This window comes from Geotrypetes seraphini, chromosome 8 (assembly GCF_902459505.1).
Source record: "Geotrypetes seraphini chromosome 8, aGeoSer1.1, whole genome shotgun sequence".
Taxonomy (NCBI): Eukaryota; Metazoa; Chordata; class Amphibia; order Gymnophiona; family Dermophiidae; genus Geotrypetes; species Geotrypetes seraphini.
The window spans coordinates 138042239-138272022 of record NC_047091.1 but is presented as its reverse complement, the minus strand read 5'-3'; the positions used below and the strand labels follow the sequence as shown (position 1 = coordinate 138272022).

Below are 229784 nucleotides of genomic sequence, written 5' to 3'. Positions count from 1 at the left end.
CTACTGACTTAGGCCAAAAGAAGACTTCAGACTTTTTTTTTAAATTATGCCCCTCCACGTGTATTATTAAAACATTCAGGCACCTAAAACATCCACTCATCAGGACAGGGTGGGCTCATACATATTAATATATTTTAAAGAATATATGAACATAAGAATAGCCATACTGGGTCAGACTATGGTCCATCTAGCCCAGTATCTCATTTCCAACAGTGGCCAATCCAGGTCACAAGTAACTGGTAGAAACCCAAATAGTGGCAACATTCCATGCTACTACTATGGTGGTATTTCATTCCTGGGAAGAGATGCCAAAAAAAATTTACGACTAAATCTCCTCTTTTACAAAGCCGCATAGCAAAAGCTCAGAAGCCCTTTAAGTCCCTATGGGCGTTGGGGCAGTTAGCGCAGCTTAGTAAAAGTGGGGGATGGAAGTGTAGGGAATTTTCAATTTTTTTAAAATATACAATATTAAGAAGGAATTAAGGCTCTTAAACTTTTTTTGTTTTTGAATGAAAGAACACTGCACCTTAAAACACATACCAACTTCTTTTTTTTTTTAAATCTTTATTCATTTTTAAACCTTCAACAAGTAATTTAAATATACATTCATATATACTTTAATAACACTTATTAATCATACATATATTATATCATAACAAAATTCCTCTCTACCCCCTCCCTCCCATATAACATTTTTTCAGAAATAACTAAAATTTATACCAACCCTCCCCCCACTCTATACTTCAATAATAAAGGGGAAAAAATAAATTATTAACTATAATCAATCCTTACAATAATTTGTTAATGGCTCCCAAACACCAATAAATATTTTATATAGTCCCTGCTGAATAGCTAATATTCTCTCCATTTTAAAAATATGGCACAATGAATTCCACCAGAAATTATAACTTAGTCATCTTGAAGCTGGTACATTGGATCATTTATTATTTTTTTGTCCTCTGATACATAATTTTTGGAAATCTATTTGGAGTCAAATAAATAATTTACTTGAGAATCCGGTAGCGCTTTCATATGATACGATACTATTTGGCACATCAATGAGGAAAAAGAGTCAAATATCTTCTAAAAACAATAAACTTTTACTCATAATGACAGAAGTTGCCACTCAACAAATTATCTGGGGTTTTTTGCTAGGCACTTGTGACTTGAATTGGCCTCCATGAACACAGGATACTTGGTTAGCTGGACCATTGGTTTGACCCAGTAAGGCTATTCTTATGTGAGCCAAGTATAGGACAATCAAACCATTGTGACATCACTGATGTTTGCTCTTAGGTATTGGTGGAATGAGGCATTACGACATCACAACCTCAGCTCTGGAATTCTGCTACTATTTGGGTTTTTGCCAGGTACTTGTGACTTGGATTGGCCTCCTTGAAGACGGGATACTGGGCTAGATGGACCATTGGTCTGATCCAGTGAGGCTATTCTTATGTTCTTAAGACAACATCTAGAAAACAACCTGGAATGTCATCTCACACAAACCAGGCAAGCAAAAGGCAGCACTGACAGGAAACTCGCATACTTGTGTTTTATAAACTTTGCATGCTGTTTCCTTTCTTAACAGGCATTGAATCATTTATTTCCATTACGTCAGCCTTTTCTGTAGTAAATATAAGAGTAAAATAAGCTTTTCCAATCAACCACACTCAAATCTACCTTAGCAAGTTCTAAGCAATGTGACATAAAGAAATCATCAAGTAACATAGCTGTTAGAGTATTGAGGCTCTTTCAGAAAGGTACCAGAAAACTACTAATACTTGCAAGATACATTTGTTTTCTTCTTACGGTTTGGGTCAGCTGTACCTTACTAAATGACATTTGTATAAGCTATATACATTTAGGCAGTTAAGAATTGCCATAAGTTCACCTATCCCTACATAATATTATACCTAATTGCTTCATAAATAGCAGAAAAATGATAATATATACTGTAACATCAATGGTAAAATTATTCTATTTTTAATCTATATAAAATATTCTATTTTATTAAAGCAACATTTCCATGAATAGATACTGGCATTTTTTTCATCAAGTAAACATCATTAAGAGAGCATTATGAAATAATACTGAACAGGAAAGCAGCACCCAGAGAGCTTACAGAATAGGAATGGCTTTTTCCAATTAATGAAAAGAAATCAAAAATATTTAATGCAACCTTTTAACCTGTTCCTATAATAACCAGTGCCTTACCATCTGCCACCCCTCCTCTTCCATGGGCCTTTTGACCCAATAACCAGCTCACTGCCTTTTGCAAGAACTGAATCTTTATATGGGGTGTTTTTTAAAATTTTTATTTATAAGATTATTCATTACAACAAATAAAAACTTTAAGCAATTACAATGCAGTTCTGGGAAACAAAAAAAAAAAAATCGTACACCAACTTAAATTTCTAGTCATTATTAGGATTGCTGTTAACCCAGTGGAGGGACACATATAATGTCATTCATATAAAAAGTATATAAAGTATATAACCACCTTATCTACAGATAGGAAATGTATTCAACTTCTTTTATATCTCCTCTCTTCACACCTCTGAATTAGTCTGAGGTAAATTATCCAATTTGGATTTATCTTGCAAAAATATCTCCAAATGAGATGGATCAACAAAAATGTATTTATTGTTCTCATATGTGACCAAGCATTTGCAGGGAAATTTAAGAAAAAATAAAGCTCCCACAGCTAGGACACGAGCCTTTAGCTGTAGGAACTGTTTTCATCTATATTGTGTTTGCTTGGAGACATCAGGGAACACATTTATATTTTGCCCGCAGAACAGGCTCTATCTGTTTGAAAAATAAAGTTTAAGAACAGCTTGCTTCTCTAATTTGGTTTTGAAGGTGACCAACAGGGTAGCTCTTTTAGCAATATACTGTAGTCATTAGATGACTCTAAAAATTGTGATATATTCAAACTGTCTGAGGATACAAACTGATCTGTTTCCCCCTTCCTCCGATATAATCTTAGAGCTTTTAGGGATGTAATACAAATTATCAGGGAGAAAACCTTCTGCCTGATTATAATTAAGAATATCTTTTAAATACATCCTAAGAAGCTCAATCGGGGACAAATAATGAGAAAAAGGAAAGTTAAAAAAATGAAGATTCTTTGATCTTATAGCATTTTCCATTTTTTTCTAACTGTACATGAATCAAGGTATTATCCTTCAGATTAGATGTTAGACAAGACTGGATCACAGATACAGATGTCTCAACCGTATCAATTATTTTCTCTATTAACTCTAACAGTTCCCTATTCGTTCACCTTCTTTGTAGTATCGGTGGAAAATTGGCAAAGCTGTACACCTGTGGACTGTAATGAGCTCTCAGTTCTATTAACCACTGTCCAAAGATCTTGTAATGTTATAACTTTATCACCCCCTTCTAGGGTGGGGTGTTGTTTTTTTGTAATTGCTATTATTATTTTCTTAATTAATATGTTGTTGGGTTTTTTTTTTGTAATTACTGTTATTATTTTCTTAAATTAATTTTTGGCCCCATATATGTGTAACCCTGGCCTGGAACTGTACAAAGTAAGATATTCATCTGCACTCCTGACACTCTCGCCACCATGTCTGCATGTGCAGCACTTCCATCTTCATCTACAGCTGTTGACGTGAACATGCTGGGTATTCCTGCCAAGTCAATCAAGAGAAGCAACTGGGGGTGGGAAGGAAGAGGTCTTTTATTTGTGAAAATGTGGCATCTAACATAGAAACTAATTGAAGGCAATATATATTCATTATTTCCATGTCTCTCAAATTAAAAGTTTATATCCCACCCTCACCCACACCACTTGTTTATTTTTAATTTTTTTCCTCTTTAAACTCCTGCCAGCAGGGGGTGAAACAAAGAGCTAGATTTGGAGGCAAGGGCTATTTTTTTTATTTTTAAGTTCTCTTTATTTACCAGGCACAGCCTCACCACAGAAAAGGCAGTTAAAGTGCTGGATGCCAGCAATGCTCTGTGTCTTGGAGGAGTTAAAACAACAGACTGATATTTATTTATTAGGATTTGCTACCCTTTCATAGCAGAAAACAATGGATACACGGAACATCAGTCTCTAGGGTATGCGCTGCAAAGCATACAGTGGTCTATGAGTCCCAGACACCCCCTTTCTCCTCACATCCTTCCACATCATGTGGGTGGGTAGATCTGTCCCTGCTATGGAAGGAGTGTGCATTGTGTTTCAGCTGGTATGCTGACACCTCAACCTACATAAACCAGAAAAGGGGAGGCAGAACAAAATAAAATTATTATTTTGATAGAAATGCACTTGATTTTCCCAAATTTTCCTTATATCCTTTTATATTCGTCACTGTGAACCAAAACAAACAAACCAAAATGGGGGGTTTTATGTCGTATCTTCCACAGAAGTCAGCTGATTCTTATGAAATTTAGTGCATTGTGTCCTGAATTAAGTTGATGTAAAGTGTTGTCAATATTTCCCACCGCATCACACTACTACCTTGTGAAAATGAATTGTTGCTATCTCTGTATCAAAATGGTTTTCACTGCAGAAGACCAAATTCTAATAAAAGTTACAGCAGTCGATAGTTATTGAAAGAGTTCCCACAGAAGGGTTGAAACAAAAATGGCCTCGATGTGCTGCTATACAAGGTCTGAGCAACAGGCACTGTGGATCATATAAGCCAGGCAGCGGACAACCGCTCTTGATTCACACACAAGAGCACATTGTCATTGTACATGATCTTGTACTGAGCTAGCCAGGCACGCACCGCAAACTAATGCTGCCCGATTCAGGAAAAAAATTTTTGATTCAATTTGATTCAGCCTATTGAATCGATTTTTCGATTCGATTTTCCTGTCCAATTGGGCGTTTTTTTAAAACATCCTGGTGGGTTTATTTTATAACCTCTTCACCCCTTTTATAGCCTCTTCACTACTTTGCCTTCTCCTAACCACACTAGCGCTTTGGTGTAAACAAAAAAGACTTTTCCTCTCTCTGTTAAATCCTAGCTCACATTTGCGGTCTAACACCAGCTCTGGCAGGATACACGTTTCAAATCTGACATATTGTAATCACAAAACAGAAAATAAAATGATTTTTTCTACCTTTTGTTGTCTGGTCCTTATTCAAATCTCGTTGGTCCCAGGCTCTGGTTGTCTTCTGATTACTTGCTTGCTAGGGTCTCCTTCTTTCTTCTTACTAACCATCCATCTGCCATCTCTGTCCTCCCCTTCCATTTTCCTTCCCTCCCCGGAGATCTAGCATCTTTCCTTTTTTCGTCTCCATCCCCACAGCTGCAGCGATGGATCCCACCATCCCTTGATCCATCTCTCTTTTTCTCAACTACCCTTTCATCCAGCATCTCTCCCTCCTTCCCCACCACCCGAGTCCACCACTCCTCCTTCTTTTCCCAACTACCCTCCTATCCAGTATCTCTATCCCCCCTCCACACCATCCCTTGTGTCCAACTACTCTCCCTTTCTGTTCCTTCCCTCCCTAAATCCCATTGCCCATCATCTCTCCCTCTCCTCTATTTTTAGACCCATTATTTCTTCCCCCCAAAGTCCAGCATATGCACATCTCTTGAACCCCCCTTCCCTCCCTCCATCCATGTACTTCTACACCAGGGCTCATTCCCCTGAAGGTCTGTCTCCCCCCTGAAGGCCTGCCTGTCCTCCCTGAAGGCCTGCACCCAAGGCCTGCCTGTCTCCACTGAAGGCCTGCCTTTTCCCCTTGAAGGCTTGTCCAACTCGCCCCCCATTCCGGAAGGCCTGCGTGTTCCCCCTGGCCTCAATTTACCTCATTTCATCAGCCTGTTAGCGATCTTTGCAAGCTGCCATTGGGTCTTCGAGCTGCCTTATCTGCCTCGGTCCCGCCCCTCCTCCTCTGAAAGCCGGACAGAAACACTGACACTCCCCACTCGCCCTCTAAAGCAGGAGCAGCAGTGGCTGGCCAGCAAGAGGCAGCGCTGCCGATTCTGCTTTAGGGGGGAGGGGGGAGGGTCAGTGACAAATCTGGAGGCTGATTTTTTTTGTTTTTGAATCAATTTGAACCGATTCACCCAAAATGAATCGGTGAATCAATTTGAATCGTGAATCAGGCAGCACTTCCGCAAACACACCAAACAACTCACCAAATAGCAAGAGAAGCAGGAATAAGCCAGACAACTGTAGTTAGGATAATTCATGATGATCTGAAATTAAAGTGTCTTAAAAAGCGTTGTGCCCAAGAGTTAACTTTATACAACAAAGACACACACCTGAAACGGTGTGAGCAGCTTTTGATCAAATACCTGCAGCACAGCATCTGCTTCATCTGGTTTACAGATGAAAATATGTTTACTGATTAACTCTACTGATTAACACACAGAATGATTACCTGTATGTGCCTTCAACAACACTGAAGTGAGAGGTTAATGCCAAATGCCTCCTATGGACTCGCCCAAACTTCAATCAGTAATGTTCTCGGTTGCAATCTTGAAAGTTAGATTCACAGATCTGTTAAAATGAATGATGCACGGGGATCACGTGATGCCGAGCTGTTGATCGGACGTGCCTCTGCACAGCTCCGGGCCATGCTGCCCTAAATCCTACTTTAAAGCACAAATTCGACCACAATTTTCTACCTCCCCTCCACTGCCTTCTCGGAGATCTGGGGGGCTGCCGCAGCGAACTTTGAGGAGATTTGAGCAGGGAATGTTGGCGAGGGCACAGCGGGACACCCGCGGGAAGGTGAAGCCCACTGACTCTAAAATGGCGGAGAGCCACGAGGTGCCGATGTTCACGATTCAGGAGGCGGCTGTCCAGGAACTCACAAAATCTCTCACCCTAGTCATGGAGGACAAACTGGCGAAAATCCAGACGTTTATGGAGGATTTCAGGGAAACGATGGAGAATCACGCGGATCGGTTACAACGGGTGGAGGATAGAGTGGCCCAGCAGGAGGATCGAACTGCAAGCTATGAGGAACGCTTGCGGGCCCTGGAGACGGCAAAAACCACATGCTTTGAACGCCTGGATGACCATGAAAATAGGAGCTGCCGAAATAATCTGAGATTTATCGGCCTGCCTAGCGGCATCAGGGACGTGGACCTCCGCACCAGCTTGGAAATGTGGTTCCTGACCGTTATGGAGATGGACGCCACGGGGGAGAAAATACAAATCGAGCGAGCTCACCAGGTGGGGAGTCGAAGAGAAAACGACCAACGACCCCGTCCTGTTCTCGCACGCTTTCTTAACTTTGCCCAAAAAGAGCGTGTACTCGCTAGATTTCGGCGTGGAGCAGGATTTGTTTTCGAGGGGCAGAAGATCCTCATCTTCCAAGACTTCTCCCCACAAGTGTCCTCTCGACGACGGGCAATGGCACCTCATTGTAACACCCTTTATCAACGCAATATAAGGGTGTCACTGCTGTATCCGGCCAGAGCTCGTGTCTCCTTCAATAATAAAATTCATTACTTCGAGACGCCGACCGAATTAGAGCGGTTTATCCAGGGCCTGCCGGCGACGCTGCGTGAGGAGCCTGGGACTGCCTGATATTAACTTGGACTGCTTCAAACCTTACCTTCCTATTTCTTCTAGCGTTCTTGATTGTAATACAAGGCGCAAATGGAACTTTAACCGCTGATGGTTTGCGGAGACTCTGCGGGGCTTTGGGGGGAATGTTGTTGTGATCTTCGGAGGCTTCCAGCGCCCTCGGGGGCGCGGATGGATCACCATGCACCAGCGGTCTTTTGAGGTGCGCCCCGGATGGGACTATCGCTGGATGCGGGGGCGTCCAGAGCCTTGAGAACGTCGGCTTTCTATTTCTATTTTTCCCCCTTGCTAACAGGCTGTGGCCGTCCGGGAGCGCAGCGCAGTCCTGCGAAGGACCGCTGGCCTCGGGGGATCTCTGCTGGTTCCTTGTGGGCGGACGAGTCTGCTGAGTTGCAGTGATACACATGGCCGTGGCTGTTAATATGTTGGTGCCCCGCCGCTACCAATTCGATGAGCGGTTGCCCTATTGCTGCACCATACACTTTGGTTTCTGCACGCCCCAGCGTGCCATGTTCCGGAGCTGAGGAGCTGAACAGCTGCGGGGTGCACGAGGACTGCTCGAGTTAAAGGGGCACTCAGCGGACGATATTGTTGTTCTATGCCTCTGTGTGATCCACTGGGGACCGGACATGTTAATCAGGTTAACTGTACTTTTTGTTGTGCTACTGCTGCTTTGCTGTTACTATTAACTAGGGGCATGGCCCGGAGTTGTTTTCTATTTTCTATTTTTCTGTACCTTAGGGTTAGCATGGAATTCCATGCTGGGGTTAGGGGGAGGGGAGGGCTAAGGAGGGGGGACTGGGTGAGATTGTCTGGGGGACTGCTTGCGTGTGTGGTTCAGGTTTGTATGAATGGATTGCTTGTGGTTTGTCTGAAAGTTTGTATGGGTTTTCCACTGTTGAGTCGAGGTTCATATGTGAGTAACAGGCCTCAGCATGTTATGAGTGGGTGGGGGCATAGGCTGGGACGGCCTCTACCGCTCATTTTCTGGTTATTTACAGCATCTTCTATGTATATCTGTCAGTTACATGGTACAACTGCATGTTAAATCATTAAACGTAGATGGGATCCACTCACCCATTAAGTGTACAAAAATCTTAGCATATCTTAAGCGTGAACGCACGGACATAGCATTCCTACAGGAGACCCATCTGAGCTCAGGGGAGCATGGGAAACTGCGTAGGGGTTGGGTGAGCCAAGTGCACTCTGCATCATTTACAACCCGGAAATGCGGGGTGGCTATTCTCATCCATAAGAACATACCCTTCCACTTGCACAGCCAAATTGATGACCCCAAAGGGAGGTTTATTATTTTAGTTGGGGAACTATGGGGCAAACCTCTAATTTTATGCAATATTTACGCCCCTAACACTTACTGGGTGGTGACTTTAACTTTGTTGCCCACCCCCAGTGGGATCGTAGACCGGCTAAGCCAGTGACAAAGGGCCATTTCAGTAGAGGGGTACATTTCCTTATTAAGGAATTGGGACTGCTGGACTCTTGGCGCACACTGCACCCCACCGAACTTGACTTCTCTTTTTACTCTCACCCCCACTCCTCCCACTCTCGCATTGATTACTTCCTTATCTCTACTTCACTGTTTCCGAACCTATCGGCGGTGAACCTTTCACCTCCACTAGTATCTGACCATGCTCTTTTAGGCCTTGACTTACACTTCGGGTCCACGGTCGCGAGCCGCATCTAGCGGATGTCGCCATTCCTTTACAAGGATGCAGAGTTTTGGGACTTTTTTCAAAAACGTTGGGAAGAATTCCATGACACTAACTCAGTTACAGATGTGGACTCTGTTGTCTACTGGGAGGCGGCCAAAGCGGTTATGCGAGGACACGTACTGGCTTACACGGCATCCCTGAATAAGAAGCGGGACGGGGAACTCTTGGCACTGTCGCGGGATCTTGCCAGTTTTCGCTCTCTTCATATCTCCCGTCTCGACGACGCCTCCAAGCATGCCATGCATACCGTCAAGGAAAAACGTAATATTCTGTTGGAACAAAGGGCAAGACGTAACATATACTGCTACAAATACAAATTCTACCGCTGGGGGGATAAAACGGGGAGATTGCTAGCCAATCTGGTGCGTCTGCACAGATCCCGTCACACTATTACTTCCATCAAAGACAACCGAGGCATCATGCATGTCACTCACTCGGCCGTCATGGAGCAGTATGTGAACTTTTACACCGACCTATACGCCGAGCAACCCTATGACGCGGCCACCAGTGATCGGTTTTTTCGGGGACTCCATCTTCCCACCCTGACGGAAAACCAATGCCTTGCTCTCAATGGTCCTATCCAGAGAGAGGAAATACAGGTTGCTATCAAGAAGCTTAAGCTGGCCAAGGCACCGGGTCCCGACGGCTTTGGCCCTGAATTCTATAAATTACTGGACCCCCTGGCCCTAGCATCTCTACAACAATACTTTATGGGACTACGCACCATCACTCCCCCTGGGGATACACACAATAGGGCGCAGGTTATTATTCTCCCTAAGCCTGGGCGGCCGCTTGACGCCGTGGGTTCTTACCGCCCCATCTCTCTTCTTAACCAGGATGTAAAAATTTTGGCTAGTATATTGGCGGCGCGCCTCAATAAATTCTTACCCACACTCATCCATGAGGACCAAGTCGGCTTTGTTCCTGGTAGGCACGCGTCCATGAATCTATTAAGGGTCCTGGCGGTGTTACAACACCCCCGAGCCGCTTCTGACAGGGCGCTCATCACTAGCCTCGATGTAGAAAAAGCGTTCGATATGGTCTCGTGGCCCCACTTGTTCCGGACGCTTGCCCGATTTGGAATCCAGGGGGGACTTTCTCGACTGGTTGATGGCTTTATAACATCGCCCCACGTCCCAACTCTTGGTGAACGGGGGGATCTCTAACCCCTTCCCTTTGGGAAGAGGCACACGCCAGGGCTGTCCACTCTCGCCCCTCCTCTTTCTTCTCTCGCTTGAGCTTTTGGCAGCTCGAATTCGTGGGGATGACGGGCTGGAGGGACTTCGGGTGGGCTCCAGCGAATTTTGTATTAGCATGTTCGCTGATGACATGCTTCTATATGTTAACAAAGCAGATCGGATAATGCCTGCCCTGATGTCCCTCATTCGAACGTACGGTATTTTTTCTGGATTGAAAATAAACTTCGATAAAACGGAGGCACTCTTGTTGGGGGGTTCACCATCAGAGCTCTGGTGTAGAGACCTCAGTGTGGGTATTGCCTCGGGAAAGTTGAAGTATCTAGGTATTATGCTTTATAGAGACCTGCACAAGTTATACGAGGCAAATATCTCCACTACCATTGGACGGATCAAATCTCTCTGTCTTAAATGGCACTCGTTGCCTCTCTCGCTCTTGGGACGCATGGCTTTGGTGAAAATGGTGCTGTTTCCAAAATTGCTCTACCCATTACAGACTATACCTGTCTGGATTTCCCGTACGGATGAACGCAACTATCAATCCGTCATTTGCTCCTTTGTGTGGAAGGGGAGGAAGGCGCGCGTCAACTCAATCAAACTCTCTCAGAGCAGGGAGCGGGGGGGCTTGGGCCTGCCCGCCCTATGTATCTATAACGTCGCTGCGCTACTCCGCTGGATTCATGAACAACTAGTCTCTTCGCGACGATATTCCCCTGAATCTTTACTTGAGGACTGCTGTCTGCCTTGGTCCTTTTCCTCCTTTCTTCATGGAGCGGGGAGAGGAGGCGCACAACCTCGCCCTGCTGTTGCTCTACCTTTCAGACGGGCATGGCGCTGGTGGCGATCTCTCCAGAACAGGTCGCCCACCGTATCCCCGTTTCTCTCCCTTCTCCGGAATCCTAATTTTGCTTCCGGGGTGGAGGGTCTGGCGGGTCTGAGAGATCGCACTGCGCGCACCACAACTGTGGGAGATGTTCTGGATTTGGGCGGGGGGGAATTTCCTTCCTTTGCACAAATGCGGACGACGTGGCGCCTTCCTCCTGCACACATATACACTTTTTTGCAAATTCATCACTATTTCCACTCCTTGGTGCGTGCACACGGGGATAGTTGGAGAAATGGCCCTATGGATCTGATTTTTCTCACCACAACTACTGATTCCAACAAGATCTCCACCTGGTATAAAATGGGGAGAGACCATTTAGGGGAGGGATGCCTCAACGTCCTGGGGGGTGAGTGGTCCACAGAGCTTGGCATGCAGGTTTCTATGGTAGACCTCAGGCTTCTTTTTCAGACACTTTACTTGCATGTGAAAGCCTCGGGCCTACAGGAAACACAGTATAAAATATTACATCGGTCTTACATTACAAAAGCTAGGGGCTATCAGATGGGATTATGGCGTGATGACACATGTTCTAAATGTAATTCCCATAAGGGTGACTATGTCCACTCCTTCTTTACTTGTTCCAAACTGCATTTCTGGACCTCAGTAAAGCTCCATTTAGTGAATGTCCTGCAGTGTACTGTGCCCTGGAACCCTCCCGCATTGCTATTGGGAGATGTTACTGATTTTAACCTACATGGCCTGGACTTTCCTGCTCATAAGTATCTCCTCCATGCGCTCCTTGTGGGCAAACAACTTGTCCTGAAACACTGGGCCACAGAGGAGGTGCCTACCTATGGTATGTGGACAGCGCGGACGCAACTACAGGCACGATTTGAACTGGACACCTATGCGTCCCGTCCACAATTACATTGGAAACTCTATTGCTCCCTATGGAGGAAATCCTTAGATCCAACTGTCTTTAATCAACCTGTAGGGGCAGTTCCTGCGATGCAGGAGTTTGTATAAGCTTACTCTGTTTGTATGTTATAATCTGAATCATGTACCCCTCTCTTCGCTTTACTGCCTTGGGTCCCATGTTAGAGTATCTGCATAATTCAGTTATGCTTCTTTGAGTACCATTTGGTTTTTTGCATATGTGCTTCTTGACTCCGAACCCTCAACAGTGTGAGTATGAGTCTGATGGGATGATTGAGGTGTGATTGCAGGATTGCTTGAGTTGGTTGGGGTGTGTAAGATGTGTGGCAGTGACGGATCGTTTGGGGATCCTCGTTGTCACAGTTCTCTTTATTCAGAAAATGTAGGCGAGGAGCACTGGACGGCATGTTGTTCTTTTATTGTTAGCATCCTGTCCTGTACAGGGGTGTTGTGCCTCCCTCCGCTGTACAATCATTTGTTTCAGACTGGTTGTGACTCTGCTTATTGATCTGCTGTTTGAAATCACCTTGCACAGCTTTCCTGTACACCTGTACTGCTTATGTTGCGTGCTGTGGAGGGCAGGGGCTGCCCATGTGTTTCTTGTCTTAATAAACATGATTACTACAAAAAAAAAATGAATGATGCACACTACCATGATGTCCTCTTGATTCAGAAGCTGTTGTCAGTGATCTGTCGCATGTTGGGAGATTACTTTATCTTCCAACAGGACACTGTAGAACGGCTACATCGGGAGACCCCCCGACACTGGTCTAGACTTCTGGCCTGCCAATTCACCAGATCTAAACCCAGTTGATTACCGGATCTGGGGGCTGATACAGGAACAAGTCTACCAGTGATATCTGACATTAAAGACCTTAAACGTCTCATCTCTAGATTAAACTGAAGCAGAGCGTCACTGACAAGTCCATAGATCAGTGGCAGCCAAGGTAGAGTGTGCCTTTGTGTAAAGGGAGTGCACTTCAAACATCTGCTTAATTGAAACATTACTTTTTGACTTTACATTTTTCTGCAAGATATGACAAATATTTTTGATGTCTTTATTCAGTTTACAATTCATTTTCCGAAGGTAGTGTTGTGGTGCAGTGGGAAATATTTACAACATTTTACTTTAACATCATTCAGGGCACAATGCACTAAATTTCATAACAATTGGCTGAGTTCTGTGGAAGATACAACAAAAAACATTTTGCTGTATTTTTTTTTTTTTAGTTCACAATGGAGTCACCTGGGACAGCAACTTCTGGTGGCACCAAAGAACACCTGCACTAAAAGCAAAACAATATATAGTATATTTATATACTGTACATATGCAAGTTAACCTTTTCCTATCGTAATAAATTTTACGTTATGCTGGTTCCAAACGTAATTATTTTAGTAAAGTTTTGTATTATTCACCGTTATTTACATTATGTTTACAATAGCCGTAAATGATAAGTCATAAGTCTGTAAATTCAAATATTTTGTGTTCCTGTCATGTACTGTATGTCCCATGCCATGGGACATATGATGGCAACGACATTTTTGGAATGTCCCGTCAGCTGGGACACACGATAGGAAAAGGTTAAGTATGTAGTGATTTTTTTTTTTTAGTTTGTGTAACCTGTTCCATTTTTCAAGACCAGCCTAATTCAGTCCAGTTTTATTTCTCTGAAGGTTTGTGTAATCCTTACGTTACACAGAGATTTGGAAACCCTAAATACACATGATCTTATCTAACAGACTCATAACTATCTCGTAGTTTACAAGATATCCACAATGAATATGTTTGAGACAGTAGTGTAAAAGGTAGCTAGTACTGAAAGGGCCTTGGGCAGAAAAATTAAGATAGGCCCCATATAATACTCACTCGCCCAAGGTAGTGAGAACCTGAGAGGAGGGGGGCGGGTGGACAGGAGAGAGGAGGAATCTTCTCAGAGCTCCAGTAAACAAACCTTGCAAAATGCAAAACAGTCCCAGTAAATCAAAATAAATAATAGAAGTATTTATTATGATTAATAAATTCAGATTTTTAAAAAACCTTTGTTATCTGAGCATTTCTTTTGTTCTAGTGTCTCATCTTTTTGTTTTCTTTTCCAGAGTATCCTGTCTTTTTGACATTTTTTCTCTGTCTACCAGCCGTCTTGTCCAGTATCAACCCTGTGTCCTTGTCTCTAACCTACCCCCATGTTCAGTATTTGCCCTTTTAATGTACCTTTCCCCCTCCATGTCCCAATCCCTATCCTTGTGTCCAGTAATTCCACTGTGTTCCTGTCCCTATGCTCATCTCTTCTGTATCTCTGTCCTTCTCCCCTCTCTTTTCCCTTCCTCATTCACCCCACCACATGTTCCAGCATCTCTCTCTCTTCCTCCCTCCATTGCTCCAATGTCTTTCCCCTAGACCAGTCTGCTTGGGTGCATCCTGCTTGTAAAGGTTAGTACAGCCCAGATGCTGCTTCCCCTACCTCCCTATCAGGTCCAACATCTCTCCTCCTCTCTTTACCCCTTCCCTTTGCTCCCTCTCTCTCTTCCCTCTTTTTCCCCGTTCCCAGGTCTAGCATATCTTCCTCTTCCCTTTCCTTCAGGACTTTCACTTTTGCACTGTCTTCCTTCTGCTTCCCCTCCCACCAGGCCCAGCATCTCTTCCCTTCATTCTGGGTTTCTTTCTCTCTTCTGCTTTCCTAACCCCTAGATCTAGCATATAGTGTATGCATGCAAATCTATCTCATGCATATTCATTGTGGATATTCTGACAACCTAAACAAAACAAAACTGCAGGAAAATGTAGTGTACAGGAATTTATTAAAATAATAAAAAATTAAGACAAATACATAAGCGACATAAAATACATCAAAAGAACTGGTCCTAATATTCATGTGGACCGGACCCGACACGGTCTCATATCCATATACACATCTTCTCTTTGCTGGTCTTTCAATCAGATCACCAGACTATAGTATGTCCTCTATCTTGGTCTCATTCTTTCTTCACCTCTCTCTACTTCTTACATATCTGTGTATAATATCATTTTTACTCTTTTATTCTTTATCATTTCATTCACCTTAAATCTTTTTTTTTCATATGAGATCACTTACCACAACTATTCATCAGACTTTCAATCACATTTACCCATGGGCTTCATTTCAATTCTTCATTCACCATTGACAGCACATTTTCGGTTAACCATAGCATCATGCACATAATTTTGGTAATGTATGGCATTTGTACAGTATAATTTATATTTGTTTACAATACCATTTGTTGTAGGACCCCTGAGGAAGAAGTGTTTCATGTTAGGTCCGGTCCACATGAATATTAGGACCAGTTCTTTGGATGTATTTTATGTCGCTTATGTATTTGTCTTAATTTTTTGTTATTTTAATAAATTCCTGTACCCTGTACATTTTCCTGCAGTTTTGTTTTCTTGTTGTGCATCTTCTCTTCAGGTTTTGTTGGTTCTCTTTTTTTGTTTTGCTATCCTGACAACCTAATCTACTTGTGGTACTCACAGACCAGAATTGCCTATATCTGTCTTATACTGTAGGTCTTCAGAAAGGGAACCAAGATGGCAATTCAGATTTTTCTCTTAAAGAGGAGTCTGAACTGAACTGGCAGATGGTTAATGCAAAGCCTGGTGTTTCTAAACTGAATATATTCCCTTCTTTCTTCATTTATAGTTTATTACGATTTTTTATGCCCACTCATACTGATATACAGAGGTGAATAATATACAATATAATGTTAAAAAAAAAAAGATAAGAAAAGGAACTCCAGTATTATGAAAGGACAGAATACATCCAGAGAGAGAGAGACACTGCACTCAAACACCAGAACATACATAACACACATCCATATAAAAGGAAAGGTTGCACATAGACAGTAGGGAACACAGGACACATTAGAATTCAGTATCAATCATTTCAGAGATTACATTGGCAAAAACAGAGGAACCATACCACCAGATATGAGAGTCAAGGGCTAAATGCTTTCGCATAAAGTCAAGTTTTAATAGATGTTTTAAATTCTTTTAATGAGGAAATGTGGCAAGTTGTTCCAGGTAAAAGGAGCCAGGAAATAAAACACACTGTCTAGTAAATTCTAGGCATGCTTGCTTACAGCTGGGGAGGATTAACCAATAGTCATTCAAAAAGCAGAAAACATGTGATAGGGTATCCATTTATACCCTATTACCTTTCTATTGTGATGAAGGCAGATTATATCATAGGAAAAATACAAAATACTATAAAATATAAATCAACAAGTACACATATATTACCTTAGAATAAAGCATTCTTGGGTATCTGTCTGATGTAACCAAACATTATTTAATGTAATACTCTATCTTGGAGTAACAAAGACAAATTATAAGGCACTACAAATGCTATGAAGTCTGCAGCACGATTGATTTCAGGTGTGGCTCAATGGGTACATGTTATGCCAATCTTGAAGCAGCTGCTTGGCTTTCAATACAGCAAAGGGTTTAATTCAAGGTTTTGACTATTGTACACCAGTCTCTATACCATAAGGCTCCTGATTGTTTTCAAGACATGTTGAATTTATACTCTCCTATGGTCAGAATATGCTATGAGACTGGCCCTGGATAGGGTGTGTACTATATAACATTCAAGAATTGGGATGTCGATGTTTTCTGTTATGGGTGTGAAGTTTTGTAATGCTTTGACTGGGCAGTTGGAAGGGCCTAAGGCCCTGATTGGCTCAACATCTGGGGAAGCTCAGCCTCTGGCGTCATTGTGCTTTCTTAGTGGCTAGGGAGGGGTGAGAGCCCGCGACTTGCTGTCTCCTATCTCTGCTGAATTTCTGTTGCAATCCCTGAAAGGGTCTTTGCATCGATTGGCCTCCTGAATATATACAAAATCTTTGGGAGCTTTGAAATTTGCCCTGATCCAAATTCTGGGACATCCAGGGTCTGATCTTCGGTAAGGATTTGGTGTGATGACCCATCACACTGGCCATCAGGCCATCTAGGCCCTTGCCAAAGAGCATCTGCCCCTGAAAGAGAAGACTACTTAGCATAGTTTTAGAGGTAGCATCTCCTGCCCACTGTCTGATCAGGGGCATCCGTAAGATGGAGATAGCATAGGTCAAGACTTTGCTCATAACTCTGATAAGATCATACAGAGCATCTGCAATACAATTCACCCTGAAGAGGAGCATTTGGGGATCTTCTCCATCTATAGGGTCTGAAGCCCAAGTCGGGTGAGTGTGACAAGCATATACCACAAAGGAAGATATGACTGCTGCTTTAATCCCTAGGGCCAAAGCTTCAAATTGATGCTTGAGAAGCAAATCCACTTTGTGGTCCTGAGCATCCTTTAACATCACCCCTCCTTCACTAGGAAGGGAGGTTCATTTAGTGACCTGCGCCACTAGCAAATCTAGTTTCAGCTGAACAAACAGCTGGTGGAAATCTGGCGCCATTGGATAAAGCTTGGCCATAGTCTTAGCCACTCAAAGGGATCCCTCTGGCAACTCTCAATGGTCAGTGACCAGCTGAGCTTTGTCTGGATGTGAGGTAAAAAAACATGGTTGGAGTCACAGAACTGCTCACAACTGAGCATTGAGAAGAAGCTAATGGAACTTCAAGCTTTAACTCCTGCAATAAGTTGGAAATAATGCCTGAAAGCACAGAAGCCCTGAACAACCAGTGCAGTGTGGGGAACTTCTCCTGATCCAATGTCACCACCACCACCTCTTGACCATTGTCCTCCATAGAAGCAGACTCTGTCAGGGAGACTTCATCCTGGGATAAAAGTGGCATGGAATTGAATTTACTAGCCTCCCAGTTTGCAACAGATTGACCCTCCTGGTCAAAGTCTGCATCCTCATCTGGTCGGGGCATCTGTCAAGGGGATAACCCCTGTACTAATGCCACTGGTGTGCTACTAACAGAGGGGGAAGAGAAGAAAAAAAAAGAAATGGGGGGAGGGGGATAAAAAAGAAAAGATGGAGAATTAATAAATTTCTGAAGTTCTCATTTGGGATATATATTTTATGGATGATTTATTAAATGATATATATATATTTTTTTCCCCCCTCTTCCTCTCATTTAGTAACAATTCAGGGATGTAGCTGTTTTATTTTTGTAATTTATATTTATGGTGAGAAAAAGTTTTTAGTTCATATACCATTAGAATACATTATGCATGCGTATAGGCAGTTAAAGAATACAGGTAATATTGGCAAATAATATTTTAAATGCACTTAATGACATTTGGGATGGATGATATAAGTTCAAAAAAGATTCCATATAAGGCTCACAAAATCCGGTGTAAAGTCTTGTACTGGGGGTCTCTCTGACCCCAGCAGGGACGCCCCTGCCGGTCCTTCTGGGCTCCACAGTCTCTATGCTACTGTGTTTGGCCAGTACAGATTGTAGGGTCCTGAAAGGGGTCTTTTCCCTGTTGGTGCATCTCCTGCAGGTCCCTAGCCCTGGAGAATTTGGAGGAGGCTGAACCTGAGGTTCCTGCCCCTCTCTTGTGCGTTCCTTAACATGTGGGGCATGGACGCTCCTTGGCCAGCCATCCAGGCAAATCTGGCATGATATAGGGATCAAAAGACCTGACAAATCCATCCAAGTTGATTTTGAGCAAAATCAAGGGAAGGTAAAAGAAAAAATTACACCAAAAACAGCCCAAGGAGACCATCCTGAAGGAAAAAAAAATTAGAGGGTAAGGGATTTTGGAGGAGGGGAACTAGGCTCTGTGGTCAAAAACCCTGAAAATCAACTTTTAGAGACCTTCCTGCTGTTCCCCATAGGCTTTAATAGCCTTACTCATTGTGCCATGCTTCAGCATAGGATTTCAGATGGAATAAAAGGGAGAAGAAATCTGCTTCACAGATTCACTGGACAAATCTGGTCCTTCTGGCTACCAGTTGGACCGAGAGCAGACTGAACCTCAACCACCAGAAAACCGCACCGCATAAGGGGGAGGAGGACCATGCAGCCGGCCCACTGTTAGTTGCATCCGAGCCGAGAAGGAGCCCATACAGCCTGCGCTCAAGATCGTGACTGAATCAGGGATGTGAGTAGCTACACAGGGGATGGCCTAAAAAAATAGCAGTAGATTGGCTAGCTAGGTGTCCCTAAGGGGCTAATCCTGTTAGCAGCAGACTTCCATTGTGTGAGTTTGTGTCTTCTCCCAGGGCAGAGGTTCCACCAAGTGAGAACCTCCAGGCAACGAGCCTTCAAAGATCACTGAGCAAAAATACCTAAGAATAAAATCGCAGAGCAGATCAAAAATACTTCTGAGCAACTGGCTTGCAGAAAACAAACTGAGGGGACAGGAGCAGCTCCCTGGGAAGGAGGTGGAGTTGGAAAACATGAGTGACAGTTTTCTGCAAACATGCTGGTTCAGATACAAGACCCTAGTGTTCAGGGCTACTAGACACACTGCACTAGAAAAGCTATTTTGTGGCTTTCAGAAGGCTCACAATTACCACCAGAAGTAGGTTAGTTAAATGAACTGCGGAGAAAAATGTCTCAAATCTGAGTTTCAAAAATCGTGACTGTGTTTTCCAGTGAAAAACATTCATGTGCTTCTTTATTGCATAGGTTTCACCCCTTTATTCAGTACTTGATGGAAGCCCCTTTTATTTATTTAGTTTTATATCCTGTCCTCCCAGAGAGCTCAGAACGGGTTTACAATTTAACATTACATAGGTTTACAATTTAAACATTGAAGTTCTTCCGGAATTTATCCAGCTATCTCTCCTCTTTTGTAACCAACAACAACAAAAAAATTATTGCAACTTTACTGGAAATATCCAGTTAGCTCTTTTGTAATTCGCCTTGAACTGCAAGGTATAGGCAGAATAGAAGTCCCTAATGTAATGTAATGTAATGGAGTTACAATTTGCAGAAATAGCATCAGTGAGTCATTTAGGGTAAGTGTGTGCCAACTTCATACAGCAGGATGGTGCAGTTTTTGCTCATTCTTAGCAGAACAAGCTCAAGCTCTTTTGACCTGGATGGGGTTTGTCTGTGGACTGCAGTCTTCAAGTCTTACCATCTATTTTCTATTGGATTCAAGTTTGGTCCACTTGAGGACATTCACTTTCTTATAGCTGATCCATTTCATTGTTGCTTTTGTTTGGTGCTTAGAATCATTGTGAATATTCTCACCCAACCCAAGGCTGTGATATACTGGAACACAGGCTTTCCTCCAGGATAAGTACATAAGCATCGTTGTACTGGGACTGACCAAATATCCATCAAGCTCAGCATCTTGTTTTCAACAGTAGCCCATCACAAGTATCCCAAAAGAGAAAAATGGATTTCATGCTGCTTATGCTAAGAATAAGCAGTGGATTTTCCCAAGTCTACCTTAATAATGGTTTATGGAGTTTTCTTTTTTTTTTTTTTTTAATAAACCCTACTCATACCACATTCTTTGGCAACATATTCCAGAGTTTTTTGTTTTGAAAAGATTAAAATGATTCACATATGCCTGTTCCATTCCACCCATCTCCAAACTGATTTGATTTGCTTCATAAACTCTGACTTAGGAATGAGGTTCATTTCTGTCACGGTACGCACCAAAATAAACCCATTTACAGCACATGCACTGCCACTAAATCAGCGGGCCAGCCCAAATGTTCCCTTTCCTGTTATTAAAATTAACATTTCCTGTAGCATTTTGAGTTTGTTTTTGCTGAATATATTATAAGGGTACAAAAATCCTCAAATCCTTTACATTCCAATTTTTTTGAACTAAAAATAAAAACAGTGACATGAACAGTATTGCTGAATTCTATAAGTTTGCACACATCATTATCATTTGGATTTCTATGGCCAGTAACCCAGTCACACTTTCAGAAACAAATGCAGCAACCTCTGCAATGGACAGCCTAACAGCATAATTTTATCAGTTTAGGGCAGGGGTGTGAAACTCAATCACATAAGGGGCCGAAATCTAAAACATAGGCTAAGTCACGGGCCAAATATTTTATTAAGATACTTAGAGGTCCTTTTATTAAGGTATGCTAACCGATTTAGCGCGTGCTAAATGCGCACCTTAATAAAAGGACCTCTTAGTCTTAGTAGAAGTATAGGGTTACAACCTCTCCAACTCCCATGCCAGCTCTGTAATGTAAACAAAATAAATGAAAAAGACTTTTCCTCTTTTCTGCACTAATTCGTACCCATTTAAAATCATTCATATTTCTGTGCAGCAATCCCTAAAATGTATTTTCTATATAATTTTCTCCAAATTTTTTTTTAAATTTTTTAAATCAAAGCTTAATTGTAACAAACAATGAGTCTAGTAAATACAAAACCTGAATATATCAAGCCCTGCCGTCTTTTACGTTTGGCAAAACTTCTTAAGAAAGGATGCATAGCAAGGAAAATCAGATTCATAGTTATTCAGTAAAGTCAGCCAGGAGATACCTCCCTGTATAGCACCCATGCCCAGTTCTCGTCATTTTCCAACGAGGACCAATAGGGAAGTATGAGACAATGTCAAATCAGTGTCAAAAGACGCATTTATTCACATGAACTAGCTGCTGCCACTGAAAGCAGATAAGGCAGTGCATCCTGATACGGGGCAGCCTCGCGGTCCCTCATTGGCTGCGCTAAGTTTTTTTCTCTTAAATTGCCGCCACTTTGGTGAGCCAATGGGCCATTCAGAGGGCGTGGGGGATGGGCAGCTTCTGTCAGTTTCTATGGCAACGAGGGCAGCTGGTTGGGAGCTTTCATTTCTCCCATGCTCGCTAGCTGCAAGCACCTCCGCTTCCCCCCCATCTCTTTCCCCAGCCCGCCACCCAGGGAGATGGGCTGCGGCTGCTCCATGGCCGCCTCCAGGGGAGGTAAGTCAAGGGATCGTTCACTTCCCAGAAAGAACCCACCCCAGCCCCGATTGGCAGCTCCTGGGTTTGCCTTTCCCATTGCCTCTGGCTCTTTGGCTTGCTTCCCGATCCAATCATACGGGCACTGTGGACCTACAGCTGATGCAGCATTTGTACCGGCAGGCAGCTTAACTGCAAAGTTTAAATTGTCTGGTGGGCCAAATTTTATTATACTGCAGGCCAGATTTGGCCCGTGGGTCAGAGCTTGATATGTCTGGTTTAGGGGGTGAAGAACTTTTGTGCATGAAAGAGGAGCAGGATGTGGGAATGATAGTATGTGATGATCTTAAGGTGGCCAAACAGGTCAAAAATATGATGGCAAAAGCTGAAAAGATGATGGCAAAAGCTAGAAGGATGCTAGGAAAAAGGAGGTATTGATGCCCCTGTATAAGACTCTGATGAGACCTCATTTAGAATATTGTGTACATTTCTGGAGACCGCACCTTCAAAAAGATATAAACAGGATGGAGTCGATCCAGAGGAATGCTACTAAAACATAAGAACATAAGAATAGCCTTACTGAGTCAAACCAATGGTCCATCAAGCCCAGTAGCCCGTTCTCACGGTGGCCAATCTAGGTTACTAATACCTGGCCAAAATCTAAGGTGTAGCAATATTCCATGCTGCCAATACCGGGCAAACAGTGGCTTCCCCACCTGTCTTTCTCAATAACAGACTATGGACTTTTCCTCCAGGAACTTGTCCAAACCTTTCTTAAAACCAGCTACACTATCTGTTCTTACCACATCCTCTGGCAATGCGTTCCAGAGCTTAACTATTCTCTGAGTGAAAAAAAATTTCCTCCTATTGGTTTTCCCTGTAACTTCGAGTGTCCCTTAGTCTTTGAAATTTTTGACGGAGTGAAAAATCGATCCACTTGTACCCGTTCTACTCTACTCAGGATTTTGTAGACTTCAGTCATATCTACCCTCAGCTATCTCTTTCCAAGCTGAAGAGCCCTAACCGTTTTAGTCTTTCCTCATACAAGAGGAGTTCCATCCCCTTTATCATCTTGGTCGCTCTTCTTTGAACCTTTTCTAGCGCCACTATATCTTTCTTGAGATAAGGAGATCAGAATTGAACGCAATACTCCAAATGAGGTCGCATCAAGGAGCGATACAGGGGTATTATGACATTCTTAGTTTTGTTAACCATCCCTTTTTTAATAATTCCCAGCATCCTCTTTGATTTTTTGGCCGCTGCCACACATTGGGCGGAAGGTCTCATCATATTGTCTACAATGACACCCAGATACTTTTCTTGGGCGCTAACCCCCAAGGTGGACCCTAGCATCCGGTATCTGTGATTCAGGTTATTCTTCCCATTTGTCCACATTAAATTTCATCTACCATCTGAATGCCCAGTCTTCCAATTTCCTAAGGTCCGCCTGCAATTTCTCACAATCCACATGCATTTTAATAACTTTGAACTCTTTAGTGTCATCTGCAAATTTAATCACCTCACTCATCATTCCAATTTTCAGATCATTTATAAATAAGTTAAGTAGCACCGGTCCCAGTACAGACCCCTGCGGCACTCCAATGTTTACTCTCCTCCATTGAGAAAAATTACCATTTAACCCTACCCTTTGTTTTCTATGTGTTAACCAATTCCTAATCCACAACTGAACTTCACCACCTATCCCATGACTCTTTAATTTTCTCAGGAGCCTCTTGTGAGGAACTTTATCAAAAGCTTTCCGAAAATCTAGATACACTATATCAACCGGCTCACCTTTATCCGTCATAAGGCATATGGGAACAGACTACGACCTCAATATGTATACTCTGGAGGAAAGGCGGGAGAGGGGAGATATGATAGAGACGTTTAAATTCCTACATGGCATAAATGCATACCAGATGAGTTTCTTTCATTTGAAAGGAAGCTCCGGAATGAGAGGGCAAAGGATGAAGTTAAAAGGTGATAGGCTCAGGAGTAATCTAAGAAAATACTTTTTTAACAGAAAGGGTGGCAGATGTATGGAATAGGCTCCCAAGTAGAGGTGATGGAGACAAAAACTGTGTCTGAATTCAAGAATGCGTAGGACAGGCACATGGGATCTCTTAGGGAAAGGAGGAGAAAGTGGATGCTGTGGATGGCCAGATTGGATGGGTCATTTGGCCTTTCTCTATTTCTACCTAAAGGATTCAGCCCAGCAAGGATACGAGGTAAATGTTATTATAATTACTAACATGCAGTTATAGTGAGGTAAAAGCAGTCAGTAGTGGAGGGAATTTAAGCTTCCAAACTTTAACCATTACATCCCACCTCAACCCTTATTTTCCACTTCATTTATACAAAAAAATAAACATGATTTTTAAAGCACCTTCTACTTATCTCATTTTAATCTGTAAAATTCAATACACCTTCAGTGAACATTCCTACAAAAATAAATCGATATCTGAAACAGAACAACACACATATAAAAAAATACTACCTGGTTGAAATGGTTTCATTCTTGTACAGGGCACAAATGCAGTTCAGCAGTTTATAAGAACTAAAAGGAAAATCCATCTATATAGAGTTAGAAGAGAGAAACTTACCATTCATTGTAAAAATGCAGCTGCCAGAAGTCTTACTGAGCAGTGCCTATTAGCCTATAAAAGTCATATCTAGTAAAACAAGTAAATTTTTATTTGTACATCTTTATAGACAGTTATATAAAAAAATGCAGAACACTTCACAAGCAAATAAAACCCCAAAACAAAATGGTACAGAGGAGTACTGAAATCACCACACCCCCATGGACCTGTCCCAAATAAGTAAGCTTTACACTGCTTATGGAAGTGCTCAAGCAAAGGAAACATCTTATACATATATTTTTGGTATTGTGCAAAGATTTTTTCATAATAGGATGTGCTTCTTATTTAATATGTTTTTATTTTTTGTTTTATTCTCCTCATGTATGGTTTGCTGGAGCTGCTGAAAAGCCTCCACTGTATCTGGGTCCCTCATCTTCTTCTTCAGCTGATGCCCTTCTAATGCTGCAGTTTGAACTGAAAGTTGCTGGTTTTCCACTGATTGACATCAGCATTGAGCATGGTGCGTTCTGTGAATGTGACTTGCCCTTGATCATCAACAAGAATGATGGTGTTTGCCCTGAGAAAAAACAAAGCAGGTTGAAACTTTGCTGATAGCGTTTAGGTATCATTTTGTTCCACTCAGTGGTGTAGTAAGGGGGGTGTGGTCCGCCCTGGACGCGGTACCCTCCTCCTCTCTGCCCCCCTGATCCTCTCCTTGTTACGCATGCGCGCCCCTTGCCTTCCCTATACCTTTTTTACTTCTCTGGCATGAGGTTGCTGCCTGCGTCAGTATCAGAACTCTCTTTGAAGTCATTTCCGGGACCTGTGCCTGAGAAGTGACGTCAAAGAGTGAACTGACACCTACGTGGGCATGCTGCTCGTGTTGGAGAAGTTAAAAAGGTACAGGGAAAGGGAAGGGGGTGTGCACGTGGCAGGGGTGGGAGTGGGGAAGAGGGTGGGGGAAGGGCGCCACTGGTTCTACTCATCCTTTCTGCTGTCTAAATAAGATATTAGTCTAGATTTTAGCCAGCAAATAGCTCTTCAAGAACAGGCTTTGTCAGTGGAGATATATACAATGCCTGATCAAATGTGATACATATTTACTACTCTAAGACCTTACAAGATGGAATCAGAGTTATAATGCTCTTCGCTCTAGTTTCACGCAGCAAGTGTATAAGCAACTTTCTCAAGGTCCTGCTGTGACTGAAGCAATCTTCAAGTTTCAAAAGTACAACTACACTGTTTCATTCAGCCACTGGCTGCATGTGTGGGCCTTAATAAAGGGTAAAGAGTCATATATTTGATATACCGCCTTTCTATAGGTGTCTGGGGCCATTGTAGACAACATGATGAAACCTTCTGCTCAATGTGTGGTGGCGGCGGCCAAAAAAGCAAACAAAATGGTGTAGCTTAGAGGTCAGTGCAGTGGACTACAGAGAAGGAGACCCAGGCCCATATCCTACTCTTAACTGGTACACTTGTGATGGGAAATGTGAACCCTCCAAAACCTACTATATTGGCATATAGGCGACACCTACAGGCATAAGGGCTATTAGTGTGGTGTACAGTTGGATCCAGTAGGTTTTGGAGGGCTCGCCAAATACTATAAAGGAGTTAAAGTGAGATGTGAACCTGGGTCTTTTTGTGTGATGTTCATTGCAGTACCCCCTAGGGTGCCCCACTGCTCTGCCGAGATGTCCATGTGGCCAGTCTACTAAAAATGCTGGCCCCTCCTACATCCTAATGGCTTGTTTTGTACATTCTTCTTTTGGACATTTTTTTTCCAAAAATTCTTTAAAAAGATAGACACACAGAGGACAGGCACATCTGAGAAATGGCCATTTTTGAAACAAAATGAAAGACGTTTTTCTGTTTCAAAAATGGTCACATTTGCTACTGGAATTTTGTGCATGTTCTACAAAACATCCAAACTCGTATTTGGATATCATATTGAAAATGCCCCTCTTTCTGAACTTGGGATTTTCTGCTAAAGCACCAACATTGTCATTATGTAATTCAATTTACCTTGTACCATAACCAGGGGCGCGCACACACAATGCAGTGAAGCTGTTTATGATGGGCAGTATAAACTCCTTCCCTTGAGCTTCAATTGCAGGGTCTGGAAACTGCCTAAAAAATATATAAGCATGCTTAGTTTTCAAGAGATAAGGACCAACATGCTGGCTTGAATTACTACATCACAGCATAGAAAGCAGGAGAGCAATAAATTATCTTTATCTTTGTCTATTTTAAACTAGATAATAACAAATGGAAGTGCAATTTATCAAATACTATATATACCTGAATATAAATCGAGGTATTCTTTTTCCCCTCAAAGAGGGGGAAAAAAGGTTGACTCGAATATAAACAGAAGTTAGAAATTTGGGTTTTCATGGTGAGCCAAAGAATGCTCACCCTCCCTCCCCATCAGCTATCTCATAAACTAATACAAATATCTGTGATGCATATATCCCAAAGAAACATATTCACATGGGAAAATGCAACTACAAACTTAAATAAATGTAGACAAAAATCAAACTTAAACCTCAAGAAGCCATATGCAGTTCAACACCAGAGAAAGAGAAACAGCACACACTGTACTTTGGGACATAAAAAAGAAAGCAACGTAAATTTACTGTAAAACTGCATTTTCTGTTCATGAAATTAAAAATAAAATTCTATTTTTTTCTACCTTTGTCGTCTGGCCATTTTATTCATGTTTATCCCAGTTTCTAGTTTATGCTTTCTTCTGTCATTTCTTAATTTTCTTTCCAGGGTCTTCAGTCTATCTTTCTCTTCTCTCCTTACTGTCTTCTTCGTTTCCGCCTCTACATCCATCTCTGACTAATCTTTTTCTTTCAGTTTTCATCCATTTATTATTCTGCATCTCTATCTGCTTCTATTTACACCTTTCCATCTCCCTCATCCTATTATTCTCCAGTTTTTTGCCAACTCTTCCCTCTCTCCCCCTTCCAGCATCTTCTCTTTCTTTCTCTTCCCTCCTTTATTTTCACTCTTCTAACCAGTATCTACTCTCTTGCCCTTCCATCCAGCATATATTCTTCCCTCTTTCCTCAATACCTATCTCTCTCTCTCCACCCAAGATCTCTCTCCATCACCTTTTACCCTTTGCCTCATCCAACAGTACCTATCTGGTGCTCTGGCTGTGGGAAATGGAGTCACGGGTCAGGGGCAGGCCTAACCTGCGAGACAGGCAGCTGATTCCTCCTGGCAGCGGCAGTTATCCATATTGTTTGCTGGTCACCGGGAGGAGGAGGGACAGAGGAGTCAGTAGTGCATCTGGGTTGCAATCAGCACTGCCTTCGGTCCCGGTCCCGCTAAATTGGCTGGCAATAATGAAGCCAGAAGCCACAGGAGCCTTCCTTCTTGTCAAGTAGCTATAGGCTCTGCTAGTCTTGATCCCTCCCCTCAAAATCAGGGGGCGGGATCAAGACCAGAAGAGCTTATAGCGACTTGGCATGAGGGAAGGCCTTGTAGCTTCTGGCTTCATTATTGCCAGCTGATGTAGTGGGACTGAAGGCAGGGCTGATCACAATTCAGATGCACTGCTGACTCCTCAGTCTCCCATCCTCCTGGTGGCTGGCAAACAACATGGACGACCGTTGTGGCCGGCGGCGGAAGGAATCAGCTACCTGCTTCGCATGTCGGTCCTGCCCCTGACCCATGACTCCATTCTCCACAGCAAGACCCCCTGGTAGGTTTAAATTTTTAAAAACCTGTTACAGAAGTATTCAAGCACAGACCCGAATATGAACTGAGACCCTCATTTTTGGCCCATTTTTTTGCCCCAAAATCACAGTTTATATTTGAGTATATAAGGTAAGTTAAATCAACTTTGCTTTTATTTTTAAATCATGTTTTCCTCAGCTAAAAAAAATAAAATGTTGCTGTTTATATACATCAAAACAGCAAAATCAAAACTAATCTCAAAAGGAAAACATTAAAAGATTTATGTCATGCAAGTTTCTTGTCTCTATACTTTTTACCATTTATCTCCTGTGGAAGAAATCAAACTTATGAAGATGGTCTTCTTCAGCCTTGTGTCTATTACCTACTGTAAGATCTTTGAGGAAGCTGCAGTTTTGCTTTGGCCTTTAGAGACCTGTTTGTTGTTAACAGGGCTTTCATAAACTGCTAGAACAAGGAGTTAATGCACTATTTGACTCTTTAAATACAACAGTTCCATATCTAAAATGCAAGGATCTGACAATTAAGAGGACTTAACTGAAAATGACTGAAGACCACATAAGTTCTATCTAGATAGCTGAGGTCCAAGAAAAAGATGGGGGTTATCTAGAAACTGGCAATTTGTAGTGTTGATATTCAGGTAACAAGCTAAATAGCTGTTTTGCTTTGTTTTTTTTTAATTTACCGTCATAAGTCAACTGGATTAATATCCCAATAATGACATTTAATATTGCAATATCTGGATCCTGGCGACAGTCAGTGCTATTCCAGGATATTCAATGATGATATCTGGATATCAGCTGTTGCTGAAAATCTAGTTAAATGCTGACCACCCCAAATTGTTAGCAGATGGAGAACTAAAAATAAAAAATTTCAACAGCAACAAATTCATGGATCTAATATGATAGAGGGTAATGGCTAAAAGATCACTTAACTCATCCAGTCTGCATTGTTAAGGCTTCATCAATGCATCACTGTAGAAACCACTTGCAGAATAGCCCTTCTTGGCTCACTGCCATCCTAGATAGGTGAACATATAAGTTTCCATACTTAATTCAAAACCCAGGCCCTGCCACTCTCCTTGTCTCACCATCAACCTCTGTGATGGTTTATGTCATCAAACATGATGAGCTGTGCACTGCCTGTGATTGAAGGAGTGCTCTACACATTCCAGAGATGGGAGCAGAGCAGAAGAAGAAAATGTTTTGAGTCTGCAAGGTCATGGAATATTTAAGGATGAACCAACCACTCTGCCTCTGTATGAAGCTGCTGGCTCAACACTGCACAAGAGAAATACAGTATATTTTGTTCTTACGGTTCTTCATTGTTCAGGATTTTAAGAAGCTCCTGCACCAGCTCCTCCTTGGGCAGGTCCTGACATTGCTCGATCACCTGCGTGAAGAGCTGTTTCCCAAACTGGAGTTTCTTCCAGGGTGTGTCTAATAAACTGGAGCCCAACCCATAGATGCCTATATGTTTAAATGGAAAACAAGAATCACAACTCAAAGGCAAAAAAAGCAGGTGCCAAAAGCCACAGTATCTTAAAAGTATTAGAAACAAGGATATTGTATTTTTGTGTTTTAAATGTAAGAAATCAGCACCATTAACGTGTACATCCACTTGTTTAATATACAGCTTTAGTTATCAACCCATATGAAGCTTGACTCTGTAATGAATGAGACATTTAATGATTAGGGTTGGAGATATTTTTTGAGGGGGGAGGGGAAAGAAAAATCTGATCACCAATGGTTGTGTTTAATGGGTGACCTTTGCTATAAGGACTGAAGAAGTTTGTAGTGAATCGTAATGCAAACATTTGCTCTTACACAATCACAAGAACTACCATACAGTCCAGTTGCATAGCCAAATGGCTAATATTAGGCAGGCCTGAACCCATGGGCATCACGCACACAAGAGCAGATTGACAGGGTGGATGTCTTGATTAGAGACCGAGAGATAACAGTGTCTCAATTGGCTGCAAATTTGGATATCAGCCATGGATCTGCATTTGCCATAATAATAATAATAATAATAATAATAATAACTTTATTCTTCTATACCGCCACAATCTTGTGACTTCTAGGCGGTTTACAATCAAGAGAGCTGGACATTATATGTATCACAGTACCGTGAAATTCAAGTGGACTAACTTCAAATACAGGAAAGTCTGTGCACGATGGGTTCCCAAACAGCTTACTGATCTGCACAAGCAAGAGTGTGTGGAGGTTGTGACCCAGTTCCTGAGACACTATGAAAAAGATTCAAGTATTCTGGAGAGAACTGTTACCAGTAATGAGACATGGGTAGGGTACATCACTGTGACCCGGAAAGCAAAAGACAAAGCATGGTGAATTAAAGGAAGATGTACTACCTGGCTTCAGAAGCAGATGAAAAACTTTTCTGCAGGAATGCAGAAACTAATTGAATGGTACAACAAATGCGTCATCTTGCATGGGGATTATGTGGAAAAGTGATATGTTCAATTGCTCACAGTTACTTCTATTAAAGTATTTTGCCTTTACTTTTTGATTTACCCTCGTATAACTCTTTATATTTTGGTCTTACAATCAACAGTCAAAATAGGCTTCAGCTTATTTAGAATATAGCAGCACGCCTTATTGTCAATGAGAGGAAATCAGATCATATTACTCTCATATTGAAAGCTACATTACCGGTAGATACCTGTTTTTGCTTGTATTACTTTCAAGGCTTTGTGTCTGGTCTTCAAGGCTTTTCAATTGAATACACAAAACCTTGAAAGTAATACAAGCAGAAACAGGTAGCTAATGTAGCTCTTTCAATATGAGAGTAATATGATCTGATTTCCTCTCATTGAGAATAAGGTGTGATGCTGTATTCTGAACAAGTTGAAGCCTCTTTTGACTGTTGATTGTAAGACCAGAATAGAAAGAGTTATAATAATCAAGATAAAGTGCCTACTTTGGGCTTAAAATTGGTCCACCCTTTCAGTGGCTGGTAGGAATCCCTAAGCTCTGCAAACTGAAGGTTCCTCCCAGCCAGAACTCTTCCATGAAGTGGCTGCTGGCTTCCCCCTCTCCCCCACCTCGTGTATACTTAGGTAAATATTGTTGGGGGGCTATCAGGAGCAATGGTCAACACTTCGAGACTCTGCTCCAAGGACGAGCCTTCAGCTAGCAGGACTTGAGGATCCCCACCAGCTTAAGTATTTGTATTTTGAGTTTGGGAAGGGGGGGTCATGGGACAGATTAGAACATTTCAAGTGTACTTGTTAGGCCAGATCAACAACATCCACGAGACTCCCCCCCCCCCGCCAACCCCGTGACACCCCCCGATTCCGGTTGGCCCAGGTGGCTGCCCCACCTGTGGGCAGGGTTTAAGGTGCCTGGGCCAATCAGGCCCTAAGGCCCGCCATTCTGAGGATGGCAGGCCTGCCAGATGGGTTTGGGAACTGTCTGTCCATCCAACTTGATTACAGGTACGGGGGTTGTCGGGGGGTTGTCGTGGAGTCGGCGGATGGGGGAGGTGTTTGGCGGGCCGATCGGGGGCTCAGGGGGGGGGCGGTCATGGGGGGATCGCCTGGGCAGGAGGGGTTGGGCTCCCTCCTGCCCGATCTTGTTGAGGGGGTGGGGGTCGCCTGGGCAGGAAGGTTTGGGCTCCTTCCTGCCCGGATCATTGTCAGGGGGGGTGTTGTGGGGCAGGAGGTGTTGAGCTCCCTCCTGCCCGGATTGTGTTGGGGTAGGGGTGGATCACTGCAGGAGAGATGCCTCATCTCTCCTGCCGCTTTAGCGATCCCAAGTGCTGCATTTGGCGGCACTTGGTAGTATCGCTATTGCGGCAGGGGAGACGAGGCATCTCTCCTGCTGTGATGGTTGCGGTGGGTAGGTTGCCAGGCCGCTGAGCTGATCGCGCCAGCCGCCATCAACTCAGCGGGCCCTTTTTCGGCACTTATACCTGTTTTGACTTGGTCTAAGTCAAGACGTATAAGTGCCGACTAGGCAACCTGCCTAAATTTTTGATTATACCTGCTGTATGCCTATGTCTAAAAACTCAACTGTTCCTAAAGTATCTAGACAACTGACCCACTCATCTTCTTTCTCCTCCATAGTGATTTCTCTGTCCTATTAATCTCTTTCTCCTCAACAACGCATTTCCGGTTCTATTAATTCTCCTCTTCCCCCCTCTTAAATTCAATCAATTTGTACCTCGCTTAATCTATTGTAAACTGCATAGAACTTAACGGTACTGCGGTATATAAACTGTTATTATTATTATTATGTCTAGGTCGGCCCACCTCCCGCCCATTTACCTGCCTCTAAAAACACCTCTTTTCGCTCTATGCGTTTAGAGGCAGGGGAAAGGCCTAAGCTGGTTTTAGATACGTCTAAAACTAGCTTTGGTTATGGGTACTTAGACGATCAGGCTTTTTGGTCATCCAAGTACTTATTTAGGCTACTTTTTAGACTTTTTAATTATTATTATGAGCCCCATAATATATAGATAAATGTAACAGAAGGAAAGTCTATCATTTATTCTTGTTTAATAACAGCTTCCTCTTCTGCCAGCCATTTCAAACAGTAGTGTTGAGGGGAAATATAAAAGTCACACATCCTATTTCATGATTCCAAAACATTAGATATAATCATATTATTTTAAAATAATTTATTCAAAAGATTAACAAATCTATCTACTGTCCAAAAAATTCTTCAAAGGGTTATCATAATTGCTCATTCCTTAAACCCAACACCTCTTATATAGGACCAAAAAAACTTCCTCTTAAAAAGAAATATTTGTGAGCTCATCTAAAAAAAACCCTGGTCACTTATTTTGTAATTTGCTGCAGGGCTATTATTCATCATTGCTCACCCTAAAAAAAAGAGAAAAACATAAAAAGTTAAGTACTTATTTTATTTGTTATAGACACACCATCAAAAACCAATCATTCTTAACTAGATAATGCAGCCAAGAGATTCAGAAAATGCTCCACCGTAGTGAAATTGATACATAAACCCATCCATCCCTGGCCAATGGTTTTGCCTTCTTCATGGGCTTCCTCAGAGATAATCACCAAACAGCTTTTTGAGTTTCAGCAATAACTTCTTTTTGTAGCCTTGCTTCTTCTTAGTGATTATCCTTCAGGAAGCCCATGAAAGCAGCAAAATCATTGACCAAGGCTGAATGGGTTTATGCATCAATTTCTCTGCAGCGGAGCATTTTCTGAATCTCTTGGTTGCCTTAACCAGTTAAGAATGATAACAAATAAGATATATATATATATATATTTAGGATGAGCAATGATGAGTAATAGATCTTATTTTCTCTGAATGTAGAAAATTACAAAGTAAGTGAACAGGGAGGGCTTTTAAGATCACCTACAAATAATTTTTCATAGGAAGTTTCTATGGTCCTATGAAGTGTGCTGGGCTTAAGGTTCGGAATAATTTGATAATCCTTTGAAGACTTTTTTTGGACAATGGATACATTAGTGTATTGAATATATGATTTAAAAAGTCTGTTGTGATACAGTTGTAATTTTTGTGAGGGATCTCATATCTATTTTACTTTACTCCTTTGTTTACAATTCATAAGCTTATTTATATTATGATTTTAGCCTTTTATCACATAAGACCCTGGCACAAAAACAAAATATTTAAACAAGAACACATACGGAACCACTGTATATACTCGAATATAAACTGGCATGGGAGTGAGTGAGTGAGGGGGGAGGGCTAGATGCAGAGCCTGGAAGAGCAGGGAGGGAGGGAGAACAGGGGAATAGGGTACAGAGTCTGGCAAGACAGGGCAAGGCACTGCACTTGAATATTAACCCCTCCCCCAGTTTATATTCAAGTTAAACTTTTTCAGATGGTTTTACTCTATGGAAACTCAGATCCATTAGAGCATACTTCGACGCGTCAGCATTCAGAATCCTGGTACAATCCCTAATACTAAGCCACCTTGATTATTGCAACATTACCCATCTGGCAATCTCCCGAAAGCAAATGCAGAGACTACAACTGATACAAAATGCAGCAGTCAGGCTGATTTTCGGGCTGAAGAAGTCCGATCACATAACCCCTTCCTACCGACTCCTGCACTGGCTGCCAATGGAGGCACGTACGAAGTTCAAGCTGGGATGTCTATGCTTCAAGGTATTATCTGGTCTAGCCCCTAAATACATAACAGCACTCTTCTCATTCCCAACCAACAGACATGAAAGAAGTGCACATCTGAAATTCGTCTCCCCACCGGCTAGAGGATGCAAATATAAGAGATACCATCAACAACTTCTATCGTATCAAGCAGCCTTATGGGGCAAAGACCTAGAAAAACTAATCACACTCACAAACAATTATGGAGAATTTAGGAAACACCTAAAAACATTCCTGTTCTCGAAATACCTAGGTAACGAACAAGAACAATAGCCCCCTTCGCAATCCCACCCAAATCTGATCTTGTAAACTGCTAACCCCTAATCACTAACAATGAATGCTCCATTCAATTTATGGAATTTTCTAATCCATTGTAAACCACACGGTACTTCATGGTCCTGCAGTATACAACCTATTGTTATTATTGTTAATGCTGTTACTATCAGATGAACACTGCCATACTCTGTAAGTAGCTGTCTGTTCAGTTTCTCTTTATTGTAAACCGCCTAGAAGTCGCAAGATTGTTGGCGGTATATAAAAATAAAGTTATTATTATTATATTTGAGTATATACAGTACATGAATGTCCATCAATAATTTGCCTAAATCACTATAAACCTGGTATTTGCCATTTAGCAATGTTGCTTACTGTAACAGTTGTTATCCAGGGACAGCAGGCAGCTATTCTCACTAGTGGGTGATGTCATCCGACAGAGCCCCGATGCGGACGTCTCACAAGCATATTTGCTTGAAGAAACTTCAGAAGTTTCGAGATGCCCGCACTGCGCATGCGCGAGTGCCTTCCCGCCCGATGGTCCGGGCGTGTCTCCTCAGTTCAGGTAGCTAGCACAGAAGCCAACCCAGGGGAGGTGGGTGGAACATAAGAATAGCTGCCTGCTGTCCCTGGATAACAACTGTTACGGTAAGTAACATTGCTTTATCCCAGGACAAGCAGGCAGGTATTCTCACTAGTGGGTGACCTCCAAGCTAACCTCAATGGGATGGTGGGAGAGTTGGCAACTTAGGAGAATAAATTCTATAATACTGTTTGGCCAAACTGTCCATCCCGTCTGGAGAAAGCATCCAGACAATAATGAGAGGTGAATGTATGAACCGAGGACCAAGTGGCAGCCTTACAAATCTCCTCAATCGGTGTCGATCTGAGGAAGGCTACAGAGGCCGCCATTGCTCTGACCTTATGGGCTGTGACTTTACAGGGAAGGGGTAATCCAGCCTGGGCATAGCAGAAAGAAATGCAAGCTGCCATCCAGTTGGAGATGGTACGCTTCGAGACAGGGCGTCCCAACTTGTTCGGATCAAAGGAGATGAAAAGTTGAGGAGCAGTTCTGTGTGGTTTGGTGCGATCCAGGTAGAAAGCCAAAGCACGTTTACAGTCCAGAGTGTGAAGAGCTGATTCTCCAGGATGAGAATGAGGTTTTGGAAAAAACACTGGAAGTACAATGGATTGGTTGAGATGAAATTCAGAGATCACTTTAGGCAGGAATTTCGGATGAGTGCGGAGGACCACCTTGTCATGATGGAATACTGTGAAAAGGTGGATCCGCCACCAAGGCCTGAAGCTCACTGACTCTGCAGGCAGAAGTGAGGGCAACCAGAAAAACCACTTTCCAAGTGAGAAACTTCAGCGGAGCCTTGTTGAGAGGCTCAAAAGGAGGTTTCATAAGCTGAGAAAGGACAACATTGAGGTCCCAAACCACTGGAGGAGGTTTGAGAGGAGGATTGACATGGAAAAGTCCTTTTATAAATCTGGAAACCACCGGATGAGCAGATAGAGGTTTCCCTTGCAGCGGCTGATGGAAAGCCGCAATTGCACTCAGATGGACTTGTATCGATGTAGACTTGAGGCCAGAATGAGACAGGTGTAGAAGATAGTCCAAAACAGAAGATAGGGAGGCTCGCTGAGGCTCCTTACGATTAGAAACACACCATGAAGAAAATCTAGTCCATTTCTGGGAGTAGCATTGTCTAGTAGCAGGCTTCCTGGAAGCCTCCAACACATCCCTCACCGCCTGGGAAAACTGGTGAGAGTTACATTGAGAGGAACCAAGCTGTCAGGTGGAGAGACTGCAGGTTGGGATGGAGCAGAGATCTTTGATGCTGAGTAAGGAGTGAAGGAAACACTGGAAGAAGGAATGGCTCCTTGCTGCTGAGTTGAAGTAGAAGGGAGTACCAAGGTTGTCTGGGCCACCGAGGAGCTATGAGAATCATGGTGGCATGATCTGACTTGAGCTTGACTAGAGTCTTTTGAATGAGAGGAAACAGAGGAAATGCATAGAGAAAGAGATTCCTCCAGTGCAGAAGAAAGGCATCTGCCTTGAGGCGATGAGGAGTGTAGATCCTGGAGCAGAATTGAGGCAGTTTGCAGTTGTGGGGAGCCCCAAAAGGTCTATCTGAGGCGTCCCCCACTGAGAGAAGATCTGATGAAGGGGCTTGGAATGGAGAGTCCATTCGTGAGGCTGGAGGAGACGACTTAAGTTGTCTGCCAAGGCATTGTCCTTCCCCTGAATGTAGACAGTTTTGAGGAAGGTGTTGTGGCGAATCGCCCAATCCCAGACTCTGAGAGCTTCCTGGCAGAGGGAGGCCGATCCCGTGCCCCCCTGCTTGTTGACATAATACATGGCGACCTGGTTGTCCGTGCGAATGAGGACCACCAGGTCGTGAAGCAGATGTTGAAAAGCCTGAAGAGCATTGAAAATCGCCCTGAGTTCCAGAAGATTGATATGGCCCAGCCGGTCCGCACTGGTCCAGAAGCCTTGAGTGCGAAGACCGTCCAAATGAGCCCCCCATGCATAGGTCGAGGAATTGGTCGTGAGAACCTTTTGGTGGGGAGGAGTGTGAAACAGCAAACCTCTGGATAGATTCGAAGAGATCATCCACCAACGCAGAGACTGCAGAAGAGCAGGAGTGACCTGGATGTGTCGAGTCAAAGGTTCTGACACCTGCGTCCACTGAGAAGCCAGGGTCCACTGAGGAACTCTGAGGTGAAGTCTGGCAAAAGGAGTCACATGAACTGTAGAGGCCATGTGGCCCAGGAGAACCATCATGTGTCTCGCTGAGATGGACTGGCGAGAAGACACTGATTGGCACAGATGAAGCAGAGCATCCAGACGTTGAGGAGGAAGGAACGCTCTGAGCTGAATGGTATTGAGCACTGCCCTGATGAAGGGGAGAGACTGGGTCGGTTGCAGATGAGACTTTGGGAAGTTGATTTCGAATCCCAGACTCTGCAGGAACCAGATAGTCTGTTGGGTCGCCGAGATGACCCCTTGGGCCGAGGCGGCTTTGATGAGCCAGTCGTCGAGGTAGGGAAACACCTGAAGACCATTGTTCCGGAGTGCAGCGGCCACCACCACCAGACACTTGGTGAAAACTCTGGGAGATGAGGACAGGCCGAAAGGAAGCACTCGATACTGCAGATGCAGATGTCCCACCTGAAATCTGAAGAATTTGCAAGAGGCCAGATGAATGGGAATGTGAGTGTAGGCCTCTTTTAGATCCAGAGAGCATAACCAGTCGTTCTGCTCGAGGAGGGGGTAGAGAGAAGCTAGGGTCAGCATGCGAAATCTCTCCTTGACCTTGTTGAGTACCCTGAGGTCCAGAATTGGACGCAGGTCGCCCATCTTCTTCGGAACAAGGAAGTACCGGGAGTAAAACCCCCGGTTGTGTTGGTCCACAGGGACCGGCTCGACGGCCCGAAGCTGGAGCAAAGCCTGAGCTTCCTGAAGAAGAAGGGCAGTCTGGGTCAAGTTGGAAGGATACTCTCTTGAAGGATGGTCCGGGGGGACCCGATGGAACTGAAGAGAGTATCCTTCTCTGATGATGGTAAGGACCCAAAGGTCGGTGGTTATAGACATCCATCGATGATAAAAATGATGGAGTCGTCCCCCAATTGGAAAAGCAGGGGATAGCAGAACGGTGTTGGTTATGCTCCCTACCAGAGAGTCAAAAAGGCTGAGGAGCCTTGGGAACAGGAGAAGGCTGAGATTTTTGTGGAGCCTTCTGTGGAGGCTGTCTCTTCGCTGGCTGTCTCGCAGCAGGAGCCTGCCGGGGAGTATAACGCCACTGATAGATCAAGGGCGGTCAAGAAGGTCGAGACTGAGCAGATTTAGGCTTGGGACGAAGGATGGACTGGAAAGATTTTTCATGATCCGACAGCTTCTTCGTCACGGTCTCAATAGATTCATCAAACAAATCCGCACCCGCACAGGGGACGTTGGCAAGCCTGTCCTGGAGATTCGGGTCCATGTCAATGGTTCAAAGCCAGGCCAAGCGACGCATGGCCACGGAACAGGTGGCAGCCCGTGCCGAGAGCTCGAAGGCATCATAGGAGGATTGCATCAGTTGAAGACGCAGCTGGGACAGCGAGGCAATGACCTCCTCAAATTCAAAACGAGCTTGAGATTCGATGTAAGGTGTAAACTTCCGAAGCACAGGCAGGAAGAACTCCAAATAGGTGGCAAAATGGAAGTTGTAATTGAGAACTCGGGAAGCCATCATTGAGTTCTGGTAGATGCGCCGTCCAAACTTATCCACGGTCGGGCCCTCTCTGTCCAGTGGCAACGAGGCATACACCTGGGACGGATGAGAATGCTTGAGGGAGGACTCGACCAACAGTGACTGATGGGAGAGTTGGGAGCCCTCAAACCCCTTATGATGCACCGTGCGGTACCTGGTATCCAGTTTGCCAGGAACGGTAGGAATAGAATACGGTGTTTCAAAACATCGCATGAAGGTTTGATCGAGGAGCTTGTGGAGAGGCAGGTGAAGAGACTCGGCAGGAGGATGAGGCAGATGCATGGTATCCAGGTATTCCTTGGAGTATCGGGAACCCGAGACCAAGGTGATATCGAGATCATCCGCCATCTGCCTCAGAAAGGATGAAAAAGACAACTGGTCCGCAACACAGGCCTGTGGGACGGACTGGAGGAAGTCGACGCCTCCGGATCCAAGGAGTCTTGGGATCGGCAAGGAGAGTAAGAGCCGTAGGCTTCCTCGTATTCCGGGCCCGGAGGAGGGGAGACATCCGAAGACGAATACCCCACACGAGGAAGCTTCTTCTGAGGCGAGACTGTAGAATTTCTAGAGGAATGCCTCGAAGAATGTCGGGACCGATGACCCTCCCTGTGTCTCGAAGGGGATCTGGATCGGCGATGCTTCGATGGTTCCCCAGAGGCTTCCAAGGAATAGATGGGGCTGGAGGCCGTAGAGCGAAGAGGAGGATGGGCTGCCGCCTCCCGAGCCGCATTCCACGGGTCGAGGGAGGATCTGGCATGGAAGGGTCTGCGGAAGAATTCCTCCTGACGATGCCCAGGGCTTCGACCACCCGAAGGCACATCCCAAACTTCTTCGCTCTGAACGGGGATGGGTTCCAGAGATGGCATGTCACTAAACGATGCACGCCTCGATGAACTGGTGGCTAAGCGCCGCTCCTCATCCCCCAGCAGTGAGAGCGAGCGGCGAGGGGGAGGAGGAGGGGGCGGCTCGCCCCCCTGAGGAGGAACTGCCTGCCCAGCCTGGATTGTAGCAAGCCACTTGGGCCCCATGGTAGACATGATATCAATGAATTGAGCCTCCATGATGGACCGCAGCGAAGCCGACAAGGGGGGAGCCGCACTTGAAGTGGGACCTCCTGAACGGTCTTCGCGGTCCCGAGTGGTCGAGTGCTTAGCCTTAGAAGCTTTCGGCACTTTAATAACCACCGGGGGAATGGTCGGAGGAGGTACCTGATCTGAGGAGACCGAAGGAGGCACCGGAGCAGGAGGTGGGGTCGAAGCCGGGATGAAAGAAGCCGGCTTCAAGAGACCCGATGCAGCAGGAGCAGAAGATGACTTCGGAGGAACAGGCGAAGCGCTGGTTGAAGTCGAAGCGGAAGGTTCTTTAGCAGCTTCCATCTTGAACATCGACTCCCACAGGAAACAGCGGCGCTTAAACGCACGTGCTGTTAGAGTGGAACAAGGCCGGCACGATTTCGGAAGATGTTCCAGACCAAGACACTGCAGACAGCGTCGATGCGGGTCCGTCAGCGAAATCGCGCGCTGGCACTTGATGCATTTTTTAAAACCGGTAATTGGCCGGGACATAGGCCAAAAAAGCTCCGCCGCTAGATCGAAGGAGCGCGGCCTGAGCCATGCAGCTGACCCGGTCGAACTTCCGGCAAAAATTTTTATATTTTTTTTTGGAAAAATAACAAACGAAAGAGTAAAACACACGATTAAGAGAAAAATAACTCAAAACCGCGGCACTAGAAGGCAAGAACACGGGTTCACTCAGCGCAGAGAGTTGAAGCAAACTTCTCAGCTCCGCGGAAAGAAAAGAACTGAGGAGACACGCCCGGACCATCAGGCGGGAAGGCACTCGCGCATGCGTGGTGCAGGCATCTCGAAACTTCTGAAGTTTCTTCAAGCAAGTATGCTTGTGAGACGTCCGCATCGGGGCTCTGTCGGATGACATCACCCACTAGTAGTGAGAATAGCTGCCTGCTTATCCTGGGATAACCACCAGATTACCAGAGATTTTTTGCAGGGGGGAGAGAGTAGAGATGACCCAGAGGGAGGCAGTGGGCTTTTTTTTTTAATCCCTTGAAGGTCTCTTCCTATTAGTGCATGACCCAATCACTACTCACACAGACAGGAAGGGAGATTATTTTATTTTTCCTCTTCAGTAGCAAATGGCTGCATACTACTGTTGTAGTGTGTGCTGATTTTTTTTCTGACAGGGCACAATTTTTAACATGGCAGTAATCTGCATGCCATTATACAATAGTTTACTGGCCTAAAGCAGTGTTTCTCAAGTTTCAAGTTTATTTAAAAGATTTTACACTGCTTAATCAAACTTCTAGGTGGTGTACAATGAAAATTACCATAAAACCAAATTAAATATTAGAGATGCTAAACAATACTGGGATATATTACATTACATTACATTAGTGATTTCTATTCCGCTTGTGCCTTGCGGTTCTAAGCGGATTACAAATTAGAAGATATCTGGACATTTCCGAGAGAATTATATAACAAAGATTCATGTACATTACATGATACAGTTGAGAGTTACAAATGAGAGGTAAAACAAATGACACGACAGAGACTTACTTCAAACAAATGGGGATAAAAGGGCAAGAACTACAATCTTTGGAGAAAAGAGCACAAAGAGGGGAAAAAACAATAGGTGGGAATAAAAACAACGAAGCATTGTTTTAGTCCTTCAAGGACAGTTATTGTCCAAAAGCATCCTGGAACAAGAAAGTTTTTAACTTGGATTTAAATTGATTTAATGTCAAGAACCCCCTAAATATCATCCGAGTACCCCCACCTAAGCTCCGCCCCTGGCCTGACCCCCATAATAATAGTACTAATTGTGATGCAATTTCTTCCATTCATTTTTCATACACACACAATATTATCTTATTAACAATACATAAAGGTAACCACAAAATGAAAAAACACAAAGCACACTGTACACAGAGAAAATGTTAATTATCATTTATATTTGTTTTTTTCCAAAGAAGTCAAGGCAGATGACTTTAAAATATGCAATGTCACCTCAGGAACAGCTACAAAAAATTATATCGCTTAGATTTAAGTGATTCATAATTTTTTTTAAATAAATAAATATAAAATAGACAAATATAAACAGCAGATATAAATTCTCAAAATTGACGCATTTCGATCACTAAATTGAAAATAAAATCATTTTCCCTACCTTTATTGTATGGTGATTTCATGATTCTCTGGTTGCACTTCCTTCTGCATCCAATTTTTCTTTCTTTCTGCTTCCTCTCCTCCGGACCTCATTCCCTTCCCCAACCAACATTTCTCTCTGTCTCTCCATGAATCCAACTTTTCTTTCTCACTCCTTCATCCCCATTGGCATCATGGCTCCCTCTCTCTCTCATTGCCCATCCAACATTTCTCCCTCTCTCATCCCCTGGATCATGTGCAGCATTTTTCACTACTGCCCACCAGCTCCATGCCCATTTCTCCTTCCATCAACCCTCTCCAGCACCATGCCACATCTCTACCTCCATCACTATGTCCAGCACCATGTCCAGCACCATGTCACATCTCTACCTCCATCACTAAGTCCAACATTCCTCCCCCTTGCATCCTCTTCAGTCTGTCCCTTTGTTCCCTTTCCACCACCATATCTATTTCTCCCTCTCATCCCCATGCATCTCTACCTCAATCCTCTCTCTCTCTCTAAGCCCAACAATTTTCCTTTCTTCCTTTCCCCATGTGCACCGTCTCTTTCCCTCTCCCTCACACCCTCATGCCCAACAATTCTCCCAAGTTAGTGCTTCCTTCCTCCCTCCCTTCTGTGTCCTAGGTTCATGCCCCCTCCCTTCCTTCTGTGTCCCGAGTTCATGCCCACCTCCCTGCATTTGTCCCAAACTCCTTTCTCCCTTTGTCCCACGATCATGCCCTCTCTCTCCCTTACTTGCTACAATGTGCTTGTTCCCTTCAGGGCCATCCAGCTTGATTGCTCCTTCCTACCTTCAGCCGCACAGGGATGTGTCGCAGGCAGCAGCTCTTACACGCTGCACGTGGCTGACCCACAAGCCTTCCCTCTGATGTCAGCTCTGACATTGGAGAGAAGGCTTCCAGGTCAGCCATGTTGCAGTGTGCAAAAGCCGCTGCCTGCGATGCGTCCCTGTGTGGCTGAAGGCTGGAAAGAGCAGCCCTGGAGGTAATTGGTATCTCCCACTGACTCAGAAGGCTTCCCTCTGACGTTGGCTCTGACATTGGAGGGAAGCCTTTTCGAGTTGGCTTCGGCAGAGCAGAGAATGCAGAAAGGAGGGCATGGGATCCCCGCCACCAGAGGTGCTTTGGCAGAAGGGGCGGGCAGGAAGGAGGGCATGGGATCCCTGGCGGCGGCAATTAAGGAGAAAGCAGGGTGGGAGACCAGTGCAGCTGCACGTACCCCCAGCAGCTCGCATATTCCTAAGGGTACGCATATCGCGTATTGAGAAACAGTGCCCTAAAGAGTAAAATGTGTGTGGTTAGCTTGTGTTAGACGTTGTGTGCAAAGCCACTCAAACTTTCTCCATTAGCCCCTTAGTAAAGGCCAGAGCTTCAGTGGATACTCATCTCCCTTTTGATGTGCTGGGTGTAGGGCAGTCTTGCTGCGGTGATTATATCTGATGATCCTGATATGCAATATAATTTGAAGAGCCAGGAGAGTCTCCTGGCTTTTTAAATCACTCATCAAGAGTTAACCCAAGCCAAAATCAGCTGTTGGGGAGAGGGGAGATAGCTGCAAAATAGGACTGCATAAAACATGGTCCTATCTTTATGCAGTTCTTCATAGCTGGTTAGGAGCTGAATATTGCACTTAACTGGCCATGTTAAGTGCAATATTCAGGGGAGAGTGTGGTGCAGTGGTTAAAGAGACAGCCTCAGCATCCTGAGGTTGTGGGTCCAAACCTACGCTGCTCCTTGTGACCCAGAGCAAGTCACTTAATCCCCCCATTGCCCCAGGTACATTAGACAGCTTGTGAGCCCGCCAGGACAGACAGGGGAAAATGCTTGAGTACCTGAATAAATTCATGTAAACTGTTCTGGGCTCTCCTGGGAGAATGGTATAGAAAATTGAACGAATGAATGTTTTTGCAGGCTCTGTATACTTAGAAATTCAATGTCAAAGCCTGGACATGACCTGGCACTGCATTTCAGGGCATAATGCTGGCAGTGGGAAGCAAAACGTTGATTGCCTCCGGATGAATATCGAGCCTGATGTGACAAATCTTGTTCTCATTCTCGCTATAGATGCAGTATAAAAACGTGTGAGACAGAAGAGGCACACAGGGCCAGTCTTATTATTAGATACCAACTCAACAGCTACAGTCCTTATTGAAGTAGAGATGCTATGCAGCTGTTCCCATGTAAATCCTTTTAGTTCATTATTTAGTTCATCATTTAGTTTTGTTTTTTTCCCCAAATAACTAAAATTCCTCTGGAGTAATCTTCAGAGAATAAACATAAGTAATCCAAAAGCTATTGACTCCAAGAGAGCAAGAATATCCTGCGTTTCCTCATTTGGAGTGACCATTTTCTTTTTACCATGCCATTTCTTGGAAAAACAGTTTAACAAAGTGACTTTTACGGCTATAGAGCTACTTTAAAACAAAATATATTCACTTAAAAGGTACACAGCTGTAAAATATAGTGCTTCAAAAAACAATTTTTCAGTTCTACGAGCCCTTCCCAGCACATTTTTAAAGCAGTAACAAATTTCATCACACACACACTTTATGAAATAACCCACCGGGTTGTAGGGGGACTGATTCTGGTTCTCCTTTGGATCCATAATAGTACATAACATCTCCCTTGGCGGTGCTAGAAAAATACAAATAAAAACAAGTCTCCTAGAAATTCCAAAAAAACCTCCCCTTATATTCTTGGTAACATTCTAATGTTATTCAAATTAACTCGGTAAAACCATTACTCCCCCATCCCCCTATCAGCACTTTTATATCCTGTTACTGGGAGTAAATCTATAGGTAAAATGTCAAGACTTTAGTTATATTTCTTACACAATTCTAACTGAAGGTAGCAGAGGATCTCCAGCTGCTCTGCCTACATACCAAGAATGATTGAGCAAAGCATTTGAGAACCGTGTCCCAAAATTTAAAGGGAATTCTATGCTTTGCTCAGTTGGAAAGTCTTCTGGTCTGTGCAGGCTACTCTGGAATGCACAGTTCTAAGTATAAAAGTCTTGAATCTGCTTTCTGTTATCCTTTGGTATCCACTCTTTAAATCCACTCTTGAGTAATGGGGGGGGAGGGGTTTGCACAAAGAAGCCAGAATGTTACAGAGACTATCGGCATTTTGGATTATGTTTATTTATTTCTCCCATTTGATCTTTGTTTCCTGTTTATTTGTTGTTGAAATATTTTTATTAATATCAAGTTGATATGGACAAAATGTCAATGGCAACAAGCAAAGCATCAATGGCACAAAACCCATAAACATAAGAAATTAAGAAAATAACCAACCTCCTCCAACCCTAGAGAATTTATTTATTTATTTTAAAAATTTCTATACCGTTTTATTCCAAAACAGTTTACAATAAAGTTACAAACATAAAATATTGAATATCCCCCAAATCCTCATCCCCCCATCCCAGAATTGATATTCCCTACCTCCCCTTATTTTCACATCTCACATTCCTTTTGCCCCCACCCCCACTGAGTCCCAGGTAGAACCCAACATGATAGCATATTATAATACTGAACAGATAAGATACAAAACTTTCACACATCCAGATCATTTAAAATTACTGAGCGTACTCGAATAGGAAGAGTATCAGTAAAAGGTATCCAGAGCTTTTAAAACCTCCATTTTATGCGCTGTGCTTGAAATGCTCCAGAAAATCTCTCCATATACTAAGTCAATGTTGGAGGTGTAGTCTGAATCCATTGTTATAATATGCAAAGCTTAGAAATTAGGGTTGCCTTATGCAGAAGACGACTAGATACTTTGGTACCTTGAAGTATAGCAGTCATATCAAGTATGAGGAGTTATGTCCATGTTCTATGATACATTCCACCCAAATGAGTTCACACTGCAATCCAAAATTGTTCAACAGAAGTAAAGTTCTACACACTATATTTGTAAAAGGCATCAGAGAAGCCACATTTAAGACAGTTCCCATCTGAGGAAGACCCATCTTTTTGTCTCTGGAAGAGTAAATCTATACACACAATAAAAATTTATAGTGGAAACTGACATGGTGGCAGAATTTGTCCCCACTGTCCCCACAGATAACTGCGGGAAATCATTCCATGTCATTCTTTTAGTGTCTATCTCAACCTCAGTCCTTCTACACTAGCATTCTTCAATGCACGACTTGAGGGTCAATGGCTGTGCCCATTCATACTCTGATTCTTTCCTCACTCCTTAAAGAATAACATGGGGATGTTTCCTGCGGTTATCCGCAGGGACCGAGACAAATTCTGTCACCATGTCATTCTTAGAGTTCTTGTAACTGAACACTCATAACCAACTGTGATACATTACATAGACTACCCAAGAATTTCTCAGTATCATAGAAGCCAAAAGTCTGTAATCCAGAGAGCAACAACTTTATGCAGAGGATGGAGTCCCAGGAGTTTTACAAGTCCATCACAGAACTACCCGGTAACTCTTTGACAACTGCTGGCAGAGGTCAAATTTCCTCAAATGTAAATTCTGTAAAATCAACTCTTAAGTTTGCATTAATGGCTCTGCAATTCATCCTGATTTGTCAACACCTACGAGAAAAGACTTAAGATTACAGACTGTAAGAGCTGGGGTCTTCACTTGTATAGGACCTGAGGGATGGAATAAACTTCCATTATATGTTAGAAATCAGGAAAATGTAAAGATGTTAAAAAAAACTATTGAAATGTCACCTGGTTTACCAAATGAAATAGTTGGGTTGTAATTGATTTTACAGTTATAGAGAGGCCATATTTTATGCTGTAGGTGCGATCAGAACATTTTGTGATTTTTTGGACTGTATGTTAGTTGTGTCGATGTAATATTGTATGTTGTTGATTATTTTAGGTGTGTTAATTTTATGTATGTTTCTTTTGTTCTCTGCTTTGAATTAAAGTGGATTATAAATAAATAAAAAAAATTACATAAATTGGATATAAGAATACCAACCATTATAGTGATTACACTGTTTATAGAATCACTTCTTTAGGAAAGGTAGGCCAGAGTTTTCAAGACCTACATTTCCAGTGCCTAATTTTGACATAAATCTCACCTACAGAGGTGCTTTATGGCGCCTAATGCCACTTCCAACAGGGAAAGACGAGATGATAGAGACGTTTAAATACCTACATAATGTAAATGCGCATGAATCAAGTCTCTTTCATTTGAAAAGAAACTGCAATGAGAGGGCATAGGATGAAGTTAAGAAGTGATAGGCTCCAGAGTAATCTAAAGAAATACTTTTTTACAGAAAGGGTGGTAGATGCTTGGAACAGTCTCCCGGAAGAGGTGGTGGAGACAACGACTGTGTCTGAATTCAAGAGGGCCTGGGATAATTTCTCAGAGAGAGAAAGAGATAATGGTTACTTTAGATGGGCAGACTAGATGGGCCATTTGGCCTTTATCTGCCATCATGTTTCAATGTTTCTATGTTGCTCCAACACATGGAATCACAAAAACTTTTTGTGCTCTGGAAAAATGGGAATATGCAGATATGCCTCCATCAAATCTAGAGAGGTGAGAAATTCTATCACTATCTCCATTCGGAAACATGGTACCTTGAGGGTCACATTCAATGCTTTGAGATCTAGAATCGACCTCCAGTCTTCTAAGCATCTTAGGCACTATGAAGTATATCGAGTTGCAGCTGGAGCCCGAGTCTTCCTCTGGTACGGGTTTCCAGATCCAGCAACTTTTCACTGTTCCTCTGACTTTGGCTGCTCTTTCCCGGCCTCCCAGCTGGAGGAGTCTAGAAAAAGGTCCAGGAGGAAAGACTTGAGCTTGTACCCCCCCTCCCATATAATGTCCAGCACTCACCGATATATGGTGATCTCCACCCACACTCCCATAGGCCAGTAACCTCCCTCCGATGCATGGAGGCTCAGCTGACAGCTTAGTGTCATAACTGCTTCTTGGAAGTTGTGGCGGAGTGGAATCCTGAAGATTTGGGGTGCCTGGCCCTCCCTAAATCTTTATGTGGAGTTTTGAAAGTATCTCTGGCCTGAAGACCCTCCCAAGAAAACCCACCATGGAATCACTAAAGCCCACTCAGAATAACCTGAGGAGAGCCTTGCTCCCAAGGGAACGGTCCTTGAGCTCCTGAACTGGTAGCAGAACCTCCCTTAGCCAGAGCTCTCCCAAGAGTGGGATCCTCAGCAGCACCGAAAAACCTCAGAAACAGTCCAAAAAATATATATAATTGAAAAAATAAACATAAGCAGAAAAGACTGGCTCCTACCATCTTGTGGAGAGACAACACAGGAATTAGAGGACACCTCAAAAGGATGAGAGGCAGAGCAAAAGAATGCTATTGAAGCTCTCTACAAGAATTCTCATGAGAAGGGATTGACTATCCACATGTTCAGGAATGGAGTGTCTGTTGTACTAGAACAGGCTATATGTGGGCAAATCCTGTACTAAAATACATGAGACATAGACATTCATATGTGACATACAGACTTGGACGTCTTTTCTAAAATGACACTTCACAATTCAAGTTTTTATTTAAAAATTCTGTGGCGTCCAGTGCTTGATGGTAAAGAATTGTTGGCCTGTCTGTTTTGTTTCAATAAATAGCTTAGAGGACAAGCAGTGGATAATGAAGAATGGATTACCTCCATGGAAATGTCAGGTTTTTGCCCTATCATTTTGTCTTAGAATGGCATCAGTCAAATTTAAGATGTAGTCACTCTGAGAATAAAATAAGGAATAAATCCTAAGGCATCTGTTTCTGGTAGTTAAGGTGGCTTCTGAGCACTGGTTTTGATAAAGGCTGTGGTACCTTGATCATTTATCACGGAATGCCTTCCATTTCTCTTTGTCTACTCTGGCTGCCCAGAAAATGTCTGGATCCTGACAGGAGGGTTTAGACAGTCTAATAATGGCAAGAAATGTAAAAAGCCTGGTAGAACACTGTTTCATCTTTTTTTTTCTTTTTTTCAATAATTTTCAAATTTATATAATCAAGTATAAAATTGTACAGAAAGCAAATAATGGCAAGAAATGTAAAGCCTGGTAGAACACTGTTTCATCTTTTTTTCTTTTTTTTATAATTTTCAAATTTATATAATCAAGTACAAACTTGTACAGAAAGCAAATTCAAGCACATTTATACAGGTACAAAAAGAAAATGTTTTAAAGTAAAGTTTTCATGCTTAAATTCAGCTCAATTTATCCAAATGGCACTCAATTTTTATATATAAATGTTCTTGTGAGGATCACCAATCAAACTCTCACCAAGATATATATCAAGCTCTATATATATCTCAAACTACTCACCTCTAATGTATAATCCCTAGCTCCTCAGAAGTACCACCTCAGCTCAAAAGCTTTCACAGCCCTAGGCTTTAAGTACTACCTCCTCACTGGAGCCATTATCAATTTTTACTCACAAACTTTATTTTTAAATTTTTATATAACAACCCTTCTAGCATATTTCAAGGGTACTTAGCTTTTAATTGTGGTCTTCTTTTGAGGGAAATAGGAGCCAACATGCTTCACCCACAGAAGGTATTTTCAAGGCTTATCATCCCTATTTAAAAAAACAAAACTGTTTAGTTTATTTCTAAAACGTTTAATATACTACTATCTATCTAATAACTCACTCCTCATGCTAGCAGTGTTAGAAAATATATGTTTTACTAAAAACATCTCTCTTACCTTAGCAAGCTTTACATCAACATATATGACCACTGAATGTTGAGTCAAAATGGCCACGGCTTCTGGTATATGCAGGTCGGATAAAGCACCCTAATCAGATACGGCTTAATGAGCATAAATCCCGGATAGTTACAGGTAATCTCCAGGTACTGCTAGTTCAACATTGGACCCAGAAAAAACATGCGATAGAACAAATAAAATGGGGAGTAATAGAACACTATGATGTAGGGAGGTAACTGGAAAAAAAACCTGAATTTCACTGAGCAGAGATGGATTTATTATCTAAATACAGTTTTACCACATGGATTATATCTGGAGCTTGAATGGGCCACTTTGATATGAGGGGTTGAAGCGGGGAGGTTATTTTTTGATTTTTTATAAATGGAGAGTGCTTAAAAAACCAGCTCACTAGAACTTTTTTCAAAGTAATGGTAGTTTTTTTTTCTTTTTTTTTGTAAATCATGTTTATTGAGGTCAACCAAAGTAACAAAGGGCATACAAGAAATACAAATGCAACCGGGAAATACAAAGGCAAATAAGTACAAGCGGCTGGGAATAATACAAAGAACAATACATAACAAGCAGCCGCACCAGCAGAGAACATAATACTGGCATAAAGGTTACATGATGTACAGTAAAAAAACTAGAACCTAGTCCAGGGGTGTCCAATGTCAGTCCTCGAGGGCCGCAATCCAGTCGGGTTTTCAGGATTTCCCCAATGAATATGCATGAGATCTATTTGCATGCACTGCTTTCATTGTATGCTAATAGATCTCATGCATATTCATTGGGGAAATCCTGAAAACCCGACTGGATTGCGGCCCTCGAGGACCGACATTGGACACCCCTGACCTAGTCCCTTTACAGCCTCCCAAGCCCATACTGCTGCAGTAGATAATGCTGATGCAACTGTCAGTTGACCGGTGCCGGTGGGTATATATAAGGGAGGAGAAGAAGCCGCGGCCATTTTGAATCAACATTCAGTAGTCATATATGTCGGTGTAAAGAGATGTTTTTAGTAAAACTTATATATTTTCTAACACTGCTAGCATGAGGAGTGAGTTATTAGATAGATATTAGTATATTAAACATTTTGGAAATAAACTAAACAGTTTTGTTTTTTAAATAAGGATGATAAGCCTTGAAAAAACCTTCTGTGGGTGAAACATGTTGGCTCCTATTTCCGTCAAAAGAAGACCACAATTAAAAGCTAAGTACCCTTGAAATATGCTAGAAGGGTTGTTAAATAAAAATTTAAAAATAAAGTTTGTGAGTAAAAATTGATAATGGCTCCAGTGAGGAGGTAGTACATAAAGCCTAGGGCTGTGAAAGCTTTTGAGCCCAGGTGGTACTTCTGAGGAGCTAGGGTATATATTGATCTTGATATATATCTTGATGAAGGTTAAATTCAGCTCAAGTCATCATTTAAAAAAAATAATTTTTGTAGCTCACTTCTCATGATCTTCCCTGCAGCTGATGCAAATCAAATAATCTGATGGAATAGCAACAACAACAAAAATCCTCTTAGATTTTCTATGAATTTATTTTATAGTTAGTCTCATTATGTATAATATTGAAATTCTTTCTTTTCCTTCTGTGCATAAAAAGTGAAGTTACTTACCTGTAACAGGGGTTTTTCCAAAGACAGCGGGAAACTGCAGCCGCACTCCAGGTGACATCATGAAATTCTTATTCCTACATAAGAAAACTCCAGAGGAAATCCATGAATATATGATGCAAACATTGAGTGGCAAATGTCTGAGAGTATGGTGCAGAGATTATAACTACAGCCTCAGCACCCTGTGATTGTGGGTTCAGGGCTACATTGTCCCCTGTGACCCTCAGTAGGCCACTTGGTACCCTATTGCCCAGGTACATTAGATAGATTGTGAGCCCACTGGGACAGATATGGAAAAATGTTTGAGTACCTGAATAAGTTCATGTAAACTGTTCTGAGTTCCCCTGAGAGAACGGTATAGAAAATTAAATAAATAAATACATGCCCATCCTCCTCCACAGTGAAGAACTAGTGTGCAAACTTTCAGCATGGAGATCGAGACTGAAGATGTAGCAATGTCTGGGAGGCCTCAAACGCTGTCAACTCCTGAAATTGTTGACCATGACCTGATTTTGACAGATCAGCAAATATCAGCTAAAACAATTGCTGAGACACTACAGATATCCAGGGAGCGTGTTGAACGTATAAATCCATGAGCAGCTGGGTATGCAGAAGTTGTCAGCCAAGAGGGTGCCCAAATGTTTGAATGCTGAAAAGAAATGATGTTGAGTGGACACTTCCAAGTTGATTTTGCAGCATTTTCTGCAAGCTGGTGCCAACATTTTGGAATGACTAGTTACTGTTGATGAAACATGGTTACGCCACTATGATCTTGAGACAAAACAACAGTCCATGCAAAGGCAGCACTCAGGTTATCCAAGGAAATTTAAGACCCAGGTTATCCAAGGAAATTTAAGACCCAAAAGGCAGCAGGAAAGGTCATGGCCACAGTGTTTTGGGATCAGGAAGGTGTTGTAATGACCGACTATCTTCCAAGGGACCAAACAATGCAGAACACTACTCTAACTTGCCGTGCTGATTATAGGAGGCATTGAAAGAAAAAAAGGAGAGGGAAGCTGTGGAAAAGCGTTCTCTTTTTGCAAGACAATGCACCTGCTCACAAGGCTGGCAAAACGATGGAAGTTTTGATGTAGCTGAGGTTTCAGTGCATAGACCATCCACCCTACTAACCAGATCTTGCTCCATCTGATTATTTTCCATTTCAAAAGCTTAAAAAGAGTTTGAAAGGGCAACAATTTTGAATGTTTCAGAGGTGATTGCAGCAGCAGAGCAGTATTTAAGATATCAGAGTATTTTTTTGGAAGGGTTACAGAAACTTCAGATATGATGTGCCAAGTATGTTGAACTTAGGAGTGAATATATGGAATAACTTATTTGTTTCATGCCTCCACGTCGTTCCCTTTTTGGTTGGGCTGAGAACTTTTCAGCACCCCCTTGTAATAGTAGTAGTAGATCCAGCGGCCCGGAATTCACTTGGAAACAGATGAATCCAGAATGTTCAGGTTATATGATACAAAAGGTTGCGTAAATAGTCATATATTTTTGTGCAGTCTAGATAGTAAAGAAGACAGCATCTACAGTCTACAATGTGAAGAAAGGATTCAGCCTATGAAGCATGGGGTGGTGGAAATATAGGGAGAACCACTGTCTGACTGAGATGAAACACACAACACTACACTCAATAAATATGCCAAAAATCCTATAATAGAAACAACAAAGAGGCACAACCAGTCACAACAGGGTTTGGATGGGGGACGCTCAGAATAAGCTACAATTCTAGCCTGAAGCGACTCCACTCAAGAAATAAAGGGCGCTCTCAGTGTGAACCATCAGTAATGGGAGCAGAAGCTCCGATACTTCACTTCTGGGTTGAGGCGGGAAACCTCCACCACCACACCATCATTGAGCCCCCTATGTGTATATAATAATGAAAGACACCTGCAATAAGGCCCTAAATAAATAATGCAATCCAAACAAACCCGTGAGCAAATTAAACTCAAACGGTGGAAATACAAACTGAGCGACCCCCACACAAACCCTGCCAGCCGAAACCCGCCAAGCTAACTATAAAGCAATATCAAAACATACTTAAACTCAATGAAAAAATACTTATCTAAACCAAAATGCCACAATGAAAACGCCAGGAGCCGAAGTTCAACCAAGCTGGTTTCGGGGAGGAGCCCTTCTTCAGGAACCAAGCCCCCGACCACAAACCAAAAACAAAAAATGAAAAAAATGCCGAAAAGCGAAGCGGGACGGCTGGAGGGAGGGGTAACCGAGCGGGAGGGCACTCGCGCCTAAAAAGCGGACCAGGAATTACGTCACACACAACCCAACCAATCATGCAGGACGCACAACGCGTCCAAAATCACTCATGCAGGGGCGGGAAAAAGAAAAAGCCCCAAAGCTACAAAAAGAGAACAGCAAGACCCGTGCAGTACTCGAACCCAAACATGCTGGGAACCACCCAGCACAGGAAACCTACACGAACACACGGCACCCAGAAAGAATAGACAGGAACCCTATATAATGGTGTTCCACTCCACACTTTCATTAAGGCCGTGGGGAACAACAGCTTGAAGTTGGAAAATCCAATATTGTTCCCTAAGGTTTAAATGAAATTGTTTATCCCCCCTGAAATCCCAGGGAATTTGCTCCAGCACAAACCACGCAAGATCAGTAAACTGGTGACCAGCTTCCAGACAATGAGGCACCAGAGGGGCGGCTAAAGATGCCGTTCTGATCCGACTATGTGGGGCGCACGAGCAGAAAGATCAGGATAAGACTTCAAGAACACAGGAGTCGGATCAGAACGGCATCTTTAGCCGCCCCTCTGGTGCCTCATTGTCTGGAAGCTGGTCACCAGTTTACTGATCTTGCGTGGTTTGTGCTGGAGCAAATTCCCTGGGATTTCAGGGGGGATAAACAATTTCATTTAAACCTTAGGGAACAATATTGGATTTTCCAACTTCAAGCTGTTGTTCCCCACGGCCTTAATGAAAGTGTGGAGTGGAACACCATTATATAGGGTTCCTGTCTATTCTTTCTGGGTGCCGTGTGTTCGTGTAGGTTTCCTGTGCTGGGTGGTTCCCAGCATGTTTGGGTTCGAGTACTGCACGGGTCTTGCTGTTCTCTTTTTGTAGCTTTGGGGCTTTTTCTTTTTCCCGCCCCTGCATGAGTGATTTTGGACGCGTTGTGCGTCCTGCATGATTGGTTGGGTTGTGTGTGACGTAATTCCTGGTCCGCTTTTTAGGCGCGAGTGCCCTCCCGCTCGGTTACCCCTCCCTCCAGCCGTCCCGCTTTGCTTTTCGGCATTTTTTTCATTTTTTGTTTTTGGTTTGTGGTCGGGGGCTTGGTTCCTGAAGAAGGGCTCCTCCCCGAAACCAGCTTGGTTGAACTTCGGCTCCTGGCGTTTTCATTGTGGCATTTTGGTTTAGATAAGTATTTTTTCATTGAGTTTAAGTATGTTTTGATATTGCTTTATAGTTAGCTTGGCGGGTTTCGGCTGGCAGGGTTTGTGTGGGGGTCGCTCAGTTTGTATTTCCACCGTTTGAGTTTAATTTGCTCACGGGTTTGTTTGGATTGCATTATTTATTTAGGGCCTTATTGCAGGTGTCTTTCATTATTATATACACATAGGGGGCTCAATGATGGTGTGGTGGTGGAGGTTTCCCGCCTCAACCCAGAAGTGAAGTATCGGAGCTTCTGCTCCCATTACTGATGGTTCACACTGAGAGCGCCCTTTATTTCTTGAGTGGAGTCGCTTCAGGCTAGAATTGTAGCTTATTCTGAGCGTCCCCCATCCAAACCCTGTTGTGACTGGTTGTGCCTCTTTGTTGTTTCTATGACTGAGATGAAAAACAGACTCCGTTAGGTAAAATTTTAGGGTGAGTACAAAGGACTCTATTGTGAAAAAACGGAGGGCTCCTTTTACTAAGGTGCGCTAGTGGTTTTAGTGCGCGCTTCAATGCCACGCATGCTAAATGCTAACGCCTCCATAGAGCTTGCGTTAGAATTTTTCATTTAGCGCGTGGTTTTCACGCGCTAAAAACGCTAGCGCACCTTAGTAAAAGGAGCCCTGAGTGTACGGAGGGTAGTTAACTAAAGCTTGTAGTTGGCCAATCGGTATGGCAATCAGAAAAAGCATTTTCCAAGACATGCACTTTAAAACGCAGACCCCGAGAAGTTTAAAAGGATGATCCGTAAGCATAGATAAAAACTACATGAAAATCCCAAGCTGGTGGAAGAATATGGGATGGGTGGTGTAATGTTCTTGAGGCCCTTCATAAATTGAGAAACAATGGGTTACACAGAATAATGCTGAACAGATAAATGCTTTTGGATTTCAGTAGTAGTTCAAGGTGAGTTACATTTTGGTATAGCGGGTATGGCCAGAGGGTTTACAGGATTGTATCCTGAGGCAATGGAGAGTTCAGTGACTTGCCCTATATCATAAAGAGCTACAAGTAGGATTTGAAATGGGATTCCATTAGGCCGATACTCCTCTCTGGAGCAGTGGTATCTATTGGTTAAAGCTGCTGCTCCTTTTCAAGCAAATACATCTGGGAATCAAAAAGCCAGTAGCTGGGTAAAGCACGCCATCCTCAAAATTGTCCAAAGGAAGAGTGGGGAAGAGATATTAATGCAGGTGAAGTAAAAGAGAAAGAAAATAGTAAATGACAAACGGTTAAGAGACAGGAACTAGAATGTTACTACCAAGTGGGAAGAAAATAGCTGAAAGCTTAACACAGCTGTCACCCAGTCAAGTAAGTGAAAAATGAGGAATCAAAAGAAGATTCTGTGCTGATGAGGTGAGAGAAATGAATTTTTTGAACAAAGGCTATACCTAAAGATGTTCAGACCATACACTGCTGGAAGGGGGTGATAAGGTTTTATATTACATATGTCATACTTACTGTGCCTTGATATGATTTTTCACCTGTAGTAATGACAAGAAAGAAAAATCTGCTGGAAAATAGAAAAGGGGTGTTTCAGACTAAATATTTTTTATGAAATACCTTATTTTGGTGCCTTAATAAATTTCACCTAAGTCCACTTCTGTGCTGGAGTGGAGGAGTGATTTTCTCTTATATATTATGTGTTGTTTGCTATGTAAAATCTGAATTGATACTAGAAAGGTTTGTGCTAACTGTGCCAATTTAGAATATTATTCTGCATTAAGCTGCTGGAGGGTGAAAGGTGGCTTTTGAAATGGAGTCGCAACTGCCTCCTGTTATAGGAAAGAGGGTGTTTTGGAGACTCCTTTATCAAATACAGTTACCTATTGTTTCAGGTTCTTGTACTCTTCTGAAATATTCCCTCTGTTTTCTAGTATGCCAAGTGAAGGACGAATTTGGACAGTTGCTTTGCTCCTTGCTAGACAGATGGACAGATAGGGATCTTCTTTCTGTATAATTGCTTTTCAGTATTCTGTTGGTTAGATATCCTAGAGGGGCATAGTTGCCTTGTGGGGCACTAGACCTGGCTGTTAGAATTTATCACAGTGCCACATCATGGAGAAAGGGAGCAAAGATATTGCCCATATGAGAACAATGATATTCAAGAAAACCTCAAATAAGAGCAGATGATCCCTAGTGAGAAGAGCTGAGAGGAAAGCCAGAAATCATCTGAAATGCACAGCTTTACACCAGGAATAAAATGGGCAGACAACATAGGCCTTATTTCCCTTATCTGCCATTCATATTCTCTGTTTTTGTAAGCGGGAATGGATTTAGCAATAGGATAAGTAAATGAGAGTCTCTGGGCAACCATTTTGCCCTTGAGTTACTAGTTTTCCATCATCAGCTATGGCACCACATTGCCTGTAGCTGTTCTTCCTTGTCATATTTATTTTTATTTTTTGACACAGCAGATTCCTGCTCTTTTATACTTCCAGCTTAATAGCAAGTGGGCTGAGATGTGGTATTGTCAGGGTTACTTTGCCAGTACCTGGGATTTTTTCCTTTATTTACTGTGTATTGTATTTACTCAAATGTAAGCCAAGATTTTTGGGCCCAAAAATGGGGGTCTCAGCTTATATTGGGCCAGCGCTAACCTGCCCCCCTCCCAGACTTGTTGCAGGCCTTTGCTGGGCCACTAGGCTCTGCGCTCTGTCCCCCCTCCCTGCCCTGTCCATTGTACCTCCTCTCTGCCAATATTTTGCATGCCGCCACGCCTTCTGTATGACCCATGTACCTGGAATCCCTGGTTGTCCAGAGGTGTAGCGGGCAGGAGCGAGCTTTCCACACTCCTATTCCACTACTGAGTCAGTCACTGCCAGGAGTGCGGAAAGCTCGCTCGTGCCCACTATACCTCTGGACCACCAGGAATTCCAGGTATGTGGGTCATACGGAAGGTGCGGTGACATGCAGAATATTGGCAGCTGGCACCGAAAGTGCGTTCTTGCTTGATACAGCTGAACCACCAGAACTTGCAGGAGCTCGGAAAGCTCGCTCCTGCCGACTATACCTCTGGACTCCCAGGAATTCCAGGTATGTGGGTCATACAGAAGGTGCGGCGGCATGCAGAATATCGGCAGAGAAGAGGTACAAGATACAGAACAGGGTGGGGGGATAGGGTGCAGAGCCTGGAGGGAGAGGGGACAGGATGGATAGCTTGGCAGGGCAGGGAGGAAGGTAGGGACAGGGTGGAGAGTCAGGCAGAGCAGGGAGGGAGGGGGGTTGGGTGCAGAACCTGGCAGGAGTATGGGGGGATGGGTGCAGAGCCTGGCAGGGGAGCGAGGGGGCACTGGGTGCAGATGCTGGCAGGATAATTGAATATTCGAGTCAATCATTTTTCCTCCATTTGGAGGGGGAATGGGGGGCCTCGGCTTATATTCGAGTATATACAGTATGTCCTCATTACAGTCTCAGATTGGTGGTAGTGTGTGGGGGTGGGATGGGGGGAGTGGGTTATACTGTTCAGAGCTTATTCTGGAAACTTGCAATGACTTCTGCCATGTGTTGTCCCATTACATTTCTGGCTCCAGCCCTAGCCAGAATTGGAGAGAAAGTGAGAGGGTGGAAGATCCAATTTGGGATTAAACAGGGACCTTCCAGGTGGTGATGCACAGTTCTTGCTATTTAACCTACCAGGCTGGCCCTCCTTTTCAATTTCTAAACTGTATGGATCCTGTTGAGCTGCAATAGAACATAGTAGCTAATTGACTGGACTGTGCTCAGCAAGATCATCATTACTGTTGGGCCAAATGGTTTACTGGGAAGAGCAGTAGGGTGGCTGACATCTCATATACCTAAGGACAGCAGGGAATGTAGATCCACCCTGACCTATATGCACATAATGCTATGACTCCAGAAAATTAAAAGTAATTCCTAGAATGATTGATGTAGAAAACTAATGGAGACTCTGCAGAAGTCACTTCATGAGGAAGAGGTCTTGGCCTTTGAAAACTAATTGAAAAATGTATTAGTCCAATAACATATCTTCTAAAGCATTTATATATCTACTATAGCATGTATAGTTGAACATGTATCTCGGATGTCTACATCTACAATAGCAAGTATAGTTAATTAATGTTTCTTGGCTGTTTATAGCAGGTATAGTTATAGTTACTTAGTGTTTCTCAGACGATCTCTATTTTACCATAACTCGATCATTATACCACTCACTTTCCAAATACATCTTGTCTACATTTGACTCGACTAAACTGTATATCTACCCATGTAACCCGTTCTGGGCTCTTTTGGGAGGACAGGCTAAATTAATTAATAAATAAATAAAATGACTATCTTATTTTCTACCTATATTTATTAATTTGTAAAATGAGGATTGTTGTCTTTTTTTTCAAATTTACATCTGCTATCTTTATATTTTGCACAATATTAGGGGACATGCATCACTGTTTCTATTTCTGTGATGTTGTATTGTATGCAGAGTCTGTCTTCTTGGTGGTTCAGTTTAACTTTTGTCTACATATTTCTTAATTTTAAATTGTGATTACTTATTCCATATTGTTCGAGGGTGTATCTGTCTAAAAACCCTCCCAAGTTGGCACTTGGGACGACCTAAAAGCCAGATCATCCAAGTGCTGATAATCAAACCGATTTTTTGGACGTGTTGCGGGACTTTTTAGACCTCTGAATCCTGCTGTGCACCCAGAGCTAAAAGGGGCATATCTGGAGGAGTGGTTCGGGAAGTATGTGGGTGGGATGGGGGCTGACCTAGACTTGGTCATTTTGCAGGGATAATCAAATGTTTTACTAGACAGCCTGGATGATTGGATGAAACTTAAACGTTGTGAGTTAGATGATATAAAACCAGGTATAAGTGCCAAAAAGGTATCCAAAGTGACCTGATAACCATTGCATAGACAAAGTAAAGACCACCCCAAACACACACTTCCCCAGTGTTTACTGACCCCCTCACACATCCACAAAGATCGGAATAAAAAAGTACATACCTGTCTCCAGAATATCAGCACCTGGTATAGGAAAGCATTGTAGAGCTGCACACAGATGTCTTAAATAGCCTAGGGGGGGTGGGCTAGTGAACCATAGAGAGGAGGACCCAGGCCCATAAGCTACTCTAACCACTACATTTATGGTGGAACATGTGTGCCCACCAAATTCCCCCCCCCCAAAAAAAAAAAAAAACCCAACAAAAAACCCTACTCTACTGCCATATAGGTGCCACCTGCAGCCATAAGGGCTATTGGGGTTGTAGACAGGTGGGTATAGTGGGTTTGGGGGGCTCACTATAACCTATAAGGGAGTTCTGGTGAGATGTTTATCTGGCACCCTTTTTGTGAAGTTCATAGCAGTGCCTTCTAAGGTGCCCCATTGCTCTGTTGGCATGTCTGGGTAGCCAGTCCATTACAAGATTGGCCTCTCCCACATCCAAATGGTCTTGTTCTGGGCGTTTGGGACTTGGACAAAATTTAGGTCAAAAATGTGGTATAAAGATAGACATTCTGGCAGTCTGGATGAACAATAGCCTGGAAGTCCAGACAGACAATTTTTGAAAAAAATATATATTCTAGACGCATTTTTCAAAAATGGGCATTTTCTCACTGCCAACTTTGGGCATCTAGTGCTATACGTCCAAATCATACTTAAACGTATGTTTTAATTATGTCCCTCTATGTGTATGAAAAAGACATGGTCTTCTGTTAGCAGGATCCATCTGTACTAATCTGGCTTGTTTAAGATGCTGCCTTTTCCTAGGTACACCCTTGTGTTAGTAATAGATCAGAAGACTGTATATTTAATTAATCATCATTGCTCATGTCAGTTTCTAAGCCATCTCTTAAAAAAAAAAAATCTATTCGGACTGAGCTCTTCTAAAAAAACTCCCAGGTGAAACTGAAGTTGAGAAAAGTCTACTGGATTAAACTTCTTTGTCGCCTTGATCGGCCTGACCTTCAGTGTTTATTCAAGACTTTTTTTCTCTGTGCAAAAAAGGGTCTGTCTTTCAGTATGGAAATGTCATCTTGATCATGATTGCTTTCCTGAGGTGAGCTCAGAAAACCTGGCCCCCTCAGCAGGACTCCCTTTAGTCATCCAGGTTGTTAAACGTGTCGGCAAGTCTTCCAACGAGGAATAAAAATAGCAAGACACCGGTGGCTGCTAGGAGTAATTAATGATGGTCATACTGTGGCACAGATTCATCTAAGAGCCTAGAGTGGGCAGGTTTATTATCTTATTCTCAGAGCATTTATCAGTGTGTATGGCCTCTATATCATTTGTCCAAAAGATGCACTGTGACCATAATTTTCAACTGCTGGCATGTGGTGTCATTTAGTGATAAATCCCAGTGTTTTACAGCTCGGCATTGCTTTCTTCTGGAGACTGAGGGTCTTTTCCTATGAATTTTATACTAATAATTGCTAAGGTAGCTCTCTTCCCAGTGAATATTACTATATAGCCATAGCAATGGGGATTTATTGCTTATGATCACATGTGATAGACACTTTAAAGAAAAAATGAAGTAGGATGGGTTTAGAGGAAAAATGAAAGTAGAGCATTCTGGCTAGGTGTCAGATTGTATTAATAGTCTAGATTTTATTTTATATTGATATAATCATGACAGGATTCTGGGCTAGAACTAAAAATTGCTTCAACAGTACTGAGAAACGTAGATGGTTGGCAACTGTGACCATGCACCTGTTTCAATAAATATAGATAAGCAAATCGTTTTGTTCTGAGTGGGGCACTGTGCATTATGCTTGTATCAGCTATGAGTGCCCTGCTGAAACCTCATTTCTATCCATTAATTCTGCACAGAGATGGTCAGAAAAAATTTGAACTCATCATTTCTTGCAGGCAGAAGTAGCCCTAAGAAAAATAGATTTTACCATGCAAATGACAGGAATGATTATTACAACCGGTACAGAACTCCCAACACCTAATCAAAAAGTTCCACCCAGAATTAACCCCGTCTTCCTTCAACCTCTGCCACCCTAAAATTACAGAAGAGGAAACTGCACATCTCTCCTCCAAATTCAATACCTGCTCCTCTGATGCCATTCCCACCCATTTACTCTGATCTATCTTCCTTCTATCTGTCATATTCACAACCTACTACTTTTCACTGCAAAACTGTTCCTGATGCCTTCAAAATATGGTTACAAAATTCCTCAAAAAAAACTTTTGCTGGACCCTATCTGTCTTTTCAACTATTGTCCTGTCCTCTGCTTCCTTTTACATCCAAGCTATCTGAATGTGCAGTTCGGTGCTGTTGTCTGTCTCTATTCTTTACTGACAAATTTGATGTACTGTAATTCAAAAACATCTGTCAAGGTAGTTTACAGCATAACAAGAAGGTCAAGAGAAAATGTAGGAGGGACAGGAAAAGAGAGTACGACAAGGAAAACAAGGTTTGCATTGACCTCTTCCCACAAACCAATTCCGCAGCAGCCTTCAGGTAAATGCCTGAGAACAAAAATAGATTTTCATAGCAAACTTAAATAGCTGAAGCGAAGTTTCTAGGCAAATATGTTTGGGCAATGAATTCCACACAAGTGGGACAATTGCAAAAAATGCAAATTCCTAGAGGCCTGGGCAGGGCATGGAATGATTAACTGGTTGTCTTTGGAGGAATAAAGCTGCTACGAGAGGGCGCTCAAAAGGAATTAAAGCATTGAACAATGGAGCTGCAACTCGTGATTTCAAGCCTTAAATGCAATCACTAGAACTTTAAATTTGAAACAATATTATAAATTATTTATTTATTTATTTACTTTTGAAATTCTGTGATTTTATGGTATAAGTAATATATTTATCACAGTGGAAGGTGAAACAACTATGGTACAGAATTCTATGTCCGTTACAGAAGGCCATTTTCAGCTACAGCTTAGTTAAAAGACCCCTATATTTTGGCATTTTAATTAATAGGTAACCATTTAGTCTTCTTTAGTTTATTATTTATGCCACATTAATTTTTATTGAGCGATCAACTTGGAAAGGTTTGATTTATAGGAAGAATTTTTGCTTATAATTTTGCTTTATAGCACATTATACACTTGAAGGATAACCAAGAAACTTCAAACTATTCTCTCCCACCCTCCCAAAAAAAACCAATACACCCGTTGGTCTCTCTTGCTTAATGTTAATATGTGTCATATGAAGGTAACTTGATTTTACCTGTAAACTGCCTTGCTTTTACTTAGAGAAAGGTGCGTTATATAACATTTTAATAACCATAAATATTTGCCTTATTGGAATTTCCCCTTAGGGAGTTACCTTCTTCTCCCTTCAGGGCATGCTTCTTTATTTTCCTGCGATCTGTGGATTGCTATTGCTGGAACTGACCAAGTAAGCAAAAAATAAAAATAAAAACTAGCTGCAGGCTACAGATTAACAATGTGTCCCTGTGTAGCTCTGATTTATGCTGTGTAGAATGTTGCTTGTGTTACTTTTCACTTTGATATAGAATATGCAGAGAGGAGTAGCTGAGGGAGAAAATGGCACACTTTATGGCTTCACATTTGTTAATGATATTTTTGAACTTTGATACTGTCAATTAATAGGAAAAATGTAAGAAATGTGGAGAATATGAAGTTGTGTATTTCAGGGTTATAACTGGAGCCTACAATTGCAAATCTGTCGCTTTTCCCACTGGAGTGGCCTCCAGGGATTTGTGAGGCTGGTGGCAGAGCAGCATGTAAAACAGCTGGTTCCTTACTTCTCCTAGCATTTATATAAAAGACAGTATACTTCTGAATCTCAGAAACTATGCAGCAAACACTGGAACTGATTTGGTTTTCTACCTCAAAATTTCTGTTGACCATTGAAAAATGGTCTGAAATTTGGCAGCTAAAATTTAATGCTAAGAAATGCAAGGTCATGCATTTGGGTTGCAAAAACCCGAAGGAACAGTACAGTTTAGGGGGTGAAGAACTTATTTATTTATTTTGATTTTTATCCCGTTCTCCCAGTAGCTCAGAATAGCCTACAAGCAAACATTCACAGTGGAGTATATTTGGACAGTACAAAGATTATACAGTAGTTAAAGTACAGGGATTATACAGCAAATTAAGTACAGGTTAAGAATGGACTATACAGCAGTTTAAGTACAGATTAATAGAGGCCTATATAGTAATTTAAGTAGGGGTTCAAGAAGGGGGGGAGGGGAGAAGGAAGGGGGAGTTTAAGGGTGGTTTGCAGTTGTCATTTTAGTTGAAGAGGAGGGTCTTTACCGCTTTCTGAAAGGTCATCAATGAGTTCTGCAATATGAGTTGCAGGGGGGAGTTGTTTTGAACCTATCTCCCTTCAGTTTCTCCGAGGGGGCATTCGGAGAAACTGAAGGGAGATAGGTTCAAAACAAATGCAAGGAAGTTTTTTTTCACCCAAAGGGTCGTGGACACTTGGAATGCACTACCGGAGGAAGTGATCAGGCAGAGTACGGTACAGGGATTCAAACAGGGATTGGACGGATTCCTGAGGGATAAAGGGATCGTGGGATACTGAGGGAGGAGCTGGGATGTAACACAAGTATAGAAAGCTAACCAGGTAATAAGTATAGAAACCCAACCAGGTCGTGCATGTTCAAGACCGGAGGGTTAGGACTTCGATGGGAAGATAGGACTTCAATGAGAAACCAAGGTGGCAAGGGAGCCCCTTATGGTGATTCAGACAGGTCGTGACCTGTTTGGGCCGCCGCGGGAGCGGACTGCCAGGCAGGATGGACCTATGGTCTGACCCGGCGGAGGCACTGCTTATGTTCTTATGTTCTTATGTTGAGAAATGTGGGTAGACAGGGACAGGTGGCCGTATAATGTTATTCCTAGGCAGCGTGCACGACAAAAGAGCGAGACTTAGGTGTGATTGTATGAGATGACCTTAAGGTGGCCAAACAGGTTGAAAAAGTGATGGTGAAAGCTAGAAGGATGCTAGGGTGCATAGGAAGAGGTATAGCCAGTAGGAAAAAGGAGGTATTGATGCCCCTGTATAAGACTATTATGAGACTTCATTTAGAATATTGTGTACAATTCTGGAGACCACACCTTCAAAAAGATGTAAAAATGATGGAGTCAGTCCAGAGGAAGTCTACTAAAATGGTATGTGGTCTTCATCATAAGGCGTATGGGGACAGACTTAAAGATCTCAATCTGTATACTTTGGAGGAAAGGCGGAAGAGGGGAGATATGATAGAGATGTTTAAATACCTACGTGGTGTAAAGGCGCATGAGTCGAGTCTCTTTCATTTGAAAGGAAGCTCTGGAATAAGAGGGCATAGAACAGTGGTTCCCAAACCTGTGTCCTGGGGGACCCCCAGCCAGTCAGGTTTTCAAGATATCCCTAATGAATATGCATGAGAGAGATTTGCATATAATGGAAGTGACAGGTATGCAAATCTCTCTCATGTATATTCATTAGGGATATCTGGAAAACCTGACTGGCTGGGGGTCCCCCAGGACAGGTTTGGGAACCACTGGCATAGAATGAAGTTAGGAGGCGATAGGCTCATGAGTAATTGAAAGAAATTTTTTTTTTTTACAGAAAGGATGGTAGATGCGTGGAGGCGGTGGGTAGAGACAGAGACTGTGTTCCATCAGTAGTGTACCAAGGGGGGAGTGTCTGCCCCGGGTTCAGCTCCAAGGGGGTGCTCATCCGATCCCTTTTTTATGGGGGGTGTTAAAAATGATCGGCCACAGGTGTCATATGCCCTAGATATGCTACTGACTAGCATTTTTAAGATCTGTGGTAAATCTCATAAAACTAAGGGCTCCTGCGCTAGCGGTTTTAGCCCGAGCTGGCGTTAGTTCTATTCAAGTAGCGCGGGTTTAGCGTGCGCTAAAATTCTGCATGTGCTAAAACCTCTAGCGCAGCTTTGTAAAAGGAGCCCTAAGTGCTGATTCCTTCTAATTCCATTCTCCAAATTTTTAAGTTAACCAGACAGTGATTAACATTTATTATGTTTTTATTTATGAAATCTTAAAATTATACTATATTTTAAGTGTAATACTTGGATGTTCCAATGTAGGAACAATATAAAGGAAACTATTGTATAGGTATAAAAGAAAAACACAAAAAATAAACATCACTCTATATAAGGTCCACTAATGGGGACAGGACAATAATTCTAGGAGAAATAGTAATGAAACAATGTAAGGATAATCTCTATTCCAAAGGAAGAAAAAAAAAAAAGAGACTGCTCTATCCATTTAACTCCACCAAATTAACAGCTAGATGGATCGCTAGAATTCAAAGCCTGAACACCACTATCAGGAGACACAGAAAGAGGGCAATTAGTACCAAAAAAAAAAAAAAAAGTCAACTGTGATGGTTCAAAAAAAGATATATTTTGCTATGTTATAACACATTTGGAAGGAAACTATACAGTATTATCTTTAACCATTACAGATTCATTCAGTTCCATCCATATAAGAACATAACGAGTTGCCACACTGGGCCAGTCTGAAGGTCCATCAAGCCCAATAAACTTGTTTCCAACAGTGACCAATTCATGTCACAAGTAATTGACAAGTTCCCAAAAGAATAAAACGGATTTTATGCTGCTTATCCTAGAAATAAATAGTGGATTTTCCCAAGTCCATCTTAATAAAGGCTTATGGATTTTTCTTTTAGGAAATTATCCAAACCTTTTTTTAAACCCTGCCAAGCTAACTATTTTCACCACCATTTTCTGGCAACAAATTCCAGAGTTTAATTATATGTTGAATGAAGAAATATTTTCTCTGGTTTGCTTAAATTTACTACTTAGGGCTCCTTTTACTAAGCTGTGTTAGCGTTTTTAGCGCACGCAGCATTTTAGCACGCGCTAAACTCGTGCTACGTGGCTAGAACTAATGCCAGCTCAATGCTGGCGTTAAGGTCTAGCACGGGCGGCAATTTAGCATGCGCTATTCCACGTGTTAAAGACCTAAAGTGGCTTAGTAAAAGGAGCCCTTAGTTGCTTTATTGCATATCTCCTAGTCCTAGTATTTTTGGAAAGAGTAAACAAGCAATTCACGTCTACCTGTTCCACTCTACTCAGTATTTTATAGACTTCTTTCATATCTTCCCTGAGCCATCTCTTCTCCTAGCAGCTTTAGCCTTTCCTCACAGGGAAGTTGTCCCATCCCCTTTATCTTTTTAACTTTGTCATCATATAGTTCCACTTTAGTTTTAAAAACAAATGTTTTCTGCAGAATTTGAAGAAACATAGAAAAATGAATGCAGATAAAGACCATATAGCCTTTCTAGTCTGCCTATCCATGTCATCTATTATATCTTCCTCTCTCTTTTTTTTCAGTTCCAAAATTGTATTGAAATTTTATACAACAAATAATGAATTCAAACAGGAGAGAATAAATAATCGGAAAAATATGCTCAAAAAAATAACACAATTATAACACAGCATAGGGTATTCAAATAAAATCATTCAATCCAGCCCACCCCTAATATAGAGAGTGAAATTACACCAACATTCATACATCTATATACATAACCATTCTTTCAACAAGTACTCATCCATTATCAACATATTCTTGTATGGGTGACCATAACCTCTGAAATTTAGCCTTAGAGATCCAATGTACTTATCCCAAGCTCTCTTGAATTCAAATATAATTTTCATCTCCAACACCTCCACAGGAGGTCATTCCATGCATTCGCCACCTTTTCCATGAAAAAATATTTTGAGGTTATTTCTTAGTCTATCTCCTTTTACCTTCATCCTATGCCCCGTCATTCCACAGCTTCCTTTCAATTGAAAGAGACTTACCTCATGAGCATTTATGACATATAAGTATTTAAATTTCAGTTTAGCAAAAAGACTTCAAATATGTGGAGAGAGACATAGCAAGTTGAGAACTTTCAGTGTCCTTCCAGAGTATGAACTTTAAAGGAACAGGGATGTTTTAGCTCATGTAATGCTTTCCAAAGTAATAACAACTTTTTCCCATGAAGAATCAGAAAGCAGTCTCTGAATGATTTTTCTTGAGCTCAAGCCTTCACTTTCTAGCCCCTATAGCTGCTCCAAAACTCCTGACCTCCCACAGCCCTGCAGTCACTCTAGACAAAACCAGCAAACCAGTTTTATTGGTTCCTCTGCAGCTTCCCTCTTGGTGGCAAAATTAAGTCATCAACATGACTGATTTAACAGCAGCTTTCTTAGCCAGAATGCCGAGGAATCCACACCTTCAGGGAGGTACAATCCCAAAATTCTGGCAATATCTCCCAGCTGCCCCTGCTCTTTAGAAGGAATCCTGAGGCTACATTGCTGCATGGGTTTAGGTCACAAGAATTGATCAGTCCTGAGACATCACCACAGAACAAGTAAATGTTCCAGTCTACCTCAAACCACTGAATACGTACTGCACACCTCCATCTTGAGGAGTGGCCTAGTGGTAGAGCAGCTGCTTCTGCATCCAGAGGTTGTGGGACCTACACCTTGTGACTCTGGGCAAGACATGTAATCCTCCATTGCTCCTGGCACAAAAATAAGTACCTGTATATGTAAATTGCTTTGAATGTGTAACCACAAAAATGCAGTATACAAGTCCCGTCTCCTTCCCTTTCTTTTTAAAAGCATTGACTTGTGGAGAGACCCTATCTTATCCTGCGCCAGGAAGGCCGAAAACCTGTGAAAAGATAACATTACAATCCATTTATATACTGCAACTACCTTGCAGTTCAGTGTGGTTTACAATTCTAAAATACTGCACAGTCACAGTGAATTACAATTCAACTATTTAAAACATTTCTCAAAAAGATACGTTTTTAACAATTTCCTAAAAAGTAAATAGGATCTTAAAATCAAATTACCAAAGTTCTTATCCCATAGAGCAGTGATGGCTAACCTTTTTGAGCCCGAGTGCCCAAACTGCCGCACAAAACCAAAGAATTTCCTCAAAGTGCCAGCACGTCAATTAAACCTTAATAACAAGATTTTAGTATCTAAAAACTCTTTATAAAGTTGCCTGAACTATGTAACATCATTTTTAAAGGTTGGAATCTTTGTATTGTCAGAGAATCAATTTTATTCACAATCCTTTGGTTTTCATTTCAATTTATTGGCAAGTTATAATGTTTTAATGATTTCATTCATGGGCCGAATACACACATACTTTTCTCTGTCGCTGCACTCTTTGACCAAAAGATTTGTAAGCCTGCAACCACATCAAGGTAGACTCTTTCAGCAGCTCCCCTCCCTCCCCCTTACCTTTGTGGCCAAGTCAAAATGATCTACCAACAATAAAATTTTAAAAACACAAAGCACGCTGTACGCAGAGAAAATGTTAATTATCATTTATATTCCGCGGGTTTTCAAAGAGGTCAAGGCAGATGACTTTATGCAATGTCACCTCAGTAACAACTATACAAAAATAGACAAATATTCCCCCTCCCTTTTTACTAAACCGCGATAGCGGTTTTTAGCGCAGGGACCTGCGCTGAATGCCCCACGCTGCTCTTGAAGCTCATAGGCTCCCTGCGCTAAAAAACGCTATTGCGGTTTAGTAAAAGGGGGCCATAGTGCAAAATATAGACAGCATATATAAATTCTCAAAACGGACACATTTTGATCACTAAATTGAAAATAAAATCATTTTCCTACCTTTGGTAATTTCATCAGTCTCTGGTTGCACTTTATTCTTCTGACTGTGCATCCAATATTTCTTCCCTTTTTTCAGCCTCCTGTATGCTTTCTCTCCTCCAGACCTCATTCCCTCCCCAAACTTTTTCTTTGTTTCACCCTGCCCCCTTCTTTCTTTTTCTCTCTCTCCATACCCCCTTTCATTCTGTATGTCTGTCTTTCTCTCTCTCTCCGTGCCCCATTTTTCTTTGTTTCACCCAGCCCTCTTTCTTTTTTTTTTTTGGCTCCCTGTCCCCCCCTTTCTTTCTTTCTCCTTGCCCTCCCCTATGTCACCACCATTGGGAAAATGCTGCCACCGCCACTGGGGAATAGGCTGTCACTGCCGCTATCGGGAACAGGCCGGCGCCGAGTTCGCCCTGCTTCTCTTCCCCATGGGGCCGACCAACTCTCGCCACTCGACGTCAATTCTAACATCGGAGAGGACGTTCTGGGCCAGCCAGGCAGCGATTGGCTGGCCCAGAACGTCCTCTCCGACATCAGAATTGACGCGGGTGGCGAGAGTTGGTCGGCCCCACAGTGAAAAGCAGGGAGAACTTGGCACTGGCCTGTTCCCAATGGCGGCGGTGGCACTCAAGTGGCTAAAGAGACGCAGTTTGCCAGCCTAGGGAGAACACTGGAGGGTGGCCAGCTGTGCACCCCCTTGGGGCGTAAAACCGGGGCAGACCGCCCCCACCCCCACCTTGGTATGCCACTGTCTGTACCTCACTCCCTCCCTATGACCAAAAATTCTCCTTTCTTCTATTCCCCGTGTACACAACCATCTCTTTCCCTCCCTTCCTCTCTCCCAAGTCCTTGCCTTCTGTGTCCAAAAACACATTCCCACCCCCACCTCAGCATCTCTTTCCCTCCCTTCCTCTCTCCCAAGTTCATGCCTTCTGTGTCCAAAAACTCATTCCCTCCCCCACCTCAGCATCTCTTTCCCTCCCTTCCTCTCTCCCAAGTTCATGCCTTGTGTCCAAAAACCCATTCCCTCCCCCACCTCAGCATCTATTTCCCTCCCTTCCTCTCTCCCAAGTTCATGCCTTGTGTCCAAAAACCCATTCCATCCCCCACCTCAGCATCTCTTTCCCTCCCTTCCTCTCTCCCAAGTCCATGCCTTCTGTGTCCAAAAACCCATTCCCTCCCCCACCTCAGCATCTATTTCCCTCCCTTCCTCTCTCCCAAGTCCATGCCTTCTGTGTCCAAAAACCCATTCCATCCCCCACCTCAGCATCTCTTTCCCTCCCTTCCTCTCTCCCAAGTTCATGCCTTGTGTCCAAAACGCACTCCCTCCCCCTTTTGTGTTCCCCGTTTGTCTCCCAGCCCATCTTAGCAACTTTCTCAGCAAAATGTAGCTCGAGCCGCGTAGGCTTGTCTTCTATTTCCTGCCTGTCCCGCCGCGCACACATAGCCAATCGGAAATCTTCCCCGACTTCAGCGCTGACGTCGGAGGGCGGGCTTTGCTTAAGCCCTCCCTCCGACGTCAGCGCTGACGTCGCGGAAGATTTCCGATCGGCTGTGTGAGCGGCAGGGCAGTCGGAGTAGAAGACGAGCCTCGCGGCTCGAGTTATATTTAACCCCGCAGGTCCCCCATCGTCCCCGTTCAGCTCTCTCTCCTGTGCACCCCCTGGTAGTACTGCCCTGATGGCGGCCCTGCGCATGCCAGCTGCAAGGCCTTCGCGTGCCACAGTTGGCACGCGTGCCATAGGTTCGCCATCGCTGCCATAGAGCCACCTCGTAAGCAAGAATTCTATTGAAAAATCATTTATATTGGCAACCTTTTACCAAAGGGAAAGCAAATAGTCTGAAATCACGGACAAAGTGCTTTCTGTCAACAAACTTGAAGTGATCAATGATGTAAGTACGTACCAAGCCATACAGTGTTTTATAGCGAATACAACCAAACTTGAATAGTATTCTTGCTTCAATTTGCAACTAATGTAAATTCCAATAATAATGCAAACACAATCAAATTTCTTCAGGTTGAATATCAGCCTGACAGCTGTGTTCTGGATAATTTGCATCCTTTTGATGTTCTTTTTGCATGAAGCTAAATAAATCAACTACAATAGTCTAAAGCAGTGTTCTTTAACTGCCGGTCCATAGAAATCTCTTGCCAGTCCACAGGGCTGGCATGTGCATCAGGCCCCAGACAGTGCTCTTCAGCTGCCGGTCCACGGTGCGATCGATGCGGTGCTGTCTTTGGGCTGGCTCCCTCTTCCTCAGTGCTGTAGCGCACAAAGCTGTGGGCAGAGGCTCCTATGTGCGTCCTAAACCGGAAGCCTTCTCTCTGACGTCGCAACGTCAGAGGGCAGGCTTCCAGATGAGGCGCGGGATGTGCGAGGAGCCGATGCCCACGGCTTTGTGCACTGCAGCGCTGAGAAGAGGGAGCCGGCTCGAAGACACCAGGGGGCAGGCCAGAAGGCAAGGCACAGCATGGAGGGAGGAAGAAAACAACGGTAGGAGGAAATTATTTTATTTTTTAATTTAGTGATTGATTTACATCTGCTGTCTGTTCAGGAAGAAATGCATTTGTTTCTTTTCCTCTGGGATTGTACTGCATGCAGAGTCTTGCACCTTAGGGTTTGTTTGTATATATTAATAGTTTTAGTTTTTGGTCCCGTATTTTAATGGGGTTATCTGTGTCCTGGTAGGAATGAATATTGAGAAGCATAGTGTGCTTTGTGTAGTTTAATTTTGTGGTTAACCATTGTGTGTTGTTAATACGATTATATTGTGTGTGTGTGTGTGTATGTATGTGTGTGTATATAAGAAAAATGAACGGAAAAAATGGTGTTACAATTAGTACTATTATGGGGTGTGGTCTGGGGCAGAGATTAGGTGGAGATGGGTGGGGTCTGGCCCACGATTTAGCCCAGTGCCGGTCCACAAAATAATTATTTTATTTCTGCCGGTCCATAGGTGTCAAAAGGTTGAAGAACACTGGTCTAAAGTGTTTAGTATTAAAGATTGAACCAAAAGCCTGAATGCATTAAAACTAAAGTAAGATCCAAAGTTTCCATAGCAGGAAATAACACTTTTTAACTAGAGAGTTAATTTGAACATCTAATGATAAATCACGATCCCAATAGATCCCTAGGATTTTAATAGTTGGGAGAATAGGATGCACTATCTCATTCAGTTTCAAAGATGTTAATAAAACTCATGCTGTTGCATGATTTCCCAAAACTATGTTGATTCATTATTGTTTCGCCTTTTCCTGAGATGTTTATAATTAAAGTTGAATTTGTTGCCCCTGTATGCAATAATATGAGGTAGATAAGTTAGAGTTGGCATGGAGAGAGAGTAGGCAAAGTAGGATGAAAGTAAAAAAAACAAAACAGAATTGCCTGAAATGTATATTAATAAGGTTTCAAAGTTATCATAGGAAGAACAGTTCTGGAAAAATGTAGATTTTTATGTCCGGTATTTTGACAAAACAAGCCTCCTTTTCGTAAGGCAGAAGTAGATTTTGCAGTTTATGTATATTTAACTAAGAAACCACATCTTGGAAAGCACAGAGTGTAGGCACAATCAGATACAGATGTTCTGAACTTGTGACTCTGTGCATCAGTCCGTACTTTGTGAGAATTCCAGGGGATCTAATTACTGCATTATTTGGGTCCAGAACTTTCCAAGCAGGTGGTAAATATTAATATTCTTGTCACATAAAGAGCTACTGGTGAAGGAATACAATTGTGAATACTAAAACCCAAGCTTAAAACAGCATTACTACTTAGATAGAATAACAAATAAATAAATAACCTCCTCATATGTTAAAGCTTCATTGTATTCCCGACAACTGTAGAGATTTTCCTCAGTAAAACAGGTTCTGTTAAGGTTTGTCCATGAATTGATGGCATAGCCACAGGTGGACCTGGGTGGATATAGGCCCACACATTTTGAGATCAGGCCCAATCAGCAGCAGCACAGCTGTGATGTGGTTGGTAGGGATCCTCACGACCCAGAATCTGAAGACTCTGACATCTCTCCTTCCCATCTTCCACAGGTGATTGTAAAGCCTTCAGTTCTTTGCAGGCAATGAGCAGCAACTCATACCCACTGCTCACATCAGTCCCATGCCTTCCCTCCGATGAGCTTGGTTTCCGTACAGGCAGGACCAGATCAGAGGGAAGACTCGGGGCTAGTATAAGTCACTTTAACTGTCTGCGAAGAACTGAAAAGTTACCAGGGGAATGAGGGTGGAGTTGAGAAATGCCTGATTGCCTGGCGGGGAGGTAGATATGCCGGGGGCAACAGCTTTATCATGCCCATGCACTTTGGGCTCAGGTTCACTCAAAATTGGTTGTCTGGCTACTCCTCTGCCATGAGCATATACCACAGTAAAGACTGTGGCTGGTCATTGTTGTACAGTGCCTTTTTTTATTGGGGGGGAGGGAGGGAGAGGGAAAGGGTCGACAGTTTTTCTTCTATTGCTTTGAGCTTTTAGCTGAATTAAAACTGATATTTATTAGATTGCCAGTACATCACCATCAATCTACTTCGATTTTTTTTTGTACCTGTGCAGAATTGTTGGATGCTGCAGGTAATACATTTTAAATAAATTTTGCCTAATCTGTAAATTCTTTTTTTTTAAGTTCAATCTTTTTATTATTTTAAATGTAGAAATTGGAAACGGTACAAATAAAAAATGAAAATTGCAGTACAGAACTGTGACATGAAGTTTCTATACAGTAAGTGCAATCACAAGAAACAAATATACATAGCCATAGTCAGTCAAGAAGCAACCACAGAGGTACATCAAATTATAGGAGTGCAATGCAGATAATATTCAATGCCCAGAGTTACTGCAGGGACAACATGTCAAGGAGAGGAGCCCATATTTTATTGAAAGTAGGTAGAGAGTTCGTCTTCTCAGCAGCTACCTTTTCAAATTTGACATAGAGACATAAGGTATTCCACCAAACAGTCGAATTCAATGAAGAAGAGTCTTTCCAATTAGACAAAACGGATTTAAATGCCAACTGCAATAGGCAGGATAATAATCTAGATTGATATGTGTCTAAATCGGCAGATAAAGCTGAGGACCCAAAGATTACTACTGAAAAGGAAAGTGGAGAAGTTATAGGCAGAATATCACAAATAATAGACCAGTACAGTGTAATGTTAGGGCAATGATAGAGCATATGGTCAAAGGTGCCTATATCAATGGCACAAGACCAACATTTATTGGAATTCTTGATATCGATTTTTGATACTTTGTAAGGTGTCCAATATGCCTTGTGCAATACAAAGAACATCATTTGGGCCATAGATGAAGATTTGAGAGATTTCCTTGTAGACAACCATATTTGTTTCCAGGTGGCAGATGAAAATTCGATGTTGATATCGTGCCGCCAGACATCATGAAGTGTTAAGCAAGAGGCGAATTTACTATTTCTGATTATTTGATACCACGCAGAAGCTTCTCTTCGATTCCCACTATAGTCGTAACACCACAGAACTAACGAAGGAGGTGTTGAGGATAGGTCAGCGAGAGGTATACATGTAGGGATGCAGTGATGTAATTGTAGCCAATGATAAAATTGATGAGCAGGTAGGTGGTATCGAGAGGCCAGAGTTGAAAAAGGCAGTAATTTAGAGTTCTCAATCAACTGAGCAAAAATCAAAATGCCCTCCTTGATCCATGACTTCCACTCAATGTACTGTCCTTGAATCTTGATAAGAGGATTGTTCCAAATTGAAGAATGTAGTGTCGCATTCCACTTAAGCTGTGCATATTCATCAAGCGTTTGTATTGCTGTTTTGGTGGAGGAGAGTATGACCTTGTTGACGATGGCATTGGTGGATGGCTAAAATTTTTGCGTCGGTGTTTATTAGTGACAAAGGTCTGTAATTCTTGACATCTAAAGGATCTTTGTCAGACTTCAAAAGTACTATAATTGTTGCCTCAGTAAACATTCCCTTAATTTCTCCAGTTGTGATGAGATATGTGTAAAACTGTAACAAAATAGGAACGAGTAAGTCCTGGAACGCCAGATAGAATTTGACGGTGAGTCCATCGGGTCCGGGTGCTTTCTTCTTAGCCATTGAAAGGAGAGCCTCCGAGATGTGCGTACCATCTACAGGGGTTAGTAAGATTTCATTATCCATTTGTGAGATAACATTATGAGGTAAAGCATCCAGAAATGGGTCGAACAGCGAGACATCTGGTGTATCTGAGGAGTATAAAATTGTTTGAATCTGGAACAGATGTCGGCACTATTCATATAAAGAGTGCCCATATCATCTTTGATAGCTGGGATCAGAGTCCATTCAGTGCGGATTTTAACATATTCCGCTAAATGATGACCGCATTTGTTAACATTAGCATAATAATGTGCAGATTTCATGAAGACTTCTTCAGCTGCAGAAGAGCTGAGAAACAGGTTGTATTCAAACCGAATTTTCCGTAGATAGGTTAATCACATTGCATCTGATATATTTAGTTTATGATGATCTTCTGCTGCCTTCAGTTTCTTCTGTAACTCAATCTCTTGTTCATCAAGCTTCTTCTTCTGTTGCGCAGTATAGGATATTATCATACCCCTTATGAAAGCCTTGAAACAGTCCCAAGTAATAGTCCAAGATGTATCTTCCGGTTTATTGATCTCAAAGAAGTCCACTATGTGACTTCGCATTTCAGTCATGAATTGGTCATCAGATAGCACGCTAGTATTGAATCTCCACAGTCCTTTATTGAGAGTGACACCAAGATTGTGAAAAATTAGCAATATTGGGGCATGGTCCGATACCACTATTTCTTCAATTGTCGCTGTGTTAGCTAAAGCATCAAAAATGCAGGGCAATCTACATTGGGGGCGTAAATGTTGATTACAGTGATGGATGTATCATGAACTTTTAAATTAACAGTCAGCCACCTGCCTTCCACATCTGCAGTGTGGGATAGTATGGTAAAATCCTGTCTTCTCCGAATAAGCGTAGCTACCCCACCCTTCTTATGCACTGCCGCAGAATACAGTACAGGGTAACACCATTTAAGAGATAGTTTAGCAGATTCTAATAGTGAGAGATGGGTCTCTTGTAACAGAATGATGTCCAGAGCAAACTTTTCTATGTAACGTAGTATTTTGATCTTTTTCACCTGGTTGTTGAGCCCCTTAACATTAAGGGAAAAGCATGTTACTGACATTATGTGAAATTTCAAAGTCAAGGCATGTAGTACATATTACATAATGATAGCAGCATTAATGGAAACAGCAAAAGAACATCAAATCAACAGCAATATCTTGTGATTGTAAAAGAACGAACATGGCACAGACTATAACTAGAAAACTAGTTAGCAAACGAGCTAACATGAAACCTATGGGAGTAGTGATCAGCACTAATAGCTCAGTCGACCCAGGCTCCAGGGGAGAGAAACGAAACAGTGAGAGGTACAAATCATCAAAATCGTGTAAAGTTATCCAAGACATTTTTCCGTCTAGCTAAATATGAAATAACAAGAAACACAGTGAAATGTCAGCCAAGGCTGATGGTAAACAAACATATAACAGCAGTAAGCGTGACAGGGCATTCAGTATAAAAATTATCAAGTCTTATCAATAGGAGAAGGTTGTGCAGACTCTATAAATTCTGCCAGTTCTGCAGGGGTTGAGAAATCAGTGGTTTTATTCTTGAATGTAACCCGCATGCGGGCTGGGAAAAGGATACCATACTTTGCACCCATATCTTTTAATGCTAGACGGTAGGCTAGGAACTGCTTTCTCCTTTTTGGTGTTTCATTCGATAGATCCGGCACAAAGAGAAGCTTATTCCCTTCAAAAATAATCAGATTATGTAGTTTTGCATGCTGCATAATCAGCATGGTCTGGCCATGTCGCAGCATATTCACCACGATCGGGCACGAATAGCGTGTTGCCGTTGATGTGGCAAGCGAAATGCACCGTCAAAATCCAATTTCTGCGTATCAGTCAGCTTAAGGATTTGCGGCAATAAAGCTCCCAAAAATTCCACGAGGTCACAGGCTTCTCTCCCTTCCGTTAGGCCGACGATACAGAATCCATTGCGCCAGGCCCGGTTGTTAGTGTCCTCCAGCGTATGCTCCAACTGCGCCGTGCGCGAGGCCTGCCGGCACAAGAGCTTAAGAGATTCGTCGGTCGCCACAGCCTTCGTTTCCAAAACTTCAATACGGCTGACGACTTTGGAGAATTCACCTTTCAAATTGGCTAGATCAGCTTTCATTTCTGTGATATCTTGGTTGGTTTCAGTAAGCAGTTCTTTGATGCCGCAGAGTTCTTCCAAGATGGCTGAACTCTCATCCTCAGATTTACCAGGGCTATTTTTGTGAGGAGAGGCAGGCTCCACGCTCTTGCGTTTGCCTGGTTTCGAAGCTGCCATATTTAGACGAAGTTATATGGAAAAATAGTAAAAAAGATAAGCAGATAGATATCTCTATCTCTGTCTTTATATTTTATCTTTATTTTTCATAAATTGTCTCTTCAGGTACTTTAGTTAGATTGTGAGCCTTTGGGACAGTTGGGAATTTCCAAGTACCTATCTTATTTATTTTTATTTATTGTATCTTTTAATGCATTCATTTTTGTAAACCGCTTAGAAACCTCACGGTTATTAGCGGTATATAAGAATTAAATTAAATTAAATAGAATGATGATTCTCAATGTTTTAATAAGATCTCCCCCGGAGCTCGTCATCTAGGCTGCCATCCATGCTAGAGCACACTAGCGCCCCCCTCCCTAATCTGTAAGCTCTAACCTAGAGCAGATTTAAAAGAGAGTTCTTCTAGAACCTGGTATTTGTGCACTCTAAATTTGGCCACTAGGTGTCACCATGTACAAACACTGGAGATCAGTTTGTGTGGGTCTGGGGAACCAAAGGTATGGCTCTGGATCTGAATCCAAATTTTCTACATGGTAAATATGCAGCATTATTATCAGACCAGACATGCCAAATCACACATCAAGACCCCTTTTCCAACTCACATGCTTAAGTGTTGCTTTCTCATGCATTGGCTCCTAGATCCCTGCTCCTCACCCTTATAATCTGGTATTCTTTCCTTCCCCCCCCCCACACACACAAAGGTCACCTACCTTGCTTTTTTGAGCAACAGTGCTGAAACATACCACCAGCATCTGGTGCAGGGCTTCACTCTGCTATGTATACATCCTGCTTCCTATGGCAATATGACAGAGGAAATCCCTGTGTCTTCCAACAACAGCATTTTTCAGTGTTGCTATCCTTAAAAACAAGGTTGGCAGACTGTGGGTACAGGAGGGAGTGAAAGATACAGACAGTGGAGGAGGGGAAAGGAGGGAAGATGTGGAAAGAGATACCAGGATTTGCAGGGAAAAGAGACCGAGACAACAATGCTGAACCCATGGAGGGGGGGACGGGACAGGAATAAATGAAAGAAAAAAAAAAGATATCCTCTGGACCCCAGGGAAGGGAGTAGGAATCAGGAGAGAGAGAGGGGAGAGGTGCTGGCCTGGGGGAGGAGTGAGAAGGAAGAGAAATGCTGATCCTCCAGAGGGAAGGGTGCAGGCAGGAGGAAAGGAAGCAAGATGATAGATTCTGACTACAGGAAAGAAAGATTGGCTGTATGGGAGGAAGAGAAGAGTGAATGCCACCCAAGATCATGCATGAGAACTGAGCATTTCCAGAATGCCATCTCAGGAATGCTCTCCTAGAACTTGTTCAGAAGGGCAATTGCTAAGCATAGCTCCTCCCCCCATCCCTACTGTCAAATTTCTTCTGACCGGCTGCTTCTCTCCTGCCCGTTCAGCTGATCGCGGCAGGTGAATCCCTGATCAGCTGAGCTGACAGGACTCCGCAAAGCCACTAATCAGTGTAGATACAAAGGACTTTTTGATTTTATTTTAATGGGATCAGTTGTTGTGCATGTGTTGTGTACTCACACAACAGCACAGCACAGCAGCTATCGGTAGTTTCAGAGCTGCCGGAAAATATCGGCACTGGTTATTTGGTGCTGGGGAGGGTGTTCCAGTTTGTGCATCGCTAGGAGGGCTCATTTAAATATTAATGAAATCCTAGCAATGTATTTGCATAGGGCTCTTGGTGGCTGCTACGATGATTGATAGCAGCCACAGAGAACATAACAAATGTAACATAAAAATGTATTTCTATATCGCAAATACCTTATAGTTCTATGTAGTGTACACAAAAATAAAACTGAACATTATCAGTGAATTACATTTAAATCACATTTATAATATCATTCAATAATCTACAAATATTTAGAAAATAGATAAGTTTTTAAAAGCTTTCTTAAAATGCATATAAGTCGTAGACATTTTAACCAATGACCTGATGTGCAACTTCGTAAAATAATTGCCAGATTATAAATCTTGTTCGAGTCCAACCTTTAACTGCAGGGAACTTGGAGGAAGATAAATTATGCAAAGAACGTCCCCGAGAAGCAAATAAAAATTGATTCATCAAATAATTTGGTTATAAACCATACAACGCTTTAGAAATAAAGCATCCAAGCTTAAATAAAACTCTACCCTCTATAGGGAGCCAATGTAATTTTCAATAAAATGGGGAACAAGTTCAAATTTCTTCCAAATTAAAAAGCAACCTAACTGCTGGATTCTGAACAACACATAATTTACCAAAAAAGAGATTGCTGTGCCATAAGGTAAACAATATTACAATGATCTAAAAGACTCAGTAGTAACGACTGAACAAGTAATTGAAAATGAACTCTATCAAAATAAGATCTTAGTTTCCACAACATAAAAAATCCCTTTCACACAACATATCAGCTTGCAACAACATAGGGCTCCTTTTATGAAAGTGCACTAGCGTTTTTAGCACACACACTGGATTAGCATGTGCTAGCTGAAAAACTACCGCCTGCTCAAGAGGAGGCGGTAGCGGCTAGCGCGTGCTATTCCGTGCGTTAAGGCCCTAACGCGTCTTTGTAAAAGGAGCCCATAGATACATTTTTATCAACATGTACCCAAGGATTCTAATAGAACCTAAAGAAAAATATTCCCTCCGAAAGTTATGCTGTTGATATCACACTTGGTCAAAGTAGCTAGAAAAATTTTTGTTTTTTCTCTATTCAACTTTAACTTAGAATCAGACATCAATTCTTCTATAGTGCATGAAAGCAATTCCACCCTTAGGGCTCCTTTTACTAAGGTGCGCTAGCGTTTTTAGCGCACGCACAAAATTACCGCACGCTACACCGCACGGTATGCTTCTAGAATAATGCCAGCTCAATGCTGGCATTAAGGTCTAGCACGCGCTATTCCGTGTCTTAAGGCCCTAATGCACCTTAGTAAAAGGAGCCCTTAGAATCTCAGAAGGTGAAAGAAAAGTGTCTTGGAAGATCAGCAGCTTGCAGAGTGGCTTCTAAGCTAAGCATTAGATTCCAGACTAGGGCTCCAACGTATAAAAGCTTTGTGTGGCAGTAAGATTCATTAAAGCACTCTTACTGGCACGGAAAGCTGTGTTCCCAATGCACAAAAGGGTTCTCAATCCTCCGAATGTGCTTCAAACTCACTGAATGTTAAGAGTGTTGTGTTTGAGATAATATGACCTGGAGTTTGTTTAAAGAAACATTGATTGCTATTTAAGCAGCTCTATAATAAATATGCAAATTCTTATTCACCTATGCAGGGGTGGGCAATCCAGGTCCTCGAGGCCACAATCGGTCGGGTTTTGAAGATTTCCACAATGAATATGCATGAGAATGATTTGCATACAATGGAAGCGGTCCATGCAAATTAATCTTGTGCGTATTCATTGTGGAAATCTTGAAAACCCGACTGGGTTGTGGCCCTCGACTGTGATTGCCCACCCCATAGATATTTACCCTTCTGCTCTAATGAGAAATGCTTCATCTAAGTTTCTTGTTGATTTATACACTTGGACAGTAGAATTGTTGGAAAAGGGGATTTTTCCCATGGACAGGGGCCATAGTATAGTAACACCCAGGGCCGGATTTTCCTATAGGCTAACTAGGTTTCAGCCTAGGGTCTCAAGATCAAGAGGGGCCTATATTCAAATTGTTAGCAAAATTAAAATTACACTATTCTAAAAACAGTGAACACTAAAACACTGAACCGAAAATAAGGAGAAATTCTATGCTTCGGGATCGGAACCGGCTCCGGCCGCAATGGGGCGCCGACTTGGCTTCTCCCTTTCTTTTTCTCGCCCTGGGAGGAGGATCGGGGAGGGAAAGACGTCAGTCCGGAAACAGCTGGGCAAAGCCCAGCCCCGCGGGGAGAGAGGCAAAACGTGGATCCGTCAGGACAGGGCGGCCCAGACTGGCATCGGGGTTGGGGGGTGTTCAATGGAAGGGGGATGGGAGCAGGCAGGCAGGCATCGGAGGGGGGGGTGAGGTGAGGAAGGACGCACTGGGGGCACTATGGACATAGGAAGGGGCAAAGTTGTGTGTGATGTTTGATTAGTTATTGTTACAAGTACTATATATGGTGCTGAGAATAAATGTCCAAATAAGTGTTCTCGACTTTTTTTTATTTATTATCCGTGTCACATTTTTTATAAAGGTTAGTACCAATAACAACATGTTTCATTTAACATATTGATATATATCACAGTAATGATGTATTTTATTATCTCTCATATAATTTACAAACTTAAAAATGGGAGGTGAAAGGGCCTCATATGTGGAATAGCCTAGGGCCTCTTTTCATCTAAATCCGGCCCTGGTAACACCAATTAAGGACAATAAAAAAATCAATTTCTCAGGTAGAAAATTATAGACCTATAACATTAATTCCTCTTTTTATCAAGGAGATGGAATGGATTGTGTGGAACAATTTCTTTTGTTGTATGATTCTCAATCAGTCTTTATAGTACAGAAATAGTTCTTACATCGTTTTTGAATGATATGTATGGAATATTAAGTAGATGTTTAAACGCTTTGGTGTTACACAATTAGATCTTAGTTTTGCATTTGACCTTGTGGATCATAATTTATTACTATTGTGTTTAGATTCATTTGGATTATCTGGTAATGTTCTCCAATGGTTTAGAGGATTTTTGACATCTTGTAGTTATCAAGTAAAATTGGAGGAGACTTATTCTCACTGATGGAGAAATCCATGTGGCCTTTCCCAAGGCTCTCCTTTATCTCCCTTTCTTTTTAATATCTATCTTTCTTGTACGTTTAGCAAATTTAAATATTAAAAATTATAGTTATGCTGATGATGATGTCATCAGTGACGCGGCAGAGGGACTCACCGGCAGGAGAAAGCCACGAAGCAGCCTATTTAGCGTGCTGCGGCTGCCAACGCTGGAGGGAGGTTTGTTGTTAAGATCATCTCGCTGGGAGGGTCGCATGGGAGGGAGAGATAGGAAGGTCAGCGGGTCCCGGAGCGAGGATGCTGCCGCTTAGGGAGTGAGGGGAGGAGTCAAAGTGCATGTGCACTGTTGCCGGCCATGGACCGATGGATCACGGAACACACCGGTAAGAGTGCGCATGCGCGCTTAGGGTTTTATTATAAGAGATTGGGCAAAGAGAGTCTCAGAACGTTCCCAATTTTTCATCTTTGGGCTAAAGATTTGGAACGTTTACTTACAGAACACCATAGGTATTCTGAAAAGCCCATTCATTTATCTATCTCTGCTAATCTGACAAAAAATAGGATAAAATCTTTATATTGGTGGTATCTGCCCTGGCTGAGATAAGCCAATTTAATCCAACTAGACAGCCTATTTGCTGGAGAGGATGTGGGAAAGAGGGGCATTACTTTCACATGTAATGGCAACGTCCCCCTCTTCAAATATTGTGGAATCAAATTGCAGCTTTAATTTCTACCATGTTTTCTCACAACTTTGCTGCGAATCCTGCAGTTTTTCTGCTTCACATGCCATCAGCGTCTCTTCTGGATGATATAGTGCATGTTATGCCGCCTTGTCTTGACTTATCAGAAAAGAGATTGCCCGTTGCTGGCATACTCCAATACTTCCTTCTGTGAAGCAGTTATGGAAGGCTTTGTAGACTGCTTACTATCTGAGTAGGTTGACAGACTAGAGGAAAGGCAGACTCACAGCTTTTGACAGATGCTGGAATCTTTTTCTAATCTGGTATGCAACTGATTGATTTTTGACCGAGACTCTATCTAGTCTTGTTCTTATGCTTACGTCAGAACAAATGTAGGAAGGAGGTGGAAATTTGTTTTTTTAGTTGGGATTCCTTTTCTGTTTTTTCTTATTAGATGGGGGAATGGAGATGTTATGAGAAGCTGTATACATGTTAGGAGATAAGCTTTGGGTATGTATTTGAGAATATGAAAAACTAACTTTTTTTAAAAAACAAATATTCCTAGTGTTTATGTAGCAACACCCAACCATTTCACGACACCCCCCCTTCCCTTTCCCGAATCCAAAAAAATCCCAGTGTTTTGAGGCATCCATCCACCCCACCCAACTCCTCCTCTGAGTCTCCCTCCCCACCCCCACCCTCCAGGTCGTACTTTAAAAGAGGCAGGAGTGATGACAACTCACTCCTGCCTCTGTATGTAAATGTTTGTTAAATCTTTAAACATCAAGGCAGAACAGTAGAGTTTAGGTGATTTCATCATTAAACCCGTCTTTTACAAAGGCGTGCTAGCCAGTTTAGAGTGTGCTAAATGCTAACCCGTCCATCATATTCTATGGACACGTTAGCGTTTAGCGCACGCTAAAATGGCTAGCACGTCTTAGTAAAAGGACCCATAAGGGTTCCTTTAATGCTATTACTGGATTTGTCCTGCGCTACCCTCCGGGTTTCATTTATTTCCTTCTGAATCTCTCAAACTTACTAACTTACTTGAAGTCAGCTGTGATCAAATTAAAAGGATTGTAAAGGTGTCCTTCGGCTGCCACATTTTTCATGTATGAAAAGCAATCCAGGTCTTTGCTTAAGAAGTTTGCTACAAGGGCACCTAGATGAAAAATGAAAAAAATACGCTCTGGAAATGTGAAGCAATAGGGTGAAGTCGGGTAACAGGAAACAACCAAATTAGTATTTCTGTTTTGTTAGCTTTCACTGGAATGTGCTCTTGTATATGTGACCTTGCTATCCCATTAGATTTTAATTCCAGGGAATAAATGAATGCACATATTAAACCTGAACCTCATGGAAACCAATTCAAATGAAAGGCAATATAATAAAGACCACATATTAAAAATTCTTTTAAAACAATAATTAGGAAGTATCATGAGCTGTCTAATACTTTCCTAGTAACTGAAGATGTGTGGATGCTGGTTTGTCTCCATAGCATACAACTTACTGATGGTATCAAGTCAAGAAAGCCCTTGACACCCACAATTTAGCCCCTGACAAATGAGCTCCTGCCAAAAAAGGCCCCACCCATAACTGTTTTACCCATGCTGCTTTAAGCTGAGGTACTTGCTCAAGACCAATCTTAGGCAGTGGTAACAGGGTGCGACAACCCCGGGTCTATACAACATCTTTCTCTTCCTCCCCATCTCAATCCTCTCTCCAGACTGGAGAAGGAAAGAGACAGTGACAAAGACTGGGTTGGGGGTGGGGGATGGTAAAGAGGAGGAGAGATGCTGGACCCACAGATGAAGAGAGGGAGTTATGCCAGACCATGGGAGGGGGCAGGGGAGAAATGCTGGATCCAGGGCATGGGAGGAAGGGAAGAGGGAGGGGAAGGATAGGACACAGACAAGAGATGATGGACATGGAATAAGAACAAAGACAAGGATACATAAAATGCTGGAAAAGGAGTAGATATGGAAATTAAGGCAGATATTGAACTGGGACACAGAGGAGAGTTGCTGGACAGGACAGATAGGGACGTAGAGAGAAGATGGAAGACAGACATGGAGAGAGAAGAAATGACAAGGGCAATTATGCATTCTGACAAGGACTATTTTGTCTCAGGGGCTATTTTGTCAAGGGCTGCTTTGTTACAAGATTTTGTCTAGGCTAGGAATGGTCAGGATATGGAATCTTGAATGAACTTCTCAGTCCCACAGAAACTAAGAAATGGTTCTGTTTTGGAATTTTATTTCATTATGTTGATTGCATCATTTCACTATGTTGTTTCTAGGTTAGTTTGTTTTGGTTTTTACTTTTTATTCTTGTACTCTGCCTAGAACCCTTTTGGGTATAAGCAGATACAGTAAGTGACAAATTAAAATCAGATCAGTTAAAAAAAATAAAATAAAATAAAATTATATATATATATATATTTCTTTTTTAACTGATTTGATTTTAATTTGTCACTTACTGTATCTACTTGTACCCAAAAGGGTATATATACAGTCAAACCTCGGTTTATGAGCGCACCGGTTTGCGAGTGTTTTACAATACGAGCATAACATTCGCAAAACCGGCGCCTCAGAAACCGAGCTTGACTCGATTTACAAGCGCCCCCCCCCCCCCCGCGATCTGGCATCCCCCCCCCCGCTGGTGTCGCCCCCCCTCCCCGGCCGCGATTTGGCATCCCCCATGCACCTACCCACCCAAACACGTCGGCTTACCCCCATATGGCACCGGCACCAACGCACAGGACATGCCAGTGCCCGAAGATCTGCCGTCTTCCTTTTGCTGGGCCTTGAGCATCTGATTTTGAGCAATTTGATTTTGGACATACGAAGTAAAAGTCATACTAAAAGGGTACCAGCATTGAGAAAACAATCGTCCAGCTTTGGTTGACATATCCATGATATCTCGACGCTCCAATAACATTTGATGCAACATTAATGCTCTCCACTGAGAGATAGTTGGAGGCTGCGGCGATAGCCACTGTAACAGAATGCATTTCCGTCCCATCAATACAGTTTTTCGAAGGAAGGCTGTGCAACCCGGTCTAGATGGATGAAAACGAATCTGTAAGGTCAATAGGAAACTGGGGTGCATCCTCCAAGAACAGCTCCAAAGCTGCGCCACCGAAGACACCAATTGTATCCAAAACGAAGATATCAAGGGGCAAGTCCAGAACATGTGTCCAAAAGATGCCATGGGACATGCACACTTGCCGCAACAATGTCCCGCACTGATTCCCATCACATGTGCTCTCTTAAGTGTGTAAAAAGCACGTAACAAGAACTTGTAATTCCTCTCCCTCTCTACCGAGGACATGGTAGAGGCATGTCCCAGACGGATACCTTTACGAATCATATCGACTGAAATAGGTAACTGGAGATCCAATGACCACTTCCGGGCCAAAGTGAGAAAGTCCAAGTCGCCAGCCTGTTCTTGCAAGAACTTATGATAGAATTTGAGCGGAATTGGCTCCTGCGCTGTAAGGGAAAGCGCCTCCTGCAATCTGTCTTGAACATCCTCCCGCAGCACTGCCGGGGTCAAGGTCTGTAAATAATGTTGAAGCTGTCGATACGCAAACCAATCCGTAGGTAACAGACGAAACTTGATCTGCAGTTCAGCGAAAGGGATAGGAAGACTAGTATGTTGCACAGCCTGAGACACATATTGAAGGCCCACACTGGACCATCGCTGGAACACTGCAGAATCCAAGCCAGGTAAAAAGTCCTCGTTACCAACCATAGGAAGGCAAGGTGTTCTGCGGGGAGAAATCTGTAGCATCTTACATAACAGCTTCCAGGCTTTGCGCATAGCAGGCAAGAGCGGGTGTGACTGCAACTGGGGCAGACCTGGCAACTTGAGAGCATGAAGGAGACAGCTAAAATGGTAAGGCTGAAAATGGAAACATTCAATCTCAGGTAATGAAAAGTTATCAGTATTACAAAACCAATCATGGATATGACGTAATTGACATGCAAGGTTAAACCTAGATACACATAAAAGACCTAACCCCCCTTGAGTAAGTGGAAGCATTAACTTCGCCAGAGAAATCCTAGCTCGTTTGCCCTGCCACAAATATGTCGATAGGTGAGACCTATGTAACGATAAATGTTGTGTAGTTAACATAATAGGAAGCATTTGCAGTATATAAAGCCATTGTGGCAATATCATCATATTATAAAGAGCTATGCGGCCAGAAAGAGAGATAGGAAATCTCCGCCAGTTGTGTAACAAATCTGAAGTACGACGGAGCAAAGGTAAAATATTAGCTTTATATAGCCCATTCAAATTTTGGGGAATAATCACTCCTAAATACTTCAAATAAGAAGGAGCCCACTGCAAAGGAAACTCTCCAGGCCAAGTCAGTCGCACCTCAGATAGAGTAGGAAGCGCCAGGGACTTCTGCCTGTTGAGAACCAAGCCTGAATAAATATGGAATTCATCCAAGAGTTCTAATGCTCGCGGCAACGATCTATGAGGATTGCCCAATGCAAGCAACAGATCGTCCGCAAAGGCCAATACTCGTAACTGTGATGAACCCTCAGGTAAGCCCACAATCTCATTGTCTCTCTTAAGTGTGCGTAACAGGGGATCTAAATATAAAAGAAAAAGAAGGGGGGATAGCGGACAACCCTGCCTTGTCCCCCTACCAATGGAAAGGGAGGGAGATCTCACGCCATTGACCAGCACCGAGGCCGTTGGTCTAGAGTAGAGCGCCTGTACTAATGCCAAGTAACTGTTGGGAATCCCTATGTATTGTAAAACCTGAAATAAATAGTGCCAGTAAACCTTATCAAAAGATTTGCTGCATCTAACCCAACAAGCAGACCAGGACATTGTGCCTGTTGAGCACGAGAAAGAGCTAAGAGAACCCGTCGAACATTCAGCACAGATTGACGATTCTGAACAAACCCCACCTGCTCAGGTACAATGATACTAGGCAAAATGGGGGCTAATTGATCAGCCAAAATACGAGCCAATATTTTAATATCAACATTCAATAATGATATCGGTCGATAGGATTCTATGTCAGCTGGTGGTTTAGAGGGTTTCAAGATTAATGTAATCAAGGCGTCATTAGCATAACGGGGGAATACACCCTGTGCTTGAAGGTAGTAGTCTAAAAGAGAGCTACCTATAGATAAGGATAAGATCTTGTAAAACTCTGGCGAATAACCGTCCGGTCCCGGTGCAGTACAAGGTTTCAATTTCTGTATCGTCCGCAGCACCTCCTGTAAACGTAAAGGCCTATCTAACACGGATATCTGAGTAGCCGTCAGTCGAGGGAGCCCCGCATCCTCCAAGTAATCACACACATCTGGACCTGCATAAGGACCCGGGGACGCATAAAAAGCCTCAAAATACTTCTGGAAGCTAGCTGAGATATCGACCAGGGATGTTAAAATCCTCCCCGAGCTCTCCTGTATCATAGAAACGTATCTAGATCCTTTCCAACTTTTAGTTATAGAAGCTAAGAATTTCCCGGCTTTATTGCCATATTTGTGGAAATGAAATTTACGAAAGAACAACAGCTTCTTCGTACGTTCGTGAATAAGAGAGTTTAACGCTACCAACACAGCCTTATACGCCTCTCTATTAGCCTCTGAAGGATCTTGCAACAATTCCCGTTTCAACAACACTAACTGACGTTCAAGCTGTACTATGCGATGTGCTATTCGACGAGTTCTAGTAGAGACATAAGCAATGATATCGCCACGTAATACTGCTTTAGCTGCGTCCCAGAATAAGATAGGTTGGTCTACATGTTGGGCATTGTAAGAGCAATAAGCCTCCCACTTCTCAATCAGGAATTTCTGAAAATGGGCATCTTTATGTAAATAGGAGGGAAATCTCCAACCAGACCCCGGGCCTACCGGACCACCTAGTGCTACATCAATCCAAATCATGTTAGAAACATAGAAACATGTTGTGATCCAATATTTCAAGGGGGCCTATTGTGGCCTCAGAGACCCGAGCAAACAATGTTTCTGAGATTAAAGTGTAATCAAGCCTAGAAAAGGAGCCATGCGCTCTAGACTGGTGGGTATAATCTCGTTCGGTAGGGTGAAGCAATCTCCAGGGGTCCACCAACCCCAAAGCTCGACAAAGATAAGGAATACCCTTAGTCTGCTTCACCGTCGCCACTCCAGATGACCCAGAGCGGTCCATATTGGGGTTTTGTACTTGATTCAGGTCGCCCACCAAAATTAATGGGCAATCTGAGTCTTGTAAACAAATATTAACCAAATTCTGAAAAAAAGAATGTTGATAACCATTAGGGCCATATCCCACTAATAGTCTAAAGGTCCCGCCAGGTCCGACCACTCTCACCAAAAGGTAACGGCCCTGAGGGTCTCGTCATAAGACCTGTACTTTACATAAGAAGCCCTTTCGAATCAATATGGCCACCCCTGCCCGCTTCCCCGGTGAGGATGCATAGTACAGTTCTCCAACCCAACCTCTCTGAAGTTTCTGATGTTCAAGATCAGTAAGCCTAGTCTCCTGGAGGCAAGCTATGTCTGCAGAATGATGTTTCAATTGTGATAATATTTTTGTACGTTTAGCAGGGGACGTAATTCCCGATACATTCCAGGAAAGTATACGTATCTTTCGGTCACCCATAGGAATCCTCATCCCTCATGTTAAAGCAAGTAAGCCACCTAAAATTAAGTGTCCCAGGGCGCCCAGCCTCACCCCAAGACATCACAATCACACTCCAGTCAAATCATCCACTCAGCTGTATATAAATCAACCTAAAGCAAAAAGCAAAATAAAACACAAAATAACAATACCATACCGCTGCTGCCCCCAAATAATCCCCCTCCCCCCTGTACCTCCCCACAAACCCAAAGACCCCCATCTCGTGGGAGAAATGTAGGTCACAAAAGATATCTCCCCCAGGGCCACCCTGACCATCAAAATATAGTGCCCTCAAAAGGGCCAGTGAGACACCCTTCCCTCGAGTGTGTGCAGCAACTAGTGCCCCAAATCATCAACAAACCCCTCTAGGTGTATCTCAAATCAAGCAGTCAATCCGCCCCAGAACCGGGGCTCGCAAATTGCTTTATATAGTCATCTGCTGCCTCCGGGGTCTGAAAAGATTTCCAGACTCCATTGCATTGAATCCTCAGTATGGCCGGATAATTGAATTGAAAGGGTTGTTTCAGTTCAGATAGTCGTACATAAAGAGGGTAATAAGGTCTCCTCCGCTCCTGTAGCGCCACAGAAAAATCTTGACTGATGCGGACCGGGTTTCCATCATATTTTAATCCATCCTTCCTGGCTCGGTACTGTTGCAGTAATTCCACTTTATGTCGGAAATTTAAGAGTTTCAGGATGACCACTCGCGGGCGTGTTTCCAAACCAGGGCGGGGGCCCAAACGATGCGCCCGCTCCAGGCGCAAAGGCCCCATAGAGGGCTGAAGAGGGAATTCATCCTGCAGCCAACGTTCTAACATCTCCAGCAATGATCGATCAGCCAGCGTTTCTGGGATGCCCATCAGGCGCAGATTAGAGCGACGAGATCGATTCTCCAAATCGTCGAGTTTTTCAGCCTGAGCTCCAACCTGCGCCTGCAGCGCGCCAAGATCCGTGCCACGCACCGCAGAGGAGTCCTCCAGGTCAGACACTCGCTTTTCTAACTCTGTTGTGCGAGCTGCAGCTGCGGCTAGCAGCGTCTCGATATTAGTTATTTGTGTAGTAAGCGATTCCATTTTGGGCCCCAATACTTGCGCCAACGCTTCTTTAATATCGCTCAGTGTCGTTTCAGTAAGATGGGAGACCGCCGCTGCGGGGCTCGTCGCCATCTTGGAATCCACAGGCCGCGCTCGCTCGCGATCTTTTCGCGCCAATTTTGCATGCATGGATTCCTGAGACCTTGTTAGATAACGGTCCATATAATAAGGGTATCTCACAGGGCACCACTCATGCGGTGAAGATCAGGAAAGAGTCTCTAAATATGCAAAGTTAGGCAGGGCAGCCCCGGAGTGAACGAGGAGACGTCTTCACTCGTTCACGACATCATGTGACCTTATATATATATATATATATAGGCTAGTTTTCTGCAATCTTTTTCCATTACCCAGAAAGTTTTCTGCAATCTTTTCCCATTACCCAAAAAGAAAGTATCAGTAGCTGATCTTCAATCAAACAAAAACTATGGTTTGTGAGCTAGATAAGAAAAAGATGAGTAGAACAGCACTTTCCAAACTTGTCTTGATAGCACTATACTCAGTTGGATTTTCAAGATATCCACAATGAATATGCACCAGAAAAAAATTTGTATAAAAATTTATTTGATGGATATTTATACCACTCTTCCCAGATAGCATCATATATAACTGCTTTTATGTGGTTGGCATTGTGGAAAATTTCTGACTGCCCTGTTTATGATGCCAGTGTTTAATCATGAAAGTGTGCAACCAGCACATAGTGGCAGGTGTGGCTCTAGTTTCCGTGATAGGCAGATTGGATGGACCTTGCAGGTCTGTATCTGCTATCATTTATTATGTTATAGGGACAGCTTGAAAATGCTAGTATTGAGGTCACCAGTACACATTTGAAAAGTCCTGGGAATCTTTGCAAAGTAGGATTAAAGAACTTTTAACAACATATAAAGCACAACAGATGATGGAACCAGTGCGTTAATCCTGTTCTTCTATTTTGTGTCTATGGGAAGAATGCTTGATACATAGAGCCCAATTTGTCTTATAAAGTTGAAGTTTGGGGTAAATGTGTGCACACTCTAGAGGAGTAGATATTAAGGGCTCCTTTTACTAAGCTGGCTAGCGGAATGCCTCCATAGAGTTGGCATTAGTATTTTTTTGTTAGTGCGCACCAAAAACGCTAGCGCAGCTTAGTAAAAGTATTTTATATTTCTGATCTAACTCATTAAGGTCCCCTTTTATCAAGTCGCACTAGGGTTTTGGTTTTTTTAAAATCGTTGGCCGCTGCGGTAAAAGCTCCGATGTTCATAGGAATTCTATGAGTGCTGGAGCTTTTACCGCAGTGGCCGATGATAAAAAAAATCCTAACACAGCTTGATAAAAGGGGCCCTAAATAAAATAAGCATAATATATTGCATGTTAGGAATATCATCCTAAAATGTCAAGTCTTCCTTCACAAACTTGAAAAGTTGACCTAAAGCTGATACTATATTGTCACAAATTTTGATTTCTATGCAAAAAAAAAAAATCTGTCTGCTTTCAAACATTTACTGAAGCAACATTTGGATGTTCTTGGCATATAGCCGGGCTTGACTGAACGGACTTTTGAGTTATTTGCAACTTTGCCTTTTTGTATTCTTTTGTTATTGTTTTATTTTTGCTTATATCTGTGCTTTTGATTAACGGTACGTATGTTTGCTTGTACCCCACCCTGGATAAGGGCAGGCAATAAATAATAAATCCAAATTCTTTTTTTTTCCCTTTGACAACCAAATTGTAGTTTTTGAAGTACCAGGAAAAAAAATCATTCTATAATTTTGCTCATGCATAAATCCCTGACAGTTCTTTAGCCTGGAAAAATCATCCTAAGATCAAAGTCTCTAGCATCTCCAAACAGAAATATTCCATGTTAAACTCATGCCCATAGGATAAGACTTTAGTAACAGTCTTTGCACTGTACCTCTGCCTTTTAAATGCGTATCCTTCGTTGGTTGCAGGTAGTTTGTCAGGGCTGCCATCTTGCCTCTTTTAGTGATTCCCAGCCATGTGCCTCCTCTACCCACCTCCATATCCAGACCTACAGCAAACAAAATAGGACGTAAACATGAAAATCACGTTAGAATTATCTTGTTTTTAAATTTTCAAATAACCATCCAAATAAAACACTAACACACAAAACAAAACAAAAAAAAATCCAACTTTTGCAACCTTAGATATTAAAGGGTCATATTCCATGCCAAGTGGTCTAATGGTTCCCACCACTATGGGCTCCTTTTACTAAGCTGCGATGGCGTTTTTAGCGCACGCAGGATTTTAGCACGTGCTAAACCTTCGCTACATGGCTAGAACTCACGCCAGCTCAATGCTGGCGTTAAGGTCTAGCACGCGCTAAGCGTGCGCTATGTTTCAGATTTTTTCAAAATTTACACATAGAATAGTCAGGGTACTAAGAGAATTTTCCTAAGATTTTAGATTCCTAACTGCAATAGTCATTGAGTTAGACCCACTTGTCTGGCCAGATGCTGGCAGCATTGTGCACAGTGATGAATAAAGTGTCATTTTTTGCTGCTTGTAAAATTGAGAGTGCTAATTTTTGGTAGTCCAGCATAACTTTTTGTGCTAGTTGCAATGATGCTACTATGAGCATCATGGATATAAAAGCCCACCTGAAAACTTTGTTCCTAGTGTGCCCCAAAATTTGTCGCAGTTTGTTGCAATAAATTTTGACCCGTTTATCAGCTGCTATAGCTCCAGAGCAAGAGTAAATACAGACTTCAGATTTTTATCATAGATTATCCTTGCACTGGACACTACAGTCTCAAATTTGCAGCAATTCTGCATGAATAGCTGCATCAAATAGCTGCATAAAAATCCGAAGTCTGTATCTACTTTTGCTCTGGAGCTATAGCAGCTGATAAAACTGGTCAAAATCTGTCATGACTACCTGCGACAAGTTTTAAGGCACACTGAGCAAAATTTTTAAGTTGTGTGGACTGCCAAAAATTAGTATTTTTCATTAATTATCGTCAGCTTTCTGAGCAGCTAAAAATGACATTTTATTCACTGCTACCAGCACCCAGTATAACAAGGGGGGGGCTCTAGCTCAGTGACTATTTCAACTAAGGATCTAATATTTTGGTGACGGGACAAAAGCGCGCCGGACAAAGCCGTGCCGACATTTCGGCACAGACAATTGCGCGCAAGACTCCAGCGCGCCACTGTAAAAGTTAATTTTAAAGAGCTCTGACGGGGGTGTGTGAGGGGAACCCCCCCACTTTACTTAATACTGTTCACGCTGCCATTGGGGGGCGTGGGGGGTGCAACCCCCCACATTATACAGAAAACTTAACTTTTTCCTTAAAAATCGGGAAAAAGTTAAGTTTCCTCTATAATGGGGGTTCCAACCCTCCAAACCCCACCCCAAAGGCAGCACAAACACTATTAAGTAAACTGGGGGGTTCCCCCCACACAACCTCATTGGAGCTCTTTAAAATTAACTTTTCTGGCGTCACACTACAGTCTTGCGCCCAATTGTCTGGGCTCAAATGTTGGCGTGGCTTTGTCCCGCGCGCGAATGACTGTGAACCAATATTTTGTGAAACTTTTTTAATGCTGTGCTAGTTCTGCATACAAATTTTGAACAAAATTTGAGACATGATGGTGAGGAGCTTTTTTTCTTTTTTTAATTTTAGACCACTTGGTATGGAATGACCCTAAAGCTGAAATTAGTTTATATTTTCAATGCAAAAAATTAACTATAGAAATATTCAAAAAGTATTTTTGACTATGGACCTGATTTATGAACGTCCAACTTTGGATGTCCCGATTTGGCTTAGACGTCCTATTGAAAATGCCCCTCTCTCTCTTTAGAATGGCATAGAACTCACATAATATAACAATATAGATGATGGCAGATAAAGACCTGTACAAACATCTATTTTCAATTAGTCTATGTTCTTTCATTTGTATGACACTGTTTTTGATTACAAATCAATGAAGAATTTTAAAAAAAAATTAGTCTATGCTGTGCATTTTAATTAGTAGAAATTCAAGTACCAAATGCCCAAAGGCACCATGGGATTTTCAGAAGTTCTAGAGAATTTAAAGTTTTTCTTTAAAAGTATACTTACCACTAAGGATCTCATTGCTGGCACCCCAGAAATCCGCTGGCTTGGATGGCCTGTGATAGTATTCATCCCGATTTGCTGCTAAGATGAGCCTGCAAGGCAAGGAAGCGTGAAAACGGTTAAACACAATATTATATCTGCTTTCATGTGCTCAGCATAAGCACAATTTTACTGTCAGGAACTGCTAGTACAGGAAACTCTACCATGATTAATATATTAATTTTAGGTAGCCTTTCAGTCAGAAGTGCTTTCCTATCCTCATGACAACCAAAGATATCCTTTAGGCAAGAAGGCAAGAATTTCAGCCATTGAAAATACATTAAAGTGTGCATTACATCCGAAAGGAACAATCTGTAGAAAAAGCACAAGAGCTAATATTATTATAAACTTAGACCAGTGATTCCAAATCAGTCCTGCGGGAATCCCAGCCCATCAGGTTTTCAGGATATCCACAATGAATACGCATGAGAGTAAAGTTAGGAGATAAGGCTACTCCATCCAAGTGAGCTAACTTCTAACAAAATTATGAACTTTTTTTTTTTTTTATAATTCTTTATTCATTTTCACAAATTACATTAAGTGTTAATATTTTCATTCACAGTAACAATAAATACATCACTTATAAACAATCATTGGTATATTACATATATTCTTATCCCTATCCCTCCCCATCCCTCGCTCATCCCCCCCAACCATATACTCCATTATTGTATGATATATGTAATAATAAAATGCCTCCCTCCCTACCTAATAAACTAATAAACATAAGGGAAATAATTTTACTTAATCCTGACAATATTTTGTTAATGGTTTCCACACATCCTGAAATTTCTTAAAATATCCCTTTTGTAAAGCAATAAATCTTTCCATTTTATAGATATGGCATAAAGAATTCCACCAAAAGTTATAATTTAATCTCCTCCAGTCTTTCCAATTATATGTGATTTGTTGAATGGCAACCCCTGTCATTATAAGGAAACGAGACCTCTACAGGTCGAACACAATAAATATTTTGAGAGGGACAAATCTTTAAAAAATCATTTATAACAGTCAGCTGGTTTTTCATTTCTATGGGATGTTGCTGCTGTGGAGTACATACAATAAACAAATTTTTCTTTGAATTCTATAGGTTCAATGGCAAATGATATGAACAAGCCTTACCAGCAAATCACAGTAATCAAATCTTTTGAAAAAGTGCCCAGTTTGGGCTTTTTGCGTTCAATTCTGGTCTCCTTATCTCAAGAAAGATATAGCGGCACTAGAAAAGGTTTAAAGAAGAGCAACCAAGATGATAAAGGGGATGGAACTCCTCTCATATGAGGAAAGACTAAAAAGGTTAGGGCTCTTCAGTTTGGAAAAGAGACGACTAAGGGGAGATATGATTGAAGTCTACAAAATCCTGAGTGGAGTAGAACAGGTACAAGTGGGTTGATTTTTCACTCCATCAAAAATTACAAAGACTAGGGGATACTTGATGAAACTGCAAGGAAATACTTTTAAAACTAATAGGAGGAAATATTTTTTCACTCAGAGAATAGTTAAGCTCTGGAACGTGTTGCTAGGAGTTGTGGTAAAAGTGGATAATGTAGCTGGTTTTAAGAAAGGTTTGAGCAAATTCCTGGAGGAAAAGTCCATAGTCTGTTATTAAGACATGGGGGAAGCCTCTGCTTGCCCTGGATTGGTAGTATGGAATGTTGCTACCATGAGTTGCATTGGCTTCCAATGGAGGCGCGTGTTTGGTTTAAAACTGGGCTGTCTTTGTTATAAAGTTGCGTATGGTATTGCTCCAATCTATATGTCTGATAGATTCCTCATAGCATTCCATAAACATAAGACAGAATCACATGCATTGTCTAATTTTCCATCTGCTCAAGGATGTAAGAGCAAGAAATCCTTAGAACATACACTAGCATTTCAGGCTGCTTTTTATGACAGGGAATTCAGGCCACTGTTGTGTAGTTCTTGTTCTTACAAGCATTTTAGAACTCAGCTGAAAACTCATCTATTCTCAAAATACTTGGTGAACTAATCCAAATCATCTTTAGGTTATGCTATTTTTAATCTTTTGTTCACTACATTCAACTTACGATTAAGCGGTTTATAAGCAGTGTTCCCTCTAAGCGGGCGGGTGTTGTGAGCAAACTTTTTTCACTGTGAGCTAAAAATATCGGGCGCCAGCAAGTTATGAGCCAAATAAATATGTTGCTTTCTACCACAGAACTTCCTTACGTTTGTATGGAATCTATCCCCTTTCAACTTTAGAGAGTGCCCTCTCGTTCTCCCTGCCTTAGCTACTAAGTCTATTCCCTTCAGTACCTTGAATGTTTCTATCATGTCCCCTCTCAATCTCCTCTGCTCAAGGGAGAAGAGGCCCAGTTTCTCTAATCTTTCGCTGTACGGCAACTCCTCCAGCCCCTTAACCATTTTAGTTGCTATTCTCTGGATCCTTTCGAGTAGTACCGTGTCCTTCTTAAAGTACCAGTGCTGGACGCAGTACTCCAGGTGAGGGCGTACCATGGCCCGGTACAGCAGCATGATAACCTTCTCTGTCTCTTCAGTCCAGCATCTGCCCCTTCCATTCACTGTCTGTCTTTCCCTGCCATCTCTCCTCCTGCCCCCCCCCCCCACCCCCCAATTTGGTCTAGCATCCATCATCTTCCTTCTGTTCCCCTCATGGTCTGGCATCTCTATCCTTCCCTCCCCCCTGTGGTTTTTAGCATATCTCTCTTCTCATTTCCTCCACTCAGATCTGATCATTCTCTGCTCTCTCTTCCCTTTTCTTCTCTGGTCTTCCTTCTCTATTTTCTTCCTCCATCTAAATTAAATTCTTTCTTACTATTTAGTCCCGTTTCCCTCTTTTCACTGTGTCTACACACAGCTTGTCACCCCTTTCCCTCACCCCTCCATTATCTTACTATTTTCTTCCCCCTTTATTTATCTCCTCCTTCCATCCAGTATGTGTTCTTTCCCCACTTCCATTCAGCATCTGCTCTCCCTTCTCAACTGACATCCATCTGCCTTCTGCTCTCTCTCCCTTCTTCTCACTTCCATCATCTGTCCCCTTCTCTCTCTCTCTCATCTCCTCCATTCCATCATCTGCCCCTTCTCTCTCTCTCTCTCTCTCTCCCCCCCCCCCAACTTCCATCATCTGCCCCCCTTCCCCTCACCTTTGTGGGTCACTTTCTTTCCCCTGAGGGTGGCTCATGTCACAGGGGAAGCTTTGGCCGAGCAGAACCGCTTGATTGACAGTGGAACTTACTTGATTGATGTCGATGCTGGGGCCCGTTGCCGTTTGAAGGAAAAAAAAAAAGGTGGAAAAAAGGAACCTGTAAAGGCGAGAGGAAGGGAAACCTCCAGGACAGCTGCTTTTTGCCCTCCTTCAGCGGCCCAAGAGTTCAGACCAGCAGCGGCAGCTCTGTATGCTTTTAACTTCGGCACAGAGCTGCCCCTAATCAATAGTTTAGCGCGGTTTCATGAGGCAGCCTCGGGGCCTTTGATAGCCGGCCCGCTTCGATGATGCGATGTGGGCCGGCCTAGCAAAGGCCCCGAGGCTGCCTTATGAAACCGCGCTAAACTATTGATTAGGGGCAGCTCTGTGCCGAAGTTAAAAGCATACACAGCTGCCGCTGCTGGTCTGGAGGTGCGGAGACAAGGCAGGAGGCAAACGCGGTGGAAGGCAGGAGTCCCGGCGAAGGCAGGAGTCCCGGCACAGCGACTGCAACAGGAAGTTGCAAGTCAGCTGACGCCGGCCTTTCGTTGCGGCGGGGACCGAATCCTTCGCGGACCGGCAAGATTTTGTTTGCGGACCGGCGGTTGAAGAACTGTGCTCTACACTGTGTGCGCTGTGACGAGAAACTTGTGCGCTGCGAGGTAATATTTTGTGCGTCAGCGCACCCCAGCGCAGCTTAGCGGGAACACTGTTAAGTATGTTGTTATGTTATTGGCCACCGTGAGAATGACTTCAGGGCTTGATGAATCATTGGGCTGACCCAGTAAGGCTATTCTTATGTTTCTAATGCATGCTTACAGCAAGTTAAATACCACTATTGAGGGGGAACACTTAGGTGTTCAGTGGTAGTTTGGATATCTGCATGTGCTTCCCACATGCTAAAAGATACTGTACCTTTTACTTTATAGCGCTGGGGGCCTGTTTGGTTGCGGAGAGTAGGTGTGTTCTATGGAGCCCTTACTACCTAGAAAATAGGTGTTGGTAAGTGCTCCCATGCTAATGGCCATGACATAATGGGGGAATTAACATGTGACCATTAATTGAGAAAATGGGAAATGCAGCCACTTTACAGTCACTTATATGTGGCCTCAGTGCATGGAAAAGCACTGTGCTAGTGCTGGCTACTTTTAGCACAGCTTAGTAAAAGGGCGCCTAAAATTCATTTGTAACGGTGGTTATGTATAATCAGAAATCCATTCTTACTTGTGAGTGTTAAAAGTCTTGGCAGAAACCAATATGTTTGCACAGGATGCTGTCAATTTATAGCTTCTGAAGCTATAAGCGTGAAACACCTGCAACTGCCAGGCTCAGAAGGAATTTATTTTATCTGTCAAGCAGATAGCTTGAACCAGACACTTGTTTGAACACAAAATATAGGCTGGCCTTTGGCTTTCTCAGCATTCGATGCTAATGACTAGCAAAGACTGAATTCATGTTGAAAGGGCATCAGAAGAGGATGACTGATCAAACTGCTGGAACGGCATTATGCTTTGCTTAGGGGTGAATCTTAGCAGCTCATCTTTTGCCAAGTATGAAAATGCAGATCTTGGTGCCAACTTTCCTACATTGTATGGATGTCCAATGTTCTTCTGCGCTAGGCACAGACACCATTGCCTGTCACTTGGCGTGAAAAATACTATTTAATATTTCAGTCAGGTAGGGGATTAAACTCTTTCCTGTAAAGCATTTCTCTTTACTTCTTCACAAGTGATTCTCATTTGGAAATGATAATCGACAGCCACTTCATCAAAAGTATTACATAACATGTCAGTCAGATAGTACAAATCATGTGTATAAGTCATTTGACATTTTATTTCTTACTAGTCTTTAAGCCCGTTACATTAACGGGTGCCAGAACATATATGTGTGTGTCTGTCTTTTTTTCTCTCTCTCTCCTTAGCCGCTTTCTTTCTTTCTGCCTTTCTTTTTCCTTGGCTGTCCATCACCACCCCTTGCCTGCTCCCCCTGTCCATTTTCCCTTCCTTTTACCTCCACTGTGTCCACCACCACCCCTTCACTGCTCTCCTTATGCAGCAGCAGCCCTTCTCCCTTTGTTTTACCTCCCCTCTGTCCAGCAGCACCTCTTTCCTTCTCCCCCTGTCCAGCAGTAGGCATCCCTTCCTTTTTTATCCTCCCTCCTCCTTCTTATCCCTATGATACTCTTACCTTGCTCTGCCCCTGATCAGAGGTTCCCGACAGCTGCCCAGTTGCACTCATTGGAAAAGTTCCCACTGCCGCATCCCGCACCCCTCCTGACGCGGCTCCCGCTGTCCTTTCTGTCTGTCTCTGTCCCTGGCCCCCTTTGCCTGTCTGTCTTTCTGTGTATCTCCCTGACCCTGTGTCTTTCTTCTTTCCTTTCTGTCTCCCTTCCTCCCTCTGTCTGTCTGTCCAAAGCAGCATTCCATCCCCCTCCATTTCCCTCCCCCCACACCAGTTCCCTGTGCACCTGCCCCTGTGTCTTTCTTATTTTCTTTGTGTTTCCCTTCCTCTCTCTGTCTGTCTGTCCAAAGCAGCATTCCATTCCCCTCCATTTCCCTCCCCCCCCCACCAGTTTCCTGTGCAGCAGCATTAGCGTTTCCTCTACCCCCCTTTCCCTTCCCGCGGTCCGGACTACAAAGGTGGTGATTCCAGCAGCGCTTGCATCAGTCTCCACATGCTGCTTCGGGCCCTTCTACTGCCCTGATTTACTCTGGCACGTCCCTGATGACATCATCAGAGACGCGGCAGAGCAAATCAGGGCAGTAGAAGGGCCCGAAGCAGCGTGTGAAGACTGATGTACACGCTGCTGGAATCGCCATTCGGGCCCGCGGGAAGAGAAGGGGGTGGGCGGTAAAGGAGAAACAGAGATCGGCGGCGGCGGCGGCAGGAGGAACAGAGAACGTCGTCTGGCTGCGGTCCGGCTTGTGGAGGCGATAGGCTGGTGACGTATTAGCGCGCATGCGCACTCCTTCGGCCACAGACCTACAGCGCACAGAACACGAAAATAGGAGTGCGCATGCGCGGCTAGCTCTTTATTATATTAGATTGTTCTTCCAGGGGCTAGGGCAGGGTGGGGACGGAGACTAAGATTGCGGGGACAGGGACAAACTTTGTCCCAATGCCATTCTCTAATCCCAATGTCTTTCTCTATACTGATATGTAAAAACTTAACACATCTTAGAAAATTGACAATTGAATTCAATGATTAAAAAAAAAAGGACAAGCACTGGCAAGTTAGATGTAAAGCATTGATAAAGAAAACTAAGAAAGAATATGACGAAAAACTTGCAAAGGGGGCAAAAACACATCACAATTTTTTAGGTACATCAGAAGCGGAAAATCCGTGAGAGAATCCGTGGGACTGTTGGATGATTAAGGAGCAAAAGGGGCGCTCAGGGAGGATAAGGCCATAGCGGAGAGACTGAATGAATTCTTTGCTTCGGTCTTTACAGAAGAAGATGTAAGAGATCTACCTGAACTGGAAATGGTTTTCAAGGGTGATGATGCGGAGGAACTGAAAGAAATCTCAGTGAATCTGGAAGATGTACTAAGCCAAATCGAAAAGTTAAAAAGTAACAAATCACCTGGATCAGATGGTATGCTAAAAACTCAAACATGAAATTTCTGACCTGCTGTTAGTGATCTGTAACCTGTCGCTAAAATCTTCTGTAGTACCTGAAGATTGGAGGGTGGCCAATGTTACACCAATTTTTTAAAAGAGTTCCAGGGGAGATCTGGGAAACTACAGACCAGCGAGCCCAACTTCAGTGCCGGGCAAAATGGTGGAAACAATTATAAAAAAATAAAATTGTGGCACACGTAGTCACACATGATTTAATGAGACAGAGTCAGCATGGGTTCAGCTGAAGGACATCTTGCCTCACCAATTTGCAACTTTATTTATTAGGATTTATTTACTACCTATTTGAAGGAATTCACTCAAAGACATGTATAGCATGAATGAGTCAAAAAGATAATAGATAATTACAGCAATAAAAATAGCCAAACAATAATACAATTATGTCAACACAATATGCAACAAAACATTTTTTTAAAATTATTTATTTAATTTTATAGATATACATTCATACAATATGTATATATGAAAAAGAGAGATTAAACACATTAATTAAAAAGAAAAAGGAAAAAGAAGAAAACTAAACAACTTCCAATGCAATATAAATCATCTCTCCAAAAAGTCCACATTATTGGAAAAGCAATTCACATTAGTAGGGCCTTATATTATACAGAAATTTATAATACGAAAATGCAGTGTTACTTCTTCAAATAAATGAAAACTAGACCTTATTCCACTGTGGGAGCACTGGACAGCATTACCCCTTTAGACTCAAGAAAAAATCGTAATTGGGGGGGGATCAAAAAAAATATATGAATGTTGATCCAACAAGATCAAACATTTGCAGGGATATCTGAGTTGAAACTTAGCCCCCAAAGTTAATACAAATTGTCTCATTTCCAGGAACTCTTTCCTTCGGGATTGAGTTAATTTAGATACATCCGGAAACATGGAAATCTTTGAGTCCATAAAGGTCACCTCTTTAAGCCTAAAAAACAGCCTAAGAAGTGCCTCTTTATCTTGCTGAAAAACAAATGTCACCAGAAGTGTAGAATATGAGATGACTTCATCCTCTGAGGTTTCCAAAATTTTTGTAACATCCATAGGGCTTAAATTAGCTGAAGCCTCAGTTTTAGAAGCCTTCTTTGAAACTGGAAGGTAATAAACTTTGTGTAATGGAGGAAAACCATTCTCAGGATATTTAAATATCTCTTTCAGAAATTTGTAGAATAAATCTTTAGGCGTCATTGCTAAAGTTTTAGGAAAGTTAAGTAATCTTAAATTCAACATTTTAGTATAATTTTCCAAATTTTCTACTTTCCTTACTAATAGCAATTTGTCCTTCATTAAAATAGTCTGTGTTGATTGAATGCCTTGGACCCGTTGATCCAGGCAATCCATCTTTTCCCCCTGAGTTTTTATTTCCTCCTGCATAGAGTTAATCTTTATGTTATGTGCATTTACCAAAGGAAGAGTTCCTGCACATAATTTGTATAGTGAGTCTAAAGCAGTCCAGATAGATTCCAGAGTGAATTCAGTTGGCCTTACCAGTGGGGGGACCGATGGAATTTGTCCCCCAACCTCTGATGCCAACTCTGCCTTCTCCAACGCTGAAGTCTCTGCCTGAGCAACCAGGGATACCGGTAAGCCCTCCAGCTCTCTCAGGGTGGATCCTTCCTGACCCTGCAGAGCCGCCGTAGTTCCCTGGTTTCGCGGCTGTTGGGGAGGCTCGGGTCCTGCAGGGCTAAGTGAGATATCACTCCTGATAGCCGAGACCTCCCTCTGCCTCGGCTGAGCCGGTTCGCCCCAGGGGGAAGAAGAGAAGAAGCTCAAAATCGTCTCCTGTCTTCTCGGGGTAAGTTCAGCCTGCCGGGCTGTGGCAGCCGCTCTTCCCCTTCTTTTTGGCATATCGAGCCAACTCGAGGAAAATAGTAAACACAGGAGAACCGATAATGAGCGTCCTCACTGCACCGCGGCCATCTTGCTTCTCCCAACAAAACATTTTAATAAAGAGCATAATAGGAGTTAGAAAAAAAGGGGACTAAATTATAGAAAGTTAGAAGCAAAATAAAAAAGGGGCATGAATATTCTCTCAGCTAGGATAGGAAAGGATATGCAAATCCTATTACAGTACGTGCAGCTAGTGTCTTGGTGTCTGTGTCTGAACAGCCAAGTTTTCACCTGCTTCCTGAAGTAGAGATAGTCTTCTGTTAAGCGAAGCCTTTCAAGAAATGCATTCCATAGTGTGAGGATTATTCTGGAGAAGGCTCACTGGCAAGTATCACATTGCCTAATGTCCTTTTGAGAGAGTGTGGTTAGGGATATTCCTCCAGAGGACCTTACAACCTTGGAGGTGTGTAGAGGGAGATCCTGGTTTTCTGAGTACTCTGGGCTATTTCCTTTAAGATCAGACATAGAGTAATAAATTTAGCTCTGTACTGTACTGGTAGTGAAGTTTTTGCACAAATGGTATGATGTGGTCACATTGCTTACAACCTTCTATTAGTCTTGCTGCAGTACTGTAAATCAATTGGAACTGCTACAAACTCTTTCTAGTGAGATCAGTGTAAAGGGCATTACAGTAATCACAACTGTGACAAGACTTGCCTTCTCAATGTATGGCGTTGTCTCAAAGGATAGAGACAGCTCTTGAAGGCACCCCATCCAGGACCTGCCTGGGGTTTTGATGACCCATTAATGTACCCACCAACATTAGAAAATCCCTTTCCACTGCTGCCTGGATTGGCGCCTCCTCTAAAATGGTGCCTGCCCCCTAATGGGAATCTCGTGGTACTACCACTAGGGTGACATCCTTCCATACATAACCCCTAGCAGTAAGACTGTAAGACTACAACTAGGGGGCAGCACCAATCCAGGCAGCAATGGAAAGGTTCTACTGCCACCAGTGAGTACATATCAGGAGGTCAGGTAACTTGTTTGGGAAGAAGGGGTTTCAGGGCTCGTACTTTTGGCAACAGTCAGTTGAGACTGGATCAAACATTGCAATGCTGTGGTATTTGGCAGCTGCAGTGCTGGCTTACTAGTAATGAAGGTGTACTTCTGCTTCCTCTTGAAGTGGTGGTAAGTTAGGCTACACCAGTGGTTCCCAACCCTGTCCTGGAAAACCCCAGGCCAGTCGGGTTTTCAGAATAGCCCTAATAGCATAGTAACATAGTAGATGACGGCAGATAAAGACTTGCATGGTCCATCCAGTCTGCCCAACCTGATTCAATTTAAATTTATTTTTTATTTTTTCTTCTTTGCTATTTCTGGGCAAGAATCCAAAGCTCTACCCGGTACTGTGCTTGGGTTCCTACTGCCGAAATCTCCGTTAAAACCTACTCCAGCCCATCTACACCCTCCCAGCCATTGAAGCTCTCCCCAGCCTATCATCCACCAAATGGCCATATACAGACACAGACCGTGCAAGTCTGCCCAGTACTGGCCTTAGTTCAATTTTTAATATAATTTTCCTTAGACAGATATATGTACACATAGGGGGGGGGTAGGGTTGTTATGGATAATTTTACTAAATAATGTGTTTATAATATATATATGATATGTTTTGTTGCACTAATTGTGGAAAGGAGAGTGGGAAGGGTTATCATTTTTATGTTTTTAGGATTATATGAGAAAGAATTTCAAGTGTTATATTGTAGTTATTAATAACATATTCTTGTACACTTGCTGTAAGATTTTAAAATAGAATAAATAACTTAAAAAAAAAATATATTATTTTCTGATTCTAGATCCTCTGTGTTCATCCATCCCATGCTTCTTTGAACTCAGTCACAATTTTACTCTCCACCACCTCTCTCGGGAGCGCATTCCAGGCATGTACCACCCTCTCCATAAAGTAGAATTTCCTAACATTGCCTTTGAATCTATACCACCTCTCAACCTCAAATTATGTCCTCTGGTTTTACCATTTTCCTCTCTCTGGAAAAGATTATGTTCTACGTTAATACCCTTCAAGTATTTGAATGTCTGAATCATATCTCCCCTGTCTCTCCTTTCCTCTAGGGTATACATATTCAGGGCTTCCAGTCTCTCCTCATACGTCTTCTGGCGCAAGCCTCCTATCATTTTCGTCGCCCTCCTCTGGACCTCTTCAAGTCTTCTTATGTCCTTTGCCAGATACGGTCTCTAAAACTGAACACAATACTCCAAGTGGGGCCTTACCAATGACCTGTACAAGAGCATCAACCTTCTTCCTTCTACTGGCTACACCTCTCTTTATACAGCCCAGCATCCTTCTGGCAGCAGCCACTGCCTTGTCACACTGTTTATTCGCCTTTAGATCTTCGGACACTATCACCCCAAGGTCCCTCTCCCCATCCGTGCATATCAGTTTCTCTCCTCCCAGCATATACGGTTCCTTCCGATTATTAGTTGCCAGGCATTAGACCATTCCTCTAACTTTTGCAGATCCTTTTTCATATTTTCCACTCCCTCTTTGGTGTCTACTCTGTTAAATCTTGGTATCATCTGCAAAAAGGCACACTTTTCCTTCTAACCCTTCAGCAATGTCACTCACAAACATATTGAACAGGATCGGCCCCAGCACCGAACCCTGAGGGACTCCACTACTCACCTTTCCTTCCTCCAAGCGACTTCCATTAACCACCACCCTCTGGCGTCTGTCCGACAGCCAGTTTCTGACCCAGTTCACCACTTTGGGTCCTAACTTCAGCCCTTCAAGTTTGTTCAACAGCCTCCTATGAGGAATTGTATCAAAGGCTTTGCTGAAATCTAAGTAAATTGCATCTAGCATATGTCCTCGATCCAGCTCAGGTTCATTTGGCACGATTTACCTTTTGTAAAGCCATTGTTGTCTCGGATCCTGTAACCCATTAGATTCAAGGAAGTACACTATCCTTTCTTTCAGCAACACTTCCATTATTTTTCCAACAACTGAAGTGAGGCTCACTGGCCTGTAGTTTCCTGCTTCATCCCTGTGACCACTTTTATGAATAGGGACCACATCCGCTCTCCTCCAATCCCCAGGAATCACTCCCATTTCCAGAGATTTGTTGAACAAGTCTTTAATAGGAATATGCATGAGAGAGATCTGAATTTAAAGGAGGTGCCAGGCATGCAAATCTGCTCCATGCATATTCATTAGGGTTATCCTAAAACCCAACTGGCCTGGGGGTCCTCCAGGACAGGGTTGGGAACCACTGGGCTACACTATTAACAGTCATGACAACTAACACTTGCCTCTGTCAAACTCAGATCCTGACCACTCCTATGTTAATAATAATAATAATTTTATTTTTGTATACCGCCATACCCAGGGAGTTCTAGGCGGTTCACAGCAGTTAGATGAAATACAAACAATGCAGTTGAAATTGAAGAACATAACAAAGCAATCATAGAGTCAAACAAGTTATATGTCTACAATTTAAGTGAAGGAAGAAAAATACATACAAGGCAATAGGAGGGAGCAACAATCTTAAAAGAATGGGAAGGGATAGTGATGGAGAACGTTAAGGATTTGGTCTGTTGAAAAGTTGAGTTTTAATCTGTTTTCTAAAATTGAGATAAGAAGAGGCATCAAGCCATGAGTTTAGTTTGGCCGCTTGAAAAGAAAAGGTTCTTTCGAAGAATCTTTTAAGATGACACGAGTTCAGTGAGGGAAAAGCGAATAGATTTTTTCTGCGGGAGTTCTTATTGTTGTAATTCAGGTTGAAGTGTGGGTAAAGATAATCCGGTGACAGACCAAATATTGTTTTGTAGCAGATGCATGAGAACTTAAATAGAACTCTGGATTCAACGGCAGCCAGTGCAAGTTGTGGTAGAAAGGGGTTATGTGTTCCCATTTCTTCAAGCCAAAGATGAGACGGACGGCAGTGTTTTGGACCAACCTCAACTTCCTGGTGATTTTCTTGAAGGCGCCTAAGTATATGATGTTACAGTAATAACAGATTGTACCAACAGGCGAAAGAAGGATCTGTGCTGCTGTCAACCATGTAATAATCCCCAGATTAGCTGCATTACACAGCTTAGTAAAAGGAACCCTTTATGGAAGTATATCCACACACCATTTTCCTCATAGAACACAGGGTTTATATGTGGAAAAGCTTTACCTAGTAAGAGAACTTTTCAAAAAAATATTTATTTGGGTGAGCAGGCTGCTTTGAAAAACAGCCTACTCTATTTATTTATTTATTTTATATCCTGTCCTCACCAACGAACACAGAATGGGTTACAAGGTTGATATACATAGTAACATAGTAGATGACGGCAGATAAAGACCCAAATGGTCCATCTAGTCTGCATAATGCACAGACAAGCGGGTTATACATTTGTGTGTGTACAATACAGTTTGATCATCTTAGGTTAACATACAGAGAATCTACTACTTATCATTTCTATAGCGCTGAAAGGCGTACACAGTGCTGTACATTTAACATTCAACAGACGGTCCCTGCTCAGAAGAGCTTACAATCTAATTCAGACAGATAGACACATCTCAGGTTTGGGGAGTTTCTGGCAGAAGGAATGATACAATGGGTATAGGCATCTGACAGTGAGTGGGAGTTAAGAGTTGAAAGCAGCTTCAAAAAAATGGGCTTTTAGCTTGGATTTGAATACTGCTAGAGACGGAGCATGATGTATTCACTCTGGCAGCCTGTTCCAGGTATACAGTGTGTTAAGAAAGAAGGGATGGAGTTTGGAGCTGGCGGAGGAGGAGAAGGATACAGATAAGAAGGACATATTGGAGCTTGTGAAACTGTCCCGACCTACTGCTTTGCTAGGAATGCAGCAGCTCTTTGGAGTTCCTAAAAAGCTGCCACCCTAGGCAATCACCTAGGGCTCCTTTTACAAAGGTGCGCTAGTGTTTTTAGCGCACGCACAGAATTAGCGTGTGCTATAATGCGCTAGCCGAAAAATTAACGCCTGCTTAAAAGGAGGCGGTAGCAGCAAGCGCGCGCTAAGCGCATGCTAAAACCACTAGCGTGCCTTTGTAAAAGGAGCCCCTAGTCTGTTTAATGTTTAAGGCAGCCCTGCTCTGGCTTCTTCTAATAAGCACCTTTTTTAATTGAAATCTTTTAAAACTTGTTTGTAGATCCATGAAGGTTTCTCAGTTAACGAACAACTGCTCACTATTATACAGATAATTGCAAAACAAACATTCATCCAGTGTGAGCCAGAGTTCCAGTTAATTCGATTAACATTAAAAGTCATTGACCTTAAGTTCAGAGATTACAATTTTAACCTCAATTAAACACTTTTTCTAATAAAATGACCACTTAACTACTAGGATAGGATCAGAGAAAGGGTTTTAAATCTACATCACCACCAGTTTTTTTATCAGCTTTAGTACGGGAAATAAAGATCTAGACTAGAGAATGACACGGTGGCGGTTACCCGCAGCTAGCCGCGTTTAGCTGCAGGTAACCTGCTGAAATGGGGAAAGAAAAATAGCAGTCGCTGCGGGGACGGGGACAGGGCCATTCACCGCCCCGTGGAGCAGTGAATGGTCTTGTCTCCACAGTGAGGCATCAAGGATCACGCGGTCACCACAGCCCCTGCCTGCCCGATCGATCTTAGCCAGCTCCCTCCCTTCACCTCACCTTAGTTTGCAGGCTTTCTTCTTCGGCGGCCCACAAGCGCGGCTGCTCAGTGTTCAATCTTCTGCTCTGACGCAACCGGAAATGGGAAGTTGCAGCAGAGCAGAAGATTGAACATTGAGCGGCCGTGCGTGCGCGGCTCTTTGAAAGCGCGCAGGTCGCCGAAAAAGAAAGCCTGCAAACTAAGGTGAGGTGAAGGGAGGGAGCTTGCTAAATGCTACGATCGATCAGGCAGGTGGGTGGGGGCTGCGGGGACCGCGCGAGTTCCCGGATCACACTGGAAGGAGGGAGTGAAAGGGAAAAGGATTCTGGGCCAAGTGGATGAAGAGGGAAAGAAAAACCCACAGCAGGAAAGAAAGGGGAGGACAGGCAGGTGAGCCAGATGCTGGAAGCAGGGGGGTGGGGAAAGAAAGAGGGAAAGAAGCTAGATGGGGTTGAAAAGAAGAGACACACTGGTATGGAAGAGGAAGATAGGGGAAATCTGGACACAGGAAGGTAACAGAAAGAGGGGAAATTATGTGCATGGGGCATAGGAACTAAGACATATAGGGGACATGCCATGGGGATGGTATATGGACACAGGGGGGGGGCAATGGCAGATACATAGGGGAGATATTAGAAATGAGGAAAATAGGAGCACAGAAGCGAGATGGTTTGTGGGGATGGGACAGGGACTGAGCTCGCAGGCTCCAGTGGCTTGCACAAATTACATTGTAACGTGCCACAAAAATAAGAGGGAGGAAGGTAGATAGATAGGCCACGCGAGAGGAGCTGAAGGGTGGTAGAAAAGAACAGATGGTAAAGGAGGGGGGAAGGGTGGTGGTGGTGGAAAGGAATAGAACAGACATTGAAGGAGGGTGGAGAGGAACAGACTCTGAAGGGAAATGTGGAAGACAGAGTGGGGAGAAGATACTAGAAGGGAAGAAGACAGATGCCAGACTGTGGGCGAGCGGAGGGAAGAAGATGGGTGCTAAATCAATTGGGGGGAAGGGAGAGGCACAGTAACAGCAAATGGAAGACACAGAGAGAAGACACACAGTGGATGGAAGGAATTGAATGAGAAGATGTGGAAAGCAGAAACCAGTCAACAAAGGTAGAAAAAAAAATTATATTTATTTATTTATTTTTTGCTTTAGGATAAAGTAGTATATTAGTTGTGTTGATAAAAATGTATAAACAAAGCCCTGCCAGTTGAACATCTCTTTCTCTAGTTCAGCAGCAGGAACTTTGATTTATAAGAAAGGAATAAGCTAAATATTACAGTACTAAGGCTTATATGGATGCTGCGGGGATGGTGACGGGGCAGTGAATGGGATGGCAGTGGCGGTGACGGGGCGGTGAAAGGAATGGCGGTGACGGGGCAGTGCAGAGGATGGTGGGCCGGGGATGGGGACAGGTTTTTTCCCCGTGTCATTCTCTAATCTAGACCTTGGAGGCTGCAATGGAAGAGACTGATTTGAAATAGTGGCAGTGACGGAGATATGGCTCAGAGAAGCATGACTTGATATACAGCAGTTATATTGGGATATAACATATTCTGGAACAACAAGATAGGAAGGAAAGGACAAGGAATGGTGCCACAGGTTAAGAAATACTGAACAGAACTGAAGGACTTATAAAGGGAGGAAGCATTGTGGGTTAATCTGCAGAGGGAATATAACTTATGTTTACATTGATGTGATATATAGACCTCCTTCACAGGAAGAAATGGACAGAGATTTAGCTGAAAATACTCACAGTATTGCTGTGAAAGGCGAAATATTACTAGTAGATGATTTCTGAATGCCAGATGTTCACTGGGACATCCCTGCATGGTGATATATAGAATCCAGGATTTCCCTATTTCTAGATGAGGAGAATTGTTGAAGCAACTCATAACAGAACTCACACAGGGGGGAGAGGCTACACTGGACTTGGTATCATACATGCGCTCAAGAAGAAACGTTGGCTTTTAACAAGCACGCATGAAACATGCCTGTCTCTCCCCAAAACTCAAAAGAAGCGTGATTTTACTACCCTCCACTAAAAATATATAGATACACTTTTTTTTTCATTAGCCCATGTCAAAACACAAGTGCTGGTACTGTAACGGTACCCCCGGACCAGTTGCTGCTTTTTGTCACCAAAAGCCAACGCCACTCTTCGAAAATGCCTTGGCGATTTTTAAGAATCCACCGGAGGGCTCATTTCAATGTTAAAGAGCACATTTGCATGCCATTGTCGGAAACTGCTAGAAACCCCGCTAAAGACAGAAATAATCCATTTTGATAATCTGCCGCTAAAATGCATGCAGGCTAAACCACTGGAAAACAGTTTAGAGACGGCGTTAATGTTTTAGGAATCTTGCTCTGAGTCCTTGCTCATTGTTATGGTTTTGAAAATCAAGTAGTATTTAAGTCGAGGTCATCATGCCATCCTATTATAGTTTGCCATCTCAGTGGCATTTCAACAGCTCACTTTTGCTAAGACTGAGATGGGCATTTCAAGTACTAAGTAAAAGGTATTCTGTGTTCAAATCACGATCCAAATCATTTACTTGACATCTGTGGTGTCCCTCAGGGATCCCCACTTTCTCCTTTGTTATTTAATGTTTGCATGAGCTCATTAGGTTTTTACTTATCCAGTCTAAAGATACAGAATTTTTTTTATGCTGATGACATATGTCTATTAATACCAATATTTTTACAATCATTGGAAAAAGTGAAAGAATGTATAGTTTTGGTGGATCAATAGACCCAGGAGCATTTTTTGAAGCTCAATAGATCAAAACAGAAATCTTATGTTTGCTTGTAATTACTGTTCTTTTGAATCTTTCTCTATCTTCAGGAACAATTCTTGATCCAATGAATCACCCACTAGAGCACTGGGAGCAATTCATGATACAAAAATATCCTGGAAATTCAAGTAGTTTAAAAGGATTTTGGGTTTGTTTGTTTTTTTGCAACATTTTAAGATTTTGGTTCAAGCTATTATACTGTACTAGTTTTATAGCCCATTACATTAACGGGTGCTAGAATAAATTTCCCTCCCCCTCCATTTCCCTCCCCCCACACCAGTTCCCTGTGCAGCAGCATTAGCGTTTCCTCTACTCCCCATCCCTTCCTGCGGTCGCGACTACAAACACGGTCCCGAGTCCTTTACCGTCCCCCCTTCCCTTCCCGCAGGCCCGACTACACATACCGATTCAAGCAGCGTGTGCAGCAGTCTACACACGCTGCTTCAGGTCCTTCTACTGCCCTGATTTACTCTGGCACATCCCTGATGACATCATCAGAGACGCGGCAGAGCAAATCAGGGCAGTAGAAGGGCACGAAGCAGTGTGTGAAGACTGCTGCACATGCTGCTTAAATCGACAGTCGGGCCCGCGGGAAGGGAAGGAGAGGGGCGGCAGCAAAGGACTCGGGTCCCGGGCAGCGGAAAGTTGTTGGGCTCCTCGATGGGGGCTTGAGCGGCTGCGATCCCTCTCCTCCCGCCCCCCCCTCGCTAGAGGAACGGAGATCGGCTGATGGAGGGTTTTAAAAGCTACAGCGGCGGTGGTGCTGGGGTGGGGGGTGACTTTTGAAAACTTGCCTGTTTTTTTTTTAAATGGTGTCCGGGCTCCCGCGGCCTGCAACCACCGACAGCCGCCGCGGCCGACATCCGCCTCGGGGGAGGACAGAGTGTTTTGCGCGCATGCGCACTCCTATCTGCGGTGCCCTATAGCGCATGGAAAACGGAACGCGCGATGGGAGTGCGCATGCGCGGCTTAGCCTTTTATTATATTAGATTATCACAACCTGATTACTCCCTTTACATAAAACTGTGGTTAAACTGATTTTTGGATCTAATAAAGCGGACAGGGTCACACCATTGATCTAGTTTCATTGATCACCATTTCAGGCATGTGTTGAGTTTAAAATTGTTCGACTATTTATAAGATCTTAAGGGTTTGGGTTCATGTTATCTTAGCCAAATTTTTTCTTATCTAGTTGTAAGTACAGTTTTTAAACTTTACTTTGAGTCATCCATCAATTAAACATATTCACTTTACGGATATTATGGATAATTCATTTACACTTCAGGCTGCTAAAATCTGGAATGGCCTTTCACAGCATTTGAGAAATGTATCTTCCTATGTTTTTGAAAAACCTTAAAGTCTTTTCCTCTTTTCAAGCATTATGAAGTATAATATTCATTTGTTTGATGATGTAATTCTCAGTGTACTGAAAGGATTGACTGTAAACCGCTCAGAATCTATGTTTATCAAGGGAACTTTGTCTGTAAAATGATGAGAAGAAATTTAAGAAAGCATTAAAAATCTGGCTCTTCACCTCCTAATTTAAGGGTCCGATTCTTAAAATCTACTGCCAGAGTTAAGGCCAGTTAGCACCAGAATAGCAGGCATATTAATGAATGAATTTATTTATTTAATTCGTTTTCTATTCCATTTTCCTCAAAGAGCTCAGAACCGGTTACAGGTAAAACATACGTGGAGGGGCATAATCGAAAAAAAAAAAAGTCCAAGTCCCTCTTTGGCCTAAGGCACTAGGCTCCCAAAGTAGGCAACAGGGAAATATCCATTCTCGAAAAAAATGTACAAAATGTGTTTGTTTTTTTTAGAATGGCCTACCTGTACGCTCAGGCGTTTAATCGGCCAGACCGCCACTATGTCTATCCTGAACAAAAATTCACCCAAGTCCCAAACGCCCAAAATAAGACTTTTTAGGTGTGGGAAGGACCAGTCCTTTGCCTAAAACCACGATTCTCTAACTGGCATCTGTCATAAGCGCTGGATAGAGAATCGTGGAACCGTTCTCCCCCATGGTTAGGCAGACTAGATAGAAAAATGAAGGCAGATAAAGAACATTTGGCCTATGTGTCTATGAGATCATTTTCTACAAAGACAGAACAAAAGATTCCTCCCTACAAAAACAATGCATATGTTGCTATGTTGGATTCTTTCTGAGAGAGAAATAATTTTTGATATTTATAAATAAAGGACATTTATCTAATTAGTAAACTAAACTAAACTAAACCTTGGGTTTATATACCGCACCATCTCCACAAATGTGGAGCTCGGCACGGTTTACAGGAAGATGGATGAGAGAGGAACTACAGTGGAGAGATTAAAGAGTTAGGTGTAAAGGGGGAAGGTGAGAGGCCTAAGAGGGGGGAAGTGTTACAGTTTTGAGAATAGCCAGGTTTTTAGGTGTTTGCGGAAGAGTTGGAGGGAGCTTGAGGTTCGGAGTGGGGAGGTGAGGTTATTCCAGATCTCAGTGATTCTAAAGGGGAGGGATGACCCAAGTTTGCCTGCATGGGAAGGATAAAAGTTTGCCTTTTATGGAAGGGAAGGATAGTTTAAAAATTTGGGAGGATCTGGAGGAAGTAGGGGTTGGGGAGTTCCAGGATAGAGGGATAACGGCAGGAAGGATGCCATGTAGGATCTTGTAGGCCAGACACGCACATATGAAGTGGATCCTGGGGATTACTGGGAGCCAATGGAGCTTAGACAGGAGTGGTGATCAAATTTGCTTTTCGCAAAAACAAGCTTAGCTGCGGCGTTCTGAATCCGCTGAAGTCCGTGGAGGCTTTTCTTGGTTAGGCTGAGGTAGATAGAATTACAATAATCCAATCTGGAGAGGATGATGGATTGTACTAGGACTGCGAAGTGTTTTTGGTGAAAATAGGGTCTGACTTTCCTTAGCATGTGAAGGCTGAAGAAGCATTTCTTCACCAGGGATTGGAGATGTTCGTTGAAGGATAGAGAAGAGTCTAAGGTGACACCCAGAACTTTGCTTGAGAACTCGAGCTGTAATGGGGGGCTGGAGGACAATGAGATGGAGGAAGGTAGATGGTCTAATTTTGGGCCGAGCCAAAGGAGTTTTGTTTTGGACTCGTTTAGTTTCATATGCATTGTGAATGCCCAGGATTGGAGGTTCTTTATGCATGAGGATATGTTCGTGGAGAGGTTAGTGAGGTTCGAGTCGGTCTCAAGGAGGACGAGGATGTCATCAGCGTAAGTGTAAAGAGTTTCAAGGGGGGATAGTTGGAGTAGTTTCAGGGAGGACATGTAAATGTTAAAGAGGATTGGGGAGAGGGGTGAGCCTTGTGGGACACCACAAGTCGGGGTCCAGGGGGAGGATGAAGTGCCGCTCATGTTAACCATGTAAGAACGAGAGCGCAAGAATTTGGAGAACCAATCAAGAACTATGGAGCTAATGCCTATCTCGGAGAGTTGGAAAATTAAAATGTCGTGGTGGACAACGTCAAAAGCTGCGGAGAGGTCGAATTGTAGAAGGACAGCAAACTTGTTACGAGAATGCAGTTGCTGAACCTTAGAGATTAGAGAGGCCAATAGGGATTCAGTGCAGAAGTTGGGTCTGAAGCCATATTGGTAAGGTAAGAGGATGGAGAATCTTTCTAAGTAGGAAGAGAGCTGGGTAGATATGATAGTACTTCAGCATGAAGCATTGTTTTAACAACCCCCCACCCCTTGCATATAAAAACTAGCAGTCATTTGAATGTTCCAGGCTATGAATACTATCCTCAGGCTCTTAATATATAAACCTGCACGGTCTACTGACTACCTATGCTTATGCCCATCTGTTTGTACAGATGGTCAGTGCCAGTTCACAAGTGCCAAATACAATGAGTTTAGATGAATATAAGAATTGTCATACTGGGACAGACCAAAGGTCCATCAAGCCCAGCATCCTATTTCCAACAGTGGCTAACTCAGGTCCCAAATACCTAGCTAGATCCCAAGTAGTAAAACAGATTTTATGTTGCTTAACCTAGAAATAAGCAGTGGATTTCCCCAAGCCATCTCAATAATGGCCTGTGGAATTCTCTTTTAGGAAATTATCCAAACCTTTTCTAAACCCTGCTAAGCTAATCAATTTCACCACATTCTCCAGCAACAATTTCCAGAGTTTAACTATATGTTGTATGAAGAAATATTTTTTCCATGCTGTTTTAAATCTGCTACTTAGTAGCTTTATTGCATGCCCCCTAGTCCTAGTATTTTTGGAAATAGTAAACAAGCAATTCACATCTTACCTTTCCACTCCACTCAGTATTTTATAGATCTCTATCATATCTCACCCAAGCTGTCTCTTCTCCAAGCTGAAGAGCCCTAGCCACTTTAGCCTTTCCTCATAGGGAAGTCATCCCATCCATGTTATAATTTTGTCACCCTTCTCTGTACCTTTCTACTTCCACTACATCTTTTTGAGATATGGTGACCAGCATTGCACATAGTATTTGAGGTACAGACATACCATTGAGCGATACAAGGTCATTATAACATTTTCATCTTTGTTTCCATTCCATTCCTGATAATTCCTAACCTTCTATTTGCTCTTTTAGCTGCCGCCACACATTGAGCTGAAGATTTTAACATTATCCTCAACAATGACACCTAGATCCTTTTCCTGGGCAGTGACTCTTAACATAGAAACCAGCATCACACAGCTATAGTTTGGGTTCCTCTTTCCCAAATGCATCACTTTGCACTTGCTCACATTAAACATCATCTGCCATTTTGGTGCCCAGTCTCCCAGGGTCCTCTTGCAATTTTTCACAATCCTCTTGCAATTTAACTTTGAAAACTTTGTGTCATCAGTAATTTTTTTTTCTTAATAAATGTTTATTAGAAATGTATGTTTTGATAATAACAATCATATTATACAATCCAATTGAAAAACCCCACAATAAGAAGAACGAGTGTAGTCTCTCCCTACAAACACCCGAGTGTACAGAAAAACATAGAAAGCAAAACATATGCATAAGAACTCCTCCTGACATCCCCAGTTAAACCATAACAAAACCTCCAAGGCAACAGCCAACCCCTATACTCCCTTTACAGACCCACCTATCTTCCAACCAACCCCACCCCCAACCCACCACATACATAGACCCCTTAGGATGAACCCTCTGTGATTTCTTCAGAGGGCCCACCAGATATCCCCTCCCCCCATCCACGGAATGTTCAAAGACACTGAAATATTTCATGCCAAGTACACTCTTGTTGTTCATAAAACCCCAAATATTTAGCTGACATACATTTCATCTGGGCCAACTTGCTGCACTTAAGTAGCCATTCCTCCTTAGTAGGAGTAATGAAGCATTTCCAATACTGTGCAATAAGGCACTCAGCATCCGCAAGTCCCATACGCACCAGTTTAGTCTGCCAGGGCCAACTCCTATGATTATGGGTACCTAACAAACAGGCTTGGGGCAAGATCTGGACTGGGTCCTGAACCCACTGAGTCAGAACTGTCGTCACTGCAAGCCAAAAGACCTTAATTATCGGGCAATCCCACCATATGTGATAAAACGATCCTGGACTCCCCCCACACCTCTAGCATACATTAGGAAACTGAGGATACATGAGGTGTACCCGCTCTGGCGTCAAATACCATCCTGTTAAAATATAAGCATTTTCCTGGACTAAAACGCAATGGAATGCCTTTTGTACCTCTGCACAAATCCTGAGCCATTCAGTAGTCGTAAATCTCACCTGTAAGTCAGGCTCCCAGTGTTGCCTAAAGGGAAAGTGAACTACAGTCTGCCCTCACAAATACTGATAGAGGACCTAAATAGGATGAGGTACCCTGCCCAGCAATCCCCAGAGATTTTCCAAGTGTTCCACTTCCTGAAATTGACCCTCCCCAACCCAACTGAAATCATAAAATGGCGTAGCTGCATATAAGCAAAAAAAAAAGTCATCCTTAAACTCCACATCTCTAGTCACCAACTCATCAAAAGTAGGAATTGTCCCACTTCTAAGCACATCCCGAAAAGTAAAATATCCCATGTCATCAGTAAATTTTAAACTCTCACTAGTTATTCTGATCTCTAGATCACCGATAAATATGTTAAAAAGCAGCGGTCTCCAGCACAGACCCCTGGGAAACCTCACTATTTATCCTTTTCCATTGAGAATATTGATCATTTAAACCTACTCTCTGTTTTCTGTCTTTCAACCAGTTCTTAATTCATAATACACTTCTCCCTCCATATTTGCGGGGGATAGGTGCAGAGCCAGCCTGCGAATAGGGAAAATTGGGACTAATTTTTAGGGCTGGCTCTAACCCACCCCCGCCTCCCTCCTTCCTGCATCCCCAATCTTACTTGGTGGTCTAGCGGTTATGTGGGGAAGAAGTGATCTTCCTATGCTCCTGCCCCGTGCAGAGTCGTCATCAAAATGCTTGCCATGGCAGCCATTTTGATGACAGTTCTGAACGGGGCAGGAGCATAAGATCGCACTTGCCCCGCGTCACCGCTAGACCACCAGGTAAGGTCTGGGGAGGATCGGGCAGTCTGCAAAAAATCGCGAATAATCGAATTCGCGAGTAGTGAAACCACGAATCCAGAGGGAGAGTTGTAGAACAGTACCTCCTATCCTTTGACTCTCTAATTTCCTCAGAAGTCTTTCATGAGGTACTTTGTCAAATGCCTTTTGAAAATTCAAATACACAATATCAACCAGTTCACTTTTATCCACATGATCATTCACCCCTTCAAAGAAATGCAGATTAGTGAGGCAAGATTTCCCTTGACGAAATCCATGTTGGCTTTCTCTCATTAACCCATGTTTATGTATATGTTCTTGTCATTTTGTTTTTTATAATAGTCTCTACCATTTTGCCCGGCACCGACATCAGACTCACCGGTCTATACTTTTCAAGTGCCAACACACTGCATTAGAATCCCATGACTCTTCTTTTTTGGATTTCATTTACACCTTTTTTTTTTTTAATTTATTTAACAGTTTAAACAAGAAAATAAACTTCTTGTACAGAAATGAGTAAGATATAGATTCCAATACCATAGCAATTAAATTATAAAAAGTAAAGTTATCAACAATCAATATTTAAAGTCCCATACCTTTTCAAGGTGAGTTAACTGCTGTACCTGAATGTATTTCTCTTACCCCCTCCCTTTATAAAGCCGCATTACGTTGTTTTTTTTAAATTGCCAGCCACAGCGGCAAAAGCTCCGACGCTCATAGACTTCTTATGAGTGTCGGAGCTAATACCGCTGTGGCCGGTGATAAAAAAGCCTAACATGGCTTCATAAATGGGGGGCCTAAGTTTATAGCCGAGGCAATACAAGGTTAAATGACCTGACTACAGTCGCAAAGAGTAAGTGGGGAAAGCAGGATTTGAATCCTGGTTTCCTTGTTTCTCAGCCTGTTGCACTAACCAGTAGGTTACTCCAGTCCAGTGGTTCTCAATCCAGTCCTTGGGAAAAAAATAATTGGCCGGGTATTCCCCATGATATCCACAGTGCATATGCATGAGATAAATTTACATATCAATGAGGCCATGCATACAAATCTCTCTTATGCATATTCATTGTAGATATCCTGAAAACTTGACTGGCTGGTATGCCATGAGGACCAGATTGAGAAGCGATGGGCTACTCTTCCACTATGACACTATATAGATTGGTACTTTGAAAAAAATGTACACATTCACCAGCAAATACCATAGGAAAAAAAAAAAAAAGAATATACCAGTTTTAGCCGTAAAACAAATTAGTACCTGTAAGCATTTTTGGAAACAGGGCGTGGATCAAACTTGAAAAATATGATGCACATGGCAGCTTCTCTGATGCTTTCAAAACAGCAATGCAGGATTCAAATGCGACAGCCTGAGGATAAACAAAAATACATACAGATATGAATTGTTGGCCTGTGATTTACTAAATATCACCTTTTTCCATTACAGCAACAGTGAGAGCACTAAATGATAATAACAGTATTTAAATATTAAGATTTCTCAACAAGCTGTATCTATATAAGTAGATGCATTCTTACCTGTTTTATAATGTTGAAAATGTAACAGGTAAAAGTTTAAAAATGAAGCGCTCCAAGCAAAAGGGAGCAGGGGTTTGAAACAGTTAGTTGGCTGGAATTTATGCAAATGTTTAAACAGGGAATCTAATACACTATTTTCAAAGATAAAATACTGGTAAGTGAATAATAAGTTTCACCAGCAGGACCAATTATGTGGGCAATTTTCTCTCTCATTTCCCTCTGCTTTTTAGTGCCACTGTTTCATTCTTAACAGGTCTGGCAGGTGATACATACTTTTCCTGCATGAAGTGGACAGGATTTTTAATGCTTATGGAGTGTAGCAGACTGGCAGCCCTAGAGAGTCTCTCCCACTTTGTGTCCATGGGGGAAAATGCTTGGCATTTTCTAGGTTATGCAGACATGGACCTATTTTGAATGAACTATATATTTTAGAAGAGGGTAATCATTCTCAGGAAACTTTGCTAATAGACAGGTGGATTTAACCACTGCATTATTCTTTTTTTCTCTTTTTTTAAATATTGTTTAAGTGTGCTGAAAATATATTCAGAGATAAATCACAGCAAGAATAAAATTGTGAAGACAAACAGGAAATTCAGGGCTAGATTCTCAAAAATCTCCAGGATGCACCAGGGAGGGGAAGGCCTGCCATTTTGAAGAGGTGGGCCAGCTGGCCAGAGGGAGTAGGCATCCCTCCAGCCAGCCATCTACAGGGGGAGAGGTTGGGGGTCATCAGAGGCACAGGGTGGGGTTGCGTGGTGGGTGGAAGAGCCTGGGCATCTCTCCCGCTGCCAAAGAGTTGTTGGAAGGGTGTTGGTTGGCGGAGAGTGGGATTCTCTTCCACTGCCGGGGGTGTGGGGTTATTAGTGTCGGTAATGTGGCAGGAGAGAATGAGCATTTCTCCTGCCAAACTTCAATTTGAGTTGGGTTTTTTACCCCCATTTTAATTTGCATGGGGGGGGTGGATCTGAGCTGTCAAGCCTTACTTTTCTGTCAATGCCTGAATCAATCAGTAAGGCAATGACAGCTCAGACCTGTCGATAAATTTTGGGTGCAAATGTGGCACAACAAGGTTAGAGAACCACTCAGCGATTATAGAGAATCACTTGGAATGATCATTTCAATATTAATGACCTGGTTGTTCAACATTTGCATGGCTGTATTGGAGACTGCTAGAAAACGCGGAAAAGACCTCCTTAAGCCGTTTTTATAATCCGCCGCTAAAATACATGCACGCTAAATCAGCTGGAACTTATTTAGCGAGAAAGTTAAAGGCAGATTTTTATTTTGAGAATCTGGCCCTTAGTACCAAGTAAAGCTGAATATGTGTCAAGCCTTTCCAAGCTAGAGCTGGCTACTAGGATACTAGTGGTGATGTGTCACAAGGAGCTGAAGTGGGAATTGAACTCGCAACTGGTATTATCCTCATCATGAATTACTAGGACCACACACACTGTGCACAGTTTATACTTTTAAAACCAATAGGAGGAAATATTTTTTCACTCATAAAATAGTTAAGCTCTAGAACACATTGCCAGAAGATGTGGTAACAGTAGGAGTGTGTGGTGCAGTGGTTGGATCTACAGCCTCCGCACCCTGGGGTTGTGGGTTCAAACCCCGCACTGCTCCTTGTGACCCTGGGCAAGTCACTTAATCCTCCATAGCCCCAGGTACGTTAGATAGATTGTGAGCCCACCGGGACAGAGAGGGAAAAATGCTTGAGTACCTGATTGTAAAAACCGCTTAGATAACCTTGATAGGCGGTATATAAAATCCTAATAAACTTAAACTTATAATACAGATGGGTTTTAAAAAGGTTTGGACAAGTTCCTGGAGGAAACCTCCTTAGTCTACCAATGAGACTTGTTGGGGGAAACCACTGCTTGCCCTGGGATCAATAGAATGGAATGTTGCTACTATCTGGGTTTTTGCCAGCTACTTGTGACCTGGATTGACCACTGTGGAAACAGGGTACTGGGCTAGATGGACCATTGGTCTGACCCAGTTTGGCTATTGGGTTATACAAGTGGTCTCAAACTCGTGGCCCGGGGGCCACATGCAGCCCACCAGGCACTATTTTGAGGCCCTCAGTATGTTTATCATAGTCACAAAAGTAAAATGAAACAGTTTCTTGATCATATGTCTCTTTAGCTATAAATTACAATATTATTATTATTAACCAAAAGGAAAGATTTATAAACTATAAAGAGTTTTACCTCATGCAAAACTGTCATTTCTTTAATAAGACAACTATTTTTTCGGAGGCCCTCCAAGTACCTACAAATCCAAAATGTGGCCCTGCAAAGGGTTTGAGTTTGAAACCACAGGGTTATACCATGTCAATTGATTCAGAGCTCCCCACTCAGCCATCTCAGAAATTGATGATATTTTTGCAGGGGATATTCAAAGTTTTGGGGCATGATCTCAACTAGGACCAGAGTTATGGGCCCTTTTTTGGGGGCCACTATTTTGATATCTGTGGAAGACGTTAACAGGACACCCTCCTTTAAACTGGATCAGTTGACATGGAATTACCCTATTCTTATGTTCTTATTTTTCTTTCTTGTGTGTGGTACCTTCATCTTCCCATCTTCCTGGTAGTCTTTGCTTTGGGATATGATTATTTCACGATGTCTGTTTCCATTATGTACGGAATATAAGAACATAAGAATAGCCTTACCGGGGCAGACCAATGGTTCATCTAGCCCAGTATCCCATCTTCATGGAGTCCAATCCAAGTCATACAAACAAAAACTCAAATTGTAGCAGCAGTTCATGTAGACCTAAGAGTATTGTAAAAAAAAAAAAAAATAAAATAACAGAGCTGAAAAACAGTATGAGGACTATCACATGTTCTCTCTCACCAAAAGAGAAACAACCCTCCAGATATGGGGGTGGAGAGTGTGGTGTAGTGGTTAAAGCTACAGCCTCAGCACCCCGAGGTTGTGGGTTCAAACCCACGCTGCTCCTTGTGACTCTGGGAAAGTCACTTAATCCCCCCGTTGCCCCAGGTACATTAGATAGATTGACAGCCCACCGGGACAGATAGAGAAAAATGCTTGAGTACCTGAATAAATTCATGTAAACCGTTCTGAGCTCCCCTGGGAGAACGGTATAGAAAATTGAATAAATAAAAATATTTGAAGGTGATTTGTCACCTGCCGCTTTTACCAATACAGTACAACCAAGCAGATTCATGAACTGCTGGCAAAACTGCCCGAAAGGTTTCAGCCAAAATGTCATTACCTTGTTTTGGCTGAAACTGAAACCTTAAGTTTCGATGAGTGAATGTGAACCAGTGAGGGCTGCTAGTGATTGTCAGAGCTTACAGTCTGTATCCTTCTGCTAAATGTAAAGTGTTCAGAATAAGGCTACAGGTTTGTTAACCTTCCAGAAATTGAGGAAACATGTTACCCCTTTGCTTTATACATTACTTTGGCTACAGCTTGAATCAGGTGCCTTTTTAAAATTATGTTTGATTTTTGGGGGGCATCAATGGAACCTCATATTTGAATGTTCTTATCACCCTCGTCACTTGTTACGGTCTGGTATCTCCTTTTGCAAAGGAGTTTAGTTTGTTGAGAACACAAAGTTCATGTTTTTCAGGGGCCGTTTCAAAGTTTTGGAATTGTCTCTCTGAGGATTTTAAATTGTTTAGTACAGTATTTCATTTTCATTTGAAGCCTCGGTTGTTTACCCAATGTTTTTCCTCTTTTGGATGATAGGGTTTAGGGTAGATAGAAAGGAAGAGTAAGGGAACTTCATCTTATTGATGCAGTTGTAATCTATGCTGTACAATCTTGTGAAAGTAGTGGGCTGTAAGAGTCTGCATTAAATTACACTTCTCCCTCCGTATTCGCTGTGATAGGGGATTAACAGAACCGCAAATACAGAAAAACCGCAAATACCTTTTTCATATGTTATTTGCTGTTTTCTATTCAAAACAATCATAAATATGGTGAAACCGCGAATAACATGGTGGGAGAATTGGCCTGTTCCTGAAGGAGAGGCAAAACACGGTGAAGAAAGTGCTGGGAATCAGCGATTTCTCTATGCAAGCTGATGTAATTTTGGGGGAGGAGCCAGCAAGCTAAAAACCGTGAATAATCGAAACCGTGAATACTGAAACCGCGAATACGGAGGGAGAAGTGTAATAAATACATTTCTTACAATTGCAGAACAACAAAAAAGACAGAGTAGCCGTTGCCCCCAGCCCCCCTCCCCCAGGACTATTTTACAATCCCAGGTGAGTTTAGTGGTGTAGTTGGGACAGGAGCAATGCAGTTCCAATTACATCTCAGATGTGGTAAGATAGTCCAGTGGGGTAACTTCTGGTCAGGAGGGAAAACAATTAACAATACACAAATTTTCAGCTTCCACCAAAAACACATGGTTATTTCAGCTGAAAATTAAAATTATCTCGTAACCCAAACCAAAACGGAAATTCTGTCAGCTTCTAACCGGCCCACCCAGTATGCACGGAAAGTTACAAATGTGCAACCAGTATAAGCATAAATATTTACTCAGACTGAGCAGAGATAGGTTAGAAAAGATTTACATTTATGTGTACACTTTGTGCATTTTCAAACATGTATAATAATGCAGAAATTGTGCATGTCAATGTAAGCACAAATTCCCTGCAGTAAATGTTCAGAGCAAAATGCATGCATATTTCCAATTTTAAAATTCACCGAAGCCCACAGAAGGTGTAGTACGTGCACCGATTTCAGATGCAATTATAAAATATTACCCACAAAACTCAAAAATAAGGACCTGCAGCAACAAAAGGGACAAAGAGAAAGAGATACTGTTGCAACTAAAGCATATGTTTAACAGTATGAGAGACTGACTTCAGTGTCTGTAGTAGGGTATTTAAAATTCCATCCGCATTTGAGAAAGAAAGGCCTGACAAATGTTCTTTACAGATCAGAACCTCATAAGGGTTTTCAAATATTTTCCAGATCGTACCTCATGGGAGCACATGAAGTCATAAAACTGCAATGTGACCTTACATCTTTGCCCCAGTTGAAACAATTTATTATTGAAATGCTACCAGCTGAGCATTCTCAAGTATGTTCCACTGGCTGTAGGTATAATAATCTGACATCTTTAAATGCTGGAAGCTAAGTAGATTCAGATGAAAATTAAAACAATGGCAAATCTCCTTAATGGTTTATGAGTACATTAATTTCTTCTACCTGGCCTTAAAAAAATCCTCTAAGATACTTTTTTAATTTTTGCAGTTAAATTTACTTCCAAAGCTCCTGGTCTTTTGAAAGTTTTGGTATGGTTATATGGTAGCCACAAGTGAGCTCTGACATATTCATACACCCCTATACACTCAGGCTTCCCTAAGTGGAGAGTCCTGTGTGATTGTATCTCCCTCATGCTCAAACTTTATTGTCCTTACAAATACAATACAGCAAAAGTCAATTCAAAAACTCATGGGGATACCAGGAAGTACTTCTTCACAGAAAGAGTGGTAGACCATTGGAACAAACTCCCAGAGCAGGTGATCGAGGCCAGCAGCATACAAGATTTTAAGAATAAATGGGATGCCCATGTCGGATCTTTACGAGGGCAGTGTAGAGGTGATGTCACCTGTGAGCGACCCCTTAGGAGGTTGTTAGGGGAGGGTTAATGGAGCGGGCAGACTTGATGGGCTATGGCCTTTTTCTGCCGTCGTCTTCTATGTTTCTATGTTTATAAATTCCAGCGTGCATACCACAATAATAAATGGTCAATGTACTGCACCATCTCGCTGAGGGAAGAAAAAAAAAATCTACAGCATTTAAACAAAAATGTTCTCTTTCATCATTATAAGAGCAACATGTTCAGCATTTATATAGACCTTAAAATTAACAGCCTGCCACCTGCCACAGGCTGCTTACTTCTGTCAAATCACAGCCCAGAATTACAACTAACCTGCTGTCTATGCCTGAGGCATGTACAGCAATCCAAAAGGTTCATATTCTGCAAAAAGAGCTCTTTGCAACTGCAGAAGAAATAGAGCAAAAAGAGGAGCTAATTTTAAACAGATATTGATAGTAGAGAATGACACAGTGACAAAATTTATCACTGTTCCCGTCCCCGGGAAATAATCTCATGTCATTTTCTAGTGTCTATTTCGACCTCGGTCCTTCTACACCAGCATTCTTCAAAGCAAAGCTTGCGGGTCAGTGGCTGAGCCCAATTATACTCTGATTCTTTCCTCTCTCCTTAAAGAATGACATGAAGATGGTTTCCCACGGTTATCCGCGGGTTGGGGAACGGTGATGAATTTTGTCACCGTGTCATTCTCTAATTGATAGGACTGCCTATACAAATCAGGGAAGAAATAAACCCTGCACTCGCGCACACAAAATCCAAAAGGGATTTGGGACATAAACTGACAGACTTATAGAACTTCTGGATTTTATCATCATATATCAGCCACACTGGAGGAGAGGAGTAGTTAGAGCTGCTGCCTCAGCAACCTGAGGTTGTGAGTTGATCCTAGTCTGCTCCCTTTGACTCTGGGCAAACCACTTAACTCTCCATTGCTCCAGGTACCAAAGTTAGATTGTGAGCCTAAATAGTTAGTATCTGATTAGGAGGGGTTTAAGTTCGCCTCAGAAAACTGGGATTATTCACCCTTGAGAAGAGAAGACTGAGAGGGGATCTGATAGAGACTTTTAAATTGCTAAAAGGAATCGACAAAATGGAGCAAGCTCACTCACCAGCAGGGGGAAAGGATGGAGAGCAAGAAACAGCGTTATTCACATTGGCAAATGTGACCCTGACTCGGACCAGAGGTCATGGCCTGAAGCTGAGAGGGGTCACGGCCAGGACAAATGTCAGAAAGTTCTGCTTCACACAGCAAGTGGTGAACGCCTGGAACTCTCTCCCGAAAGAGATGGTGGAGGAAACTACCATTCTAGGATTTAAGGGAAAATTGGACGCGCATCTTCTTGCAGGACACATTGAGAGATACGAGTGACTAATGTATTCGCCAGGGTACGCCTGACTGAGCATCCGAAAGTGCGGATCACCGGACTGGATGGACCCCAGGTCTGATCCGGTGCAGGCATTTCTTATGTTCTCCAGGCCAATCAGGGCCTTATGCCCTTCCCCAGTGCATCCCAGGATGCACTGGGTAGGGGAAGGCCCACCATTTCAAAGAGGCAGGCCTGCTGGCAAGAGGAAGTGGGCATCCCTCTTGCTTGCTTCTACAACGAGTTATAGGGATGAGGTGGGGGTTCTCAGCTGAGCCCTCCACAGATCACCAGGGCTGTCTTTTGGGGTGGTGGTGGGAAGGAGGATCTTTCTGAAAGGTGAGGAAGCGTGGGGCAATACTAGGGGAGGGGGAGAGTCAGGGGTAGTGGGGGGGGGCAGGTGACCCAGATGCCCAATGGGGTTGCTGAGGCATGAGGGAATGGGCATCCCTCTTGTCTCTCTGGGTGCATCACTGTCACAGGGGCATCATCATCGGGAGTTGCAATGGCTGTGGTCAGGAGGGGGGCTGGCACAGCTTTTTTTATGGGGACAGATATTGAGCGTGGGTAACAAGCACATCTGTGTTCATTAAAAAAATAAAAATAAAAAAGGTTTCCTGCCCCCCAACAGATGAGTGACAGGAGGCTGCTCCAGGGCTTCCCCTGTCGGCTCTGTGCATGAGTCGCTCTCACAGCGATTCATTGGTCAGATAGGTCAGGGATTACGATGAACCTCCACTCAAATCATTTGCATTCAAACCTGTTTGAGTATCAGTCGCTCTTTTGGAATTGGCCAAAAATCAGACCGCAGGGAACCCATGCAATCTTACCGACCCTGTTTAGTGCATCTAGGTTCCAGTTCTGGAACAGGAGGAGCTACTTACTCCAAGTCAGAAATAAGGAGCACTGGCAGATCATTGTGCAGTCTCCATAATGGAGTCAAGAATATTGGCATAGCTATGCAGGATCCCTTTGTTAGGGCAGCAGCTAAGATAGACAGAGTCAAATTAAGGGGACCCCATCAGTTGTGCTAATTAAGCAGTTCTGAAAGACTGTCCATGTGCTGGAAGCCTGCCAACAGATTTATGGCCTTGGGAAGTTAGCTGTAGTTATTTGGCAGAGAACAAAGCAGGGGTGAACTAGAGTTGCAGCTGCTACCTACAGAGTGTCTGCCCTCTCTGTGCCCTTCAGTTGGCAGTAGTAGTTGATAAGCAATGCCCATTACTTGCCATTACCCTTTCTCTGCAGGAGCCACACACTGCCCCACAGTATCATGGGGACAGGCAGACAGCCCTAGTGGGCTGGTGTCAGCTCAGAACCCCCCCCCCAAGCTCAAGCAACCCCCCCAGCCCCTCCCTCATACCTCATTGTATGCTTCTGTGTGCTTGAAATGCTCAGGCACGGGTAGAGGGATAAAACTACCAGTAATTATACAAAGGTGATGTGGACAGAGACAATTCAGCAATGTTACTTACCGTAACAGTTGTTATCCAGGGACAGCAGGCAGCTATTCTCACTAGTGGGTGATGTCATCCGACAGAGCCCCGACACGGACATCTTGAAAGCATGTCTTGCTTGAAGAAACTTAGAAGTTTCGAGATGCCCGCACCGCGCATGCGCCAGCGCCTTCCCGCCCGATGTACCGGGCGTGTCTCCTCAGTTCAGGTAGCTAGCCTGAGAAGCCAACCCAGGGGAGGTGGGTGGGACGTGAGAATAGCTGCCTGCTGTCCCTGGATAACAACTGTTACGGTAAGTAACATTGCTTTATCCCAGGACAAGCAGGCAGGTATTCTCACTAGTGGGTGACCTCCAAGCTAACCCCAATGGGATGGTGGGAGAGTTGGCAATTTCAAGAGAATAAATTTTGTAACACTGTTTGGCCAAACTGTCCATCCCGTCTGGAAAAAGTGTCCAGACAATAATGAGAGGTGAATGTATGAACCGAGGACCAAGTGGCAGCCTTACAAATCTCCTCAATCGGTGTCGATCTGAGGAAGGCTACAGAGGCCGCCATTGCTCTGACCTTATGTGCTGTGACCTTACAGGGAAGGGATAATCCAGCCTGGGCATAGCAGGAAGAGATACAAGCCGCCATCCAGTTAGAGATGGTGCGCTTCGATACAGGTCGTCCCAACTTGTTTGGATCAAAGGAGACGAAAAGTTGAGGAGCAGTTCTGTGAGGCTTTGTGCGATCCAAGTAGAAAGCTAAAGCACGTTTACAGTCCAGAGTGTGCAAAGCAGCTTCCCCAGGATGAGAATGAGGCTTTGGAAAGAACACTGGAAGCACGATGGATTGGTTGATGTGAAATTCAGAGACCACTTTAGGCAGGAATTTCGGATGAGTACGAAGAACCACCTTGTCATGATGGAATACAGTGAACGGTGGATCCGCCACTAGGGCCTGAAGCTCACTGACGCGGCGAGCAGACGTGAGGGCCACCAGAAAAACCACCTTCCAGGTGAGATACTTAAGTGGAGCCTTGTTGAGAGGTTCAAACGGAGGCTTCATGAGATGAGACAGGACAACATTGAGATCCCAAACCACAGGAGGAGGTTTGATAGGAGGGTTGACATGAAAAAGACCTTTCATAAATCTGGAAACCACAGGATGAGCAGACAAAGGTTTTCCCTGTAGAGGCTGATGGAAAGCCGCAATAGCACTCAGGTGGACTCGTATGGAGGTAGATTTGAGACCAGACTGAGATAGGTGTAAAAGGTAGTCCAATACAGAAGAAAGGGAAGCTCGCTGAGGTTCCGTGGCATTGGAAATACACCAGGAGGAGAATATAGTCCATTTTTGGGAGTAGCATTGTCGAGTAGCAGGCTTCCTGGAAGCCTCCAAAACCTCCCTCACTGCTTGAGAAAACTGGTGAGGAGTTATGTTGAAAGGAACCAAGCTGTCAGGTGGAGAGACTGCAGATTGGGATGAAGTAGTGAACCTTGATGTTGAGTGAGAAGTGAAGGAAACACTGGAAGAAGTATGGGCTCCCTGCTGCTGAGTTGAAGTAGAAGGGAGAACCAAGGTTGTCTGGGCCACCGAGGAGCAATTAGAATCATGGTGGCATGGTCTGATCTCAACTTGACCAGAGTCTTCTGAATGAGAGGAAAAGGAGGAAACGCATATAGGAAGCGATTCTCCCAATCCAGCAGAAAAGCGTCTGCCTCGAGGCGGAGAGGAGTGTAGATCCTGGAGCAAAACTGAGGCAGCTTGAAGTTGTGGGGGGCTGCAAAGAGGTCTATCTGAGGTGTCCCCCATTGTGCAAATATCTGATGAAGGGGTTTGGAATTGAGCGTCCATTCGTGAGGTTGGAGAAGACGGCTCAATTTGTCTGCCAAGACATTGTCCTTCCCCTGAATGTAGACAGCCCTGAGGAAGGTGTTGTGGCGGACCGCCCAATCCCAGACTCGAAGAGCTTCCTGGCAAAGGGAGGCCGAGCCCGTGCCCCCTTGCTTGTTTACATAATACATGGCGACCTGATTGTCGGTGCGAATTAGGACCACCATGTCGTGAAGCAGATGTTGAAAAGCCTGAAGAGCATTGAAGATGGCTCTGAGCTCCAGAAGATTGATTTGATGGAGTCGTTCCGCACTGGTCCAGAACCCCTGAGTGCGAAGACCATCCAGATGAGCTCCCCATGCATAGTTCGATGAATCGGTCGTGAGAACCTTCTGGTGGGAAGGAGAGTGAAACAGCAAACCTCTGGATAGATTCGAAGAGGTCATCCACCAAAGAAGAGACTGCCGTAGAGCAGGAGTGACTACAATGTGGCGGGACAATGGGTCGGACACCTGAGTCCACTGAGATGCCAAGGTCCATTGAGGAATTCTGAGATGTAGTCTGGCAAAAGGCGTCACATGAACTGTGGATGCCATGTGACCCAAGAGGACCATCATGTGTCTCGCTGAGATGGACGGGCGAGAAGACACCGACTGGCAGAGTAGAAGAAGAGCATCCATGCGCTGAGGAGGTAGGAACGCTCGAAGTTGGATGGTATCCAGGATCGCCCCGATGAAGGGGAGAGTCTGGGTGGGCTGAAGATGTGACTTGGGAAAGTTGATCTCGAAGCCCAAGCTCTGCAGAAAACAAATCGTGGTCAAGGTCGCCGAAATGACCTCTGGGGCCGACGGGGCCTTGATGAGCCAGTCGTCGAGGTATGGAAACACCTGAAGACCCATGTTCCGGAGTGCAGCGGCCACCACCACCAGACACTTCGTGAAGACTCTGGGCGAAGAGGAAAGGCCAAATGGAAGCACTCGATACTGCAGATGTAGATGTCCCACCCGAAATCTGAGGAACTTGCGGGAGGCCGGATGAATCGGGATGTGAGTGTAGGCCTCCTTGAGGTCCAGAGAGCATAACCAATCGTTCTGCTCGAGGAGGGGATAGAGAGAGGCAAGGGTCAGCATACGGAACCGCTCCTTGACCAAAAACTTGTTGAGGACTCGAAGGTCCAAAATGGGCCGCAGATCGCCCGTCTTCTTCGGAACTAGGAAATACCTGGAGTAAAACCCTTGGTTCTGCTGATCTAACGGGACCGGCTCGACGGCCCGAAGCCGAAGCAAAGCTTGGGCCTCCTGGAGAAGAAGAGCGGTCTGCGTTAAGTTTGAAGGATACTCTCTTGGAGGGTGGTCCGGGGGGACCCGTTGGAAATGAAGAGAGTATCCCTCTCTTACGATGGTAAGGACCCAAAGGTCTGTGGTGATCGCCTCCCATCGATGACAAAAATGATGGAGACGACCCCCTATGGGAAAAACAGTGGAAGACAGAACGTCGGTTATGCTCCCTGGAAGAGAGTCAAAAAGGCTGAGTAGCCTTGGGTGCCGCCGGCATCTGAGGCTTCTGCTGAGTCTTTTGCGGAGGCTGTCTCTTCACAGGCTGTCTCGCAGGAGGAGTCTGCCTCGGTTGATAAAGCCGCTGGTAAATTTGAGGCGGTCTGGATGGACGAGACTGTGGAGGTTTCGGTTTAGGACGTAGAATAGACTGAAAAGACTTTTCATGGTCCGATAGCTTTTTAGTAACAGTTTCGATGGACTCATCAAATAGATCCGCTCCTGCACAAGGTACATTTGCCAGTCTGTCTTGGAGGTTCGGATCCATATCGATGGTTCGAAGCCATGCCAGACGACGCATGGCAACCGAACATGCCGCCGCTCGAGCCGAGAGCTCAAAGGCATCGTAGGAGGATTGCATCAGTTGAAGGCGTAATTGGGACAGGGTCGCCACCACCTCTTCAAACTGGAAACGAGCCTGAGCATCGATGAAAGGAGTGAACTTGCGGAGCACCGGCAAGAAAAAATCCAAGTATGAAGAAAAGAAAAAGTTGTAGTTGAGCACTCGAGTCGCCATCATCGAGTTCTGATAGATACGTCTACCAAACTTGTCCATCGTTCTCCCCTCTCTGCCCAGAGGCACGGAAGCATAGACTTGGGAGGGATGAGAACGTTTGAGAGAGGACTCGACTAGAAGGGACTGATGAGAAAGTTGAGCTCCCTCAAACCCCTTGTGGTGAACGATGCGGTATCGAGCATCCAGTTTACTGGGGACTGCAGGTAAGGAATACGGTGTCTCAAAACAGCGCATGAAAGTCTGGTCCAGCAGTTTGTGGAGAGGAAGCCGAAGTGTCTCCGCCGGAGGATGAGGTAAATGCATGGTGTCCAAATACTCTTTAGAATATTTTGACCCAGTGTCCAAAGTCACATCCAAGTCATCCGCCATTTGTCGGAGAAAGGATGAGAAAGACAGTTGGTCCGCCAAGGCCGGCCGACGAGACGGGCTAGAAGACGTGGAAGCCTCCGGGTCCAGGGAGAGCTGAGATCGGCAAGGAGAATAGGAAGTAGATGGTTCCTCATACTCCGGCCCTTCCGGCTGGGACAAATCCGACGAGGAGTATCCCAACCACTGCATCTTCTTCTGCGGGGACACCTCCGAATGACGTGAGGAGTGCCGAGAAGAGTGTCGAGATCGATGCCCCTCCCGGTGACGGGATGGAGAACGAGATCTTCTATGCATCGAGTGGTCCTTCGAAGCCTCAAAGGAATGGATAGGGCTTGATGCAGTGGATCGTAGAGGTGGCAGAGATGCGGATTCACGCAGCGCCACCTAGGTCTGGTATGGAGTGCGGAAGAACTCCTCCTGCGATGCAGAATGCCCAGGACTACGATTATCAGGAGCCGCCCTAGCACCCCGTTGGCGTGGAGGTGTGATGGGCTCCAAAGGTGGCATCTCAGGGAGGGAAGCTCTCCTGGAGGATTCCGCCGCCCTCCGCCGATCCCCCTCGTCGAGTAGAGAGATTGAGCGACGAGGAGGAGGGGGAGGGGGCGGACCGCCCTCTGAAACCGGGGTCGGAAGCTCACCGTGAATGTTGGCAATAAGCCGGGGTCCCATAGTGCGCATAAGCTCGACAAACTGAGCTCCTAGCAGGGAACGAAGCGAAGCCGATATGGAGGGATCCGCACCGAAAGGGGGTCCTCCAGTATGGTCTTCGCGTTCCTTCGTGGCCAAGTGCTTCTGCTTGCTAGCTTTAGGCACTTTGATGACCACCGGAGGAACAGTGGAAGGCGGTACCTGAACCGAGGAGACGGAAGCAGGCGCCGATGCTGAACTCGATGCTGAAGCCGGTGTGAACGATGCGGGCTTCACGATGCTCGATGCAGGAGTCGTCGATGCAGGTTTCGAACGGACCGGCGAAACCTCAACAGCCGCAGTAGTAGAGATGTCCTTGGCAGTCTCCATCTTGAACATCGACTCCCAGAGCAAGCAGCGCCGCTTAAACGAGCGCGCAGTGAGCGTGGAACAAGGCCGGCACGATTTCGGAACGTGTTCCGGACCAAGACACTGAAGGCAGCGTCGGTGTGGGTCCGTCAGCGAAATCGCACGCTGGCACTTGCTGCACTTTTTAAAACCGGTGATTGGTCGGGACATAGGCCGGAAAATCGACGCTGCAAGGTCGAAGCCGCTAGGCCGCAGCCACGAGGCCGGCCCGGCCGAACCCCCGGAAGAAATAATTTTAAGTTTTTTTGTTTTTTTTTTTAGAAAAATAAAGTAAAATTGAAATAAAATCAAAGAAAGAAATAGAAACGCGGGAATTAGAAGGCAAAAAACTGAATTTCAGTCAGCGCAGAATGAAGTACAAACTTCTCAGCTCCGCGGAAAGAAAAGAACTGAGGAGACACGCCCGGTACATCGGGCGGGAAGGCGCTGGCGCATGCGCGGTGCGGGCATCTCGAAACTTCTAAGTTTCTTCAAGCAAGACATGCTTTCAAGATGTCCGTGTCGGGGCTCTGTCGGATGACATCACCCACTAGTGAGAATACCTGCCTGCTTGTCCTGGGATAAATGTAATTATCCAGGGTTAGGAGGGAGTGATGTGTTTAAAAAAGGCTTTATATTATGTGGGGGAAATGTATTATTTGCCTATAGTTCAGCAAAGAGTTAATCCTATATGCGAGATGGAGTAATCAGGTCCAAGAATAAAGGTATATCACTATAGTTGCCTCATGGAAGCTCCCATAATATCCAACAGCAATGCTCCATCTAGTCTTGCACATGGCTGGCTGTACTTAATCACTACATTCAGAAAAGCAAAAATGAAATGCCATATCTTTACAATACAAAGAGGGGAAAACATATCAGTTAATTCAGTGAGAAGGTATCATAAGCATTATCCAGGTTCATGATACAACCACTCTTCATGACTGACAGAGGAAGTCACATACCGTATTTTTTGTTCCATAAGATGCACTTTTTTCCTCCCAAAAGTGGGTGGAAATCACTGTGCGTCTTATGGAGCGAATATAATTAAAGTGCTACTGTTCCCCACCCGCTGCCTCTGCTGCTCACCGCCTCCCACCCGCCCGCCGCCGCAACTCCAGAAAAGGAAGGGAGGGGCGGGCAGCGTGTAATTGGGCTGGCCCTTCCCTTCATGGAGTTGCGGCAGCAGTGGGTGAGCGGCGGACCGGAGAGGAGGAATTGGTGGCGGGCAGGCAGGCTTCGGTGCAGGAGGGAGGAAGGACAAAGGCTGGAAGGCAGCGAGGGGAAGGGGGCACGAACTTGGGACATAGGAAGGAAAGAAAGAAATATTAGATGCACGGTCAGAAGGAAGTGCAATCAGAGACTCATGAAATCACCAGACAGCAAAGGTAGGAAAAATGATTTTATTTTCAATTTAGTGATCAAAATGTGTCTCCTATCTATAGTTTGCAGTATATTTATCTATTTTTCTATAGTTGTTAGTGAGGTGACATTACATATTTTAAAGTCATATGCCTTGACATCTTTGAAAAACACCTGAATAGGAATGATAATTAACATTTTCTCTGAGTGTCAGGGAAGAGGGCTGGGTTCAGAGGCACAATTTGGTTCAGGTTATTGTTTTCTTGGTTTTTCCTCCTCTAAATCTAGGGTGCATCTTATAGAGCGAAAAATACGGTAAATCGAATACTTTTCAATCAATCAAAACTCACGAACTTCCAACTAGTGTGTATGTAACTTAAGTTCCAAACTTCCCTTAAAAATGCACAGAAACAAGGATGTCCTTCAGTAAATCTCATCTAGATGTATTCTGCAAAACACTATGTAGAAAATTTATCTGTAAAATGTTTGAAGTAGTACTTATGAAAGTCAGGTTTGGTTCTGTTGTGTCAAAATATGTAGATGTTAGGTGTGGATATGATGTAATTCAAGGGAAAACCACTTACTCTCTATAAATAAAATGATTAGTCTTCAAAAGGTAAGTTTTCTAAAAAGGTTTTTGGCAGATCATCTCACCCTTTCCTCACCCTCCCCTCCTTTCTTGTCTGTTTGGCTCTCCAGAGCCTGTGGTTCTTTCTATCAGCTGGGTTTTTCAGCTTCTGCCGTGCCAATCTTTGGCTTGTTGCTGTAAGTGCATGATGAAGAGGGACATGATAGGGCAAGAACAGAAAACCCACACTTCCATTCATTATTGCATAGAGACATATATTCTTTTCACTCACAAAATTAGATGGTTAGAATTAAGGAATAATTCTCTACAAAACTGATTTTACTTTATTTAATACCAGCAGAAGTACGGGAAAGAGGCACCCAGGATATATTTATATATATATATATATATTTTTTTTTTTTAAAGGGAATTAGGTTTACTATTCTGTGAAATCACCATCATTGCTAAACACTGACATCTACTGGTCAAATCTACAAAGGAAGAGAAAGCAAAATGGAGGACGGCAACATATATAATGAGTTCCAGAAAAAGACAGGGAGGAAGGGTTGTGAGGTCTCTTACACCTAGCGGAGAACTGTTAAAGGTGGGGGGGGGATGTACCTCATGCCTTTTTCATTAGTCATTCCAGGTAAATTACATTCGGGTACAATGAGTCATTTCCTGTATCCAAAGGGCTTATAATGCAAGTTTGCATCTGATGCAATGGAGAATTAAGTGACCTGCCTAAGATCACAAGGAATGGCAATTGCATTTAAACCAGGCTTCCATGTTTGTCAACCCAGTGCTCTAATCTCTAGGTTACCTCTCCACTCCTGTGCTAGCTGGGAGTAAAAATGTCCTGGACAAGTTAGTTCCGATTCACCTAAAAAGTCAAAAACTACAGTCAAGTGGCATCCCAAGCTTAGTTTGCATGCTTAACAAATGAATGGCAATCTTAGTCTCCAGTACTAGTCTACTACTACTGCTACTGCTACTATTCATTTCTATAGCATTACTAGACACACAGTGCTGTACACTGAACACATATGAGACAGTCCCCTGCTCAACAGAATTTATAATCTAATCAAATAAGGGATTAAGGAATTACTTATTATGGAGATAATTATAACAGACATGGGCACTGCACAGGTGAAAAGAAGTTAGGAGTTAAAAGCAGACTCATTAAAAAAGGTGTGCTTTTAGCCTAGATTTGAATAATGCAGAGCGGGATGTACAATGGGAAGTCTATTTATTTATATTTTTTATTTATTTATTTTTGATATACATGTCTAGACGGTGTACATTATAAAAGATTATAGGAAACAATTAAAATAGGTAAATTAAAAAAATAATTTATCAAATATTAAAAATACTGGACAAATTCAGATTAACATACATGAAACGAAAGGAAAGTAGGGAGGGGGAGGTTGTTTAAAATACATCGAAGTAAAATTAATAAAAAAAACGACAGTAAGTGGGGAGTGGTAAAGATATTAGGAGGGGAATCACTTCAAAAGAAGTATTAGATGTTTCAAAGCTACACATGAGTCAGGGAATTAAGAGGCGGAGGCTGATGCTAAAAAGTAAAAGGAATAGTTTGAAAATGGTAGAAGGGTACAGATAGAGAGAAATTTAACTGTTACTGGGAAAAAGTGTAGGGAGAGATACCGAGCAGCTGCAGAATGAATGCACTTATACGTCAATAAGAGGAGTTTGAACTGTATGCGAAAATGGATAGGGAGCCAATGACGTGTCTTGAGGAGATGACTAATGTGAGCATAGTGATACTGGCAGAATATAAGTCATAGAGGGGAATTTTGAATAGATTGAAGGGGAGAGAAATGGTATAGGAGACCTTTGAGAAGCAAATTGCAGTAATCTAAGCTTGGAGTGATAAGAATGTGGATAAGTATGTTCAGAAAGAAAGGGACAAATTTTCATCATGTTATAGAAAAAAAAAACCCCTTGTTTTAGCAGTCTGTTGGATATGTGAAGAGGAAGAGAGAGGAGTCAAAGATGGAGTAATCGGGTCCAAGAATTACAAGCTGATGAGAGTGTTATCCACAGAAACAGAGAACTGAGGAAGAGACGTGGGTTTAGGGCAGTGGTCTCAAACTCAAACCCTTTGCAGGGCCACATTGTAGGTACTTGGAGGGCGTCAGAAAAAATGACAATTTTGCATGAGGTAAATCTCTTTATAGTTTATAAATCTTTCCTTTTAGCTAAATCTTAATAATAATATTATAATTTATAGCTAAAGAGACATATGATCAAGAAACTGTTTTATTTTACTTTTGTGATTATGATAAACATACTGAGGGCCTCAAAATAGTACCTTGTGGGCCGCAAGTTTGAGACCACTGGTTTAGGGGAACAGATATGCTCAGTCATGGCAATGTTCAGTTTCAGAAGTCGGTAAGACATCCAAGCAGCAACGTCAAACAAGCAAACTGAAACTTGGTGAAATGTCTGGTGTAGCGAGGTAAATCTGGGAGGCATCAGCATAAAAATGCTACAGCAAATCATGAGATTTAGCTCTCGATTTTTTCAGTTGTAGCTCAAAGTGACTTACGTTCATGTACAGTAGGTATTTTCCTATCCCCAGGGTGTTTATGATTTAAGTTTGTACATAAAGCAGTAGAGCAGTGTGTTGCAAACATTTTGAAGCCGCGGAACACTAAACTTGGCACTGTGGCTGTGTGGTATCATCACGTCGATGTCCGCACATGTGTGGAGGTCCTCCAGAAGGGGCCCTGAGCTTGCTAACTCTGGGAGGAGAGGTGCCGGTGCTGGCTGACTGCTACGAGAGGCATGTCCTGTAGGTAGTCAGCTGGCGCCTCGCAGCACACCCTGAATCTTGCCGTGGCACACAGTTTGCGATACACTAACACAGAGGGTTAAGTAACTAGCCCAAAATCACAAGGAGTGGCAGCAACATTTAAACAAGGCTTCTCTGATTGTTAGCCCAGTGCTCTAACCATTAGGCTACACCTTTACTTCTATAATTGCCCATCACTGGCAAACTGAACCAATCCTGCTTCTTGTAAGGGTCATGGACCCATTATATCTGTGGTACAATCAAAGCAGTTTACTCTATTATGGGCTCACAATGTAAGTTTTTGTACCCTGGGGCAATGGAAAGGTTAAGTGGTTTGCCCAGGATCCACAAGGAGCAGCAGTGGGAATTGAACTGGACAGTGACCGATATTCAGACAGGTACCTGTGATGCTCCCTCACTCCTGCCTTTGCACTGCCATCTTGAACAATGGTGGCACCTAACCCTGCATGGTGCATCCTGGAAAGAACCACATGGGTCAGTCTGCAGGATGCACCAGATGGAGTCAGGCACTGCCATTTTCAATATGGCAGCATGGAGGCAGAAGAGACCAGACGTCCCTTCTATCTTTTAAAAGGTATACAGTGAATGTGTGTAGGGAGTGAAAGGTTGGGGTAGCGGATGCTGCTAGATACCAGGGCTGATGGGGCTGATGTAGAAAACTATTTCAGGAGCAGGGGTGCTCTGGCCTCCTTGTTGGGCAGATCGGATGGACTGTGAGGATCTTTTTCTACCATCATTTACTATGTTACTGTATTAGCACACAGCTCTACATTGCTGCAGATTAAATAATGGCCTCTTTACCAATCATTTTAATATGCTATATACCAATGGTGCCCACACTTTTTTGGCTTGCGAGCTACTTTTAAAATGACCAAGTCAAAATGATCTACCAACAATAAAAATCTAAAAAAACCCACAAGCAAACTGTACGCAGAAAAAATGTTAATTATCATTTATATTCAGGGTTTTTTTTTCAAAGATGTCAAGGCAGATGACTTTAAAATATGCAATGTCACCTCAGTAACAACTATACAAAAATAGACAAATATACCCCCCTTTTACTAAACTGCGATAGCGGTTTTTAGCACCATTGAGCCACACTGAATGCGGGAGCTGCGCGGGGCATTTAGCATGGCTTCCTGCACTAAAAACTGATATTGTGGTTTAGTAAAAGGGGGCCATAGTGCAAAATATAGATAGCAGATATAAATTCTCAAACGGACATATTTTGTATTAAATTTAAAATAAAATCATTTTTCCTACCTTTGCTGTCTGGTGATTTCATGAATCTCTGGTTGCACTTCCTTCTGACTGTGCATCTAATATTTATTTCTTTCTGCCTCCTGCATGCTTCCTCTCCTCCAGCTCATTCCATTCCCCAACCAACATTTCTCTCTGTCCCTCCATGAGTCCAACTTTTTCTTCCTCTCTCCCTGCTTGCCCCCTCCACCCGACACATTCCGTTCCCTCTCCCAACTTTTTCTTTCTTTCTTACTCTCTCCCTGCCTGCCCTCCCCCAAGCTACCGCCGCTGATTTCTCCCTGCTTCCCCGCCGCTGTCACAACAGCAACAGGGCCAGGCCAGGCACTTGCAGTGACTGCACAATGGCCAGCCCACAAGCCTTCCCCCAATGTCAATTCTAATGTCGGAGAGGAAGTTCCGGGCCAATCGCTGCCTGACTGGCCCAGAACTTCCTCTTCGAGTCAGAAATGACATCGGGGGAAGGCTTGTGGACCGGCAGCATGCAATCGCTGCACCCGCCTTGACCTTTCTTGCTTCATCTACAGCAGGGAGAATCACTGTTATGTAATTTATCTAGATAATCTTTATTATGCAATTCTTTTGGTAATGTCCAAATCTCCTATAATTTGTATTCCGCCTTGAACAATATATAATGTATAATGTATTCAAAATTAATTTTCCTATGAACTGTTTTCCTACCTTCTTCTACTCTATGTTTATAACCTAACTAATTTATTTTTCTCAAGTACTTTAGCAAGAATGTGAGCCTTTGGGACAGTCAGGGAACTCTAAGTACTCTCTCTTCATCTTAATTAATCTTACTTATTGCATTTCTTCTGTTTCTACTGTAAACCGCTTAGAACTTCACGGTACAGCGGTATATAAGAAATAAAATTATTATTATTATTATTATCCCAGGCTCCGCAATCGACTCGTGTAGCCCTTGCGATCTACCTGTAGATTGTGATCGACGTTTTGCTATATACTGATGTCTACCATACAAGTTAACCTTAGTGCTGACAGCCTTTCTAGCATCATGAAGGCAATAAGAAGCATGATGACTATTCATTACTGTGCACTTCTGTCCACAGCAGCTTTCTGAATCAGTCCCTGGATTGAGAACCACCGCCCTGGATTAAAGGGAGCAAGCAACATAACATTTTTTTTCTTTAATTTTCTTTTTCTAACATTTAAAATTTACAATCACTTCAATACATCCATGATAATGAAATTTCAGTAATATTATAAAAAGAAATAGAGAAAAATCAGGAAAACATCATCTTCAGACAGTCCACAATATAACGAAAATAAGATCCAAGATGCATAGAAATACTCAATAAGGAAAAACAAATATACATTCCCTGGAAGCTTCCCCTACATCATTGTCTCAGCCTGCTCATAGTATTCATTCTCCACAAGAAAATCTAATAGCTGTTTTGGGTTAAAACAAAGTAAAATTTAAACCCTCAAGCAATGTAATACAAATACAAGGAAATTTCATTACAAAGTTGGCTCCCAGAGCATTCACTCTTGGTCTATAAGCCAAGAATGACTGGCATCTCTTTTGTGCATCTCTAGATAAATCAGGTAATATCCGAATGTTTGATCCCAAAACTGCTGATTAATGTTTCGGAAATATAAATGTAAGACATTATTGCAATTCAGTTCCAGGGCAAATGTTACAATTAGAGTCAATTTCTTGGTAACTATTTTGAGAGATATTTCTAGAAAGTCAGTTAAGTTTACCATCAAGTCTGTTCTTCCCGAGGTCCCTGCCCCTCCTATTTCTTGGGAGCATACTGAGCTTTCACAATCGATGGAGCTTCTTCTGGTATCTTAAGGACCTCCTTTAAATATCGTTTCACCAAGTCCACTGCTGATATTAAATGGGGGCTTGGGAAAGTTTAAAAATCTCAAGTTGTTTCTTCTCAATTGATTTTCCAGATATTCAATCTTTCACTGAGTTAAGATCTTATCTTTCACCTTGGCTACTCCCAGATTCTCAACCTCCTCCATCTTCTGTTCCAAAGCTGTTACTTTCTCCAACTGCTGCACAAAGCTCTGAGACTAAGAAGCAATTTGTTCAGAAACATTTTTAATTTCAACTTCCAAAAAAGAAGAGTTTAAATCCTATATAGTCTCCCAAAGTACCTCTAAGGTTATAACAGCTGGTTTTTTAACTTTCACACCTGCAGAACTTTCAGAAGGATCTTTCCCCTCACATGCCCCACTCAGGGCAAGATTAATTCTTCGAGGGCCCCTAGGCACACAAGTACACTGGGCCCCTTAGCCGCGCCCCCCCCCATGCCCCCCTACCCCGCCCCATTTATTTGTGTTTTCTTATTTACTTTTTTATTTCCACTTGTATTTCTTTTTTATTATAAAATTCAAAACAAACAACAAATATTACCATACCAGTGCCAGTGTACAGTTTTAGTTCTATGCAAGCCCCAAACATCTCTGAACAAATTCCCCCTTCCTTCCCACCTACTTGCCTAGGACTTTAACTCAGAACACTTTCCTAATGTATATAAAAGTGTTCAAATGCATTGTACAGCAGTAATACTATCCAAAACATAAGTCTATATTAATAACAAAGTTTGCAACTCCTCTCAACTGCCTCACTATGTCGTCCAACTTTAACCCATATGTATAAACAACCAAATATGTAAACTCCTCTGGTACGTTCCACTCCATGTATGTTAATTTGTAACAAAACAAGGCAAGTAGTCCACCAAAGAATCCAACGTGGAACAAAAGAAGATTTGCAGACAATAAGGAGATTCAAATCAGGTTTATTTTTCAAGGTGCTCCCAGGAACCATGCCTGTTGCATTTCGCCAAACAAGGCTGGTCAACGCTATCAGAAAACCATGTCTTTCATACACACAGGACAGAGAACCACCCTCACCCAGTATGGAATAAGTATTCACAAACTAAATCCCCCCCCCCTTTTTTTTCTTTTTTTTTTACAAAAGCACAGAAGAGGTTTTTAGCACTGGCTGGCGGGCTGAATGTTCTATGCTGTTCTGACGATCATAAGAATTCTATGACCATCAGAGCAGTACAGAGCATTCAGTATGCTGGCTTGTGCTACAAACCGAAGGAACGGTAGTTTAGGGCAGTGTTTTTCAACCGCTGTTCCGCGGCACACTAGTGTGCCGCGAGATGTTGCCTGGTGTGCCGCAGGGCCGCCGGGCCCGGAGCTGACAGGGGGCCCGAGGCAGGGGCGCCAGTAGCTCGCCAAGGCAAAGTGAGTCGATCACCCAGGACTCACTTTGTCTTGGCGATCTAATCCACAGTTCTTCAACCGCCGGTCCGCAGGAAATTTTTGCCGGTCCGCGCAGGACCGGCAAGATTGACTCATTTGAACTTCCTGCCGGTCCGCGCAGGACCGGCAAGATCAGCATCGGAAGCGTGCGCTGGGCCGGAGAGATCTTGGGGAGCCTCCAACAGTGGCTTTCTCCCCTCTCTGCAGCTCTCCTTTACTTCCCAGCGCAGCGATTCACGAAGGCAGCCTCGGGGCTTTTGCTGAGTCGCGGCTGCCTCTGATGATGCAACTTCCTCTTTCCTCAGAGGCGGCGCGACACAACAAAGGATCCGAGGCTGCCTTCGTGAATTGCTGCGCTGGGAAGTAAGAAGAGCTGCTGGGAGGGGAGAAAACCACTATCAGTCTGGGAAGCTGCTGGGCAGGGGAAAAAAGGGACAGCTGCTACTGGAAAGGGAGAAGGAGAGATGCTTCTGGGAGGGGAGGAGGGAAAGGAATCTGGGAAGCTGCTGGGCCAGGAAAAAAAAGGGACAGCTGCTACTGGAGAAGGAGAAGGAGAGATGCATCTGGGAGGGGAGGAGGGAAAGGAATCTGGGAAGCTGCTGGGCCAGGAAAAAAAAGGACAGCTGCTACTGGAGAGGGAGAAGAAGGAGAGATGCTTCTGGGAGGGGAGGAGGGAAAGGAATCTGGGAAGCTGCTGGGCAAGGAAAAAAAGGGACAGCTGCTACTGGATAAGGAGAAGAAGGAGATATGCTTCTGGGAGGGGATGAGGGAAAGGAATCTGGGAAGCTGCTGGGCTAGGAAAAAAAGGGACAGCTGCTACTGGAGAGGGAGAAGGAGACGGAGAGATGCTTCTGGGAGGGGAGGAGGGAAAGGAATTTGGGAAGCTGCTGGGCAAGATAAAAAAAGGGACAGCTGCTACTGGAGAGGGAGAAGAAGGAGAGATGCTTCTGGGAGGGGAGGAGGGAAAGGAATCTGGGAAGCTGCTGGGCAAGGAAAAAAAAAGGGACAGCTGCTACTGGAGAGGGAGACGGAGAGATGCTGCTGGGAGGGGAGGAAGGGAAGAGAGTTACTGCTGGACAGGAGGCTGGGAGAAAGAAAGAAAGGGGGCAGGCAGGGAAACAGAAGGAAAGAAGAGAAACAGAAAAAAAGAAAGAAAGGTCAGGGAGAGAGGAAGAAAAAGTTGGGGGAGGGAATGAGGTGTGGAGGAGAGAAAGCATACAGGCTGATAGAAGGGAAGAAAGATTGGATGCACAGTCAGAAGAAGAAAGTGCAACCAGAAATCACCAGCCTGGCTGGGCGGAACTTCCTCTCCGATTGCAGAATTGACGTCAGGGAGAGCATGCGTCGGCTTTGGGGCCTGTTATCCATTGGTGGGTCCTGTTCCCCGATGGCAGCGGCAGTGGCAGTGGCTTGGGGAACGGCAGGGAGAAAGAAAGAAAGGGGGCAGGCAGGGAAACAGAAGGAAAGAAGAGAAACAGAAAAAAAGAAAGAAAGGTCAGGGAGAGAGGAAGAAAAAGTTGGGGGAGGGAATGAGGTGTGGAGGAGAGAAAGCATACAGGCTGATAGAAGGGAAGAAAGATTGGATGCACAGTCAGAAGAAGAAAGTGCAACCAGAAATCACCAGACAAGGTAGGAAAAATGATTTTATTTTAAATTTAGCAAAGTGGAGGCAGTATTACCACAGTTTTCAAAGGAATTTGCCCAAATAACTTAATAGTTAACTGGGTAAATTCCCAGAGATGAAAACTTCCCTTCACTTACTATGCACAGTTCTGAATTTATATCTGCTGTCTATATTTTACAATATGGTCACCTTTTACTAAACCGCAATAGTGGTTTTTGGCGCAGGGAGCCTATGAGCGTCAAGAGCAGTGCTGGGCATTCAGCGCAGCTCCCTGCGCTAAAAACTGCTATTGTGGTTTAATAAAAAGGATGGAGGGTATATTTGTCTATTTTTGTATGCTATAAAAACCAAATACAGAGAGAGACTGAGAGCTGTTGACGAAGAGCTACGTGTGTGTCTTTCTTCCATTCCAGCCAGAATATCAGCTTTGTGTTCAGCCAAACAGGCCCAGGTTTCGCACTGAATAAAGTATTTTATAATTTTTATTTCATAATAAAGTAATTATAAAATACTTTCTTTGTGTTTATTTGATTCCTATTCAAGAGAATTACTTTATATATAGTCAATATAGGCAGAGAGTTAAATTTTTTAACATTTTCTAATGGTGGTGTGCCTCGTGATTTTTTTCATGAAACAAGTGTGCCTTTGCCCAAAAAAGGTTGAAAAACACTGGTTTAGGGGGTGAAGAAACAGTGATGCATATCTCCCAATACTGAACAAAATATAAAGATAGCAGATGTAAATTTGAAAAAAGAGAAATAACAAATCACTTTACAAATAAAAATAAAACAAAAAAATGGAAAATGAGATACCATTTTATTGGACTAATACATTTTTTTTTTTTTTAGTTCAATAATTTTTATTGAATATTATTGAATACATTTTTAAATTAGCTTTCAGAGTTCAAAACCTCTTCCCTTATGTCAGTAAAGTATACTGCTATTACAGTATCCTGTCCTGACCTGAGGAAGAATTTGGCCTCTGAAAGTTAATCAAACATGTATAAAAATTAGTCCAATAAAAGGATCATTAGTTCTATTTCTAAACATTTATCAATACAGCTACAATACTACTTTATCCTAAAGCAAAAAATATAATTTTTTTCTACCTTTGTCATGTGGTTTCCTGCTTTCCTCATCTTCTTGTCATTCTCTTCCTTCCATCCACAGTCTGCCCCTTCCAGAAAATGTCTGTCTCCCTCTGCCATCTCTCCTCCTGCCTCCCATCCCCCCTTGGTCTGCCATCATCTTCCCTCTGTTCTCCTCATGGTCTGGCATCTTTCTCCTTCCATCTCTCCTTCCCTCCCCCCTGTGGTTTTTAGCATCTCTCTCTATTCTCATTTCCTCCACTCAGATCTGATATCCCTGTCTCCTTCCCCGTTCTTTGGCATCTCCCTCCTCTCTCTTCCCTTTCCTTTTCTTCTCTGGTCTTCCTTCTTTCTCACTAACTATTTTCTTCCCCCATCCAGCATGTGGGAAAGCAGCAGCAGCAGCAGTGGTAAGGAGGGGAGGGCTGAGCACAAGTTCTCCCGACTTTCATCATCAGCCCTGCCCTGCTCCCTTCTGTCTCCCTGCTCCCCACATCCATCATCTGCCCTACTCTGCCCCCTTCTCTCTTTCCCTCCACCCTAGGCCTATCTCATCACTCACCTTTCACTCTGATTTTTTTTTTTCAAATGGTGACGCCCCCCCCCCAGCATCAATCGGCAACACGGGTCCCCCATTGATGGACCGATCGGCAATGGACCCCCTCTTCCCCATCGACAGAAAGTAAGATGAGCAAGGAACGCAGGTAAGAAAGGCAACAGCAACTGTAATTTTCAAGCAATGCTGCTTGCCCAAAGCTTCCCTCTGATGTGCCTTGGCAGAAACAGGAAGCTGCATCAGAGGGAAGCATTAGGCAAGTAGCACCGCTTGGAAAATTACAGTTGGTGTTGCCTTTCTTACCTGTGTTCCTTGCTCATCTTACTTTCTGTCGATGGGGGAGGGGGGTCCATTGCCCATCGATCCGTCGATGGGGGAGGTGGGCCCGCGTTGCTGATTGATGCTGGGGGGGAGGGGCAACGCCATTTATTCATCGGGCCTCCCTGACCATTTTGGGCCCTAGGCACGTGCCTACTGGGCCTATTCGTTAATCCGGCCCTGGACCCACTCACAGTTTCAGATGAATACAAAGTCTGTGCAGTGGACACCCTCACCGCAAAACCCTACTGTGGGGGAGAGAATTCTATCGAGGAGAGATTCCCGGACAGCCATAAAGAAGTTTGAGTTCCCCCCAAATTTCCATACTGCTGCTCTCCTACCCGGCTGCAGTGGTGCCATTCTATTCTCAGGACTAAATGAGATCCTGTTATCACTAGCACGACTAACATGCAGAGGAGATATCTGACAAGGGACCAACCTTTTGTAATCTTCATCGGCGGTACTTGGCTAACCGCCAGGACTCAGACTTTTGCAGTGCCCATTTTCTCGACAAGAGAACCAATGCATTCAACTCCACAGAGCTTCAGACAAACTGACTTCACAAGCTTCTCAGCATGACACCATCTCGGATCCACAGTAAGGTCTTTTAAAGGCTTCCGCAACAAAACATTTTTACTGCCTTTCCCCTCTATCTGGGCCAAGTTTCTGGGGCAAGGACAAAATTAGCAGTTCAGGCAGTGCTGGACTGGATTTTTGCCAGCCATGTTGCAACCACTAGATGGAAAGCATCTGACTAAAGGGAGGGAGGTTCACTCATTATGAGGGCAAAGGTTCATAATTACTACTCATTCAACCTAACATTTCTTAATGAAAAACCACATTCAAAATTAATCCATCTTGAACACTTCAGCCTGAACCATAATGCCACACGAAAGATTTCTTCATGATGCTGTTGGACCAGAGATTCTATCTGCACAAAAAAAATTGAAATGCAGAGAGAAGAAATAGCCACCCTCAACCACCTCTGGCTTTGCTATTCAATCTTTAAGCTCAGTATAACAGAAAATCCATATAGGATTGTTTTAAGATTTGCTCAGAGATTTCAGTCTCTTCTGTGGTTTTAAAGGCAACATTTCAGACTTCAGGCTCATGGGTCAGCTTGGTTAAATAAAAGATCCTCTGTGGGTATACTATACTTATTTTATACATGTGAATGCAATAAGCGACTGTGGGCTAGATGCGCTAAAGAGGATCGGTAAGACTGGGTGGGTCTGCTCCAATCCGATTTTTGGTTGATTCAAAAAGGGCTATTGATGCACTAAAAAGTTTGCATGCAAATGATTCATGCAGAGGTTCATTGTAATCCTCGAGTCTCCCATTCAATTGATCACTGTGAGAGTGATTCTCACACATGTGCAGGGCCAGCAAGGGAAGCCAGAATAGCTGACAGGCAGGAAAGCCCTGAACGCAGCCTCCTGCTACTCAGCTGTTTGGGGCAGGAAACCTTTTTTTTTTTTTTTTTAATGGGCACAGATGCTGTGTGTGTTATACAAGCACAATATCTGGCCCATAAAAAAAAGCCTCCCCTCTATGCCAATGACGGCCCTCCCTGATGACCCCCGAAAAACCTGACCCCTGACGAACACAGCACCAGGAATCCCTTCCCCCCATGCTAGTGAAAATCAGCAGGAGGGATGCCCATTCCCTTCTGCCATGCTGCCCCCCCCATGCAAGAAAAAAATAGCAGACCCTTGGGTTTTTTTGTACAAAGCCAAGCAATATTAGAGCATCAATCGCTTGGCTAGTTTGCATGGGGTTTTAGATAATTTGCATGGCCGGATCAGAAAAAGGGCGTTCGAGGGGAAAAACACACGGTGAACAGTTGTGTACATCAGGTCAGCAAATGTGATTGTCGCTAAAGCTGTCAAAACAGGTTTAGCAACAATTGCTGGCTTTAGTGCACCTGGGCCTGGATGAGCTGAATGGTTTAACTATGTGAGAGGAATATGACTGATTGGGTAGTATTTAATAATTTGGTAGCCAGTATCAAGATCCCAAGCTGTTATGTCATGCATGTTATTGTAACCCTAAAGCTGCATAAAAATACTTCATAATCACTTATACATGGGACACCCAGCAGTGGAATACAGTCAACCCCATTCTCAAAATGTATTCTAAAGTCTCATCTAATAAGAACATAAGCAATGCCTCTGCTGGGTAAGACCTGAGGTCCATCGTGCCCAGCAGTCTGCTCACGCGGCGGCTCAACAGGTCCAGGACCTGTGCAGTAATCCTCTATCTATACCCCTCTATCACCTTTTCTAGCAGGAAATTGTCCAATCCTTTCTTGAACCCTAGTACCGTACTCTGCCCTATTACACTCTCTGGAAGCGCATTCCAGGTGTCCACCACACGTTGGGTAAAGAACTTCCTAGCATTCGTTTTGAAACTGTCCCCTTTCAATTTTTCTGAATGCCCTCTTGTTCTTTTATTATTCGAAAGTTTGAAGAATCTGTCCCTCTCTACTCTCTCTATGCCCTTCATGATCTTATAAGTCTCTATCATATCTCCTCTAAATCTCCTCTTCTCCAGGGAAAAGAGACCCAGTTTTTCCAATCTCTCAGCGTATGAAAGGTTTTCCATCCCCTTTATTAGACGCATCGCTCTCCTCTGAACCCTATTGAGTAACGCCATGTCCTTCTTAAGGTATGGCGACCAATATTGGATGCAGTACTCCAGATGTGGACGCACCATCGCCCAATACAATGGCAGGATAACTTATTTTGTTCTGGTTGTAATACCCTTCTTGACTATGCCTAGCATTCTATTTGCCTTCTTAGCGGCCGCTGCACACTGTGTCGTCGGCTTCATTGTCATGTCCACCATTACCCCCAAGTCCCTTATTGGGTACTCTCATTTAATAACATCCCTCCCATCATGTAGTTGTACCTTGGGTTTCTGCTTCCCACATGTAATACTTTACATTTCTCAACGTTGAACTTCATCTGCCATCTTGTCGCCCATTCCCCTAGTTTGTTCAAGTCCCTTTGCAATTCTTCGCAGTTCTCTTTATCCGAGCTCCACTAAATAGTTTGGTGTTGTCCGCAAATTTTATTATCTCACACTTCGTCCCTGTTTCTAGATCTTTTATGAATATATTAAATAGCAGTGGCCCGAGCACCGAGCCCTGTGGGACCCCACTCGTGACCTTCCTCCAGTCCGAGTAGTGGCCCTTCACTCCTACCCTCTGTTTCCTACCCGCCAACCAGTTTCTGATCCTTCTATGTATGTTTCCTTCCACCCCATGGTTCTTCAGTTTCCGGAGTAGGCGTTCATGGGGCACCTTGTCAAAGGCTTTTTGGAAATCTAGATATATGATGTAATGAGAAAAAAAAACTCAAGACATAACAGCAATTCTTATACTAGGATCATATTTTAAAAATCTATGTAGGACTATGTCCCAATGTTTTATTTTTTAAATCACCTTTCTAAACTAAACAGGAGTTAATTACAATTAAAATTCCAGCCAGACTTAATTATAGAAGCTTGTTAAATCTTGAGAGGCCTCAGGAAATGCATAAGCTGTACTAAAGCACCATGACAGTTATTTTCTTTGCTAAATTACAATCTTTTACACACAAATCCATTTGTTTGGAACCAAAATTCAAACAGACTTTTATGCTTAACGTTCTGAAATGAAAATCATTTATCCCTAGAGTTAAATCACCTTATAATCACATTCTTTGGACAAGAAGAAATTGTAAATCTTAACAGTGCAAGGCATGGCATTTCACTACTGTAATCTCAAACCTATTTCTTGAAGTGCCATTCTCCTGCCTTTTGTAATCCTATCAATATTTCTGGTCAGAAATGGTATTTGTACTAATATATTACTCCATTTCTTTATATATATACTAACAATAAATTAAAGCCTCACCTTGGGCACTACAAATCCCCAACAACATATGAAATTAGCTAGACAGAGACCAACAAAAAAGGAGTTAAAAATCAACAGGTGATGGCTAGATTGAGCCTGACACCTCAAATATGCAGTTTCACACATCAGTACTCTTCATTACCACACTTAAGATCTTATTCACTCTGCATTCTGCTCCCTTCTCCCACAGACATAGAATGGGCAAAAGGCTAAATAAATGAAGCCATTTGTTTCTTGTAATGATTAACAATATCTACTGTAATACAAAAATAGAATTTAGAAGTTTTACCAAGAATCATAAATGTGGGGAGACAGGGAAAGCAGCCAGCAGCAGATATGCTAGAACAATTTGTGCAGTATTCACATGGAAAAGGGAAATGGTCACAGATGAGCAAATGGAAGGAAAGTACACTTTTGCTCAACAGAGGCCAGATGTAACTAGCGAAAAGGGAATGATGATTACTACAGAAACAAGTGAGAGTAGGGTGTGACAAGATTCAGTAACCTCAAAGTGGCAAACTAACAGCCACAGGATTGTTGGGATAAATTCGGGGGGGGGGGGGGGGGAGGGGAAGGGAAACCAAAGTGACAATACCTATTTAAACACATTGGGGCCACTTAAATCTCTCCTGTCTGCTTAAATCGCTTGTCACCACCGCCTAAGTGGAGATATTCAGTGTCATTTAACCAGAGACTGCCATTGAATATCCCCTCAGAATGTCCAAGTAAAAAAAGTGGCCAGGTCAGAAGCACCGCTGGGAAGGAGCCCAATTAGCATCGGCACCAGCACAACTAAGTGGCCTGATTTAGGACAACTCAAAAGCAGCCCTAAAATCAGGCCACTCCGCTTTGCGGATGCTGGCTCTGAATATCGGGCTGGCACCACCATAACTAAAACAAAATCTCTCTCTAACCCCTCCCCCCAAACCATGCCTCCCTCTTGATCCTGCAACCTCACACGGCAGCTCATGGTACTACAGGAAGTACTGTGAGCTGGTGTGAGAGATCGTAGCAGCCATAATGAAGACCCACCACAAGAGGCAGAAAAGAAGGGGCTGCTCTCCTGTCTCTGTTGAGCCCACACTGGACCACCATGGGAGGTTATTCTCACAAGCTGAGAGAGGGGGGAAGTTACAAGGGTTGTTTTTTTAAAAAATTTTATATATTAAAAAAAAAAAATGACAGGGGCCTGGCCCGATATTCAGCTGGAACCGCATAACTCTTAGACAGCCAGGGCAGTAGGCTGCCCTGATTTATGCACCGATATTCAGTGCTGGTGCCTGGACATAGCCTGGCACTGACTTTCAGTGCATAGTTTAGTCGGCGACAATCAGCGTTTAAACAAATGCTGGCCGATGCCGGCTGAATATCTACCCCATTGTTAACACATTTGTAGGGATTCACTCAAATGTACTGTGAACAGTCCTGAAGGAACAGAGTAGACGCAATGTAGAGAAGGGCTGCTAAAAATAGTAGCATTTTAAAAAGGATGTTTAACTCTGAATATGGATGTCCAAGTCAGTACGTCACATAAGGACATCAATTTTTCATGTATTTTAGAACCAGATCTTGTGACATACACCCCCCTCCTTTACTAACGCGTAGCACAGGTTTTAGCGCTGTCAGCGGCGGTAACTGCTCCAACGCTCACAGAATTTCTAGGAGCATCAGAGCAGTTACCACCGCTGCCGGTGTTAAAAACTGCACAATGCTTTAGTACAGGAGGGGGACAGTTAGATGTCCAGCACGAACATCCATTTAACTGAAACATCCAAATGAATCGGGAAAAGAAGGGTATAGACCAGTGGTCTCAAACTCAAGCCCTTTGCAGGGCCACATTTTGGATTTGTGTGTACTTGGAGGGCAGCAGAAAAAAATAGTTAATGTCTTATTAAATAAATGACAATTTTGCATGAGGTAAAACTCTTTATAGTTTATAAATCTTCCCGCCCTCCCGGAAGGCCTGCATGTTCCCCTTTCTTTGCAGCGTCTTCCAGCTTCTCCCCTGGCCTCCCAGTCTTCCCCCCCTCTTTTACTAAGGTAAGCTAATCGAATTAGCACACACTAAACGCTAACGCGTCCATAGACTAACATGCACACATTAGCGTTTAGCGCGTGCTAATCAGTTAGCGCACCTTAGTAAAAGAGGGCCTTAGTTTCAGCTAATTACCGCAGCTTGCAGAGAGGATTTCCGGTGATCCTTGCAGGCTGCCATCGGCCTCCACAACACATTCCCTCTGCCAAGGTCCCACCCCTCCTATGACATCAGGGGCAGGATCACGGCAGAGGGAACATGCTGCTGAGGACAACGGCAGCCTGCAAGGATCGCTACAGCACCAGCAATCCTCTCTGCAGGCTGCAGTAATTATCTGAAGGAAAGAGTGGGAGGCCAGGGGGAGGACGCTGCAAAGAATGGGCAGCGGTAAAGACCGCGGGCCGCAAAATAATACCTGGCGGGCCGCATGTGGCCCCCGGGCCGCAAGTTTGAGACCACTGGTATAAACATTTTTGGGTCAGAAAGGAATGTCCACATTATAAAATGGTCACAGACATCTTTTTGGAGCAGAGGGTAGCCTAACAGCACAGTGGGCCAAGAAACCGGGGACCAAGTTCAAATTTCACTTCAGCTCTTTCCAATTTTAACTTTTTTTTAAAATTGTGTACCCTCCAGAGACAGAAAAATACCTGCTATACTTGACTGTAAACTACTTCAATAGTCTTCAGGCTTGCTGGATTCTTATACATTCAATACAGTAGGTATTTTTCTGTCCCTGGAAGGCTCACAATTACAAACAAAAACTCATAAAAAGCTGAAGTGGGATTTGAACCTATATCTGCTGGTTCTCAGCATCCTGTACTAACCATTAGGCTATTCCTCAACTCTGAAGACAAACTATTTATTAAGCATTCCCTCTTCCATCAGATAAGGCTTTTAGAATATCCAGCCTCCATTTTTCATGTAGAAGGTGCTTCTCTTTGGAGCACTTTACCAATGAGTTTGCGTAACATTACCTCAATGTTGCAATTTAGAAAATGTTTAAAAGTGCATCTGTTTTCATAAGCATTTGCTGGTATGTAATTGATTGCGGTGTCAGACTTATCTGCTGCACTAAATTTGAATTCAAATTTACTTATCTATTTTAGAGCACTCTGGGAATTTATCACTGCTTGTAAATGCTGTATTGGTCTGACTTTATCACCGTTGCTTAGGACTCTTGTTTTTTTGTGATGTTTTGGAAATATCTTATAGAGATTATTTTTTAATGTGTATGTTTTTATGTGAACCACATAGAATTGTAAAATAGTTTATACGCTTTTAAAATAAACTCTGCATGGAGGCCTATTAAGTTATTAATTTTAAAAAGATTTTAGTATTACGAACATCTGTAATACCTGAAGTTGTCAAAGAGGCTGATATCCTGTGCTAGTTTCACATTTAGGGAGAAGAGGTCCAGCATAGAAAAACTCTATTAGTAAGCAGTGTATTTGAACAGGACCTAAATCTGATTATGTGCTTTACTTAAAAAAAAAAAAAATTTACAAGCCTGGGTCAGAGAATCTGGGTCAGAGAATCTGGCCCACCAAATGAGGGAACAATGCAAGCTCTTTCTATGAGACAAGAAATTGTCTTTGGGGGTCTACATTTTTTCTTCGATATCCTTGCAGGTGCTCGATTGATTTTAATAAGAACATAAGCATTGCCTCTGCTGGGTCAGACCCGAGGTCTATCGCGCCCAGCAATCCGCTCACGCGGCGGCCCAACAGGTCCAAGACCTGCACAGTAATCTTCTATCTATACCCTTCTATTGTTTATTGTTTATTTAGTTTTTTGATTAAACGCTTTATCGGTTCTACAAAGCGTTGTACAAAGTATAAAATAACATTTCAACCAACAATGTAACAGTTAAAACATACTTTCTATGAACTACAAGGCTGACAACAATACTTACTAGGTTATTATAGACAAACAAGCAATGGACACAAGTTGGAAAGGGGGGGGAAATACAATTGATATAGTAAATGGGAGAAAGGTTTAAGGTAAACACAAAAGGACTGGGAATAAGTAGAAAAAAGAACAGATTTAAATTAATCTCTAAAATACAATACTTCAGTTAAAAGCATCTTTAAAAAGAAAGCATTTTAAGTTGCTTTTAAAATTTTTTAAGTTTTTTTCCATTTTTAAATAAAGCGGAAGGGCATTCCAGATCATAGGGGCTGTCACAGAAAAAGTTGAGGTGCGGCGTGTGCCAATAATTTTTAGAGAAGGAATATTAAGATTAAATTGGGATATAGATCTTAAAGATCTCGGAGGGTCGTATGGGATCAGAACTCTGTCTATGAAAGCTGGGGAATTAGTCTGCATAGTTTTGAATGTCAGAAGGGCGATTTTGTATGTTACCCTATGTGAAATTGGCAACCAGTGGGCATTTTTAAGCAGAGGGGTAACATGATCATATTTCGAGGCTCCCGAGATTATCTTAATGGCCGTGTTTTGAATAAGCTGCAGGCGTTTTAAGTCCTTGTGATAAATTCCTTTTAAAAGCGAGTTACAGTAGTCTATTTTTGATATTACAAGTGTGTGGATCAGAACGTTGAGGGAACTAATATCAAGAAGAGGGGCCAATGATCGAATCATTCTTAATTTATGAAAGCAGTTTTTAACCAATGCGCTTATTTGTGGTCGAAATGTTAGCTTACTATCTATAAGGACCCCTAAAATTTTTGTAGTTGTAATTGGCGAAAGTGAGATATTATCGATGATAACTGGAGAAATTAATTGTGCTCCTTCTTTTCCGGGGAATAGGAGAGTATTAGTTTTTGAAATACTTAATGAAAGCTTATTGATATTTAACCAATCATGAACTTTACTTAGTTTATGATTGATTGCCTGAATCTCGGATTGGTTAGTTGGTTCAATAGGGTGCAATAGTTGGAGATCATCTGCGTAAGCATACACCGTAAACCCTATTGATTGACAGAGAGTCAAAAGAGGGGCCAAGTAGATATTAAATAATAAAGGTGATAAGATAGAACCTTGTGGGATACCAAAGTTAGAATGAAAGGGTTTTGATTTTGAATTATTGAATTGAACTGTAGAGGCTCTTTCAGAAAAATAAGAATGAAACCATTCAAGGGCTTGATCAGCTACACCTATAGAAAAAAGACGTTGTAATAAGAGTTGATGGTCGATGGTGTCAAACGCTGCAGCAAGATCTAAGGAGATTAGAAGAACAGATTTATGATGGTCAAGATAATAATTTATGGATGTAGTGAGACCAAGTAATGAGTACTCTGTAGAATGGTTTATACGGAAACCAGTTTGATTAGGATGAAGTACGTGTGTTTTTTCGACGTAATCAGCCAATTGTTAAAATACAATTTTTTCAGTTAATTTACACAAAAAAGGAAGATTTGCAATTGGTCGATAGAGCAATTATTCAGATTATTTTTTGGGTCTTTGATAATAGGAGATATGATAGAATGTTTCCAGTCTGGCGGGATATTGGCTGTAGCTAGACAGGTGTGGATAATTTGAAGAATATGTGGCCCAAAAACTGTAAAGTGTCGTTTCAAAAAAAATGGAGGGATGGGCTCTAGTTTGGAGCCTTTAATATTGATGCAATGTAAAATGTTTTCTATGGCTTTCAAAGATGGTAGGAGAAAATTTGATAATGTGGCGTGAAATGTCTGGGTCCTAGTTATCATATTGTCATTTTTTGAAGGGCTGGATAAGTTGGTAATCATGGATATTTTATTAGTGATTTTGGATCTGATCAGATTTATTTTTTCTTGAAAATAGTTAGCTAAAGCTTGAGCTGTTGGAGTTTCGTCGGTCAAAATTAATTTTTTATTTTTGAAAGTAGTTAGTTGTTTAAGAATTTTAAACAAGGCTGATGAGTTATTGGTATTAGAGATTTTTTTCGCGTAGTATTGTTTCTTAGTATTGTTGATTGCTTGCCGATAGTATTGTGATTGTTTGTTATAATTATCTAAATTTTCCTGGGTGGGTTTGGATCGCCATTTACGTTCAGCTGATCGCGTTTGTTTTTTTAAGAGGCCTAAAGAAGCATTAAACCATGGATTTCTTTGTTTTTTTGAAGAAATTTTCCTAGTTACAAGCGGTGCTATCTTGTCTAATAAAGATTTGCAAGCCTTGTTCCACATGGTTACTTGTTCGGTTAGAGGTTCTGAACTAAATTTTTCGGAGTCTATGGTAAATGCAGTTGAAACAAGTGAATGATCTGTGTGTTGAAAGTCTCTTACTGTAATAGTTTTAGGGGCATGATATGCAGCATTAAAAGGTGGCAATGATAAATTGGTTTGAATCAGATAATGATCTGACCAGGGGACTTGAAGTGAAGTAGGTTGAGAGAAGTTGGAACTTAATATACTAGGAACAAGAATCGCATCTAAAGTGTGACCATGGATGTGAGTCGGGTCTGAGTTTAGTATTTCAAAACTAAGATCATCAATGTGAGTTAAGAGATCGGATGTAATTGAATTAGAGGTATCGTCAAAGTGAACGTTGAAGTCACCTAAAAGTAGAGGAATTTGTGTAGTAGAGAAGTCAGAAATTATGGATAATAAATGAGTTACCACTGATTGGTTAATTGGAGGAGGGATGTATAATAATAGTAGATCTATTTTAGGCTTCGAGTTAACTTTAACTTGAAGAGATTCGATAATATTGTTATTAGTTAGAGAGATTTCTGCTACTAGAGATAAACTTGTTTTAAAAATTATTGCTAAACCTCCACCTTTCTTTCCGACTCGGTGATTATATTTGAAGTTGTAACCTAAAGGACTAGCGTAGAAGAGATAAGCCTCATCTCCCTCAGAGAGCCATGTCTCTGTAATGCAGAGAATGTCTAAAGAATGTTCTATTATCAAATCCTTGATTATATGGTGTTTGCTACGCAGTGAACGGACATTATTATTGGGGGGGGCAGCTAAGTTATTTGCGGTGTACTTTTTATCTAAAGTGATCCGGATCGGAGGATTATAGATTGATGTAGAAGCTACTGGAGGGGGTCTGCGGCCCCAATGAATTGGAATTGGAAAAGACTTGGATTCCATTATAATGTTTGAAACTATTAAGTAATTGGAAATGTTTGAAACTATTAAGTAATTGGAAATTGTCCAATCCTTTCTTGAACCCTGGGGTTAAATATTTTTTCTTTGTTCCAGAACAGTTTAGTTCATTTCTTTATTTAAAAAAACATCAATTCCACAGCTGACCCTACAACTATAGAGACTGAAAATAAGGAGTGAAGAATGTAACATTTAACTTTTTTTGGAAAAGTTTCTTGTTTAAAACATCACTGTTTTCTTTCTCCTTCTCCCATCCCTCTTTAGAATTGCGGTCTAAAGTGATTGGAAAGAACATTAATTTTTATTTTCCCTGAATGATGTTAATTTCTTTCTTTGTCAAATTGTGGTACCCTCCCTATCAGAACTACTTTATGCCAAGTAGATGCTTGTAAATAATTTTAAAAAGAGATTAGGGTCCAAATGCACTAAAGCCAGTGATCGTCGCTAAACCTGTTTTGACAGCTTTAGTGATGATCACATTTGCCAACTCCATGCAGAAAATGGCTCACCACATGGTTTTCTGTACAATCGCTCATTCCCCAATCTGACCATGCAAATAAGCTCATTAATATCAAAATGCCCTGTTAACTAGTGGAGCGATTGATGCTGTAACATGGCTTCCCGAAGCACTAAAAAAAAGTGATCACTTTTAGCGATCCAAAAAAAGTGACTGGTTGCTTACCTATTTAGCCTTTTTTTTTTTAAAAGGGCACATATGATGTACATGTTACACATGAACAATATCTGCTCTATTAGAAAAAAAAAGAAGAAAAGCACCCCCCACCGCTGATGACTGCTTTCCCTGACAAACCAGTATTGTGAACCTACCCCCCACCCCCAGCAGCATAAATGGCAGGAGAAATGTCCACTTCCTCCTGCCATTCCGATCCCCTCCCCCGCAAAAGAAAATTGGCAGGCGGGATGCCCACTCCTCCTGCCATGGCATCTCTCACCCTCCCGTGCAAAAGAAAATTGGCAGAAGGGATACCCACTCCCTTCTGCCAATGGAGGCCCCCCAAACCATCCCCTATCCTTCCCTTCCCCCCCCAAAAAGGCAGGAGGGATGCCCACCCTCCAGTCACCGGATGCTCTCTCAAATCCCCCCCCCCATAACTTTGTCCATTGAAAGGAGGAGGGATGCATGGTCCCCTCCTCCTTCAGGGCCTGCAGATCCTAAATGGTGAGCCTGCCCTCTTCAGTGCATCATGTGATGCACGGGGAGGAGCCCAAGGCCCTGATTGGCTCAGATGCCTAAGGCCCCTCCCAATGGCGTGGAAGGCTCGCAGAGACAACGACCACTCTTGGATCCAATGTCTGCTTGCTGAGGTAATCCAGTTGAACACTGTCCACCTCAGCCATGTGTACCGCCAAGATCACCTGCATAACAACGCTTTCACCTCCTGATGTAGCAGAGCGCTCCTGGTGCCTGCCTGTCTGTTGGCATAAGCCACCACTGTGGCAATGTTGGAGAAAACTCTGACTGCCTTGCCTTCCAGCAAAGATTTCATTTGGAGCATCACTATCCAAATTGCTCGGAGTTCCAGTCTGTTGACAGACTACTTCCGATGAGATGGGGTCCATTGGCCTTGGACTGAGTGGCCATTGTAATGAGCCCCCTAACTAAACAAGCTGACATCCATTGTTAGGATGACCCAGGAATTGATCTGAAGGGGTATCCTATTTTCCGTTCTTCTTACTATCTTATGCACTAGAACATATTACAATCTCTCTCTCTCTCTTAAAATCCTACTATTCTCTTACTGTTATACATCCTCTCTTTCTTTACCTCATACTACAATCAAAAATAATTCCTCCTTTCTACAAACACATAATCCCAAACCAATGGCCTCTATTCCTACCATATGGGGCCATAGACCTCCAAGGAAAAATCTCTCCCCCACACTAACAAAAACTAAAGCAAGACACCATATTCCTATTACTACCAATCTTGATATTCATCATTCCATCACTCATAATATTTTAACTAAACTCCAAATAGGTCTGATAAATGTCCGATCTATAAAAAATAAACACCATCTAATTCATGACACCATTATTCAACACCACTTACAAATTCTATGTCTCACCGAAATCTGGTTAACGGAAGGAGAGGAGGCTTACATAACCCAAGCCTGCCCGCTAAACTATAAGGTAATTTTCCAACCCCGTCAAAATAAAAAAGGAGGCGGCTTAGCTGTTATTTATCACAATTCCATTTCCCTCCAACCAAACTTCTCCAACCAAACTACATACTCTCACATTGAAATTCTTCAATTCACTATAAAATATTCTCTTTCCTTTAATTTCCTTCTTATCTACCTCCCCCCTCCAATAACAAAAACAATACTCTCATCTCTACCATAACAGATTTTAATATTGCTTACCCTAATTCCATAATATTAGGAGACTTTAACATTCATTTTAACTCCCCTAATCATCCTAATACATCTGAATTTTTAACACTGATCTCCGACCTATCACTATCTCCCCTTTTCTCAATGCCTACCCATCTTGCAGGAAACACTCTAGATATGGTTCTTTGTCCCACACTGAACAAACATCTCCTCCAAAACTTCCAATCCTATACTATGCCATGGTCTGATCACACCTTGATTACTTGGCACCAAGATTTCCCAGCATTAATCAATCAAACACAACAACAAAATAATTACTATACCCGTAAGACCACTGATATAACTCAATCTTCAATCCAAGCCTCCTTTGATTTAAATATTGAAGACTTCTCTACTCTTTCTATTTTAGAACAGTTTTCAGTTTGGGAAACCTCCACCAAATCTCTATTAGACTCCTTGGCACCCCAAGTTGAAATACACCCAAACTCTAAACAAATTCATAAAAAACAACAACCTTGGTTCAACCAAAATCTCGCTTTACTCCGTAGACAACTTCGTTCTATTGAAAACAAATGGCGCACATCTCGACTCAATAATTTGTTCATTACATACAAAGAAAAAGCCTTTCAGTACAAAAAAACTATACAACAAACAAAAAAAAGAATATTATTCAAAATTGATCACATCTACTCGTAACTCTTCAAATCTCTTTAATATAGCCCAATCACTTTCTAAATACTCCAAGAAAAAAATCCTACCTCCCTCTACCCAACCTAATGCTGATGATCTTTCACAGTTCTTTGACAATAAAATTAAAAATATTAGATCTAATCTTGGACCTTTACCTCTCGATTCCTCTTCTCAAAACTCCAACGACTCTTCACAACTTTCCTTCAGTACCCTCTCAAATTTCAAAATGCCATCCTTAACAAATCTTCTTCTTATCTTACAATCATTAAACACACCCAACAATTCTACGGAAAGTCTCCCACCCTCCATTCTCAAAAAATTTTTTTCTTTCTTTGGCCCATTCATCTCAGCAATGATTTCCAAATCTTTCTCTGATCATACCGTACCAACAGCATGGAAAACAGCCCTTATTTTTCCCAAACTCAAACAATACAATTTAGATCCCTCATTACCCAAAAATTACCGTCCCATCGCTAATCTACTCACAATTTCTAAATTAACAGAAAAAATCATTCATTCCCAACTCTCTGAATTTATCGAAAAAACCCATGCTCTACATCCTTGTCAAACAGGATTCCGCTCATCCCATTCTACAGAACTATCTCTATTAGGTCTGACTTCCACCATTCAATATTATCATGATCATCAAAAATCTGTGGTTCTTATTTCTCTAGATTTAGCAGCTGCTTTTGACACCATCGATCACTCTCTTCTGATCAACAGACTTAAAGAATGCGGTATTTCAGGTTCAGCTCTCTTATGGTTTATATCCTTCTTTAATGAACGTTACAATATAGTACATATAAACAATACTTCTTCCGCAGCCACAACTCACTCCTATGGTGTCCCTCAAGGTTCTATTCTATCCCCACTTCTATTTAATATTTTCTTATCTCCTCTTCTCACATTAGCTCAATCCATCGGATTTACTATTTTTGCTTATGCCGATGACATACAACTCCTTCACCCAATCAATACTTCAAACACTTCAGACATCAAAGACATTAATAACAAATTAAACATCATATATGACTGGTTGTACACAAACAAGCTTTCCCTCAATCTAGATAAATCCCGAAGTTTGTTACTTCCTATCAAATCCGCAGAATTACTACTGGACAACATCTCTATTAAATCTACACCAATCCAAATGGACACGAAGATAAAACTTTTAGGGGTAATCATTGATAGAGACCTTACCTTTCATGATCACATAAGTTCAGTGGTTAAAATTTGTTTTTATAAATTACGCATCATCCGATCCCTTTCTTCCATCCTTGAAACTAATTCAATCACTATCCTGATACATTCATTAGTAATTTCTCATCTCGATTACTGTAACTCTCTTCTAAATGGCCTTCCCCAAAAAGAAATTCATCGTTTACAACTAATACAAAATACTGCAATAAAACTTATCCATAAAGTAGGCAGATACGACCATGTTACCCCTCTTCTAAAAGAAGCACACTGGCTCCCTATTACTCACCGCATCACCTTTAAAATTATCTTACTTTCCTTCAAAATAAAGCTCTCTCATTTGCCCTCATTCCTTGACAAACTTCTCATTCCCTACTGCTCTTCACGCACTCTAAGATCAACCGATCAAAAACTTCTATTTATCCCCACTATCAAAGACTTCTACAATACACGTAAAGTAAATTTTGCAGTAACTGCCCCTACCCTCTGGAATTCCCTGCCACAGCAACTCCGCGACGAATCACGACTTGATAAATTTAAGATACATTTAAAAACGTTTTTATTTCGCGATGCCTTCGCTTTCACTTAGAGCCATCTTCTCTATTTACCAACAATAACCGCTTTCTTTAAAGCGCCCCTTTCCATTATGTTTTATCCTTACCCCACTATCTCCATTTTCTTCTCAAATATGCAACTTCACCCTCCCTTCCCTTTTATCCTCACGGTCTAGTTCGTCTTGTGATGTTATAAGTATATACACAATGCCTCTTTTTTTTTTTTTTTTTAGTTCTGTTTAGTTTCTCTTTCTTTTAAACATATTGTTAACCAGCCAGATATTAACTTGATGGTTGGTATATCAAAATTAATAAAACTTGAAACTTGATCCCCTTTGCCAAAGACTGGACAAAGCCGCCAGCTCATGCTGCAATAGCCTGCCAGGGCCTGTCCAGGGAAGTGGAGTTTGCAGGGAGTCCCTCTGAGGCGACCAGCAAGACAGCAATGTGTTCTGAAGGGGTCACAAGTGTGCCCTTGCCCAAGGCACTACCTCTATCACAGCTGTCATGGACCCTAGGACTTGCAGGCAATACCATGCAGTGGACTCTGGCTTGGCTAACAAAGCTGGAATATGAGCACAAAGCTTCTGTTTGCTTGCTTTTGGAAGAAAGATTTGGCTTTCGCCATGTTGAAAAAGACTCCTAGATATTCCAGGGACTGTGTCAGCACTAGGTGGCTCTTCCAGAAGTTCACAATCCATCCCAGACTGTGCAGTGTCTTGACAAATGCTGCAGCCACTTTTCTCTCTCCAGCCAATCATCCAAGTGTACACCTGCCAACCCACTCTGCGCAGATGAGCAGTCACCACCACCATAACCTTGATAAAAGTTTGAGGCTCTGTTGCTAGCCCAAAGGGAAGTGTTGAGAATTGATAGTGATTTTCCAGCATATGGAATCTGATGAATTTCCTGTGTTCCGAGAAGATGGGGGTGTGAAGGTAAGCTTCTGTCAAATCTAAGGTGGTCTGAAGTTCTCCTGGCTGTACCGCTGCAATAAGTGAGTGAACAGTTTCCATCTAAAACCAAGGAACTGAGCACTGCTTCCTTTACTTCATCGTGCTTTGTTTTTTGCTCTCCAGATTGCAGTGATGCACCCATGTCTCACTGCATGCATGTGCCAAATTTCATTTTATTTATTTGAATTTATATCCCTTTCTCACAGAAGACCTCAGAATGGGTTACAAGTTTAAACATATAATAAAACATAACAGGGTATACATAAGGTTTAACAGGGTTTACAAATATATATCTATTTATATATGTATATCTTTTTTTGGTGTAAAGAGGACTCCTTACAAAAGCAGGTCTACTTTTGAGCGTGAGATGGGCTCTAGATAGGTTTGAGTTAGGTGGACGCAACTTAGGCGTCTCTTAGGTGTGCCTGAGGCATCCGCATATAGGTAAACACGGCTTCTATTATTTGGGGTATAGAGGACTCCAATTTGATATTAAAGTCAAAAGATGTTTAATAATGCATTACTTAAGCAAAGCACATGAAATATATATATATATTGCATACTAAACCTTCTAATTTGGGGGGTAAAGAGGACTCCTCTTTGCTAATAATAGAAAAAGATGTTTAATAATGCATTACTCAAGTAAAGAACATGAAAAATATATAGCATACTAAACCTCATTCCCAAAAGGCTAAGAAAATAAGAAGACAATCCCTACTCACAATGGCTGCGATTCAGAGTCTGATGCACAATCATTATGATATCATCAATATGCACCCAGATGGCAGAATGTCACTAAAAAAATAATAGGAATATGTGCTGGGGTTCCTAACCATACTAGGGATTTGAACCCACCACCTTGGGAAGATGGAAGAAGTGCATTTAACTATTGAGCCACAGGAGATTTCTTTTAGGCAGGGGTTCCTGCATTGTGAGATGATAAACTTAGGAAATCATAGCCATCTCAGGGAAAAAATAAGTTTCCCTCGGCATCCGGAAATGACAGAGCACAAATGTAAATGGCAAAGTCCACAACTCATACTCTCTTATGAGACCAAAAAGAACTGTTAAGGTACTGGGGGAGAGGGGTAAATTTAAACCCATGACCTATGGAAGATGGAAGAAGTGTTTTTAACCACTGAGCTACAGGTGCTTCCTTTCAAGCAGAAGTTCCTGTCATGTAAGATGGACCTTAGGAGATCATAGCCTTCTCAGGGTAAAAATAAGCTTCCCTCTGGACACAGGAAAGGGCAAAGTGCAAATGTAAATTGCAAAGTCTTATGAGACCAAAAAGAAACTGTTAAGGTACCGGGGGGAAGGGATTAGAACCCCTGACCTGTGGAAGAAATGCCTCTAACCACTGAGTTACAGCAGCTTTCATTTAGGTAGTTCCTATTATTTTTTAGTGACATTCTGACACTGAACTTTTCTCTCGGCACTCCAAGATGATGTCACTTAGGGGACAGAGTCAGCAAGATAAAAACTGCAAATAATCAAAGTCATGAGTGCTGAATCTGCGAATATGGAGGGAGACTTGTAGCCTCTGAATTCATCTGCTGCTGGCACTAAGGAAAGTATGAGTTATAGAAAATAATTTCTTAATTGTAGCTCCTTTGATGAGATAAACCATGCACTATATTAAAACCAACCCTTTTCTGTAGTACTTTTATGATGCATGTTTTTGAGACCATCATCTCTATTTTCCTAGACAGTAATCGCCTTCTTTTTGTAATACCAAATGCCAATTCCAGGCATCCTCAAGTCTCATGTCAGAACCATAACATTCTGCCTTGTAGCGAGGCCCATCTGCATCCTAGAAGAGAAGCCAAAGAAAAACCTGGCAGCTAGAAAAGGTGGCTTTGCTTTGTAAACAGATTTTTCTTGTTTAGGCAGTTGCTCTCTTAGCAAGTTGGATACTGGCTAAAACCTTATGCTTAGTTTTTTTTTCTGGGTTGGTTTTTTTACATTCTCATAAACAAATTTACACGAAATATTTAACTACAGTTTAAGCAAAATTGAATTTTTGACCAGAACCAAAGGAAAACGAACCGTTTAATTCCAACCCGTGATATTTGGATACCCATTGACGAATACTTACAATCTCTTTAATTCAATGATTTTACATTACCTTATTACTGTACATTTGGATGTTCTGTTTTCTGCAATGCTATATTGTCTAATGCCAATTTCTGTACACTGTTTTTGTTGTATGATGTAATTTTTTTCTTTTCTTTATTACTTAAATAAACAAATTGAACTAAAAAAAACAACCCAAAAACAGTGAACTGGGTGGAATAGCTTAAAAATGCCAAACACTATCTCTACTGTTTTAGGTAATTATGTAGAAAGAATTAAATTATTTCAAAAGGTTGAAAATTTGATCATGTCACACCACTTTTGATCAACGCCCATTGGCTTCCCAAAGATCATCGAATTTCCTATAAAATAATATTACTGACATATAAGACTATAACTTCCGGCCAACCTGATTTCATCAACAGGTTATTAATCCCCCACACACCCCATTGTACATTACGTTCATCTAATCAAAATCTGCTATCCATTCCCTCTTTAAGACACATTAACACTATGTGCACTAATATCTTCTCTGTTATGGCCTCTACTATCTGGAACTCAACACCAAACTATATAAGAGAAATTTCATCACTTGATAAATTTAAAAGTAACTTGAAGGCCTTTCTTTTTAAAGACGTATTTGGAGTATAACAGTCCTTTTAAGGACGGCAATGGAAACTTGTTCCTTGACATTTTTTAATCATTTTAACCTATTTTATAAAGTACCAGACTATTTATTTTCTGTTCCCCTCCCTTTTGTTTTGATCCTTCTCCCTCTCTTTCTTATATTACATTACATTACATTAGTGATTTCTATTCCGCTTGTACCTTGCGGTTCTAAGCGGATTACAAATTAGTAGTCTGGACATTTCCAGGATCGTTACAATACTAAGAGTCATGTATATAGCAAGTTACAATTGATAGTCTGTATATTTCCAGTAGAAGTACAAAGTAGGAGTAAGTATAAAAATTAGAAGTCTGAACTTTTCTAGGAGGGTTATCTCTACAATACTAAGAGTCATGTGTATAGCAAGTAACATTGAAAGTCTGGACATTTCCTGGAGAATTACAAAGCAAAGAGAAGGTATATAATAGGTTACTGTGATGAATAGTAATAATAATAATACATTCGGGATATAGTAGTGAGTTATACTCTGTTGAAGGAATTGCTGTGGTGGTGGAGGTGGTATTCATGAGAGTGTATTCTAGTGCTATAGTGAAGTTAGGATGATGGGAAGTGTTTTTTGAAAAGATGAGTTTTGATTTCTTTTCGGAATACTTTAATGTCTGTTGATTTGATCAGTAGATTGGAGATGGTAGGGTCAATCTTCGCTGCCTGTGTCGCCAAAAGGCTATCATATAGTTTCTTGCGTCTGGTACCATTGAGAGGGGGGTAGATGAATAGGCTCTGAGTTCTCCTTATTCTGGGTGAGAGGTTACGGTATAGTCGGTTGTTTAGGTAGCTGGGTGCAATACCATGGGTTACTTTATATAGTAGACAGTAGAATTTGAATTGGGTTCTTGCTTTTATCGGTAGCCAGTGTGAGTCTAGGTATGCATTGGTGATGTGGTCATATTTCTCATAATACCATTTTGTATCGGTATGTTAATGTTTGTCTGTGCGTTTGATTGTTTGTAATATTAATTGTAATTTGTTTTTAATTCATGCCCTTTTTATTTTTATATTATATAAAACCGCTTTGAATTTTGATAAGGCGGTATCAAATTTTTAAATAAACCTGAATGTAGTCCAAAAAAACAAGGCAAATCAGACCACGGCAAATATACAGAAGAAAGATAAAGCTGAGTTTATTAAGTACAATCAATTGTTAAAAACACAACATGTAATATCAAACAATATATCATAACCTATCTAGCTTGCAGATCCTTGTGGACCTGACACAGTTCATGTTTCATCTTTGTAATGAATATGCATGGGGTAGATGTACATGCCTGTAACCTCCATTATATGCAAATCTCTCTCATGCAAATTCATTAGGGCTATCCCAAAAACCCAACTGACTGGTGGTCCTCCAGGACAGGGTTGGGAACCACTGCTATAAAGGATCATAGGTGCCTTTATACAATAATAACCTGGGATAGGCATGTGGGATCTCTTAGAGAGAGAAAGAGATAATGGTTACTGTGGATGGGCAGACTGGATGGGCCATTTGGCCTTTATCTGCCATCATATTTCTATATGTGCTTAACATTTGGGTGCAAGCACCTATGCTAGCCACAAAGCTGCTGTTAATGTCTAAATGCTGGAGATATAGACTACTATGTTATCCCCAAGATACTAAAAAGAAGAATAAAGAGGAACTGGAGCAAAAATCCACAAACACAACACTTATATCCTTCAGTTCAAATGCTGAAGCTAAAGCTCAAGGCTTAACTATTTTATACCTAAAGCATATGCACATATGCAGGGGAATTTGCCTCAGAAGCTACCAGGCAGTCATTGCTCCAGAGCTAGGAAGGAGAACCCGAATTCCTCGTTGGTTAACTTTCAATATTCTATCATAGGCAACCCCACTGTGCCAACTATAATGGTAAGGTGATTAAATACTAATCTAACAAAGTGCAAGCCACACTTATCTGTTGCTTCACGGCAGACAGGCTTGATAATGTGGTACAGGCACTAGTGAAAGCTTCCTCTCCAAACAGTCAACGAAGGCCTATGTTTCATGATTATAAAATCATTTCTTCAGGGCTCTAAGGAAACACAAAAACAGAATCATGAGAACACAAAATTCAAAAACAATATCCTATATCATCATCAAAATTAAAGCTTCCCCAACCTGCAGTTTACTGATGCTGAGAGTTTCGCATAGTGAAAAAAATGGTGCTGCAGCGTCATTAAAAAGGCTCAGTTTGTCACATGAAAACTGTCAAGTGACCAGCATAACCGGAACAGATTTAAAAGGAACAATGGCAGTGCATGAAAAAGCTAGTAGCACGAGGATATCCTAAAAATCATGTCCATAGAGTTTATAAAAGCGCTCTATATGCCAACAGAGATCTACTTTTATCACCAAATCGAACCGATAACATCAATGAACAAGATTCCATTATCACATGCCCTTTACATTATGGGGAGAGTACAGGCAAAGTGTCCAGAATTTTGAAAAAATACTGGCATATGGTGATCTTACTTCCAGCTTTTCAGGACACTTGATTGCAAATAGCACATAAGTTTTATGTCCTGTGATTCGTAGTTCCCCAAAAGTAAAAGAAAATCAGGGGGGACATTTAGTCTGTTGCAGTGTAGAACAATTGAAATTACTCTTTTTCTTACTGAATTTGTGAACCCTGTCGATAAAAGAAAGTACACTTTAAGGCACAAAACCGCATGCACCACAGATTATGTGTGTTTGTGGTAAACTATACATTGGACAAACATCAAGGCAATTTCGCTTAATAGGGGCGCCGTTATGAGGGGTGCACTGAATGCCCCAATGGTGCAGCACTGTATACAGTACAATCATGAATTCAAAGATCTGAAATATTTTGCATTGGATCATATATAACAGCGAATCAATGTGGAGGGAACAGAAATCTAGGGCTTCTGAGGCAGGAACAACGTTGGATTTTTCAACTAAAATCAATACAACCTCATGGTTTAAATGTTTCAATTGATTGGATTCATTTTTACTAACTTATACCTGGTTATTTTTAGCTTTTTGATGCACTGCCATTGTTCCTTTAAATCTGTTCCAGGTATGCTGGTCACTTGACAGTTTTCATGTGACCAACTGAGCCTTTTTAATGACGCTGCAGCACCATTTTTTTCACTATGCGAGACTCTCAACATCAGTAAACTGCAGGTTTGGAAAGCTGTAATTTTGATGATGATATAGGATATTATTTTTGAATTTTATGTTCTCATGATTCTGTTTTTGTGTTTCTTAGAGCCCTGAAGAAATGATTTTATAATCATGAAACATAGGCCTTCATTGACTGTTTGAAGAGGAAGCTTTCACTAGTGCCTGTACCACATTATCAAGCCTGTCTGCCGTGAAGCAACAGATAAGTGTGGCTTGTATTTTGTTAGATTAATATTTAGTCACCTTACAGTTATAGTTGGCACAGTGGGGTTGCCTATGATAGAATATTGAAGGTTAACCAATGAGGAATTCGGGTTCTCCTTCCTAGCTCTGGAGCAATGACTGCCTGGTAGCTTCTGAGGCAAATTCCCCTGCATATGTGCATATGCTTTAGGTATAAAATAGTTAAGCCTTGAACTTTAGCTTCAGCGTTTGAACTGGAGGATATAAGTGTTGTGTTTGTGGATCCCCAAGATACTATACATGGCACCTAAATTTGTAGATGCTCCCAAGATGCATGCATAAATTAACAATGGGTTTTACTAAACAGCACTAGAAGTTTTTAGCCCATGCGGGCGAGATAAAATGCTCCGACACTCGCAGGAATTCTATGAGCATCAGAGCATTTACATTGCAGGCCTGAGCTAAAAATCTCTAGTGCCGTTTAGCAAAGATGACATGCTTTATAACATGGAATTAGAACTGAACATAAACAAGACAAAGATCAAACATGAAAAATGATGAAGATTTTGAGCCTGAAGGCGACAGAATAGAAATTGTATAGGATTTCATTTAGGGTTCTGACACCATCTGATTTACATATAGAAACAGAATATGAAGGCAGACTATAACCAAACTTTATCGCCCCACCAATCCTCTCCTTATCTCATTTTTTCTTGAAACGGAATGGACTTTTCTATTAGAATCTGATACCAGACTGGCTGATATGAGACAGAATGCTAGAATTGATGGACAGCTGGTCTGACCCAGCAAGGCTTTTATATTCTTATGAATCCAGATACAGTGGTACCTCGGAATCCGAACTTAAGCCATTCCAGAATTCCGTTCAAGTTCCAAAATGTTTGAGTTCCAAGTCAATTATTCCCATTGAAAATAACAGAAACTAGATTAATCCGTTCCTTGGTCCCACAAACTCAGATTTTCAAATACACAGCAAGATCGGGCATCCCAACCGGCATAGACAGCAAGATCAGCAACTGTAAGTGGTGCTCAGCCCAAAGCTTCCCTCCGACATGAACCGCCCAGGCAGAAACAGAAAGCTGCATCAGAGGGGAAGCTTTGGGCTGAGCAACGCTTACAGTTCCCATACATTCGGATTCCAAAGCAGTGTTCGGATTCCGAGGCAAAATTTAATTTAAAAAAAATAGTTCGGATTCCAAGTTGTTCGAGTGCTGGGGTGTTTGGATTCTGAGGTACCACTGTAGTCTTTCTTTTTTCTTTTACTCTATTGCCCTTTCCACGAGGAAATTTCTTATGTTATTCCTGAGACTATCCAGGTGGAACAAATCCCAAAATACTACTTGCAGTCTGTGTGTTAAATATATTTTCCCAAGACAGTGGTACATGAAAATAGCATCTGTTATCTCAGTAAATCACTGAAGTACAAGTGATTTGAGATACTTCATTCTGAAGGTCAGTTTAAAAAAATTATTGAATCAATATTCTGACAATGTCGAATGACACATTCACAACATAATGGATAGGGGTGTCTAAAAATCTAGTTAATGGTTTCTTTAGAACCTGCCTCAGGTGAAATAACTTATCACTATTACAATGATAGTCAAGGAAAAATGTAATTGTAAATGTTTTCAGTGATAACCTTGGAGGTATGAAAAGCTGTTATGTCAAGATGTATTTTAAGAAAAATGTGGGCATATAATAAGTTATGGTTCAGATGACAAAGGACAATCCCTAAATCCATCATTGATCTAAACTGAAATCATACTAGAAAACCAAAATGTTTCCAGGCTATAGTGCAAACTAAATTTGTGCTGTCCCCTTAGTCAGGGCACACTGAATGTGTATATTGATTGTGTAAATAAAGTTTATGTCTTTAAGACAAGCTCCCAGAGTGCACTGCTGTATCCCTGTTGGGCTACCCCCCCCCCTTCTTCTTCTTGTTTTCCCCTGTGTAATCTGTTAGCAGACTCCATCTCAGCTAGCACAGGGACATAGGAAAAGTATTGTTCTCACTTTTGAATTTGCTAGCTGAAATACAGCTTAGTGAGATAAGTTGGAGCAAAGTACAGCAGAGTCTTGGTTAACCGGGTCTCTTACACAACTGGCAAAAAAAAAAAAAAAAATCGCCGGTGAGGAATAAATGTCCCCTGAAGCAACAGCAGCAGCGTCCTGAGCCACAAATCCTCCCTCAAGCCCCAAAGCAGCTAAAGTACGACTCCCCTCCTCTCTCCTGCCCCAAAGCACCAACGCAGTAGCAGTCCTGAGTTGCAAAGCCCTCCTCCCTCCCTCAAACCCTAAAGTCGCAGAAGCAGGCGGGCCTGAGCCGTGAACTCCCTCCCTCCGTTCTTCTCTCCCTTCCTTCCTTACCCGAGTGCAGCCAGTCAGCAAGAGGCAGCCTCAAAACAGGCTGCTTGTGGCCAGCCCTGGCAGGGCCTTGATGCATCAGACGAAAGGCCCTGCCAAGGCTGGCCATGAGCAGCCTGTTTTGAAACTGCTTCCTGCTGACCAGATGCTCTCAGGTAAGGAAGGGAGAGAAAAAAGGAGTTTGCAGCTCAGGACTGCCATCTGCTTCTGCCACTTCTGCTTCTGCTTGAGGGAGGGAGGGCTCTGTGGCTCACGCTGGTGCTTCGAGGCAGGAGGGAGGGGGAGGGGGGTGAACTGACAGTGTGTTAGACAAGGTTTCTAACACACTCTCATTTAACCAGAAAAAAAGTTATCGGCGGGCTCACATTTTCCACCATGAATGTAGTGATTACGGTGGCTTACGGGACTTGCTACTCCTCTTTATGGGTCACTAGCCCATCCCCCAGGCTATTTAAGACACCTGTGTGCAGCTCTACTAGGCTTTCCTATACCAGGTGCTGATGTTCTGGAGACAGGTATGTACTTTTTTATTCTGATCTTTGTGGGTGTATGAGGGGGGTCAGTGAATACTGGAGGAGTATGTGAGGGTCTTTACTTTGTCTCTGCAGTGGTTATTTGGTAACTTTGGATACCTTTTTGTCTCTTATACCTATTATCTAACTCAACATCTAAGTTTTGTCCAGGATTATCCCTGCAGGACGTCCACGTCTAAGTCGGCCCACATCCAGCCCAAATACCGCCCTGACCACTCCTCCAGATACATCCCTTTCAGCTCTGGGCACATAGCGGCATTCAGAGGTATAAGAAATCCTGCTAAACGTCCAGAAGGGTGGTTTGGTTATTGATACTTAGACGTCCTCTCTATTAGGACTTTAAAGTGCTGACTTAGGCGGGTTTTTAGACGTTTTAAAAGTTCTGATTATGAGCCTTATAGAGTGTAAGTGAAGGTGGAGCATATAGATAAAAAAAGAACAACAGCTTCAAATCTATAAACTCTATTAGTGTCACATAATTCTTTGTGTTTTGATTCTTTTGTTAGTGTTTGTCTTTCCTGTGTTTTCCATTACATGGTAGTGGGTGTCTTCTGATATTACTATTCCTTGTCACTATTCTTTTTCAGTTTTCACAATTGTTACTTATTCTTCCAATGTAAAGCAATAATATGATGCCCTGAAATTCAGTGGCTGTAACAGAGGAAACCACAGTACAAAGTTTGAAAAAAAAAATTTATCAATAAAAATAAAGTAAAAAAGACAGTGAATAAAGCAAAGTTACTTACCTGTACCAGGTGTTCTCCAAGAACAGCAGGCATTGGGTTGTCCAGAAAAACCTGAAGTTGGAAAAACTGTACAAATTGAAGTTTTCCCCATGAATTTGATTGTGCTTGATCAGAAAATTAAAAAAAAAATATATTTTAAAGCCCATCCTGGGGTCACTCAAAGCCACCGATTATATAAAGCTCCATTTTTCATAAAATTTGCTGCTATTTTTGCTTAATGGAGCAAATTTCTTGGTATTATAGCTATAACTTTTATGTTTTCACACTCAGCAATGATACATTGTTTTGGAATAAAATATCTTTTTATCAATCTAGCAGTATCTTATTAAATGAACCATCAATATCTGCACTTTATTGTAGAAAATAACAAAAATTTAACATACTTCACTAATAGCTAAACATATACACATTGGTGTAGTCATCTACCAACAGTATTCCAATCATTCAAGCATTCAGGCCCGGATTCTATAAACGGCGTCCCGACTGTAGGCAGCAGAAGGTGTCCTACTGCTGCTAACCAGCCAATCGGGATACACTTTTTTTTTTTTTTAAAAAAGCTCCCAAGGCAGGCCACCTACATTAGAGGCATCTCCAGGAACACAGGGAGGTGCGCAAGCCCACCTAAGGCTAGGCATGGTTTATCCCGGAAGTAGCATTAGGCGAACCTAGGCGGTCTTACGCGTCTCCCTTACATTGTAAGTAGACGCGGGCGCTATGGCCCCATTGCTCTGTTGTCATGTCTGGGTGGCCAATCCATTACAGGACTAGCTCCTTCCACGTCAAAATGGTCTTGTTCTGGGCGTCTGAGACGGACAAAATTTTGCTCAAAAATGTGGTATAAAGATAGAGGTCTTGACGGTCTGGACAACTTGATGGCCTGAACGTCCAGAAAGACAATTTTCAAAAATGGCCATTTTCCCACTGTCAACTTTGGGCATCTAGTGCCATATGTCTATTAAAATGTTTATGTCAATATTGTTAGCAGCATATTATGCCAAAATATGTGTGTTATTTGAATATTTTTTCTGTTGATTTTGTATATTTCTTATGTCCAGATTGATACTGTTGTACACTACCTTGAGTGAATTTCTTCAAAAAGGCAGTAAATAAATCCTGATCCTAATCCTTTCATAGGGCAGTGCAGAGACAGAACTTATCAGAGCTGTTTGGTTGGAATTAGAATGTCTGAAATAAATAAATAATGACAGATTTACCAGAAATACGTTCACATATTTGCTAAATTTCCATTTCAGAAAACTCTGGCAAGCTATTTATGGTACGGAATCTGCTGCACTTCCTATTTCATTCCTCCTCCCAATTTGTTTAAATCTTATTTGCAATTCAAATCAATTGCACAAAGTCCATTAATCCCTTGTGATAAAGGGTCAATGTTTGTTGCACTTCACACATTTATTCCCCTTGCCGTGTGTGCAGCCATCCAGCAATAACTTCCTGAATGCAACAGCACAAACGCACTATGAATGTCAACTTGAAATAAAAGTAGCACTGATTCTGTCATCTTTTTATAGCTAGGAACAGTTTTATTTCTGCTCTTGTGCACAAGTCCTCAAAAACTTCTGAGTAGTATAATTTTATTGCATTAATTATTTAAAAAAAAAAACCCTTTAGACATTGTCACAGAACATGATGTTAACAAAATGAATAGTACACTGGAGGCACAGCTGTTTAAACTATTTTCATTCCATTAGGATCATCAGTGTTTGCTATTGGTTTCTTTCACTGATTTCTATTGAAAATGTATCTAACACTTGTTATATGATGTAAAATGAATAAAGTTTGGAAAAAAGAAAATATATGTAACAGTAAAATTTACTCACTTGAGGACACAATCCTGCAGTGCTTTACAGACTTTATTTTTCTCTCTCATTTTTAGCAAATCATGGCCACAAGAATATGCAATGTCATCATTAGATGTAAGATTTCCATTTTCAGAGCTGTCTTGTCACATTAATGCTTATTTATATGATATAAATACTTGAGCATTGCCTTCTTCAGCATTAAGGACCAAATCTGTGCATTATCAGTGTTAGTGCATGTTATTAAGAAATAGGACTTGTGTAGGCAAGTGCTCTAACATGGTACCACACTTCTGTAAATCTAATCCTAAATAAAAGCATTTGCTAATGCCGTAACAATAAAAAAAAAAAAGTTGCTTTGTTTCTAATACACATACAACTTTACACACAGTTTTATAAAGAACCAAGTTTAAGACTGGATTCAGTAAATGGCACTCAAAATTGGTGCCCCAAAAAATCAGTAATGAATGGCATTCTATAATGGGCTTGCCGGGATGAGTGTTCTTTACAGAACAGCATGCAGTTAGAAAAGGGCAACCCAGATTGTATATCTGGATTTTCAGAAGGCATTCGACAAGGTTCCGCATGAATGACTACTTCGGAAGATTGCGAGCCATTGAATCGAGGGTGAAATACTCATGTGGATTAAAAACTGGCTGGCGGATAGGAAACAGAGGGTGGGGGTAAATGGACAGTATTCGGACTGGAAGAGCGTCACCAGTGGGGTGCCGCAGGGCTCGGTGCTTGGACCCGTGCTCTTTAACATCTTTATAAACGATCTGGACATAGGTACAACGAGCGAGGTGATTAAATTCGCAGACGATACGAAGTTATTCAGAGTAGTGAAGACGCAGGGGGACTGCGAAGATCTGCAACGTGACATAATCAGGCTTGAGGAAAGGGCATTGACATGGCAGATGAGGTTCACCGTGGATAAGTGTAAAGTGATGCATGTCGGTAACAAAAATCTCAGGCATTAATACAGGATGTCTGGGGCAGTACTTGGAGAGACCTCCCAGGAAAGGGATCTGGGAGTTCTTATCGACAAGTTGATGAAGCCATCTGCACAATGTGCGGCGGCAGCAAAAAGGGCACACAGAATGCTAGGAATGATAAAGAAGGGGATCGCGAACAGATCAGAGAAGGTTATCATACCGCTGTACCGGGCCATGGTGCGCCCTCACCTGGAGTACTGCATACAGCACTGGTCGCTGTACATGAAGAAGGACATGGTACTACTCGAGAGGGTCCAGAGAAGAACAACCAAGATGGTTAAAGGGTTGGAGGAGCTGCCGTACAATGAAAGATTGGAGAAACTGGGCCTCTTCTCCCTCGAACAGAGGAGATTGAGAGGGGACATGATCGAAACATTAAAGGTACTGAAGGGGATAGACTTAGTAGATAAGGACAGGTTGTTCACACTCTCCAAGGTAGGGAGAACGAGAGGGCACTCTCTAAAGTTGAAAGGGGATAGATTCCGGACGAACGTGGTGGAACACTCTTCCAGAGTCTGTCGTAGGGAAGAGCACCCTCCAGGGATTCAAGACAGGGTTGGACAGGATCCTGCTGAACAAGAAGTGCGCTGGTAGGGCTGGTCTCAGTTAGGGTACTGGTCTTTGACCTGGGGGCTGCCGCGTGAGCGGACTGCTGGGCGTGATGGACCACTGGTCTGACCCAGCAGCGGCAATTCTTATGTTCTTATGTTACTTCATGCTCAATTTTGGGCACAAAGAGTTACACCAACTGTAACCAGGTGTAAATCCCAGAGTACAAGTTGAGCGTAAATCTGCATCATTCTGGCTGTATGCATTTTAAGGGAATGTCCCTGACCCACCTATGCCCCTCCCATGGTCATGCCCCCTTTGCAGATCCATGGAGAAAAATTAGGCGTTGATTTATAAATGGGTGTGTAAATGTATTTTCAAGTGGATGCGCCATTCTGCCCCATTTTGGCATAGAGATTTCATATGTTAAGGGTTACTTTTATAAAAACATTTTTTTAAAAATATATTTATTTTACCAAGGCAGTTTTTACATGTTTATGAATATATGTTTGCAGAATGCTGCTTATAAAATTGCATCCCCCTACCCCCACCCCACACAGAAGTAGAAAAGATAAAAAGGCATGTACTTTTATACAACTTCAGATGTAGGCATGCTCAGAGACAAGTTTTGGATGAAATGCTCATCTGCTGCTGAGCAAACAAACATCCACGGCTTAATTTTAGCCATGTCGCCTTCATTGCTTATGGACAGTTTTAGAAACACACATGGGGGAAAATTCATCAAGCAGCATTATGGCTATTGAAAATGTGGCCTTTTACTGAAAACTTCTGTATTATGGAATGAACATTATAACATGGATAGTAAGGAGAGTCACTAAGGAGAGGTGAGAATAACATTAAGCACATCTTAGAGGTAGGGCTAACAGCTATTTATTGAGGTCTTTTATATAGTTAATGAGTGGATTTAATAATGAGGTTTGCAATAAGATGGGCTGGTTTGATGCAGAACTGCTGCTATTTAAGAAGGACCTCAGAAAAGCAGAAAGATTATGGCAAAAATCCGGAACCTTAGAACATAGATTAGCCTGGAGACAAAAACTAAAAAATTACAAAAACCTCACTAATGAAAAAAGGAAAAATTTCTACTCCCACAAAATCGGCAACACTAAAACCAACAGTAGTAACCTCTTCAAACTGGTCAATGACCTTTACAACATCGAGACCTTCACAAACACACACGAAGAATCAACGCTAACTGCAAACACACTTGCAGACTTCTTTAACACCAAGATTAGAAAGCTAAGGTCTACAATACCCACCTTACCCAACCCCCTCGAGCAGTTCCCAATTCTCCCGGACCCGGATTTATCTAACCCTGACCCGGGAACTAGAACAGACCTAAGTTGGAAACAATTTAAAACAATCGACTGGCACTCCTTCAATACCTATTACAACAAATATTCACACTCATTCTGCAAATTGGACACATGCCCTCCGAACATCATGAAAGCTGCCCCGCTCCTCTTCAAAGCAAACATGATGACATGGGTTAATTCCCTTCTATCCACAGGAAACTTCCCGTCTGAGCAAGGTCATATTATGATTACCCCAATTATAAAAAATGTGAAAGAACCACCAGATTCCCCATCCAACTACAGACCGATCGCAAGCATCCCCTTATTTACCAAAATAGCAGAAGGGTTGGTAAAGGCGGAACTCGCAGTATACCTTGAAAAATTCAACATCCTAAGTGACAATCAATCAGGTTTCCGCGCAGATCACAGCACCGAAACAATCATAGCCTCCCTGCTTGATCACCTCCATACGCTCTTCAGCAAAGGCTCAAGTGCACTGATAATACAACTGGACCTGAGTAGTGCCTTTGACCTGGTTGACCACACTATTCTACTAGAATGCCTGGCCCACATCGGCATTTCTGATCAGGTCCTCAACTGGTTCCAGGGGTTCCTAAGAAATAGATCCTACAAGGTTTTCCAGAACAATGCGTTCTCATACAGCTGGGACAACACCTGTGGGGTCCCTCAGGGCTCCCCCCTGTTCAATATCTACCTGGCCTCCCTAGGCAACCTACTACACAACCTCAAGCTCAAATTCTTTATATATGCAGATGATATCACAATAGCCATCCCACTAATCAATTTCTCACAAGAACTACTTAACCACATTACAAACATTCTTAACCAAATTGAACTATGGATGCTCTTTTTCAGACTGAAACTTAATCCCGACAAAACAAAATTCTTCCTAGTCACCCCCAATGACAAAATCAAAAACACTACAATTCAATTGAAAGGAATTACTTTCCCTCTTGAATCCACCCTAAAAATTCTGGGAGTCACGCTGGACAAAAATTTATCCTTAGAAAACCACACTGACCACATGGTCAGGAAAAGCTTCTCCGTACTATGGAAACTGCGCACCATAAAAAAATACTTCGACGACACCTCTTTCCGCCTACTGGTACAATCTTCCATCCTCAGCATTCTTGACTACTGCAACATCATTTACCTTAACGCCACGAAAAAAACCACCAGAAGACTAAAAATAATCCAAAATACCGCCGTGCGTCTCATCTTCGGCCTTAAGAAATGGGAACATGTCACCCCCTCTTACCACCAACTACACTGGCTGCCATTCGAGTCAAGAGTCCTTTTTAAATTCGCATGCTTCTGCTACAAATCGGTAAATGGTTCTACTCCTAGCTACATCAACCCCCACTTCAACCTCTATCACATAAACAAGAAATCCCGTAGAACTCAACTGTTCGCCTTCCCCTCGCTAAAACTCTGTCACTTTAAAAGATTCATAGACAAAACCTTCGCCTACCAAGCAGCCAAGCTCAATCCATGGCTGGCCCAAATGATACTCGAGGCCCCCTCTTACTTCGACTTCAGAAAATCACTGAAAACCTACCTATTCAGCAAACAAGACCTCTAATGGCCCCACCCATTCACATTATCACCTTGCCCCCCTTTCCCCCCCTCTTAATAGCTTCTCTCTTCCCTATCTTCAACAAGCTACTTCCATCTTCTGTCAATTTCGGTTTTTACTTTTTACATAATCGATTATTTGTTTGTAAATCTGCTTGTAAACGTAGATCCTAATGTAATTGATGTAAACCGCCTAGAACTCTCCGGGTATGGCGGTATATAAAAAATAAAATTATTATTATTATTATATTTGGGGTGGGTCCTATGGATGTGATGGTATAATTAGTATAATAATAATAGTTGTTGCACAATGAGATATTTATAAGTTTGTAACTTGTTATAATGACCTATTTTTAGAATTGTAAACCGCTATTGCATTTCCGTTTAAAATCCGTATTAAAATCAAATCAAATTTGATACCTATGGGCTTTCAGCATCTTTAAGTAGGCGCTCTACAAGTGCCTAACTTTAAGTGGCAAAGCCATTCAAAAACAATCTAAAAATAATTTAAAATTAAAAATGTAGGCACCTAGAGGTGCCTACAAAATCGGCACCTAGATTGTGTTTATCGAGGCGCCTTAGAATTCCTAAGGTCAAAGTAGGCATGGCTAACGTCATAAATTACCTTAGGCACCTCCGTAGACACGGTTCACATCAAACATAGGCGCCAGAATTGTAGCCCTTGAAAATCCTGGCCTATATTTCCGACGCCTATGTTTGAGGTAGCCATGATTCTACAAACAGTGCCATTGACACACAAATTGGTGGCCGTTTTTTAGGTGGCCGCTGATAATGGTGCTGTTTATAGAATCTGGCCTTTAATGTGCGTTAAGGCCATATCTCTGCTTGATGAATTAAAATTGGCCCACAATAGGCACAAACTTACCCTTCCAACCTAGGTAACTTGCTATAAATTTAGGCTCTTAATAGAAACGTTTAATGTTTCCTGTGCTTTCAGAAAGTGTAATGTATTATATCATCTATCCAACTACTATTACTACTTATTTCTAAAGCACTACTAGACACATACATGGACATTAAACTGGGCATTTAACATTTAAAAGAAAATCCCTGCCCAATAGAGCTTACAACTTAATTAAAACAGACAAACAGGACAAATAGGGGTTAGGGAATTTCTCACAGAGGGAATGATAAGTATGAGAATGAGGGCTGTGGTAAGAGTGACAAAAGGCTGAGAAAACCTAAAAAAAAGTACACAGAAAGAAAGATATTTCCAGGGTAGCCACATATCCTGGGAGGGATTTATAAAAGCTTTCAAACTGAAGCCTTGTGCATACTGACAAGTTCTGCTGACATTAGCGATTCAGAATGTGGTAAACAGTTTTTGACTTATGACAAAACTGCAACTCTTATCACTAAGGTCACTAGAGAACATGTACTGAAAGTTTCGAATTATAGCTGCCAACTGTAAACTGGGGGAGAGAAGAGAGAGGCAGAGGAGAATAATTAGTCCAAATGGGACTTACACAAATAAAGAAATTTCATATGCTTGGAGGGTCATAATAAAAAAAAAAAATCTAAGTCTCCTTTTGGACTAGGCCCTAAACGCTGAAAATAGAAGCAGGGAAAAAGTCCATTCTCAAAAAAACAAACAAACGTCCAAAAGGAGGTTTTAAAAAAAAAAAAAAAAAAAATAGCCTGCCTCTACGTTCAGCTGTTTAAAGGCCCAGACCACCACTACATCTACACTTAAGACATAATAAACCAAAAAAAAGCTTAAGTCCCAAACGCCCAAAGCCAGGCCTTTTAGGCGAAGGAGCCAGTCCTACGCCTAAAAGCTGGATTCTGTAACTAGATTCTGTCAAAAACAATACCGTTTACAGAATCCATACCCCCCCCCCCCCCAGCAACGATCGTGGCAGGAGAGATAGCTAATCTTTCCTGCCACGATCCACCCCTCCCCCCGACAAGATTAGGCAGGAGGGAGCTCAACCACTCCTGCCCAGACTTGGCCTGCAATCAGCTTGGGCAGGAGGGAACCCAACCCCTCCTGCCCGACGACCCTCCACGACTCGATATGGGCAGGAGGGAGCCCAATCCCTCCTGCCCAATGACCCCCCTCCTGTGGGTAGGGTTTGAGACGCCTGGGCCATTCTGTGAATAGCGGTCCAACTTTTTTAAGGTAAAGGGGGGGTGTCGCGAGTGGAGGTGGGGTGTTGCGGGGTCGGTGGGGGTCTTGCGGGTTGACGAGTGTTCGGGGGGCCATTCGGGGGGCAGTTGGGGGAGGTTGCATCAGGGCAGGAGGCCCTGGGTCCCTCCTGTCCAATCCGATCAGGGGAGGGGAGGTCGCTTGGGCAGGAGGGGTTGGGCTCCTTCCTGCCTGATCTTGTTGGGGGGTGGGGGGTGGATCGCGGCAGGAGAGATTAACTATCTCTCCTGCCACGATAGTGATCCCAAGTACCGTGGTTAACGGCACTTCGGGATCATTATTGCAGCAGGGAAGATGAGCCATCTTTCCTGCCGCGATCATTGCAGTGGAGGGTAGGCAGATTGCTGGGGCCGTTGAGCTGATTGCGGCAGCTGCGATCAGCTCAGTGGCTCCATTTTCGGCACTTGGTTTAAGTCAAAATGTATAAGTGCCGACTAGGCAACCTGCCTATACATTTTGGTTATACCTGCTGTACGCCTATGTCTAGGTCAGCCTACCTGCCCTTTTCCCCTCCTCTAAAAACGCCTCTTTTCGCTCTATACGTTTAGAGGCAGGGGACAGGCCTAAGCTGGTTTTAGATAAGTCTAAAACCAGCTTTGTTTATGGGTACTTTGATGATCAGACCTTTTGATCGTCCAAGTACCCATTTAGGCCACTTTGTAGACTTTTTTTTATTATTATTATGAGCCCCATAATGTCTTAAAGAATATTTTGATAAGAACAAAGAACGTTCAATAAATGTGATTTGTCCAAGGGAGGTAAAAGTATCTGGCAAAATTCTATTTATTTATTGGGGATTATTATGAAGAGATTCACCCGACAGATTACAGCAGATAAAGCTTGACATAAGATATTAAAAAAAATTTTGTAATAGCAAAGTAATGATAATGTGATCAAATAAAAGCAAAAATAATATCAATGTGGTAAACATGGAGATGAGAACAACACGATAGCAGTACCAGAAATATACACATTTGCCAGCACTGTAGAACAATTAAATAACAAATATGAGAACTTGTCAGAAGATACCATAAGAGGCAGCATGGAAAAACACTGATATAGTAAATGATGCTCATACTGTTCATACAGTACAATGAAAATATCTTAATACAAATAGGGAAGAAGTTATCAAGGTGTGGTAATTTTACTGCACCTTCATTTACCATGGAGTCAGCAACCTGCGGTATAACAGTCCTGCAGGCTGCTGACACCTGAGATTTATAAATAATGCTGCCTGTGAGTCACCTCATAAGCAGTATTGTTCCAACAGCCCGGGAGCATCAGATCTCAAAGCCAAAACTTGCAGGGCCTGTGCTGTCTCCTACTCCTCCTCCCCCCCGTATCTGATCACAGTCCTAACACTCAGATCACAGACTCCAACCCCTGAGAGGGCCTACCATTACGTTCATTCATTGATGGTCTAGACATCATTGGACAGAATAAGCTCCAGATGCCAAAATGGTACCCACAGCTCTGAGGTCCGATTGTCCTGGCACTATAAAATAACCTCAACTTTTGGCTGGGATTTTTTTTACTGTTATTCTCCTGGTATTTTATTCTATTCCTTAAATTTTCCACTCAACTTCCCTTATGATTCATGGCAGATTACAATACAAAAAGACCTTGACAATGATGTAACACAGGTTACATTATGATTTTTACATACTAATGAGCTGCTTTACATGGATTTGCATCTCAATACCATATAACTCATAGTGACCAAAATATTGCTGCAGTAAGAAAAGGCCAGCTGTGTTAGGGCCCTTTAAGTTGGGACAAAAACACAATGTAAAGCTGTAATGTAGCTGGATAATTCCACCCCTACATAGATGGGACAGGATTGGGATAACTAGCATTTTTGTTTAAAAGAGACAATTTAATCATGTATTTTTAATGGGTATAACTAATGGGCAGACTGGATGGACCGTTCAGGTCTTTATCTGCCATCATTTACTATGTTATGTTATTATAACAGCATGCCTCTCAGACTCCACGCCTGAAGAAATGGTTATTGGTCCAGAGCCAACAGATGTGTGTCTTCAGTAGAGATGAAATATAAAGAGTCGCAACTGCAAGGTGACCGCACTAAAGACACGATAGGAGGACCTGGCCAGTATTTTCAGGCCAAGAGGGTGGGACCTTCCTCTTGCCTCTTTACCCTGGGAAGGCAACATATTGCAAAGGGGTGGGGGAAGAAATGATTAGCAATAAAGTATTTTTTTTCTTTTCTAAGCATTCCCTGTAGCCTCTCTTTTCTTTTCAAGCCTGTCAGCTGCAGTAAAGCATCAGAGGTTTGAGTATCTAAAAGTCGAAGGAGAAAAACATCATAATCCCAGAGATCCTGAGGAAATGAGCTGAAGTGGATTTTGTGAATAGAGCAATATTCAGTCTTATATACTTTTTTCTGTACCTGTCTGTCTGCTGCTGCTGGGACCAGTGAGGAATATCAGTGTTCCCTCTAAGCGGGCGGGTGTTGTGAGCAAACTTTTTTCACCGTGAGCCAAAAATATCGGGCGCCAGCAAGTTATGAGCCAACTCGCCCGATTCTCCTCTCGCCGCCCTGCCATCTGCCGTACGCCTCTTCCGATTGTGCGCTGTGACGAGAAACGTGTGCGCTGCGATGTAATATTTTGTGCGCCAGCGCAGCTTAGCGGGAACACTGGTTCAAATGGTTTTATTTATTTCCCCAAATTTATTTTTGTTATACGCATTGAAAATATTTGATATTGCGTTTAAATCAAAATCTCAATAAACTTGAAACGAGTGCCCGTGAGATTGTGGGAGGGTTAAATACTCAAAACTTAGAAGTTTTTGCTACGCCAGCTTTCTGGTATCTTTACATACAGTGGCGTACCTAGCATATGTAACATCCGGGGCCCATCATTTTTTGACACCCCCCCCCCATCTGTAAGAAAAACATGATTTTTAGTAACAAACCACACGTCACACATGAGTACCTAGGAAAAGGCAGCATCTTACATATTGCAGTGAGCAGTACATCAATACACCCATTGTAAAACTAAACAAGCCAGACCAGCACAGATCAATCCTACACCGTCAATCCTAACAGAAAACACACAGAACACAGAAAACACCTTCGCCTAGTAAGGAATATGTAATCACAAACTAACCCCTCCCTCTTTTACAAAACTGTAGTGTGGATTTTAGCTACGGAGGTAACAGCTCTGATGCTCATAAAATTCTGAGCATCAGAGCTGCTACCACCAAGGCTGGTGCTAAAAACGCTTCACAGTTTTGTAAAAGGGGGGATAAAATAAAAATACATAGACAAAGGTTAAATTGAACCAGCAAGAAGCTGGACTCTGCATACAATGCTTCACAGAAACAGTGACACATGTCTCCTAAAGCAATAAATAAATAGAAATTTTTTTCTACCTTTGTCTTCTGTGGTTTCTCCTTTCCTCATCTTCTTGTAACTCTCTTCCTTCCATCCACTGTCTGCCGTCTCTCTTCCCCTATATGGCATCTTCTCTCCTTCTATGCCCCTTCCAGAAACTGTATGCCTCCCCCTTCCATCTCTCCTTTCACCCCATTGGTCTGGCATCTCTCTCCTCGCCTTCCCTCTCCCACACCTCTCCTCATAGTCTGGTATCTCCCCTTCCCTGATTCTCTGGCATCTCTCTCCTTTCCTTTTCTTCCATCTTTCGCTCCCCCTCCATGCTCTCACATCTCCCCCTTCCTTTTCCCTTAGACTGGCATACCTTCCTCCTACGCTCCAAGCCCTGGCATCTCCTTTAATTCCCTCCCTCATCTTCCTTCTCCCTCCAGCTGGGTACCGCAACACTCTTCCCTGCAGCTCTGCACTTCCCCACAATTGCCATGCTTCGGTTCCTCTTCTTCCTTCCTTCCTCCCCCCCCCCCCCCGCGGGACCCTGCGGCACCATCAACTCTTACTCCCTCTAATGTCGGCCCTGCAGCTCCAGACTTCCTCGCACCTTCTCCCCTCCCCCTTTGGATCGCTATTATTTTAAATGTTATAGCCGCGGAGCTGTATCCATCAGTGGAGATGTCTAACCTCGGCCTGCCCCGGAACTCTTACTGCAACAGTGACTTCCTGTTCCTGCCTAGACGGGCGGCTGCTGCAGTAAGAGTTCCGGGGCAGGCCGAGGTTAGACATCTCCACTGATGGATACAGCTCCGCGGCTATAACATTTAAAATAATAGCGATCCAAAGGGGGAGGGGAGAAGGTGCGAGGAAGTCTGGAGCTGCAGGGCCGACATTAGAGGGAATAAGAGTTGATGGTGCCGCAGGGTCCCGCGGGGGGGGGGGGGGAGGAAGGAAGGAAGAAGAGGAACCGAAGCATGGCAATTGTGGGGAAGTGCAGAGCTGCAGGAGCTGTTATAGCCGCGGAGCTGTATCCATCAGTGGAGATGTCTAACCTCGGCCTGCCCCGGAACTCTTACTGCAGCAGCCGCCCGTCTAGGCAGGAACAGGAAGTCACTGTTGCAGTAAGAGTTCCGGGGCAGGCCGAGGTTAGACATCTCCACTGATGGATACAGCTCCGCGGCTATAACATTTAAAATAATAGCGATCCAAAGGGGGAGGGGAGAAGGTGCGAGGAAGTCTGGAGCTGCAGGGCCGACATTAGAGGGAGTAAGAGTTGATGGTGCCGCAGGGTCCCGCGGGGGGGGGGAGGAAGGAAGGAAGAAGAGGAACCGAAGCATGGCAATTGTGGGGAAGTGCAATCCCCCCAATGCGTCCCCTTACCTTACCTCCCCTTACCTTTGCGACGCGTGTGTGCGCTGTGAAGAGAAACTTGTGCGCTGCGATGTAATATTTTGTGCGCGAGCGCAGGCCAGCGCAGCTTAGCGGGAACACTGGCCCGAGGATATGTTTATGCCTTATGGATTTACAAGTGAAACGTTTCTAGCTTGTCTTCAGAAGAGTAATTTGAGACTACAAAGTAATTGCCTAGGAATTACTTCAGTGAGTTTTGAACTGGGGACTTGTAATGCAGTGTTTTACTACTCTTCTGGGAATTAAAAGACCAAAAAAAAAAAAAAAGTTTCAGGGGAATTCAAAGACTGTAGAAAATATAACTTGTTTAAAACCCCATCGAGCATTTGGTCTTTTAGGAGCCAACAGCGGAAGCTAACCCTCTCAAGCTGATTCTCAGTACTACATACTAGGCACTGTGGATAGTATGGCCCATACCTGATGGTATGAAATTTGTTTGAATAATTAAAAAAAACTGTAAAATTCAAGTGTTATATTTATTGTATTTGATATACTGCTTGTACATGAGTATTAAGTAATTTACAAAACCAAAACAATAGGCACCTTGAACTTCCCTCTCAGTCCCAAGTGGGCTCACAATCTACTACTATTACTACTACTATTTCTATAGTGCTACCAGATGCTGAACTCAGAGTCACAAAGAAGAAGAAAACAGTCCCTGCTCGAAAGAGCTTACAATCTAAACAGCCAAGACAGACAAACAGGATGTCATGGATACAGTTAAGAAGAATGGATAATCAGCAGGCTGGGTTGAAGGGTAGAAGAGTAGGGTTAAAGATTGAAGGCTATATCATAAAGGTGGGTTTTCAGTCTGCTTTTAAACACGAGAAGGGGAGGGGATTGATGGACAAACTCAGGTAATTTATTCCAGGCATAGGGGGCAGCTAGATGAAAGGAACGATGTCTGGAACTGGCAATGGAGAGGGGTAAAGCTAAGAGCATCTTATCTGAGGAACAGTTCCCTGAGAGGTGTATAAGGAGAGAGAAATGAAGAGAAAGATTGAGGGGCAGCAGAATGAACACACTTGTAGGTCAGCAATAAGATCTTAAACTGTATGCGATGGCAAATAGGGAGTCAGTGAAGTGACTTAAGGAGGGGAGTGACATGAGCATAATGAGATTGGTAGAAGATGTCATGCAGCAGAGTTTTGCACAGATTGCAAGGGGGAGAGGTGACACTGCGGGAGACCAGTTAATAGTAGATTGCAGTAATCTAAGCGTGAGGTTATGAGAGTGTGGAGAAAGGTCTTGGTAGTGTGCTCAGAGAAGAAGGGACGAATTTTGGTGATACTGAAGAGATAGAAGTGACAGGTTTTAGCAATGCCTAAGATGAAAACATTACTAGAATAAAAAGATAAAATTGAAAGGAGGAAAAAAGAAAACACCCCAGAAAAAACAACTTTAGAATAATCAGTAATAAAGAACTTAAAAGATCCAAGAGGAAAGACAGACTAGTACAACTATCAAAACTAATAAAAATATAAATTACAATATCAAGCAGAAAAAAATTAATGAGAATAAAGAAATAAAATAGAAAAAAAGCAGAAATTAAATAAACCTAGCAAAATTCTAGTCTTTTACTAGATCCAAGCTTCAATCCGGTCCAATGAAGCACCATATCCACCTTAATTTCACTACTAGAGCAGGGAAGGATCCAAGGTGGAGGAGCAGTCAATGTAAAAAGAACTGAGACCGTCTTCAAACTGTTTCCACATAAATGTTAAACCTTAATGGTTATCGGGACTTTGCTAGGTAAGGAAGAAGATTGTTCCGGAGGCATTGCAAAGAAGAGGCAGGCCTCAATGCTGTCTCAGACAGAGGAGAAGGGATTGATGGCTGAATCTTGAAGCAACTGAAAACAGAGAGGTGCCTCCCCAGTGGACTGAAACAGTACCCAGGGAGAGGGAGTGAAAGGATGGGCAGTTGCCACGCCAGGAAACGGCCAGAGGCCAAAGAAGAGGGGCCCGAGAAGAAGCAGGCCATGGAAAGACATCCAATGCTGGTATGACCCGGCCGCATGTCATTCTGGAGGGCTCCACCGACGCAACCCAACCACATGGTCTCTACTAACTGACCCCATGTCCCAGCGGTACATCACCTCTCCCAATGGTACCAATACTAGGGCCTGGGGGAAGGGAGCCATTGGCACAGCTGTCAGGTCCAGAAGAGTTATTATACTCTATGGAACTTCTGCACTATATTTCTTTATTTTGACACTACTGCCTTTGACGCTACTACACTTTTAGTTCAAAACGCTATTTCTTAGCATTCTGGACTACTGCAATATTATATATCTGACAAGTACAAAGAAAAATTTGGCTAGGCTGACCTTGGTCCAAAATACAGCAGTTAGAATGATTTATGGACTGAGGAAGTATGATCATGTAACCCCCCTATTACCATGAGCTACACTGGCTCCCAGTTGAGGCCTGGGTGATCTTTTAAGTTGGGATGTTTATACTATAAAGTCACTTTTGGTGCCGCTCCGCTTTACCTTGTTGATAATTTGTTACTATGATTCACGGGAAAAATAGATAATCCCATTACCCTATTTATGTTCCCTTCTGTAAAAATAAGAAATATCATGCACACTGTCTTTCCTATCAAGCAGCTCAATTCAATAATGAGTTCTGCCCATTACTACCCAGATCAATATCTTATAAACATTACAGAAAACTTTTCTTTTTTCTAAATTTGTAGCTAGCTAATTCTTGTGTATTGCATTACCTCTGTATTCACTCATAGCATAATCCGCATTGAACTAAGGGTTATGCGGTATAGAAATCTATTATTATGTTATGTTATTGTAGTATGTTGACTTGCTGCTAAAACTAGGATGGGTGGGCAACCTCTGTCCTTGAGGCCTGCAACCCATACGGGTTTCCATGCACTGCCTCCATCGTATGCAAATAGATGTCATACATATTCACTGTGAAAATCCTGAAAACTCAACTGGATTATATCCTTGAAGAACCAAAGTTGCCCACTCTAGCTTTACAGGCTAAAGCAGGGGTGCCCAATAAGTTGATCGTGATCGACTGGTTGATCGGGAAGGCAACGCGATTCGATCGCGGAGCCCATCCTGGGCTCCGTGATAGACTCGTGTTGCCATCCCAATCTACCAGGCCAATCAGCCTTCCTCTCCCTGATGTCCCCCACCACCCTCCCTACAGAAGTGTCAGACCGATCAGCATTCTGCTCCCCGATGCCAATTCTGACTCCTTGTTCCCCCCTTTCTTTCTGTTTCCCTGCCTGCCCCCTTTCTTTCTTTCTCCCTCCCTGCCCTCCCCCAAGCCACTAGGTTTGCTGCTGCCGCCGCCGCCATCGGGGAACAGGCCCTCAAGCCACTAGGTTTGCCGCCGCTGCCACTATTGGGGAACAGGCCCCCAAGCCACCGCCGCCCCAAGCTCTCCCTGTAGAAGCGTTGTGCTGCCCAGCATTCCGCTTCCTGATGTCAATTCTGACATCGGAGAGGAGTTCTGGGCCAGCCAGGCAGCGATTGGCTGGCCCAGAGCTTCCTCTCCGATGTCAATCGCTGCCTGGCTGGCCCGGAACTCCTCTCCGATGTCAGAATTGACATCAGGAAGCGGAATGCTGGGCAGCACAACGCTTCTACAGGGAGAGCTTGGGGCGGCGGTGGCTTGGGGGCCTGTTCCCCGATAGCAGCAGCGGCAGCAAACCTAGTGGCTTGAGGGCCTGTTCCCTGATGGCGGCGGCAGCAAACCTAGTGGCTTGGGGGAGGGCAGGGAGGGAGAAAGAAAGAAAGAAAGGGGGCAGGCAGGGAGATAGAAAGAAAGGGGGGAACAAGGAGACAAAGAAAGAAGGGAAACAGAAAGAAAGGGGGAACAGGGAGTCAGAAAGAAAGGGGGCATGGTGAGAGAGAGAAAGAAAGGGAGGCAGGGAGACAGAGAGAAAGGGAGGCAGGGAGACAGAGAAAGAAAAAGTTGGGGGAGAGAATGAGGTCTGGAGGAGAGGAAGCATACAGGAGGAAATATTGGATGCACACTCAGAAGAAGAAAGTGCAACTAGAGACTCATGAAATCACCAAACAACAAAGGTAGGAAAAATGATTTTATTTTCAGTTTAGTGATCAAAATGTGTCCGTTTTGAGAATTTATATCTGCTGTCTATATTTTGCACTATGGCTCCCTTTTACTAAACCGCAATAGCGTTTTTTAGTGCAGGGAGCCTATGAGCATCGAGAGCAGCGCGGGGCATTCAGCGCAGCTCCCTGCGCTAAAAACTGCTATCGCGGTTTAGTAAAATGGGAGGGGGGTATATTTGTCTATTTTTGTATGGTTGTTACTGAGGTGACATTGCATACAGTCATCTGCCTTGACCTCTTTCAAAAAAACCCGGAATATAAATGATAATTAACATTTTCTCTGCATACAGTGTGCTTTGTTTTTTATTTTATTTTTTTTAATTTTATTGTTGGTAGGTCATTTTGACTTGGTCATTTTAAAAGTAGCTTGCAAGCCCAAAAAGTGTGGGCACCCCTGGGCTAAAGGTACCCTTTCATTGCAGATGGACAAGCAGGACACAAAAACAAATTCCACCTCCAAAGGTTAATTATAAAATATAAACTCCTACACACAAAAAGAAAAAATAAACACAATGAATATAAATCTAGCAACATTATGAAATACCTGCATTGTACAAATTTGAATTAAATAGTTGTAAACAATGTGAATTGTGGATATTTCATAGTGCCTAGTTTCCTTTCAAGCTTCATGGCGTTTACAAATAAGTAAACAACTTTAGAATACTTTCATATCATTAAGGATTTTTGTTAATCTACCTGAAATGCTGACTTCTTTTCTTACATTGGAGAGAGGCCTCTTGCATGCTGTTTTTATATTTTAAACTATGTAATCAGGCAATAAGGAAGGACTTGCTGACATCACAATGTGATTTTATCTGGATAGTTTCCCTATGAGGTTTAGATGAATAAAAAAAGCACCTTTTTAAGAATAAGGACCATCAGTGGTATTTGAAAATGTGTGAGCCAGGACCACTGAGTGCTGTGCTATCTGCGGAAATATCTGATGATAAGTTCAAAAAATATTGAGATGAAAGGGACAATGGAGAGTGGGGGGAGAGCAATAAGGATACAATTTTAGCAAGGCAATTTCCCTGTAGAAAATGGACTAAAAATACTGGGGTAATTTTAAGGGAATGAAGTGGTTTAAGGGAACCTAGTGGTTTAGTGCAGTGACCTGAGAACCTGGGGAACTGGGTTCAGTTCCCACTGGCAGCTCCTTATGCCTCTGAGCAAGTCATTCAACTCTCCATTGCCCCAGATACAAAATAAGTATCCATAATAATAAAAGGCTAAGTGCGCATGCGCTGTCGAAAATCCGTGAGTCCTGGTGGCGTGAGCTGTGCTTCTGTGCCAGTGCTCACAGCGCCTGCGCTAGCGCGTGTGCAAGCGACTCCTCCCTCCCACTGCCAGTCCTCTTCAAAGCGGCCTGCTGAGGTTCGCCAGCCACTGTAGCGAACCTTGCAAGCCGCTCTAGCAAATCCAGGGAGGCGAAGGCGGGACGGAGGCTGCAATTGGCAGCGGCTGCTGCTACTCCTCCGGCCGCCTAGCTCCTCTCCGCCGGCCCCGGCTGGTAGCCCCCTCTGCCCAGTCCTCTCTGCTACGGTGGCCCGCGCAGGAGAAGGAGCGGATGAAGCAGGGAGACTGTGCAAAGGGAAACAAGGGGGTTGACGGGACGGGAAGGGGAAAGGGAGGGGGAGGAAGCCGAGGAATCTCTAGCACCCGTTAATGTAATGGGCTTAAAGACTAGTCTGTATATAATAGGTAAACCGCTTTGATTGTAACCACAGAAAGATGGTATATCAAGTTCCAGTCCTTTTACCTAAGGCATTTGCATACAAAAGGAAATAGATGCTATGTATGAATACTCTTATGCAGTTTTAGCAGTAGGTGTTACTGATGTGTATCATATAGATCAGAGTTTCTCAATACGCGAGACGTGTACCCCAAGGGGTATGCAGTGCTGTCATCTCCTACCTGTGGCTGCCTCCTCCTGCCCTACTGCTGAAGTTTTGGCTCCCCATACCCCTCCAGACTAGCAGCAGGCACAGCTTTGCCTGCACAACTGCTATAGTGTTAAATCAGCGATTCCCTCAGGCAACATCAGGGCCTTTGACAGACCAAGCCCACCTCCAAGGAACGAGAAAGTTGCATCATTAGAGGCAGCCCAGCCTAGTAAAGCCCTGAGGCTATCTGAGGGAATTGTTGAGTTAACACTATGGTAGCTGTGCAGGCAAGTTGAAAAGGGAGTTGCTACACCTCGGTGATAGGTGTGAAGGTGGGGGAGGTGAGAGAGAGGTGCTGCTGGACCTGGATGGTGGGTTGGGGGGGAACTGAGGAGGAGAAGTGCTGCTAGATCTGGGTGGTGAGAAGGAGAGGTAATCTAAGGAAATATTTTTTTACAGAAAGGGTGGTAGATGCATGGAACAGTCTCCTAGAAGAAGTGGTGGAGACAGAGACTGTGCCTGAATTTAAGAAAGCCTGGGATAGACATGTGTGATCTCTTACAGAAAGAAAGATGGGCGGATGGGTGGACTGGATGAGCCATTTGGCCTTTATCATAAGAACATAAGAAGTGCCTATGCTGGGTCAGACCAGAGGTCCATCGTGCCCAGCAGTCCGCTCAAGCGGCGGCCCAACAGATCCAGAACCTGTGTAGTAGTCCTCTATCTATACCCCTCTATCCCCTTTTCCTTCAGAAAATTGTCCAATCCTTTCTTGAACCCTATTACCGTACTCTGTCCTATCACGTCCTCTGGAAGCTCATTCCAGGTGTCCACCACCCGCTGGATGAAGAAAAACTTCCTAGCATTGGTTTTGAATCTGTCCCCTTTCAGCTTTTCCAAATGCCCTCTCGTTCTTGTAGTTTCCGAAAGTTTGAAAAATCTGTCCCTCTCCACTTTCTCTATGCTCTTCATGATCTTGTAAGTCTCATATCCCCTCTAATTCTCCTCTTCTCCAGGGAAAAGAGCCCCAGTTTCTCCAGTCTCTCCGTGTATGAAAGGTTTTCCATACTTTTTCTCAAACGCGTCGCTCTCCTCTGAACCCTCTCGAGTATCGCCATATCCTTCTTAAGGTATGGCGACCAATATTGAACGCAGTACTTCAGATGCGGGCGCACCATCGCCCGATACAACGGCAGGATAACTTCTTTTTGTTCTGATTGTAATACCCTTCTTGATTATACCTAGCATTCTATTCGCTTTCTTAGCAACCGCCACTAACTGTGCCGACGGCTTCATTGCCTTGTCCACTATTACCCCCAAGTCCCTTTCTTGGGTACTCTCAGTCAATAACATCCCTCCCATCGTATAGCTGTACCTTGGGTTTCTGCTTCCCACATGCAATACTTTACATTTCTCTACATTGAACTTCATCTGCCATCTCGTCGCCCACTCCCCTAGCTTATTCAGGTCCCTTTGTAATTCCTCACAGTCCTCTTTAGTCCAAGCAGCACTAAATAGTTTGGTATCATCTGAAAATTTTATTATTTCACACTTCGTCCCTGTTTCTATATCATTTATAAATATATTGAACAGCAGTGGTCCGAGCACCGACCCCTGCAGAACATCACTTGTGACCCTCCTCCAGTCCGAGTAGTGGCCTTTTACTCCTGCCCTCTGCTTCATCCCCACCAACCAATTTCTGATCCATCTGTGTACGTCTCCTTCCACCCCATGGTTCTTCAGTTTCCGAAGTAGGCATTCATGGGGTCAAAGGCTTTTTGGAAATCTAAATATACGATGTCTAAGGGGGTCCCCTTTGTCCATCCGTTTGTTAATTCCTTCCAAGAAGTGCAGTAAGTTCGTTAGGCACGATCTTCCCTTGCAGAATCCATGTTAGCTTGTGATTAGAAGTTTATTTCTTTCAAAATACTCATCGATGCTGTCTTTTATCAGCGCTTCCGCCATTTTCCCCGGAACCGAGGTCAGACTCACCGATCTGTAGTTCCCCGGGTCACCTCTCGATCCCTTCTTTAAGATGGGCGTAACATTGGCTATCTTCCAATCTTCCGGGATCACGCCTGTGCCATCATGTTTCTATGTTTCTATCTCTCTTCACTTATCTCCCCCTATGCTCCCCCTCATGAATTCCATCCATTTGGTAAGTCCCTCTTATCTGTACCCTTCTCCTCCACTGCCAACTCCAGACTCCATCCCTTCTTTATTGCTGCGTCGTATGCCTGGATCAGGCAGCCTGAATCAATAGGTCATGCTCCGTTCAACTCTTAACTCCCACTCATTACTGTCAGATACCTATACCCATTGTATCATTTCCTCTACCAGAATCTCCCTAACCCTGAGATGTCCTGTCTGTCAAATTAGGTTGTAAGCTCTTCTGAGCAGAGACCGTCTATTGTATGTTAAGAGTACAGCACTGCATACGCCTTTCCCCGCTATAGAAATGATAAATAGTAGTAGTTAGTAGTACATCTGTCCTCCTTCTTCTGGATATCCAAAAAACAAATGGAAACACACTGTTCTAAATATACAGCCAGAGTCAATTCTGATAGCAAAACCATACAAAAAGTCTGTTTTTCTATATGCTTGTTTGCTTTTCCATCCCTAAAGGGCTGCACCTACAAGAGATACCTCGATAGAACACTATCATTCCAAGAAGGCAAATGGAACAAATGTTTAACCAACTTCATCTCAAATGCTTTCGCACCAAACGTTTAGGAAGTCAATAAAAACTTAATTTCTTTGACAAATTTCTCTGACCCCACTTCAACCTGATGTACCTCAACCTGATGTACTTCCAAAACACTTCCTGATAAATCTGACTAAACCTTAGCATGCCAATGTAATTTCGAAAGTTCTCTGTAATGTCGCTGTCTGCATACAGTCTCTTCCCTTGTAAACCGCTTAGAACTGTTTGTGGTATGGCGGTATATAAAAATAAAGTTATTATTATTAATGCTCTCTTGGAACTGTGCTCAGAAGTATAATCAGACCAAACACCAGGTCATACCCGAAATCGTATGTCTGTATAACTTCTCCCAATCACAGCACATGTCCAAGGGGTCCTTTTACTGAGGCGCGCTAAATGCTAAGGCACGCCTTACTAAAATGACCCTCAAGATTGCCCTGATCGAAGAGATCCAAGATGGCGATTCGTACCGGTGTCTGGTGAGACGCTGAGGGTATATCCGCTTTTTATTACAGCAGCGACTAGATTTTCGTCGGTCGCGATGCCGAAGAGACAGGGGAAGAGCGCCGCTGCTACCTCGCGGCGTCTTGAACATCCCCCTCTTGCTTCGATTGAGCATTTTCTTCAGCGTATCCAGAGGGAGTCAGTGGTGTCGGGGAATCGCCCGCTGGACTCTGCGGCGTGGAGTGACGCCGGACCGGAAGTCCTGGGGCTGGATACCACGCTGAGCTCCGACCAAAGGAATCCACCTCCCCCACCGCTGAGTGCGAGTTCCCCATGGGAAAGGAGTGGGCTAGAAGCTGTAGCACTCTCTGACCCTGAGGCTGTAACACCGGGGAGCCAGCAAGGTGAAGTCTCTATGGCTTTGTTAAGCCCAGAGATACCTCCAGCGGATAGAGTGGAAGGAGGAGAAAATCCAGACCAACAGACAGAAGGCAGTCAAGGTGAGCCTTCTCAAACTTTACATGAGACTTTCTTTAAATATGAAAAACCAGCTGAAGTGACTCTTGATTCAATTTGGGACTTAGTTTCCAAACTGGGAGACTCACTAACTAAACAAATTAAGGAAGGTGAAAAGAATACAAAAATTCTAAAACAGACAATAGAGGAAAATAAACAGGAAATTTCTAATGTTAAAGAAAAAGTGGGAGAAATTGAAAACGAAGTGAAAACGATCAAACAAGTTCAATCCACAATAATAAAAGATAATCAAATCATTAGAAGAAAATTGGAAACTATGGAAAATAACTATCGGACTAGTAACCTACGACTGTTGAATTTTCCTAAAATCCTATCTATAAACCCGAGAGAGATGATAAAAAGGTACTTTATGGAGATACTTAATATTCTTGAGGAATCATTGCCTCCTCTCACTCGAGTATATTATTTGCCTATTAAAGAAGGGGATCAACACTCGGAGGATAAGAAACAGAAAATACAAGACCTTCAACAAGATTTGACAGCAATCCTGGAAACATCAGATAAAGATTTGGTTAAACCAGCAACTCTCTTACTATCGGTGGTGTTGTTGCCGGATAAGGATTGGATTTTGAAAATGTTCTTTAGAAACAAGAATAAAGAATTTTTGGGTTTGAAAATTCAAATGTTTCCAGATGTTAGTAGAGAAACTCAGAATCGTAGGCGGCAGTTTCTTTTGATGAAAGCAGGAGTTACACAGCTGGGTGGTATTTTCTTTTTACGTTTCCCATGTAAATGTATAATAAGGTATCGAGATAATAAGTATGTGTTTTTTGAACCATCTCAACTTACAGCCTTTCTGACACTGAAACGTCTGGAAAAAGAAGGAACAACAACTACTACAGTAACAACAACGTAATAGTAAAACTAATTGGATTTGATATTAGAATAATTCCTCAAGCCAGGCACGCGATACTGTTTCCTTTGTATAGAATTATAAACTGATTTCCTAAAGTTCACTCATAAATAATCTTGGATCATACTATAGAGGACTTGAGATTGTCCGACTAGAACTTTTTCCTTCTACATCATGTAAATGATTTTCTTATAATTTTGTGTTTGATCTAACAATCTTTCTGTACAAAATGTTTTGATTTTGTTAAGAATTTTAAAACGATAAATAAAGAATTAAAAAAAAAAAAAAAGATTGCCCTGATCAACTTATATAGATATATTCAGTGTTGTATTCACTTATCTGTTCCACCATTAAAATTTATACACCATTACATTTATTAAAGATGCATAGGCTTTGATGTACTATATACTTGAAACAGATATCTTGAACCAGGTATATCATATTTAGGTTAAAAACAAAACCCACCTTTAAGGCTACTTTTAATTTCTAGCTCCTAATTTGCCCACTCACAGTCTTGTTAATAAATGAAATTTCTAATATTATATCATTTTTATTTCTCTTGATTAGTGTAGATAGGTTGTAAGCTCTATCAAATAGGGATTATGAATAACTGTAAAGTATCATTTACACCAAGTCATGCTACAGAAGTCAACAGTAATAACAGTAGGTGCATATGTTCCCTTTAATAAAAGAGCAAAGTATGTACCTTGGTGCCCCAGTTATAAAAATACAGCCTTCAGAGTCTGTTCTTAAAAGCAAATACTCTTACCCAATCAAGTCTTCCTCATAAAGTAAAATATTCCAGTATCAGTTAACTTTTTGTTGCTCAGTGCAGTTTACTAGTCTGGAACTTTTACTGTAGACTAGGGGTGTCCAACCTTTTGGCTTCCCTGGGCCGCATTGGCCCAAAAAAATGTTTTTAGGGCCGCACAAACATGCAAATGCTGCAGCAAGACAGGGAGGGAGCCAGCAAGACGGTAAACACCCAGGGGCAGCAGAGGAAAACACTGCATCGCCCTAGACTGGGGCCACACAAAATATTCACTGGGCCGCAGGTTGGACACTCCTGCTATAGACCTATTTCTGGAAGTCCTTTTCTATTGTCATAATTAAACAATGGACTACAATTTTATAAAGCGTGCATGACAGCAGATGTTTTGCGCAGCTTCTCATTGCTCTTAATGTGCGTCTGGCAAGCTAAGTCCCTACCACTGATCTCCACAAAGCCTTGCAACGTCAGCACCAGGCCAGTTTATTACCGCTATAGTGAATTCAATAGATCACACAACCAGATTAAAACTGGAAAGTGCAGGCTGGTTAAGTCGTTACTTTTAATGAATACCTAAATATACTGTACATAAGCTTATCAATTAAAAAAACACTGGGGAGTTGAATATTATGAACAATCTTATTATACAAATTTCACATATATTTCAATTACATGCTGGTAAATAGTCTAGTACACACCAGGAGTTATTCATAGCCAAATGTCTTTCTTTAAGTGCAGTGTTTACTGTATAAATAGAATTATTTTGTTATATAGCTAAATGTTACCCATGCTTTTTGTAATTATGAACACAATAGTTAATTAGTATTCTAAAATCAACAATGCATTTTATTTCTCAAGAGTAGAAGGCCTAATATTACGATAGTGAAGTTTAAGAATCACTAAACACCATTAAAAATAAAAATAAAAGGCAGCTCAACTTAAAGGCTCGTTTTACAAAGCCACAGTTGTGATTTCAAGTGCAGCAAATGCAATGAAGCCCCTAGGAATTGAATGGGCTTTGTCATATTTGCTGCGTGGGAATCACCACCGAAGCTTTGGAAAAGGGGCCCTAAATTAACTGGGAACCAATACAAAATAACCTGTAGACCATCAATCTCTCCTCTCTTCATGGAGTCCTGACCACTGCTTGGCTACTACACCTAAAGCTAGTTTAAAGACATGAAAAAAAAGCAAGCAGAGTGTGAGCCTGCCAAATAGTAACAGCCTCAGTTAAAAAGCATGAGACACTATAGAAAAGGTGCTTCACAAAGCTACAACTAAAAACTATTTAAATTAATTAAAACCAAGTTGCCCTTACCACTTTGCCCACAAAGATTTAAAAGCTATCTGTAATGCTCTGGGGCTGGCCACAGCTTATTTTAGCCTTTCTATGTCCTTTTCTTGAAACATTGTAATTCTACCTTTCCATCCACCCTCTCAAGTCTGTCCATCGTCTATATTTATTGTCTGAATGTAACGATATGTCTATTTTTTTACTGTTAATCGCTTAGAAATTTCATACAATCATTTTATCAAATTTTTAATAAAACTTGAAAACTTGTTATACTTTTCAAGGGCAGTGGAACATCTTTTTGGTTGGTCGGGCCAAACAAACAAATCTCTGGCCCTGCCCCTGTGCTCTCTATTTGCTGCTGATGTGTTGGCAAAATACTTGGCGGGGCTATGATCCATCCCATTCATTTGCCCATAACACACACTAAGCTTAGCTGTGTTAGATAGAACCAGCTTTTCAAAACTCACTTTTCCTGCCAGTGCTCTTGATTGACAGTACTGCCCCTATCAGGATCGTCCAAAAGATGTAAAAAAAAAAAAAAAAAAAAAATGCTCAAAAGCTTATACTGGCCTTCTGTATAGCATTATGCAATTTTTTAAAACTGTTTAAGACTGATAATATTTGGCCCTTCCTCTTTTGCTCTGCACCTAAATATTTCACATGCAACAGCTTTCAGTTAATTAAGCCCTAAAGTCCCTCCCATCTCACTTCAGGAAAACAACCTTCTTTGCAGTCAAAATTCACCTCTTTTTTGAGGCCTTCGGCCCTTGTTCTTCTTAACACTTTCCCTATTCTGTGTTCCCTTTCTTTTGTCCTCTCCTTTCTATCTTATGGTTGTAAATCACATAGATATCATTACTGCCCTCCTTTCTGTAAATCAATCTTTGTAAATAAATAATTTTTTTTAAAAATTATTTTATGGTTTACAGTGCTCACTGAGGCTAGTACTATTAAGCCCTAGTAAAATATTTAGGGGTTCTTTCACTAAGCTGCTGTAAAAGTGGCTTTAGCACATCCTTAAGCGGTTTAATCTAATCTAATCTTTGGTTTATATACCAGGTCATCTCCCAGTGGAGCTTGACTCGGTTCACATATAATTAAGACTAGAGTACACAGCAGAAAACATAAGAGAAGGAAGAATTAATTAAAAACTAAAGTACTTAAGAAAAGCATAAGAAAAATAACTATAAAATTATAATTTTGTTGAGGCTATAGTTAAACCATTTAAAAATTGCAAGAACAACAAAGTTTTCAGGAATTTATGAAATAATTGCAGCTGGCCTAAAAGCCTAATAGAGTCAGGAAGTTCATTCCAGATCTCTACAAACTTGAAATCAAAAGATCGACTGAGCTTCCCGGTCTTTCATACATGCTAAGGCCAGTTTTACCACAGCTGGCATATGGACAATTTTCCATTTTCCCAATTAATGGCCATGCACTAAAGTTATACCAAAAGAAAAGTGAAGCATAAGTTCCCAAAATGCAATAATTGGTTCAAAATCACAAGGAAAAGGACTTCAAACACCCAGATACCACCAACAACCTGAACTGACTCTACAAAAAATATAGTCATACCTCATGCGACCTGAATAACTGCCCATCGTATCTGCTCACAAATGCCTCCCCTAAATTCAAAACCAGCCTCATGCAATGGATACAAACCACACTCAAGGAAGGTCAATTCCCACAAGAATTAGGCAAGATCAAAAAGGTCCTATAGACACTCCCACCAACTATAGACCCATCGCCTCGTTCCCATTGTACGTAAAACTGATAGAAGGACTTGTGGCACAATACCTCACCAACTACCTAGATGACCATAACCTACTTCATTCCTCTCAATCAGGATTCAGAACAAACCACAGCACGGAGACACTGCTAGCAACACTGCTGGACATAGCCCGACAGTACCTCAGTAAAGGACGCAGGATCCTAATTATCCAACTAGACCTTCCGCCGCTTTCGATCTAGTTGATCACACCATACTACTCCAGATAAAAGACGCTATAGGGATCTCTGGCGAGGTTTACAATTGGTTCCAAGGATTCCTCAAAACAAGAACTTATAGAGTTAAGCTAAAAGATACTAAATCAGACCCATGGTCAAACCCCTGCGGAGTGCTACAGGGATCTCCACTATCACCCATTCTATTCAATCTCTTCATATCCTCCCTCGGTACCACCTTAGACAATCTAAACGTAACATCTTTCAGCTACGCAGATGACATAACCATTCTCCTCCCCTACGATACCCAAGACCTCACCTGGAAATAATATTGGAGGAAGTAGAAAAATGGATGACTAACCACAAACTGAAGCTGAACTTGGACAAAACCAAATTCCTAATGCTAGAAATGGACAAAAATCCATCCATAACAGACCTGGAAATTAAAGCAACCAAATACCCAATACAGACCTCACTCAAAATCCTGGGAGTGCTGATAGACAGATGCTGCACAATGCAGACTCAAATCAACAAAACTACCCAAAAAGCATTTTTCACAATGCGCAACCTAAGAAAAATAAGAAAATTCTTTGACAAAGAACAATATAGGATCATAGTTCAATCCCTTGTACTAGGACTTGTAGACTACTGAAATATCCTCTGAAGGGACATACATATATAAGTTTTCTAACTCTATTTGTGCTAGGGAAACACAAACACAGACCTAGTTTGTTTTGATTCTGCTAATATGTTCTGAGACAAGGTCATTTTATCTTGTTATGAAGTTAGCTGCTTGGGATAATGGAGGTTCGACCCCCCCCCCTCCCCACAACTATGTTCTGGTTGAGAGAGATAAGGGAAGCTTTAGATAAGACACTGTTGCTAAGATGTTAGATGTTAGACAATGAATCACATATGCTGCTCACCCACCCCCCTTTCTAAACTAAACTAAACCTTAAGTTTGTATACCGCATTATCTCCACAGTAGTAGAGCTCGACATGGTTTACAGGAATAGATATAGAAGGAACTCCAATGAAAGAGAAGTACATAGTAAAGAGAAAGTTAAGAGGGACATAGTATATTGAATAGGGAGAGGACAATTATATTTTAGAGTAAAGCCAAGTTTTCAAATGTTTCCGGAAGAGTTGGAGGGAGCCTAGACTCCGAAGCGGGGCAGTAAAGCTGTTCCACATTTCAGTGAGCCTGAAGACGATGGATGTCCCTAATTTTCCTGAAAGGGATATGCCTTTTAGAGAGGGGAAGGATAGTTTGAATTTTTGAATGGGTCTGGTGGTGTTGGGATTCGAGGAGTTCCAGGATAGTGGAAAAAGGGGAGAAGGATGCCATGTAGAGATTTGAAGGTTAGACAGGCGCATTTGTAGTGGACCCTAAGGATTACAGGGAGCCAGTGAAGCTTAGACATAAGCGGGGAGACGTGGTCAAATTTGCTTTTTGCGAAGATTAGTTTAGCCGTGGTGTTCTGAATCCGTTGAAGTCTATGAAGGCTTTTCTTTGTAAGGCTTAAGTAGATGGAATTACAGTAATCCAGTCTGGAAAGAATGATGGATTGTACGAGGACAGCGAAGTGTTGTTGATGGAAGCAGGATTTCACTTTCTTTAACATGTGAAGATTGAAGCAGCATTTTTTTACTAGGGAGTTAGGGTGATCGTTGAAGGACAGTGTAGAGTCAATGATGATGCCCAGAACTTTGCTTGAGTGCTCAAGTTGCAATGTGGTGCCAGAGGATAGTGGGATGAGGGTGGGTAGCTGATCTAATTTTGGGCCGAGCCAAAGTAGTTTTGTTTTCGTCTCATTTAGTTTCATTTGTACGGTGAGGGCCCAGGAATGGAGGTTCGAAATGCATGAAGGGATGTTTTCAGAGAGATTGGTGAGATTAGAGTCGGTCTCGAGGAGGACAAGGATGTCATCAGCGTAAGAGTAAAGTGTTTCCAAGGGGGATAGTTGGAGGAGTTTCAGGGAGGACATATAAATGTTGAAAAGAATCGGGGATAGAGGTGAACCCTGAGGAACTCCACAAATCGGTTTCAAAGGGAGGGACGAGGAGTCATTCAAGTTAACGGAGTAGGAGCGTGAACATAAGAATTTTGAGAACCAACCTAAGACTGTTGAGTTTATGCCAATTTCAGAGAGTTGGAGAATTAGTATGTCATGGTGGACAATGTCGAAAGCTGCAGAAAGGTCGAATTGAAGAAGAACAGCAAACTTATTACGAGAGTGAAGTTGTTGGACCTTTGAGATTAATGAGGCCAGTAGAGATTCGGTGCTGAAGTTGAGTCTGAAGCCATGTTGGCAGGGTAGTAGAATGGAGAATCTCTCAAGGTAGGATGAGAGTTGGGTAGATATGATGGATTCCAACATCTTGGTCAGGAGAGGGATGTTCGCTATTGGGCGATAGCTGGATGGTGTGGAGGGTCTAGATCAGCTTTTTTTCAGTAGAGGGGATAAGGCGATGTGTCCCATTTCAGCAGAAAATAGGCCTGAAAGAAGGGCAGAATTTATAAGTTTAGTGAGAGATGAGATGGCTTGTGTGGGAATTTTCTTGTATAGGTAGGAGGGGAAAGGGTCCAAGGTGCAGTTGCAGGATTTCAACTTGAGGCAGAGTTTAGCAACCTGGGAATCAGATATGAATTTGAAGGCGGTCCAGGATCTGTCTACTGGGATGTGGTTGGCGACGGTTAGTGTAGGGTTGGAATTGGTGTGCACCAGGGAGTTGTAGGAGGGTGTTGGCAGGAACGAGCGTCGTAAGGTAGTGACTTTCTCGTTGAAAAATTTTGCTAAATCGTTGGCAGATGGAGGGGAGTATGATGGAGTCATTTTTGGAGGATATGGAGCGCCAGATGTTAAACAATGTATTACTTTGGTTGTTAGATCTGGAGATTTTGTTACCGTAGTAGATCTTCCTTGCTTTTTTTAGTTCAGAATTGTAGGACTTGATATTAACCCTCCAGGACTGTCTATCTGTGGGGGATTTAGATTTTTTTCCATTTGCGTTCCAGTATTCGACATTTCTGCTTCAGTTCTCTGTGATATGGAAGGTACCAAGGGGCCTTACGGGAGTAGGAGATAGTTTTAGTGGATAGTGGTGCGAGGGAGTGGTAGGTAGTCTAAGAGAGGGTGATCCAGTTGTGCCAATTGGATTCAGGATTTGGAGGGCTAGGAATGATGGAAATTAGGTTGAGGAATTTGGTCCAGAACAATTCGCTTGCAATTTTTTTTCAGAAGGTAATGGAGTTTGAGGGACGAGGTGGGGATCCGAGGTGAGACATGAAAATGGGGAGGCAGAAAGCCCCAAGGAAGTGGTTGGACCAAGGGATTAGTTCCCAGCGAGTGTCATCGACCGAAGTTTTGTAGTCGGTGAGATCGAGGAAACTAATGATGTCTAGCGTATGCCCCTTTTCATGGGTTGGAGAGAGTGCTGGGGGGGGAAGCCTAAAGAAATGAGGAAGTTAGTGAAATCAGTTGCATCTTTGTTGGTGGTATCGTTTAGGTGGACATTACTATCCCCAATGATTAGTAATCTTTGAAATTTGAGGAAGGCATTTGTGATGGTCTCGAGGAGGGGTTCAGAGGATTTGTTCCAGGGGGATGGTGGATGATATAATAGCAGGATGCCCAGTGGGTGAGGATGGAGTTCATCATTGACAGAGACTAGCATATATTCTAGAAAGGCATGGCTACCTTTTTCGAGAAGCTGGACATCGAAGAAAGATTTGTGGAGGAGTGCCAAGCCACCTCCTTTTCGGTTAATTCTGGGGGAGAAAAGGCCTTGGTAACCGTGGGAACAAAGCTTGTTTTGTGTGAATATGTCGTCTTTTACAATCCATGATTCTGTGATGAATAGAAATCCGGGGTCACGATCTTCAAGTAGGTCCTTCAAAATTTGGGTTTTGTTGCATGCAGATCTGGCATTGCAGTAAAGTGTCGGGACTGGGGTGAGAGAGTCAGAGGCATGGTTTGGAAGGCTGGCAGGGGGAATAGGCTTTAAGGAGGCATGATTGATTCTTCGTTGGTTTTTTTTGAAAGGGTTATTTCTGGTGCGCAATAGCGTGGGGATTTTGCTGCCGGGGCAAATAGAACTGACGTTTATGGGGTCGGGTAAATCGGGAGAGGGAAGTTTCAGGCAGAGAGTGATATTGGAGGATGAGCAGAGGAGGAGAAGAAAAATCCACGGGTATGGATTCATGGTGGGGTTGGGGAAGCCTGTCGGAGGGTGGGAGTCAGGGATAGAGGGAGTCTAGGCAATTGGGCAGAACTAGAGCAATTAAAAAGAATCTGGTGAACCTTAGCAACTGGGCAGTGCTTAAACAAAAGGATAGGGTCAGGAAAACCTTAGCAATTGAGCAGAACTTAAACAATTAAATAGAGTCTGATGAACTAGAAACTGGGCAGAACTAGAACAATTAAGTAGAAACTGGTGAACCTTAGCAATTAGGCAGAACTTAAACAATTAAATAGGCTAGGCAATTGGGCAGAAATAGAGCTGGTATTGGTTACGTTTTTGAAGTTTATGAATCCTGTCACCAGATATGGTTTGTACTCACGTCATCCGCTAATACCACTGACTCATGTAAAAAGGTATAAAACTGGATGTAAGACTAATAATAAACAGGCAATTTCTTTGGGACAAGTCTGAGTATCCTTCCTTCCTAAGGGGATTGCCTCCAGATATCTGAAAGGGTGACAGAGTGTATGCAGGGCGGTTTCGGGACCAAGAAACGGACCCTGTTCGTTTCATCCTCTATCTACCATGCCCCACAAACATGATCAAACAACTACAGACCGTTCAGAATACAGCTCTCAGACTAGTCTATTCTCTCTGAAAATTTGACCACATCACCAATGCCTACCTAGACTCACATTGGCTACCGATTCGAGATAGAATTCAATTCAAACTATACAGTCTACTCTTCAAAGTAATTTACGGTACCGCACCTGCCTATCTAAACAATCGCCTAGATCGTAACCTTCCACCCAGAACAAGGAGAACTCAGACCCCATTCTCCTACCCACTACTCAAAGGCACTCATCGCAAAAAGCTATATAACCTCCTAGCAACGCAAGCAGCAAAACTTGAACCCTCCATCTCCAAATTGTTAACCACAACATCTGACCTCAAAGCATTCCGAAAAGAAATCAAAACACTTCTATTCAAAAAGTATATTCAATCAACTTAATCTCCCCCTCCTCCTATCCCCTCTATAATTTTCCCAAGTATAACCCACTCCCTGGTACCATATCTTCAACGTCCCAAAAAAGTAACTGGAAACCCAGGTAATCAACCTGAAACCTAATATCTCCTACCGAAACCAGCTATCTACCAATGTAAGAAAGCCGGATATTTTTCTATGTAACGAAACCTGAAATATTTTCCAATGTAATGTAATCTGAATCCTCAATTTGAAACCTGTACCAGCAATTTTCCAAAGTAATGCATCCTCCTGGAAATGTCCAGCTCTCTTCCAATGTAATCCGCTTTGAACCCCAAGGTACAAGCGGAATAGAAATCACTAATGTAATGTAATGTAATCATATTTAATGGGGTATGAATATTATCATTAGTCCAAAAAATCTTGTTGTTATTGTTATATGTTTTTAAATTTTCTAATGATATGTGAAAATTCAACTTCACCATCAGCAACTGAAAATGAAAAAGTCACTTAGCTTGTATCCTACGGTGGCTCTACCGTTTCACATTTCAATGCTTCATCAGGGACAGTTATTAAATGTGCTTGTTGTCAACACCATTCCATGTTGGAATATTGCTGGTATTAGGGCAGCAGCTTCCTTTCACACCGACGCTAACTAAGTGACTTTTTCATTTTCAATTGCTGATGGTAAAGCTGAATTTTCACATTTCATTAAAAAATTAAAAATTGTTTAAAAATAACAACAAGGTTTTTTGGACTAATGATATATTCATACCCCATTAAATATACTAACCTGTTGGTGGTATCTGGGTGTTTTAAGTCCTTTTCCTTGTGGTTTTGAAACAATTATTGCATTTTGGGAAACTTATACTTCACTTTCCTCTTGGTATAAATTTGCTTTGGATATTTACGTAAGCAATTTTTCTCCCTTTGCTATATTCAGTTCCATGCACTAAATTTGCCATTAGTGCACGGCTATTAATAAAAAAATTGGTGTCTGAGCCCTTACTGCCAACGATTTAATAGGCAGTAAAGGCGTTTGCACTAATCAGATGCTAGTGTTCATTAACTGGTTAATACAACATGCTAGCTAACGCTGCTCTACCCACTCCCTGCCCATACCATACCTCCTCAAGAGAAAAATACAATAATGCCCTGTTTTAACGCACAGTAAAACAAAACACTAATAGCCTGAAGGGTAAGGAGGAATATCTTTCCAAAGTGTCTCTCTTTACCCCAACAGAGCACCTCATTGATGACGTTAAAGGGCTGTGCCCAACAGGAGGAAGCCCCACCCACCAACTCCTTGCCTGATCTTCAGCCCTTTAAAAGGCCAGCAGCCATTTGAACCCAGCCAAAGGGCCCTTTGTGCAAATCTTGAACAGATCTTAAGGTTAAGACTGTTCAACTGAAACAGTTTGTTTGCGAAGACTCTTTCATAGCTGACAGGACACCATGCCACCGCTAGAAATGTCCAACTACCCTATTCTTGTAGGGACTGGAGCAGGTAAATACGGAAGTCTAAATCTTTGCTAACAAGAAGCCAAACAGAGCTAGTCTCCTTGAGTATATTAGATCTAACCAACAAGCCAGAGAGTTACAACGTGCCCTAGTGAATGCTAGATCAATCTATATATATATAAAATCGGAGGTATGTGTGTGTGTATGTGCCGCGATCACGCAAAAACGGCTTGACCGATTTGAACGAAACTTGGTATGCAGATCCCTCACTACCTGGGATGATATGTTCTGGGGGTCTCGCGGTCCACCTGCACACGTGGGCGGAGCTACAAACATAAAATCAGATTTCACCCATTCATGTCAATGGAAAAAATGTAAAAAGCTGCCATTCTCACAGCAGAGGAGAGGCAGCGTGGGAGCCCTGCTCCGCCCCTCCCCCCGACCAGCAAAAGACCCGAAATCATCCCCTGCAGCAGCAGACTTTCACTTCTTCTTCCCAGCAGAGGAGAGGAAGCTCGTTTTCAGAGCCCAGCAGAGGAGAGGCAGCGTGGGAGCCCTGCTCCGCCCCTCCCCCCGACCAGCAAAAGACCCGAAATCATCCCCTGCAGCAGCAGACTTTCACTTCTTTTCCAGAGCCCAGCAGAGGAGAGGAAGCTCGTTTTCAGAGCCCAGCAGAGGAGAGGCAGCGTGGGAGCCCTGCTCCGCCCCTCCCCCCGACCAGCAAGGGACCCGATTTCACCCCGCAGCGAGAACTCTTAATTTCAGAACCCAGCAGAGGAGAGGCAGCGTGGGAGTCCTGCTCCGCCCCTCCCCCGACCAGCGATTCAACCCCTGCAGCAGCAAACTTTGTTTTCAGAGCCCAGCAGAGGAGAGGCAGCGTGGGAGCCCTGCTCCGCCCCTCCCCCCGACCAGCAAAAGACCCGAAATCATCCCCTGCAGCAGCAGACTTTCACTTCTTCTTCCAGAGCCCAGCAGAGGAGAGGAAGCTCGTTTTCAGAGCCCAGCAGAGGAGAGGCAGCGTGGGAGCCCTGCTCCGCCCCTCCCCCGACCAGCGATTCAACCCCAGCAGCAGCAAACTTTGTTTTCAGAGCCCAGCAGAGGAGAGGCAGCGTGGGAGCCCTGCTCCGCCCCTCCCCCGACCAGCGATTCAACCCCTGCAGCAGCAAACTTTGTTTTCAGAGCCCAGCAGAGGAGAGGCAGCGTGGGAGCCCTGCTCCGCCCCTCCCCCCGACCAGCAAGGGACCCGATTTCACCCCGCAGCGAGAACTCTTAATTTCAGAACCCAGCAGAGGAGAGGCAGCGTGGGAGCCCTGCTCCGCCCCTCCCCCGACCAGCGATTCAACCCCTGCAGCAGCAAACTTTGTTTTCAGAGCCCAGCAGAGGAGAGGCAGCGTGGGAGCCCTGCTCCGCCCCTCCCCCCGACCAGCAAGGGACCCGATTTCACCCCCGCAGCGAGAACTCTTAATTTCAGAGCCCAGCAGAGGAGAGGAAGCGTAGGAGCCCTGCTCCGCACCTCTCCCCGACCAGTGAGGGACCCAATTCCACCCCCTGCAGCGCGGTCATTAGTTTTAGAGTCCAGCCCACACCGCCCCTCTCCCCAATCTGCGAGGGACCAGACTCACCAAACGCCACCACAAGTTGAGTCTAAACACATAGGCGATTACCTTCACCAGAGAGGAGAGCGATCAGAAGCTCTCACCTTCTTCAAAAAAAAATCCCTCTCATAAACTCTAACACCATTGCCTCAACTCTAACCAAAGAGTTACAAGATCCGAAGAATCATCCACCACACAAACAAAATGGAAAATCACGCATACAAAATCACACTAGCCCTCCTAATACTCTCTCTACTTACTTCAAACTGGCAAACCACAGGATATCACATATCACCCATCCCAATTCTGACATCAACCTTCAGACAACCACATCCACCCAGAAAAATCCACACCACCAGAACCCTAACATCCTGCCCACTGATCAGCCTAGACCACATTCCCACGGTCTGGGGAAAACGACCTCCACCAAAACATAATACTACCTCGCAAAGACAACAAGCACCAGCAAATAACTTCCTCTACCTCAATCGCAACCTTAACTCCAACACAAAATACACCTCGCTAACCTGTGCCTACATGAATATAAGGTCAATAAACCCAAAAGCAAATCTAATCAAAGACTGGATAATCAAAGAACAACTAAACTGTCTCTTCCTAGCTGAAACCTGGTTAACATCCAACACGGACCCATGCATAACCGAATTCTGCCCCACAGGTTACAAAGTAGAAATGGTATGTCGAGAAAACAAACGAGGGGGTGGCTTAGCGATTCTAGTAAAAAACAATCTCAACCTAAAAGTGCTACACAAACAATCAACCCCTCACTTAGACCTTCTGGCATGCCAACTATCCGACAACACACTCACAGGCACCTTGAACTGTCTACTATGCTACATCACTCCAGGAAAATGGAACACCTCAAAACACGATCTTGAAGAATTCTTATTCCAGAACTCTCTATCCTCCTCATACAACTTGCTCCTAGGAGACATTAATCTCCACCTCGAAGACCACACATCCAAACAAGCAAACGAAATACTCTCATACCTCGATGCCCTATCCTTCCAGGTCCTCAATCCGGAACCCACGCACAATAAAGGCCACCAACTTGACATAGCAGCATTCACACCTCACAACCTACACTCCCCAAATATTCACATCACCAACGGTACATGGCATCCCTCTCTATGGTCAGACCACCATAAATACACCTTCACTATCAACTGGCCTCAAAATAACACAAAATCTATGCCCCCAAAAACAACCTTCAAATCTAGACAGAAAATTGAACCAGCCACATTCTGGGACAAAGTGGACCCAGCACTTGACCCCATAGACCCTTCAGACTTCGCAAAACACTGGCGCTCACTAAGCGAAACAACCTTGAATGAGCTAGCCCCAGAAAAAACCAAACACAGAACCTGCAGACCATCAGACAAGTGGTTCGACTCAGAACTCCACCTACTAAAAAGGCATTGCAGACAACTTGAAAGATCTTGGAGAAAAAAGAGAAATGACCAAACCAAATCCGCTTGGAGAACCCAAATCAAACTATATAACAACAAACTTAAGGAAAAGCGCAAAACTTACTACACTAAACTAATTGGCACAAACAACCCTGACACAAAAACACTCTTCAACTTAGTAAAAAAACTTACAGACACAAACCCATACCTTGCCAATCAAGGCAACAAAACCCCAACAGCTTCCCAACTAGCTGACCATTTCAAACTCAAGATCATCAAAATCAGAACTACCTTCAATAACTCAACTACCATACTCAACGAGTTAATAACTACCCCCACAACAGAAGAAGCCATAACAGCAGATAGAACATGGACCACCTTCCCAACTCTACAATGGCCTGAACTGAACCGACTATATAAAAAATACAGCCACACCTCATGCGAATTGAACAACTGCCCATCGTATCTACTCACAAATGCCTCCCCTAAATTCAAAACCAGCCTCATGCAGTGGATACAAAGCACTCTCATAGAAGGCCAATTCCCACAAGATCTAGGAGAGATCATAATCACACCCATATTGAAAGACCAAAAAGGCCCTGTAGACACACCTACCAACTACAGACCGATCGCTTCAATCCCACTCTATGTCAAGCTGATTGAAGGACTCGTGGCTCAATACCTCTCTAACTACCTAGCAGACCACAATATACTTCACTCATCCCAATCAGGATTTAGATCTTACCACAGCACGGAAACTCTACTAGCAACACTACTGGACATAGCCCGACAACACCTCAGTAAAGGTCACAGGATCCTAATTATCCAACTAGATCTTTCCGCAGCCTTTGATCTAGTTGATCATACCATACTACTCCAGATACTTGACGCAATAGGGATCTCAGGGGTGGTGTACAACTGGTTCCAAGGATACCTTAAAACAAGAACTTACAGAGTTAAGATAAACGACACGAAATCCAACACATGGTCTAATCCATGTGGAGTCCCTCAGGGCTCTCCACTTTCGCCCATTCTATTCAACCTCTACATCTCTTCCCTTGGTACCACTCTAGACAACCTAAACGTAACATCCTTCAGTTACGCAGACGACATAACTATCCTCCTCCCCTTCGAAACCCAAGACAACTCCGCTACTGGACACTTGGAAACAATACTGGACGAAGTAGAAAAATGGATGACAAACCACAAATTAAAACTAAACTCGGATAAAACCAAATTCTTAATGCTTGAAATGGACAAAATCCCATCCATATCAGACCTGGAAATCAAAACTACCAAATACCCAATCCAGACCTCCCTCAAAATCCTGGGAGTGCTGATAGATAGATGCTGCACTATGCAGACTCAAATCAACAAAACTACCCAAAAAGCATTCTTCACAATGCGCAACTTACGAAAAATAAGGAAATTCTTCGACAAAGAACACTACAGGATCATTGTTCAATCCCTGGTACTAGGACTTGTGGACTACTGCAATATCCTATATCTACCATGTCCTACAAAAATGATCAAAAAACTACAGACCATTCAGAACACGGCTCTCAGACTAATCTATTCCCTCGGAAAATATGACCACATAACTAACGCCTACCTAGACTCACATTGGCTACCGATCAGAGCCAGAATCCAATTCAAACTATACTGTCTAATCTTCAAAGTACTCAACGGTACAGCACCTGCCTATCTAATCGATCGCCTACACCGGAACCTTCCACCCAGAATAAGAAGAACACTGACACCATTCTCATACCCACCACTCAACGGCACTCATCGTAAAAAGCTTTACGATAACCTCATAGCAACGCATGCAGCAAAACTCGAACCCTCCATAACCAGATTATTAACCTCAACATCTGACTTCAAAGCATTCCGCAAAGAACTCAAAACGCTACTTTTCAAAAAGCATATTCATAACACCTAATCTCCTCTTCCACATACACCGACCAGGTTACCCTCTCCCTGACACCAAATCCTCAACCGACCAAAAACCGGAAAAAGATTTGATATGTAATGTAATATAACTGCTCTCATCCAATGTTACCAAGTCTATACTCATTATGTAACTATGTCTTACCCTAAATGTCATGTACCCTCCTGGAAATGTCCAGCTTCTTCTTATGTAATCCGCTTTGAACCGCAAGGTACAAGCGGAATAGAAATCACTAATGTAATGTAATGTAATGTAATTCAAAAACGGCTTGACCGATTTGAACGAAACTTGGTATGCAGATCCCTCACTACCTGGGGTGATATGTTCTGGGGGTCTCGCGGCCCACCTACACAAGTGAGCGGAGCTACAAACAGAAAATCAGATTTCACCCATTCATGTCAATGGAAAAAATGTAAAAAGCTGCCATTCTCACAGTAATTCAAAAACGGCTTGACCGATTTGAACGAAACTTGGTATGCAGATCTCTCACTACCTGGGGTGATATGTTCTGGGGGTCTCGCGGCCCACCTGCACACGTGGGCGGAGCTACAAACAGAAAATCAGATTTCACCCATTCATGTCAATGGAAAAAATGTAAAAAGCTGCCATTCTCACAGTAATTCAAAAACAGCTTGACCGATTTGAACGAAACTTGGTATGCAGATCCCTCACTACCTGGGGTGATATGTTCTGGGGGTCTCGCGGCCCACATCTCTATGTTGCTTGCTCAAGGGTGGGTTCACCCAAGAATTTATATGTTCTTGCTCCTGGAGGTGAAACTAAAAATGTTTATAATCAAGTTTTGCGTTAGTTGTATTGTATTCATTTTGTCAAATATTTCACATTATAATTTGAATATATGTGTGTGTGTGTGTATGTATGTATGTTCCAGCATAACTCTTCAATGCATGGACAGATTTCAACCAAACTTGACATACACATTACTTACTATCTGAGGACAAACACTGTGGGGGTGGGAAGGGGGGATATGTAAAAATGATTGAAAATGACAGATTTTAGTATCTACCCCATAGTGTTTTCGGGCTCACAGATGAATACTCAGCATAACTCTGAAACGCATGGAGAGATTTCAACCAAACTTGGTACACATATGACTTACTATCTGGGGAAAAATATTGTGCAGGTGGGACGGGGTAAAATACTGTGAGGGTGGGAAGGGGGTGATATGTTACAATTATCAAAAGCGACAGATATTAATATCCAACCCATAGTTTTCGGGCTCGCAGAGATGAATACCGACACTCCCGATGCCGTTTAAGTCTAAGTTCAGCCCCATAGAGAGGGACATTCCTTTGGGACATGTGGAGGGTAGGGGGTTGGGACATGGGGGTGGGGCATATGGGACATGTGGTGGGGGTAACGTGGGGGGTGGGACATATGGGACATAGTGGGGTGTGACATTTAGGGATAAATAAATATCAGGGCAACGCCGGGTAATCAGCTAGTAAGAAATAAAACTCAGGTCATCTCTGACCTGATTGTAGACCACAACGACTTACCGTAAATACTTGAATATAAACCAAGGTGACCTTTCTCCCCCACACACACAAAAGGAGGAAAAAAGGTTGACTTGAATATAAACCGAGATTAGAAATTTGGGTGATCCTGGTGAGTTAGTATACAAATTCTTTTTTCTTTATATACTTTTAATTAGTGCAAAACCACACAATATTTACAATAAAGGCAGTCTTAATGAAATAATTTGTCTTTAGTGCCTGCTTAAATTTCTTGAAGGAAGTCTCTAGACTACTGTTTCCTTATCTTTTTTATAGCTCTGACCCCATGATCACAGCCAAATAAAATTGTGTGATCTCCTAGAAGTACAGAAAAATGATGTACCTATGGAGAGCCCAACTAGGTTGTAACCCCCAAAGACAGGTTTTATGACCCCATTTGCAGTCCCAGTCCACAATTTGGGAAGTTCTGCTCTAGACAGATATCCATGGGGAGCAAATTCTGGAATCAAGTACTTTAAAGCAAGAGTAATGACTAGGATTCAGCCAATGTGAATATGGAAGGGGATGGTAAGAAGATTGCAGTAATTGGTTCAGGAAGCCTTTGATGTTTCAAGTATGCACAATCACATAGTTGTTTTGGGTTTTTTTTTAAACAGAGACTGTACGCTTGACACCTAATAAAGTGCATGATCTGGAGAACAGGAGGAGTGGCAGAAGCCGATGGTGAGGCAGCCCATAACTTCTTTGCCAGCAACGCTGTATAAAGATTTAAAACATGCTTATAGATCCCTTTCTTATCCCCCTCCTCCACAGCTCTCATCATTACTGTTCACTGCTGAAGAAACCTGCTGTCGCTGACTCCATAGGATCTGACTTCTCTGAGAGTCTTGGAGGGAGCGGGAGCCAGCAGGCCTTGAGCATGCGGACAGAATTTATGAAAACACATACATCTATATGACTTCTTGAATATAATGCACTCCCTTGGATAGACACAAATTGATCAACCAATACATAAAAAAGGAAAAACCCTAGAACTCATATTTGCCAATTATTGCCAGCGCTCCCCAAGAGTCAATGTAAAAAACTGAAAGTTCTCCCTGATCGGACCACTACTTTATCTCCTTTAGCTGGACCTGCAAAGTCCAAGTAAGTAATACTCAGGCAACCAAGGTTATAGAGAATCTTGATCAATACAAGATAACTGACCTAGAACTCATCTGCAAACTGAAAATGATCAAACCCCTAAAGAGAATATTATTTGACAAGAATTTCAGACTTGTTGACCAAAGGCACTGTCATACCTCATTTTGACTACTACAACGCTTTACTGATAGGAGCTCCCAAAAAACATCTAAAAGCACTGCAATCTGCACAAAACACTGTGGCCAGGATGGTTCATAATATCCCAAGACAAGCATCATGCCAACATTGATGTCCTTACATTAGCTGCCAATAGAGTATCACATCCAACATAAAATCATGATACTGGGTTTTCAAAACATTGACAGGTATATTATCTCCGACACTGATATCCACACTACTTATCAACCTATTCGACCACTATGGTCCTCAAAAACTAACCTCCATGACATAACGCCCATTCAAAAAATCCACCCTGAAGAATGCAGAAACTCTATATTTTACATCAAGGGGCCCCAGTGGTGGAACCAGCTCCCATGACAAATTAGACTGATAACTCACCTTACGACATTCAAATCCTCACTAAAAACACATCTTTTTAAAGATGCTTATCCCATCTCCTAATCTGTGATGGAATATCACTAAGCAAATGTAAATGGACAGGCTAAAGAGCTAGAACCTAAACCTTAAAGTTGAGCTTTGATGAATGTTTAAATACATCTTGTTTCTATCATGATTGTTTAGCTATAAATTTTACCCTGCCCTGTATTTGTTACTCTTGAACATTATGCCATATATCACATCTTAAATTATGTATGTAGAGCTTAATCTGCCTAGAAACAGACTGATAGTGAAGAACAGAAATCCTTCAAATAAATTTCTTAGAAACCCCATGTTTGTGCTGTAGCCTATTACTGCAACTAACCACATATTATGTGCTTAATGCACTTCAGTAAAAGAACTCCACAATAACAAAAATCTTCAAATATATATAGGTGTGCCTTACCCAATGGAAAGAGCCATTAACAAGGTTAGGATGTTCATGGCCACTAGAGACCTGCCCTATCTGTAGCATTGCTTCTTCCTTCAGTTTATCCCGAAATTGATTGGCTCCTGTCTATAGGTAAGAGCCAGCACCCGTACACAGGACAGACACCATACAAAGCAGCAACTGAGCACCAATTGCTTCTGGCAACCTTTTTTCTTAGGGTAATAGATCGACTTAAAAGAGCAAGTGCCACAGCTGCAGTTTGCCTGCTTAGTTTGAAGTAGCAAAGGGTAGAGACGTCATATTGGCAGTGAGGGAAGAGAAAACTCAGCTTTAGCGAACAGAGAGAACACTTCTACCCCCCCCCCCTCCCCCCATGAACTACACCTACGCTCTCCACCTTGGCGCAAAGAGCACTCATCCTCCTCGCCCACCCTTTGTAATAGCCCAGCCTATGCAGTTATTTCTGCCACTAGTACCACTCCATTGGAAACTATGGTGTAAAGGCACTCTCTCTAGTGAAGACCCTATATATAACACACGAAGCCTCTCTTTGGGTTCCTAGAACAAATAATGTACGACACATCCATTCGACTGCTCTCCCCCGTGATCTATCATCGCTTCCATTCTGCTCCACATCAAGTACAGTCCCCCCCTCAGTCTCAGACTCCATCCTACCTTCAAACTCATGCCTGAAGTCGCCTTTCACCGACTTCCTTCTCTGGCGCTCCGCCCCCTCACGCAACTTCTCTCACTCGACCGCGTTCTGCCCTGACGGAAACAGGAAATTGCGTCCGAGAGAACGTGAGGGGGTCTGTTGGAGAAAGATAGCAGTTAATATAGAGGCGTGCGGGATGGTGGAAAGAAGAAAAGTTGGGGGACTTGTCGGTGGCTAATGCAATCTCAAAGACAAGTTGGGAAATGGGTCGGGAATGTTGAGAAAGAGAGGGGGCTTCTGAACTGAGGCTTTTTGGTTTGAAAGACAGTGAGATATACCAAACGGAGATGGAGGGGGGGGGGGGTCGCGTGTGAGCCGTTGAATGCCTTCTTCTTCCGGTTTATATCTTACTGGCTGTATGAGATGTTGATACATCGGGCGTCCTCATCCTCGTGTTGGGGGAAGGGCACAGATTCGTCGTTTGAAACCCGTTCCGAGTCACAGTTTGCTATAGGCCTTGCTTATGTCCAGTAAAGGACATCAAAAGTCTGCAAAGTGACTCTTACACTCCTGCATTGCTCTTAGATTTTTTTTTTCACACGCATGCATGGGCTTGTACATGCGCTGGGGCACTGGGTAAAACGCGGATCTTAACCGCATGCCCTTAAAAAAAAATCTGCTCACTTCGGGAGTGAGCAAGATCCGTGAGGACCGCGGGAGTTAAAACGAGGATCTGCGGGACTGCGAGGTTCGCGTTTTACCCCCTCTCAGTCCTAACCACAAAGAAAAGAAAATCGGCAAGTGTAGAAGTTAAAACGCAGACCCTACGTAACTAAACGCGCATGGCCTTAAAAAGAAAGTTGTCGTGGTGTGAAGTTTAACTCCTCAGGGATCTCGCTCATTCTACGGATCCCCCCATGCAACGGCTGCTTTCTTTTTAAGGTTGTGTGGTAGACATCCGCGAGGTCCGTGGAATCCTCCTTTACAAGTCTGTCGGAGAGAAACTGAAATTACAACCCGCTGCTGCAAAAATCCTGTACTGTAGGTTCCCAGACTTACCACTTTGGAATATGTAAATGCAAGACCTTTATATGCCTGCTAGCTTTATTTTACTACTATTGCAATTGTTAAAAATGATACTTCCTTTTAACTACTTCGAATGTAATTTCCTAAAGTGTGCGAGTCGTTTTACTTTTATAAAGAATATGTGGGTGCATGTGCTTATACATGTCCACTTTTAAGAAGTTTGCCTGCAAGTGTTTCTCGGTCTGTATTTTGGTGGCGCTGTTGTATACCTGTGTGTTTATTTTATAAAAGAAGTGTGTGCCTCATTACAATTCACCATCAATCCATAGGCATATAATAAATTTTAAAGTGCCTAATTTCTAAGCAACCTTTCTTTCTTCAGATAATGCATTTCTAAGTCCCTCTATGGTCTTCAGTTCCAGCCAACCACCAGTACACGTCGGGATGCTATGGAGCAAAACAAAAGTGAGAACCCGTTCTTGAAAAAACCTTGGGTGAAACTTGTTGAACCTTAAGGTCCTTCCCGAGGTTCAAAAAAAGAATGAAGAAATAACTAAAGCTAAGTACATACGTTTTAAAGTTGTATAAGAAAAAGTTTATTGATTTGCACAAAACATAGAGTATAGAGCACAAGCACTTTAAAAAAAACTAAGGTCTGTTGATGAATAAAAGCCAGAAAGAAACAAGCCTTCAAATAATTTGGCTGGTGGTTGGCTGGAACTGAAGACCATAGAGGGACTTTGAAATGCATTATCTGAAGAAAGAAAGTTTGCTTAGAAATTAGGCACTTTGAAGTTTATTATATGCCCTTGTGGATTGATGGTGTATATTACATACAACGGTCATAAACAGCATTGGGCTATCTTAATACATCAGTTGCATTACAATTCATGCACATTTTGCACTTTTCCTTGAATTAAGTGTAACAGAGAGAAAGCATTTTTGTACCTCTAGGGATTATTGTAGGAGCCTCTTGAATAAAGGCAGTTAGTGTGGTTTGATTTTTTTTTTTTTTTATTAGCTCTCTGTTGTAAAATTATTTCCCACATGTATTGATTTGACAACACATGTTGATCTAATTCAAGTTATATGAATCTGAAAAAAAAAAAAAGTTATTTCCTTATTGACAGAGAGGGACTCCATGAATGTATTAACAGCTGCACTAAGCTAGTGGGTGGTGTGCTATGATGAACTAGGGAAGGTCACTGAAATGGAACATGCATTTATTTCATAAAACTAGATGAAATATCTCTGAGCCTTAAATAACTGAACATAGATGAATTTAAAGAAACTTGAAAGTTTTGTTTTGGAAAATAGTATTCCTTATCATCCTTTTAGACCATTGGTTCTCAACCTTTTTCTGTTATGACACACCTGCTAGACAATATTCATGTGTGACATACATCACTAAAGTTCACAAAAGGAAAAAAAAGCAGAAACTAACAGCCTGTTTTACAAAATTGCGCTAGTGGCTGCCACATGGCAACAGCCCCGAAGCCCTTTAAATCTCTATGGGCTTCGTGTCTGTTACCGCGCAGCAGTTGCTAGGGCGGCTTTGTAAAAGTGTGAATTTGCCTACCATTCAATCCCATATCAAACAATTGTATACAATACATCAAGTCCAGATTTATTGCTTTTCATACAAAACAAATATATAATTAAATTCTGGTGCCACCTCAGTAAAAGCAACATAAAATCCATCCACTGTTAAATACTGTGAAGCAACACAAAGATCTGCCAGTATATGACTTGGAAACTATGTAGCAAACTGAACCTATGGACAGCAGACCTGCAACATTTCTGTTGATGCTGGTGGCAGACATTATTATTGTGGGTAGTCCATAAGCAGAAATAAAGAACCAGTTATGGGGAATTCCAGAATCTGTGTTGGACCAATCTGCACTAATGGGTTGTGTGCCTTCTGACCAGCTCATGGAGGTAGAGAATGCTATTGAGATAGACATAGGGGAAGCCAATGCTTGCCCTAGGATCGGTAGCATAGAATGTTGTTTCTACAAGTATTTGGATTTTTGCTAGGTACCTGTGACCTGGATTAGCCACTATGGAAACAGGATAGTGGGCTAGATGAACCATTGGTCTGAACCAGTATGGCTATTCCTGTGTTCACCACCAGGATGCAGGCAAATGCTTACTTGAATCCTGTACTATTTTTCTATCTCCAGCAGATGGTTGGGAGGCAGTCCATGGCCTACATACCTAGGGATGGTCTGTGGGCCTTTTGTTCCTGGGGGTTCAGACCAAGGTCCTTAACCAGCAGAGCCAAGAGTACTGCTTGTGGATTGTGGCTTGTTGGAGCTAACGAACGAGGGGCCCTGCAGGGCCTCAGCCAGTATGGGGAAAGAGGTTTTTTGATTCATCATGGGCCTGGCAAGTCATGACCTCAAGTTGGGGAGATTTGGCAGGGTAGGCCCGTTGGATTTTACTGACAATATTAAAGAATACGAACCAATATGTATAAAATACAATAAAAACCAATATATGTGCAATAAAAAACAAAACAATAGAAGAGAAAGAGAACAAAATAATAAAATTAACAGAATGACTAAACAAAAGTTACTGAGACAGACTGAAAAAGATTGTACAATAACTGGGTATTTATGATTGAGTACCACATACTGCGTGAGTTGAAATATTCTTAGGGCTCCTTTTACAAAGCCTCATTAGGCTTTTTTATCGCCGGCCAACATTCATAGAATTCCTAAGAGAATTAGTGCTAATACCACCATGGCTGGTGATAAGAAAGCCTAATGCAGCTTTGTTAAAAAAAAGGGGGGGAGGTTAATGAAGCATGTAATGAGTCATTCAGTGCAATAAGTAGTGTTCTGGTGCTATGATTGGTTCTAAAACCCACCTGGAAAGGGTGAACAACTTTAGTTGCCTCAACAAATTGAGAAAGTTATAAAAATACTAATTTTTCCATGATTCTGGAGAAAAAGATTTGATATCTGGCAAAAGCTAGATGAACCAGGCATGTTTCTATAGTTATGGGACCACTCCCTCCTAGACATTTGAAGTCTGCCACACAACACTCACCAAAAAGATCTCCTAATGTAGCTACTCCTCTAACTAGTGCCACTGAGAAAAGCATCATGTTAGTACCTGCTCCTGCAGCAAAGTCCTCCACCATTAGTTCTCAAGACTTTGCCTTGAAGCTTATTTTATTGGCTCTAGGTTAGGGATCTCAAAGTCCCTCCTTTAGGGCTGCAATCCAGTCGGGTTTTCAGGATTTCCCCAATGAATACATTACATTACATTACATTACATTAGTGATTTCTATTCCGCTTGTGCCTTGCGGTTCTAAGCGGATTACAAGTTAGAAGACTGGACATTTCCAGTAGCATTGCAGTACAAATAATCAAGAATGCGTTAAGTTACAATTGTTGTTCTGGACTTTTCCAGGATAAATTGGTAGTAGATAGTAGATAGTGATAGGTTGTTTAGACGAATAGAGATAATATTGTCCGGATTCTGTTGTTTAGACGAGTAGAGATAATACTTTCCAGATTCGGGTGTTGCTGGTGGTGGTGTTTGGATAGTCCTGAGAGCATTTTCTAATACTTTTGTGAGGTTATGATGATGGGAAGTGTTTTTTGAAGAGATGAGTTTTGATTTCTTTTCGGAATGCTTTAATGTCTATTGATTTGGTCAGTAGATTGGTGATGGTAGTATCGATCTTTGCTGCCTGTGTCGCTAAAAGGCTGTCATATAGTTTCTTTCGTCGTGTTCCTTTGAGAGGGGGGTGAGTGAATAGGCTCTGGGTTCTCCTTAATCTGTGTGAGAGGTTACGGTGTAGTCTGTTGTTTAGGTAGCTGGGTGCTGTTCCATGTATTACTTTGTATAGTAGACAGTAGAATTTGAACTGGGATCTTGCTTTTATTGGTAGCCAGTGTGAGTCTAAGTATGCTTTGGTGATGTGGTCATATTTGCCTAGTGAGTAGATGATTCTGAGGGCTGTGTTCTGAACTGTCTGTAATTGTTTTATCATGTAATTTGGGCATGATAGGTATAGGCTGTTACAGTAATCTACAATACTCAGTACTAGGGATTGTACTAATATCTTGTATTGATCTTTGTTGAAGAATTTTCTTATTTTTCTTAGGTTACGTATTGTGAAGAATGCTCTTTGGATGATTTTGTGGATTTGAGACTGCATTGTGCAATTTCTGTCTAGTAGGATTCCCAGGATTTTGAGTGTGCTTTGCATTGGGTACTTGATTGTATTTACTTCTAGTTCTGTGAGAGATGGGTTTTTTTTCCCTTTCCAGGGAAAGCAGTGCATGCACATAGATCTCAAGCATATTCATTGGGGAAATCCTGAGAACCCAACTGGATTGTGGCCCTCAAGGAGGGACTTTGAGACCCCTGCTCTAGGTGAATTGAGGGAGGAAGAGGCCACTATCTCACATCTTGATTGATTAAAATCACATGTCACTGATTATTGGGTGCTGGGAGGGAGGACAAGTGTAGCATTTAAAAGATTCCCAGGCACGTGCTCTGGGTTCCTTCTCATGTACATCCTAATTAAATTCTGTGTCAGATATGCCTGGGCTACTTTCCTCTGAGTTCTCAGACTTCCTTTCATTCAGCTCTGAGATATGCCTTGTGGATATTCTCACCCAGATATCTGTTAGCATTATTTGCAGAAACATAGTTTTTGTTTCTGCTCATCTTTAGTTAACAGCCCTAAGGGGAATAGGACAATAGGTTTGTCATTTGAAAAACCAGAACCATTAAGATCCATCTTCCTACATTCTCTGATATAATGGAGGAGGGTAACAGGAGAGTTTGACAACCTGTGACCTTTCTTTCTCCCTAACATAGGCAGCAAACAGACCTGGCAGTCCTTACCAGCTAAGGACATGTAGGCAGTTAAGTAATTTTCATATATTTCTGGGCCGCATTTCAGATTTTGGTGCTTTTAGGCAAGACCAAGCAGCAGATCCCAGTGGGACTGGGAGATCAGATATCTCAAAGATACAGAGGAAAAAAAGGAAGGCTACTATAACACCCCTTGGAAGCAGAACATGCACCTGGCTGTCTAATGTAAACATGCAGGCTTTTCTTTGACCTGGGTATCTGACACAGAGGGAGGGAGTGGCTTAGTAGCATAGAAACTGATGTGGCAGGTGGCACTAACTTGAGGAGTCAGAGGCTGGTAAGTTAACTGATGTTGGTAGGTAGCACTAACTTGAGGAGTTAAGAGGCTGAAGCAGAGCCAACGTAAGCAAAGGAATGTTAGGCTGTCTAGCCAGAGGGACAGGGCTCAACAGGGAGCAGGAAATAAGGAGAACAGCACAGAGAGGCCCCAAAGGAAGAGGTTTCCAGGAGGGTGGCCCCAAGCTTCCGAGAGAGAGATTCCGAGGCAAGAGGTCTCCAGAAATGAGCCTGAAGCCGAGGTTCTGGGAAGAGGTAAGCTGCCCGGGAGTTTGGTTTCCCCTATTTGTGTGTAAGTCTAGTGTAGAGAAGTCAGCTAAGGTAGGCCATGCTTTAACTTTGGCTATACAAGCAGTGGCGTAGAGAGGGTGAGAGGTACCCAGAGCGCTGGTGCCTCTCCCCTGTGTGCACCCCCTTCCCTGCACCTCTTTAACTTTCCTGGCGTGAGCAGCATCACCAACTTGCTTCCCACGTCAGCGCTGGCTCTCCCTCTGATGTCACTTCCTAGGCACGGGACCCGGAAGTAATGTCAGAGGGAGAGCTGAAGCTGGTGCGAGCAGTAGGTTGAGGAAAATGAAGGCATGCGCACAGCGGGGGGAGTGGAGAGAAGGACAGGTGCCTGCACCCTCACTAAGACGGCATCCGGGGCGAACCGCCCCTCCCCTCCCTTTTTACTACACCACTGTATACAAGAATCCTGTTTATGAGATCTGGCCTTTGTCTGAAACCTTGCAAATAGCTATATTTACTGAAGGGTTTGAGGACTGTGCAAAGTTTGCCTCTGAACTTGAAGAGACATTATTTGTTTCATCTTGAATCCTAGTCTATCTATCGGCCTCTTTTACAAAGCCGCACAGCAACAGCCCCGAAGCCCTTTAAATTTCTATGGGCTTCGGGGCCATTATGAAGGCCTTGTTCCCACACCACTCACACATTACCACAAGCACCTTCAGAATGTGATATCCTAAGTAGTTATCTATGTTGCCTATGTCCAATTCCAGGCTTCACCTAGGTCAGTGTGGGTTGGTGCATTGGGACAGATTACATACAGGCCAAAATGTTTAAAGTTATGCAAAGCTCTTAGGCTCCATTATGAATCTAAAGTAAACTGATGACAGTGCTGCCCTTTAAGCAAGTATGACTGTAATAAAACACTAATAGCTAAAATACATTAATACTGGTGGGAATAATTTTAATTAAACTTTATCATTCCAAACCTGAGGTCAACGTGAATTACAAATTCAGGTATAGCTGGTGAATCCATGCCCAAGAGAATGTATTTTCTGTTTGCATGTGACGAAATAGAATGTTGAGAATGACACGGTGGTTGTTACCCGAGGCTAGCTGCGAGTAGCCGCGGGTAACCCACCGAAACGGGGAAAGAAAAAATAGTGGTCTCTGCGGGACGGGGACAAGGCCATTCACTACCCCATGGAGCAGTGAATGGACTTGTCTCCGCAGTGAGGCAATCAAGGATCACGCGGTCCAGCAGCCCCCACCCGCCCGATCGATGCGTTCCGCCATCTCCCTCTCTCCACATCACCTCAGATGCAGAGTTTGCTGCTTTCTTTTTCGCCCAGCCGCACATGTTCAAAAGGCCGCGCATGCGCGGCTGCTCAAGTTGATCAATCTTCTCTCCTGCAACTTCCTGTTTCTGGTTGCGCCAGAGGAGAATATTGAACAACTGAGCAGTGGCTTTTTGAACGCGTGCGGCTGGGCGATAAAGAAAGCCGGCAAACTCTGCATCTGAGGTGAGGTGGAGGGAGGGAGATTGCGGAACGCAGCGATCGGGCGGGTGGGGGCTGCTGGACCGCACGATCGCGCGTGTTCCCGGCTCTTAGGCTTGTCTATTTCCTTGTATAAAACTGACAAAAGATTGTAAGCCCACTTTTGCCAGCCAGAGATGAATGCCAGCTCACTACAGTTATAACTTATTTTAGAAAGAACATGGGGATAAGAGAGAGGTTAGACGCATGTAAAATACCTCTGTGTATATTATCACTATACCTTACGAAGTATATTAGAGGTTTCAATTGCCCTGGACTTATGTGAACTCATGTCGCTCCCTCCTTGATGGCTTTTCTCTCCCTATAGTTAGCTAAGTCTGTGTAATCTTACCTGCACTTCTGTAATGTGCTTTACATTGGGATCCCAATAAATTCAATTGGTATCGGCAGTCTGTATAAAATGTTGCAGTCTACGGTGCTGAGTGTGTCTAGTACTATAGCAATGATAAGTAGTAGCAGTAGCACAAATGATGTACTTCCACAAGCCAGTTAAAGAATCTTTATCCTTTACAACCCACAATCCAGTCAATCTCCCTCTCCCATGCATGCCAATTAGTGATCAACCAGCCCTTACCCCTTGCAACTACTCCCTCCATTTCCCAACTAGGCCTCAGACTCACCCTCTTTTCTAGGGTCATAGAAGTGGGAGCCTTTCCTCCTTGCACTGTGTGGCTCTTTGTGAATCTGAGCTGCATAGTGCAGGAACTTTCACAGTGGTCTTAGGTTCTCAAGTCACACAACACTGAGGAAAAAGCTCCTGTTCTAGTAGCTAAAAAAAAAAATCATCTCTTTTTATTTTTAAAGTAAGAGGGAGGGAGGTAGATAGATAGATAGGCCGCACGCAAGGAGCTGAAAGGTGGTAGAAAGGAATAGAACAGACATTGAAGGAGGGTGGAGAGGAACAGACCCTGAAGGGAAATGTGGAAGACTGAGTGGGGAGAAGACGCTGGAAGGGAAGAAGACAGATGCCAGACTATGGGGGAGCAGAGGGAAGAAGAAGGGTGCCAGACCAATTGGGGGGGAGGGGTGAAGGGAGAGGCACAGTAACGGAGCAAATGGAAGACGCAGAGAGAAGACACACAGTGGATGGAAGGAATTGAATGAGAAGATGAGGAAAGCAGAAACCAGACAACAAAGTAAGAAATTTTTATTTATTTATTTTTTGCTTTAGGATAAAGTAGTATATTAGTTGTGTTGATAAAAATTTATAAACAAAGCCCTGCCAGCTGAACATCTCTCTCTAGTTCAGCAGCCAGAACTTTGATTTATAAGGAAGGCATAAGCTAAATATTGCAGTACTGAGGCTTATATGGATGCTGCGGAGACGGTGACGGGGCGGTGAATGGGATGGCAGTGATGGTGCCGGGGCGGTGAAGGGGATGGTAGTGACGGTGACGGGGCAGTGTAGGGAATGGCGGTGAAGGGGACGGTGGGCCGGGGACGGGGCAGTGACGGGGACAGATTTTTTCCCCTTGCCATTCTCTAATAGAAAGTGAAATAACTTGTCAAATGCTTTCCAGTGGGAGAAGTAGAATGTGAATGTTGGCCTCCTTGGCTGTAAACTCACTGTCCCAACCCCTAGGCTGCTATCTCTCAACACAAGGAATGGTTATAATAGAAGATAGGCATATTTTATTAATAAAATACATAAAATATATTTTTTATTATAAACAAGAGAAACACAAGAATAAGAATCAAACTAGAGGTATACCCTATGTAGGACTGTTCAGAAAAATCAATAGTTGGGAAAACTGCAAACTGAAGTATTTTGTGCTTGATCAGAAAATAATTTTAAAAAAAAATTTAAACTTACCCTGAGGTCCCTCAAAGCCACTGATTATATAAGCTTCATTTTTCTTAAAATTGACTATTATTTTAGCTTAATGGAGCAAATTTCTTGGTATTATAGCTATAACTTTTATGTATTCACACTCAGCAATGATACACTGATAAAAAGAGACCTCATAAACAGGATTCTTGTATAGCCAAAAATGTCATAAAATGTCAAGTCCATTTTATTGAAAAAGAACAATAAATCAGTAGAAAAATAACACTAGTCTCCAATATGCTTAGAACAAGTGGGGTTGGATTCCATGGAAACCCACTAATACAGTGTTACAACCAGAGAAAAATAGGAAAACATTCTCCTGTCATCAAATAATGATAAAAATACATTTTATGCAAAACTTCTAACAGTATTTCTTTAACCTCTCCCCCTTTTATTAAGCTGTGTTGGCCATGACGGTAAAAGCTCCACACTCATAGAATTCTTATGAGCGTCGGAACTTTTACCACCATGACTGGTGAAAAAAAACTCTAATGCACCTTCATAAAAGGGGGGTGGGGGTAAATGAACCTTCAATGCCTGCACTTTATTGTGGAAAATAACAGAAATTTAACATACTTCACTAATAGCTAAACATGTACACTTTGGTGTAGTCATCTACCAATAGCGTTCCAAACACTCAAGCATTCAGGGCTCCTTTTACAAATCCGCACTAGGGCCTTAACACACAGAATAACGCATGCTAAATTGCCATGTGTGCTAGCCGCTACCACCTCCTTTTTAGCAGGCGGTAGATTTTCGACTAGCTCACGCTATAGCGTGCTAATCTGGTGCGTGCACTAAAACGCATAGCGCACCTTTGTAAAAGGAGCCCTCAATGTCTTCTTGAGATAGAATAAAGCCTACAATGCTGTTCAGCTCCATGCAACAAGGCCTCACACTGCACTCAGGCTTTATCATATCTCAAGAAGACATTGAATCATTTGAATGCTTGAGTGTTTGGAATGCCATTGTTTGATGACTGCACCAAAGTACATGTTTAGCTATTAGTGAAATATGTTAAATTTCTGTTATTTTCCACAATAAAGTGCAGGCAATGAAGGTTCATTTAATGAAATACTGCTAGATGTTTTGCATAAAATGCCTTTTTATCATTATTTGATAACAGGAGAATGTTTTCCTATTCTTTTGTGGTTGTAATGCTGTATTAGTGGGGTTCCAAGGAATCCATCCCCACTCGTTATAATAAGCATATTGGAGATTATAGTGTTATTTCTGTACTGATTTATTGTTCTTTTTCAATAAAACAGACTTGACATAAAGGCCCGGATTCTCTATAGGATGCCTATATTGGGCATCATCTAAAAAGCGGTTGCCAATTGCATGTCAATCATGTGACAGCACCCTATAAAGAATCGTGCCTCTATAAAAGATAGGCATTGGAAATGTAGGCCAAGGTTTTCCAGGCCTATATTTCTGGTGCCTATCTGTGATGTGAATTGTGTCTATGTAGCCATGTTCAAAGTGGAATTAAGCGCCTACATAGGCACAATTCTGGCACTTTAGTTTTACCATTTTTAATTGTTTTAAACAGCGTTTCTACCTACTGGTGCCTAAATTTCAGTGCCATTTATAGAATATCCCCCAAATATCTTTAAGAACATAAGAATTGCCGCTGCTGGGTCAGACCAGTGGTCCATCGTGCCCAGTAGTCCGCTCCCATGGTGGCCCCTAGGTCAAAGACCAGTGCCCTAACTGAGACTAGCCTTACCTGCGTACGTTCTGGTTTAGCAGGAACTTGTCCAACTTACCCTTGAATCCCTGGAGGATGTTTTCCCCTATAACAGACTCCGGAAGTGCGTTCCAGTTAGAGCATTTTACCACAGGCTGATGAGGTAAATGCTCCAACGCTCATAAGAATTCAATGAGCGTTGGAGCATTTACCTTGCCAGTTCATGGTAAAACGTTCTAACACTGCTTAGTAAAAGGGGTCCTATAATTTCAAGAACTGTGATCCATTAAGCAAAAGTAATAGCAATTTTAAGAAAAACTGAGCTGTACATAATCAGTGGCTTTGAGGGACCCCCAGGAAGGGCTTTAAAAATTATTCTGTGATCAATCACAATCAAATTCATGGGAAAAACTTCAATTCACACAGTTTTTCCAACTTTAGGTTTTTCTAGACAACTTTAGGTTTTTCTGCTTTCATTATGGTTCAGCACCATGGTCTGGACAGCTCCTGTAACATAGATGGCCAGATACCAGCTGCAAAATTTATGGTGTTTATACATATTTTTGCACATGTAATAAACAATACAGGCAAGGAATAGACATGTTAATACTTTGATGGATCCAGTGTTATTGATTTCGGAGACCATTTGTGAGCTCTGCTCACCCCCTCCCCCCAACAAAAAAAACAAACAACCTTCCAAATAATAGAACATTGATATTGTTGCTGGCTAGACTGTTCCTGAGTTACCTGGATAAATATGTAGTCTAGCCTAGCAGATGGACTTTTCATGTTTAAAAATAACATGCTTTATAAGTAATTATCATAAGGAAACAAAAACATTTTGGCAGCAACTGTAACAAATAAATATGACATCCTTTATTGTTTGATTTTTTTTTTATTTCCAACAAGAGGTGTTTAAAATTCTAGACAAAATTACACAAAAAATTCTGCTTTGTAAATTGAGATACCACTGTCTTAATTATTGTAAACCTTCTGGCATTAGTTTAATGTATTTACATAAACATTTTGAATGACACTAAGAAGAGAATTATAAAAATAGCATATATCCTCACAATGGCTCACAGACATAACATAAAGACAACTTAAAATTACAAACTAGGAAGGTCAGAGAGAAAACAAAGCAGGAAAATTAATGGGCTGGGAGTTACTGAAAAGAGGATTTAAAGAAAGGAAAGCACCTGTTTTAGGCCTTCTTTTATCAAGCCACGTTAGTATTTTTTTTTTTTATCACCAACCGCTGCAGTAAAAGCTCCGACACTTATAGGAATTCTTTGAGCGTCGGAGCTTTTACCACAGTGGCTGGCAATAAAAAAACACTAATGCAGCTTGAATAAAAAAAGGGGGGGCCTTAATTTCCCATTGAAATGCACAGACATAAGTTACATTTTTTTCTACTTTCTTTATTGAAAAGTCTAATGGTTAGAGCAGCTGCCT

At 42.6% G+C, this 229784-nt stretch overlaps 1 protein-coding gene across 5 annotated transcripts; it reads right to left on the bottom strand.

Moving 5' to 3' along the window:
• Positions 1 to 24693: 24693 nt before the first annotated feature.
• On the bottom strand, positions 24694 to 217132 carry TANGO2 (transport and golgi organization 2 homolog). 5 transcript variants are annotated; one of them, XM_033954989.1, is made up of 10 exons: positions 216844 to 217132; positions 122822 to 122924; positions 119870 to 119978; positions 94982 to 95070; positions 92812 to 92928; positions 84220 to 84334; positions 44724 to 44794; positions 29628 to 29781; positions 26630 to 26734; positions 24694 to 25181 (listed from the first exon to the last, which is right to left on the bottom strand). In XM_033954989.1, the coding sequence occupies exons 3-10, from the start codon at positions 119923 to 119925 to the stop codon at positions 25061 to 25063; spliced, it is 828 nt and encodes a 275-aa protein (XP_033810880.1). In that variant the 5' UTR covers positions 119926 to 119978; positions 122822 to 122924; positions 216844 to 217132; the 3' UTR covers positions 24694 to 25060. The 5 variants fall into 5 exon arrangements, with proteins under 5 accessions (XP_033810880.1, XP_033810879.1, XP_033810882.1 ...); XM_033954988.1 differs by lacking the exon at positions 122822 to 122924 and having other exon boundaries at positions 216844 to 217130; XM_033954991.1 differs by lacking the exons at positions 122822 to 122924; positions 216844 to 217132 and adding an exon at positions 216184 to 216425.
• Positions 217133 to 229784: the final 12652 nt, after the last annotated feature.

Coding starts and splice junctions, on each gene's coding strand:
- TANGO2 (XM_033954989.1), bottom strand. CDS start 119,925: ATGTGCATCATATTTTTCAAGTTTGATCCACGCCCTGTTTCCAAAAAT. Junction 92,929..94,981: donor CAGCAATGAGATCCTTAGTG/GTAAGTATACTT, acceptor TGTTTGCTGTAG/GTCTGGATATGGAGGTGGGT. Junction 84,335..92,811: donor TACGCATTTAAAAGGCAGAG/GTACAGTGCAAA, acceptor TTTTTCATCTAG/GTGCCCTTGTAGCAAACTTC.